Genomic DNA, 288,358 nt, shown 5'->3' on the forward strand with positions numbered 1-288,358 from the left:
CTATGAACATGGGTACAGACAAATGGGGCTTAGTCAAATGCCTAACATAGATACTACTCCTTTTTGAGATTTTCACACGGTAAGTTAGCAAGGAGAACAGTATGGTGGGCCAAGCTATCCCTTTGTTGCATCTGCTACAGTTCTAGCTAAAGAAGGTAACTGAATGGTTCATCCTCGCAGGGGTGAACGAAAACACAGAACTGCATGCCTTGGTTGAGAGCTTGCTCTTTCACTTGGCTTTTAATTAAAGGCTGCAAAATGCATCATCTCCTCCAAACAGTACATCTGTGCCACACTACTTGATCCAAGGTACTAAAAAATTGTGACCACTTTCATTCCTTTCTCTGGAGTGGATGTTTCAAAATGTAAGAGATGGATTGTTGAGCAATCCGGAGACCAGGAAGAAGAACGGCTGGAACGTTGAGTCCTGCCCAGCAGTTCTAGGGCTGCCACCTTCAACTTCTAGAGAGGGCAGACTTGTCTCACAGCAGCCAACAACACCCTTACCCATAACACCTGCAACAACAGCAACAAAAGGATCAGACACAACATCTGCTTTGTATTGGTATCAACAGGCAGGGCTTAAGTCCAGTGCAGAGTAAATGGCAAAAGAGGTTAAGCAGGTTGCAGCACCAATGACCATCCAGAGGATGTTCCAAGAGCATCTGGGCGATCCAAAAGATGTCTATGTGGATCGAAACCCATTGATGTATTGGAATAGGAACATCAGCCAATAGTCAGAGATCACCAGGCTGGAAATAACTTATCTGGCTTTTCCTGTAGCCAAAGTGTCTGCTGAGCATGTGTTCAGTGCAGCTGGTGAAGTTGTCACAGTAAGAAGGACCAGTTTCTTCTCTAAAAACATGGAGAGATTGAACATGATCAAAAAGAACCAATATTTCATACCAAAGAATTACACTGTTCTTGAAATTGTACAGGAGTAGTAGGAGGAGCATTGGTCAGAATCAAGAGTTTTAGCTGTCCAACTTCTGAGTTTGAGGACAATCTCTACATCCTGGACTGAGCATATGAATTCCGCCAAAGAACTTTTTAATTACTTCTCAATCAATCAATCAGTCAATTAAGCTTTAATCAACCATGAAAATTGCAGTCATAAAAGCACGTATCACAATCATTAAATATTTCAAGATAAGAGTGCACAGTTAAAATATCCAAGTTAAAAGAAAAGAATAAATTACAAAGACACCTTACATTAAAAATCTAGTTTACATAATATACAAACATAATTTGAGTCCCAATAATTCACCTAAGGTGCAACCTCCCAAGATTCGAGAGACATGCTTTTCCTCAACCGCAGGTCCTTTTTCAGAAAAGTGGATACCCTCCAGGCCACATGTTCATTATCTAGAAGTTGTAAGCAAACAAGTGCTGGACGGCATTGCCTAAGGCCCTGCTGTCTTAAAAGGGGAAGTAACAAGACTTTCCTTAATTCTTTAAAAAACTTGCAAAAAAGACTAGGTGAATGGTGGACTGCTCTGAGTGGGTGTCAGACAAGCAGTCTGGACCAGTCACTCATTCTGGGTGTGGTCACTAATCTGTGTACCACACCCAGTCTGAATCTTATCAGTAGCATTCTGTCAAGACCACTTGGGACAAAATTTAAATAAGGTTCCATACCCAGAGAGCTAAGCCTTAGTTGGTGTTGGATGACTGTAGGTTTGGAAGCCTCATCTGCTATTCTAACGGAGCCCAACATTTCGAGGCACTCATTCTTCAGGGTTTTCCTCGATACTCGGGCCATAGAGCAGGGATTTGAATAAAACTCTGGGTGTCCAAGATCATTCATAAACCTATAGATAAACTTAAGCCAAGGTTTCTTCGGCGCCCCATCCAACTTAATACAGTCAAGCAGGATGTCTCTATTTAAATGGGTCTGCTCACTGATCCAGATCCTATGCCATAGAAGAATTGGCTCAAGTTTGATAAGGTCTGCTAAATACGGGAGGCCCAACTCCTCATGGCACACAAAAGAAGACGTGCCAGGAGGGATGGAGAGGATATACCGAAGGAAAGCATTTTTCACATTTTGTAAAGGAAGGGAATTCGCAAAGCCCCACTCCCCTGCCCCGTATATCGCTGCTGAAGTACACTGGGCCTTGTAGATTTGCAAAAGTTCACCGGGTGGCTTCCTTCCCAGTCTCTTTGCAAAAGTAGCCAGGGCACTGGTTGATCTACTAAAACCCAGTTTTTTCCGCTCAATTGCTTGAGTCCATGCGTCGTTATGACTGAAAAGGACGCCGAGATACGAGAAAGTAGTAGTAGTTGCTAGCTTCCTACAATCCAGATAGATGTCCCGACCCATAATGCTCCGGGTGCCAGTAGCACAGTTCATTATAAAAGTTTTGGAAAGATTAATCTTTAAGCCCAAATCAAGCATAAAAGTATTACAACTGGCCAGGACCCTTTGTAACCCATTGCCTCTACGCGCCATTAAAACGGCATTGTCAGCGTAAAGAAGAGCCGGTAAAGGTCTCCCATCTACCTGAGGAAAATCATGCCTACTCTTAAGGAGTGCCTCGGCCAGACCATTAATGTTTATATTAAAAAGAAAGGGGGCCAGGACGCAGCCCTGCCTGACCCCTCTTCTAACAGGAAATCCTGCTGTGCACTGACCATCCACCTCGTATCTTACGCTTGCTGAAGCTCCCTCATAAAAACGGTGCAGGAAGGCAATAATATTAGGATCCACACCAAGATTGGCAAGAATCCCCCATAGCCTCGCATGGAGTACAGAGTCAAAGGCTGCAGTCAAATTAACGAAGACTAAGTATAGTCTCCCTTCTTTGGCTCTTGTGTATTTCCCGACAATCATAGCCAGGTTTAGACCCTGTTCCAGGGTTCCCAGGCCCTCCCGAAACCCATACTGGAGATCAGACAGAACGTTATTTTCTATTGCCCAGTCCTGTAATCGGTGCAGGATGACTCGGCCTACCACCTTCACCATGGAGTCAAGAATGGAAATTGGTCTATAACAACCAGGGTCTTGGCGATTTCCCTTCTTGAGATTTGGGACAATGATGGACTCCGTCCAAGTCTTCGGGAAGGAGGTGCAGTCACTGGCATTGACCATCTGAGTTAATAATGGGGCCCAAAGCGGGACACATGACTTAAAGTCAAGTGGCATGCCATCGGGGCCGGGAGCCTTACCCCTCTTGCTACGTGCAAGAGCCAGTACCATTTCATCCAACGTTACGGTGTCCGGGCCATTATATAGTGCAGAAAAGTGGTTTATCCAATCTTTTTCTGGGATTGCAATCTCAATTAAAGGTCTACCACCCCCACACAAAGGTGGAATCCTTAAGATCTTCCAAAAAGCCGCAGAGTCCTTTTTTTGAGCTGCGGCATGTAACGACTCCCAGGCTTCCTCCCTCAGTGACCTCTTTCTGGTAGCAATTATCCTCCTATAAGAAGCTCTAGCCCTCCTTATCCCCTCCTGAGATCTAGGTTGCCTATGAAGCTCTGCCTTCAGGCTGGAATATGCCTTGGTGCATACGCTATCGAACCAGCCAGTGGTTTTCGGCCAAGTACGGCATTGAGCAGTCAGTAACTTCCTAACCTCTTTAGTTATCTCAAGAAAAGGTTGGGTTAGGTCATCTGCAGTAGAAACCTCATTTAAGCAGATGTCAAACGCAGTTTTACATGATACAAAAAGCTGCTTAGTCAGTACCTCAGGGTCGACTTTGGACCAGCGAAGAGCATACCCATTCGTTTTTCCCAGCTCTAAGGAACCCAACACCTGGTTCACACAGTTCTTCCTCCCAATATTTTGAGCTTGTAGTTGTAGCTTAAGACAAAGTGGATAGTGGTCACTCAACACAGTGGTCCCTATCATAAATAACAACAAACTCGGGGCAAGGGTGTGTGAAACCAGCATAAAATCAATAATGGAGATGAAACGTCTACCAATAAAAGTCGGGGACATAATCACAGGGATGGGGACAAGTTCATTTGCAAATCCCAAATCATAACGAGACATTAAGTCATTGACATGAACCCCTGCATTGATGTGAGAAAAATGACAGTTGAGTACCCACTCTTGCGTATCAGTGCCACAAATTTTCGGGTTAGCTGATTTACACAGTGCACAATTAAAATCCCCCAGCAGGATAATCACAGTGTCCATGGAGCTCGAATTACAAATAACATCCATGATTGATGATTCATATTTTGGCAGACAGTGAGGGAGGGTGTTCAACTGTAATTTGGAAACTTGATTAAGATGATTTGCAATGTTTGGGGGCTGAATAATGGGTGATACTTTTTCCTGAAAGATTATTGGTGCTGTTCACACTTAGTGAGATTTATGTGCGGGGTCCACTCCTTTTGCCTGGTTCTTCACCAGACCAGTGACTTTAGTTAACAAACAAAAACCTATACAAAAATACTGCAATTTTGTTTCTCTACTGGGGTCAGGACTGGGACGGAGTTACTTGGAATCAGGAGGAGGATAGAAGAACTCAGGGCAGGAGTACTTCATCATCAGCTAGAGGAAAGAACTTATCAACTTCAAAGGCACACCATGACTCTGAGGTATAGTACTCCGTTATGTGGAACAGAGAGAGGTGCATTGATTTGGGAAATGATGCTGAGTGTGTGTACTGCACTGGTGGCAAATGTGAAACTGAGTTCTCTTGTTTCTTGCTCTACCCTTGAGTCTTATTGGTACACTCCTCACAAAGCTTACCTTCTTTCTGTCAGTTTCTCTTGACTCTACAATACAGTTTCTATTTTAGAATCCACAGGCCTTCTCATCCTCTGCATGATGGAAAAGCAACAGCTGAGCTCAACACTTCTGCTTACCTATCGGACCTGTCTAGACAGGCACCCAAGTGTGATGCACCACCCAAAACAGCATCATTTTCTTTTAACAATCATCCTTTTAGAACTGGGTGGGTTCAATTCTCCATAATTAGTTTTTTTCAAACCTAGAAGATAAAAATGTTAGATATCTGATATCTAGGGTCTCTGGGCAGAAGGACCGTTTGCAATGCACTTAACTGTACTGTGTCGTACTCATTCCTTTGTTTCCTTCCACAACAGATCGATCATGATCATGTGCTAGCTATTGCCCAGGTGAATATTGTCCCTGTGTAGTGTTTGTCTTTGTCACATCTTTCCCCAAATTCCCTTTCCTATCCATTCACCAAACCCCTAATCCTGTTTCCCCGGGCTCTGTAATTTATTGAGGTGTAACTTAATTTGTGCCATAAATGGATCACACACTTGGTGGATGAATGTAGTGAAAGTGACACCAACTCACTGAAGGATCATTTCTTACCTAAGCAATAGCCCACACGGGCCTCATTTACCCACCCTTGCATACAAGTGATCCATATTTTATCTATAGAAGAAATTTCAGTCGTCAGCATCATCATTTAGGATTTGTGTTGTGTAAATGCTTAACCTTGTCCACTCCAGACTTTGATTCCAGTTTTCATGATTCAAGGATTTTGGAACTTAATTTTAAATATATACTAGCTCCCCATTGCTCAGAAGAAGTTACTATATCTATTTTATGTTATGGTATCACTATCATGTATTCTTTGTTGTGTCATATAGTAGTCTGGTCTTAATTCTTTGTAAAGTGATGATATCATTTATAACCCACTAACTGTGTTTTTATTTCCATTTAGTTGCCTGCGATGGATAATCCTTCCAATTAATCCTACAGTTGGAGCTACTGGGTGGGAGTGGGACCTCACTCGTGAAGTTATGATGCCTTACCTGTTATTGCTTCATATATATTCAGGTAAGAGAACTATGGAGAGAAGTGAACTATCTAAAGGGCATATTATCAAGGGCCATTTTGCCGTTTTTTTAGCTTTAAAAGCCAAAAAAGCAGCGAAAATGACATTGCCCTATCTACAAGGGGATTCTAACATGAATTAGCGCATGTTAGCACCCGCTTTCCCGACGCCTCGCTTCTAATGAGGTCAAAGTGGGCATCACTGGGCAGTACTCCTTGTAAATTATCGCTAATGTGCACATCGCAATATTTACAAGGAGGCCCACACATTTTTGCAGATGTTAGTCAGGGTCGTATCAGCAAGGTTATTGCCGTTTTCAATGGAACATCGCTGAAAAACCAGGGATGTTCCATGGAAAACACCGCTATCGCTGGAAAATTATCGCCATTGCGCTATGCATTGTTGATACAGCAATAGCATGTCGATAATTGCCAGTGATAAATAATTTCTCGCTAAGAGCGGCCAGCGATAATTATCGCTGCCGCTTGATAATATGTCCCTAAGTTAGTAAGTAAGCAACTAACTGTTACTGCACGTAAGTAATTGTTTATCTAGGTTGTTGTAGGCAATATAGGTCATGGCAGTATCCCCCCTAATGGTCAAAATATTTGCGGATTAATATAACTAACTATGGGCCAGATGTATCAAGGGTTTTACAGTTCGCATATGGGCCGATTCTATGCCCGGTTGCAAACGGTAAAAAACCTTTTGGGATGTGTCAACCCAAAAGGAATTCGCAAAATAGGTAATCACAAATTTTGCGATTACCTATTTTGCAAATGCAGTTAGGGAATCGCAATATGGGCCTCAAGGCAAATGGGAATGAATGGGAAGGCATTCTCTAATACTGAATCGCAATTTGTGATTCACTAATAGGGAATGTTAAGGATTCAGAAAAAAAATTGCAAATCCTACATACATTGCATTTTGCAAATCTAAAATAGCGAATCAGTGAAATTTGATTTTTAAGAATCGAAAAGCAATTCTTGATACATCTGACTGGTATAGAATTTTATAAGCAGATTAAAATAAAGAGGCTATCCTAAAAAGGCAGCAGTGGAAAGTAAAAGTAAAACACAAATAAACGACTTCAGGCATCAATTGTGATGAAATATAACTGTAATAGCTTACAGTGTGGCAGGTCAGGATTGGAGTACATTGGAAGATCTGAGTGTGCCCCATTAGTTTAACGGCAGAGGGTGTATAAGGTCTGGATCAAAGTACTTTGGAACAGCGGTGCACCTCGTGGTACTGTAACAACGGATGGTGTGCTAGTCCCAATTGAGAGACATTGGCTGAACTGAGTGTGCCCCATTTTGTAAAGCAGAATGTGTGCTGGTCTGCATTGAGACACTTTGGCAGAGCTGTGGTGTTCCAGAGCTGTAGGAGCCAAGGGTGAGGCAGGTCTACATTGATGTTGACCCGCATTTGAATCAGTACAAAAATAGCACAGGGGGCCATCGTTCTGGACTGAGGTACATTGACAGAGTTGTGAGCATCCCTAAACTGAAATAGGAGAGGAAGGGGCTGTGCAACCCTGTACTGAAATAGCAGAGTGTATGACATGTCAGAATTGAGGTACATTTCCAGAGACATGCTCTCCTTAGAAGTGAATTAGCAGACGGTGTGACAGGTCAGAAATGAGGTACACTGACAGAGCTGTGAGCACCCCGTTACTGAAATAGCAGAGGGTGTGGCTTGTCAGGAATCAGAACTGAGACACACTGCCAGAGCTATGTGCACCCCTGTACGATAATAGGGGTGTAGCAGGTCAGGATAGAAGCCCATTGGCAGAACTTTTGGAGTTCTCAGTACCTGATGGCAGCAACTTTTACACGCAGGTTTAAGGGGTATCTCGGGAGTGCTGGTATGAAGCCTCGTATATGCATGCTTTGTCTGCAGACAGAAGCAACAACACCCAGTACTATGAGAATCAGATCCAGACACCCTTAAGCCCCCTTAAAAAAGCACAATAGAAACGTGAGCGCCAAAGGGTGATGCAAGTTTCCCTGCAGTTTCTAAAACAGAAAGACACAGTGCCTTGTTACAGCAGCTTTACAATGCCAGCTGTGATGGATGCTGACTCAGGAGCTTGGGATCTGTGTTCTAGCCTCGGAGCTGGCTCAACATCCTCTGAACCTGAACAAATCATGTAATCTCCCCATGTGCGCACTCTATTCTATTAATTTAAATTAGATACCAAAAAAAGCAGCACATCGATTCTCATTCCCGCGGCAATAATCCATGGGAGTTAATTTATGAGGAAAGGTGGGACATGCACCAACCATCAGCCATTTGCAGGCTACGATTTTTTAGCAAAACCAAGGGGAATAACGGATGGAGTGTTGAACATTGCAAGCACTCACCCCCAGTCAATTGACCTGGGATTAATCCACCATCACTCCGCCACCCCAGTTCAGACATGGCCATATGCAAATCAGTCTGACCATGTGCCTCATGGGAACAGTCCAGCCCAAACTGCCAAGCTATGTCTTCCCTTGACCGGAAACAAGCATCCTGGGACCGGTTTCTGGCTAATCAGTTGTCATCAGCCAGGCTAGCTTGAATCCAGTGGCAAAGTGAGCAAGGGACCCACGTCTGGGCATACCATGCCAACTTAGGGCAAACAAAGCAAAACCAAAGGGGATGATGGACGGAGTGTTGAACATTGCAAGTACTCACCGCAAGTCAACTGATCTGGGATTAATTCATCATCATTCTTTAGCTTACTCCGCCACCCCAGTTCAGACAAGGCCATATGCATATCGGTCTGACCCTGTGCCTCATGGGAACAGTCCAGCCCTAACCGCCAAGCCACGTCTTCCCTGGACCGGAATCAAGCATCCTGGGACATGTTTTGGGTTAATCAGCCGTCATCAGCCAGGCTAGCTTGGATCCAGTGGCAAAGTGAGCAAGGGACCCACGTCTGGGCATACCCTGCCAACTTAGGGCGAACAAAGCAAAACCAAAGGGGATGATGGACGGAGTGTTGAACATTGCAAGCACTCACCCCCAGTCAACTGATCTGGGTTTAATACATCATCATTCTTTAGCTAACTCCGCCACCCCAGTTCAGACATGGCCATATGCAAATCAGTCTGACCCTGTGCCTCATGGGAACAGTCCAGCCTAAACTGCCAAGCCATGTCTTCCCTGGACCGGAAACAAGCATCCTGGGACCGGTTTCTGGCTAATCAGCCGTCATCATCCAGGGTAGCTTGAATCCAGTGGCAAAGTGAGCAAGGGACCCACGTCTGGGCATACCCTGCCAACTTAGGGTGAACAAAGCAAAACCAAAGGGGATGATGGACGGAGTGTTGAACATTGCAAGCACTCACCCCCAGTCATCATTCTTTAGCTCACTCCGCCGCCCCAGTTCAGACATGGCCATATGCAAATCAGTCTGACCCTGTGCCTCATGGGAAAAGTCCAGCCCGACTTTTGAGTGGCACAGACAAAAGCCAATCCAGAGTGGGGGAAGAATCAGACCCCACAAAGTGCAGACAACAGATTGCCTGACAGTGCAAGCAATGTTTAGGCTCGACCTAAAAAGACAAATTGTAAATAATGCTGATTGCAAACAATTGTTTACAATTTGTGGGTAGAAAAGTAGAAGTGCATTGCTGGTCCTCTAGGGTCATTGGAATTCGATGTGATTTTGATTATGAGAGTCACAAGGCCAATTTTATATTGTACCCACATATGAAAAGCACTGACTGTGTGGCAGAAAAATATCAAGACAGAATAACAATGGATTACAAAAAATGAGTAAGGCATTATCACTATGGAGCACAAGTTGTGTTGTACTAAATTAATGGTAGCATGCTAGCTGGCACGTCAGGTATTTTGCTACTGTGTGCAGCTGGGGCAGCTGTAGTTGATAATTATCTATCTTTAATTCCAGTTGCCGTGATCTTTTCCAAATGCCTTTCCCTTTTTACCCTGACTCCAAAGAGACTGATGAATAATAATAAATAAGATGCTATGTCACACACCTCACATATAAAATAAATATATCATCCTGTCTGCTATAAGTAGACACTGGGGAAAATGATTCACTACAGGGAAAGAAATGGGCTATATAGATTGTATTTGGCACGTTCGTCACAGAGTATCCCATACTCCAACCTTAAAATCATATCAGGCATTTAGTCCCACTTTACTCACTGGCCTCACCCGCCCCCACAAACTATTGCCAACAAATTAATTTCTGGGGCAGTAAATAAAGGAATCTTGACTCACTTTACTGCAGGAAAAAGGTAGGTAGAGCTTTTGAAATAGAATAGAGGGGTGTCACTGATCATTCATTTGTCAGGTGACTATTATGCTTTGGCTTATTCAGTCACTGAAGTTGATGAAGGTTGAACTAACATACAATGGCAAACCATGAAATATATTTTGGAATCACTTCACATGGCCATAAAATGTGGCACATGCCAAGAATGGGTTTTTCTATTTTTTGGTAGGCTGAGACTGAAGAACTTCGGAAAGAATAACGGAGCAAGTAGTATGAGGTGACTGAGTGGGCAAAGAGAAAGACACCTTGTGTGTTCAGTTTGCAATGGACTGAAAACTTTGTAAATGCTGCATTATCTGAAGCAGAACACATTGCAGAGCCAACACTGCAGTCACGAATTGAACCATACTGTACTTCAGTCATGGGTGGCAAAATGCCATGGGCAGGGAGGAGGGTGATGAATGACGATGGGTTGGATACATATCTGTGTGGCTTAACAAATGCAGTGAGTCAAGGAAGTAGAACAAAAATTATAAAAATCCCCCTTCAGAAGAGCTCCCTTCCTCATTCATCCAATCAATCTAAGCATTCATTCAGCCTTCCATATTCACCCATAGCCACCATGATTTAGGTATTACTTTCTCTCATCCAGTCTTTCCCCAAAATTACCAATCCATTATCCATCTATTCAGTATCCACCCTTTTTTTCAACCATCATTTCACCCATCCATCTCATTACCCACCGATGCACCCTTTCACCCATCAACACATCGGAGAAAATCACCAAGAATAAGGAATAATTGTCCTACTCTAGGTGTTACTTGCCTGTCTTTATTAAATTCCTATGCGTTGTATTTTAAACATTATCATAAAACGCATGCTTTTGCATGCTGGCATTCAGACTCTCCCTAACATTATAAATCAAAGCAACATGGGCTATAGGGCCTTAACCACAGCAGAGCCATGCATGGGCCCACTGACAGACAAGTGTTCTCACGCTATTTAGGAAACCTAGCAGAAACCTTTGTTCTAAGGCCCATTTTTTAACTAAAACACATAATCAGTAAACCAAGTCAAGATGCATATTGAACTGGTGTCAGCTCACCCAGAATTTTGCAAATTACCATAACCCTTTTTCCATGCCAATATTTATTCTCAATGTGATGAATCTTGGCAACCTTATTTTGACCAAAAGAGCTCCTACATAAACACATGCAAGGGGTCAGATGCAAAAAAATATTTTAGTCAATAATGAAAGTTTGTTAGTAGTTTTAAAGGATTTTATTTTTTAAATACATTTTAAGATTCTCTGATTCTTCATTTGTTAATAAAATTTCAATCAGGATACAGAATTTAAAAAGAAAAATTAAGTTAGTGCAGAGCATAAGATAATGTTCACACAGCGCGTTCCATAAAGGAAAGGATCTCTATTCTAAGAAATGGGTGCAAATTATGTCACTCGGAACACAGGACAAATTCAAAATAAAGCAAAGAGTAAGATTAGCATGAAGCTAAATCAATAATTAATAATTGCTGAAACTCCCATTAGGAGAAATAAAGTGTAGAGCAAATAAGCCTTGGCAAAGCAAGTTAGTCAAAGCATATATTGGGTTTTTAATAAAAGTCAGAATGGAGCACATAGCCTACATCTTATCTGCCCTCATCCCAGCTGAATCTGCCTACCCTGTTCTGCTTCTTCTGAATCGTTTCATCTCTGCATCAGCCCTCTCCTTTGCTGCAGATCTGTTTCTCAGTTTAAGTCTCCTCTGCATTTCTCTAAATCTGAGTCTGAAACTCCTAAACTAGGAATGCATTTGTAAATCTATAAAAATGTTCCAAAGCATGTGGCATGATCTATTGTTCTGTCTCCAATTTGAATCCAGCATTCTCCAGAAGGACACATCCACCCTGTCTGCTGTCTGCACATGTCGTCCATCAGGCAAGCAAAGTCCTTCCCACAGCACATTTTGAATCCTATTCAAAATGACTTAATCTCCTAACCTTCTGTTAAAGAAACATTTAACTTTAACTAAACACATAGCATTAGCTACAAAAGAACTTAGGGCCTGATTACGATGTTGGTCAGAAACTAAACTGCCCAACACCTTGTCGAATTCGGTTCTGACTGAGTCGCAGTCAGCAGTTCCGCCCCACCGATTATGATGCTTCCCAACACCATTCGGAAGGACTCCCATTGACTTCAATGGGATCCTGTGTTCCGACCAACAACACAGGCTCCTATGGGGAAAAAGGGTGTCTGCGGAAAAACTTGCACCCTAATGCCTGCCACATTGTGCATGGTTTTACAGGGGGGTCCCTTGGTTATCCCATCATGCTCAAATCAGAGGACTCATGACGAAAGGGGGCCTGCTAGGGTCCCCCAAAATAAGTTTCAGATAGACTCTGTGAGAAAGGCTGTCGGAATCCAATATCGTAATAGGTCGGTCGGAAACGCTGTCCCTTGAGCTGTACGACTTGGCTCAGACCGACTCAGATTTTACGAATGTAAGTTGGAGCCAATTCAGAATGACTGAACTATTCCCATTCTGAGCACTAGCATTGTAATTGGTCAGTCGGAATTGTTTCAGACCTAGTCTTGACTGATGGGTTCCGACAAGGTCTAAGAGAATTCAACTGTTGGTCGGAGGCTTTCTGACCTGCATCGTAATCATCGTTATCAGGCCTTTATTATTTAAGCAGGAATCATTAAAACATAATATGGTAATACACTTTAAATGTGTGTGATTTTCTATTCCCTCAAAGCACAGAAATAAATGAGGCTTTGTTTTGAAACATTTTGCAAGCAACTAAATACAATAAGGCAGGTTACATACTGTAAATTATACAAGGTGTCTTTCTTTCACACAAGGAGAAATATTCCTCTGCTATATAGAAGACCAAGCTGGAGCTCGCAGAGCAAGCTAAATTATGAGCTGCTTTCTGTATTCCTACTGATAAAATGTTGTTTAATTCAATACACTGCACACGTTTAAACAGGTTTGTAAGTTACAACCACATTCTATAGTAACGACAAAATCTGAACTAGTCACATTAAGTTCAAACTAGAAATTAATGGAGCATTTTTTACATGATTTATTAAGGGGAAAGCATCTGATTAAAGGCCTCATGTTTTCATTTGCCAGCACCAAATGTCTGTGTCATGTTTTGAAAAGTGTTCAGACAAAATATCGAATTGGAAAAATCGACTTGCAGAAATATAAATTCAAATATATCAGGACATGGAAATATCGTCGGAAAAAATATCATTGTTAAGAATATTGATTTTAAGGTAAGTAATATAGATTTTTAAAATATCTAAGTCATTAATAATGATTACAAAAATATAGGGCCCGATTTGGGTGTCGAGAGGAAAGCCATCCGACAGTCTGTCGGAGGCTTTCCACCCGACATCCAGGGTTTCCCTCTGACTGCCGTATTATGATAACAGAGGAGCATAATTGCAATCCCTTGTGTGACTGCAGAGCCAGCCAAGGCTCTGTTATCAGGATTCAGATGTCGGTTCCCAACAGCCTTTCCATGTTAGCTTTTCCTACATGGAAAGGCTGTCAGAAAGTGATTTTGAGGCCACTAACAGGGCCCCCTTGGTGCTCTGCTATAATGTCTGGGGGGCAACATCCCTGCACCGTGTGACAGGCAATACATAGTGCCATCCACTCTGTACAGGGATGTTTACAGACAGGCCTTTTTCTCCTGCAGTAAAGCTTCCATTGAAAAATGGGAGGTCGCATCCAGATCCTGCAGTCGGAACCACGGACCTAGGGTCGGGCAGTTTCAAACCACAATGGTGTCGTAATGAAGCCCATAGTTGTTTATAATATTGTTTTTTTATTATTCCTATGCATTTCGTATATATTTCAAATGTATATGATGGTATTTGTTTGTATAATTATTGTTTATATTATTTAATGTATTTGCAAAATTATTAGTACTTATTAACTTTTATGTAAGTAAGTTTTGTATTTTTAGTACTGTAGCAGGCTGTGGGTGTTTAGGGGCACAGGGTGGGGAGTAATTTAATGATAATAAATTAATAATAATTTGTAATTAATAACATTTTTAATCAATAACTAACTATGCAAATAGTGCAATTAACTGTTTTTAAATGTTATGTGTGGGTTGTGGGGTTAAAAGGGGTACAGGGTGGGAAGTAGTTTAATTTTAATTGAATAATAATTAATTGTTAATTAATATTAAATAATAAATTGTTAATGAATTATGTGTGGGTTGTGGTATTTATAGGGGTACAGGGTGCATTGTAAATTAATTCTAAGTAATTAATATGTTAATTGTGCTCAGTACACAAACACGGTATGGAAATCTGGAACCTACTAGGCTCTCTCTAGCTCGACATCGCCTTCTTCACAGAGACCTGGACCAACGCATCCTCCACCCCCGAAATCAGCACCGCCATGCCAGATGGATACAAGATCCTGAGTAAATACCGCCTAAACCACCCAGGAGGGGGCCTCGCCATCGCCCACAAGAGCACCCTTTGCCTCACCACCTCCAGTAAAACCTTCCACTCTGCAGAACACCTGCACTTCCAGATCCAGACCACCCCCAAAGCAACACTCCGAGGAACCCTCATCTACAGATCCCTGGCCCCCGAACACCCTTCGCCACCACCATCACCGACTTCATCGCACCCCACGCCATTGCCTCAACAAACTACAGACTCATTGGAGACCAGAACTTCCACCTTGACAACCCCAGTAACCCCAACTCCACTATCCTTTGTGACAACCTCGCTAGCATCGGACTTAAACAACTCGTCAACACACCGACCCACAGAGCAGGACACACCCTCGACCCCATCTTCTCGGCAGGAAACAGCGTCCAATTTAGCCACACAATGCAGCCGCCATGGACTGACCACCACTGCGTACACTTTGCCATCAACAAACCCAAGGCACCCAAACCAGCCCCACGCCCACCACGAAGGAACTGGAGCAAGGTTACCGACGAGCAGCTTAACTCCACCCTCACCCAAGACAACCACACCTGGGCAACGGACGCATACAATGCAGCCAGAGAACTCCACACCTGGATCTCCAACTGCGCAGATGAGCTTGTCCCGCTACGCAACCTCGACAGACAACATCCCAGAAAAGCCGCCTGGTTCACCACCGCTCTCCAAGAAGCCAGACGCACCTGCAGACACTTGGAGAAAAACTAGAGAAACACCAAGACAACCGAAAACCACACCACCTACAAGGACGCATGACGGACTATCACAACCAGATCAGAGCCACCAAGAGGAACTTCAGCCACACCAAAATCCTGGCCAACTCCACCAATTCGAAGGAACTTTTCAGTGTAATTCATGAATTCACCATCCCGCGCAGCAAAGCCACAGACCATCCTAAGACCTCTGTGACAAGCTTGGAACCTCTTTTCACCTCAAGATCAAAAACCTCTATGACAACTTCATCGACCATCCACCAGGCACCACAGATGGCCCTCCATAAACACCAGCCAGCACACCATCTCCAACTGGACACCGATTATGGCCAAAGACACCGCCTCGACCATGAAAAACATCAACTCGGGAGCCCCCACTGACATTGCCCCCACCGACCCCTGCCTCCCTCACATCTACTACAGAGCCGCGGCCACCATCGCACCCGAACTACAGCGCACCATCCTCACCACCTTCAAAACAGGCACCTTCCCAGATGACTGGATGCGTGCAGAAGTCAGACCCCTGCTCAAGAAGCCCACAGCTGATCCTACCGACCTCAAGACCTATAGACCCATCTCGCCATTCCCATTCACAGCCAAAGTTGCAAAGAAAACAGTCAACAGGAAACTGACACGATTCATTGAAGAGAACGCTGTCCTCGACCCGTCCCAACACGGATTCCGAGGCAACCACAGCACAGAGACCTCCCTACTCGCTGCCACAGACGACATCCGCACCCTCCTGGACCAAGGCCACTCCGTAGCCCTCATCCCACTCAACCTATCAGCGGCCTTCAACACTGATTCCCGACGCACAGTAGTCGCTAGACTACGTGACGCAGGCATACAAGGAACAGTTCTAGACTGGATCCGATCATTCCTCACCGGAAGAAGCCAAAGGATCGGACTCCCAACCTTCCTCTCTGACCCCATGAAAATCACCTGCGGAGTCTCACAGGGTTCATCCCTGAGCCCCACCCACTTCAACATCTACATGGTCCCCCTCGCAGTCATCGTCCGACAACACGGCCTCAACATCGTATCCTACGCTGACGACACCCAGCTCATCCTCTCCCTCATCAAAGACCCCACCACTGCCGAACTCAACTTCCAGAAAGGAATGTAAGACGTTGCAGTCTGGATGACCAACAGCTGCCTGAAACTCAATGCTGAGAAGACAGAAGTCTTCGTCCTCGGTACCACCCCTTCTGCATGGGACAGCACCTGGTGGCCGACCGCCCTCGAAAGCCCACCCATCCCCTCAGACATGCCAAGAACCTCAGCATCGTACTCGACACATCAATCACCATGAACCGACAGGTCAATGACGTCACCTCCAGCTGCTTCAACACCCTCCGCATCCTCCGCAAGACCTTCAAGTGGATCCCCCCTGAGTCAAGGAAGACAGTCACCCACGCACTCATCACCAGCAGACTGGACTATGGAAACGCACTCTACGCCGGCATCAACAAGTCCACACTCCGCAAACTTCAGACAATACAGAACACCGCAGCCAGACTCGTCCTCAGCATCCCCCGACACAAACACATCAGGCAACACCTACGAAGTCTCCACTGGCTCCCCGTGGAGAAAAAAGTCACTTTCAAAATCCTCACTAACGCCTACAAATGCCTACACAACAACGGACCCAAATACCTCAACAACAGAATCAACTTCCACGTACCCAAAAGAAATCTCTGATCTTCCAACCTCGCACTGGCCGAAACCCTGTGCATCCACAGAGCCAGAGCAGGCGGAAGAGCCTTCTCTCACATTGCAGCCAAGACCTGGAATGAGCTACCGACAGACATCAGATGCACCCCCTACCTGAACACCTTCAGGAAAATCTGCGGACCCCCTCAGTGCCTTGAGACACTCACGGGTGAGTAGAGCGCTTACAATTCCCTGATTGATTGATTGATTGAAATTTGCTTGTAAGTTTTGTAGGGGTATATAGAGGGTGGTAACTAAAATTAAAATTATTTATGTTATTGTTTTGGTAATAAACATTTCTTTATATAAAATGTATTTTTGGATTTACATTTTAATAATGTTTGTAATTAGTTATGAGATAAATTTAACATCATAATATGTATTTATTTAAAATATTTTTTATGAAATATATTTGTGTTTTTATACATTTATATATATATATATGTATATATATATATATATTTTTTAATTTGTTATTGAAATTATTTTATTGTTTTGCCGAGAATTTGCTTGTTTCTAATGTAGTACAGATGTCAGTGGGAATATTATAATTTTTTCCTTCTGCAATCCACCACTCTCCCTACTGTTGCACTCATTGGAGTGGGAATAGCAATCTCTCTGCCATCCAACAACTTCCTGACTTTTGCACTTATTGAAGTGGAAACAGTAAATCTTATCCCACCGCAATCCAACGCTTTCCCTAATGTCACACTCAGTGGAGTGGGAATAGTAAATTCTACTCCTTTGCAAACCAACACTTTCCCTACTGTTGCAGTAATTGTAGTGGTAATAGTAAATTACACCCCTCCGCAATACAACACTTTCCCTACTGTTGCACTGACTGGAGTCGGAACATTAAATGTTACACCTCCACAATCCAACACATTCCCTACTTTTGCACTCATTGGAGTGGGAATAGTACATTTTATTCCTCCGCAATCCAACACTTTCCCTACTGTTACACTAAAGGCCAGAATATGAGATTTTGGTGGAGTGGTGGAGCGGCGGTACACTCTGCCAAAGCTTGCGCTGCACGCCCACCAGATTATGACCTTTTTGTAGTCTGGCAGGTGGGCTCGTGGTGGTCCCATGGCGGAATCTCTTTTAAAGGCAGCAGGACCATTAAAAAAGGTACCGTAATCGGACCACACTACAAGGTTCCCACACTACATGGACTCGTAAGTCTGTGCCGTGCAGGAACCTATGTGCATGCACACAGTGGGGCACATGTTATGCCCCCCTTTGTGCATCCACATTTGTCCGAGGCACAGGGGGCCCTATTGGGCCCCTTTGGTTCCTCTCCACCAGGCTTATGAAAAGCTTAGTGGGAGAGTGACTCTCCTGCCAAGCATATTGCGGTCCCTGACTGCAGCTCCTATGCCAGGGACCGGCGGTTCCCTGGTGGAGCCGAGCATCCTATTGCAGTCCGACTTCCCGAGCTGTAATCAAGGATCTGACCCTTTGTGGAGTGGGAATAGTAAATTTGACCCCTCCAGAATCCAACACTTTCCCTACTGTTGCACTTATTTGAGTGGGAAATGTAATCACACAGGCACTACTCATACACTCATCCAATCACACAAGCACTACCAATGCACTAATAGAATCATCCAGGCAGTACTCATGCATGCATCCATACACTAAGGAACCACCCATGCACTCTTCCAATGGCCCAGGTAATATCAATACACACATCTATTCACCCAAGCATTATTCTTGCATTCATCCATTCACTCGCGTACTACCCATGCACTCATCCATTCACTCAGGAACTAGTCATTTACTCATGCAATCATTCACATACTATGCATGCACACATGCAATCACCAAGGCATTTCCCATGCAGTTCTTCAATTCACCCAGGTCACACACATGCAGTCATCCAATCAACAAACCATTACCCATGCACTTATCTATTCACCCAGGCAGTACCTATGAACTCATCCAATGACCCGGCAGTACTCATGCATCTATGCAATCAACTACGCAGTACTTATATACTCATCCAATCACCCAAGCATTACCCATGCAGTTATGTATTCACTCAGATACTATCCATGCATTTATCCAATCACACAAACACTACTTATGCACTCATCTATTTACTCAGGCACTACTCATGTACTCATGCAATCACCCATTCACTATGCATGGACTCATCAAATCACCAAGGCACTATTCATGCACTCATGCAATCATCCTTTTACTATACGTGCACTCATCAAATCACTCAGGCAGTACCAATGCACTCATCTAATCTCCCAGGCACTACCCTTGCAGTCATCCAATCAATCATGCACAAACTATGTACTCATATAATCACACAGGTGCTACCCATGCACTCATTCAACCGCCATTGAACTATTCCTGTACTCATACAATAATGTAGGTACTACCAATACACTCATCTAATTAGTCGCATACTACCTAAGTACTCATGCGATCACGTACACACTACTCATGCACTCATGCATTCACGCATTCGCTACCCATGCACTCCAATCGCATACACACTACTTATGAACTCATCCAATTATCCAAGCACTATCCATGCACTCACACAATCACGCAGCTACGACCCATGTACTCATTGAATCACCCAAGTTCTATGCTTGACTCAACCATTCACTGACACACTACCCATGGACTTATGCAATCACCCAGTTACTACTCATGCAGTCATTCATTCACTGAGGCACTTTCCATGCAGTCATTCATTCACTTATGCAGTATGCCTTTGTTCACCCAATCACACAGGCACTATATATTCAATCAGTCACATATCTATTCACTCATATATAGAATCACTATTACACAAATGTGTTACCCATACATCCACAAATTCTTTCAATTACATACGCAACATATAGTTTTTCTTTTTTAAACCAAAATAGGTGGTTCCATTAGAACAGTTTATTTTATTGTTCAACTATTTTTTATTTTTGTTTTTTTCTAATTATTTTGAGTTTTTTAATTTTTTCTTCAGATATGAAACAAAAAATAATCAATAAAAAGTGTGCTTTACATTGCAAAAAAAACCAACAATGGTTATTAATTGTCTCCAACATTGAATTGCCAACTTGTTCCCCCACACTTAAAGGTTTGTTGCACTTTGGACAAAATAATCCAGCCTTTGCAAACTCAGGCAATGTGACCGGAATGCTCTGAAGTCTTTGGCCTTCTCAAGGTGTTCCAGGCTGTGCGTCTCCAGAAGCTTACCCCCCTTCTTGATCCTTGAATCTTAAAAATTCTGCTCTTGCAAGCCGGTTAGTATGAATTGTTTTTAGATGTTTGTACATTGATGATGTTCCACATGAGTATTTTTTGTCTGACCCACGTGATAGTACTTTCTTGCAGAGCATGCAAGTAGCATTTTGGGCTTTAACTTTTTTTTGCCCTTCAGGATTAGAAAAAACTTTCATACCACAATTTCCTTTCTTTTCTTTGGTGGCTCCTCTTTCTCCTCAAGCAAATCAATCTGCTCTTCCTGGTCCTCAATATTGAAGTAGAAATTCAATACAAAAAACAAAGGTTATAGGGACATTTTGATTAGGAATTAGAATTTAAAAAACCTTAGAAATTCAATAAAAAAACCAAAGGTTACAGGGACGTTATAATTAGGCTGATATTGCACTCGTTCAAAACCAGAGAAACTCAGCCGCTATAGTTACCTGAGTTATATATACCCCTAAGTCGCTTTCCAACAGACTTTTTACATTGGAAAGCCAGACATAGAAAGCCTGTCGGAAACCGTCATCATAACCCCAACGGTGGGAACGGATTAAGAAAGGTTTCCGACTGACCAGTCGGAAGCTAGTCTGAAAGACGGACGGTTTATACTCCGACGACATAATTGGGTGGTCAGACTGTAAAACTACCATGGCGGTCGTTAAGCCTCCGATGATGGGTAGGAGGCTTACCAACCACATCAAAATCAGTCACTTAATCTCTTCCCTGCCTGACTCCACTGTGCCTACGACTAGAGCTAACAAATTGAATCTCTGGAGCAACAACACCCTTGTTTTATTTATCACTGAGCACCTAAATAAAAGAGATGCCAACAATTACAGTGAGAACACATCTTACCTATATGTAACTAACGCTGGTTCAGGACTAAAACTAGGTGTTGGTGTTCCTTCCAAATAAAGATTCCTCTCTATATGTATTAATAAGTTAGGACCAATATATCTGTCATGAATCATTGAAAAGTTACAGACCCCAAGGTTGGAGGGGTAACCAGTTCACAATAGGGTTAGAGGTACCTTGGTACCCCTTCTCCTTTTTGAATGTTTAAAAAGAAGGATGCAGTCTCAACTCTCAAACAAACAAAATCGTATTTTTAAATGCTGTCTGGTTTCCTTTACATGGTTGTCTTGTGGCCCTATGAGGCCACCATCACTTTGATGGCCTCCAATAGGAGTGAGTCACAATTTGTAACCTACCTCATGAATATTACTGAGGATGGTTGGGTTGCAAATTTTCTGAAGTGACCTATTTGTATGTAGGTTAGTTCAGAGAATTATTCACTGGTTACAAATATATTGGTCGCAAATTGTGCTCAGTATTTTGCGAGCAGTAAATGTACGTACATCTGTCCCTTAATTCTCTGCTGCTAGTTTTTGCTTCCTCCAAAGAAGGAAGGGTTTTGCTCGATTATGTGTGTACTCCCGGGGAAAGTGAAGTTAAAGGAAGTCTATGCTTTTTAAAAAATGGTAAACACCTGTTTCTTGCCTAAATACCGTTAGAAAATGTCCATAAGCACTTATTTCATTCCAGACAGCATTTTCTGGAAGTGGCAGATCCAGGTTCAGATGAATCTTTGCAGTATCTGAAGACAGGAGCTGGAGAGTTGCTACTGGCATCTTCTCCTCTCAGCATTACAATGTGAAGCATCAAGTAAGAGAAGGGTGCAGCTTTATTCTACCAGGTCCCAAGACGGCAGTTGTGATTCTTGACTCTTGCAGTACTACCACTCTTGTGAGGTCACACCATTGACGTCTTGGAAAAGCTATATGTCTGATCTTTGGGTACAGATGCATCCTATGTTTCTGTTTCGGTTTATATGTTTTTAAAGTGCTCAAATGTTGAGGCGTCTTGGTGCTGAAAGTGTAGTGGCAGGGAGAGCAGGTATAACGCCGCCTATGTAGCTGCAAAGAGCTGGGTTTTTAAGCTTTTTCTGAACAGCTGAAGGTTGGATTGAAGCCTCATAGTTTGAGGCAGCTTGTTCCAGAGTCTGGCCGCACAGTATGTAATTGTTCGGCCACCCTAACCTTCTCTTGTAATCTTTGGCACTTTAACAAGACCTGAGTAGCTGATCTTAGGATGCGTGGCGGAACATAAGATACAAAAAATTCTCAAGATCGTCCGTGGCACCTCCATAAATTGCCTTATGCACAAGTGTAAGAGATTTAAATTCTATGCGCTGTCTTATAGGCAGCCAATGGAGAGATCTTATGCCAGCTGAGGTAGGCTGCAGAAACTACAGTCACTACAGAACGCAGCAGCCAGGCTCCTATTGGGCATACGTATGCCCAATAGGAGCCTGGCTGCTGCGTTCTCTAGTGACTGTAGTTTCTGCAGTTGAAATTTGTCAATCCCCAGAAATACAGCATTGGAGTAATCCAGCTTTGAAAGAAAGAGAGCCACCATCACTGTTTTTTGTAACTCCTGAGGTATAAAAGGACAAATTTTCCTCAGTGTTTTTAGGAGAAAAAACATGAGGATGTAAGGCTGTTAACCTGTGCACCAAAGTTAAGCTTATTATCAAAGAGAACGCCAACATTTCTGACCTTCTCTACTGAGGATGGACATTCTCCGGCCTCGATGGCCACCACGATTGGTTCCACAGGGGCAGACCTGACCCAAACTCCATCACCTCTGTTTCATCTGTATTTATTTTTAAGTAATTCCGACGCATCCAAGACATGATGTCCGTGGGACAGGAATGAAATCTAAGAGTTTTTGGTTTAAGGCTGATTGGTAATAGAGATAATAAATTGAGAGTCGTCAGCGTACGAAAGCCTTCTGTGAATACCGAAAGTCTTAAAATTAGGATTTTTCTCAATTTAGTAGTCCTAAATTTAGACTTAGGACTACTAAATTGAGAAAAATCCTAATTTTAAGACTTTCGGTATTCACAGAAGGCATTTAGGAGTCCTAAAGTTAGGACTCCTAACTTCTGTGAATACCGAAATGAGTAAGTGCCTTCTGTGAATACCGAAATGAGTAAGTGCCTTCTGTGAATACCAAAATGGTAGTAAGTTTAGGATTTTGTCTTAAGTTAGTTCTGTGAATCGGGCCCTCAGACTATACAATGTGAGAAATACTGCCCTTCCATGGTATGCTCAATTATACATTTCTACCATCAACATTCAGGGTAAACCTCTTTTAGTCACCCAGTCTATGTGCAATCCCCAAGGAGCTTTTATAATGTTTCACATGTCTTTGGATATCATAGTTAAAATGAAAAACAAAATAATCAACAATAGAAAAGTATTTGAAATTTTGCCCACTAGACTTTCTCTTTGAAACATTTGTAAAAGTGGCAAGCTATATAATTTATTTTATTTTTATTAATGATCAAACTATGATCTTGGAAAAAGGAGGAGAAGCCATCAAACAAGTTATTTAAGCGCTCTTGGGTATTGTATAATAATTAAGGATAATCTGCAAATAGTAAAGTTGTTGTAAGTTCTCCAATTGGCTAGACCATTATAAAAAGTCAGAAAAAATTTGGAGACCATTATGCATTTCTGTCTAACTCACATAATGAAAGGAAAGTCAACTGACATTTCACCCCTAGCTCCCCATCTAACTATCTAAGTTTCTAGTGTGGATTGCCTTGATTCTTCAGAAATATCCCACAATTTAGAGGTAGGAACTATATCAAGGCAGTGTGGATGTCAGTCGTCGCCAAGTAATTATCCCCTTTCTAACAACAGTGATTTTTCAGTCATATGTCTGTATCTCTCATTGGAAATTTTAGCCAATGGCTGTTAGAATGACAAGAAATAGTAAAACTGTGTCTCTACTTGGTAAACCTCTGTGATCTTGCAATAGAGCGAGAAACTCTGGACGGAGTCAGCAAAAGTGGAGAGAGAGGTTGATAGTTGTAAAGTAATTCCTGGTGCAGTTCAATGCAAGTCCTTGAGCGGATGAGGAAGAAAGCACTCAAGCAGCCAACAATGTTCAGTGAGAATGAGTTGTCTACTGGGCTGAGCCAAGATGTGATTGTCAAAGTCTCAAGCTGTGCTGTCAAAATGCAAGCCTACAAAATCAGCACCACAAAAGCTGATTTGCAGTGTTGTCTAGTTTCAACCAATCAGTAGGAACTGCGTGTTTGCAGAAGACATAAACCAGGGAGTGAAAAGTTCTGGCAATCACTGAACATGACAACTCTGTTCCCTCAGGAACCATGGTGACAGACTTCAAACTTTGTCCTCAGTCACTCCTGCCTTTTTTCACTCAGAGAAATATACAACAAATACACGAAGAGGCATTTCCAATATTTATTGAACCATAGTGTTTCTTGCATAGAAAATCTGGGCTGCGATGATGAATAGTTAGAAGCAGACAAAATTTGTAATGAATGTCAGAACAGTAAATAAAACGAATAGTTCCACCATCTTGTTGAGACAACATATATATGCATACTTATAAAGTATTAAAACTATGTAGTATACTCCTACGATGCAGAACCCTAACCTACGTGTCTAGGGTGCAGATTTATGTTTTGCCAAGAAGACCCCTTCTGGATAATCTAACCCCATTACCCCAGATTGTAAGACCCCGTCTTGGTCATGAACTGGACATCCCTGACAGAGATGTTGGACAGCTGCCAGCCAAACACTTTGGCAAGCAGGGACCCTCAACTCCAGCAGAAGTGTCTCCTCAGATCATGTTAGAAAACAAAATGTTATATATAGAAAACGGTATCCTTGCCTTGGGCCGAGATTGTGATTGGGCTACACGTGTTTGCATTCCACAGATAACTGTGTCGTCATATTGACGGAATTATAAAACACATTTCTGAGTCCCTAATGCCAAGGTAGTACGAGAGTGTTCTCACAAAGTGTTCTGTGTCAGCATGGTCAGTGTTTCCTAGAAACTAGTCCAAGAGTAATGAATGCAAATGTGTTTCAAAGGTCGATGCGGCAAAGAGAAGGCAACTTTAGGAAAGGACACAGTACATGAAAAAACAGCACTTATTCCTACCGGGCCTACCTCGGGCACATGACAGCAGGAATGGTAGCGTAAACGTGTGCTATTGAAATGACAAAAAACATCCCCTTTGACACAACCAGCAATACAGCACTGACAATGTAGAAACAAAATAAGCTCAAACTTTAACCAAGTTAAGGGCTTTTGGCTGAGGAATATTTATGTGTATTTTTATGGATGAGAATTTCTGTGTTTGCCCAGGCTTATCAAAGAGGACAACATCTCTCAATGGAAGTTTCACTTCTTCCTCACACAATCCATGAACTCTATTCAGCAGATACATTAAAATAATATTTTATTTGGCACATGTTTGAAGTGTTTAAAAAAATACAAATTAATTTTATTTTATTTATTCAAGAAATTATATGTAGGAGATGTGCGAAGTTTTCTGTCACTATCATTTACAGTTATACATTATGAATATCACAGGCCCATGAATTGCAAACATGCGTATTTAGTTAATAGATCAGCAGCAATGGTTAATGGTTTTAGCCATAACAGTATGACAATAATTAGTCTTTTTTCAGACATTCACAAGCTATTAAGAATCTTTCAACAGCGTGGAAGTGCACAGATCTCATAAGGCTTGGGAGGTGTAGTAAATCCAATTGCAGGAGTCAAATCAATATGAGTTACACCAGGAGGAAGCTGCAAAGTGCACCTCTGCAGAAGACTTGTAAAAAACAAGAACAGCTCCATTCTTGCAAGAGTTTGGCCAATGCAGATTCTTCGACCTATTAAAAAAATGATACGATCTATTAAAATATTAGCATTTTTTTGTATTTAGTATGAACCACATCTCCTGATTTTAGGCACTTAATCTAGGATAGTATTTTTACATTAGAGTGAAGCTCTTCGTCTCTATTATCCTGTGGTTTCAGTTTCTACACAATTTTTTGTAAGACCCCTAAGCATCATAAGTTTCTCAATCAATCAATCAATATTTGCATTATTAGATTCAAGTATTAAATACTAAAAGCACAAGAAATATCATTCAACATTTAAAAATAAGCATTCATAATTTAAAAGTTTATCAAGCCAAAAAAATCCATTACAATTACCATAGGTATGAAATAACAGACAGATTACAAATTGCTAGCCGCATGCTCAGGTAGTAACAAAATCATCATGTAAATCAGTTAGTTTCAACAAGAATTGGACCTTACATCGATGACTTTGTTCTGACCACCCCTTTCAGATATTTTGCATTGTGACTAGTTACATTTACATCAACTAGAGATTGAACCCTTATAAATGCGAGTCGACATTGCCTCAAGCCTAGAATCTTCAGATAAGGCACAATCCATCTTCTCCTGAGTACAGTATAAAATTTACAAAAAAACATAATATGAATTGTCGACTGATTCGATACATTGTCACAAGGACAGGGGCAGAGGGAGCGTGACCAGTCGTTTAATTGGGGAAATGTAACAAGGTTGTGAATGTTGCCTAAGCGTAGGCGCGTCAGTAAGAACCTATCATAATTACTTGAGGTACATAATAAATACAGTTGTATCCCTGTTTGAATCAAGAGCGATTGATTAGCTCTGACTGTCTATTTCATAATGTTAGAAGACCGCCTGATCGTCTCCAGGTGATTTAAACATAATGTTTTTAGGTCCTTCCTCGAGATATGAAGCATGGAGTCAGGATTGTCAAACAACATGTGGTCAAGGGCACCAAAAATGATTTAATATAAGCAAGCCAGGGGATGTAATTTATCTGCTGCAGTTTCAAACAATCTAATATCACTTCCCGATTTAGGCCTGTAGACACACCTGTCCAGACCTTATGCCATAATAAAATCGGCTGTATTTTAATAAGGTCAGACAGGTATGGCAGGCCCAGTTCGGCATGGCAGATGTAAGTAGCTGTGCTATCAGGGACAGCCAAGAGGTATCTCAGAAAACTATTTTCAACTTGTTGGAGTGGCTCCACATTTACATGGCCCCAAATACCAGCCCCATACAAGGCAACAGAGATACATTCGGCTTTATATATTACCAGGAGGTCATCAATAGGGCGCTTGCCCAACCTCCTTGCAAAATTAATCAGAGCACCTGTAGCTTTAGCAAAAAGTAATCTTCTGCAATTGACGGCTTTTGCCTATAAACCCCTATTTTCAAAAACAATCCCCAGATATAAACAAGCATTTGCAATGCAATAGGTCTCGCATTTGCGAGAGTTTAAGCTATTGGCATTGTAAATGGCAATCCGTTGTATTTATATTTTATGATAATTAACACATAAATGAAAGGCACTGTCATGTACAATGCCAATAGCTCAAACTCTTGTAGATGCAAGACCTATTCTAAGGAGCAGCCACCATTGTCCCGGGCTGCTTAGAAAGTGAAAGCAGCATGGAGCGCTGAATGTGGCAGAAAAGCATGTTGCGCCTGCAGAACGAGAAACTATTTGAAGAAAATAGTGCTTACAGACTAAAAAAACTCACAGTGTAACAACTAAAGTAAAAGGGCCAGTCCTCTTGGAAAGTTATGAATGAAGACAAGGTGGTACTAAGAAGTCATTGGATCCTAAAGGCTGGCGGGGCTGGGGAAGAGTACGACGGACGTGTGCCTCCTAAACGGCCAGCGGCGGTTCTGAAAGGGCCTTAGATATTAGAAAAGCTGATATGACTGACTCCGCTCCAGCTCAAAGAATTCGATACTGTGAGATTATGTACTTTATTCACGTTTCAGCGGTTGCATAGATAGAAGCCCGCATACGATATAGCACGACGAGAGCCTTTCTGCAGAACAGCACAGTTCATAGCCATACACAGATTGCAGAAACCCCAGTAATGAGGCATTATGCTGACACTTCTAACAGATTCTAGTTTAGTAGCGGAAGGTGGAGTTCACCGAGCGGCACAGGTGCCTGTGGTAGAGGAAGGACAGGTGCGCGGACGGCATTTGTCTTCTCAGGTACTACTCACAGAGCAGGACAAGCTCCTACCTGCTGCCAGACGGACGCCTTCCACCTGCCGGTCCGAGAGGGGGAGTCCCATGGCTGCCCCGCGGCTGCTGCAACTTCCCTGCCTGAGCCGCAGTAGCACACCTCTGAACTGCCCGAGTCCCGACGGCGGGGCTCCAGCAGGAGCCTGTGTGGAAGCCTCTCATTGGCCAGGAGGCAGGTTTGGGATGGAATCCGGCATCTCCAGACGCTGCTAACGGCTGCGTCCATTGGTCGCGTGCACCCGTTCCGTATGAGGCGCAGTATGTAAACAAGCAGCATGTGCTACCCACCCCTCATGAACACCGGCTCCTTGCACATGCGCGGCTGCCATTTTTAGGTCAGGCAGCAATGCGCAAGACAAACAAAAAGTCCGAACAGTGCGGACTAAAACTAGTTGGTGGCCACTGCTTCTGGACTACACGGAAGTCAGATGGACATCAACAGCCACTTAAAACAAAAGAAAGAAATGTGAGAACAACACTAAGCCAATGGCAAGCAGCAGGAGAATCTACCAGCTGCTTGCCAACATATAGAGCTTACTTAAGGTCTCGCTGAGACAGCGCATGCAGCGCATGCGCTGCCAAGGCGAGACCTAAAAATGATCTACAAAATCAAGTTTCCCGCTATGTATGAAAATATTGCGGTACTTTACTCTGGGCTTACTCCAATTCATGACAAAGGTTTTTGAGATGTTAACTTTAAGGTCCAGGCTTGACATAAGATACAAAACTCGTCACTATTTTTTGCAGACCGTTCGGGGTGCGGGCTAACAGGACCGCATCATCGGCGTATAATAATACGCCAATTGCCCTGTTGCCAATGCTGGGCAGGTCTTGACATTCCCGTGCTAAAAAGTCTCCCAGGCTATTTATATAGAGGGTAAAAAGGAATAGTGAGAGCACACACCCTTGCCTTACCCCCTTTCCAATGGGAAAACTATAACTAAGCTCACCCGGTCTGCCGTAACAAACCCTGGCCGGGGCCTCTAGATAGGATTGTTTTAAGAAATTAACTAATTGACCTTCCACCTCCATTTGCTCTAGAATTTGCCAAAGCTTTGAGTGATTGACACAATCAAACGCTGAGCTCAAGTCAGCAAAACACGTATACAGACTCCCTTTTTTTGCTTGGACATATTTTCCTGTAATGAGGCTCAGGCTCAGGCTTTGTTCGATTGTGCCCAGACCAGTGCGAAATCTGTACTGTAAATCTGAAATGATACCTGTATCCTCAGCCCACGTCTGCAATCTATTTAAAACCACACGCCCGGCGACCTTTACTAGGGAGCCCAGCAATGAAATGGGGCGGTAGCAAGCTGGGTCATTGCGATCACCATTCTTAAAGATGGGAACAAGGGTGGACTTTGTCCAGGTCGAAGTAAAACCTTGAACACAGCATGCCCTTAGGACCAATGTAAGAAGTGGACCCCACAATTTAGGGCATGATTTGAAAAGGTCCACGGGTACACAGTCTGGGCCCGGAGCTTTGTTCCCAGTACTAGCGTTTATAGCCTTAATCACTTCATCCACCTCAAAATCGAGGCGGATGGGGAGATGGCTACAAGAGCCCAAACCAGGGCCATCACCAATGGCTGGAAAAGAGCCACTGCCATATAGTCTAGAAAAATGGGACACCCATTGGTCCTCACCAATTGTATTTTCGGAACTAGGGGAGTATCTGGGGGCCAAGAACGGTGCATTCACAGCCTTCTAAAAGCCTTTCATGTCCTTTAAGACAGAGGCTTGCCTAAGTGCCTGCCACAATACAGTTCGAATGGCCTCTTTACGTACTTTAAGGGATGTTTTATATGCCAGCCTTGCCCGTTTTATATCATCCCAATCTCTAGTCGGCTTATGCAAGACCGATATCAGGGCGGCATGCGACTTACTACACTGAGTGTCAAACCAACGCGACCTGCTATTGGAGGTGCTTTTTGATTTTATCATTAGGTTTGTTTCAATAGCCTTTGAGAGTTTTTTTAAAGGAATTACGGATATCTATATCTGCTGCCCTCTCATCTAGACAGGTCTCTAGATTATAATTGGCTAGAAGTGTCTTGGTTAGTTGGAAGGTATCCACTCCTGCCCATCTGATGGAGTATCCGTTAGTCCCATTTATAGCAATGTCTTTTAGTGGCTTAGTAGGTAAGTGTCCAAGGGATACCACCTTAGTCGGCAAGTCTAACTTAAAACTGATTGGAAAATGATCACTAAAAGCTACTGTGTGGGTTTTAAAGTTAGAAATTCTATCCGCATATCTATTTGATATTAGAAAAAGTCTAAAGTTGAGGACAACCCCGACCTATAAGTGTACTACTAAAGAGGATCGGTGGTGAGCCCAAATCATTAACAAAGCCTAAATCCAAGGAATATTTAACCGTATTTAACATTTCTCCAATAAGTCAATGGGAGAAATGCCAGATGTCTATATCATCATGTGAGTTTCCACAATGACCACCATACGCTTGACTACAAGGATTCACATTAAAGTCACCGCCCCAAATTACACAAAGTTCTTTAGATATATTCGTTTGAATGGCCGACAAGTCCACCAGAAACTGCCTAATAACTTCGTTCATATCTGTAACAGGAATATTGTTATAAAAATTAATAAGAACGATACAATACTGTTTATTAATGTACAATTTTATAATATGATAGAAAATATTGGATGCCACAATAGCCACCTTTCTGAGGTTCAACCTATGTGATATAAAAATACCCAGACCCCCCTTGCTCCTCCCATGACTGGAAGGCACAGCAGAAGTTAGAAAGGTTTTAAACCCATTGACATGTAAAGTTTCAGTTATCCAAGTTTCCTGAATACATAAAATATCAAAGTCATAATTAAAATCCAGCCAATCCAGGTTACTTAGTTTAGTGTTTAAGCCTGCTGCATTCCATGAGAGTATAGTCAAGTGGCTAACCATGGAATTGACCCTAGTAAGACGTTTTGTGTAGCCACAATTTGAGCTATGGTTTGTGGTACAGGAATTGACAACACTCATTAAATGCAGGTTTTTATTGTTTCCATCTAGCATAAGTGGTCCCTGGTCACTATTATCAGGGAAAAAAATAATGTCGGTCATTTCCCTATTTGCTGAAGTGGCATAAATTGGCCTAATACATTGATCGATAGGGCAGATGGCCTGATTTTCAGTATGTTTCTTAAGATTATAAATAAACTTCTTTGGGGCAACAATTGCAACCTTTACAGTATTAAAAGTATCACTTTCACGCCCCCTTTGTGGTACAAAACTAGAGTTTAAGGTAAGTCAATCTATGTCTTCCAGGGATGGCAATATATCAAATCTATTTTGAACGGTATACTAAACTGCTGATAAAAACTGGTAGTAATCGGTCTCTGTGTTATGAGCTGATGGAGATCGTTTCTGAGGGGTTAAAAATATCCTAGGGGCAGAACGTTTATCCTATTTTGTATCACAAAATCACAACCAAGTCTGCAAAGAATCTCACGTACCAAGCTTGGTGATTTAAAAGTGAGAACGATGCAGTCCCCTGGAAGAGTTTTTCCCTTCTCTTTACCCACCCTACCCTTCTGGCCATTTTAAACTCGCTAAACAAGGTTTCAGTCAGCCCGGTTTTTGTCTCGAGCCAACAGAGAGCCTTGTTTCTTAATGCCTCCCAGGATTCATTTGCCTCAGAGACAGAGTTTGGCACATTTGTTAAAATTATCATCAATGGGGTAGCTTCCGGAGGCAGGCTAAGCCTCACCTCCTCCTTCTCCATAGGGACAAGAGGTGGGATGAATACCTTGGTGGTGACACAAGGCTTGTCGTAAACAGAAGCGCGGTTTGAAATTGACCCAGAAGTGTTCTTGGGTCCTACAAGTGCTCTATCTATTACAGTAGGGGCCATAACCTGTTGTGGGGAAACTGGGACACCACCTTCTGCTACTACGGTGTTGTGCAATACACTAGAATCGCAGGTTCCCTGGCCTTTGCGTAGCAGATCTTCAATGGCTGATATCCTAGCAAATAGGTCCACTGAAGGAGCTATAGCTGAAATACAGGATACTACTAGGCCCATACCCTCCCCCATAGAGTTAACATGCTGTGAGGATCCAATTTGACCACTCAGTTTGCTTCCAACAAGGTCCATATGGTCTAGACGAGTCTGAAGTATAGCAAAACGGGTTTCAAGCAATTGTTCCATATGAGCACAAACACAAACACTACCCATGGTGTCCTCACCCCCAGTGTTCAAAGTGGCGGGCCCAGAAGCAGAGCTTGAGGAAGGGGTAGTGTCAAATTGAAAGTCAGTTTGAGTACAGACAGTGAGTGCTAAAGACGCCTCCTGGTTGTTTAATCAAGGCCGCTTTTGTTGATTGACCTTTTGAGTCCCAGCCCCTCTTCTTTTCTTCCCTGTCTGCTCTTTTGCTTTGGTCACGGGATCCTCAATAGAGGATTTGAATGTCTTCTGCCTAGTGGCCATACTTGTTCCAGATTGAATGTCTGTAAGGGATGATACAATTTCGGGGAGGGACCGAGACAGGTCATCAATAGAAGGGGACGAGCAAGTTAAAAAAATGTTACCCTCAACCATGGGTCCTGAAGATAATCGCCATGGCAGAGCACGGACTCTAGCCTGACAAGAAAAGCGTCCAGAGTGCCTGCCTGTCCTTTACGGTTACTCATATTATAGCACAATGAACAACTTAAGGGCTTAACAAAGGGGAATAGCATTTACAAAAATAAATCACAAACAATGGCATAAAGGATTAGCAAGTGAGTAAAAAACTTGCAGGAAAAGTAACCATAAGAGGTGCGATGAACACTAGATGGGCCCACTACCTTGAGGTGATGCGACAGCCTGTAGATCTAATGCAATAAATGTCAGTGCCGTGGCCCAGCCCAGCCTCTTCTGGTCGAGGACGGGCAAGGACGGGCCCGCCCTTGGCCCAGGCGCGTCCCGCGCAGCACATGTCGAGAGCGCTTTTGTAGCGCAAGGCTGTCGGAAAGCTCCTGCCGCCAGGCAGAGCAAAGATTACTGGTCGTTGTGGTCCCCAGCCAGTCCCCCAGCCAGTAGTCGATAGAATGAACAGCAAGGCGTCCTGCGCTGCCAGTGCCGAGAGCGCTTTTGTAGCGCAAGGCTGTCGGAAAGCTCCTTCCACCAGGCAGAGCAAAGATTGCTGGCCGTTGTGTTCCCCAGCCGGTAGTCGATAGAATGAACAGGAGGTTTTGTCAAATTCTCTGCTGACTCATCTGGAAAGTTTCACAGTCCCTCATTACACTCAAAAGTACTTCTCACAAGTTATGTCTGTATATGACTGTTACTAGATTCACAAAAATCCCCAGCTGGATCCATATAAAATGTATAAACTGTTTGATTGTATCCCCCTCCCTCTTTCTTGCCAGAGAGGGATACAAAGTGAACCCTTTAAAACAGCAGGCAAGACTGAAAAATTTGAGCATTTCATTTTTATATTCTTTTTTTATTGATGTAGAAACATATATTTGACATTAAATAATCACCACCTCTACAAAAACAAAAAAATATTGGGACACCTCAGTCAATTCCAACCCTTACTGCCATTTTCCTGGAATTAAAATAAATTGCATTTTTTGTTTAAAAACACATTTGAAACTAATGACTTTGTGGGTGATTGTCTTTTTACCACAGTCCTGCCTCCTGCCCATTCCACGAGAACTCTCGATTCCACCATACATGCTGATTTTCCAAAGTTCTAGTTGTGATCATAGATGTCAGCAGATGATGTCAGCAGAAATAACTTTTTGTGCTCTATTAGTTGTGGCAAGTTTATGTGTATTTTGTGTGTGCATGGATGGGTGACTAGAATGTGAGAATAGACAACAATGAATGGATGAATGGATAAATGATTGAGTGTGTGGATGGATGAATGGTTGAGGAGTGGATACCATCTGCCTTGCCACAAGGTTGCATTTGATATCTGTAGTAAAATAACAATGTACTAATCTAAAGCCTTGCCTGGGTGTCTTTTGGCAGAATCAGTAGTTGGACAGTTTTCTCAACAAGAAAAATGATCGAAGCCTCCTGAAATTATCCAGTACCTTCATATATAAGCAGAAATGCTCCTGTTTTTGTGGACTCTCACCCACATATCATATTTGTGGCATTGTTGATCATTGAGTCCTCACCAGGTACAACTAAAGGCACCGGGTAGGCTCAATCACACTTTTGGACTGAGTAATTTGATTTAGTAGAGAGAAATATCTGCTGGGATCTTGGAAAGGATACAAGTTGCCTTTGGATAATTCCCTGATTAATTAGATGTATTCTAAGGGCCCCCTTAGCAGATTAAAAACTGAAACAGAACATGCATGGAGTACTAATGTCTACCACAGCCACTGGTCAACATGTTTCAGCTATTGTTTCAGCCACTGGTGTAATCCAGCTTTCATCAGGATCATCATGATTCCTAATGATGATAAATCTAAGCATGTTAAGTGTAGTTCTTAGCTGTGATGTACATACATTCTATTCATGCATACTCACACACAAAAACGCTTGGTTTCCTGCAGACACAAATTCTACAGTTTGTTACCCCTCAAAGACCACCCAGACAAAAGTTCAAAGTTGCTTGATTTACAAATGTAGCAGTACACTTTCACTTACTACTCATGTCATAAATGGGGCCACTTTATTTTGGTGTCTGGGCCTACTTTCTGTCTCAGTCAGACCATGAGCCTGTGAAAAACAGCCACACTAATCTCAGGCCATGGACTCCCTCTTAGACATGGGGGACGATCTGCACCCACTTGAGTCCTTTCTGCAGTGAATCTGTCTTGTAGAAAGTCAGCCAGCAGTATCACACTGCATCAATCTGATAGCTCTGTATTCAGTTCCTTCTACTGCAGGAGCCATCATCCACCTAAACAATTTTCTCTCACTCATAAATGCTTCACAAGTTTCAATTTAACAGATTATCCAAAATTTTGAGGCTCCACTTCAGTTGCTGCTTAGTGCCAGATACCACTTCAGTTAAATGAGAAATCTTCAAGGATTCAATGCTTGGTAAAACCATCACAGATGATATTCATTAGTAAATGAAAAATATCACTTCCACTGTAGATTAGCCACGTTTTAAATCATATATCATATATTGTTTATGCCTACTACAAGCATTTACAACCTCCTGAATACAAGGTATAAGGTTCACAAACAAGATTGACCAATAGGAAAAGATATTCATATGCTAAATATTACCTGCTCCAAAGTTCATTAATGCTTCGTTTTTCACAAACTTCCCCTCAGAGTCAAGAAAGTGCTGTGGGTTAAACTCTTCAGGCTTTGCAAACTGAGTCTTATCGTAGAGCACAGATTCAAGTAGTGGAATAATGTGAGTACCCTGGGAATTGAAAAAAGATTTTATGAAAAGCACATAGCCTAATCACATTTCAGGTTTCACAATAAATTTCATGCCCAATAAATATGTTCTTCTGCGCCTTGACGTCCAATGTTCCTAACGTTAACACAGTTATGTATATGGTTGTTGATTTATCATAATGCTAGGGATAGTGGAAGTGACATCACAATGACTTTTGGCCTATGGATGACATCACAGCAAGGTATGTCACAGAATCTTTGACCTGATGACATTACAGAAAGTGACATCCAATGACCTCTAACTTTCTGATAGTGTGTGGTGCAATTGTGTTCTTGCACATAACATACTCACTCAATCTATTTGAGATGTATGGCCCTTAGTTTGCTGAAACCTTACCATAGATTGTAGTCACAAAAGTATCCATTTCTTGCTGCGAATCTCATATAGTCATCACTCAGTCCAATTATTTTCGATAGTAAATTTGAGTTGGGCCAATAATTCAGTATCAAAGGAACTCTCTTTAGTGATTGAGAGACATGTGTTGTGCCAAATATTGAAATGCACAATGCAGTACAAGTTCTTGGCATTCGTTTAGATTTAAAAAACAAATGCAAAATACAATACACAAAGCACATGACATTAAATTGTATACAATATGTTTTGTGCTTGAAAAATATTATGAACAGTTCTTTCAAACTGGGGACCATGGTTAGATTCACAGTTTGAACTACAGCAGCAAATTTTCTATTCATGTGGCATGTTGTCTAATTCACAAAATACATAATGCAACTCCCTAAGCATGACATGGGAGCTATGAAGTGATTTATTTTGTTATTGTGACCGTCTAAAAGTATTGTTCCAATTCATTCCGTAAACAGTTATATATACACCTAAATTTGAATAAGAATTAGGGCGACCTCCTCCTCAGATTCCTTCACTACTACCCGTCAAAAAGTGCCCCTCATCTCTCCATTGCCCCTCTCTCACATACATTCATTTTTTTTGAAGCTCTGGTATAGACTGGCTATACTAATTCACTCAGCTATCCACATCACATAAATTACAAATCTGTTCTTTGCAGCAAGCATATTAACCCTCTGTGCTACTTTATGGCGAGTCAAAACTGCCACTAGACAAAATTCTGATCTCTCTTTCGAGGAGGAAGATTATTTACAAGTGTTATTTTGACATTTTTATTGCTGCCTGAAAGCTAGACGCACAAGGAAGCAGGTGCTCTTAAATCATAAGTCATTGCTAAACACAGAGCCCCCCTTGAGGTCAGTGCCCCACCTTGGGGTCAGTGCCCGCTTTGTACATGTCAAACACTCATACTATCATTTCAACCCTATTTGTAAGAACTAAATGCCTGCCTGATTACGAGTTTTTCGCATGCAGACGGATGGTCTTTTTGCCATTCCCATGGCAGTGCCAGAAAACATGCACTGCAATGCGAATGGCAAAAATGTTCCAGCATAGTATGGACGCTGACGTCCATGCAGGTCTGGAACTGGAGGTGCAAGCAGACAGGAATTAATACATCCCCATGGCGGGGATTATGGGAGCCCTCCTTTGTTCCTCTACCGGCACCTTCTTCATGAAATGGCTGGCAGTGGAGGAACTCGTAATATGCTGAGTGGGACTGCGCCAGTCCCACTCAGCATGTTACATTGGGCTTCCTCCATGCTACCAGCGGGGAATAGTGATACACTGTCTGAAGCGGCGGTCCACCACTGGGAAGATTTTGAAAGCCATAATCTGGCAGATGGTGGACTGCAACTGCTGCACCACTGCGAGTGTGGCTGTCATAAGACCACCAAACTCTTAATCACTCCCTAATTCTTACTCTTGCCATCCTATCCAATGCATTTCAGTCATTAAGCTCAAGGTGTTACCTGATTTTAGAGTAAGAAGACTCTTGTTACATCGACCACAGTGTGAAAGTCCGAAAAAGTCCCCAGTTTAAACATTTACAGAAAGCAGTGTCACAACCACATGCTGTGCGTAAGACACAGTAATGACCTTTCTCTGAATTTCCCAGATTCATGACATATTTCGCAGTTTAGAATGCCAATGCAGAATGCAATGTCCTTTGACACAGTATAGACAGATAACAAATGCACCATGGCTTGGTCCATGAATAATATACTTCTAAGTTATGTGATATTATATTGTTCAATTGAATAATTTGGGCATGATATGGCACTCTCCAGTTTAAAAAAGTGTACGATGCAATGTCCTTCTTTCAATTACATGCCACATACTCTGATATCAACATTTTTCTGAATCCAGGTCCTTGTATCCCATCCAGTCAATCTCTTATCATTGCATTTTGGTACTTGTAGTCCTGTTGGGACAATTTTACTCATGTGTACAAACACCTTAATGAAATAAAAACACACAGACAGAATGAGTACTCATGCACAAAAATGGCAAACCTTGAAGAATAGCTCTTCACTCAATATAAAAATGTTTCTTGTGTTCCTTGGCTCATAAAAAACGACATGGGGCATTTTCATTTAATTCTGATCCATATAAAAATAAATCCTGCCAATCCCTACCCAAACTCTTAAAACCCATGTTTAGCTGCAAAAAGAGGCATCCAAAAGACTGAAGAAGGGTGGCTATAATGAATACAGCAGTTGCAGTAGCCCCTTGATCCAGTGGTGGAAGTGCTTATTGAACTGAGCCCAATTATGAATATCTCTTAACATCTATATAAGGGTCAAGGAAGCCCACTTTCGTTATGCCTTTGGATACTGTTTTGGTTTGGCCTGAAGAAGAAGCAATGCCATGGAGTAACTTACAAGGGGAAAGAGGTGAATGTAGAAGATGGGAAATACTGCTGATTAATGTAGAAGGTGATATACATACGGGTATTGGGGAAAACAAAGGCCGAAGTTTCAGGGGAAGTGTATGAGGTTGTGGCCTGACAGTGACCGTTACACCGCAACATTGGCCATGTAAATCAAATGGAACATCAATTTACATTTGCTGCAGACTGGGTAGAGGTGGGTGAGGTAACATACTAACAGGGAGAGCTGTGCCCAAACCGAGCTATCAGTCTTGCTTGGCTCTAAGAGCCCATGCACGAGTTGAACCTTGAAAATATTTAATATCGAAATCATGCGACAAGCGTCATGTTAAAATTTCAACATTGTTTAAAAGTGTAGTTCTTTTTAACATGCTGAAGCATTTCTCCTTAGTCTGTTAGGTTATATCACTGCATTGTAGCTTATTCATTAAAAGTAACAGTTTTGAAAAATGAATTTAGTATATTCAAGCCCTCCACTGCCATAACGAGAAAGCCACTAGTAAACTCAAAGGCCTTAGGATTGCTGTGCATCCTATGGTGGCCTAGATACTTAATATAGAGGAGCTTCATCATAGTCTGCTAAATCATTCTGTACACTGATTACATTTCATAAACGTCCTGGGATGAAAATCATTGGAATACTGAGCCTAGCTTGAAATACAAGTCTGTTAACATAACCTTTTGGAATGTGAAATATATGTTCTAAACAATGCTTTAAATAGCCGGCATTACAGAAAGATCACTAAAGCCAATAGAGGGCCTGATTCACAAAGGTAAGTCTAGGTTTAGACCTGAAGTCTGACTTTAGACCTAAAGTCTTAGTTAAGACCTAAAGACTATGTTTAGACCTGAAGTCGAACTTTAGACCTGAAGTCTAAACTTGGGGCCTGATGCACAAAGAGCTTCAACACTTGTGGCTGTGGCCCCAACGTCCTGACAGAGTCTGGGGGCAGAATCTTTGCAATGAGAATTCTTATTCTCATTGTAGAATTTAAGAATTCTCATTGTGGAGATTCCGCCTGAGTGTGGAGACTCCCACATAATTGCGGGTTCTCCACCAGAGGTGCAGAGGCCCTCTGTGAATTCAGGCCCTTAGACATCCAACCTAAAGTTGGACTTTGGGTCTAAACTTAGACTTTAGGTCTAGACTTAGACTTCAGGTCTAAAGTTATACTTCAGGACTAAAATTATACGTCAGGTCTACTGTTAGGGTTTAGATTTAAACTTAGACTTCACGTCTAAGTTTATTTTTGTGAATCATGCCCAGTGTTTTAAGTTAGGTTACCACACCCTAAATTTCAAAAGAGTAATATGTCATATGGTGAATTGCTGCAAGTTGTTAGAGCCTGTAGTCTAGAAAAATTCTATAATTACAAATAATTATTGAAAGATTCAGACAAAAAAGAAATAACAAAACAACTGGTAAGAAGTTCACAATTGTGGAAGAGAATGGACTAAATGCCACCTAAGGATACAACTACCCCAACCAAATAAAAAGGGGGAACTGTATGAAACATCATTTTGCTGAAACTCATTGCAAGTTGTGTACCAATGTTTCACCAAGGGGTGTCTGTGATGGAGAGGGAGGCTGATTAGAGGTGTCTGGACAGTGGGTGAAAGGTGAGGCATTTATACTGGTCCTTTGTTGTGCAGGGCCTTGAAGGCGTGGTTCAGCATCTTGAGCTAGCGTCTCTTCTGAATCGGGAGCCAGTGTAGTTTCTTGAGATGAGATGTGATGTTGGTCCTTCTGGGGAGGTTGAGTATGAGTTTTGCCTCTGAGGTCTGTATTATCTGGAATCTCTTCAGGAGGTATGAAGTGATATAAGGATTGTATTTAAATTCCAGGTATACTTTTTACTTTTGCTAAAATTCATGTAGGAGATACCAAACACTCCAAACAGATCTGTTGAACAAGGTAGGAATCACACCAATATGAGATTGAACTGCATGTTTTATTACTTACTTGTATTGATAAAAAAGAGAAAACAGTGTCTATTGTCATGGCCTTACTAAATATATGAGTTTTTAAGTGCAGACAAAGAATCAATATTGGGATTTGTGAAGGTTGAGAATAATCATGGATAATTGTAATGAAACACTGTACCAAATGAAAAATTATGCTGTGATTTATGAATAATATGTTAAGTGTGCAAATCACTTCTAAAAGATGAGACTAAAATGTAGTAATTGCTTTTGATAACTACAACTGAAACTGATTAACCCTGAAATACATATGTTTAAGTTAAATTCTTAATCTAAAGTGTATTTTTTTCTATGTTTAAATATACCTGTGGCTATACAGGGAGAATAGTCAATTTTGACCTCAAGGAACTGATTGATACTATCACCAACATGTGTTGCCCTGAGATGTCATCACATGTAGATATTACATTGGATCACATTGAAAATTATAGGTAATCAAGAACTAATATAAATTAATGGACTACTATTTGATGTTTTTCATGACCTTAGAATTGATCAAAGCAGTCTTTGAACTCATCAAAATATAAGACAATAGTAAAAATGTTTAAATTGAGTATAAGGAATGAAAGTTAGAAGCATGTGGGGGCTAGTGGCAGAACGAACACACAGGGCAGGATTCTGCAATTTTGAGCTTGTTTACAATTTTGAGTAAGTTTACTGTGCACTGTAATTTATACTTTTGTAGTAAGTCCAGCACTACATATGGCCAACTACTGGTTTTGCACCACCATCCTATAGAAAATAATGGAAGCAAGGGTTTCCAATAATACCGAAAAGAGATCATGTTACATTAAATTACTCAAAAAAGTTAAACATATAAATAAATATACATTATTGTTACAAAGCTAAATATATAAAATAGCACATATTTTATGAATTATGTTATTTTTTAAATTCAAAATAGGTTATTCAATATTTTATAATTAAATATTAAAAATGCATCGAAATAAGGGGCCATTGTAATTTCTCTCTGAGTAGCGCGAGAGAAAACTACGTTATAACGGGTATTGCTGGCTTGGGGTGTGGGACTCCTCTCCTGCTGCTCAGACTGGGCCTAGACCTCAAACATATCACAGAGGTGCCAAGATTGCATCCCTTAATATATTGGTCTCTGGTTTGTTTCACTGAGGTTCAAAGACGTTATAGAGAAGCCTCAAGTGACATCCTAGCCTCACAAAATTCCCATGAAATTCCCATGTGCATGTCAAACAGTCCCTAAGTAGTTTGGGGATTGACAGCTTTTGGAACACTCCTTTTGTCATAAACAGTACTGATAAAGGCACCACCAAACTGGGCAATTTTTGTTATACAAAGCAAGACTATGGACATTCTCTTTTCCCACAATTTCATTATGGTGTTCGCCCTTTGGCAACCTAGATGTCATCATGGCACTTGTCAATCAATAAGTCGAAGCTGTTCCCTGTGTGCTGTCTTACAAATGAATCGGAAGAAATTGAGAGGACTCAGGTACTATCTGGCTGCCAGTCTATTATTCTTTGGCTGGGCGATTTTAACATAAGTCCATGCCCTCATGCCATGAGTAATTTGTGTGGGTTAAGAAGGGAGTGTGGAAATAAGGAGGAAGTCGATTTTTTACACTTTCCACACTGTACATATGGTATGGCTTTAAACAAGATGTTAGCCAAGTTTGATTTGGACATGTTAAGCTGTATGAAAAATAGGGAAAACATTAATTGTCCAACTTTTACAGGAAGAGGTGCTAATTCCCACATTGATCACATTCTGCTTTCCAATAACACTGCTTATTCCAATTTATGGGTCAATGAGCAAACATTAAGTGATCACAATAGTATTTCTATACTGTTACACTGTTGGGGCAACAAACAAATGGTCATTAACAACCATATTAACCATGTTGAAGCCGTAAGACCAAATGGAATGAGGATTAGGTGGTCTAGGATTGTTCCACATAAATTATTGCAGAAGGTATTAAGGAAATGCAAACAGGAGATAGACTATTGTCTTGGCGAGGAGGTGAATTCGCAAAATATACTTAATAAGTTACATATAATTAATGAAACAATAGACAGTCTTCTTACTAAGACATATAAGGGGAAAAGAGAAATTAATATGGGATGGTTTGATAAGAGTTGTACTCATGCCTTGCATGATTTAAAACAAGCTCTGAGTACTAAACCACGAAACCCCACTAGTATTAAAAACTGTCGCGCCAACTATAAAACATCCCTCGTCAAGAGGAAAAGAGCATTACAAGAAGAGGCCTGGAACAACCTCAACCTAGCGGCAGATACAAATGATAGCCAACTGTATTGGGAAACTATAAATAGCCCTTTCTTGAAAAATGATAATGTGCCTGAAATAACCTCACATGTAGACTGCAATTCATGGATGCAACACTTTTTAAATATTTTTAATCCTGATAGGTTAGTTTTAGATTTTTTACACGATAACGATCATATATGGCCAAGATTACCCTTAGACATAAGTTTGGATGAGGTCTACGAGGGTCTAAGTAACAGTAAAGGCGGTAAAGCACCCGGACCGGATGGGGTCCCGTTGGATTTATATAAATCTGAACTACATTTGTGGGCCCCCATTTTGACTAGATTTTTTAATGCCACTGCGGAGGGTCAGCTACCTATTTCTTGGGGCCAGTGTTTGATTATTCCCCTTTTCAAAAAAGCCTCCAAGTTTGAGGCAAGCAATTACCGCCCCATTTCCCTACTAGATTCCTCGATAAAAATAATGAGTAGAATAATTTTAAAAAGACTTGAAACTTGGGCCTCGGATAATTTGATTTTGTCAAAGGCACAATATGGCTTCAGAAAAGGTCTGGGGACAATGGAACAGTGTGTCAATCTTGACCTCCTTATCCACAAATACACTGTTGCTAAGGAAGGTAACCTGTTCCTTTGCTTCGCAGACCTGAGTAGTGCCTTTGATCTTGTAGATCACAAAATCCTGTGGGATATCCTTCTGGAACTTGGTGCCCCAAAGGAGTGCATTTATTTTTTGGCACGGCTTTATTCTGGTTTATCTTGCAAAGTTCGTTATGGTCCTTTGGGGGAATGTACACCCTTTTTTAAAGTGGCAAGAGGTATCCGACAGGGTTGTGTACTGGCACCATTTTTATTTTCACTATTTATTAACCAAATTGATTCAATTTTAAGTAAATTATCTTCAGATGCCCCTATGATCGAAGGTAATCCCATCCCTATTTTATTATACGCGGATGACGCGGTACTTTTATCACGCACACAGATTGTTGTACAACGCCTTATAGACAGATTTGTGTCATTTATTAAAGATAGGAAACTAGTAGTCAACAAAACTAAGACATTTGCTATGATTTGCGGTAGGAAAGTAAAATCCAAATCTACCTTCTACATTGATAAAGATAAGATGCAAACGGTTACTAGATTCTGCTATCTGGGGATAACATTCTCTGGAGATGGGAAATGGACACATGAGGATGAGAACGTGAGATTAAAGTTGAATAGAAATACCAGTAGCATTTTTAGATTTGCAGCTAAATTGGGGCAGAGAAGGTTAAAAGAAATGTTGGCCATTTATAATGCCAGGTGCGTATCATCGGCACTGTACGGGGCGGGAGTGTGGGGCCACCATCAGGTGAATTGTTTACAGAATGACGAAAATAAGTTTTTGAAAAAACTATTATGTGCCCCCCCCTCAGCCTCGACCTTATTAACTCACATGGAAGTCGGTATCGACTTCATTACTGACCTTGCCGCATTACGTCCACTATTACTTTGGCGCTCCATCTGGTCTAAAAATGAGACGATATTCACACAATCAATTATTAAAGATTGCTTGAGGCTTGACAACCTATCACGTATACCATGGTTAAGTTATATTTATTACTGGTTCAATGTCCTATATGACTGTAATATTTATCTGAACCCAGAAGTAGCTGCATTGATACCAAAGAAAGATCTAAAACTAAGGTTTCTAGCATACAAGAATGCGGCCAGAGAGAGACAGTCCAGTAATATAACAACCGTAGTATTTTATAATGATCTGAACTTGAGGAAAGGTTTTCAGGCTTACCTTACATTTGTAACAAGAAATTCTCATCAATTTGTCCTAACCCGTTTAAGGCTCGGGATTGTCCATCACTTAGTTTCATTCCCGCATATGAAAATCAAATCTAATACATTGTGCCCCTGTGATAACATTTCAAAGCAAAGCTGCTGTCACTTTTTATTGTTTTGTAAATTTTATTGTCATTTTAGGAAATTTTATCTTAAACCTATCTTTTTAAAATATAATGTTAGAACTACTAAACTAGCAATGAAGCTCTTAATGTTTTTGGAAAGCCCTGACATTTGTTTTCGCATTGCACTATATGTGTTAAAGTGTATAAACATAAGGAAGTCTATAATTTGCACTGCTTAGCTTCCATTGTTTTGCGTATTTTGCACATTAAGTATGTACCGCTTACACTATTTATGCATTTTTAATTCAGTGTTCTCCATGGATGTTTAACGCTTTTTAAAATCGCCCCTCTATTCAGCACTTTTTGCACGGTTTACATGTACTTGTCACTTTATGCAGAATTTGCACTGTGTCATTCTATTCTAATGTAGTACTGTCCGTAACCCTCTTATGCCCCTTTTATCCTGAGTTGTTTAGGGATACACATTGCACTTTAATATTGCCTTTTTTTGCACAAAAAATATTTTGCATATCTATAATATACTAGTTACCCAATGCTGATTTTTCTCATTTACTATAACTATTTTAACGGATTACCAGATTGGTACAGTAATGGTGAATTTGTATACATAAATGTATAGTGCTTATTGTATAAGACACTTTTGCACGCTATGTATTTTAATATTGTATTTATTACATGTCTTGCTTATATGGTTGTATTTTACATACCGAATAAAGCTTTTTGACTTGACTTGAATCGGAGGAACATTTTTTATTCTTCTGTACAGCATATTCCAGGCCATAAAACAGGTGGGTTGCACTTATGTGCCGGTCCTAGGTTATAGATTATATTAATTCAAAGAGAATTTTGAAAAGCGACACAAGGGTGACTGTAGTGTTTGCAGTTATTAAAGTTATCCTGTCTGCATGATTGATGCATCAAAAGGTTATTGCTTCTGCACAGACCTTTAATGCAACACTGTAGTGAATGTAGCTTTAGTTTATTTGTTATTGCCTGTTGATCAATTATATTTATGGTTGACGCATAGAAGGCCACTTAAGACGTTTTTAATATTACACTGTATTGAATGTTCCACTTATTATTATCTGTATGACAAACGTTATTGCCTGTAGATTCTTTTTAAATTTGAACTTGTATTTTATGTAGTATGTTTTTAATGTTTGTATTTTCCAATGAATTTCTACATTCAAACTGCCAATAAACATTGAATGATAATAAATATGTACAATTTTTATATATTTTTAATATTATTTAATATTAATTTATATTCATTTATTTATTTTAGGGGCCCTGATCTGTGGCCTGAGGCTAAGGCTACTGTTCCCACTCCAAGACCCAGGACCCATGGTAAAGAATTTAGGGGTCTAGCTTGATGATATGCTGTCCATGAATCATCAAATCAGCAAAGTTGTTTCCACCTGCTTTCATATTTTGGGATGGCTCAGGAAAATTCTGGGTTGTCTTCCTATCTTTGCCCAAAGAACCATTACCTAGGCCTTGGTTATTTTAATGCTGCAATGCGGAAGCTCTTTACCTAAGTATCACAAAGGGTCTCCTAAAGTGACTCAAATATTGCAAAATGCTACTGCTAGACACCTACTTCACCTCCCCCCAAGTTTTCCTCCAATGCAACTTTGCTCCATGACCTTCACTGGCTGTCAAATGAACGTCCTGTTCAATTTAAAGCTCTATGTTATGTGCTCAAATGTCTTTCCAATTACGGCCCTAAATATCTTAGATCTTTGGTGCTGCCATTTATACCTAGCTGGTCTCTGCGCTCAAGCAATTGTAATCTTGCTGGAATCACCCGAAATCCCGTCAAGGAGGTTGTGCCTTTTTCTTCTTAAGCTCAAAGCTGTGGAATTTACCCCCTGCTTTGAGATAATGTAGCTCCCTCTTGGTCTTCTGCAGGAAATAAAAAACCTGGGGGCTCATTAAATGAGTCCGCCCGCCATCGTTGTGGTGGTTGGGACTGCCTGCCATTACTATGTGGCGGTCCCACCACACATATTACGAAGCACCCGCCAGTATGGTGGGTGCATCTCGGGCCATTAACATTGCAGACGGTGCTGCTGGATGCAGCAACGTTCACAATATCAAAATGGCATGCACTGCATCTTCCTGCACTGCGTAGCATGCACCATGCGGTGCCTGCCACATATTGCGGGGAAATGCAGGAGGGTACCATGGGTACTCCCCCAGAGCATCAGCACCTCCCCCCGGGACAAGGGGGGCCCGCAACAGGCCCCCAAGCCCCATTCCTGCCAACCTTTCCATGGCAGCATCGCCACCATGGAAAGGCCTTGTCCTCTCAACATCCTAATTTGGTGGACGTGTCTGCTAGGCACCGCCACCATTTTAGGCACCCTCACCGTCCGCCAGGCATTCGGTACGATTGTCTTTGTTGGTGTAGTGGCGGATGGAGTTTGCATCCCCCATGGTACCCACCGCCATCCTAATTGGGCGGTGGGTAAAATGCTTAGTGATGGCAGAAGGACCGCCGGGCTGGAGGTGGCAGTCCGTTCGCCATCCTAATGACCCCCTTGGTTGTTTGAACTTTGCTGTTGAAAAGGCCTGCCTTTGGGTGCAGGATAACTTTTTGGGGCAGCCATGCGCTGTGTAAGTCTATATACAATAATTATTTTTATTTTTACCTGTTTTAAATATTTTAATTTAACATTATTTCCTATAGGTTTTATTTTAAGTCCCTAGCTCTATCATTGTTTATTAAAGAGTGTTGCAATACCAGTAGTTGGCCATATATTGGGCTGGAATTACTCTAAAAGAATAGGTTAATGCTAAAGTGTAGCTTGTGAATACTGGAAAGTAGTAAACTTACTCAAAAGTGTACGTTACCTTTGTTATTCAGACCTGGCCTTTTAAATTCATCACTAGATAAAAAGGGACGGTTCAATTAAGTGGAAGAGCAAATATATAATGCTGGGTAGAAGGAATGCTATGGGGTAGTTCATTAGTCAAAGATGATGGAGCATAACTAATACATCTTTGAAAGTAAATGGAGAAAATGTGAACTAAAAGTTTAATATTTGCAGAAAAGAAGACAGCTGGCTATCAACTTGTTTGAGGCCTTGTCTCAAATGTAGGTGTTTTATGTTACAATTCTTTAATTGGAAAGGGGGACAGTGACAAAATAGCAGGAATGCAGCCTCGCCACCCCAAGAGAAGTGAGCTGTAGGCAGGAATAATAAACATCAGCGGTCTATAGAACTGTTGTCCTAGATAATGGGGCTCGAACTACAAGGAGTCCCAGACCCCAGGCCTGTACTGGTACATAAGTCTACTAGAGGGTGCAATCAGCCAATAAGCGTCTGGCTGATAGGACCACTGGGGATTGCAATGAACAGCAAACAAATGTGCAATCACAGTAACAGCATGCCCTGTATACAAAACACCATTGCACAATGTGATGACATGCCAAGATAAGTAGAACTCGGTATACAAAAAGACAAACTGTGCCAAAACCTGTCACAGAAACTGTGGAGTAATGGAGGTGATTGTATCAAAATGGACATATTCTGAGGAGTGATGATGTTGTTGCTACATTTGAATAAGGCTTTCGGAGCTTGAAATATGTTACTTGTTGTGTAAGGAGTTATCTCTTGGTCAAATTCAGAAATATCCTGTAGTATACACATTTGTAATTTTTTAGAATACTCTGAGGTTGGTGAGACTGCTTGGAGATTGCAAGAGTAGCCAAAACTTTGCTTTTTTCTGGATTGACTTACTTATTTTTATAAAAATATGTACTATGGTTACATGGATTTAACCAGAGACATTTTAGTTTAGAAATGGCGGCAGTGATGACAACGGTATGTGCTATTGGATTGGGGATGTGAAATTGGAAAGAGGACAGGTACTGGAAAGTTATCTGACCTGTTGTTAGTAATGTAAGGATAAGAACTGATTATTTGATATGAAGCGTTAACAAGGTTTATTATGAATCTTTATTATGTCCTTTGTATTGTGGCTGATGAACCCTTGTCCATGGCGATTGTGAAGGCTTAGAAGGTTGTTAAGGTTAAGGTAGAATTTATACTTAGGATTCCTTCAGTCTATTTTCATGTCACCTAGTATGATGTTTAAGGATGAAAGTGATTGTCTTAGTATTAGATAAGGAAAAAGGAATAGAATTTGTCGTGCATTTGAAGGTGGCCTAACTTGGGGGGCGGGACCAATGTGCAATTCAGTGAGATTTTAAAGTGATTGCCACACTCCATCTGCTTTTCCATGCTGGTCCTACCTGAAATTAGATCAACATTGGGGATCAGGAAGTTGGATATATTTTGAGAGTGTTGTTTAAGTCAGGATTCAGTGATGCACACCAAACATTTGAGAGTCAATGTGGCAGGTGATGTCTTTATGATGTGCACTAGCAGATCTAACATTGTATGCAATGCTATTTTAAGGATGCTCTATTGTTCCAGGGATTCTATTTGGGAACAGAACTATGCCTGAGATCCCAGAACATCACTATGTAGGGACTGAGTCACCATACCACATCAGTACCTTTAAACCCCAATCCAGACTAGCTCATAGTGCCTTACCTGCCCTCCTAACCTTTCCAGAGTAACAGGTAAGTTGGCACCACATGGCACAACACTCTAGTCCACTCAGGGAATCATGGTAACAGGTCATCACCTTTCGTTCTCTCACTCATGCATGTGCATATTAAACAGAATCGAGACACAAAACAGTTTACTATAAATATTGAAACTAGTGTGCTCCATAATGAAGCAACTGTCCTGCAACTAGAACACTAACACAACTTAGCAGTGTAATCATAGATAACCAGGGCACAATGTTATTTGACCTTGTATTCAAAATTCAGCTTATTTATAAAATTATAGCGTGTTACTTCATAACGTGTGCAAAGCAAAAGCAGCCTACGTGTGCAGTCAGGCTAACATATGGGAAAACTACAGTGTGCCCTATAGGGAATGCCCAACAGTATCATGGTTGGAAGCAAGATAGGTGTTCATTACAGATGTGGATTCCATATGCGGTATATGTATGAGGCTGATAAGAGTAGTTTTTTTGACAGAGTGTTGTATGGAATGGGTAGTTTGAAGTAAGATTGGGATGGGCAGGCTTTGTGATATTAATCACATGGTGATAAGTGTAGATATGTAAATCATGTGAGTGACACATGAATGTGTGTGCAAATCGGGTGTGACCTGAGGGACTGATCAAGAATGAAGCAGATATGGTGGTTGATTAGATTGTAATAACTTTAACTCATTAAAATGCTCTCAGTTTAATGGCCGTAGCCAGAACTATAATCAGATGAGGTAGTGAAGGAGAGAATAGATTGTGCAATAGTTTTTTTCAGAGATCTGATTCAGATGTCCTCATAACATTTCTGGTTGGGTTTCATTTGGGGAAGTTGCAGAGAGACCATTTGAATAATATGGTATCTGAGTTAAAAACCAGACTTAGGGCCCTATTACGAGTTGTGCAGTGTGGGAGCGGGCACCCACACCACCGCTCAACTCCTAAACCGCCAAACAGAGCTGCTGCCCGCCCATCAGATTGCAAGTGAAATCATGGTCTGGAGGATGGGCAGTGTGGAGGTCCAACTGTGGTGCAGTAAAAGTCTCAAATGTGAGCCTTAATGCTGCATAACCATGGGACTGTTATCACACGTTCCAGCATGGCATGCACTGTGAAGCCTATGCCATGCTGAAACTTAGGGTGCTTGCACAGGAGGGTGCACAACATGTGCCCCCCCTGCATGCACCCAGTAGAGCCCCCTTTGTTTCCTGACCACCATCAGTTCCATGGGGTAAGAACCTCAATGAGACCGCTGGTAGTCAGGAAACTCACAATATGCATGGCAGTGCCAGCATATTGTGAGTCCCTGACTGATGTGCTACCACCAGGGAACACGGTTCTCTGGTGGTTGCGGCAGTCCAATGGCGGTCCAACCGCCAAAGTTGTAATATGGCGGTTGGACTGCGAGTGCAGTGGTGGCACCATGAATTTGGCGGTCCACAGACCCCCAAACTCATAATCAGGCCCATAGTGATTCGTAACTGGATAAAGTTAAAGTTTCATTCCCTATCAAAATCTTATAGGAGCTGTCAGACTAGTAGTAAGTCTCGCAAAATTTAGCAGGACTTAATTCACTCACTTTCATCCATGTGTAATGGTCCTGTCAATATGTAGATGTATATAAAGAATACAACATACTTTACTGAAGTTTTCAGGCTTAATGAGTTCACCATACTCCCCAAGATACAAGTACGCTTTCAGTAGTTGTCAGCCCATTCCTTTGCACAGCTTCGCAGAAGGTGACATGCTAAGAGACATGAGCAGGCCTATGGTTGTTAGCATAACTTTTCACTGCCCATCATTAAGGGGTGGAATGCTGGTAAATTTGAGGACAAGAATTATGTGAACTTGGGGATAAGTGCTCAATAATAAATGGGGTGTCAGCAGACTTTAGGAAGCATACAGAGATTAGCAGTGTTTTCACTGCCCAACAACAATGATTAGTGTATCCTCTTGAGATATCTAAGCCACATATCTCCTCAGGCCTGTGAGTCTGTCAATGGAGAGACCCATTTAAGATGACCATCTCTTTTGCAGAGCTCTTTTAATCTGATGTTCACTCACCTAAATGGTTTTTCCAGTCTGAATGTGGATTTGAGCTGACATACCAGTCTTTTGGGGTGACTGTCCGTTGTTGGGATGATGAAGTCTGGACTTTTTGTTGCACTCTGCTGTCATGCAGTCCGGGACCTGTTTCACCTATTTGCCAAACCTGTTTGGTCACATTTTGTATCTGCCATGTTTGGATTATGCATAGAATCAAATCATGCTGTTTAGGTTTTCAGGCTGAAAGACATGGATGGGGATGTCCAAATGCCATTTTTGCTGCTATTATCCTCTTGGTGTGTTTCAATGCAGAAAAAAATGATAATGATGGACATCACTAAAGATAGGACCAGAAGAAGATAATAGACTTGTAGTGATAGCAGCGCAGATCTTGCTGATTAGTCAGGATTTAAATGGTGGTGAAAAGGTGTTTATAAAGAGTGGCTTTCAGAAGATGCAATTAAAATCTTTAAACTTTAGGTCGAATTGAGCCATTGGGAGGTATGTGTTCTCACGGCTTATTCTTATTTTACATTCTTTAGAAAGGGCAGACTAAGTAGGGCAAATTAATTTTTGAATTACGAGTGAAATCCGAATAAGTAAAATGATAGTAATTAGCTAAGAAGTTAAGGTCATGCGGTGTGGAGGACCTTGGTGTATGCATGCAGCTATTTCGGTGAAACTTGAACTAGAACGTCATCTCAAACTTTTTTTGGTTTTTGCTATCATTTGAAACATCTGAGCTGAAAACAACATTTGTTGGGGCGTAACAGAGGTCCCCGCAGCCCCCAGGGTTTATTGTTTAAAATGGGCAACCCCCCCGCCCCCAACCTTTGAGCCATGCCATTGCATGCCTTGCACAATGTGGGCAATGGAGTGGAATTAGAAGCAGTTAAACGCTCTGGAAAGCCACTCTGCTTTACCGAGCAGGTCCTTGCAGTGTATGGGTGGGCCCAACCATTAAGGGGCCCCCATTGAGTCCATTCTGCAGGGGGGGCATCATTTTGCATTACGCCACTGACCCTTTGTAGATGATAGAAAACCTGTCAACATTTATATATGATTCATCCCAGATCATATATCTCTGCTGAAGAGGATACCATAATATCAGCCTGCTAATGTAAATGTTAAATGAAGTCATTTTTAGTGATTTGAGACTGAAACTGCTTTGGAACTAACCAAAGAAGTATCTGGTTCACTCATGTACCAAAGAATTAGACAATCATCACAACACTTAAACTCTTATTCGCTTGAAGATTGCCATTTCATTTCATTTCCATGTATTTTTTATGATTAATAAGAACCAGTACTAAACAGTTAAATATACATAATAAAATGAGTATTAATGAACTATCTACTCACAATTATAAAAATAAGACAGGACCATATCCTTGCAAAAGAAATCTATATAAAAACAGTCATCATTATGAAACCATAATGCTAGTTTCCCTAAGACTATTTAAAGTGCTGGCTGGTTGAATTCTTCTTGTCTATGTTGAATTGTGATGACAGACTGTCTGAGGCATGCAGCCTTCCTTTATCATTTTAGTGTAACTAGTCTGTATGTCATTGCTATATCATTGTCCAATAGATGCATACAACATGCATCGTTACACACACTGAGCAACAATCTAATAAAGCAAGGCCTCAAAACATTTTCTATGGAGCTCCAAAGGAATTCAACATGAAAAGATTATGTGTGCCAAAGACTCAGTCTCAACAGCAGTCCAAACATTTTAAATTGTTCAAACTGCTTGAGTTTCTGCTAATGGTAAAAGCAGAAACATCATTTTATCAATTTGTCTTGAATTTTTGCTCTAAAATGGACTTTCAGATAAGTGTAGGGTGCAGGAGAGGCAAATGATTGTGACCAGGGGTGGGTGAAAATCGCAGAGTTTGCTCCACGGAAGTCCGTGTAATTACGGAAAAACTCTGAGACATTCAGCAGAATCCTGCCAATGGGCAGAAAATATGCAGCTTGTGCTGCTATATAGCGCTGCTAGTTCAAGCAGTGCTGAAAATCAGCATGAATTGCGCCATGCATTGTGTAAGAGCGTGCAGGAATTCAAGTTGATTTTGCTGCCACTCTAGTACAAAATCTACTTGAGTGACAGCAAATTTACTCAAATGGTAGCTTTCTAACTGCAACCTCTCCTGAACACTGGCAACTGCCTGCGTTAGAAATTGAACTAGGGGACACCCAATCTCACGCTCACCATATTTAGGAGCCTTGCAGGAGAAAAATGTGTCCATGCAGCGATTGACATAAGTTGGCCAGAACTCCACATTAAAGAGTAACGCAGAGTAGCCAAAATTCCACTAATTTCAGAGGCGGAACTGATTTTTCACCCACTTCTAATTATGACAAATCTTTTCCCCTTTTAAAATGTACTTACTCCTCAAGATTATCCCCAAAAGGCATAGCTACTCTTGTTTCTTTAGCCTTAATTTTGAATGAGCTATAATTCATGAATTTCCTATTTTTAGGTCTGACTTAATTTATTGAGGTTTCTATTAAGCTTTGCAATGAAATTTAGAGTATGAATGTTATGAGGGGAGAACAAAGCTCCTTCCAAAACAGATGTTTATTGGTTCTTTCATCAGAGTATTTGGGAACTGGGGGTCTACTTCCCTGGAAAGTTTAACCAAACCAAATTCAAGTCCTAATTGACTTATGGAGGTGCTATTTGGAAGACTAAAAATGAGGAAACTTGCGCTGAATAATTCCAATATAGATGTTCCTATTGGGCTATTTGAAAATCAATATTTATTTTGGTATACAGTTGGCAAAGTTGAAATTGCACATAATAAGGCCTATTTATCATGGTTTTAAGTTGACAGCTTTGGTCCATGCTGAGGTTTTGCCCATATACCACATATTGATAGGAGGCTGTTTGGTTAATGTGATTTCCTCCTGTCTTCCAAATGTTGGTATGTTTCCTGTGACCAACTATCAATTGTTTTCCATTTTTAATCTTAGGCCCTGTCCTGAGACCTTCTTGGGCCCCCTTTGGTTCTCCATTTTAGTTTTACATTTTATATGTTTTAGGCTGACATCTTTTTAGCAATGTTATTTTTACATGTTTTGCTTGCTCAATTTTATTCTGAGAAGACAGTGTACATGCTGTTTGTTTTTAGAAAGACTTTCTCGTCATGTAATCTCTACACTCCGTTCAAGGCTAGGAACACTGAACAAGATACCCTAGTGCTTGCATTGACCATTTGGGGACAGCTTCTAACATATATACCAGGGGTCTCATAAAGTTTCTGTAACTAGAGCTACTTCTGATCAGTGAAAATCGCCATATGCTACTGAAGGACAAGTAACTTGTGCATTGTTGCCAGACACCCCCTCTCTTAGCTTCATTGACATTAAACCTAATGCCCATGGAGCCCAATCCTATGGTTTGACCAAAGAACTATGACTATGGGTACTATGAGAGTGCTGCCATGTGCATCAGAGAGAGCATGGTCTGTGGGGATGTATGAAAATGTTTATGAATGAATAGGATATATCTGTATAGGTGAGTGAGAGCCTGTTTCAGATGTGCTTGTGGCACAGGACATACCTTTCGCAATATGTGGCACCACTATATGTACAATGCAAATAAACCACAATTTTTTTAAATGGGAGAAATTTAAAGTGCAGAAAAATGTTTGGCAAAAATGTTCCTAATAAAGAACATTTTTCTGTACTTGATAGAACATTTTTCTGCACTTTAAATTTCTCCCATTAAAAAAAATTGCAGTTTTTTTCAATTATAAATATGACAACGTGTCTACCAGCCACTGGGATCGAGATGCCTGCTGTGTGGTAATGCAAAAATTCCACTGAAGGGTTAACTTTATGTCTATATACATGACATTAAACTCATCATTTTCTCCCTTATCAAACAGTAGGCATATGACTCCCAGTGGCCTGTAGACATGCTGCCATATTTATAACAGAGAAATACAGTAATTGGTTTAAATATGAGGATTTTAAAGTGAAGAAACATGCTTCATAAAACATTAGATCTTAATTGGCTTAATGTAAAGTAAAGAAAAACATTAAGACAATGTTGCGCAGATACATTTTGCTTCACTTTCAATATCTTCAATGACTGTATTTTTCAGTTTTGAATATGACACTGTGTCTACCAGCCACTGGGAGCAAGATACCTACTGTTTGTAAAATTGACACTTTGGAAAAAGAGGGAAAATCAAAATGAAGAGTTAACTTAATCAATAAGTTAGCTTTTTGTTTTAATTGCTCCAATACTGAGTTGAGAAGGAGTTTTATTTAAGAGTTAAATACATCACTGCTTTAGTTCTGAACCTGGGTCATAAATCTGAGTGGAGCACAGCTCATTATCAGGCTCTGCTATCTGCAGCCTGATAATAATGTAAAATAAACATTGCCTTTCCTGAACTTTCTACCTCTAATAAATTTGCGTTTATGATATAAACGGTACACTGGCTTTCAGAGGACAGACAGGAGCACTCTGGTCACAAGCAACTGTCCTGGAATGAATCCTGTGTTCGACATGCAGCTCTGCAGATGCTGATCTTCCATCCTTCAGAGAGGGATTGCCAGTCCTATTACAGGCTAATTCCTTGGTCCAGCTATCCAGGTCCAGGCTAACCTAAGAGATTGGGCAGAGGGCACACCCACCATGGTCTCAGAGTAGGGTAGTGCGAAATCAGACTGCCATGGTTGGACTGTTTATTCTTTTCACCATGTTCATAATGCTGGTTACATTGCTTTGTTTTATCTGCCTAATAATCACAACTCATTCTTTCTATGCAAAACTACCATTGTTTCAAAAATATATTAAAAACTTCATCCGTATCTTTCTAGTGTTACCATGGACATACATAAGCAAGCAATGAAAGAGGTAAAATAAGTTTCCACGATTTCCTTGAGGATCAGAGTGTCATTTTCGTGTTTGCCAAAATCACCTTAGGAAGGTTAGGGTTTTGAGTGAGGCACTATGTGCTAGCAAGGCATTGGGCCGACAGTCTCTGATGTTATAGATGGACTCAGTCGATACATTTTAAAGTTCTGCAATCCTAATACACAGTCCTGCCTTTTTTCGTTATTACTATACTCAAGCAGTGTTGCAAGTGAGCATTACAAAGAAATGGGACTGTAATCAGAGAGCACTATATTGTATTGTAATGCTCATATGTGTATGAGGTTTAGTTTGAGAAGAAAGATCTGGTCATCAAAATGGCATGTATCTGATCTGCTTCAATAAATTAAATGATTGTGGGTCAAGCACTGGGCATTTTTTCCTCTGGAGAGATCAAGTGCACTTGTGATAATTTTTTCTGTGATTTACAATGGAGATCCTATTTGTCTCAGTTCAATCTATTTTTTCCAGATCATCATAGTAAGACGCCGACAGGGATGGCATTTTGTTCTGGTTCCAAATGTTCTAATTCTGGTGCTGGCTCCTAACATTCCCAAAAATTTCTTGGAGTCGTACATAGAGGCCCATTTCTATATATCATACAATGTTCTTGATTCAAAATTAACTTTTTCCTTCCATCGCTTTTGTTTATACTTGGATTTAAGTGTCTTGAAGTCGAATTACAATAAGGTTGTACCATTTTCTTTTTTGCAATTGAATACACAATTCAAGTTTCTTTTCATAAATGACAACTCTTGGGTATACCAGTTTTTTTTATTGTGTTTACGTGTCTGTGATTGCAGATAGATTTCTTCTCAGCTATTGAATACAAATTTAGTATGATAAGAGGATATATTTGCAGTGTCTAAAAGTCTGCGCCAGAATAATCTGTCCCAGAATTATTAATAGTCTCAAATAGTAGGCCTCTATATTGATTTATCCATTCTTCACAAGGAACAGGTGAATGCTGCAACCATTTGGATTTTCTCAATTTGACTTTACTTCGGATTCAGCTGTGGTCTTCAAATATTTAGTGTGCTTGATGCCTAAACTGATTATGGTAATCTGTGGGAAGTCATAACTTTCTCTACTAACCATAATTTCATATGAAATATTTTGCTGAATTAAAGATACTAGAGTATAATCTAGGAGAGTATCTTTTTTTACCACAAAGTGTGATGGTCCAGCAAGTTTATCTGGGGAAATTATGCCTCAAGAATAATCACGCCTAATTAGCATGGACCAAACATTAGGGTAAAAATTAATTTTCATTGTATGGTATCTGCCAAAATAATTGCAAAACTTTTATTGGATCTAGGGTAAGCCACTTACGGTCCAAAAGTAAAATTAGATCTCTTTTGCGTACTAACTCAACTTAAATTATTGTCAATAATTGATTCTGAATGTGTTCAAGTATAGTGATTTGAACTATTCCTTTTCATAGTAAATCTGGAGGAATATAGATATTTTGCAACACACATATTTGATGATTATTGACCCCAATTATTTGTTTTTTCTGAAACCAATCTAAAATATCAATCAATTGGCATGATTTTGTTTGGTGCTTGTAAACTTAGAATAAAACTCCCCAACCCAACATTTTATCAAAATTAAATTTCAGACAAAATAGTCTTATTTAGGAATTTTGAAAACTGTAAATGTCTTCTTACCTTTGGAATAAAATAACCTTTGAAGTTTGTATCCACAGTGGTCTCACGGGCCAAACCTAACGGCAGAATGTTGCCAAATCTCTGAATCTCATGTATCACGGCATCTGTGTATGGCATAAGCTTACGATGCCCAGTGTTTGGCTGCTCTGAGCCTATGACTCTGTCAATCTCTTCCTGAACTTTTCCTGATAAAAAACAATGCAACACATTGCAAAACATATAAAGCAATAATTTCACATTTATTTAATAATCACTGCACATTTGGTAACTTTCCACGCACTTTTTTGATTCTCTAATGAATATTCCTTTCAATTTTGTATACTCTCTGACACTCACATTGATAGGTATTGAAGCCCCAAAGGTAAACCTCATTAACATTTGTTATAAAATTGATTGATTTAAAGTGTATGATTTGTGTCTGATCACAATGTTGATCATGACAGAAAAATCTGCATTACTCAATGCTCCAGATATTGCAGACCTCAATGTGCTCTTCATCACTGACAGTGATTCACAAAAACACCCTGACATATTCTAGACAACTTTGTTTTCACAGGTTATAACATTCATCACAGAAACTTAACATGTAGGAAATTACAGGGATATACAGATGCCAAAAGTCCTTCTACACCTGCAATGTAGACAAACAAGAATTCCTCAACTTCATTGAGCACCTCACATTACCTCACTGTCTCTCCAACACATTCAACCAGCCCATTTCTTGTACAGGTCCATGGACAGAACATAGAAGAAAACTATAACCACCTCACAAACTCAACCATCTAAAACATGCATACACACATAAGCACTTGTACACACTGCAGTGTGCAGAGGCTTCCCTATTCCAGTAAACAAAACATGAAGAAAATATGATGCACTCTCCTCAACCTCATTCAGCTTCTTCTATTCCAGGAATTTACCAGCGGCAGCAGTGAAACTGTATGAGAAAATAGTATATCCTGCTCTAAGTGCCTGGCAAAGCAATTTGTGTATTTGTCCTGTGTGTGTATGTCTCTCTCTCTCTCTCTCTCTCCCTCTCTCTCTCTCTCTCTCTCTCTCTCTCTCTCTCTCTCTCTCTCTCTCTCTCTCTCTCGCTCTATGTTTCTCAGATCACACTGGCATTTCCATGTCTGCAGTCACTCACAGTGGGACTCCCTGGCCTCAGCTCTACACCGCCTTGAAGAGAGGCAGGTCTGGAATTTGAGCTCCAAGGGAATGAGCATGTCAGACTGGGGGGATTCTTTCTATATCTACATGGGGCAATACCACCGAAGATGTAATCGAGCCTAGACTTATACCTAGACTTTACTAAGATGGTTCCTTTCCAGTAATAGTTGCCAGTACAAGATGGAACATTTTTCTTTCTCCCTTGGACAGGACCAATTACCCTTCTGCTCCTTGAAGAATGTCTCTTCTCATGTTATTGCCCCGCCTCCATCTCATGTCAGTACGTTCACCAGCAACCTCAAATCATTCCAGGAAAATCACAAAGGCACCAATGTCCTAATGAATACAGGTACTCCAAAGACCCCACTGCCAACATTTCATTATATGCAAACAGAAAAAGAAGCATGTCCCATTTTATTTATTTGTTTATTTATTCATTTGAAAGGTTTTAAATAGCGCTGGCTAGACCTGTGGGTATCAGAGCGCTTTACAGGCGCAGGAGCAATACAGATAATATAATCAATTTTTCTGGGTAACGCATAAACAGTCAACTACAAAATAACAACTTGATTTAGGTAAAAAGGGAAGGGCACAATCAATATACAAAAGAGGAGAGCATAAGGGTAAAACCAAAACAGTCAGTCACAGCACCACAACACGGTATGGAAATAAAATGGTACGGAACAGGGCAATTACCCTGGGATGAGGGGGGAAGGAGGAGCGGTTTTACAAGTGTAAAAAAAAAAAAAAGCACCCTGAAAGGGCTCAGCCATTGATTGAGGGCCAGGACTCAGGAGGATTAACATGATGTGAGCATCAACGATAAAATAAGTTACTGGATGTTAAATTGTAGGGAAGCAATCAGGGTAGTGAGGGGAGGGGAAAAATGGGGAAATGGGTAGGGGGTCGAATGGGGGACAAGTAACAGGAAAGATGGCTTCTTAATAAAGTGAGGGGGCAAGGAGAGGAAATGGATACATTCATAAAGTATCATTAATGCAGGGAGACATGGAGAGTAGGGTAAGAGGAGCGATTATTGACCAAAGTATTTGTAGAGGAGGTGGAATTTGAGGTCTTTTTCAAAGCTGAGGTAGGAGAGATTGCAGCGCAGGTCTTTAGAGAGTGAGTTCCAGATGTTCAGAGAGTTCCCAGAGAAGGAGCGAGATTGGGTAGAATTCTTAGTAAACAAAGGGGGGATGAGGAGGAGAGAGTTGGTACTTCTAGTTGGTCAGGAGCACTCTGCTTTGTTGAGTTTATTAGTAAGGTAAAGCGGGGTTTGTAGGTGAAGCGCTTTGTGTGTAATGCATGCAGTCTCATAGAGGCATCTGTCTTCAATGGGTAGCCAGTTGAGGGCTTTGAGGGTGGGTGTGATGTGATCAAATCGTTTGCAGTCAGTGGTGAGTCTGGCCGCCTAATGGAGCATGGATCTAAGGGGAGCTAGATGGACCTAGGGGTCCAGGTGAGGATAGCGTTGCCATAGTTGAGTTTGGAGGGCACAAGAGATTGGACAACACATTTGAGGTCCTCAAAAGGAATGAAGGGTTTAATTTTCTTAATGTGTTGGATGATGAGCACGTAGAGATAAAATCCCTCTTCTCAACTTGATCAAGACTCATGATTCAACCAAAGCAAAATACTATACCAACTCCATGAATGAAGCATCCAATAGAATCAGAAAACTCTTTAAGATGAGTAGGCACCCACTCTCAAACCCAAACCCTCCATACTTCCAATACATTGACAAATGCAAAACCATCAACCTTCCTTCAGCAAAATATTTCATAAACTCTAACCTCACATCAACAGCAGCAGACCAATATTTCCCTACAATCCAGTCTTCTAGGCAATGTTCCATAATTGCCATCAACGACCATACTCACTTATATACTCAAATCCCTCAAGTCATCCCTTATGAAGATGATAGCATACTCTCATCCCATTCCATAACCTTCAATAAAGAAGCTCTCACTCTCTCAAATTCAGGCTGCTACTTCACATGTGTGAGAAATTGCATTTTTGTGTGGAAACCCCCCTTTTATGTGGTTTGATATTTTTTGTTTTATGCACTCTTGTTAACTGCTGTCCATACCACATTGTATGTGATCTGACCCTAAAACATGCTACAATTGGTTGTACCCGAATTGACATATTTAACTTTACAGTACAGCCACAGTATATGGTGCAGGAAAATACACCAATGGCATGAAAAAAGTTAAATGTCAACTGTGGGTTACAGCATTTATTGTACCACTAGCTAGAGTGACAAAGAGAACATTTGTCCGGGCCTACCTGTGTAGCCTGACTCCTGAAGCTTTTAAATCTGAAGGCTGATCTGTCAAAATAACCCTTTTTTACAGCAAAGAAAACTACTTTTAAATATTAAATAAGTCCTTCCTATGCAGGCCCTGTACCCGACATGGTGTGGTGCCTAGTACTTGAAAGCGGTACATGCAAGAATTCATATGGCATGTGCATACATTGACTAGCCCTCAAAGGTTATGCTCACTGTTAGTGCTGTAACTAAAGTTCAGATTAAATATTGAGCCTATTAATTTTGTTTTGGAATAAGCTACAGAGGCAACTAAACCACTATTGTTCATATTTATTAAAAATCCAATTCCTTTGTGGTCGGATTTTTAGTAAATATTTAGGAAAAAAGATTTTTTAAAAGCAACACTTGACCTGTTTGAACCTGTGGTGCGCAAATTACCATCAAGCTGCTAATGGATGGCCCAGACAGTGGTAGCCCTTGATAAGGTATGAAAATTGTTCCCATTGCAAAAAAGTAGCTTAGGTCTAGAGTGAGACTGGGACATAAAATAGGCCTGGGCATCAAAACAAAACAAAAGTGGCCGTCATTAGTGAATCATATAGCTAAAGAAGTGTCCCACATTTGCAAATCAGGTCAGTTTCGAATTTGTAAAGACACACTGTATGAGTGTTTCGCTGGGATGGGATACTGCATGCATTTGTGGTTCCTGTAGATAATGCATGTGGTAATACTAGGAAAGCCCACAAAAAGCCAAACAAATGGGCTACACACATACCTGTTAGACCAGCCATTAAGGTGTTGCCAGATTGCTCTTTAGTCCAGTCTGACCATGCTTAGGCCTTTTCACATGAGGATCTGAGTGAGGTATGTGACACATTAGTTCAGGAAGGGCTGTTGGGGAGGGTTTGGAAGGTCATTAACTTTAAAGAGACCAGGGTGAGGCCTTCCATGCATAGTTAAGTGCCAAAAGAGAGTCCGTGTAGAGAAGCATGTTGTTCAGCAGTCCCTCTGTGTACAGTATGGCATCAATGCAGTGGGAGGGGGCACCATTCAAAGAATAATTTGGGGTGTAACCAAGGAGAAGGGAACTTCTGGTTTCCCTAAATACACCCCTGGCAGACACACAAGCTCTATTCAAGGGCAAAAAGATTCTGCTATGCTGGATTTGCCTGAGTATAGTGCAACGCGGAATAGAATGCATGAAGGCAAACAGCATGCGCTGCAAAAGTGGGAAGGGTTACCACTGTGATAATTTTTTTTATGTGGTTAGGGAGAGTCCAAGTGTCACCTCTACACTGGCCAGAGAAAGCCACAAACCTGGCATCTTACCGCAGCTCATCAGAACACTGTCTGGACCGGCCGAAGAACAGAAGAGCAACAGAACAACTGTGTGAGACCTGTTGAGAAAGCAGAAGTTATGGATCTGCTCTCACTTGTGTCCATGACTAAGAAGTGGACTTCAAGAATCATTTGTCTGATCTCCTGTGTGGCTACAGGGACACAACAATATTCAAGAGACCTTTTTTTCCTGAAGTACCCAGCTAACTAGTGACAAGTGGAAGTGAACCAGATCTTGCTGGTGACCTCTGCTCTGCTGGAGTGAGCCACGGGTCCTAAGTGCTGTCCCTGAGGACCTAGAATCCTTAGAAGTGACCCTGAGGAGCTGCTCCAGAAACCTTTATGATTCATCAGTGGGACTTGGCAGCAAAGGCGGTGTATTTTAAGTTGACTTTGTCTGATAGAGCTTTAGGCTTGCCCCATTGGAGAATTGTGAGCCCTATAAAAAAGATATAGGGCGGATTACAATCTTGGCGGATGGAATACTCCGTCACATATGTGGTAGATAGTCTGTCCCCTGTATTTCAAGCCCCATAGGTTATAATCAAATTGTAATTTGGTGGATGGGTTATCCGGCACATTTGTCATAGAGTAGCTCTGTCTGCCAAGATAGATCGTAACCAGGCCCTTTGTGTGAAGGTAGAAATCTTCACTTGATGAGGGCTTGAATTGTTTCTGACTGATGGAAGAAATATTTTGCCTGCACAATTTGAATTTCGCCCACCCAAAGCTTTCATCACCAGACTCAATGGATTTAGTGGGACCTTGTCCAGACCTATCCAGCTTTGACAGGACTTAGGCATGTATAGCCTGCAACCTTGTCCCACTGGGGGATTTTGATTTCCTTTTCATGGACCAAGTAACAAAGTAAAATGTTTGACTCCGAGGAACCATTAGGATATACCCATTATGCGCTCCATCATTGTTGGTTTGAAAACATGCCTTGGTCCCGGTTAACCTGAGGAGTTACTGTGCATAGGAACAGGAGGATGGAAACAAGAGCAAGCAAGAAGTAAACAAAAAGACAATTTTTAACTTACGTTCACATGTTTTGACTGAAATAGAAAGATCACTGTTGGAATTTGGCCTGCTTTTTTGCCCGCAAGCCACTTTTGATTTTACAACAGCTGGGATGAATTTGTTTTAATTCATCAGAAAATTGAAATTGCCTACAAACTTCAGACATGTACATAAAAATACACCACAGAATGTGATGAGTAACTTTGACAATGATTTGTGTATTGGTGATGTGGGAGACTTTATAGCCCCACCACTTTGCAAAACAATAATTTTGAGGCCCTGAGTGAATGAGAAACCTTCGTGAAAATGGTTATAGAAGTAGACACCAACACAAATAGTGGCTTTAAGATGAGATTGAAGTTTTGCCCCAACCCAGCCGCCCAACAACTTAGATACCTTTCAGGGGGTATTGTTACGAAAACTAGACAGCTTGCAGAGACACATACAGACTGGAAGTATATAAAAAAACAGTAACCTTACTTACACACAAGGGGAGGCCATAAATAAATTACAGGCTGGCACAACAATTGCCATCAAACCTTCCAATTAAGAGCGAATGTGATTCTAAGGGCCACATAGGACTACAGAACAAAAGCCCATAGGCAACTACATAAATCAGGGTGTTACGGGGTAATTGAGTGGGAAGTGTACATCGGTACCATTTAAAGATATTGTGAGAAATTAGGTTGTAGGTTGACAGCGGTGTTAGCCCAGGTCAACGACAGTCAAAATCCCAGTCAGGGTGAACCACAAAAGTCACTAAATCAGCCTGTGCTTAACCTTCTGTGAGCTTGGCACACAGGTAGTCAGGTGTAATTTAGGCAATGTGTAAAGTATTTATGCAGCACAGAAACAGTAATAAAGTAAAAATACAACACAAGGAAAATACAATATTAAAAATAAAGCAAATAAAAGTTATTGGACACCAAAACAAAAAACATCCATTCAGTAGAACAGGCATTATGAATTTTCTTTTTTTTTTAAATAGCTCTTAAAAGATCAAAGAGCCAACCGTGGACATCTAGTCACATAAGGCCGGGTCAAAGTAAAAAATCATGGCCAACTGCAATGGAGTGCAAGTTGGATACATAAAGTGGAATGGGCCAGTTAGGTGCGTACCTTTGGACTTAGAAGAAATTTGAAGAAAAAGTTTCTGAGAAGGTAGAGGTTTAACATTGGGGAAGACTGCAGGCAGTGGCTGAGGAGGAAGCATTATCATCAGGAAGCTGCTGGAAAAAGTTGTGGTGAATATTTCTTCATTCAGACTTAGGGGCTGATTATGAGTCTGGTGGTCTGAGGACAGTCAGACTCTTGGGGGCATGGCAGTGGCGGTCCAACCACCTCTGCAACAGTTGTCCGACTGCTGTATCACATCTTTGGTGGTTGGACCACCATTGCACCGCTCCCTGGTGGTGGAGTGGCGGTGTAAGGCCACAATGTGCTTGGCAGGTCCCCTTCAGCCCCGGACAGCATATTGCGAGTTTCCTCCCTGCCAGCTGGCTCATGTGGTTTTCATGCCATGAAACTGCTGGTGGTGAGGAAACTAAGGGGACCATAAAGGGACTACTGGTGCCTCATGCCATTGGGATGCATCGAGGGGGCACATGGTGTGCCCCTCTGTCAGCATGCATGCCCAGTTCTTGTATGGCAATTGTGCACGGACTTGCTTTGACATTCCCATTGTGGTGCCTATTTCAAAGGCATCGCTGTGAGAACACCAGTAGACCGCCCGCCAGACTAGAGGAAAACTCCTAATCCGGCAGGTGGCCTGTGGTCGACTTTGGTGTTGCGGGACGATGACGTGCCGCACCGCCAAAGTCATAATTAGCCCCTTAGTCTCTTTTTAGGAAGTTGAAAATTACCAGCGGGATGAGGCTGGAAGCTGTAGCCAACCAGAGTTCCAATAGGCCGAACACTCATTTGGTCGAAGGACTGCTGAACAGGATTTTCTGCTGTGGAGAAGAACGTAGCAGAAGCTGCCATGAAGTCAGGCTGACATGTGATTTACCTTTGGCTGATAGGCAAGTGGGTTGATCCTAGTCTTCCCTCGATTCTCAGAACAGGTTTTGGCCAAAAATGTTTACTTCCCAAATTATGGCTTTTGGCTATCTTGGCACTTTTAGCACCACCACCTAGGGTCCAGGACTGGAGAAGGGCCATGTGGGGGGGTTAGGACTCAATGAGGTTGGGTCCAGGTGAGGGTTTGAGACAGTAGGAGCTATTTCTGATTCTGAGACTCTATAAAGGAGGCCAGTCAACTAGCCCTTGGAGTCACTCTGGCAGTCCTGGGTTGAAGTGATGATCAGGCCTCTGAGGGATGAAGGCATGCTCGAGGTAGCAAAGCAGTCCTTCCATGTTCGACAAGCAGGCTAAAGGATTACACAGCAGGCCACAGCAGCAGACAGTCCCTCACCAGGTCCAGATCTTGAGCTGAACTGTGGTTCGTAGGGTCTCATTTTTATTCTTGGTGCCTTTTTGAAGCATGAGAGGTTTCAAGAGAATTCCCTTTGAAGTGATTGAAGTTGCCTGCTTCCCCTGCCCTGGCTCCTGTCTGGTCTGAATAGGACACTTTACTCCACACGTATTTACAACATGTGCCATTACCCCACGTTTTTAATCCATGAAAATATATACATCGTAGGACTTTACAACGCAATCCATAACAAAGCAATGTCCATTACAATGCAATTTACTATTCCAACTCCAACAGGGTGTTGTATTGGGGAATGCGTTGTAATGGTTTGCGGTGTAAAATCCTTCATTGTAAAAGTTTTTGTGGGGTAAAAAATGTGGGGTAGTGACATGCGTTGTAACTAGGCCTGGGCGGTGAACTTCGCTCTGTTCGTGGAGTTTGCAGCGTTTTCTGCACTCCGCATTCCACGGAGCTCATGGAGAGCAGAAAACTCTGTTTTGCGATATTCAGCTGAGTTTTTTCCCTGCTCGCGATCACGTACTGTAAGTTCCCGATCGCGAACAGCAAGTTCATGAGCTGCCACTCGGGTGGAATTTCTACCCGAGTGGCAGGAATACCAGCACAAACTGCACTTCACCACTCGAGGAACTTCGCAGAGTTTTTTTGTAACTTTGCGGAGTTCTGTGCAGCACAACTCCTCGAACTATGCTGAGGCCTAGTTGTAACTCATGCGGAGTAAAGGATATATCCTGTCTATTCTACATAATCAATGCAGGGGTGACATGTCCTTTGTCTGAAGGCAGAGCACAGTTTATTCAGTTGCAAGTGGGACTGTGCCCAGCTCTACTACCCTATCCTTTCAGTTGATGGCCCACCCAGACACACCTAAACCCTCTAGTGTGTGTCTGTCTCAGATGAATAAACACATTCCAACTGCCAACTACACCTAGCCATGTGACCCAAGAACGGTCTGCAGGCACCTTATAGGTAGTGCAGGAAAATAACACATTTCTAAAAGTGATACTTTCAAAATTGTAACCTAAAATCTGATTTTACCATTAAAGATGATTTTTAGTTACAATTTCTCAACCAACAAACATGAGAGGTTTCTTGTTTCCAATCAAACTTTGACACTTATTAAACGTAATAAAGCAACCGAATGTTACCCTATGGGAGAGGTAGGCATCACAGTAGTGAAAAATGAATTTAGGCGTAAATGTCCAACTGTTTATTTACAATGCACCCTGCCATATGAGCCACCTAGGGTCTACATTAAGGGTGACTTCTTTGCAAAGGGATCATATTGGCAAGTCAAATTGGCAGCTTAGAACTGAATTCAGGCTGCAATGGCAGGCCTGCGAAATGTTTTAAGGGGCTCCTTAAGTAGGTGTCACCATAAGTGCTTCATGGCCACTATTAGCATTTAACTTACAGGACATGGGTATATGTTATGACACTCTCCAAGGGATCTACATGTAAATTAAATATGGCAATCAAGTGTAAGACAAATTTACCATGTTTAAGCGAGAGAACACACGCACTTTAGCACTGGTTAGTAGTAGTAAAGAGCACATTGTCCCAGAGCAGACAAAAATTAATTTCAGCATAAACCGGAGGGCAAAAGCAAAATGTTTGGGAGAAGCCCACCCTGAGCCAGACAGGTCTAACATGTATCATGATCTTCTCAGTGAGTGAAGAGATAAAGACACTTTACCATGAGGTATATAGGTACCTTAGATATGATCACCCAGTATTACCAGGTTTTTACCTACTGCAAAAAGCACATAAGATCTTTGCGAAACCACTGAGGGGACATAGAGTTACATCCAACAGCAGCCTGGTGGTGAAGACTGCTGAATACCAAGATCATTTTTTGCTACCTGGAGCTTAATTCACCTTGCAGGGACAATACAGACTTTCTGAAAAGATTGAAGATATTTTGGGAACAGAATTTTCTTATGATAACCCTGGATGTATCCTCCCTTTATAACAGCATCATACATCAGCATGGGATCAAAGAGTATAAACATTTCCATATTGGCACACCATTAAGAATGTTTGATCATACTAACATGCTTATACAGATGATAGAGTTTTTCTAAGAAGTACAATTTTTCTATTGGAAGATCACACCTTCAGACTTCCGGGACAGCAATGAGATCCTCCTTTACCCCAGCTATATCCATCTTTTTTATGGTTGGAGGATCAGATCGCCAAGGGCTGAAGACAACAACTTGCAAACTGACCACATAATTTTCTGGATTGGCTGTATTGATCATTTATTCCTGATTTGGAAGGGTGATATCCGCAGTGCAGAGGCATTCATTGACATATACAAAACAATAATCTGAATTTATCATTCATCAAACATATTAGTCCTTCAGATGCAGAATTTCTGAACATACATATAGAGGTTCAGGGGTGAAGCTAATAACCAGTCTGTTCCTCAAATCCACAGCAGGAATCAGCCTATTACATGCTAGAAGTTATCACATACCTAAACTGAAGTGAAGAATCCCCTATGGAGAGTAAATAAGGGCTACGAGAAATTGTTGTACACCTTAGCTATATATGGAAGAAAAGAAAACCATCACAAAGAGATTTCTAGCTAGAGGGTAGCCCATAAAAGTGCTGAAAGTACCCAAAATTAGCACACAGACTTGACAGAAGGATATTTTTTATATTACAACAAACCAATGGGGAAAACCGATAAGACAGAGAGGCTAATTACCACATACAATGAGATGTCTAGGAAGGCATGAAAGATTATGGCCAAACTCTGGAAGTTACTTACCACCAGCAAATTAGAAGGGCAGGATGTCACAGCAACGCTAGCATAACATATATGTAAGGATCTGCTTGTACAAAGTGACCTGCAAAGAGTAGCATGACAACCTAGCTAAGACGGCAACTAGTTTTCACCAAATGTGGTCACTTTAAAGCATGTCACAAAAAACAATAGAGTGAAAGAATATCCCACTTAATTTGGCTCCACAAAGTGCCTTGAACTATTGCATTTACATTCTCAGATGTCCCTGTAATCCTGTTATAGGTAGATTGGTAGGGTTTGGAACATCTCAGGGTGATCAAAAATAATGATCCCACATACCTAAACAACTACACACATTGGAATCATGATGTATCACTGCGTTGGGCACAAAGAAGCTAGGAGGTTTGAATCAGGATGAAAAATTGGCAGTCTATTTCCCTGTCTAAAAGACAGGTACATACCATAAGTAAGGGTGAAAGTCTAAGTATCATCTCTTGCAGCCAGCCCCAACAAACATTTCTCCCAAACCTGGAGACAAACTAAAGAACAATAGCAACTATGTCTACTTATCTTAAGAGGTGATTGTCACTGGGAATGACAGGATAAAGGAAGGGGACCAGGTTATGTATGACAGATATGTAGGGGGTTCATAGGATGCCAGTGATATGGGAGGGCCTAGCCCACTTTGGCATTTATTCCATGAAATATATGAACAGACATGAATATTCAATTGTGTTCATGCTCAGCAAAAGATGTGATTGTGTACTTTACACAGAGATGGTCAAGGCATATGAACCATGAGTAAGAAACAGCATAGTATAGTAATATTATGATGACAAATGGGGGTGCGCAGCTCAAGAAGTCCAATAGGCCAACATTGATAGAAAAGTAACTTGTTTATTCCCAATTTTTTTTTAACGATCATCTGATATATAACATCCAGCCAACACGTTTCATTCCCATATAGGGAACTTCATCAGGGCAGATAAATATATCATTTGTAAAGTACAAATTGCCAAAGTGCCAACAATTTTTATTAATAGCTTCAGAACAGTTGGCTTCTCACAAAAGACAGTATGTTCCTATGTAGGCCTGTTTGTAACAGTTTGTGAAAATTCCAATGATTACCAGGAAGACGGATCCGAATATAATAAAAAAAAACACGGAGACAGGTCGACTGGCAGTTGTGATCTGTTGTAACAGCCCAAAAAACTCCAATGTAATTCTGGTAGATGAATCCGTATGACACAATTAAAAAGCCCCACAGAGAAAAATCAATGGGCAAATGTGATTTATAGCGCCTCTATGTCCACTATGTATCCTAAACAATTTCCAATGCTTCATAAGGTCAAGTGTATTGCACTGTGGCCCATATTCACTCTAAGCAGATACGAAGATTCCGCAGCATTGTCTCTTCCGGAAGAGAGAGAAATTTTCGGCTGTGATGCTGAGGAATCTTTGTATCTGCTTAGAGTGACTATGGGCCACTGTTGTGTTCCGATTTAGATACCCGTATATAGGTTTCCCTGAATCATGTCCTTATATAGGCACAATTCGCATTGCCCTTATTTAAGCTTAGAATCCCAGTCCTTATTTAGGCATTAGCCATGCTAACCAAATACAGGCATGATCACCTACATCCGTCCGATAATTTTTTATCGCCAGCTTGATGATATGCCCCAGAGTTACTACAAATTTATGATGACGAGGCATTGTCATATGCCGATGATATCTATCTGACAGACAATTACCTGGCTAGACACTTGAACAGGGTGAACACCATTATACTAGGAGTCGCCTCTGAGGGCTATAAATTCAACTTTAAAAAATCTAGAATTGCCCATCTCAGTGTCCTCTTCCTAGGATATGAACTTTCAAGTGAAGTCAAAAGCCTGGCACCAAATTTTTTATAAGAGTGTGCGCTGCTCCAACCTCCAAAAATGCAGAAAAATTTACAGTCGATTCTAGGTTTCCTGAATTTTGGAAGAACTTACATTCTAAATAGCGCAGAAAGGGTTAAACCTCTCTACGAACTAATCAAACCTGATATCAAAATCAAAGATTGGACACAGGAACACACAGAAATCCTGCGTTCACTACAAGCTTACTTGTTAGCAACAAATCACTTACAAACACGCGTAAATACATGCAATTTAGTGATCCGAATAATTTCGGGTCAATGCGGATTCACCTACTTAACTTTTAATCAAGGTTAAAAAGTACCAATTGCATACAAATCACATTTGTACACACAAGCGGAAATGTGATTCACTTCGACAGAGAAAATTCTGACAGCAGTTCAAACCGCTGTAGCAAAAGAAAGAGCTCCAGCTCAGGGGAAACGCATTATTGTCATGACTCCAGTACCAGCCTTAGAGACGGTAACAAAAGTGAGCATTCCGAATGCAAAAGCTTTACATCCAAGATAGATACAATGGGTTAATTCTCTTGCTGCAACAGATGTTGAATATGTTTTTGATCCTTATTTAAAAACACAAGCATTCCTGCAATGGCGTTCACGTTGCAGAGAATTCATTGGCTGACAAAGCCGCAAAGGGGGCTGTGTAAACGGCTTCTGTAGCTGCAATCACTCATTCAAAAAGGAAAATAGAGAGTGAGATATTGTTCGCTGTCAATGCTTCATCAAAGGCAGTGGTGCAGCGTTACCTAAATTTTTTTCACTCAAATACTCGTATACAATTGATGCGAACAACGTTCCGTTTGCTCGAATCCCTGGAGTGGGGGATAGGGTAAATCCAAACATGGAACGTAGATTAGGACTAATCCTAGCAGCACATGAAGGGATAGCCTCCGACCATGCAAGTGTTTCTGGCACAGTATCATTATTAAAACAGAGATATTGGTGGCCTGACATTAGGAAACAGACCAAGAACTATGTTTTGGAATGTGAAATATGCCATAAGATGAAAGTTTCTACTGTGACACGTCCTGCGCAGACGCCCCTGATAATTTCAGATAAACCATTAGCGTGTGTTCATCTGGACCACTGCGGTCCCTTGCAAAGGGATGGTAACTATAAATATATCATGGTTGCAGTGGATTCATACTCAAGGTTCCTATGGATGTGGCCTCAGGGCTCGGCTGACGCTAAAACTGTTATAAAAGATTTGTGAGTCTTTATCGGCACATACGCGATTGGCACACTACATTCTGACCAGGGCACTGCATTTAGCTCTCGGTCTTACAAAGAAGCCATGGCCAGTTTGGGCGTTGCATTGCGGTACTCTTCTCCATTCCATCCTGAGGGAAATTCAGTTGTGGAAAGGAAAAATCAGGACATAAAGCGGTCTATATCAGCTGGGGTATTAGGTTTGGGTGATGTGTGGGTTGAACATCTTTATGGGGTCCAACGCTCATTAAACAATTTGCCAAGAAGTTCTGTAGGAGGGGTCACTCCATATGAGGTCCTATTTGGGACAAGAATGTGGGTTCCTGATCTCGAATGTAAAAGCACAGTGGTGGAAAATAAACCATTTGATATCAAAGATTATTTGGCTGTTTTGCAGGACTTAAATGAACTAAGATCGAAACAAAGCAACATTTTCCTGAAGCCAACCACCACTGGGGATAATCCAGCCATCCCAGCAAGGCCTGTCTGGATCCCAAAGCTTTGGGATCTAGTCTGATAAAAGATCGCGGAAAAGAAGGAATTTGGGCCTTTTTACAGACAACCAGTACCTGTCCTAGCAATCCACAGATCAAGAACTGTACTTCTGACGCCCCTTGCTGGAAAAAAGGAGAAAAGATTTGTGTCCATCGACCTCATCAAACCACACTATGTTGCCGATACTAAACAATAGGCCATGTGGACAACCCAACAAGTAGCAGGCGCACTCCTCTAGCTACTATCCAAGAGGTTCAAACTGAAAGACTCATAACTATTGAGAATCCAACAGTAAGAAATGAATGCCTAAGCAACAATGCTATGGAACTCATCCCTCTTCAAACCCAAATAACTGTTCGTCCTGATACACCAGTCTACACCAACGTAGCAAGTGATCCACTGGTTCCAGCGATTTCAACGAATCCTGATTTAATTTCAACAATTGACAGAACTGCTTCTGGCTATTTTATTAACTTTGATACATATTCTGAGGATCCCAGCGAGCCTGAAACGACGCCAGCCAAAAGAACTTTCAAAGAACAAGCACAAGAGTTTTTTTCAACACGTGAAAAAGACTTATCACCATTGATTGAACTATGCATTATTTCTGGAATATTTTTCTTTCTACTTTGGCTAGCTTTAGTAATAACTCTGAGCATGTTGATAGATGGAAGATATATTCATTTGGACACAGGAAGTAAAAATGTGAACTTACTTTTGAAACCACACAAATTACCCCATCGTGAAGCAAGAGACTTGTCAGCAGTGAACATCACAGCCGTTCTTATACAAGATGGTATAGTTTGGGACAAAATGGATTATGATATATTCGGTCCGTTGGAACTTTTGAAGATTCCACACTTATTCACGATATCATTAAGTGACTTTATTACCTTCAGTACCTATTCTGATGATTTGGACTTTGAGACTGTTAATAACATGATGTCTGATCTAGAAAGGTCTTCTGCATTCTCTAATCATGAATACTTAGAGGGTTCAACAGACTATGAACAGCTTTTTTGTTACAACCACTATGGTCATCATTTCTTGCATAAATCTGCAACACCTAGAAATGTATTTATGTATAACCAATGGTAACATTGTCCTACACTACCAAGGAGTAGCGGAAAAACGTTTGAAATGAAGTTTCCATATTTTTCAGGGTACAATATATCCAATCCAGAAACATTTTACTATAAAAATGTGAACAAAACAGGAACGAAAAAATTGTTAACCAATACAAAACAGATTTATTCTGCAGCCTTTATTGGCTAGACAGGGTTTCGACTTATGGAAAGACACAATTGACACAAAATCTGTCTGGGGTACAAAACATTGGCAGGTACAGGGGATAGAAGCTTTGTTTAGAGCATGCTTCATCCAACAGCAGATAATGTTTTTGAACGACACTGTCCAACATACATCTTGCCTTGGGTTAGCCAAGATCAAAGACATGAACATACCGTCCATACCTACACCTGCAAGTAATAGCACTAAATGGGGTGGTCGACGTACATACTATTTTTCAAAACAACAGATCAGATTCCGAATGGAAAAAATGGTTGCTTTGGCCCACAGACACAAACATCTGTCAAGAAAGATTCCTGAACAAGATACAAGTTCTAACAATCAATAGGCCAGACCCACGCTATGTTCAAAGACAGCATCCAGGGGTAGTAAAAACATACAGTGTAGGAAAATTATGCCTTTATTGGCTACAGACATCTACACTAGAGGATGTGAAACAACACTTATCTTTACTTAAAGAAGACTCAAACCTTAGGGAATTCTTGCTAGGTGCAAGAAAGCCGCGTCAAAAATGTTTCATATATGCCGGCATCTATGCTGCTTATAATAAAATATGGAAGGTCACCCAAGCAGACGCCGGAGAAAGAATACGAGAAAATGATCGTATTAATTTAGAGAAATCTCTCGCTGTGGTAGACAATGGGTTAACGACTCTGTCATCCAGGATATATTCATTGGGCAACATTGTATCCTCTGCTATTGACATTGTGGAACAAGATTTGGTCCTGCTGCGTCAAGGCCAGTCTCAATTACGTTCTATTCTGTCATTAGGTTAGATGCTACAAAACCTGCGTGCAGGCTATGTGCCTTGGCATTTCATCAACACGTCTTCTCTGTTTTCTGGTTACAATCTCACTGAAAAACAGATCGAGTTGGCACAAAGGGGAGCGAAGTATACATTGCTAAGCATTGAGAAACTGGAAAAAATGCCATTTACGGTAGCAGAAAAACCAGCTACAGAATGGATCATTCATGGCAAAATAACTTTGCTTGTTACAACTTTCTATTTTCACTATTGCCTTAAACACATGCCAGTAGGCAAATATGAAAGCTTGGGTAAAGAATACATCAGGACATCCTGGGATTTACCCTACACACACAGATGTTGGAGTTGGGGGCGTGAAGTGTTTATTAGCGGTACACACTGTGAAAAAGCACTGAGCGGTTCACTCATATGTCGGGATATTAGCTTACACGGGGCCTGTAGCGGTTCCACTGCAAACTTATCCTGCCACCTGCAAGGTTCACCAGCCGCTGTGATTAATCCAACGTTTGAACAACTTTCAAATGGGAGTTACCTCATGCTGAATGATCAGAGCTGTTGTGGCATGTTGCCAGGTATCCCATATCTAGTAACAGTTACTTCCAGGGTCACTTGCTGTATGCAATTCTTGTTCCCCTAATTAGACACAGTCAGGGAGTCGCCCTTATGGCCTTCACTGAACATCTCTTCTATACGAAATGATACTTTAAGCAGAATAAAAGCCATTCTTTTACAACAAACAGTGCCTTTGACCTTGGCCAAAGAAACCTATGATCTACAAGTTACAAGGACTTCGGCTGAGATACAGGCTCTGTTAAGGACATATTGTCCCACACATTTCACAGAAATATTGGGACATATCTTAAACATGTCTGATACGAGCGGTATTGTGCATGTATTTAAGACCGTATGTTCGGGACTGTTAATACCTTTTCAAGCAGTCCTCAGAATCATTCCAAACTTCATGCACTCGGTGTTTGGTGGCCTGCTGCTAATTCTAGCACTCATTGCAGGAATCCTGTTTTTATTCCTTCTGCTACGCTATGGCATGCCAATCCACCAGCGTCACTCCCAGCACCTTGGGGAAATGCTCTCCTGGAAAGGAAGTGTCGTGAGCACATAGTACAGCTATTGGGTTTACCTTGTCTACAAGAACTAAATACCACATGGTTTCTGTCGTTCAGACCAATCTGGCAAGATTGCATCTTACCTGTTCTACGCTGCCTGCTTTGTGTTGAAGAATGTGTGCTAAACATCTGTCCTATAATCCCATCAGTCATGCAAACGGATATCGATACTCTGCTGGACCCGATAACGGCCCATGCTCTGTGTAGTCCCCAGAGGCTACCAATCCTGATGACGGCATTCATTGAGATCTCACAGACGCAACATGCTTCTGTTGAGGTACAAGATGGATCAACAGGCACACAGGTATCAACGAACACTGCTAATGACGATGCTTCACATCTATGTGCAGTTAGTCTTTTAAACGAGGTAATCAACCTATTACTGACAACATTAGACGACTTTTTGTCTACAGGATTAGATGATTTCATGTTTTCCCCAGCATCTTCAAATAACTTTTGAATTGGCCCACAGTGTACCATCTAATCTATGAATTCAGCCTTCATTGTTTTCATAACAAAAAGACTAAATTTGAAACTTTCCTAAGATCGCACTTTTTGAATATTGACTTTTTCTTTTATGGCTAAAAGCTCTGCTTACAGTAGAACTATTCATAGAGAACAGACTTCTTTGAAACACTTCGAGGGACACATTGTCACCTTTTTCCACATTAATGTAATCATGACATGAAATGGCTCTGAACTTTTTTCCTTTCTGTAAACCCGGACCATTTCATTACATATGTGTATAAATATTTCTGTTCATTCTCTTAGCATTCACTGTAAATATATGCTTAGAATTAAGGGTGGGCGTAAAGTGAAGTTTGCACTACGCGAGCTACGCGTAGCACTTCGCGAACTGCGTAGTAACATGTTCGCACTGTGCAAGATGTTGTTTTCAATGATTGCACAGTGCGGACAAGCAACCGGCACTGTGCAATCATTGAAAATGGCATCTTGCACAGTGCGAGCTGTAGTTTTCTGCTGCTAGAGTAGATTTTTACTCAAGCGGCAGCTTTCTCAACGCGAACTGGTAGTTTCTCATCGCGAGCAGTCGCGAGCATACGCGACCCCTCGCAATGAGAAACCTGACCTCCTCGCATTGGGAATCTCGCCGGGAGGTTTTTTTTCCATGCTCGCGATCGCGAACAAGGAAAAAGTCTCGCCGGGATGTCATTTTGCTGGCTCGCGGTCGCCAACTTGACGTTGAGGACCGCGAGCAAGCAAAAAATGACCGCAGCACTACGCAACACTACGCTACGCGTGTTCGCACTGTGCTACGTGCAGTTCGCGTAGTGCGAAGTAGCGCGAACTTCGCAAACTACGCGAGCGTAGCGTAGTGCTTCGCCCAGGCCTACTTAGAATGCAACATTGCTTGAAGTTTACAGCACCTGCATTTCATGTGTAGCAAACTTTTAACAAAGACTTTTAGTATGCTTTTACAAATGTTTTTAGTGAACATGTGATACTCAATTTTATGTGTTTAGCATGGTTAGCATTTAGTAATATCGATCATTCATCAATGGAGTGGGTGTTGTGTTTCGATTTAGATACCCGTATATAGGTTTACCTGAATCATGTCCTTATATAGGCACAATTCGCATTGCCCTTATATAGGCATAGAATCCCAGTCCTTATTTAGGCATTAGCCATGCTAGCCAAATACAAGCATGGTCACCTACATCCGTCCATCCAACGTCACAACGAGTTCTTAGAAACCAGACCCTTAAGCCGAATGGGACTTTCCATAGCTAGGATTATTGATTTCTCCAAAAACTCATCTATTATGCATGAACTACTATTCCTTAGGGGTTCATCCATGACGTCTTCCTCTGCCCGACTTTACGTCAATGTTAGCATTCCTAAGCACCTTCCAGGTATAAATATGCCTTCCCTTACCATGTAAAACCACGGCACGACTCAGCACGACTTGACTGCACGGTTCGCCACGGCAAGTTCAGAAGAGACTATATCCCGGCCTAACACACTGACCAGACGCTGTCATCCCTGCTCGCAGAGAATCCAGCTTCCAGTGTTGTGACTCCCTTCATGGCGTGTTAGAGTTTGAGACCCGGATAGAGTTTCCCACCTCGCTCATTCTAAAGGTATGGAGCCGACTGGAACCTAGAGGGACTCTTGGCATACTAAACTTAGTATTTTACCATACTATAGAAAACTGCACCTACTTTTACCTCGCACTACACTTAGGTTAGGTACAACGGACGGTGTAGGACTATTTTAGAAGCTTCAGATGAGTATTCACTTTTTAGCCTGTTATTTATGTATGTATATATGAATATATGTCATAGGTAAAAGATGATGCTATTGCAGTATTATTTCTTCTTACTGCTTACACTGTGCGTAGTATATATTGCTTACTGTCTAATGATTGTAACAGCTCATATCTCTTACACTAGAAACCAGACTGTTCAATAAAGCCTTTTATTGAAACACCCGTCTATCTATTTCTGTGTAACTCTAGAGAAATGCATGCACGATTGAATGAGTGAAACTGTTATCTATTGTTTCCACGATTCTGAGACTGTTCCGATTCTAAGGGAAACAAAGTTGTCATGTTTATGCGGTTGTCAGAAACTAATCAGAATCAAATCCCTTCGTGTTCATTCGAGAAGTTTCTAGTGACCTCTGAGTTAGCTGGCACACAAAAGTTATTAAGTTTAATGTACTCGATAGGAGCATACTGACCTTAGTCCTATGCAAAGACTATAGTGTATATTATTCCAATGCGCAAAGCCTGTAAGGGAAATATACTACACCACAGTGCAATACACCTGACCTTATGAATCATTGGAAATTGTTTAGGATACATAGTGGACATAGCGGCCCAATAAATATAATTTGCCCGTTGACTTTTGTCTGTGGGGCTTTTTAATTGTGTCATACGGATTTGTCTACCAGAATTACATTGGAGATTTTTGGGCTGTTACAACAGATCACATCTGCCAGTTGACCAGTCTCCGTGTTTTTTTTAATCATATTCGGATCCGTCTTCCTGGTAATCGTTGAAATTTTCACAAACTGTTACAAACAGGTCTACATAGGAACATACTCAGCCTCATGCATCAACCCAAAATCCAGTCGGTAAAATACCGATTCGGTAATAGCTCCCGGTATTAAGTAAAAAATACCCAATCCCAATGCATCAACCCAAAAGCAGAAATCGCTATTTAAGGAATCCTTAAATAGCGATTCATTAAATAGGGATTCCTTAAATACCGATTCCTTAAATAGCGATTGCATTTAAGGAATCCCAAAGTGAGATTCCTTAAATGCAATGCATCAAAGTTAAAAAATTAGCGATTTCGCTAATAGGGGGAGCAAATTACCATGAAGATGAACTGCATGGTAATTTGCAAAAACTTTGAAAAATGCACTTTTGTGCATTTTTCAAAGTTTCATGTTGCGCACACACATGCCCTTAGAGCATGTGTGTGTGCAACATATGTGCACATATCATTTTCAGGGGTGCAACAGGGTGTCCTTTTGACACCCTGGCACCCTTGAAAGTGCTCCCGCTATTAGCGATTCGGTAATACCGAATCGCTAATACAGACTGGCTTTACATTCATTCCTATGGGCCTCCAAGCCCATAGGAATGAATGGGTAGGTATTCCTTATTACCGATTCGGTATTACCGATTCGGTAATAAGGAATATTAAGGAATCGCTATTTGAATAGCGATTCCTACATGCATAGCCTTTTGCTATTCCTTATTAGCGATTCCTTATTTTTTGCTAATAAGGAATCGCAAATGGCATTGTTGATGCATAGGCCCCACTGTCTTTTGTGAGAAGCCATCTGTTCTGATGCTATTAATAAAAATTGTTGGCACTTTGGCTATTTGTACTTTACAAATTATATATTTTTCTGCCCTGATGAAGTTCCCTATATGGGAATGAAATGATTTGGCTGGATTTTCTATATCAGATGATCGTTAAAAATTTGGGGGGAATAAATAAGTTACTTTTCTATCAATCTTGGCCTATTCGACTTCTTGAGTTGCACACCCCCATTTGTCATAATAGTTTCTGACCTGGAGTACAGTAACACCATTCAACGGCTGGTGCAGGGGTAGTTTGCACAGCAAACTCAGGTATAGGAACTGGCACGAGGAGCAGCATAGAAGGTCCGCCATTGTTGCATTTGGATAATTATAATTATATTATGAGTAAGGTATTTAAAATGTATAGAGGTTTATTAATTTATGTAATCACGTACTTGACATAGATTATCAATTTAAAGCAATGTAAAATATGGAGTCATCGCTCTATGATGATGTCCTTTGTCTGTGATACGTCTGCAACAGAATCATGGAGGAGATTGCTTATAATGAATGTGAGATTCTTTACTTTAAATAAAATGGATAACATAATGTTTTAATGCATAATTACTATAATGATTATTTTAAAATTATATTTGGGTTGATTCATTGCAAAGTTGCAAACATGACATGATTTGGAATTATATGCTAGGTTTTGGAACCAACGGTTAGTCTTTTCTTTATGTTTGGTACTTTTTTCTACAAATGTTTTTGAGTGGAAATGGGCACCTTAGTGTGTCAAAGTTAATTTTTGCACAAAAGAGTCACTGTATGGAGAAATGAAACGGCACTGCGAAAATCTTACTGAAGTGCTGGGGTTCCTTCCGGATTAGAGAGGAATTCGGAAAATGTATACACATTATTTATTTCAAAGTTATACATACAATAAACTGTTAATTTAATATATAAATGGGTTTTAATTAAAAACAAAATTAGACAATAAAGCTTTCAAATGTTCACTGTGCAATTCCTACACATAATAACTCATCTAGAAAAACAGACATTTGAGGAAAGCAGATTTGGAATGGTTATGACGTATACAGGGTGCTCCCTTGTGTCTGGACAAAGCTTTGCCTCTCTACTAAGTATCCAAGCAAAAATGAATTTCTTCCCTTAAATGTTAAGAATCCACACACACCAGTTATATATACCTTCTCCGTGGTATACACAAATGCTAAAGCAACTTCGATAGACCAGTTGTCACCGGATGCTGCTCGTTATTGGAACCAATTAGTAACTATGTTGACTTTTTCATTAAAACTTTCACCCCATTGACTTCATATTAAAGACTCTATGGATTTCATTAATGTGATTCAAGACATTCCATTCTCATTAACTGACTGCCTGTTGACTACAATGGATATTGAATTCCAGTCTTAGTGGTTAACAAATCTCTGTAATTTGATGAATGACAAACCCAAACCAAATCAGGTGCCGATCTCTTTTATTACTGACTTACTGAATCTGGCTTTGACTAAACATGTCTTCAAATTTGACCAGGATTTCTTTTTGAAAATCAAAGGCACTTCCACGGGGGCGGTTTTCACCCCAGATCTTGCCATCTTGTAAGTGGGCAACCTTGGGTCCACTATTATTTTGACACCATCTAACACATTCAGACAACACATGTTAATGTGTCAGAGATACATAGATGATACATTTTTGATTTTGCAAGGGTCTCAAGATACACTCATTTTGTTCCAACAATTGCTCAATCAAAAATGCAACTGCTTGACCTTCACCATGACCAGTGAAAGTAAGAAAATCCCTTTCTTAGATGTCTTGGTTAAAGTGAATAAGAACGGACTATATACTACTTTGCACCACAAACCCAAATAAAAAATACTCCATTAGGACACTCTAGTTTCCATCCCGGAGTATTATGGCATTTACTCCCTTCCAAACCATTTTAAAGAATTTTTAAAATTGCTAAAATAGAAGGGACTTGTTTAGGGATGCTGAAATCTTGTTGGATAAATTGATATCCTAAGGGTACCCAAGACGCTTGGTGCAATGATCCTTGAAACACATCTGGTACAGCCCTTGCTAAATTTTGCTGGCACCATAGAACAGAGATCAGATACTGAAAACATTAGTGTGCGTTGCCAATTTTTTTTACCTGTATCTAATTTTGTTGCAAGTGGCATCAAGAAATATTGGAAATTGTTGGCAGCAGCTGATCTTACCATCGAACCCCATTGTTTTCCCTAAAGAAAGGTAAGACTCTTTAAGATCATTTGGTCAGGGCGGCTATTGTATCAAAGTACCAGCTATACAGACTGAACATTTGGGTAATTGGTCAGTTCAAATGTGGACAATGCAGCAGATGCCCCTTCTACCTCAAATCCAAAATCTTTACACATAGAGATACCAGGATGCCATCGAAAGAGTTCTCTAACTGTAATACTTGTAACGTTGTGTATGGAATAACCTGCCAATACAATAAACTCTATATAAAACAGGCGACACAAAAGAAAGTATTCGTATTTGTCAAGATGCAGTAGGGTCTGCTGCTTGGTCGCTACTGCCCCCCCAGGTCGAACACTACATCGAACAAGGACATTCTAGAAAATGATCTGAGGTGGCAAGTCATCAGCTTCTTCAAGACCCCACCGAGAGGGTGGAGGATCTCAGATGTATATATGAATTTGGACCCAATAATGACAGATTGAACCTGCAAGAGGACTGGACAGTTTTGACATAGACTTTGGGATGTACTAAGACTCTAGAATAAAACAAGGTCACTGATGGTTTTCCTGTTGTGGCTGCCTAAAGTCAGTGAATAACTACAAATCAATGTAAATATGTGTTGTTTCCATCAATGTCCTTCTAATATGGTCTGTACTGGTCCTTTTACTAGATTATTGTAATGCCTCTCCTTGCTTCACACCTTCGTTTCTATCATTCCCACGTGATCCATTCCTTCTTTGACCTTTTACATTTGTAATTCTCACACCTTTGTATACCCTAGGAATTCCACAATAATTACTTTTCAGTTTTCAGCTTCATGAAATTGGGGTTAGCTGCATTTCTCTCCTTATGTTTGGACTTCAACTTTCAACCACTTATATATGGTCACTACATCTAGGGTCTCTGTGCCCTTTTTCAATATCCACTACCCTGTTATGCATACATCCAGGACACCACCCATTGTTGATCCTACTTTGATTTCCACACTGCTGGCTTAAATGTGAAATCAATGCATGGTCTCTTTTGTGTCAAACCACTGTGACTCTTTTCACTTTGCCATCTGGATGCTGCGTCCATCACGCCACACCAGAGTTTTTAATTTTTGACTCCCCATTTGGGACTGATTTTGCTTGGAGATGCTCACACTACACACCCAGCAGTGGAGCATTGTCTCCCTTGGCTTGTGGACATTTTCCTCTGGAAATCTCCACCTGAGTTTTGGACCTTTATCCTCAGGTAAATAGTGTTTTATTGGATTTCCCCATTTAGGTCATGTAATATACTTTCCTAGCATTTTCATTAGATTCCCCTTCTCAATCACAGCTACAATCACAGCAATACAAAAATATCCATAACCATATGTCCAAAATTCAACAAGGGGAGACGCGTCATGATGTCTAACAACTAGCACATACACATAGTGTCAAAACGTTGATGCCAATCCCATTGTTTTATGTTCTCTGTCAACCATCCTAAAGAAGTGCCAATAATGATATAGGATGTTTTTTGAACTTTTGACTTGAGAGAGAATATCCATATTTGTAATAATTGTTTTATGTATATGATGTTAAGATCAATCTTTGTCTACATTGGGTAATGTTCAAACTATTTTTCACTGTATGTAACTTTATCACTAAGTCACATCATTTGATTTATTTCCATGTTTTTTTAGACAGCCTTATATGAAAAAGAAAAATTGTGTATATTATTGAGATATATGACTAGCAATATGATAAATAACTATAACTGATTATGTAGGAGATGTGCATTGGGGGTTTGAATAATTGTCAGCATAGGCCCACACTCTCCCAGCGTTTTAAGGAACAAACATTGATCTTCTCATATAGGTGTGACCTTCCAAAACCTATTTTTTACACAAAGACATTGTGACGCTTGACAGAACGCATCGTAGTTTATAACAATTCTCTATTGGGAGCAGGATGAAAATGGGAGTAGGTATAAGATTACTGATTGATCGATTGGGAGCAGGTGGAAAAGTCATGTTTGGTGCCTGAGGAATTATAATTTAAAACTCTCTTTAATGGTAAAGTAGAATTTTGAGCCACAATTCTAAAAGTACAGCTTTTAGAAAGTTGGCATTATTGTGCCCAAACCATTTGGTGTCTGTGTTCTGTTCCTGGGGCATATGACTAGGTGTGAGTGCCAGTTAGCCTTTCCATATTCCTCTCAAACTGCCACAATAGAGGGATTAGGTGTGCCTGGATGGGCCATCTCAGACAGGTTGTGGGGCGGACCTGCACTTGAATAGGCTGTGCCTTGCTCTCCTACAAATAGCTTCTCATTGGCCTTGTGTGCCTGGGGCAAGGTTTGAGCCAGGACGAGGAGGCAGGATATTCCAGGATATTCTGTGTGGGGTGGGGGGCTTCAGGCAATTCTCCTACTTATAAGTAGGTGCCAGGTATAAAAAAAGGGACCCTTAGGCCCACACTTAATGTTCCCTTTCTGGACCTGTTGGATGACTCTCAGACAACTGCCTGCTGCTGTGGCCAGCTGTGCACTTCAGAAGGCCGCTTTGCTGCATCCAAAAGGACTGCTCTGCTTTGCATCCCCAGCGGTCTGTCCTGTTGCTTGAGTCCTGAACCTCCTCTTGAACCTAGTACTTACAAAGTGTCTCCAAGGGCTAGGTCACAGGACTCCTGATCATAGCCATAGGGACAGAAAAGTCTCAGACTATCTTGAAGCTGCATCTGGACCCTGTGTGAGGTCCCTGTGCCTGTGTGAGTCCTGACCCTCCAGGAGGTGTCACTCAAGCCTCTGGACCCCTAGAAGTATTGCTAAAGGTGCCTACATAGCCCAAATCCAAAACTTGTGATTTAAAAAGATTTCTGTTGAAAAATGCCCTGAGAACTGAGAGGAGCCCATCCCCTTCCAGCTCATCAATCCATACAAGGCACAGCCATTCAGTCTGACTTCATGGCAGCTCCTGTTACATTCTCCAGAGAAGCACATTTTGTTAAGTGGCTCTTCACACGAAAGCTATCTGGCCTTGTAGCTAGTCAGTTCCGCCTGCAGCTTCATCCTGCTAGAGCTTTTCGACTTCCAAAAAAGGGACACATGGGCCAACATTTTTGCAGTCGCAAACGGGATGATTTTAGGAATACATAAAAAACATTTTGACATTTATTAATCCCACATTTTGATTCAGTGGCACGTTACTGAATCACTATTTGGAATTGCGAATAAATACCATGTTGGTTATGGTGTCCCTTCTAAATTCTGAATCTGAATGGGATGTAATGATATTTTGCAACTGAATTCCAGTCACAAAACATTAATATAATGCAACACCTTGAAGGAGGTGGTAACTCATTTGCAAAAGGTAAGGAGTTCCCAAGGCAACCCTTCCACTTAGAGAATGTAAACAAGAATATTTTTCAAGAGCAGGTAATGGTCCTATTGACCGCTGCCTAATCCTAAAAAACAAATGTAAAAGTGTATTTGTCTTTCTGTAAACATTACATTTCCCTCTAATGAAAATGGGCTGCAGTTAAAAAAGATTGCTTTATTAAAAAGCAATCACAGACATGGTGGTCAGCTGATCAGCTGGTCAGCTGATCCAGCAGTCTATCATCCATGTGATTGTATCGGGTTACAAATTGTGACCTACCTCATTAATATTCATGCGGTAGGCTGATTTGCAACCTACTATGAATCCCGATTTGGTGAGAAAGAAAATCATGCATTAGGAACACTAATTTCCTAATTTTAATTTGGAAAACACAATTAGGAAATCGGTATTCCTAATGTTTGTGCGTCTGGCCCTAAGTCCAATTGTAGGAATCGCCTCTGTGACCTTGCCCCAAGCCCCCCGATGATGATGTCCCCACCTTGAACAAGCCAGCCACATCGACACTCTGATCTTTACATTCCCAGACAATTTTTCTTGAATTTTCTTCTAAGTCCAAAGACTTGGGTAGATCGGGACTAATCTACTTTATGTATTCAAACCTTGCTCCACTGTGGTCAGACTTAACTTTTGACTTTGCCTTGGTCCCGTATGAATAGATTGCGCATTGATCTTTACGCACTATTTTAAACTACAACCTGAATTTCCATAACTTTGGTGGATTTTTTTTGTCCCGTTTTCACTTTATAACTGCATGTGTGATGCATGCATACCTTGCACACTGCCTTAAGTTAAGCCTGGCTGCTTTTGTGCCAAGCTTCCACAGGGTTAAAATCAGATTAATTTAATGACTGGTGCGGTTTACACTAAGAGGTATTGTGACTGTTTTGCGAAGGGCTCACACCCTCCTCAACTAACAACACAGTTTCTCATATCCCATCAGTATTTATCCCCCAAAAGTGCCTTTGATGTGGGGGTGACTTCAAAGCAGTTTGCTGATGTACAAAAGTATCTGTTTCAACCCAGTCCTGTCCGCCAGGCTATTAGTGAAGGGTAATCAGTAGTTTGTTCAAGTGAAGTGAAAACTGAATTTAGGTGTTTGTCACAATCAGGACATGAAAATATTAAACACACATGTTCCACCTTTTACTTACGTGGCACCCTGCCCTTAGGGTTCCTTAGGAACTACCTCAGGCTTGGCAAGTAGTTTTAAATGCCAAGTTGAAGTTGCGGTAAACTGAGCACACAGGTGCCCGGTGGCAGGCCTGAGACAGGTTTAAAAGGCTACTTATGTGGGTGGCACAATTAGTGCTGATGGGCAACTAGTAGCATTTGAAGTACAGGCCCTAGGTATATGGTATACCACTTTACAAGGGACTTGCCAGTACATCAATTATGCCAATCAGGTAAGCAACAATGTCATCATGTTTGGGGAGAATCACATGCATTTTAGCACTGATTAGCAGTGGTAAAGTGCTCAGAGACGTATGGCCAATGAAAAGATTCAGCAAAAACAGGATTTAAAAGGCAAAATATCTGGGGGAAGACCACCCTAAGCATGCCCGGCCAAACACAGTGTTTTCATTATTCCAGGACAGAATTGCAGATTTGCAGACAACATGCAGCTGTGTTATGAAGTACAGCTGTAGCCAACTTCGCTGTGCGCAAAAAAATATTTTTAGGAAATTTCACCATCAAAACAAATCACCACAATAACGTGCAATTCAAGTACATTCACTGGTCTACAAATACTAAAATATTAACAAAAATATATACCAAACCTATGTTAATAATAAATTGAATTATATTGAATAATCGTGGGTCATATTTTTCTCCTCAAGCACCAAGATAAAAACAAATAGCTTGAGACACTGAACTCAATCCTACTGCTGGTATTGGATGTAAAAGCTTTCAATGTTCTTAAGTTTCTAGACATGCCCTTTGAAAGGCATATATTGGGGCTGTCCATCACCTATGTATGTGCACATAGCCAGGGCAAAAAAAATAACATGCATAATTCCTTCTCACATTGGCAAACAGAACAGATCTCACTAATGGTTTAAGAATCGTTGGCTGTATATTTACACTTGAAGGTTTACAATGGGAGCTGTAATGGGGCAGAGAGGGATATGGGTGTCTAGCAAGTCCACTAACTGTATGTGCACCTGAACTCAAAGAACGTCGTTATAATAGTACCATATTTATGACTGGTGTACTAGTTCACTGTCACGTGTTCCCACCATGATATGTTAAGCAGTGTACTTGAAGATCCCGATAATGAGATACAATTACCATTTGCCATGAAGTCCTAGTTTAGCGAGACATAGTTTGACATTTGCGATCCATGAGTTGGTCCCCAGGGATTCCAGGTACAATATTTCCAAGAAACATATTCTGCCTCGCTACAACTCAGCAGTGGCCCAAAGTCTGCACCAGTACATGAGGAGTCTAAGTAATGCTGAGCGTGCAACTCCTTTCACACCCATTTCCAAGTGCAAAGGAACCATTGGTTTACTTTCAAGCATTTGTCAGGAATTTGTTTTCAGCGTGCCTACAGACAGATTATTTAAACTCCTAAATTAAGCACCATAAAGGGCCGCTCCTAAGGCTTTACTGCGATACACCACCAAAGCTGAAGAATTTGACCTGGAGTTGGTGGAGCACAGCTGATGCATTGTGTTGTAGGGACAATTTCGTAATTTACTGGAACCCGGAACACAGAATCAGCTATCCTAACCCCTGCATACTCAAATCACCTAACACTTTCAATACCGCAATTCTCCAGACTCATAACACATATCAGGGACTGGTGCGAATTGACATAAGAATGTTTTGACTTTCTCAGATTAATTTCTAGTACGCTGTCAAGGCAGAAGGCAGTAAACTGATGCAGAAAAGCCTGTAGACCCATCGGGTATGGTAGCTCAACAAGCAGTTATCATATAATAAAGCTATAATCTTTTCCCCAGATAGTTTGGTGAATCTTTGGTACACGCATTTAGATAGTCAAGAACACTATTGATGAACAATGAAAACAGAATCAGAGCCAAAAAGCATCTCTTTCGAACGCTTTCACTGATCTTGCTGGTTACCTCCTCAAACCTACCACATCTGACTTGTGTATAATTCTCAGAGTGTAATCTGATAAGGATGAATAGTAAAGGACATGGGACACCAAAATGCTTCTGTATAATCCAGATTTTCTTGGAATCACCCAAAAGCTGCCCAAAGATCTATAAAACAATACATAAAGATCTATAAACAATACATAAAGATGGTCCTTTTGAAAACCTATCATTTTCCAGAATATTAGAGAACAACAAAAAAAACTTGATCAACAGTGCTAACTTTACATCTGAATCCAACCTGGAGGTGGGATAGGGATTCACTTTCTTGCAGCCAGTCCTAGGCTACCAAACAATTTCTGCAATTTGTCCATAAAGATGATAGGCCTATTGTTTGAAGGTTCTTGCTTACTGCCTGTCTTCAGGATTGGAACGCTAGACACCATGCACCATCGGAATCTCTGAACTCACAGCAACAGTATTTGACAGTGTTAATATATGGGGCCCAAATTTGTGGCTCTGAGATAAACAGCCCCCCAGGATTCTGTCAGGCCTGGGTACTATGTCCAATTTCATTTTATTAATAGCAAACAGGGTATCATCAAAAGTAAACCCAACCTGTCAGCACAACTGGCTAGGTCCTGATCTTCTCTGAGGTGTGATTAAGCGTGGGGACTCGAATATAGAAATCCAACGTGTTATTACCCACACATGAGGTTGGATATATGTATCTATACTTTCACTGAAGTTAGAGCGCCCATGGGCCACTATGTGCCAGAAAGAGCAAACATCATTTCATTTCAGTGACCTTCCAGATCAGACCAGATTGTATCTTCCCGTTTCTTCTTTCTCAGGGCCAAGGACTGCTTGTAATTTAATGTTGTATCCTCAATAATGACTCAATCTTTGCTTTTGATTGCAGACATTAATTTAGATTTAGCTTTCCTACAATCATTGTTGAACCATGGCATGTTCTTGCTCCGTGGCCCTTTCAGTTTGATTTCTCTACAGAAATTAACTTTAATTTGCTCAAACATCTTAACATGAACTAACAATGAGACACAGTGGTTAGTAGCTGAAGTCCTGATTATGTCTTCTAAACATTCCACACCATCAGCTATAGTCTTGAAGATGAGGGTCAATGGCATAGGGTTTTGTTTAGAATGGGCCCATTTCATGTTTTTTTTGCTATAAGCCACCCCCAAATGCGTGTTAGACATGTGTCAAAACTTGAGTAGGAGCTAACTGTGGCAGGCATGGTTAAGTGGAGAGCATTGTGGTCACTATCAGATGCCACTAATATTATCATGTCCCCCCATAATAGGCCACAGCCTTATGTCAAGAAGTATGTCATCTATCCTACTGTTTTGATGAAGTATTTTGTAAGTGTGGATACCCAGTTTATCAGACTTTGACCTGCCATTATAAGATCTTTTCTTTTTTTTAATAATACTTTTTATTGCATTTTACCCCACAAGTCGGAGCAATCGAAGCATTATTACATCATTTTTGCCAGATAATTATACAAACATTATCACTTGCTATTCCCAATTAAGAAGACACATAGAGGGATTAAAAAGAAAAAGAAAAAAATCAAGAAAGGGAGAAGAAGATTCATAAAGAAACGAAAAAGTGCACTAATTATATGCGAGAAATGCTTAAATCGGTTTGGTTCATATAACAGCAAGGAGGTATAGTACAGGATACCACATCCAATGAAATTGCAGCCAAATCCTCTCCAACTTTTTTACTGCTCTGTGTCCTCGGGCCTTGGCAACTGCAATTTTGCATTCATGGATCTGTCGGAGCATGGACCAGAATTCCAGTGCTCCTTGTGCTGAGTCTACCCAAGCCTTGGCAATACATAAGAGTGCGTTTATTACGATGATTGAAATTACAGACCTGAGTTTGGAGTCCCCTTCGTGCTTTAGGCTAATTAGTATTTCTTTACAATTTAAGCGGGATTCCAGCCCAGACTTTGTAGATATGAATTGGAATAGACTATCCCAGAACTCTTTTAGCACCGGCACTCGACAAACATATGCACTAAATCATCCGTATAGAGATGACACTTGGGACGATATGACCGTGACGAATTTCTGAATGATGACCACTTAGAAAAGCAGTGAAGTCCCTATCGTTTTCTAACACAAAGGAGGAAAGATACTCTCCAGAAAACAACTCTCCCTTACGTTAAGGCACCACAATATAGTCCTAATTAATAAGAACCGCATAAGCAAGAAACTACATACATATGAAAAGTATCAAAATACAATTTATTAAAAGGTCAACAAATTCACTCTCAGCCACTGTGTATTTAGGTAAAAGCCTTTCTCTCCCTCCTATAATAGGTTACAATCTGAGTATCATTGACTTTTAATCATTCTCATAAAAATGAAAAAAGAGCTATGCTATATATAATATAGTCAATGCAATTATTAAAACCATAACATCAATGCAATATTACATCAATGTACATGTTAAAAACAATACAAATATGAAGATATTTTTAATCTTGTCACTAGAGTTGTTAAAAAAACGGTCGACGCAGCGTTTCGGTGACTTCTTTTATTTAGCACCTTTTTCAGGACAAACAACTTTATACTTAAATCTTTCTATCTTTAAAGGTTCTTTCTTATTTGAATCAGAATATGTGTGCTGTTTCTGATATTTCCAGTCACCATATATATCTTGGTCTTTTGCACTAGTAATGCGTACTTTATTTCGTTAGAGCCACCGTTGCAGTTTCTTCTAAACCGGTGGATTGGAGTTTATTGAATTGTTCTCTTCGTAACTTCATGAACTCAGATTTGATGGCCCAAACTTGGTTCTTCTCTTAAATTTCCCCCTTGGACTTGTGTATATTTGCGCTCTATCAATTAGCGCTCTGGTACTTGGGTTGACGAAGGTCGCCTTCGGATACAGTCAGATAGAACTCCTACGGCCTCCCTGCTCCAACGAATTGCCCTTGGGTCATGTGTGTGCGCAACATGGGTGCACATCACAATTTTAGGGGTACAACAGGCTGTCCTTTTGACACATTTGCATCAATGAAATTGCATGCGCAATTTGCGAGTACATATTGGTACTCGCAAATTGCGCTTGCAATTTCCCATTCATTCCTATAGGCTTGTAGGCCCATAGGTATGAATGGGAAGCCCTTGCTTAATTGCGACTCGCAATTTGCGAGTCGCAATTAAGGAATGTTTAGAAATTGTTATTTCAATAGCAATTTCTACATGCATAGGCTTTTGAGAGTCCCTAATTGCGATTCCTTCATAATTGCAATTAAGGTCTCGCAAAAGCCTTTCTTGATGCATGTACCTCATAGTCCCTAACCTGAAGATATTTAAAAAAGAACCGCTGCAGAAGCTCAAATATTTCCTGAAGTGAAGTAGAAAACAGAAGCACCTGCATGTCATATACCTGGCCCACATTATCTAGGCCCATTATTTCCCCAGGCTTGCCCTACTCGATAGTGGAATATGTTAGGGACTAATGGATTTTCCCACAGCGGAGTAAGAGAAGAAACAGTTGGTAAAGAAAAATTAATGCAGATTTCCCGCCAAACCTGAACCACATCCCTTATCACCTTAAATCTAACCCTCTTGAAATAGTTAGGGTCAACTAACGAATGCATTGCATACCTAATATCTAAACCCAGCACCCTAAATATTGGAATCGAAGTAGAGAACTTTCACTCGTCAGAATTTTAGCCAGCAAATTCTTATTCAATGGTGCACTAATGCTATATATCTGTCACAATTCCAAATGCCCCCATGGTCGTACAGAGTGACTCCCAGGTGACCCAGTCAAATGCCTTCTCCACATCTAGAATTATCATGCCCATCCTGTCCTTAGTTTTGTTAGCGACATCAAATGCTTTAATTGCTTTGCTAGTATGAGCTGTGCTGTCCCTACCGGGCACTTACCCATGTTGTTGTATAGAGACCAAATCATGCATAAGGGGGGCAAGGCGTGTAGCTAAAAGTTTAGAGTAAATCTTTGCATTCCAATTTATGAAAGATATCGGGCTATAAGACCCCCTATTTTCAGCTGGTTTTGCCCTTCTTAAGAAAGATTACAATATTAGTCACCTTCCATGAGATTGTGGCTTCTCCACCACTGTAGATATAATTTAGCAATTCTATAACTTCTGGGGTGAGAATGTCCATAAACACTTTATGGAATTCTAGAGGAATGATGTCCTCTCCTGCAGCTTTTCCCGAAGACAGAGCACAGACAGCTGCCTCAACCTCCCCTAGCCCAACACGCGCTTCTAGCATAGAGTTCTGCTGAGAATCTAGTCAAGGAATCCTACTGTCCCCAAGATAATTTACCAAAGTCTGCTGGTCGATACTATAAAGCTTATTATAGACCTTTTGATAGTAAGTGGAAAATTCTTCAGCTATTGACTGTGGGCAAGTATAGCCACAGCCATCAACCCCCAAAATGCCCTTAATAGTGCTGCATGCCTTTTTATCAGCAATTTGATGCGCAAAGAGGCGTCCCACTTTTCATCATATTTACATTTGACAAGTCTTATGCTTCTGATAGGGTGCCGCAACCTTCTCCATTAACCCTCCCCTGTTTAGCATTTGCCGCCTCTCATTTAGTTTAAGATGTACAGCCTGTTCGAGCGGGTTACAAGTAAGGATTGCTTGGGCATGTTGCAACTTTAAATCTGAGCATTCCTGCTGACACTGAGCTAATTCCAGTTGATTACACTTAATCTGATTTAAAATACAATGGTGTCAACCCCCGATATACGCTTTCATGCAATCCCATACAATAGCAACAGAAGCAGTGCCCACATTGATATGCATGAATTCAACCAATCCACTCTTTAAATGCTGACGATATTCTAGATTGGCGAGTAAATATCTGGGAAATGAAAATGACTGTTGAACTCTTAACCCTACTTGCGGGATCTGCAGCAACAATATTATGGCATTGTGATCTGATATAATCTTGGGACATATCTTGATATTCGCCCCTTTTAACATCTGCCCTTTTACCAGTATCATGTCAATTCGTGAATATTGCCTATGGGGAGAGGAATAGAAGGTGTAACCTGGTAATCAGGGACATAGAATTCTCCATTTATCCTCAAGCTCAGGTAGCCTTTTCAATTCCACAATCAAGGCCTGGGTTTTAGTTATCGGAATATTAGCTTGGGCAATTAGTAGAGTCAATATTTTACTCCATAACACAATTAAAATCGCCCATAATAATACATTCCCCAGACCAATCCAGCAATTCTATACTTAAAAAATCAAACATACCTGGTTTATCCAAATAGGGGCCATATACAGCGCAAATAGTATATTTCTGGGTATTGATCAACAACTGAGGTATAGCCCACCTCCCCCTGCTGTCTGAGGAGGTTTTAATAATTATAGCTACTAAACCCCCTAGACTTCATTATAGCCACACCACATATGGACTCTGCCTGGGATGAGCAAATGATGCAATCATACCTCAATTGTTTTAATACCTGTCGATCTTTATACACCAAGCGGGTTTCTGTCATGCCCAAATTATAGAGTTTATAAACTGCAAGTTCCTCTCGAGCTAACTGCCTATTGTGGGGTTGGTTTTAACCCAGCGACATTCCAACACACACATTTCAAACTAGACATTGTGTACTTCTAAGATCCACAAAGCCTTCCCTGCCTTTGATATCAGTATGTCCCCCTATCATTGCATTTCATTCTATGTGAAATTTCTGATTGATCTTACTTTTAAACTTCCACCATAGTAATACCTTCCAACGATCCCCCATTCCCCCCTCAGAGATGTCCCCACCCACCCGTGCCTGGAAAAGGAATCACCGATCGCCTTTGCTGCCAGCTCATTTGGCAGTCACCTGGGAGCACCCCCTCCTCGGAACCCCCAACTCCCATATACGCCACTATAGAAGTTACTTCACAAGCCCTCAGAAATCTATCACTGTTGACTCTAAGAGCTACTGTACATGACACTTCCTATTGAGAACTTAACTTAAAGTCCTATCAACAAGACCATAGCCCTAACACCATTGACTCAGAGCTTTAGATGCTTCCAGCTCTGAATGGAATATTTGCTGGTGTCCTTCTTTGAAAACTTTGAGGATTGCAGGCTCTTGCAGAAATACCTGTGCCCCGACTTCCGTGAATGAATCGATTAGCTGGCACATCTTTCAGCGCTGATCCATTGCAGCCTTACATAAGTCAGACCAGACAAAGATAGACATTGAGCCTACTTTCAGAGGTGCAGCAGGGTGTGCTTTAAGGTAAATGGCCTATCTCAACAGGAAATTTCCAACAAAAATAATAATGGGGTGGGGGAGTGGTAGTTGTGTCTGTACAGCTTGCTTTATAACTAACAGTACTCTATGAACCCGCTGAATCTGAGAGTCCATATCCCAATCTAATAACTCTGGGAGTGCCTTCTGTCATAAGTTGACCACACATGTTCTGGGATCATTGCCTTCTCTCTCCTCGGGCACACCAAAAAGCCTTAAATTATAACGTTGTTGTCTGTTTTCTAGATCCTCTATTTTACTCTGGAGAAGTGCCATATGACTCTCCTGCTTCCACACTGTTTTAACAGTCACAGACCCAACTTCTTCCACACCTGCCACTCGTTCAAATTCTGTCATCTCAGACAGGAGTGTGTCAACCTAGATGGTGACTTCTGAGAGAGCCTGGTGCTCTGCTGCATTGTCCGCTTTCACCTGTCCATAATGGTTTAGAGACTCTATCTGCTGTATCCGGTGAAACTGAAGGATTGTTGACAGAGTAGGTTCTTTAGTGTCTAATGTATCAGCATAGTTAGTTTGGCCCAAAACAGTAGCGTCAGATCCAGCCAAACAAAGAGAGGGGCCACCAGGGTAGTCTGTATCAGTGCCTATCTGGGAAAGATAGTTGAACCAGAGCCAGGGCTATTTCAATTTGACATATGATCATCCTTCCTGAGCAATGTTGATTGAGATTGTATAACAGGGCCAATATTGGTCGTCTGCGAAATCAGAGCTTTAACCTCGCATTTGGAGGTAACCCGTTTACCCAGAATGCTTTCCTTAGAGCCGATTTTTGAGCGTGTTTAGAGTGTACCCTTTCTTTTTGGTCCTTTTATGACTTTAGCTCTGGCTTATTTCTTACCTGGGATATTACTATCCAAGTGCTCAGGAGCCGGAGAGGGTTTATTGCTTACCCCCCTTCCAGTCTTATGTTGTGTTTATTTTTAAATAATTTAACAGCACGAACATTCAAAGCCCCTAAATCACCATATCTCTGATGAGGGGTCCGACAAGTATGCAAAGTAGCAGTAGCAGTTTCCAAACTGTTACCGCCCACTTCTGCTTGCTCAGCTATTTCTAATCTTCCTAGAGATAGTAGTCTGCCATTATCATTGTTTCTCATAGGGCCATGCCCATCGTTATCAGCAATGGGCTCAGGAATATGTAAGGTGCAAATTTCAGCAAGAGATAATGACCCCTCCTGGGAAGGTGCTAAATACTGACATCTGATATCTTTTTTAAGCATCAATGCTATTGCAAGAAATATCTTGCCCCACCTCAAAGATAGTACCATTTGCCAAATCCATGGAAAGCTCTACAGCAGTCATTCCCTTAGGGATTTGAACCGCATTCAAAAGTACTTTTACAATTGTAAAGTCTGTTACATCCACTTTACCCTTACTGCAAGCCTGCAGCAGACCTGTTACATTACCCGACTGCAGAAATCTCAGCATTGGTCACCCAACCTGGGACTCTGATGTTGTGGCTGGTGTCGCCGCCTGGGCCAGTTCTTTATCCATAGTTGCAGCCATAGCTGGGGCAATGAGGCCCGTGTCTTCCCTGTTGCGCTTGGTGGTACCATCACAGGTTTTTCCTCTCACCTGGAGTGGGAGCAGCTCCGCCAGGGAGCCGTCTGTGCTTGCAACAGGCAGCACCTTAGAATAGCACAGAGCTGCCACCGCATTGAAAGCGACCACAAGTCCTCGAGACAACGCTGCAACCTCCATTCAAAGAGTGTCAGTTCCTGGCTGAGTTTCACTTGGTTCTGCCAGCGGGGCTGAAACCGACCCCAAATCAGGTAAGGGAGGTGGTATGGTGTGAGCGGTGTGAGGGCATGCTCACCGAAGCGGGATCAGCCTGCCATCTTCCTTTCCTCTTGATGTCGATATGCCATTATAATATCCGATATCACATGTTACATTTAAGGCAGCCACCTGGATTGCTGAGGATGTCCTGTTCTTTATTGGTGGAAGGTTGAGTAGGGATATGCCAATCAGAATGCCTGCTGGCTCAATAATAATTTTTACCTCTTCCAGGGTCTCAAATGTAAGGTAAAATCCTCTGCTATTTTTGGAAAGCACTCCATTGAGTTAGCTCTCAACCAAGCCTCCAGAATGTGGGTGACTTCAGGTACAGTTGTATATGTTGTACATGTCCATTATGAGACCCCTCAGGGTGCTTAGTGTTAGCCCACGGAGGCTCCTTGAAGCAATAGATATTTGTTTGATTTTAGAGTTTACAGCTGTTCTAATTCAGATGAGAAGCCCCGCCCCTCCCCCTCGAAGGTCTACCTTGATCTTGATGGGTCGCTTCTTCATTAAAGCACATATAATCTAACCAATAAGGGAGCAATATCAACCAGGATTCTTGAAATATACAGAGGTCAAATTTCTCAATGAAAGACCCACACTAGGGTCAACTAGCTTAAGTATCATTCCCACTGTGTTCCAGGAAATAATACTTAAATCCATGGGAGCATCATCTTTGCAAAATTCTAATTATTACATTTCCTAGATTGGGGAACAGTGCTAGCAAGATGGAAGTCGAGGTGACCAGTAGGTAGGTCCCTAGGATATCTGTATGTTTCAATTCTATTAGGTACAACAGTATGAGGATTTAAGATATTGATTGGGAAACACCACTCAGTACCCTTGGCCAGCAGTCCAGTTTATCAAATTTCGAACCAGTGGTAGCAGATGGACTTAATAGATGTGTGCAGGAGGCTCACACATTCTCCAGGTCACTGGGTGAGATTGTTGGATTATATTGAAGTTGAATAAATATTATTTATATGAATACCTCTCGCAGGGCATGTCTGAAGGTCCAGTTCCACAAGACTTTCGACCAGCTCTTATTTCTTTAGCACAAGTTGAATATAACCATTACAACCTCCATTAGTCAAGTGCCATTTTGCAGCTAGTATGTCAGATCGAATCAGTGAATAACAGTGGCAGGTATCCCTTAGCCAGTGTATTGTTTTATTATTCAGTGAGTTTTTATTCTTCTTCTTTTCCAACAACACTTTTGGAACACTGATCATAAAAACAACTCTTTTTCTAGGGTCGTCTGGCTGCCAGTTTAATTAGTTCCATAGCTTACTTTGAGAGCTGCCTATAACCCCTTTGATGAAGAAGATTTAACTTACTCGCTGGGTTACCTTGTTGATGTTGATTTAATTGAATTGCATTAGGCTGCCCTTTTTGGGAGTGTATGTAACTAGTTTCTAGGGGGTGCTCTTGTGGGAACTGAACCACAATAATCTCCTAAATGTCAATATCAAATGAACCCCAGATTTTAACATAGACAGTTCAGCCCCACAATTCTTCTAATTCATCTAGGGGTAAAAGTCTATCCACCCTATCAATACACCAAACTTAGCAGAGTAAATTCATGATTATAAACTGGAACCACTCAAGAACCGAGCTCAAGATCGGAATGAATATTAAAAGATTTAATACAGGGTCTTTAATAAAACGTTACAAAGGAATACGTAATTTAGTCATAGAGACTCCGAAATACAGAATCATAAATCATAGCAAAACTGAGGTCAAATAATGAAAAGACTATCTAAATTCCAAGTGTTAAACTCTTGAAGAGCACTGACAACATTTAGTGAGAAAATATGAGAACAATCACACAGCAGTTTTGGAGGAAAATGAGAACTTGCACCAGATCCTTCAAAAGCAGGGGTTTTTAAACACATTTTACTTCAACTTTATTGCTTATGGTGATTCAGCATGTGAATAAATTCCTCCACAGAGGCTTACCCTAGATAACAGCCCAACCAACAAGTGGTCTGGCAGCCCATGCTATAAAGATGACTTCAACTTTATCTCACTAAATGAAGGATGAGTGATTTGAGCAAAGATTCTTTCCATTTTTTACAGAATGGATCTTCACAAAGCTCGTTCTTTTCAAGAGAGTAGTCTGTTTGTAATTCATGGACCTGTCAGCCCTAAGGCGACAGTGTTGGGCCTTCCTCCACCCATTTTACTTACTTATACTTACCTCCATTCCAATTCCATGGCCTGTGAATTAAATGCTACCAGTGGGCCTGCAGCACTTTTTGTGCCATCTCCATAAGGTGCACCTTAAAACATGTCAGAGGGCTGCCTTTTCAGCCTGAATGCAGATTGAAACTGCTAATATGACTTGACCATGTAATCAGCTTGCCAAACCTTAAATTCCCCTTTTATTGGACATGTAAGTAAGTAAGAGTTTTATATAGCTTGCCAAGGTGTCTTGGCACTAGGGAGAACACAGGAGTGAGGTGGAGCCCAGAACGGTCAGATCATTGCTAAGTTGAAAAGATCCAGATTTTTAATAGGCCCCGGAATTTTGACCAAACAGGTTGGGATGTGATGTACAGAGGCAGCTTGTTCCAGAGTTTGGAAACTAGATAAGTGAGGCATCTACCTCCCCATTTAGCAATCTTGATTATCGTGACGTTGACCAGTGCCTGATTAGCTGATCATAGTAAGCGTTCAGGGGTGTACCATTGGAATAATTTGCAATATTCAGTTGGAACACCTCCATACAAGGTTTTATGGACCAGACACAGTGCCTTGAATTCAATCCGGTCCGTGACTGGGAGCCAGTGGAGGTTCCTGATGGCCCCCGATATGTGATTGAATTTAGCGATGTTCAGTATGGTTTGGGCTGCGGTGTTTTGCAGAGATTGTAGTTTGGTTAAGTGCCGTTTATCAACCCCTAGGTAAAGGGCGTTGCAGTAGTCAATCCGGGATAACACAAGTGCTACCACAACAGTTTTTTCCTCTGTTCCATTGGAAGAAACAGTAGAATCTTCTGCAGTTTCTTTAACGTGAGGTAGCAGGCCGAAGTAACCTGGTTGATATGTCCTGAGAAGCTGAACTGTGTGTCCCGACAGCGCCCAGGTTTCTCATTTTGGCCAATGGTGTTGGACAGACTCCTGCAACTGCCGGCTACAAAGCAAAGTTCCAAATGGGAGAACCATTGCCAAACTCCATGACTTCTGTCTTCTGAGTATTTAGTTTAAAAAAGTTAATGTGCATCCATTGTCTGATGTGGTCGAGACAGCTGTGGAACCTAGTCGACGGAGCGTCTTCCATTGAAGATATTGAGATTCACAAGGAGCTATTGCCAAATTAATGGCAAATTATCGCAGCCAAAGTCGTGATAAATTTACCTCACCATTCACAAGCTGGTGTAAACAGCCCACAGCACCAGTTAACCTGCGATAGCAGCCGCAAAAAACATCGCCACAGAGGACCCGCGCAACTATCGCTAATGAGGTACAGAGTGGGCGTTCCCGTGCAAAAAGCCGCAAAAACATCACACCACAACATTCTCAATGACCAGCCACATCGGTGATAAAAACACAACACAGGCGATAAGGCGCGTTAGCACTAGGAAATCAACACCTGCTCTGACCTGGTGTAAAGTCTGATGGCAGCTTGCACCACAAAAGGGAGACCAGCCCAGGGCAACAGATGCCATGGAGCCACTCATCATGCGGCCCGGACTACCAAGAGGGCCACAACACCCACCGACACCACCCTAGGACCCCAACCCACACTGGAACAACCCCCCCGGACCACCACAGACGCAGCGCAGACAAAGGCAGCGGACCCCCAGGAAGCGTACCAGCTGCACAGACCCAACATATGACAGTGTCACCGTTCACCACAGGCTGAAAGGGACAACCATCCTACGCATCCGGACCATCATCGCCTAACAGGGCTACGGCACCAACACAGCGGACAACCAACATCCCACCCCACACCAAGCTGCTGGCTTGGCTGCACCTGTTGGGCCCTGGCATCTCCCAACCAACACCCACCAGAGTTGGAGGAGTCTCACAGCCAGCCACATCTAAGTCCCCTACACCTGTCCTGGACATCACCCTGGTTCCCCAGTCCCCATACGTCCTACACAATGCGCAGGTCACGATGAAGACCAAGCAAGGACCATACGCCCTAGCAGGATGCACGCACGTGTTGGGGCAAACCACAGCACACATGTCCTACCTGTGCCTTCTGGTGACACAGCACACAATCTCCGCAACAGAAAGCACACTTCCCACCCCAATGTGCAGGCAACAACAGACCACCGTGGAACCTCCAACAATACCCCCCTCAAATATACAGCCAATGTGCATGATTCCTTCACCCTCCGACCGTCTATCATCAACCAGCGTACCCTGGATAGCAACAAGGGAAATGCACAGCCCCTTGGAAAGTTAAAAATGAACACCCCACTCACCCCAACTCCACAACCATGCAAATCACAACTCTGGCAATGCACACGTCACAAAATCACAACCAACATGCACAACAACATGCCCACCCACCAGACACGACAGAACAACTCACAATGGTTACCTGGCTAAGCCGTGAACATGAGCCATCAACGGCATGGCACCTCACCCACACAACAGCTGAATGTGGGGAGAGGTGGCAACCAGGCATGTGTGAAGGATGCAGTAGTACCATTATTGGGAAAGTACACAATGCCAAGAGTGGCGGAGATGTGCTGGACAGACCGCAGTATGCAGCACACATCCATATCCATGGCGACATACACCTCTGGTGTATGCAGTGTAGTGGACAGTGGATGCAACCATGTCACCACAGCCATTGGGGGACCTTACGGAAAACTTGCCCTTTACGCCCTCCCAAACATGACCGGAGTGGGATGGCCCGGCGTACACCACACGAGCGTAGGGGTGTGAACAGAAAGCACGTAGCCCTGGGCGTGGTCCTCTTCCGGAAAGCCCAACGTCTCTGCCAGGGCGGTGCCTCTCACCTCGCCATGAGGCTGACGCCGTCCTCCTGAGTGGAGTTGCCTGCGACGCTGTGCGCCTGCTGGACCCTGGCACGCTGGACCACGAACCCGTCAGGGCTGCCCCTGCGCAGCCAGGCCTCCCTGATCACCTGCTGACACCGGCGTGCGTCAATGAGGGCCCACCATGTGCCAGTGCAAGCTCCAGACCTGAGTCTCGCGACCTTGGCAGCCTCCTCAGACCATCACGGCCTCCACAACACAGGCCCGCTTTCCTCCTTTTTCTTTGACGTACTCTACTGCCGCCTCAGGCCTACTCTTTGGCCCAGTAGGTCCCATATGCGAAACTGTGCACTGAGTCATTAATGCCTGTGACCCCAGATCTGGGCCAGCGGCAACAGCACCAGGCCCCACCCGATCAGAGAGGCATAGTTCCATATGGGCTACTTGTGACACATGGTGCCACTAACCCTGTTCAACGCCAGCCTGTGACACGTGGTGCCACTAACCCTGTTCAACGCCAGCTGGCGATACGTGGATGAGAGACCAGGACTACCCTGCAGACCAGTAGGTCCCACATCTAGCACCTAGGTGCAAATCACAAATGGCAATGTCCACACCAGTGGTCGTACGGAGAGGAGTAAGAGGATGACCCGTTGCAGTTCGGAGGGAACAAGATTATCGTTACAGAGGTGATCGAACACTTCCGCCAACTGCCCTTGTATCACTAACTCTGTGCCTTGCCAGCCAACGACACGTGGCTGTGGGCTACTGCTGACCACTGCCTCCGGCCTACACTGAGGTCCAGTAGGTTACAGACTCTTCATTTTGCAATGGCTGTGTTCATATCAGTGTACTGGCATCATCCCAGACAGCATCCCCTCTCAGCCCCGGTGCCACTAAGTCTGTTCCCCAACAATCATGGGCACTCTCTGGTTGAACTTTGGTGGCTTCTGTGTCTATGGACTAGGGGGCAGATTTCATCCTCATGTAGCTGATACCGAATTGGTGGTGGCAACGAGGCTGTCACATTCCACTCCTCCATTTGCTGCTTTTGGATAAAATCGAACCTTTCGGCGTAATGCCCTGGAGGACACCTTCCACTGTCCCCCAAAACCCTCCGCAACAGACACCTCGGACATTGATGGTGACCCGCTCAGGTCGCATGGCCAATCTGACAGCTCCGCAAGTCACCGTCCAGCGGCAGGGTGCCTGTGCTGGCCGCTGTGCATCCTGGGCCACTAACTCTGTACTTGTTAGGTCCGGGACCCCTTCTTCAGAGATATTGGATGGCCCCTGAACCATTGGCCTTGGGGTCATCAACGTCATTTCTCTGTGGCCCTGCGCTGTACGCAGCCTCCGGGCCACACAGCATCCCACCAGGGCTCACACACCAATTTGAGTCCTGACCGGCCCGGACGTGGCATCACTGCAGGAGGCACATACCACCACCGCAAGGACCACCTCCAACAGCCATCTGCCACAGTCGACACGGTGGTCCTGACAGACTTATGGAGTTGCTCGGACTGGTCGTGGATGCCATCATCGGCCTGATACCCTGATCAGCACTCCAGGTGCCAGTGACTCAGTGCACCACAACATTGTCCATTACTGATTGAGTTTTGAGCTGCGGAGAGGTTGTGTAGCTATGTCACCTCAAACAGTGTGGGTGCCCTGAGACATTGATAGGGAAGATGATGCAAGTATGACACACTCCACTGCATCTGCATCAGGTATGTATCGAAGCGACACAATTCAAGACTTTTTCCTCACATGGGCGCGCTCATCTCTAGTGTCCCATCCCCAGTGCACTGCAACTCACAGACACTTCTGTTTGCATGTTGGCTGTCCTCTGGACTTTCTCGGCTCCCTCCATGTTGCTCAGCAGTTGACTCTTTGTATGTATGTGTTTTCTGTTTCCGTTGCACTGGTGTCAAATCAAGTGGTTGCCATCACCAGACATACCGTGCGGAATGGCTTACACTCACCCCACACACATCCAGCACAGGCATCACTGTACATGTGGCCCTGCCAATAAAGGAGCCAGGCACATGTGCCCATAGCCAGTTCAACATGATATCTGGGTGTGTCCCTGTGGTCTTGTTGTATGCATGAGGGCCCTGGGCCCTCCGCCATTACATTGTGCTGTGTACATCGGATGCAGATGTGTCACCACAGGCAGCGGGTTGGAGCTTGGACATGTAGCTTTGTTGTCACCCACACAATTCGTAAGGGGAGTGGCCAGGGCCGTCGTACGCAGCGCCAACATGGGTGTGTGGCTGCTATTTGAGCGCCCCTGCCCTTGGTTCTGTACTGTGAATGTACATCTGCATGTATCTCTATGGCAGTGTGGGTCTCCTTAGTGGGTGTTGGTGGCCCATGAAGGGTGATAGACACCTACGTATGTGTCTTGGTTCACATTCCATGGGTTTGGCCCCCACCCACACCTGTTGGGCCACCTCCTTTTGGCGTGCAGGAACATGGCATTGGGGTGCGATGTGTGGGTGGGTGAAGTGTCGTGAGCCAGCTGTGCTTGCGGGTGCTTCCTGCTGTGTGGTCTGTTGTAGGCTCAGTGTTCTCTGAGTAGCTTGACTGTCTGGGTCCTGGTGGGGGGTGGTTGCGTGGGATATCCATGTGCTGTTGTAGGGCATCGGTGTCAACGGTGTGGTGGTCCTCTCCGGCATCACTGATGTGTTGTATTCTGTGCTCTGCTGAAGGTGTTGTGTGCCCCTCTGCGATATGAAGGGGAGGTGCGTATTCACTTTGTGTTGACATATATGTTGGTGCATAGTGCAGGTTTTCATGCAGACTGTATGGCAATGTACATTGTGACTGTTTGGGGGCGCTGGATTCTTCTGCAGGACAGTGTACATTTGGTCTACATGACGGATGTGAGGTCGTTCGCGTACATTTCCATTTCACATTTTTCGGCTCCGTCAGATGTAGTAGGCATGTTTCTGTGCATGTGCGGAGCCAGTTGTGTCCTCGGTTCTGCAGTGTCAGCTATGCGCGTTGTTCCTCGTTTTCGTCAATGTGGGTGTGCTGTTTGTGCTATGTGTGTGTGCTGCAGTGTGCCAAGGGGATCGGGCCATGGACCTGGGTGAATGTGGGTGTTCAATGTGCTACACCTCGTTGTGCCTACTCCCCCTGCCCCCCAGTCCCTGTTCTTTGCTCTCCCTGTTGATGTTGTGTCAGGTCCTCTCGAGCTGTGTCTGTACTCCCTACTCCTTGCACCGTCTCAACACTGATGACTGTGGCCTGGGTTTCCTTCAGCTCCTCCAGTGGTGCTGGACTGCCAACTCCTGTCGCCGTTGCTGCCTTCCTGTTGCCAGCGGGTTTGTGCCTGGTTTAGGTAGTCACGTCATGCAGGCGCATATTGGACTCCTGGATTGACCTCCTCGGCACTCCAACTACAATCCAGGTGGTCTGCTAGTGAGTCAGTTGCTGGTAGTGTTCTGTCACCTCCGTGATGCTGGTCTTATTTTCCTGTGGTCTGCACCCTGTCTTCCTATCCTTCTTCTCATTGGCCTTCCCTGATCCCGTTGTTCCTTGATGGTAGTCTGTGGGGGTTGAGGGGTTCGAGTTGGCTCCTGCGCTGTGTCAGGGTGCATCCATGTTGTAACGCACTTTGGATTGTTTTTGGTGTATTTTTTCTGTGGTTTTTATTGTGCATTGTTCTGCCAGACGTGTGGGATTTGCAGGCCTGTGGCTGTTTTTCGCTACTTTTTGTACCACGGTTGACCTTTTCGCATGTTTTTTTGCGTTCGCGTATCGCATTTATGCGGCGTGGCATTGATTTTCAGGCGGACATTTGGCGTGTTATCTGGTGACTATCGCATGCTACCGCTTTGTTGAGAATTCCACGTTGACACGGGGTTATTTTCCCGTGATGGGCTGCAATATTGAAAGTTGCATTACGCTTATGCTACGCTTGCAGTAGTTATCACACATTCTTTAGAATATACCCCTTGGTCTTTAGCTAGTTTGGCCATTGGAGTCACGTATATGTTGAATAGTGTGGGTGAAAGTGCCAACCCCTGTGGGACTCCACAAGGGAGGTGAAATATGTCCTAGGTTATTACAGCACACCTTGTGTTCTCTGCCTGTCAGGAATGAGGTGAGGAGGGCCAGTGCGCTGTCTCGAATCCCACTTGCCTTCAGCCGTTGCATAAGAACTGAGTGATTAACCGTATTGAATGCAACAGATAGGTCAAGTAGGATCGAGACAGCCCTGCCACCCCTATCAATTTGCCAGCGGAGTCCCACCATGGCCATGACTAATGCAGACTCAGTGGAATGGTCAGAGCTGTCAAGCGCATTATTGGAGTTCAGAAAAAGATGCAATTTGTAATTTATAGCTTTCTCCAGAACATTAGCCACTAAAGGCAGGCAGGCGATAGGTCGATAGCTAGTTACGTCCCATGGGACCAAGGAGGGCTTCTTTAGAATGGGTCTAACTACGCTTTCTTCCATGCTAATGGGCAAATCCCCACGCCTCATGGTAGTGTTTAGAAGGGGGTGAGTAGTTGGCTGATTTGGGTCGAGACCCTGTGAATGATGTTCGGTGGGCACGGATCATCTGGTGAGTCAGACTAGACGGTCAGTAGGAGATCATTCACAGAGTCCGGTGTCAATAGAGAAAAGCTGGTCAGGTGATTAGTGGTTACCAACCCCACCTCCATATCCTGCATGTATGAGTTTTGAGGAACAGAGTCTGACCCTTCTAGTTCCCTGTAAATAGTGTGGACTTTCAATTGGTAGAACAAGGCCATTTGATCACATAAGTTTTGATCAGGGGAGAACAAATTTCCTTGTTGAAGCTTGGACAGCGTGGAAACAGTCTTAAAAAGCTCTCTAGTAGAGTTCTTTGCCTCCTCTATCTTACTAGTGTAGATTTCTTGTTTAGCTCTAAAGATGGCTGCTTTGTACTCAGTTAGTGTCTTTTTGTAGTTATTTTTACCCGCAATGCTATAGTCCACCCTCTGTTCACGTTCTGAGCACCTACACTTGGATTTTAAAGTTTTTAGCTCTGCGGAGTACCAAGGAGCAGTGAGTTTGAGCCTACGTTGGAGAACCAACCTTAAAGGAGCCAGTTGATCTAAGGCTGATCTGACCCAGTTATCATATCTGTCCGCATCAGTGCCAGAGTTGGATGCTGGCATCGGTACATTTTTGGCTAACAGGTTGGTAAGGGCGCCAGGGCTGATATTCCACCATGACAGTGCAAAGGTTGGGGGCGGACGTGTTGCTGAAGGGGTTGGGATAAGCTCAACAGGGACATTGAAAATTGTTGCCCTATGGTCTGTCCAAGTTAGTAGCAGTAATCTGTCAATCTAAATTGCAGTGTAATTAGTAAAAGTTCCAGCCAGTGTGTGAAGCGTGTTATGTGTAGGGCCTACCACTATCTGTGATAGACCAAGGTCCTCCAGATTGTTCAGTACTGTCATGGTCGAAGATTCGGTGAGGAGCTCTTAATGAAAGTTAAAGTCACCTAGTATAGTGAAAGAGGAAGTATCCATGCCAGACTCATGAAAGTGAGTAAGCCCTGGATGAATGGTGATTTAGGGCCTGGGTGTCTGTAAAGGAGCAGACCTGGAAAGGATACCTTCTTAGTGATTTTGATATTAAACCTCATGGCTTCGGCTCTCGAGAGTGGTACTGGCTCAAATTTTAGCTTATTTTCTGCTCTATGGATGATTGCTATTCCTCCGCCTATATGTCCCATTCTAGGCATAGAGGTCAGCGAGTAGCCTGGAGGCAAAGCCTCCACCCAAACCAGTTCAGAGGTGGGAGTAGCCCAAGTTTCAGTGAGGAAAATTAGGTCAGGACTAGTTAGTTGCAGCAGGCATTCTATCTCCAGCTTGTGTTTAATAATCGATCTTGCATTGAACAAGATGGCCTTTAGTGTATCAGTTTTTGTTGATAGAAGGTTATTGTCGGGTGTGATGGTGGAAGATGGTGAACCTTCTACTACAGAGTTATTGTTCCTCAAGCCAGAGATAATCGAAGGGGGGAGGACCTCATCAGTAGAACTTGTGGCCCGGGTTGGGGTAACTGATTGTTACTGGTCAAGTAGTAGTTGCACTGAGGACAGGTAAAGGGGGAAGTGTGCAAACTATTAATGTCCAGGGTGTGATTCTCACATATACCATTGTTTAAAGCCACTAGTTGGCTCCTTGAGTAGGTGGTACTAGGAAAACGGGCAGGGGTCCTGGCGCACAGCGCACTGCAGGTGCTGACAGGGGCAGATGGGCTATTACACCTCTAAGGTAGGCCCTAGCTACTCCATAGGGTAGGGTGCATTGTTATTAAAAGGTCAGACATGTTCTTTTAAGTTTTACATGTCCTGGTAGTGAAAAACTCCTAAATTCGTTTTTCACTACTTAGAGACCTACCTGTCCCATTGGTTAACATTCGTTTGTCTTTTTACATTTAATAAGTGCTAACCTATGGTTAGCACCTTGCATCCAGATCCTGTTTACTATCTATGAAATTGTAATTTTAGATTTTTAATTACAATTTTGAAATGCCACTTTTACAAAGTTGCCATTTTCCTGCCCTTAGCCCTTTGTCAGAGAGCCGTTGCCTTTTATTTGCGCAGGTAACAGAAAGATGAAGATTCCCAATGCCCCTTCTGGGAAACACTCTTGATGCCCCTTTTTTAAATAGCGTCTGAAAATATCTCCGAAAGGGGAAAGGGGAGTTGGATAAAATAATAAACAACAAGAAGAGACTGCCTCTGGTCATCTGTTTTCTGTACCCTCTGTATTCTCCTCAGCGTTATGTTCTGCCTTGGAATGTAGAGTTCTAGAAAATTAAGAAAACAAATATTAATTCTCTTACTACTCTTACCTTCTAATATGTACAACTCTTACGCTTACTTTACTGCGCACTTGCTGTTGCTGGCGCTGCTGCTGGCGCCTCGCTTTTTAAAAATCCCGTTTTTTGTCTAATTGTTTTAATTTACCTTGCTGCACTTCTCCCCTGTTTTTAGCTGGGTCTTGCCCCCTCCTCATTCCGCACATAATTGGCTCCCTCACTGCCGTTTTGGCGGGCCTGGATCTCGGGGGTGGTTCACTGTGGGCGCCATTTTGGGTAGGGCTGCAATTGTAACTTCGGGCGCCATCTTGGAGCATCCTCGCGCTCGCGCTAGGATTGGTGAGCCTACTTAAGGCGGACTCAGTTTTGAGGCGGCCTTGACAGACGCTTACTTTACTGCGCACTTGCTGTTGCTGGCGCTGCTGCTGGCGCTTCGCTTTTTAAAAATCCCGTTTTTTGTCTATTTGTTTTAATTTACCTTGCTGCACTTCTCCCCTGTTTTTAGCTGGGTCTTGCCCCCTCCTCATTCCGCACATAATTGGCTCCCTCACTGCCGTTTTGGCGGGCCTGGATCTCGGGGGTGGTTCACTGTGGGCGCCATTTTGGGTAGGGCTGTAATTGTAACTTCGGGCGCCATCTTGGAGCGTCCTCGCGCTCGCGCTAGGATTGGTGAGCCTACTTAAAGCTCCCCTCTCCCGCGCAGCGGGACGCGCAGGTTGGGACGCCGTCGCTTGCCGGAGTCGTGCCAGAGTCCTGCCCGTCTGCGCTCGTCCGCGTCGAGGCAGCGCGAGGCGGCGCAGGCTCTGTTTCTCGTCGCGGTGTTGACTCGCCGATATTGGCAGGTATGGTGTTTTACACACGGTCCGAGCTGCTGTCCATAAGGCGAATGTCCAGAGGAAGTGCCTGTAAGCCTGTGGACCCTTTAGTCGGCCCTTATAGCTGTGCCTGCAAAGGCTGGTCACTTAACAGCCCTACTAAAATCCGTTCCCTGGAAGATGCTATTCCTGTCACGCGAACGTGTGTTGTATCTCGAGATCTTCGTATTTGGTGTTTAAACATTAGATCGCTGGTAAAACATCACCTGTCCATTTATGATTTGCTAGAGAAAGAGGACCCCGATGTCTTTTTAATGACAGAAACCTGGCTTCAGGATTCGGATTCTGCCATATTGAATCTTGCATTCCCTCAGAACTATACCGTCTTCACTTCCAATAGGACCTCAAGAGGAGGTGGTATTGCTATGGCAGTCAAATCCTGTTTTCCAGCTGATTGGAAACCGTCGGGACTACCTGCATGTGAAAGTGCTATTTTCAAAGTTGCTTTTTCCCATCAATTCACTTTCAGTGGTATGCTCATTTACCGTCCTCCGGGCAATGATTCTGTCTTCAGGTCCGCACTGGCCGATATGATCGATCCTATAGCACTCGGTTGTGCCAATTTCAACATCGTGGGGGACCTTAACATCCATTTTGATAATGGGTCATCCACTACGGTGAGCACTCTGCTGGCGAACCTCGAAGCTCTCCAACTCACTCAGCTCGTCACCCTTCCAACCCACTCAGGGGGCCATATTTTGGACCCCTTTTTTTCCACACTTGAGGGGGTAAGGTTGTCAGATCCGAGGCTGATGGGGTGGACTGATCATCTGCTTATAGAAGCCTTTTGTCCGGTCCACGATAAGCCTTTTATAGCTGTTGACAGACCTATTCTAAAAAGGCTTTGGCACAAGCTTAGGCTTGAAGAGTTTTATAGCATACTGGAACAGAAACCTCTGAGCATCTTTATTAACGTGGAACAAGGTTACCAACAGTTCTGCGCCTGGATCACCGATGCCTTGGACTCTCTCATACCTTTACGGTGGTCGAAAGGCCGGACAAAAACACCTAGTCCTTGGTATAATGAGTCACTCGCAGAACTAAAAAAAGCTTGCCGAAAAACAGAGAGGGAATGGAGAAGATCCTACAGCCCTGCTCTGAAAACTCGGTATTTTACTGAGCTGAAGCTCTACCATAGAGCTATTTGCAGAACACGAGCTGCATTTTACGCTCAAGAATTTGCTACCAGCCCTAATCCATCAAAACTGATTTTTAAGATACTGAAGGATCTTATGAAAAACAGATCCACCTCGGAGGTGATTTGCACAGATTCCCACTGTGATAAGTTGGCTTCCTTTTTTGTGGAGAAAGTGGAAACAATCTACCAAAGTTTTGACACACTCCACCAGAACCGAGAGGTTACTGTCCCCGATACGTTGGAATATGAGACCCTGGCAATGCTACCTGAACTGACTATTGAGACCTTTGATAGGCTTAGCCTCAGGGTCAAGTCAGGTTCTCCCTCGGACCCGTTAAAGCCAGCCTTTATCAACACACTTTCCCCACTCTGTCGTGACCCCATATTGAATCTTATCAATATGTCATTGTCCAACGGAACGGTACCCACGGCATGGAAACAGGCAGTGGTTACTCCTATACTAAAAAAAGCCAACTCTGACCCTCGGCTGCCAGAGAATTATCGACCCATATCCCTGCTGCCTTGGATTGCCAAAGTAACAGAAGCCCACGTCAACTCTGTTCTGTCTGAGCATCTGGCTCGCAACCAGATATTGGATTCCAGTCAGAACGGCTTCCGGTCGGGACACAGTACCGAGACGGCATTACTTTACATCACGGAACATCTTCGCCAGGTTCTGGACTCAGGTCGCACTGCAGCGCTTTTACTATTAGATCTAAGCGCTGCCTTCGATACTGTGTCCCACCATATACTGATCCAACGCTTACAGGAGGCGGGAGTGACTGATCTCGCTCTCCAGTGGTTTCGGTCTTTTCTATCAGATCGTTCTTTTAAAGTGGCCATACCACCTGGCCAATCCGCCACTTATCCCCTGGAGTTGGGGGTACCACAGGGATCCTCGCTGAGCCCTACAATGTTCAACCTCTATGTGAAACCGTTGGCTGGTGTCGTTAAACAGTGGGGTCTTACGATGGCCTCATATGCGGACGACACACAGCTAGCGGTGACACTTAGTGGAGACCCTGAGGTGGAGGCCCCCAAATTTCGAGCGGGTTTGTTGGCAGTAGCAAGCTGGCTTCGCACCAACTGCCTTCAGTTAAATGCCACCAAAACAGAGGTGTTGGTATTAGGGAAGCATGCTGAGCTATGGGGTAACCAGTGGTGGCCATCAGAGTTGGGTGTCACTCCCATTCCAGCTTCTGGAGTGAGAAATTTAGGCATCTGGTTGGACTCTGCGCTCACCTTCAAGGACCACACTAAGAAGGTGGCTGCCATGTGCTATGGCATTCTGCGGGGTATAAGGCCGGTTTTAAAGTACTTTGATCCCCCTACCAGACAGCTTGTGGTCCAGGCCTCTATACTATCTCGGCTGGACTACGGCAGTTCACTGCTGTTAGGGGTGAATCAAGAGGAGGCCTCTAGGCTCCAAAGGGTGCAAAATGCCGCGGCTCGGGCCATTGTGGGCCTCCCTAGACATTGCTTAGTGTCTGGTACCATCGCGGCCTTACATTGGCTCCCGGTCAGACAGCGAATTCAGTTCAAAGCGCTGTGCCTGACCTTTAAAATTTTGAAATCTTCTTCGCCGCCGGCACTTGCTAACCTACTCACGCCCTACGTTCCTTTGAGATCCTTGAGATCGGAGGGGCGTCACCTGGCGGTCTGTCCGCGCTTTAAATTGAGCAGAATGGGTGGCCGTTCCTTTAGGGTGCTCGCGGCAGGTTTGTGGAACTCGCTCCCGGTACACATCCGAGCTCTTGAAGACCTGCTCGCCTTTAGGCAGGCGATTAAAACTTTACTGTTTCCCGTGTCTGGTTAATTTCCTTTTCTTTTATTGTGTGTTATGTTGTAGCGTCTGTCATAGCGCCAGGACGCCCCTTTGCTGGGGCAGCTGTGCGCTATAAAAATATAAATAACATAACATAACATAACATAAGTACCTATCTCTAGTAGTTCTAATACACACCTAAATAACCTTAGGTGTTTGTTCCTCTTCTAATAAGTGAATGACTTTAGTCTTTTTCCTTACAGAAATATTAAGTCCTATCTTTTCTTGTTTCTCTTCACTGGGAAAAAATCCAGGAGGTCACCCCTTCATCAGGTAACTCTTGTTTTCCGTTCTCGATTATATATTTTTTTTTTATATATATATATATATATATATATATATTACAATTTAGAGAAGTAACTTAAGTTCAAGTAAGCAATGTACACTTTTATATGATAACTAACCAAGTCTTAAAATGATAAATAAAGATACTTAACTCTTCTGGTTAATTTTATTCTCTAGCGATGTTTTAATAAGCTCTCTTGATGTTAGGGAAGAATTTGATAATGAGCTGTTTCAATTGATGTTAATTCTCAGTGAAAATACCCACTGCCCATGTACTCTAGAGGCGACACGCTCTCTTTGCTGTTGAGACGAATTTGGATGCGGAAGAGATTTCCTGCACAGACTCCTAGAAATGACAGTTCTGGGACGGATGAAGTTGACTGGTCAACGGTATCCCCACGAACAGAAACTAACCTGACGAAAACCTGAAAGCTCTACCGTGACTAAGTTCAACGACGGACAAGACCTTGACAAGAAGCATCTCACTGGAAAATTTCAGGTGAAGTGCACGGACGTTCTAAGCTGCACGCTCTAAGTAGAATCTTGGCACTGGGAAAAAGACTAGAGCCACACATCATTGGGAATGTTGGCCATCTTGGAGTTTCTTGATTTCCATGACACTCCAAGAAATTGATTTTTCTCCCTGAGTGGTTATTCGTGTCCTTCCTTAGACTTTAGCACACATTGTAGAGTTCTTGTTTCCAGGAATCCTGACAGTACCCCCTTGCAAGGGAGATTCTTCCGGTCGAGGTTTCTTTGGGAACTCCTGGTGAAAAGCCCTCACTAGGTGTGGAGTGTGTACATCAGAGTGTAGCTCCCAGGATCTCTCCTCAGGACCATAACCCGTCCAGTCTATGAAATAATGGATCTTTCCTTTTTATTTTCTGGAGTCTAAAATTTTCTTAACTTCAAATTTGTCTCCTGACTCCAATTTCTACTGGTCTAGGGGTGGGCGGAATTTGTGTAGTCTCGCAACGCAAAGCTCCGCGAAACGGTAAAAAAAATCTCCGCGAGCACGCAGAGTTCCACAAACACGCGGAATTGCTTGTTCCGCCCATTCATGGTGATTTTTTTCCTGTTCTAAAAAGCCTGTGTGCGTGCTCGGGGGAAAATATCTTGCAAACACGCATTTTGAAAGCGCGAGCAAGCAAACAATTCCGCGAAGCCGCGGATCGCCGAATTTTTGGCAATTCAGCTTTCTCCGCAGAACGCAAAATTACCCACATTCTGCAACTATCCAGGCCTACACTGGTCTTGGAGGAAGTGTAATCTTCAAATCTGGTGATGCTTTTTTCAACAAGGAAACATGGAAGACTGGATGCACCTTCATTCTATTTGGTCATTTTAAACAGTAGGTTATGGGGTTAACAATTTGTTTGATCAGGTATGGGCCTACAAATCTAGGTTGGAACTTACGGTCCCCGTTCAACCTAAGATTTTTTGCATTTAGCCAAACCTTGTCACCAATTTGTAATACTGAACCTTCTTTTCATTTTTTATCACCATGTTTTTTATAGTTCTCCTTTGCGCTTACCAAGTTTTCTGTACCTGCCTGATGAATTTGTGTTAGGTTCTGCACTACATCTTGAACTGCTGGCACCGAGATATCCCTGCCAATTACAGAAGAATGTGGATGTCTGCCATAGTTTAGATAGAAAGGGGAAAACCCCGTAGAGACATTTTTAGCATTATTATGTGCAAATTCTGCATTCCATAAGAACTCTGGCCGATCCCTTTCTGATCAAATAGAAATAGTCTTAAATACTGTTCTAGGTCTTGATTTGCCCTTTCTGTCTGCCCATCAGTTACTGGGTGATACCTAGTGGAGTATCTTGCGTCTATTCCCAGCTCTTCCATTAACACCTTCCAAAAATGGGACAAAAATTGAGATTCCCGATCTGAGATTATTTTAGGATTACAATTTTAGTACTATTTTTGTACTATGTGGGTACTAAAATGGGTGGCTAGTTGTTCGGCTGTTGGAACTCCTTTTAAGGCAATGAAATGAGCCATCTTGGTGAATGCATCTACAAATACTAGAATAGTGTTGTACCCCTGGCAGGAAGGTAGATTAGGTCTAGAGTAATGGTATGCCAGGGATGTGGAGGGGTGGGCATTGGTTGTAGACTGTCTCTCCGATTTTCCCTGAGCACAGACCTCACATGTCCTCACATAGGAGTGAATATCTTTAGTCATTTGTGGCCAACAATAATTTCTTTTGAACAAATCTTCTGTCTTTAAGATTCATTTATGGCCAGTTAATCGACTATCATAACTTTCTTTGAGGATTTATCATTGCACCTCTTAATTGGGTAGGTAAAGTTTTCCTGCATTAAATGGTAAGTTGTGTCGGATCTCCCTCTGAGAATCTTGTCTTGCCCATTCTGACATTTCCCCTAGTGTCATTGTTCTAGCTACTCGATACTCAATAGTTTCTTGACTTACTGATCTCACATTTCTGTGTTCTGGAATAATCGTCTGTTGCTCTTGGCAATCTTCTGCTCTTTCTGTATTAATTTGAGACAGTGCGTCGGCCTTTCCATTGGTTGATGCCGGTCTATAGGTAATCACAAAAACAAAGTCCGCAAAGTATAATGACCACCCAAGCTGTCGTTGGGTAAGGGTCTTTGCGGACTTCAAAATTGTCAGATTCCGATGATCTGTGCACACCGTAACCGTATGTCTTCCTCCCATCAAGTAATGCCTCCATTCCTTGAACGCATCCTTGATGGTCAGTAACTCTTTTTCGGTGATGGTGTAGTTGACTTAGCTGGTGTCAATTTCCTTGATCTATAAGCTATTGGAAGGAGTTGTCCTGTCTTCTTATGTCTCTGAGAGAGAATGTTCCCAATCACCAAATCAGAGGCATCAGTCTCTAGATAAAAAGGTTTTGAAGGATATGCATGCAGTAAAACTGTGCCATAGTAAACTCCTTCTTTAGAGATCTGAAGGCCTCCTCTGCATCTTTGGTCCACTCCAAAGGAACTCCATTCTTTAGAAGACGAGTGAGCAGAATTAATTTGTGTGAGAATTCGTTTTTATATCTTAGATATAAGTTGGCAAAGCCGATGAGGCTTTGCAACTCCTTCAACTAACTTGTGGATTTCCACTCGTGGACTGCCACTACCTTTTGCATATCCATAGTAATTCCACATGGAGAAAGTACAAATCTTAAAAATTCTACCTCTTTTACGTTGAAAGCACATTTTTCCAGTTTTACATACAATTTGATTTCTCTCAATCTTTGAAGGATTCTTCTCACTTTATTGTGCTGCTCATCATCAGAGTTTGAGTAAATGAAAATATCTTCAATGTATACTATAACACATGGTGTTCTTGTTTCCAGGAATCCTGACACACTTTTAGGAGTGGGTGTAGGGTAAACAATTGGGTGTGGTGTAACAGCCGGAACTGCCAACTTTGAAGAAGGAGGAACAAGGTTTGAGTCTTGGCGTCAGCTCAACATCCTGTGATCCCGGGAAAATTCCTTAGGACCTGATTACGAGTTTGGCGGTGTGGGAGTAGATTTGTGTCTATTGCCTGTCTTGGGTCACATGACTGAGTGAGCTGACAGTAAACCTTTGTCAATTTCTCACAGACATTCTGTCAATAGGGGAATTAGATGTGTCTGAATGGGACATCTGCTGGTAGAATGGGGGTGTGGAGCTGAGCACAGCCCACTTGGAACTGAATAGGTTGTGCCTGGCCTTCACAGGAATGACCTAGCACCTCCACATTGTTACTGCAGCCAGCTTGGAGCCACGGCAGAGAAGGCAGGACATATCATGCACTTCATAGAACTTTTTAAGAAGCTTCTCCCACCTTTTGGAGGAAGGGCGCCAGGGTATAACCTTGGACCTGCGAAAGGACTCTCAGAGGACTGCCTGTACTGAGACCTGCTTTACACTCTGCCAGACTGCTTTGCTGTACCTGGAAGGACTGCTTTGTTGGCTGGAGCCCACCTTGAACCCTCAGATGTCAGCCATTCTGGTGAGCCCTGCATCATCACCCGAACCCAGGACTAGCAGAGTGACTACAAAGGCTAATTTGCTGGCCTTCTAATCAGAGCCACACAAACACCATCTTGAACTTGCACTTGAACCCAGCCTGAGTCGATTTGAAGCTACTAGAATAATATTGGGCCCTAGGGAATTTTAAATGTCACTCTATGCCAATGATGTCCTCCCCATACTAGGCACCCCAAATGTTTTGCTGTCTGTAGTTGTTGGGATTCTGCAGGCTTTCGAGAGGGCCTCCAGCCACAAATTAACCTTGCCAAATCGGAACTCCTTAATCTGATGCTAGAAAAGGAAGAGCAGGCAGAGCTGGTGAGTCATCTTTAGATGGTCTAAATCTTTCCTGATTACTTAGGAGTTCATCTAACTTGACCTACTGGAGACCAGTTTACCATTTATCACCCCGTGCTAGAAGCCATTGAGAAGGACCAACATGCCTGGAGAAGGCCAATGCTCTCCTGGTTGGGTTCGGCTAAGCTGAACATCCATTCTATTTTTTTCATGCTCTCCCGAAATGGCTCAACTCTTTCTACTTCAAGAGAACCCAGCATGAACACTCCCAGGGATGCACCCTATTGCATAGATATGGCGCATTCCTGTCTTTTTGTTTTAACATAGGGCAGCGCAGCAAATCATGATAAATGAGGCCCTTAGGCCTTAAAATTGTCTTGGGAGAGACAAATAATGCTGAAGAGCCTGCATGTTCCTACCAATTTAAACTGCTCAGAAAAAGTCCCAGAGTAATCCTGTTTCAATTTTGGGATATGGTAGTTGCATTATCCACACTTTCCAGGATTGACTATCCTATTTGGGCTTACCCGAAATTTATTTGTGCAGGCTACAATTCATCTAGAATACAGCGGTAAGGCTAGCTGTTGGAATGCGTACATTTGAGCAAATCACTGAAATAAGACATAATATGCACTGGCTTCTAGTTAAGCGAAGGGTATTTTCTGTTTAAATCTTTTTATTGAGTTGCAAAAACAGGAATTGCATGGGATGTGAAGTACAGGTACTTTACAGCATTCACAGTCAAATAACAGAGAAGAAAGAAGAGAAGATGAGAAGATAAAACACCAAATCAAATCAACTACAAAATGGGCAACCTCCCTGTCCCCTCACCCCCATGAATGCCAGAGAGGCTCCATCACACATAACGTCAGAAAACATCCAATAATTACCAATGATTACAATGAATGGGGAAAGCATACAAGCGATGCAACTGGGAATAGGTAAGGCAGAACCTAGAAACCAAAATGAATTAAAAAAAAGGCTGTACAAAAGAAATGGAAGCGAGTGGACAAAAGGATGAGAGGGAACACTCAGGGGGAAAGAAAGACACACCCCTGATTGGATCATCCATAGAAGGAAGATAGCAGCGCAGGGGAAGCGAAAGCAGAGAGGAAGCGGAAAATGGTACAGACAGCGAGGTGTCAAATGACAGCACGGTCGTAGTGGGGCAGCCAGAAAGGGGAGAATTGGGTCAGAGGGAGGAGGCAGGGCAAACACAAACCAGCAGACATACAAGCTTTCGAAGCCCAACAAGCAATCAGCAGTACAAAAAGAAAAATTAACCTCTAAGGAATGTCCAATCGACTGGGGCTGGAAGGACCGGCGACCCGTCACTTCGCCTCACGAAGAAGGGGGCCCCAAATGTCTGTAAATAGGTGCTTCTTGTTAAAGCGTATTTTTGAGAGCTTCATGTTTAGCCCATAATCAATAAATGGTTCAGGTGACCCTGCTCTAATTGCCTACATTACCAAATATACTCTTGTGCAATTATTTCCCTGTTACAAAAAGCCAGACTACGAGGAAAGTCTTTTTAAGATCAAACCTTCAAGGCATGGAACCAACTACCAACCAAGTGCCCTGCCACCCACTGTAGATTACAGAGTGTTGGAAAGAGCCCCTTTTAGAAATGCTCACCCACACGTTTTACCTGATACCGGTTGTGATTTAGACTGAAAATGAACGGGGTCCCTGCTAAACAGGTCTCCAGTGCCAGAGATCTTTCCCAAAAATGTACCATTGTTCCACAATTGACACAACTTCAGTCCCCTTGTATGTCCCTAATAAATTGTACCCCTGGTACCTAGGGTATTGGAACTGAAGAGGGTCCACTAGGGCTGCAGCACAAATTGCGCCACCCTAGGGACACCTCACCAAGAGCATACAAACTGCCAATGCAGCCTGGGTGTCTTGGTGCAGACAAGACCGAAGAGTCAACACGGCTCACTGCCCTGTGTGCCATGCCAACAAACGCTTCATGAGATATAGGCAAGACATCCCTATATTATTTCTTACAGCCAGAAGGCAGGGCTCATTATGTCCTATGTGTGGACATATCTGCCAGAGCAAATGTGACCCTACAGTATCGAAGTCCATTCTCAGATATTATAAGTGACCAGGGAAGCCATACCGAGTACATGGGCTGGACACTCATCATCACGAAGCCCCCAGCTCAATGATAACTTAACTGCACCCCAAGATGTTTGGTGCTGAAGCTCTTCTCTTAATAAACCTGCACTGATGCCAGTGTCGGATTTACCAATAAACACACACAGAGGGCACCTTAGAAGTGCCCCTGACTACCATGTGACTACTAGTGTGGTTGTCGACTGGTCACAGCCAACCTACCTTCAATAGACATGTTTCTGGCCTCCTGGGGTGAAAGCCTTTTCTCTCAGAGGCTGGAAACAAAGCTTGCTCTGGGCGGAGGTGTTCAGACCTCGTCCAAGCAGTACCTGCCTTCCAGGGCAGAAAGCTTTAAAGGTCATTCCACCTTTGAAATGCAACACAGGCCTCTCCATTTAATGAAAGATTCTAAACCTCCTGTCCTGACCCTACGTCTGGAACATTTGTTAAATTAGGAGGTGGGCCAACATCTAGCCAGCACCATCTCTAAGGTGAGCAGCTGATGTGGACCGCTTCTTTTCCAAGTACTCCATCTTGTTTTGGAGAGATTTAGCCTTGAGGGTTAGGATTAGGGTAATGCCCACTTCCTACAGGAACTAAAATGTGAATTATGCCTCTCAATACTGAACAGAGACATACACAACCATAAAAAGGTATACTAAACCAGTGGTTGGAGTGGATCGCCGCTCAAAGTCCCACCGGTGTGTGTGTTACCTGCTATGTCAGGTAGCCACAGGCCCCTGCACCTCGGGACCATTCTCGAGGAGGTGTCTAGGTCTCCTACCACAGTGAGTGGCGGGCATCGGACTGGTTTAGTATACCTTTTTATGGTTGTGCATGTTTATGTTAAGTATTGAGTGGCATACTTCGCATTTTTGGTCCTGAAGACAGTCGCTGAAACCTGTCAACCATCACCACACTATGACAGGTTTAATCCACTCCTGCTATAGGTTTTTTTTTCTTAATTCTAACACTGGGATGCCCCAATAAAGTTATTGGGATCCTTCAGAATTAGTTTTAACTCACATTCACCTTCACAAATATTTGCACTCCCTCTACCACACCCTGCAGATCTATTGGTTTTAGAATACCTCTCATCTCATACTTAAAACATCCCTGTGCTCCCCCTTCTCAGTGAGGGGGTTGGAGCCCCGTTGTGACGAGGTTCGCATTGCAAGGAAGTTACCCTATGAGGAAGCATGCCACCCTTGGTTGGGTGAGGGAAACCGTCCTATAAAAGGGACACTCCTGCACTCCTCTGTTATCTTTTAGCAGACCCAGGGGCCTTTTCATGTTTTACAATAAATGCTTAACACTTACCTCTGATTAGCCTAACTGCTCGCCCACGCTACCACAAATAGAGCGTTAGTATTATCTACTTTTGCCTCTTTCAGCCAATTGAGGATCCACAGCACTCCCTGCACAGTGTACTTCTTTCTAGTTCAGTATATGGAGAGCCAGCTTCCCACATAGAGCCTTTCACAGGAGAAAATAAAAACCTATATTTTTGTCTAAATGTAAAGACAATCATGATCTACTGTTAACATCAGTCACTAATAAACTATAAAACAATTCTATTATTTCGCTTCTTCTTTTATTCTCTCAGTCTTCTAGCATCAAGATGTTCCCCTGGTGTATGTTTGTACTCAATAAGTATTTTATTTATTCATTTTTTTATTCTTTCATTCATACAATGGAACCACAACATTTTATGTTCCGGAAATAGCTCAAATAAATATTTTTAGCAAATTATGAGTCATGCACATACTCACTCTGAATGTCTGGGTATTTCATCATTAGCAAGCATCCCCAGCGGAGGGTGGAAGATGTGGTGTCTGTTCCGGCAGTGAACAAGGAAGTAACAACACAAAGCAAGTTGTCTTCATGGAAATATGAATTTGGGTTGGTTTTCTCCTTTTGAAGAAAGTAACGTCACACATGAGATTTCCACAACAAAACATAATGCTAAAATGGAGCTAAAATTCAAATTTTGTAAAACATTTTACATCTTGTTCTTAGTTAATAACCTGATAGAAAGCATACCTATATACGCTTGCAATCAATTCTGCTAATGGATCCATCAATTAAAGCAACTTTGTTTTGCTCTAACATGTTGCAGGCTCTGTTATCAGCGGACAATATTAAACCCTCTAGCCATAGCTGTTTTGGGGCCCAGATGTACAACGCACAAAATACCGCATCGCAAATTGCGAGTTTTTTGCGACTCGCAATTTGTGAGGCGCATTTTGAATGTACAACAGTGTGTATCACACTGTTTGCGATTCCCAATGGGGTCGCAAATTGAGAGGCTCAGGAATATTAATGAGCGTCTCGTAATTTGCCACGCCATTGGGAATGGCAGGCCCTCCCAGGTATGGTGGACTGCTAGGCTCAGCAGACCACCATATATGGGACTGCTTGTAAAAAAAGCAGTCTTTTTTTTAATGCAGCCCATTTTATTTGTTTTATTTCTTAAGAGCAGGCAGCGGTCCCTGGGAATACTGTCTGCCCTTAAAAATAGTTTTCCCTGCATTTGCAAAGGGGAAGGTGTCCCCCTGGGACCCCTTCCCTTTTGCGAGTGCATAACCACCCTCTTGAAGAGGGTGCTAATTTGCAAGTGTTTTGCAACTGCAATTGCGGTCGAAAAGCATTCATACATGGGCTTGCGCTCGCTATTAGGAAGGGAAGACCCCTTCCTAATTGCGAGTCGCAAAACCTATTTACAGAGTCGCAAATAAATTGCGACTTTCTAAATAGGCTTAGTACATGGCCCATGCTGTTTTTGCATTTGCAAACGGTTTGCAAACCCATTTACACATGCAAAAACGGTCGTACATCTGGCCCCTGATTTTTTAACCTCGTTCAACAGGTAGCCTCATACAGCTGAAGTGAAGGCCATTTAAAAACAGTAAAGACAATAACATGTGTCACATTTACATAGATGTCCATACTGTTGGTATCTCTATGGTACAGTGCAATACTTGCTCTTGGTGCTCAGTAAACTAATGCATCCATTCCACTACACATGATATATATATTGTGCCTTAAAAAGAAAATGAATGTGACTGAGTGTAATGTAACTGCTGCTCATGAGTAGTGCTCCAATACCTTCAGGTTGAATTTGTACAATACAAGACTGTGAAAGGCACTGAAGGTTTCATTTGTTCTTGTTAATGGTGAGATCTGCACGCTGGGAGTTTTTCTCCCCACTTCCAGCACTACTTTGGACATCTGTGTTAGGGTTGTCAACACAAAGAAGCAGAAGCAGGAACTCAGAAAACTACATAATTCATACCCACACACACTGTCCACTGCACAAAGCTGCCATTACATCAACCGCTGTTGTGTTGTCACACGTTTGGTTTCTACTGACCCCTCAGGACAGCAGGGCTTAGCTAACAAGCAAACATAGCGTTTCAATACTTGCTCTCTTTAAAACGCTATCGGTACAATTAGTCTTGGCATCAGCTTAGCATCCTGTAATCCTTCCGTGCCTTAAAATGAAAATGCATGTGACCGTGTGTAATGTAACTGGTGCCCATGTACAGAGCTCCAATACATTCAGGTCAAATTTGCTCTACACAAGACTGCGAAAGGCACCAAAGCTTTAGTTTGTTCTTGTTAAATTGTATGATCTGCATGCAGGACTTTATCTCCCCATTGCCATCTCTACTCTGGACAACTGTGATAGGGTGGTCAACACAAAGGTGCCGAAGCAGGGCACTCATAAGACTACATAGTTCTCACTCACACACTATACGTTGCACAAAGCTGCAATTACATCAAATACTGTTGTGATGTTGCACATTTGGTTTCTACTGATAAGATCTCTCAGGACAACAGGGCTTAGCTTATAAAGAAACACAACTTTTAAATGCTTGCTCTCTTTAAAAATGCCACTCTATAGAGACAAAGACCAGATCATACAGCTTAAATATGGCCCTGCACTTGCTGACTTTACTACTCAAGTAGAACGCTGAATGACATTGACACTCTCCTTGCTGGGACGAGTGGCAATTATCAAAATGGTGGCACTCCCCCTCTTTCTGTACCTCTTCTTAAATATCCCCATACCCCACACACAGAACTTTTTCACACTCTACGTAGCCTCCTTATATGCCTTATCTGGGCTTAGTACCGCCACTGCATTTGCTGGGACAATCTTACTCTTCCCTACGACTGTGCAGCTTTGGGGTCCTAGATCTCTATTTTTATGATCTTGCTGCGCAATGCCAATAAGCACATCAGTGGTACCACCTAGACGTCCATATTCCATATCTGAAGCCCAAGCAGTAGCAGTTGGGAGATCTCTCCCACTCCTCAATCCTACCTAAGGGAGTCCTGCTAGATGCTTGTGACATTCAACCTGTGTCCATACATGTTGGGCATGGCGGACGCTTAGGCAGGTGCTGGGCGGTGGAACTCTCTACTCCCCTGTTCTCTTTCCATGACATAACTCCTGGCTTCCACTCACGAGAGAGAAAAAAGTGCAACACACACTTAGCCACCATAACCTGCTCACTCTAGGGGAACATCTTTCCTAATGGACATGTCTTGCAACATTCTGACGATCCCCGCTTTCCTACAGCTTCATATATGGACCACTTTGTACTCCAAATAATAAAAAATATCTTACAATCTCTTCTGCCTTCCTACCCCTGGCACAAGAAGACTTTTCACCTTTATTGCATGTAGTATCTGACACTGATGGACATCAGCTGATCTCCTGGCTATACCGACTGTATCGCCATGAAGCATGATTCCACTATACCCAAGCGGGAGGCCTCGGCAGCGGATCTAGGATCCCCCATCACAAATAAAATATGGTCATTGTTGTTCACAATCCCAATGCATTTCAGTAAATCATAGGCACATTTCTTCATCATGCCCAGCCTATCTTTCTCCTTCTGGCAGTGCCAGATTTGATCCCCACATGATCCGACTACTGTCTTAAATGCCAGGCTCCAGGGGCAGACTTTGCACACTTGAAATGGAACTGAGTGACGATATCCGCATTCTGGTCATCCGTTTTTACCCATGTTTCAGCCATGACCAGTGCAATGGTCACACCAGGTCCTCTATAGCTCTCCTAGGACACACAGTGGATATATCCAAGTCCACGCACAGAGTGGCTTTAATGGCATTCCTGTTAGCCAAGCACGAGCTTGCAGGCCAATGGGCAGGAACAGGTCACCAACCCCCTACCCCCCAGTTAGGTTAAAAGTATGACATATAGTGATAGCATTATCGAGGACAAAGCTCTCCTACAACCCCTCGCAATTCGCCCCAAAGACTTTTGGGAAACCCTACGAGATTCCTCACGCACCCTTGAACATGATTCCATAAAATGAATTTGGTGTCTCTTTTCCCCCTACTAATGGGCTAATCTACTCTACATCATAATGTTTACCCACACTCTACACCATGGCTCTATTTACTTCTTGTTATGTTTTAAGTTTGCGCATTGACGATGCTGATTTGAGATATGTCTGACTCATTCATGTTGGTGATCCCCACCACTTAACATAACCTCAGCGAATATCTTTATGATTTGCCCTCTTGTTACTCTGTTGTTGTTTTCTTGTAAGTTTTATATGAAAACCAATAAAAACATTCTCCTAAAAAAACCATTAAATTCCCCTCCTAGAATTATTTTAAATCCTTTGTGTAAAAAGCTAAATGAGCATCAAGGCCAAGACAGCACATTAAGATTAGCAGTATGATTTATATATTAATTCACATTATAAAAATTAATTAAGGCAATACTCAATCCATTGGGCCAGGTAGATAAAACACTTAGAATAGACGGCTATCGGGGAGGACTGGGGTGACATTACAATCAGGGTAACTTTGAACCAGGTTGTTAGGCCCTGCCTGACGGTGCCCAAAGAGAAAGGAAAAGATGGGACGTGTGAGAGTAATAATCATCTATACTAATGTCCTCAGTGCCCCAAGTCTCCTGGAAAAAAAAAATATCATGCTTGCTTATGGAGTGCCCCCATTCTTCACAAACTATTTTGATGGCAAGGCCAGCAATAGTCTAGGAAGGAATATTCACTTCATAGGCCAGGTTCACTAAGGTAGTTGGGTTAATTTTATTAGGTGACCTGAATATCTCTTTACACTTGGAGTTAGTTATAATCGAGCTGGGCGCCATGGTGTAAGATGTACTACGATGGGCAACTGCATAGACAAGACAAAAGCTCATCTCCTGAGTAGAGGTATGATTTATCATGTTACAAAATCTAAGTGAAACATTTTCAGAAAGGTCGCCCAGAGGGGAGAAGCAGTTATGAGCAGGAATAATGAGAGGCGATAGCTGAGGTGGAGTAAGGTGTGGGGATTGAGCCAGATCTCTATAAAAACACAAGGGACAGGATCTTAATCTTATCGCTTTTGAGGAGGCCTTGCTGAGAGGTCCAGATTAGGTTCCTAGCCATAATGGGGTTCCTGATGGTAACAATAATGCAGTCTCCCAGGAATTCTTTGCACATTTTCCTAATCCATCCCACCCTTCTGGCCATAAGGACCTCTGGAAATAGGCAACCCAGGAGCCTGGAGTTCTCCTTGATCACGTGCACAGTTTTGTAATAAGTTGAAGAGTGGACTCTCTCACTTAGGTGTGCAACACTGGGACATTTGTCATGATGATAACATAAGGGCACGCAGTAGGAGGAAGGTCGCATCCAGGGACAAAACCAGGATTTAGCCATGTGGGTATAGCAAGATGGATCGCATTTCCTGCTAAACAGTGGCCATCTGCTAGTATGTCAGGCGGTCCCTCTCTTCATACAGGGGATGTTGCAACTGGGCAGGGGTAGGGGGCCTCTTCCCCGAGATGTTATTCCAGCCACACCATGGTCCAGTCTAGTGTCCATATTATTTAATTTTGCTTCAATGACCTCAGGTGATCATTCTACCCATACAACGTAGACTCAATAAAAATGACAATCTCCGTGCCGAATTGCTGAAACAAACACCCCATAATCTCTTTTCAATTGTAATGACAATTTAGTATAGGAGACATCAAGGATGCAGGCCTGCTTAAATTGGCAGACTTTTTGAGTGTAGGTCCTCTTTTCCATTTTGTTGTAGTGACAGGCTTTGATTAACAATCTGGACAAGAGGGGTAGAAATACATGTATTGGAGTGGACTTACGGACTCATCTTGGCACTTATTCCTTTTCTAAGTGTCTACTGCTCTTTCTCAGAGAAAGTAATACGTGAGAGAGGGAACAGGCAGGAGACAGGAGATGCAGCAGATTTTGTCCGACATGAAAGCTGATACTCTGCCCTTTCACAGGTATTGATTATGGCCTCTGCCATTTGTCATTGTGCAATTTGATGTCCCAAGCTAGCACTTCTTTCCCTCTTCCTGTTATTAATTATGAGATTAAACCAGAATGGATATCAGCATGTTCTAAATGCTTTGGTCCTGTAGAATTACATTAATTTGTTTTATTTGTAATTAAACTTACAAAAGCCTAAAAATAATTAGGTTGATACGGGCTAGGCCTTCAATGCCAGGCCCTTTTGAGATACTGCCTGACTCTACAAAAAATGTAACATAATAAATGTATAATCTATCTCAGTTACCAACACTTTGCTTCAAGTGTGAAATAGAATAGGAATTAGTTTGTGTTGGTCATATCACTAAAATGTCATAATTGGCACCAATTGCAAAGTGAATAACCTCACCATTGCACATATGATCAACCTGTACTCTTGACTTGTTGCTACCTCTTGCAAACACCTGAATGGGTTTTATTCTTGGCCAGGTGCATTGTGGGAGACGTAGTCCCAACATCCCAAGGAGCATCTCAGAGCTTCCAGAACCTTGGATTGGTGTTGTTAACACTTTGAAACCCCAAAACGACCTTCTGGGAGAAGTTCTAGAAGTTTGGAGACCTTTAGAGAATTTTTAGTGAAAAGCTTCAAAAGTGGACCGACCTGTCGCTGAGATTCAATGCTGTGATGTAAAACCGCGACTAGCCCAGAAATTTGGGTTTGCCTCACTGAAGCTTAAGAGCTTTTTGTTGTCAACGAGACTTCTAGGAATTGACCGAGGCATCCCACTGATGTAAGCCACAGTCGTTGAACCCAAGGCTGGCCTGACGAGGAGCCTCCCTTGATGTCAAGAGAAAAAGCTCCAAAAAAGTGACTAAGTCAGAAGGTAAAAATGTAACCGGGCCTTACCGCTTACTATTTCTGACCTGTGCTCCATTGCGGTTGGCTTGACACTTTGACTTTGCCCTGGTCAAGCGCAACCAGATGTCCCCAAGTGGCACTTTAGCTTTTAGGCACTAGAAAGTGATTATTCTTTAAAAAATCATGTCTCCGGTTTCCTGCATTAGATTATTACCATTTTGGTGCCTTTTTAATCATAAAAATATTCCCTATTTTTTTAAATTGGGGTTTAATTTTTATTGTGTGTTGTGTCTTACTTATTTAATGTATTAGTGTCTTAAAATGTTTTACACACCTGTCTCCTAAGTTAAGCCTGCCCGCTTGTAGCCAGCTACCAAGGGTTATGTAAGGGAATAATTTATTGAGACCTTGACTGGGCCTTATATTATGACTGTGGCATTATTTCTAGAGGCTGGTACCGACCTATGCCTACTAACACACCACCTTCCAACATCCTCCAATCTTCTACATATTTCCCCCTGCAATATCCTGTTAGTGAACCTATCTATAGCTGTGTTCTCTAACTTGCTCTCTGAGGGAGGATACTGTTGGAGTATCAGCAGAGCCTGTCTCGAGTTAGACCCCTTGCCTATGTCTTAGCAGCTTGCAAGACTGCCCTGCAAGACAAGGACTCAGATGTTACCATTTTAGTTTGGATCACACTGTACAAATAGTACACATATACCTACATACAAACAACTTTTATTTTTCAGGCGTTAATCCGCTACAAACTATGTTTGAGGTACTTTAAAAGATTGCCCCATAAGAAGGGTTTATTTTCTTCTGAAGAAAATTTACGAATTGGGAAGTGGCAGAAAAACTTCTCTTAAATGACCACAAACAATGGCACCCTGGCAGTTTCTAATACCGCTACGTCTTGTGGTTCAAATACAACAGCTATAAAATTCAGATCAGGAGTTGGAATTGGAGGATTTGCCATTGCAGAGCAATTTCCTAGCTGAACCCCCTAAATTAAAAGCATTCTTGATGCAGTGTTTATTGCATTTATTAATCAACTGTAAATAGTTGAATCAGAGTCATAAATGGCTATTATGATATCATTTTGCCAATGTGACATTGGTTTGGGCTACTCCCTAGATTAACAACAACTTGCCTTTGTTAATGAATTATACAGATTTCATGAACAAGTTTGTGAATGTTTTGATGAATATCAGACCACTCAGACCAAGATATAGGCCTGCTATCATTACAACAAGGTTTTCAAGAAATTATTTTGTACATAGGTTATTTCCAACAATTATGGGCATACACAAATTGGATGAATAAATCCACCACTGCTGCCTTTTACAATGGGTAAGGAGAACTTAAAGATGCTCTGGCCTTGGTCATCAACTGATCTTCATCAACAGATATCTTAATTAATTTGACATCACAAATAGAATCACAACAAAAGGCATGCAAAGAAGAAGAGAGACGTAACCAATAAAACGACCTGCCAAAGGTGCAAACAAAGAGGAAGAACCGATGAAGATTGACTCTGTCCCAATAACATTCATTTTGGTAGAGAAGGAGAAGAGGAGGTGAGAAAGGTTGAGCCTATACTATGGAATGAATGGACATTTTGTATGTTATTGTCCGCAGTAGTAGAAAAACTAGAAAGCTCAGATATGACCTGCAAACCTAAGATGAGCTCATCTTCATTACACCCAGTTGCATCAAAATAAACCAGTGCCGGATGTTTTATTTATCAGATGTTCTACCAGAATAGCCAGATAATGTTACAAACTGAGATTGTAGCATGGATTTCCATAGGATTTCCATTGGAGTTATGAACACCATGGCTTCGCTTAAGTAATCTGAAAATAAACTGGAAAAAAGAAAGTATGTCTTCAGAGCAGCATACCTGGCCAAGAAGAGGGTTACAACATATCCAATCATTCATTAGTCTGGCTCTCAAAGATGTGCACAAAGTGAATTTACTCTTTCAAGCCTACGGTGAATTTTGAAATGTTTTTAGTAGAAGAGGAGCACTTATATCTGTTTTAATGGACCAGATTAAAATAGCAAAGATTTTCTTAAAGCTAGACAGTTGAGAGAGATATAGGGCCTGATTATGAGCATGACCTTCTTCTGACTGCCAGACTTGAGATGGCGCAGTACTGGCACTTCACTATATTATGACTTCTAAAGTCGTTGCGGGGGTAGACGTCAGATGTGGCAGGGAACAGTCATTCCCTGGCAGTGGAGCAGGAGCGCCACATCTCAATATGCTGAGCGGGGACTGGCGCACTCCTGCTCAGCATATTACAAGTTCCTGGACCGCCAGCCTTTTCATGGCGGAGCCCCACCAGGAAAAGGCTGGTGGTGCAGGAACAAAGGGGCCTCTACAAAGCACCCGTGCCCCCCCCCCACCATGGGAATACATTCAGGGGGAATTAACATGTGCCCCCCTGTCTGGACCCCCACAACATTCCAGCACGGCATGGACGTCCACGACCATGCTGTGCTGGAACCTTTTTGCTGTTCCCATTGCTTTGGCTGTTTTCCAGGCACTGCCATGAGAATAGAAAAGGACCGCCTGCGATATTTTTAACTCGTGATACGGACAGCGGTGCTTGTGTGGCTTTGGGGCAGCGGAGGCGGCATAATCAGGCCCTTAATTTGGTCTCAATCTGAGAAGGAGGTTTCCCGACATTCATAATGATTTTCATTTGCTATCTTTGAAGGAATCCATTTTTTCATACTACATGAATTCGTGAGTCTTATTAAAAACAAAAATGTTGTTCTTCATAGTATTATTAACTTTTAAACAGATTAGTTGCTATTTACAGTGATATCTGTAGAAGGAGTGAGAAAATGCCCATCTCGGACCACTAACAGAGATGAATGCACGCATATGTTAGTAGGGAACGAGACAAATAACAATGGATGTAATGTTCACCATTACCCTTTTAGTTCTAAAGCAGTGATAAAATAAAAAATTGAGCTTAGGTTTTGCCTGATTTTATCAAAAACTATCTTGGCCATTAAATAAATAAAGGTCTAACATGATGTTATGCTGTAGAATCATCAATGCCACATAAAGTAACATTATTAAATGTCTATTTATCCTTTTATATATTAAATATACTCATCTCTTTAATCAAGCAAAGCTCTTCAATGTTGAAAGATTATTGCCTGAAGCATAACTGTAAAAGATACACGTTAAAAATATATAATTAAATCATTTTGATGAAATGTGTTTGTTATAGGAGATGGAAATACTAGAAAATACCATACAATAACTGTAGTAAAATATAAATTTAAATGCTATGAACCATGAGCAAATAAACATGGAACTTGAATGCAAATAAATTGTTATTCATTACCTCCGTTTCCTTGATAAGAAATGCTTCAATTAAATTCCTCTTTTCATCACTATTTAGTTCTTTGCGACTCATTAAAAATGTTTTCCGCAGAAAAGAATGTAAATCTTTTATATTTTGATGTACAGTCTTGTGATTTCCTGGTAATAATATCAAAGCTGGGTACAAATTGTAGAGCTGCAGGACAGAAGAAGAACAAACATTGGCAATGCCAATAAGCCTGGACTGTGAATGAAAATGTATTTTGCCTGATTGATGTATTCAAGCACTCAATATGTCATCATGCATCAATCATCTTTGCCCTCATGCATCCATTCATTTATCCACTGACTCATTAAATTCAAGTATGTATTACTTATGTTTTAGAACTCAACTGTGGTCCACATAAAAAAAGCAATGCAGCCTTAAAACAATCATCAAAACACATTATAAGAACATTCCTGGAAAAGCACATTCACAAAACACACAACACATGCGTATGCATGTCCATTGAACAGGGTAAATCAGGTCTAGTACAATAAACTCCATCACAAAAATAATGAACCTTACAATATGCCAATACATATTGTCAATAGAAAATACAGTACAGTTGGTGGTAAAGTGCAAAGGCCTAAGGAGTGCAAATGCGCAAAACAGTCCAATTAAGACAAATAATGTGCAAAGCGCAAAGACAATACGGAATAGAGTACACTCTATACTAAAGTGCAAAAAGGCCTAAAATGTGAAAATGCGCAGAACGATATAGAAAAGACATGTAAAGTACTATTGGAACAAATACCTGCAAGACTCATTCTTGCATTCACCCTCTGGCCGAACTGCACTGCGACACACAAACTCAACAACATATGCAAGATAAATTAAAAAAATACAATTAGAAAAAAGAAATTCTGCTGGCGTTTTTAAACAACATCTTTGTGTTTCTAGTAACGAAACTAAATATAGCAGCGGTTCTCCATCCTACAGAGGTTTTGTAAATATTCTATTGCTGTTTTAAAGTTCAAGCATAACTGCCCCATTTAAAGCCAACGTGTTGGCTATCTTGGAATGCTAAAACAACGATACACCAATTGACAACAGCATTTCATAGGGGTCTGTTGGTTCAGAAGATGGGGCCACGTGGTATGTGGCGGACTGCAGATGACATGAGCAGCAAGCAAGGAACCAGTTATAACTGGCTGGAGAGTCGGAGTATCATCTTATGAAACATTAAAAAAAAAGCAAAGAAATTGAAGGTGGCCTATAAAAGGGGAACATTCTAAACTAAAACACAACCAACCAGCCCTGACTCTGAAGCAAACTCATTTTTCGGTGGATTTACTCATGTATTTTGTTTTATTACATGAGCCTGGCAGACAGCTAAGAAGAAACGCTAGCAATAATTATTACAGTACAAATCTTCTTCCCCAAGGGGATGTATCAGTATTGTAAGAATTTCTCTGGACAGGTGGGTATGTAATATTGCAAATCAGGTTTCACTGCATGGGCCACTATTCTAGGTTTCACTGTCTTAGTCAGTATTCATAAAATTCTGGACCTGTGCAAGACATCAGTAGTTGATGTCAATTTGGGGACAAGCAGTGCACTCATATGCTATGGGAAGAGGGATGTTACTATTTAAGATATCTCTGAGCATGTCCCTACTTCAGGAGCTGTGTCACTATTCCAAGGATTCAATGGGCAGGTATGTGTCAGTATTCAAGTTCTTTCTGACAACATGGGGCTCTCATCATTTCATATCTGCCAGTGGAGAGGCATTGTATCAGTACTGTAGGTTTTTCTGAGCAAGGTCTTTGTCAGTAGTCCTCTCTGTGGCAGCAATGTCTTCAATCTCCTTTCTCCAAATCTCTTGGGCCAGGAACCATGTCATTTCATGAGTATCAAGAAAATAAAAAAGTGTCTCTGTAATCCAGGTCATTCTCTTGGCAGGCATTGTGTTTATTTGATGTCATTCACCTTGTAGGCTGGGTATCAGTATTTAAAGACTCTCACTGTGTATTGCAATTTAGTAATATTTGTGGTTTTTTGTAAGTGTAAGACTATCAAGTAGTAAAAGGGGATTATTATGCAGTCTGTACAAATTATTGCCAGTCTAACTGCTCAGTGCTATGGTATTAGTTTTAGTGTGGGTTACATATTGTATTGTAATTGCAGGTATATAGCACCTACTACCACTGACAAGGTGTTGCATTGCTTTACACTAGCCAGCACACTGCTCTTGAAGTCAGGGTAAGTGTTTATTTTCTTTTTGCTTATTGGGATTAGTCTGGCACTCTTATGGAAACCATGCCATGGATTTACTCCAGCTTCTATGTGATAGAATAAATTATTAGGAGTTAGGTGTTATCTTTAGTGGGAGAGGTGGAAATGTGAATTCATAAACTGCTTGGTGGTATTCATATATATGCTACATGAGATTAGATATTGTTAGATTACAGAGATAGGACTTTTAAAGGAGAGGGTGTGATCTTTGAACTGATGAGTGAGCATGTTTTAGCGCTACAATAATAGGACCTAAGGGAAGCATACATGTGAGTTAGAGTAGGCAGTGTAGAGAGAGATAAGGGATGTAGAGGATGGCAAGGATAGAGAGAGTCATTTGAAAGAACATGGAGAGCCAACAATCTGAAGTTTTAAATCAAGGTCAGTTTTCATGCTGGGTTTTTAGGAATATCGGGGAGTCTTTCTGATGCAAAATGCAAAACTGTACAAGAAAACAATATTATTTTCATCTATTACAATGATACTGAACACCATATGAACCAAAGGGCTCAAACACACCAGCATCAGTCATGGGATAAATACAATTAAATAAATATGGTTTTATTTTCTCATAAAATCAGATGGAAGGAAAGACAAAAATAGGAATGTTGTATTTTAAATGGTAGTGATAGTGATGCTTCCCCCCTTTCCCTCTGATAATCAGGGAGGGATGAAGGAGAACATAGTCTGTTTTAGTACGTTTTGCAAAGTAATGCTCTCAGGGCAGGAAACACTTGGTCTGTTTCCAATCAGGAGCACCCACAATGTAAGCACAATGAAGTGTAAGATCTTGCATCCGTCTGTCAATCAGCCTTCCTGGAACGGGAATCAGACACACAAAAGGAAATGCCCTGCCTAGAAACTTTCTCACTTGTGCAGTAGAAACTGAATTTCCACCCCTCACATCTAACATGCACCAAACCACCAGTGCTCAGGAAAACAAATAATCAGCAACTCCTTCCTAACTAAACTCTTGATTTTCTAAGGGAAGTCCCCTCTGTTTGGTCTTCACCCTGAAGCCACAAGAAGGCAGGCAATACAGTTCTAGTGGTTGGGGAGGCCACCCACACACTCTTGGGACTCTATGGATCACCAATGTTTGTTGCCTTCTGTCCGGTTTGGACAGAAACATCTGGAAGTTCACAAGTAGGTACATCTCAAAATTCTAAATTGGGAGGGGTGGTTTGTTTCCTGGTCCGCAGTACAGAATGAAGGTAAGGTAACCCAGTGGTATAAAGGTAAATGTCTGGGAACGTTTTTCGACTGTACTAATGGAATCAAAACAGTGTCCATGAACAGAGCAGGATTTCTTTATACATTACCTTGCAACATGATGACGGTCTCAACTTTGCCTTAAGTGTATGGCATATTTCACCTCAGAGACCTTTAAGACCTCAATTTCTTTTTAATTTCATCAACTCAACAAAGTCTTGATAAAATCACATTGGCGAAATACGGTTCGGCTAGTTTCAGATCTGGTGTTCATGCTAATGGCTCTCAATGAGAGCCCTACACAAGGCTATTTTCATTTTCTCTTTGAAAAGCTTTCTCTAGACCTGTGAGAACTTGAAACACTTGTCCGTTTATAAACGTATGGGTTCTTCATGGTATGTTTCATGCCGCTCTAGTAAGTGAGGACCATGAAGAAAAAAGGGATTCCAAAAGGGTCATTTTAATTCCTGTGTGATTATTTGCACCTTGATGTAGAAAAACAGATGGGTAGACTTACACCAAATATTGCATGATGGTATAACTTTACTCAAAGATTGTGCTTTGTCTTATTTAGGGAATATCTATTAAGTAGTTTTCAAGATATTATCATGTAAAAAGGGGTTTTCCTTCAGCATAAAGGATTTAAAACTCAGAAAATGCAGGTTCTCCAAAAGGATCTGATCGGCTGCCACAACTCTGGAAAAAATTGTGTCAGCTGTAGCAGAATTCAGGAAATCCATCTCCAAGTCCTGAAAAAAAGATCCTGGCATAGCTTTCACTTGTGGAATTGAGGCTCGTCTGTGGGCTTGAGGATTAACGGAGGATCCTCAAACCTGTCATGGCAAGAGACCCTTGCAGAGGCAGGTGGTTCCACACCAGGGACACTTGCCCTGGGTCCACTAATTCAATTTCGATTCTGTAGATCCAAAAAAAGAATTTAAAAAAAGAAAGAAGAGCCTGGTCATAGAGGAGACCCTGTGGCACATTGCACACCAATGAAATGCTTATGGCCTCATAATATTTATGTCATTAAATAACAACAAAACTGTAATTCACTGAAAAAACAAAGGTTAAATTGAAGTCATAGTTAACCTTACTAATAAGATAATAATATCTTACGTATAGCAGAAAATCCCCCAAAAATCACTATAAAAATTCAAAGGGTAAATTGGCATTAGAAGTAGGTGTTAAAATGATGGAACTTATGTTTGAAAACTGAAAACTACTTACATTATCCACTTATTATTTAGTGAAAAAACTATAAATTGTGCCCCACATCATGCACTGCTAATGATCTCACCTACATCACCCAGCATATGTTAAATTACATAATTGGTAACATCGCTGATGACATCCTTCAATGATTGTGTCAGTGTGCTTTGTGGGCTGGCTGTACTTCTACATGTTAAAAATTAGATTGGTCCTTTAAACTTAATTATTAGATAATGGACATTACTTTTGCAATAGTGAAATAGCTATTGCTCACATGGTATTCCACCCACATTTAATGGATGTCACTATCTTTCTAATTCTATTCACTTGCCTAAGATACAAATAGCCTCTGTATATTTTAATGGGTTCACATACTTTTTAAAGTTTGACCATCACCTAAAAATGTATTCATTCAGCTTGACTTGAACACAGACCAAAACAAATTACAAAATGCACAGTTTACTATAAAAAGGTTGACTATTCTGAAATAATGAATGATGAACCACCTTCCGCAAGGTGCAATGGACAACCCTTGTTCTCTAAAATACACTATACACTGTTGGAAATGGCCCTTTCTGCAGTATCAACCCTAAAGGTTTTGCCTTCTTTCTCTTCTTTTTCTGACCTTGTTTTTGTTGACTTTCGGACTCTGTGCACTTTACGACTGCTAATCATTGCTAAAGTGCATGTGCTCCTTACCTAACACATGGTAACATTGGGTATTCCACAATTCGCCAATTTTTGCTTTACTTATAAGTCCCTAATAAAGTGCACTGCATGTGCCCAGGGACTGTAAACCAAATGCTACTAGCGAGCTTGCATCACTGATTGTGCCACCCACATAAATAGTAGGGGTGGGCGGAATTTGCGGAATTAACCTTCGCAAATTATCGCGAGAATGTTTAAAATTATCGCAAACAAGCAGAAATATCGCGAAGATGCGGAAGTTTTTTTCCGGCATGTTCGCGCGATTTTCTGCATGGTTGCGGGTCGCCAACTTACCCATGTGGCTGCTTGCGGGCGCGGCCATCTTGTTTTGAGTTGTTCTCGCGGTGCATGATCGCGAGAAGAAAGACGTGATCGCGCGACGCATGACGTCACTGCGGGCGCGAACTGTCGCGAGACAGCGCAAATGGCTAAAAACAATACAACATCTCATGGAGAACGCGACCGGATCAAGAAAACTTGTCGGCGAACGCAGGGATTCAGGTAAGGCGATCGCGCGCGCGCGAGAATGTATCATTTTACAGCGCGAGCAAGAAACAAATTATCGCCAAGCTGCGGAAACCGGAATTTTTGACATTTTCGCGCTCTCCGCGGAACGCAAAAATGTCAAAATATCGCAATTTCCGCGAACGGAACGAAATTTTTGCCCAGGCCTAATAAATAGCCCTTTAAACATGTCTCAGGCCTGCCACTACAGGACCTGTATACGCTCTTTTAAACCGCTATTTTGACCTGGCAAGTTAACCTACCTTCCAGGCAAAAACCTTCCTTTTCATTACATGTATGTCACCCTATTGTAGGCCTAGGAAATCCCCTGGGCAGGGTGGAGTGTACTTAAAAAGTAGGGTATGTACTTTTAATTTTTATATGTCCTAGTAGTGAAATACTCTTTGTATAATTGGGATAGCCTTATTAAATATTATAAATGCAATTTCCAATGGGGGAAAGATGGGACCCCCAAATTTGGTGTCTCTGAAATCACAATTTAAAAACAGTACTTATGCTGAAGTTGGCTTTTCAATTGCAATACCGAAAATGACACTTTTAGAAAGTTTATATTTTTTTACTTAACCATTTGATGACAGCTAGTTTCCTGCATTCCCTATAGACAGCCACACACAAAGGAATGGTAGATTTGACTGAGTGGCCATCTGCATGCTGATGGGTCATCCTTAGCAGGATCGGAGGGAGGAGCTGACACAACTGAAAGGACTGTGTCCTGTCCCCACACAATGAGTTGCACACTCCCCTGTAGTGAATCTGGAGCCAAGGCAGGGTCTTGTGCACGTCAAAGGCATCTCTTTGAAGTCTCCCTACTTCAAAGCCTCAACAGGGTATAGGTGCTGGCAGGAAGGACTGCCACTCTGCTGAACTGCTTTGCTGTGTGGGCTTCCTGCCAGCTGCTTGTTGCTTGGCAGTGAGAAGGACTGGAACTGCAACTCTACATCCCAGAACCAAAGTATCTCCAAGGGCGTGTTGGCTTGCCTCCTGTTTCTGAAGTCTCAGGCATATCAAAGACTGCACCCTGATCGGCCAAGTAGTGCCAATCCAGTCCAGGGCCTTTGAAAGTGAGTTTTCAGTGCTGCAATCTAGAAAATCCACGCATCGACTATGCTGCACCAATGGGAACCGGTGTATTTCCTTCTATTCCAATGCATTGCCACTGCTGCATGGACTGCAGAGTCTGCTTTGCCGACTGCACGACGTATTGTTTCCAGTTCCTGACGCATCTCCGACTTTGCACAGTTTGGCACCGACACATCCCTTTGTGCTGATTGCATCAACTTCAGTCCAGCTGTTCAATGACGACGCATCACCCCAGTGTTCTTCGCATCTTGACTCTCAACACATCCTCAAAGGTATGCAACTCGTAACCGAAGTATGGCCTACATCTGCGAGATCGACAACAACGTATCTCATCCCAAGTTTTCCACATCGCCCTTGACGTCAATGCATTCAAGGTATTGTTCAGCAGGCCAAGGCTGGTCTCTGTATCTGACCCGCACTCCATCGAGATCTGCCTGAACTTTTAGATTTGACCCGGTCAAGCAAAACCAGATAGGCCCGGTTTGTGCTATTTGTTTCTAAGCACTACACAACAATTTGGTATTTAAAAAATCATATCTTGATTTCTAATTATTGGATGGTTGTCATTTTGGTTTTGTTTTACTCATAGAAATATTGGTTATTGTTCTAAACTATTGTGGAGTATTTTGTGGTGTTTTCACTGTGTTACAATGTGTTGTGCATGTAGGTTGTATGGTGGAAGTCATCAGTAATATCATTGATGATATCATCAAAAACCTTAATGATATAATTTAACATGCCATAAGTTCACTAACTGGCAAATGTCAGTCGTCTTTCAGTTTTCAAATGTAAGTTATCTCATTTCAAGACTGTTACCAACTATGATGCCATTTATATCTTTCAATTCGTCACTGCAATTATAAAGTTTTTGATAATACCCTTTTTTCGATTTTTGGCACTGCTGCTCTATGTAAATCATGTATGTTGCTCAACACACTTTCTACACTTAAGCAATGGTACCTAAGAACTAAGTTCAAACGCGAGAGTGCTCTGGAAGTGCCAAGGAACTTTTACCTATGTCACAATTGTACACTGCACCCACAACCAGGCAAGTGGCCAACCTCTAGTCAGGGTTTGTCTAGAGGGCCTGGAATTTGGCCCTTAGGTACTGAGTCCTTGAGTCCTATATTGGTAGCCACAATATTTTATCCTGATGTTGTGGCCAACTAATCACATCATTCTGGTACCACAGATCCTTCTCTGGATCCATGGCACTGTGATGGCCAATGTGTTAAAAAGCTCCTGCTGCCAAGCAGAATTGAGTAAACTTGAATTTTGTTTCTGCTGTAAGAACTTCAGCACAAGATATCTCTAACTTGTAATCCCTCTTTTTAAATGCTAAGTTCTGGAAAACTATTGGGCGGATTCAACCCCATAAAAAAGCACACTTTCCAGTAGAATTCGAACTTTGTGTAACATTTGGTATAATTCTGTTTAGCATTTTTTTCTTTATCAGAGAGCAAACTTTGCTATGGTATTTAACATAGGATATCACCCATCCACCTCCCCCATTTTTCTTTGCCCTCAGCTTGATGCATTACCACAAAAACTTTCAAAGAAGGAGACAAATCTTCCGAGGTTGCCTTGTCCCCCTGACCCGTGATGGTTCCTTGCGTATTTGGAATATCCGAGTGTAGACTTGGCTCACCCGTGGACCCCCCCTGACCTCTTAGTCCTCCTTCCCCTTGACCGCCATCTGGTGGTCGGATGTGAAGTCCCCCTGCTGTAGTCTGACGCCCACTTCATGTCACTACGCCTCGCCTTTTGTTTTTTAGTTGTTATTTATGTTAAATGTATGTATCCTGATTCCCTTATGTGTAACCGGAGCTTCTGTAATGGACTGGGCCCCATGGGCCGGTTAATGACTTTAACACTGTGTGATCCTTTTTTGATTCTAGCGGCCGGCCCTGGTGGTTGTAGGCCCATGCTTGTATCCTTTTTACTGTTCAATAAAAACTTTTTAAAAAAAAAAAAAAAAAAAAAAAAAAAGAAGGAGACAAAGTGGATTAGATTTTTTCTTAGAAAACTTTGTACAGGTTTGTCTTTCAGCACAAAAGTTATCAAGGAACAAAAAATGACTTTCCTAGTGAAACTCTGGCCTAACTATAACCATAGTGATGCTATCACCACCAGTATAATATACATGCATATCTTATAGTGTATCTAAATACCGGGATCCAAATGTATGGTATGTCAAAACTGTGGATCTGAATTTGTGGAGGTACACCTGAAAAAGAGGTCAAGAACACAATGAACTAATATACAGGAGCAAACTTCTCCTCTAACACTGAAATCATGTTGCTTGTTTAGAACCTTGGGACAAATTCTTCAGGCATTGCGCGCATTCCAATTTAAATAAAATGAATATGCCTTTGGGCCGTTTGTTACATTTAGTAGGGTAAAGAGGGAGAGCCAGTGATAATAAAAAGGGTCGAGGGGCTGGCAAGAGGCAAAGAGGTACGAAGTTAAATAGCATTTTCTGTTTTTTAACATTTGCACAGCCTTTTGATTTCTTCAACAAGCTAAAGGGGCAATAAAGCCATGTGGAGAGCACAAGCTTGAGGAGGTTATCATCCTATGTTCATCTGTTTGTTTGTAGCACTTACATCCACTTAGGCAACATCAAAACACTGCAAGGAAATAGAAGAGAGTAGGACGAGACTCTGAGGGAAGGGGAGAGTTTAATGGCAATTTAATGGGAAGATGATTCCCAAGTCTTCTGTATCGCTTATCATGGTTTTATGGTGCTTCACAGCACTGCGGCAGACGTTATGTCATATTCTGACTTGTATAGCAAGGTCACTTCAAAGCATGGAAAGGGAATAGTTGAAGGAGCAAGTCAACATATGAGGGAAGAAGTGGACCTAAGATGGTCAGAAGAAGAAGAGACAGAGTGGTGTAGATAGTTTAGAGACGCTGAAGTCCAAAGGCATAAGTGACCTAATCCAACCCCAAATACTGATATCTCTTACACAGGGCAATCAGAAGAGAGGTCTGAAGGAGCACAACCCCTCCAAGGCATGTGAATTCAGCCCTTCCTCCCTGGCCACTGCATGCATCATCACCCCTTCGAAACATTAAGGGGACAACAGTTTATGGTGCATAATGCCGCGGTTTATTTTCAAAACATGGATCATACATTTTGCAACTTAGCGGCTGGTCATTCGAGTCCCATGCTTGTTTGTTACATATCACATTTATCAGTCGAAAAATTGCCCCAATAGTTTATATCCGTTTCTGGATAACAGTACTGACAATGCGCGATGGCCCCCTTTGCAGGGGTCTCGGGATTGTGTGGGTTCTAGGCCTTGCTACTGACCTTGTTGGCTGCCCTCAGACCGGGCACGGGCTGCAAGTGTTGTTCCGCTTCCCTGGGCCCTTGCTGACCACTCGCCTGCTCTGCATGTCCCTGACATGTAGCATCCCAAGGACAATGTCTGAGCAGCTCATCTACTCTAGCTGTCATTGTATTTTGTCACCTGGTCCCCGTGTCCCTGCCATGAGGCATCTCAAGGACACTGTTTGAGCAGCTCTTTTACCCAGTTTACTCTTTCTGTGCTACCTCCGCCTTGCCCTTCACCACTGTTCTTACGGCTGCGACAACCGCATTCTTTTGTTGTGGGTGGGTGGGTTCCGAGGTGATGAGGTGATGGTCAGCTGTGGTCAAGAGGAGCCCATGCCCTCTTTTGCCCTCTTTGGCCTCCCCACCCTCTTTCCTCTATTGGACAGTTCTTGATTTTCAAAAGATGCACTCAATCGTTGTGCATCCTTTCTTGTGGGTTTTACCTGCCGTGCTTCTGGTGTTCCTGTTGCCGGTAGGGGTTTCCTGTGGGCCCCTATCTGGTCTGGCTTGGCATCCCCTGCCTGCATCGCTATTCCCCAGACATGTGCTGCAAAATCTATTTTTACATTTCGAAGAAAGTCTGTCCTATTTATTTAGATGGCTAAAACCACTAAATAGTGTCAGATTCTGGATCTGCTGTGTTTTCTTTCTTCTGGGGATATTTTAATAAAAAAACTGATGCCTGAAACATGTAGGGGGAGAAATGATTTTTTTGACCCGTGCTCCGCAAAAACAGCATGTCTGCTTTGAATACTCTCTTTTGTGTTCCAGCCGTCATATATCGGGTGGTGACCTGTGAGAGCACGTATTCAGTATGTGATGAATAAATGGTAGAAATTGCTCCCAGTCGTCCTCATATATTATTCAAAATTGTAAAGACGTTTTGGCGGGAAGAACAAAAACATCAGCACCAATGCTTAAACTTTCAGTATCTACCATATGTGCCCTCAGATGACAGATGGCATTTATTGGTTGACATTTTTTGGCTGGTCTACCTTATACGTGCGAAGGATGATGCCTCCACTTAATGTAACTCTTAAAATCGATTCCTAATAGCTTTTGTGGTGGTCCTGCACAGCGCTGCTAGTGTACACTTGAAACAAAGATAAAAGTGCAGTTCCTCAGGAAAGGGAAGGTGAACAGGTGTCTTCTGGAATGCCCTCACACACCCCGAAGAATGTCATGCTTCATCATTGGGCTGTGCTCCACGTCGGGCCGGCGCTGCAATGCCCGATGGGCTCCCATGAAGGGGCTCTTTGCCGGAGATCTTTTAAGAGACAGCCGTTAGGTACATGAGGGTAAGTGAAATAGGTAGTGTGTGAGTGTGAATGGTTGAGTAAAATAGTTTTAGTACTGCCCTGGAGGGAATTCATTGTATTTGTGGGGTGTACTAACCTAATTAAAAGACGTGTGAGCGCTGGCTGGATTATCAATGATCCCACAGGGTCTGATATGTGTATGCGGTCGACATGTTTCTTGCATTCTGCCCCTAGCGGGTCAATCTGCAATTCTTCAGGACCAGAGTCTACTGGAGTAAGTGCTCCTAAACTCTTACACTACCGCGGGGCTGGTGGCGAGTACTATGTTTGTCACCAGCATACTAAGTGGGGATCCCAGGTGAGGACCTGGAATTATGAGACCTGTAAAAAATAAAATTGTTAAAATTCCAGAACTCGTCTGGACAGAGATAGTATCCACACAGGTGTGATGACTCACCTGCGTGGGCTGGTGTAGCCAGGGCGGATCGTGTTGGTGGATACATAGATAGTGAATACAGATTCAGTAAAAAGTGACTCGGTGTATAATCACATAGAGGTAAACCTCCCCACATTGTAGTAGTAAGGACACAGCCATAACAACGAGTGTGTGCACTTGGTGCTATCTGCACAAGTTGGTATAGTGGGCTTGTGGTAGGGACAAAACAAGTGCCATTTAATAAAAACAGACAGTATGAGTAAGTGCTCGAACGGCCACCCCGTTTAGCTTTGACCTCGTTACTGGGGTGAGTTACTGTGCTACACACATGCACTATGTGCACTTTTAAAAAAAAATAACTCGCCGTTTGGCAAATCACCAGTCATGCACTAGTTTTGAGTTGCATGCGCAGGGCAGTTACCTCATGTACCGATAGCCCCCTTACATTGCGGCACTCTAGGGGATAATTACAAACCGATAGCAATCATTTCATGACATATTATGCGCGCTCAGAGGGTAGCTCGTCTATAATACTGTCTCTGTTTTTATTAAATGGTACTTGCTTTGTCCCTCCTGGTGAGGAGGTAACCTTGACAGAGTAAGTACGGCACAGCCGATTTTCAACAGTGAAACACTACTTGATTAGGAAGGTGCATCTCAAAACCTACAGTTCCTTTCTCTTTTTCTTTTACCAGTGCGTGACTATGGGTACCCCTCCCCTCCTGTTTTGAAGGCTCATGTGACATTATCTGGGTAATATATAAGTACGTGAACAGCCTAAACTCTGGAGGCTTCTTTATCATCTGTCACTATATTTTGAAAGAGAGATATATTTCTTGGCTATACTTGTCACATGGACACGCACACCACGCGGTCCTTTGATATAGAGTGTGTGTTTTTTGTTTTGTGTATGTATGCCTTTGTATTGTCCTAACTCACCAGCATAGCACATCACTGATTACCAATATAACGGATAAAGATACGAAAAATATATCACAGAAATATATCACTTTTCTTTATAGGTCAACATCACATATGGTGCCGGTTGATGTGTTAAGCTATTTTAAGTCTGTTTTTATTCTTCCAGAAGCCATTCTGCATTATACCTACTGGGGTATAGAATACTGTGCATGTATATTGTATGTGCACCACTTAGTTAGCATTATATGTAAATACACCTATTTGTGATTTGAGTATAGAAGGGATCTCTTCTAGGTCCTGATGAGAAGCCAGGGGAGGGCTTAGAAACATGTCGACACATGAGACACGGCTCATTAAAGCATAGTATCTCATTCCCCATTTTTAACGATACCAGCTCAAAGGAACACTTGAATGTACTTTTCCACCGAACCAGGTATTTTTTAGTTTTCACCATTCACTCACTTTTGACCCTTCCACTCACACTCTTACACCACACATAGTATTGTTTTTCACAATCAGTACTCCCACGTAGTCGTAGGTCGCAGCACGCCCCATCCCGCAGCGGGGCGGGAAGACCCCGATGATGAAGCATGCCACCAAGAGTCCTTTTGGTGGGTGGGGGGTATTTAAACAAAGATGGGTGCTTTCCACCATTGTAGGAGACACGCGTAGTCTGGAGGAACACTTTTGTACTTTCCCATAAGGGTGGATCCCTTTTTTTTAAGATCACACATTTCACCTCTGACCAAATGCATTACAGGCTTTTGATGGAATTTGGCAGGCTTACAATAGCATACAATTCTACTTCAAAACAATTTGTTGAAAGTTGACGCCTGGATACTTTCAAGTGCATAATGTTCCAAAGTCTGTAGAGTACATTTTCATTTCTGCAACATAAACAAAATTGCACTTACGTTAACCATAGGAGTTCCTATCAACCTTAAGTTTTCAGTTACTAGCTCCGTGAGCATCAGCAGTGTAGGATGATCGTAGTCAAAGCGGTGTCCAAGCACTATCGATATGATGATATTAGCGACAGCAAAGTTCATTATTTCCGTAAGGTCAAAGGGCTTCCCTGGGGAATATTACAATTGCAATTCATTTAACATTCCATATTTAAAGGAAACCGTGCTATGCATTTAATAGTCCATACTGAATATATTGCACAAAAACATTGCTGTCACACATATTCTGTCCAGTGAACATCTTATTAATTCATTATTTATCTTTGAAGTATAATGGGCCTATTTATCAAGGGTTTGTATTGCGTTTGCACCACGCAACGTAGAGCATGTGTGACGCAGACCCTAAAATGCGATTTATTAAGCCACACAAGGCCACTTGCCATGGCCCTGTGTGGCTTGGTTAATTAGGAGTAACACAAAGCATTGCCAATCACCATGTTGATTTACTCTGGCCTGGGAAGGTGTTCCTTGGGCATTGAGTGGGTGTTCCCATAAAACTCCCATGGATTTTGACGCATTCACAGATTTACCATCCCTGGTAGACCTGGGAATGCGTCAAAATAATACGCCTTCCAGGGAGAGGTTCAACCAGGAGAAATATCTTTATATCTCCTTGCTACTTCCTTTTTCTATGTGGTCTGAATTCTGAAGCACACCTGGATAAGGAATATGCCTCTGATGATTGTTTCTGTGCAGGAAGGCTTCCCTTCCTGCACAAAAGCAATCCTGCTAGACTACCTGCACAGATCTTGCATGCAATGCAGGCATACTTGTACTATGGTGCAAAGGCGCCTGCGTTAATGCTAGGTAGTCCATTGTGCACCAGAGCTGCGGAAAGGACAGGATTGTGCCATATTGTACTAAATATGGCACGTTCCTGCCCTTTCCTTGTAATGCTGCACAGCAAGGTGACTTGCTGCACTGCGTTACTTTTTAATAAATAGGCCCCTGTATCCCTAAAGAAAGATATACCAATGGTGTACCGTTATCTCTGCTTTTAATATTAATATACACTGCAGCTCAGACACCCGTTACCAAGTAGTAGCTCATAGGTTGTAATAATAATACTGCATTTTATAAAGCGCGAACAGCTACCTCGCAATGGAGGTGTCCCGGCGCTAGAGGAGTACAGTTGACCTAGAGGCAGAAGGAAAGAGGCTAGCGGGGATGAATGAAGAGCCACGTTTTCAGTAATTTCTTGAAGCAAGGCTCAGAAGGTGCCTGTTGAATTTCTTGAGGTAGGGTGTTCCAAAGAGAGGTGACGTTTGCCGAGAAGGTCCGGCCGCCTAGTCGAGCCTTTCTCGATCGTGGAACAACCAGCTGAACACGGCAGTTGGACCGAAGTGCACGTGTTTGGGCATACCTTGGAAGGCGTTTTTTCAGATATTCTGGGCAGGATCCATGCAGAGATCTAAATGCTAGCGTGAGTGCTTTGAATTTTATTCTGCTGGTCACTGGCAGCCAGTGCAGAGAGCGAAGATGCGGAGAGACTGACTGTCTGAGAGGAATTCGCAGTAACAGTCTTGCAGCCGCATTTTGGACTACCTGGAGTTTTTGCGTCAGGTATTTAGGTTGGCCAAGGTAAAGTCCATTGGCGTAGTCCAGCCGAGATGTGACAGTGGCGTGGATAACCGTTTTCCGGCAACTCTCCGGGAGGAATCTCAAGATTTTCCGGAGATTTCTAAGTTTGCTGAAGCAGCACCCGGCAACTTGTTGGATGTGGGCGGTGAAGGCCATACTATCGTCCCATCTAACTCCAAGGTTTTTTGCCGAGTGGCTGGGCGAGGGGGCTGGGCCCATCTCCGTTGGCCACCAAAAATCTGAGGCGGGGGTGGGGCCTCTGCCGAAGAAGATCACTTCGGTCTTATTGGCATTCAGTTTTAATTTATTCGTGTTCATCCAGTGGGAGATATCTTGGAGGCATCCTTTGAAGTTCGAAAAGGACTCCTGCATCATCTCTGAGTATGGAAATACCAACTGGGTGTCATCGGCATAAGAAATTGCCTTGACACCCCAGTTGGCAATCAACGTAAAGAGAGGCGCAAGGTATATATTAAATAAAAGGGGGCTGAGGGCCGACCCTTGTGGGACTCCACAGCTAAGGGCCTTAGGGGCTGAGGAAATCGTCCCTAGTGCCACCTTTTGTGTCCTCTCGGACAGATAGGAGTGAATCCATCCCAGCGCCTTGTCCTGGATGCCTATCTCGGCCAGCCGGCTGAGTAGTCTGGCATGGTCCACCGTGTCGAAGGCGGCCGACAGATCCAGGAGTACCAGCATTGCTGAGTTGCCTGCATCCATCGACCACCTTATTGATTCAGCTACCTCGATAAGCGCAGTCTCCGTACTAAAGCCTGGACGGAAGCCTGACTGTGTCTCATGTAGTACATTATTTGTTTCTACAAATTTGCTAAGTTGGCGCTGTAGGATTTTCTCCAGCATTTTCCCGGGGGCGGCTAAGAGTGATATAGGGCGGAGATTAGTAAGGTCTTCTGGATCACCATTGGGTTTTTTTTTTAATGGGAGGAGAGTGGCATGTTTCCATACATCTGGAAATGTACCCGAGGAGATGGATGAATTCCAGATGTGTTGTAGTGTAGGTGCTACAAACTCAGCAATGGAGCTCCATAATTTTGCTGGGCAGGGGTCGTCAGGGGAGCCGGATTTGCATCGAGTGAGTTCTTCTCTCGCCTCGCTCAGAGGGATAGTCATAAACTGGGTGAGGGTCACGTTAGGTGCGTCTTTAAACACGAGGTCCTGTTTTAGCGTGTTTATTTCAGGTCCAAAGGATTCATACACCTTTTTGATCTTTTGATCAAAGAACTCGGAAATTTGCTCGCAGAGAGTAGCTGTCGGTGCGACCTCCCTCTCAATGCACTTAGGCTTAAAAAACGATTGTACTACTTTAAAAATCTGTTTGCCTGACTGCTCTGCCTGAGAAATAGAGTCCGCATAGTATTGTTTTTTACCTTTCCTAATGGCTTTCCGCAGTTTTTTGGAGGCCTCCTTATATATCGTTCTTTCTTCCTGACTGTAGTTTGCTCTCCATAACCTTTCCAGCTTTTTGCAAGCTGCTTTCTCTTTCCTTAGGTCCTGCGAAAACCAGGGCGCTGAGGGGGATTCTCTCTTTGATAATGCTCGTGTAGCCGGAGCAATGGCAGAGAACATCTTTCCGATCCACTCATTAAGAAGCTGGGCATCTGTATTAGCATTATTGGTCAAAGAAGGGGTGGTTTGTGCTAGGACAGGGCCCATAGTGTCAGGGGTCAACCTTTTCCATTGTCTCTTCAAGAAGTAACATTTGCTTGAAGCAGAAGTGTCATAGACCATGTTTAGTGTAAAAGGGACCAGAGAGTGGTCTGACCATGTCAGAGGGAGTGGTGCTTCAGGCAACACGTTCTTCATATTAGAGAAAATGAGGTCAATCGTGTGGCCCCCTGAGTGTGTAGGGCCCTCATTTATCAGTCTAAGACTGGCAGTATTTAGTGTTGCTCTGAGCATCTCTGCCATGGCACAGTCGGACTTATCCATATGGATGTTGAAGTCTCCTACCACAAGGAAATGGGGGTGGAGGAGGGAGCTCTGAACAATCGTATCCAGTAAATTGTAAAGGTTGGCATCTGTGCTGCCAGGGGGGCGATATATCACCAGTCCTGCGAGTGACAGCTGAGGGCTAACCTGGAAGCAAAAGTGGAGGCCTTCAATTCCCTGGATAGTAGTCGGGGCCGAGGATGTTAGCCTTAGTTGTTCTCTGAAAATAATAGCTACGCCACTGCCTCTTTTTGTCCCAGGTCGGTTGGCGAGACATATTTTGAATCCCAGAGGTACAGCTAGTGCAATCGAGGTCATATTGTCCTCCTTCATCCAGGTTTCAGTTAAAAATAGGATATCCCATTCCTGCTCTTCTAGTAATAGCCAAACATCATCTGCATGTTTGGCTAAGGATCTACAATTCAATAGGCCAGCTCTAAGGCTTGTGCGGGTTGGTAGTTTACGGTAAGGGGGCCCTACAAAGTCATTTCTACCTAGAACTATTTCACAGTTGCCACAGGTCTGCGGAGGGTTGAAGGTCAGAGGGTCTAAAGTGTGAGAGCACCGATTGGATGGGGGGGCAAATGCTCTTAGTTCCTCACCTGACCACACTATCCTCTCACCTTGAGTTCTGTGACCGGCAGCATAACTGGCCTTGGCCGCGGTCTGGTCGCGGACGGGCGCAGACGGGCTTGCCTTAGGCGCGCCTTTGGCGCGCAAACGGCGCTCCCGCTGCGCTCGTCCGCTGCGCTTCCGGGGGAAGCACATGATAAATAGGGAATGGGTAGAGGGCGTGGCCTGGCGGTTAGTGGGCGTGTCCTGGGAGTCCCGGGGGGAGCGTCAATACCAGGAAGTATCCCGCCGCAGCGATGCCAGCAGCTGCGCGGTGGTGCCCAGAGGGGAGGGGTGGGTTTATGTAGTAAAATCTCACAAAAACACACTCAAATCTTAAAACAGTTTAAAATCACTGCCAGATACAAATTTTTAAAAAGCGAGGATCGCCTCTCCCGGCTTCCGCCTCAGGAGGTCGACGTAGTCCAACTCGCGCTGTTCGTGGCGCGCTATTTAACAGTATGTTAGGGGGCGTGGCCTGGCGGTTAGTGGGCGTGTCCTGGGAGTCCCGGGGGGAGCGTCAATACCAGGAAGTATCCCGCCGCAGCGATGCCAGCAGCTGCGCGGTGGTGCCCAGAGGGGAGGGGTGGGTTTATGTAGTAAAATCACACAAAAACACACTCAAATCTTAAAACAGTTTAAAATCACTGCCAGATACAAATTTTTAAAAAGCGAGGTTCGCCTCTCCCGGCTTCCGCCTCAGGAGGTCGACGTAGTCCAACTCGCGCTGTTCGTGGCGCGCTATTTAACAGTATGTTAGGGGGCGTGGCCTGGCGGTTAGTGGGCGTGTCCTGGGAGTCCCGGGGGGAGCGTCAATACCAGGAAGTATCCCGCCGCAGCGATGCCAGCAGCTGCGCGGTGGTGCCCAGAGGGGAGGGGTGGGTTTATGTAGTAAAATCACACAAAAACACACTCAAATCTTAAAACAGTTTAAAATCACTGCCAGATACAAATTTTTAAAAAGCGAGGATCGCCTCTCCCGGCTTCCGCCTCAGGAGGTCGACGTAGTCCAACTCGCGCTGTTCGTGGCGCGCTATTTAACAGTATGTTAGGGGGCGTGGCCTGGCGGTTAGTGGGCGTGTCCTGGGAGTCCCGGGGGGACCGTCAATACCAGGAAGTATCCCGCCGCAGCGATGCCAGCAGCTGCGCGGTGGTGCCCAGAGGGGAGGGGTGGGTTTATGTAGTAAAATCACACAAAAACACACTCAAATCTTAAAACAGTTTAAAATCACTGCCAAATACAAATTTTTAAAAAGCGAGGATCGCCTCTCCCGGCTTCCGCCTCAGGAGGTCGACGTAGTCCAACTCGCGCTGTTCGTGGCGCGCTATTTAACAGTATGTTAGGGGGCGTGGCCTGGCGGTTAGTGGGCGTGTCCTGGGAGTCCCGGGGGGAGCGTCAATACCAGGAAGTATCCCGCCGCAGCGATGCCAGCAGCTGCGCGGTGGTGCCCAGAGGGGAGGGGTGGGTTTATGTAGTAAAATCACACAAAAACACACTCAAATCTTAAAACAGTTTAAAATCACTGCCAGATACAAATTTTTAAAAAGCGAGGATCGCCTCTCCCGGCTTCCGCCTCAGGAGGTCGACGTAGTGTATGCACAGGAATGCAACTAAAATAGAGCTAAATTACATACTCGCCCAGCAGCTAGCTCACAAGTAAAGGCGAGGAAATAGGAAAATAGGTTATCATGGGATGTTTGCTTTTGGGAAGCTTGTGATGCCCCAATCTGCAAACTGCAGGGCAAAGGGGGCAGCAACTGTGTGCCTGTGCTGGTAGGAACTATTCAAGAGTGGATTGAGAGTCACACATTGAGGCAGATGGCCTCTTTTGTCGGTAAATCTGCATTGACTTTAATGCTCATTCCATACAGCTATCCCTTCAAACCCATAACACGTGGAGTACACCAAGGTTTACTGAGGAATCCCACACTTTTTCTATTTGTGTAGACTCCCTACCTGCATTAGGATGGAATTAATTCCTTTCTGTATGCTGACCATAGTCAACTCCATCTCTGACTGGACAAAGACTAATTTAATTCTCAGCAATAATTTAAGTTGTATGAGTGTTACTAAATTCTTATTGTCGAAAATTACAACTAATGTCGACCTGGCTGGTGGTCAGATGATTTTGGCCCTGCACTGCATCCTGCTATTTCAGTGTATAGCCTGTTTTTTATTTTTGATATGGCTCTCTTTTGCAACACCCAGATGTCTAAACTGAGAACCACTTGTTTCATGCTACTGAAAATGCTGCTAAAGATCGGAAGTTATTTACCCTCGCTTTATTAGAAGACAGCAGTCCAATCTGCCATTCTTACTAGACTGGACAGTGGTCACTCACTGGGGCATATTTACAGCCCCCTAGTGATACAGGAATGTCACGTTTTGAGACACTCTAGTGGCGCTCCATGCTAGCCCATATATACAAGGCCACTTTAAGCCACTTTGTGTGGCCTAACACAGCCTTGTAAATACGGTTCTCTGAAATGCAGTTTTCTGTGACAAATGGGCATGCAATGGGTGTTGCGGTGGGTGTTCCCAGCAACACCCATTGCTTTTTGACACTGCTCTGGATTTGCAAGGATCTGTAGATCTGAGGCAGTGCCAAAAAACCAACGCCTTTCAAAAGGAGGCATTAATGTCGTGCAACAAGGAGAAATACTTTTATTTCTCCTTGTTTGTTTGCTCTTGCTATGTGTGTTGCATTCTACAGCACACATAGAAGGAGCAAAATGCCAGTAATGATTGTTTTTGTGCAGGAATGTGTCCCTTACTGCACAAGTACAATGGTCCCTGCAATGCAGGCACCCTTGCACCATGGTTCACTGGTGCCTGAGTAGGCGCATGGCAGCTTTTTAAGCGCCGTCACAGGTTGAGCACAGGGATGCGCCATAGTCTTGCTAATATGGAGCATCCCTGCATTTTAAAAATAATGCAGCTCAGTGCAGAAAATTGCTTGCGGCACCACACAGCGGCTTTTTCAAGTAAATAAGCTTCACTCTTCCTAGACCACTCTCACCAGCTTATAAATTATCTTCAAATGATTAAACTGGCAGAAGCACATCTGATCCACGGATCAGCAAGTCTTTTAATATAACCACCCATTTATGCATCGGCTTCCCATCAAGAAGCACTAACACGTCAACCCCTGTGTCTGTGCTACAAAGCACTGCAGCAGCTTGCCCTCTGTATCTTTGGAGTTTGTTATGCAGACAGCTTCCCATCAGGGAGCTTTACGTTGACTCAGCTATCCTATTCATTGTCCCTATATAAAATGAACCCTCATGGCCAGTCAAGACTTTTCCTATTCTACAGCAAAAGATTGGAGTCACCTGGAGTGGCTAGTGTAGCTTACTGTGGTGTACTAGCTTTACAACAAAAAGAAACAATTTCTCATCTCTACAGAGGCTTGCACTATGGTGCTGATGTGCTGTGCTGTTACAGAAGTACCTGCACCTATTCTCCGTGGCAACAAACAGGGAAGATGGTCATAGCAAGCTCTGTCAGGGCCACGATCATGTGTATTCAATGATGCCAACAATGAACTGATGGTAAGGTGGGCCACGATAGTGGATTAGAAAAATGGAAAAATACTGGGATCTCAATATACCAGGGGCAGCCCCTCCGTTAAGGCTGAGGAGCGTCACCCCACTAAAAAATGGCCTCCAGTGATGGAAAAATAAAATGGTAAAAAAGTTCATTTATTACCATTTTATCTTTCAAAACCCAACCCCAAACTGAGCATCAAGCCAGGGGGGAGGCTTTCTGCTGTCAGCAGAAAGTTTCAAGTGTGCATGTCCATTTGGTCGGTCGTTTTAAGACAGCCAGCCAGACATGCACATTTTAAACCTCTCTAACCCAGCTGTTTAAGAAAGCTGAGTTAGAGAAAGCATAGGGCTCCAGTGTCTTCGGGATCGGCCAGGGAGGTTGCACCCTCTGATCCTGGCGTTGCTCTCATGCAGCATGAGAGCAGCGCCAGGATAGGATACTGCAATTTTCTGAAGCCTGCCTACCTGCCTGCCTGCCTGGAAAGAAGACCCAAGCAAGGAGGACTTGATGCCAGGAAGGTAAATGGAAAGATTTTTTTTAAACTTATTTTTTACTTTTGTCTCCCCCCACCTCACCACCCTCTTACATGGCAGCTGCCATTGCAATATACCAGAGTGGCAAAAAGGCTGAAGCAAGAACGAGAATGGAAGACAGTGATCACAAGAGGCAAAGGGAGATTAACGACAAAGTCGATAATCATGAGCAATGGGCTGACCCAAATCCCACTCTGTAATTATGTATTGCATTGAAAACAATAGGTTAGGCAAAAAGACAGCTAAATCTTTCTATAGCCATGGTCTAAAATGGTATTACTGACATTCCTCAGAAGTTGAAGGCACTCATAGTAAGTTCCTCATTATTCCTATTTGGAAGCAAACAAGGTTGTGCCTGTTAATTGCACAGTAAAGATGTTTTACCTGTATAATTTGCAGCAAGAAAAACTGGCAGCAATTTGAAAGGGTAAATGCCACATACTACAATTTGGCACATGTCTGACACCTGGAACGATCCACAAATTGCACACCCTGCAAATACTACTGACTACAGCATGGGTATTAATGGACAGATAATTAACACAGTGGAGAGCGCATAAGCAAGATTTATTCAATGAGATGGTCATTTAGGACATGTTGGACAGTTCTCCATAGGAAATGAAATTTATAACAATATGATCAGCAGTTTTACGCAGAAGATCTGACAGCACATGTGCGTCAACTGTGAGGGTCCGATGCATCGATCTTTGCCAAGCATTCAGGTCACTGCGTTGTTGTTGATGCTTGCTGAGGTGAAGGCAATACATCAACGTTGAACAGTTCAGAGCCTTATGGTCAGGCCATGCAGGCTGTAGAACTCCTGACATCCAACAGCCTCCTTATCAGCGTCGAAGGGTGATGCGCCAGTTCCCACTGGTGCAGTGGTAAAAAAGCATCTGTTTTATATGAAATCAGCTACAGAACCCACTTCTGAGGCCCAGAACTTGAAGAGGGCACCCCAGGCAAGGGTAGTACTCATAGAAGGCAGGGTCCATGCATCACTAGCAGGATTGCAGGGTTTCTCTTGTGTTCCTAGGACATCAGAATACAGGAAGCAAGCCAGAAAGCCCTTGGATCACTTGGAGGGAAGGCAGAGTCCATCTCTCCTTCCAGCATAGTCCGGGAGCAGCAGGGAGCAGGCAACAAGCAGAAAAGCAGTCATACCTGGAAATCAGTCCAGTTGAATCCTTTAAGCAGCACAGCAGTCTCTCTGGCAGAGTCTCAGTTCAAAATCTAGAAATGTAAGATTTTACGGGTCAGAATCCTGTCTGCCAGGCTATTCGTGGGGGGTAAATCAGTGCTTTGTGTGTGGACAGGACACTACCTATTGAAGTGTGCCAGCACCTCCCATTCTTCTCTGCCCAGGAAGATCCATTGGAATGCAAACAAATTCAGATGAGTGTTCAGAGTGCAGATAAGCCTCACTTTCCTGTGTTTGTGGCTGTCTAGAGGGAATGCATGAATTGAATCCCAGACGTGTATTGGAGACAGGCTGTAAGACACCAAGAGCAGAAAGCAAATAGAAATGTCCACTTTCTAAAAGTGGCATTTCTAAAACAGTAATGTTAAATCCAACTTTGCCAGTAGGGAGGATTTATCATTACCATTCCAAAGATGGAAAACATGAAAAAGCTACTCCTCTCTGATCAGGAATTGCAGCTTGAAAGTGTATTAAGGAATTCCCAATGCTGGCCTATGAGAGGGGTAGACCTCACAGCAGTGACACATGAAATAGACTGTTTGTCACTACCAGGACATGCCAAGCATAAAAGTACAGGTACTACCTTCTACTTACATGGCACCCTGCCCTTAGAATTACTTTGGGCCTACTTTAGGGTTGACTTATATGTAATAAAAGGATAGGTAATTTTTGGGATGTGACCTGGCAGGCAATGGCGGCTGACATCCTCGGCTGAGCTCCTCCTGTCTAGTAGGCACTGGAGTTGATCATCCTGTTGCCCGCTATTACCTTTGTAGCATACCACTGCCTGGTCCAATATGGGGAAGCCAAAGACGACAAAAATGAAGTCGTCAGATATGCCCGTGGAAGGTGATGGAGGAGAGGGCATGTCTACGGATGCAGAAGTAGGCTACCTTGCGGCACACACCGCAGTCCTCCTTAAGGCTATCAGGGACACCAAGCAGGCCCTGGAGGCGCAAACTGTCTTGGTAATGAACAAAGTCAAAAAACTGCAGGTAGGCCACAAGAAAGAAACAGAGAGGGTCTGCAATGCAGAACTGAAACTAGATGAAACACACCTGGTAATTCAGGACCTCACAAAGTGCTGTGTGACACTGGAGAAAGCCATGGCTGCTCTCTGTGTCACTTTGAAGATGCAGAAGGCAGATCCAGGAGACAGATTATGAGGCTTGTGGGGATCCCTGGGAAAGAGGAGGGCCATACCATTGAACTCTTCATAGAGGATTGACTGGAAAAGGAAGTGCTGCAAGGTAAGCCTTTGTTTTCTTATTCTGTGGTGAGAGCATACCTCATAACGGCAAGAGTTCTGGCCCCAGGAAGGCCTCCTCAAACAATAATTGCTTGACTACTGAACTAAAGGGATAGGGACAATATCCTGAAACCCTTTTCGCGCCCTGGCCTGTGAATGCTGGAGGGACAGGAGGTCAACATTTATCCAGATTACTCGTCCCTAGTCAAGAGTCAGAGGGGGGGCATACATGCCTTTCAAGGAGATGCCCTCATCTTTCCAGCAAAAGTGCAGGTGGTGTACCAAGATAAGGTGCATTTTTTGCTCTTTTTGAGTTAGGCATGGCAATGGCTGGAGGCCAAACACATTGGACCCGATCAAGAGGTCTCTTCAAGGGGGATCCAAAATGGCAGCAACTGAGGTCCAGGAAACAACGAGATGCAGGCAGCAGCTCCTCCTCTACAAAGGAGCAGATGAAGGCAGAACAGGTGCAGGCAATGAACGCCATCCAGCAGGTCGAGGGAGAGAGGGACGGATTCTATGGTTTCTGGGGCGGAGACTAAAAGTGAGCACCTGCTGGTGAATACCCCAATGTTGTTGGACCATATTGTCTGACAGGTGTCCAACTGTGTATGTGAACTGTAAGTACATGCTATACCACACGTCCCAAGGGGTGCATGAGGAGGCTGGTGACCCCCAACGAGGACCTGGGGATATGCTGTTACACTGAAGGGCTGCTCCAGGCGGGGGGCTAAAGTGCTTTTACTCCTTGGCACCAAGCATAATAGAAAAAAGGCAGGCCATCTGCCTTGCCAGGCCTCAATTTGCAGACTGAAGTTTATTTGTTATTTTTTCTTAGTTATCTCCTTGGCTCCTTGGCTGCTAGGTCCAAGAACTTCACTGCTTTACATACTAACTGGACAGTAGACCCTCCTAATAGCTTTATTATGGCTGGTCGGCGTGATCTTATTTGCAACTGTCTTAGTGTTGGCCATAATAGTCTCTCCCTGAGTGATGAAAGCACCAGGCAAATGCATTATAGGTGGAGTAATGATTCTCTACTATATCCGCAGAGACGGCTCTCCATGGTTGGCCTGGTCTGTTTCCATGGCGGCGTTAATTCTTTTGATGGAAAAACTCCCAACCTAATTAGTGTCAAGTTGTACTTTTTTAACTCTGAGAAGTGTTCCGACAGATATGGTTGGGGTTTCACAACTTTGTATGTTGACAGGACCACTCATGCCTGCCTTTCACTTACCAAAGCTGCTTTATCAGTTGCAAATGATTTCTGTTTGGTTACTTTGTTGATTGCCCGTTTGAACTCAAAGTATTCTTTCATAGTGCCAGCTTCCCTACCTTTTGGGCTACAATTGACTGCTGTAGTGAGGTGTAGACTGAGTTCATGGCACTGGCTTGTTTATCTATTTCAGCCAACATTGGTAGGCCAGAGAGTTTGTATCTGCTGCCCTCATTCTCCAATAGTATTTTATTGAGGCACCTTGTCTAACTTGGATTTGGTTGTGTAGCTCAAACTCCCACCTAATGTGGGCTTGTGATATGTGTTGTGGAATTATAACCAATTTTTTGAAGAGTCTGGATTGTAAGGTTTCAGACTTGCTGCATCATTGCTTTTGAGTATTTTTTATCCATACGATATGGAAGGAATCAATTTTGCTCCTACGACTTGCAAAAGATGGTTTGTTAAGCAATCTCTCAGCTTTGTTAGAAAATTTTAAATGCGAATAACAATATGTTGGCTTTTGTTGGCCTGGATGGTACTCACTGTTTCCAGTTCACATGGTGATCTAGGTGCACCCCAAGGTATTTGTAGGTTGAGACCTGTTACAAGGTGTTACTGTCTGCCCTCCAGGTAATTCTGGGTTGTTTTTTATGTGCACTCAAGAAGCACAAAACCTTAGTTTTGTTTGTAGTTAAGGTCCACATATGCATTTGTTGTATAATCTAGCAATTGGGAGATCAGCCATTATAGGCCTAGCAGAGTTTTGCTAAGAAAGACTATGTTGTCAGCGTATTGCAAACTTCTTATTGGTTCATTGCCCAACTTAGGAGTGTCTCCTTGTACTTGGCATTGATGGTCCTCTAGGTCGGCTGTATGGAGTTTGAACAAGCAGGGTGCCAAGACACACATCATGTGTTTGAGTAGAGATTTATGATTGCCTCAAGCAATTTTGCAGGGACTCCCCAATGTGCCATCTTTTTCCATAGCAAGGTCCTTTTACCTTATCAAAGGCTGCTTTGAGGTCCATGAAGCTTGAATAAAGTTTGCTTGATTTTGTGATGGCTTGTACTGCCAAGAGAGTGACAGCTGGTAGGTTGGTTAAGGTGCCCATTCCAGCGCGAAAGCCTGTTTGCAATCTAGGGACTATGTTTATGTTTGTCGCCAGTCCTTTCATTTGAACAGCAGATTCGAGGCGTACATCTTGGTTTCCACATCTGTCAGTGCAATTAATCTGTAGTTGTTGGGATTTGAATGCTCCCCTGATTTGTGTATTGGTTGAAATATACTACCTTGCCAGGACTCTGGAATGATGCCAGTTTCCAGTGCATGGGTAAACAGGGGAGTTAAATATGTTGACCAAAAACTGGGGGCTTTTTTTAATAAAGCATTGGGTAGGCCTGTTTTGTTATGGTGTGCATAACCTGCTTTTGAGCAAACTGAGGGCTGTCTTCCTTAAAACTTATCAGCATCTTTGAGACCGTGCTGGAATTTATATCTCTTACTTTCGGGCTAACCTTATCCACTGGGTCATTACCGCCGGTTGGTGGAAGGGGATCGACGTTTGATTTTATTGGAGTGGTGGGTACCCAGCTGTTCTTTACATAGCTTGATGTAGAGCTGGCCTCAGTCCCATGGACGTTATCAGTAGTGATGTTGTTAGCCCAGGCTGCTTCCATGACATTAGAGTTGTTATGCTCTGCCTGCCTTTGTTGTATGTGTGAGTGATCTGACTTGCATGTTTTTGGAGCTGGTTGGGCCTTCGAGGCTCAGCGTGTCTTGTTGGTGCACTGTACCACATTATTACATACCGTGGTTATGTGGTTTGTCCAGGTTGCTTCCGTGATGTCTAAGTTATGATGCCGATTTTGTCTATTTGCTAGACAGTATATTTTGGCCCAGGTGTGTTTAGAGTTTCTCTGCTGGCTTGCGTATATCAGTTTCATCCAAATTGCCTCCTTATGTTTATGTTTTACCACCCTGTTCGCTTTTTGTATGTTTGCTTCAGTTTGGTGATTTTGGCTATTGATTCTTGGCTTGGTTGATGTCTGCATAGATGCGTATTTCTAGGTTCCTTGTTGAGTTGTGTTTTTTCATAGTCCTTAAATGTAGGGTGAACCATACTGCCCTAGTGTTTCCTTTTGATTTGTTGGTGGAGGGTCTGATCAAAAATCTTGAGGTTAATGTTTTGACAAATTCCTCCCAAACATGTTTGAAAGTCAGTGTGTAATCAGGGCATGACATGTAAATGGTACTGCACTCCATGATAACATCTATCGTCTCTTCATTCCATTTGTGACACCTTAGATTGTACGGCTGTGCAACTGAGACAAGACCTTGTGCTTTTTGGGCCCTGGAGGGAAAGGTTTGCGCAAAATGTTCTCTGTCCAATCTTTCTTTTATATTAAAGTTTGAAATGCACTTGTACAGGTCAGGGTCTACCAGAGTAAAGTTTATAGTTGAGCAGGCCCTATCGATTACTTTTGTAAAGGCTGTTGGATGATCCAAAGGACTGTGTCCGTTGAGTGTGAACAAGCCCAGATCCTCAAGCGCAGAGATGCATTTTTTACCAGGCAGATCGCATCTTGTTTGGTTGCCCTATTTTTCCAGTGTTTGTCCTGGTAATTTGCTTTCAGAGCCCTGTAATAAATGAATGTTGAAGTCCCCTGACAATCAATCAATCAATCAATCAATCAATCAATCAATCAATCAATACATTTATAAAGCGCGCTACTCACCCGTGAGGGTCTCAAGGCGCTGAGGGGGGGGGGGGTGCTGCTACTGCTCAAAATGCCAGGTCTTGAGGTGTTTCCTGAAGGTGAGATGGTCCTGGGTCATTCGTAGGTGTGCGGGGAGGGAATTCCATGTTTTGGCTGCCAGGTAGGAGAACGATCTTCCTCCGGTGGTGGTTCTGCGAATCCGTGGGACGGTGGCGAGGGCGAGGCTGGCGGAGCGGAGCTGGTGGGTGGGAGTGTAGAACGAGAGGCGGTTGTTGAGGTAATCGGAGCCCGTGTCGTGGAGCACTTTGTGTGCGTGGGTGAGGAGCCTGAATGTGATCCTCTTGTTGACGGGGAGTCAGTGCAGGCTTCTCAGGTGGGTGGATATGTGGCTGTGGCGAGGGATGTCGAGGACGAGTTGTGCGGAGGCGTTCTACATACGTTGTAGTCGTTTCTGAAGTTTGGCGGTGGTTCCTGCGTAAAGGGCATTTCTGTAGTCCAGTCGGCTGGTGGCGAGGGCCTGGTTTCGGTGGGGATCCAACTGAAGCTTTTCCGGAGCATGCGCAGGGTGTTGACGCAAGAAGATGAGACGGCATTGACTTGCTTGGTCATCGTGAGGGAGGAGTCCAGGATGAAACCCAGGTTGCGTGTGTGGTCCGAGGGTGTCGGCGCGGAGCCAAGTGCTGTGGGCCACCAGGAGTCGTCCCAGGCAGATGTGGATTGTCCGAGGATGAGGACCTCCGTCTTGTCTGAGTTCAGCTTCAGGCGACTGAGTTTCATCCATTCTGCGACGTCTTTCATTCCTTCCTGGAGGTTGGTTTTGGCGGTGGCTGGGTCTTTGGTGAGGGAGAGTATCAGCTGGGTGTCGTCGGCGTAGGAGATGATGTTGATTTTGTGTTCGCGTGCGATGGCGGCGAGGGGGCTCATGTAGATATTGAAGAGGGTTGGGCTCAGCGAGGCCTTGGGGTACGCCACAGATGATCTCGGTGGCCTCTGAGCGGAAGGGAGGGAGGCGGACTCTCTGGGTTCTGTTGGAGAGGAACGAGGAGATCCAGTCCACGGCCTTTCCTTGGATCCCAGTGTTGAAGAGGCGGGTTATTAGGGTGCGATGGCCTACGGTATCGAAGGCTGCCGAGAGGTCCAGGAGGATGAGGGCGGCTGTTTCTCCATTGTCCATCAGGGTCCTGATGTCATCGGAGGCTGCGATGAGGGCAGTCTCGGTGCTGTGGTTGGCTCGAAATCCGGACTGGGAAGGGTCGAGCGAGTTGTTTGCCTCGAGGAAGGCTGTCATCTGTTTATTGACGGTCTTCTCGATGACTTTGGCCGGGAAGGGAAGAAGAGAGATGGGGCGGAAGTTCTTGAGGTCTTTGGGGTCTGCTGTGGGTTTCTTCAGAAGGGTGTTGATTTCTGCGTGTTTCCAGCTCTCGGGGAAGGCGGCTGACGCGAACAAGATGTTTATGACGTTCCGGAGATGGGGTGCGATGATGGTGTCGGCTTTGTTGAAGATATGATGGGGGCAAGGGTCGGAGGGGGAGCCGGAGTGGATGGAGTTCATGATGTTGGCCATGTCTTCAGTGCTGATGGGGGTCCAGGCGCTGAGGGTGGTGGTGGGAGTCGCTTGTTCGGTGACTTGAGGTGGAGTCTGGGGTCCGAAGATGTCGTGTATATCTGCGATCTTTCGGTGGAAGAACGGGGCAAGGGAGTTGCAGAGTTCTTGTGACGGTGTGATGTCATTGTTGCTGGCGCTGGGGTTGGAGAGCTCTTTGACGATGTTGAAGAGTTCCTTGCTGATGTGGGTGTTGTTGTCTAGACGCTCTTTGAATGATATCCTTTTGGTGGTCTGGATCAGCTGGTGGTGTTTGCGGATGGCGTTCTTGAAGGCTGTCATGTTAACTGTAGTTTGTTTGTGGCGCCAGGTTTTTTTGAGGGCTCGGCAGGATTTCTTGGATTCTTTGAGGGCGTCTGTGAACCATGAAGTTTTCTTGTTGCCGGTCATGCCTGGGGGATTCTTCAGTGGTGCGAGATAATCGGCGCAGTTGGTGATCCACTGTGCGAGGTAGTGGGCTGCGTCGTTGGTGTCAGCGGTGTAGGCTGGTGGGTTCTGGCTCAGCGATGAGAGGAGCTGGTCTGTGGTGATTTTGCTCCAGCATCTGCGGGGTATTTGTTGCGTGCGGTGGTGAGATGTGTTCTTTTTGAAGGTGAAGTGGATGCATCTGTGGTCGGTCCAGTGTAGTTCAGTGGAGTGGCTGAAAGAGACGTGGTTGCTGGCGGAGAAGATGGGGTCGAGCGTGTGGCCAGCGAGGTGGATGGGGGTGTTCACCAGTTGCTTGAGTCCGAGGTTGGCGAGGTTGTCGAGCAGGGTGGTGGTGTTGTTGTCGCTGTTTTTCTCCAGGTGGAAGTTCAGGTCCCCTAGGATGATGTATTCTGGAGATGCTAGGGCGTGCGGGCTGATGTAGTCGGCGATGGTCTCGCTGAATTGTGTGCGTGGGCCTGGGGGTCTGTAGATGAGCGTTCCTCTAAGGGTGGTCTTGGGGTCGGTGTGAATCTGGAAGTGTAGGTGTTCGGCGGCAGAGAGAGTGTCTTCGGTGACGGTCGTGATGTTGATGGTGCTCCTGTAGACGATGGCGATTCCTCCTCCGGTTTGGTTGACGCGGTCCTTCCGGGTGATCTTGTAGCCGTCTGGGATGGCTATGGCGATGTCGGGGGCCGAGGAGGCGTTCATCCAGGTTTCCGTGAGGAAGGCGACGTCCGGTGCTGTTGTGTCGAGGAGGTCCCATAGTTCGACGGCGTGCTTGTGGACGGGGCGTGTGTTGAGGAGGATGCACTTGAGGTGGTTGTTGTTGTTGCGAGGTTCGGCGGGGGGGCGACCTGCCTGAGGACAGGGTCAAAGGTCGCTCCCTTCACTGCTGCGTGGCCTCCATATGAAGGGCTGTGGGTGGGAGGGAGGAGCAGCTGGGAGGCGGGAGCGGGGCGGCGAATGGGAAGAGCGGGGGGCGGGGCTGCAGGAAAGCAGCGGCGGGAGTGAGAAAGGCACATAGGTAAACAGGGGAACAGAACAGAGAGGCGAAATCGGGGCAAAAGGGCACAAAAGCAAAACAGGGGAGAGGGGGCACAGAGGCACAGCAGTGGGGGAGATCAAGTACAACGGGCAACAGGTGGATACAGAAGTAAAAACGGGAGACAGGACACAGAGGTGAAATCGGGGCAGAGGGACACAACAAGCAAAACGGGGGGGCACAGAGGCACAGCAGTGGGGGAGAACAAGTACGACGGGCAGCAGGTGACACAGGAGATACAGAACCAGAGGGGCAGGACTTACGTAGTGGCACAGTAAGAAACACAGGCAGCGGGCAGCAGCAGTATCAGTGGGGCAGCATCACCGGAGGACCGCGTGGCGGCTGAGGGGGGCGACCTGCCTGACAGAATTATACTTGCTTGTGGATATGTGGTTTTCAGCTCTTTGAGCATCCCTATAAGGGACTTGAATGGCTGTGTGCTCTTGCGTAACACATGGTTCTATTTGCGCTGATTGTCTATGCTGCTCACACTACCAGCGCTAAATTGCAGTGCGAACTGCATATTTTGTGGCTGTTGGCAAACATCTGCTGAATTTTACAGAGTTTTTCTGTAACTCTGTCGAATTCCGTGGAGTGACACTCTGCGAGTCCTGCCCACCTCTACCACAACCAGGGGTCCATGACTGCAGGGGCACCACTTGGGGCTTCAGGTGGGGGTTCAAGATGGTGGGAGCCTTTTCTGTCACTGTGGCTCTGATCAGGATGCCAGCAAACTGGCTCTTAGATTCACTCGGATAGTGTTGGGTTCAAGCGATGAGATAGGGCTCGAGCAGAAGGGAGGCCTCTGAGGGTTCAAGGCAGACTCCAGACAGCAAAGCAGTCCTTCCCAGTGCAGCAAAGCAGTCCTTTGGAGTACACAGCAGTAGGTAGTCCTCTGTGAGTCCTCCGCAAGTCCAGAAAGTGCACTAAAAAGTGCGTCTGAGGGTCCCTTTTTAGGTCTTGGCTCTAGATAGCAGGCATGCGCTGTCTCGAAGCGAGACTGCTGTATCTACTTCTGGGCTCACAGCCACATCCATAGGCTCCCCATTACTTACCATTAGCTGACAGCATTGTCGTTCCATTTTTTGGTCTCCCTATTTGTCGAGGACATGTATACGTCATGCCTCTTCCAGTACTTAGCCCTCCCCAAGCGCACCGCCTAACTATTTTTTGAGCATACGCAGAGTCTTTTTACATTCATTTCGGGACTACTTTTTAAATGTTCGACAGTGCTGTCGCTTGTCCTGGATGCTTTACCTGTAGAGATCGCTAAAAATCTCATTTTGGTAATTGTTGTAGTGGTATATTTCTTCCCCCAACGCACTTTAGAGTATCACACATCGGGAGGGCAGTGAGGTGGGTGCTGCAAGATATGTTTGAGAGTACTTCACACAATGCGTTTGTGTTTGGTTTCCTTGATCAGCGCAGTGTCTGCTTTGCTATTTAGTGATTTTTCTAATTTTTTTGACAGAAAGCGTTTCAGTCTTTGCTGCAGCCTTCGTTGAAGCCCTTTTCCCATCATTCAAGGGTGTCGGCATTACTGCTTTGCTCTTTGCCTTAGCCAGCCTCCACACTCTCATAATACTGATGTGGGGCTGGGCGGAACAGGCAGTGTCATGGAAGCTGCACAACCGAGGTCGCTGTCAACATCGTTCAGGTTTCCCTTCATTGTTTGTTGTTCATTAACCCCAGAACTAGACTCGGAAGGTACGGAAGGGCCCCCAGCCCCTCCCCCCCGAACTCCATGCACTAGTCTTTTATTGCAGTTCCCTGGACTGACCGAGTGTATGGCGGAATGGGTGTAAGACACACAAATGAAATAGCCACTGGGTATCTGGTATGCAGTCTGAGCTAAGAACAGATGGGACAGCTTCACTGGGGCCTGAGCTATCTGGTTGCTCATTGTTCCTAGGAAAAGGAACTACCAACACCACAGAAGCAAAATTCTCCTGATGTACAGTCTGCCACACAGCGCCCTGTGAGCCCTCCTCGACCTAAAAGTGGCAGTTTTAAGGTAAGAGAGACTCAAGCAGTTAAAAGAAGGTCCGCAGTTAAAAGTATTGTACTTTTTGTTTACATAGTGTACCAGTATCGTTTCCATTTCTTTCTGTAATCGTATAGTTGTGCTTTCCCTTAATGTTTTTATACTTTTTGACACTTATTCCCTTATGAAACAACGCTTTAACTAATTTCAAAAGTTTTTTGTGCTTTTACACTAACTTCATATCTGTGGAAACATGCCCTGGTACATGCACACACCCCTCAGTCTGTATCTTCCTTCCATGTCTCCTTATCTCTCAGCCTGAAACCTGCATTACATCACTAGGGGGTGGGGCAGCAACACCCAAATGTTTCCGTTGTGGCCTTTGTGGTAGTCATGTTACGCTTGTCCACCTAGAAGTAAGTTATTTAGAGGGGTTTCATCTTTCTCTGCCTGTGTGCATGAATGTGAGGACTGATAGGGGTTAGGTATGTTAGGAGATAAGGAAAACATGGGCATATCAACAAGGCGGCGATAAAAAAATATCGCCGCTTTTGCGTCCGTTTTCGAACGAAAAGCGGTGATAATTTTATCGCTTTATCAGCAAGGTCACGCTATCGTGTGAATCCTTGCCTTAGCGCCCTTTCCCGTAACGCCCATCTTTGCCTCTCTAATGAGATGCAAAGTGGGCGTTCCGTCCCAAAATAACTGGAGAAATGTCGCTAACCATCATTTCTCCATTTATCAATGGGCACGCTAACAAGCATAGCGATAAGAAAAGTAGCGCTAACCTTGGTTATCGCTACTTTCCTTACGCTTTCCTTTTACCAAACAATGTTAGTCAATGGGTAGTGGATTATAGGGCTGAGACCACCCAGCCCTATCAACAAGGTGTAGTGAAGAGTCACTCAGGGTTATACTTTGAACATAAGGTTTAATCTGGAAATACATCCATCCAAGAAGAGGCTCTGGAGCAACTGACACTAAGAAGAATCTTCATACAGGAATATAGAACACTTCCTCCATGAGCTCATTACATTCTAAGCCAGAGGCTTAGTAAATACACATTACCACACATCCCCCTTTTATAAAGGAAGATAACAGGAAAATTTAAGAAACAATAAAGCAGAAATATAATACCTAAACATTCCTAAAAACATATATTTCTAAAATAACAGTACATGTAAAAACCATTAAAGCTTCCTCTTTGAAATACAAATAGATTACATAAGAAAAAGGAAATGGACTCAAATTAGAACATTTCAAATAAGAATACACCAACCATCATTCCCTCCTCTTTTAAAGTTTTAACGAGAAACAAAATCATTAAATCTTGTGGGTCTCCGGTGAGTACGATCACTCCTACGTGGAGTAGAATTGCTTCTTGAAAAATTTGCAACTCTCTTTGGAGCAGAAAAGTTACAAGGAATTAAAGCTACACGAGAGATACCCCACCAATTCCCATCAGAAAGTTTCACAGCATTCTTCCTTACTTCACAAACTTGAACAGGATCCTTAAACTTTGATAAAACCTTTCCCAACCATGATGGGATTCCTGACATGGACCCAATCCCCTATTTTTAGTCTGCAAGGTTTCACCGAAGAATACTTTTTATTTTCAAATGTTTTAAAATTGTAAATATTAGAGCTAGATTCAGCAGATTTACACCAACTACCAACATCACCTGGTTTGGGTAATACCTTTAGAATCCAAGATGGACATAATTCAGTAGCAGCTTCTCTACCCCTCATGAGTTCAAAAGGAGATCTGCCAGTGACAGAGTGTGGAGTAGTGCGGTGAGACCATACCAGCTCATGAATTGATCGAGCCACATCCATATTGCTCCTAATCGAAGCTTGAATGCACTCAACTAATACCTTGTTGAAATGTTCAACTTTCCCATTACTCTGGGGATGATAAAGAGGTGTCCTTAAATGTTTAATCTTACAATTTTCTAGAAAGGAAGACATTTCGGAGGAAACAAATTGAACCCCATTATCAGTGAGTAGTTCTACTGGAAAACCCTCTCTAGAAAACACCTTCAAAAAACATTCAAGCACTTTTCTTGTGGTGGGTACCGACACGGGCTCAAACTCAACCCATCTGGAGAGATGATCTACCATCACAATAAAATATCTTAAATTGTGAGGTAAAACTTGATATGGGCCTAAAAAATCAACACTGACACGTTGCCACGCTCTCTTAGGACAAAGACTTACTGACTCAACTTGACGTTCAGTTATCAACACTTTGTCACTTGATTTACATTTGATACAATTTGACACAAAATCTTCAATCTGTGAATCCATACGAGGCCACCAAAATCTTTCCCTAATTGTCTTTTTAGTCAGAGTAGAACCCAAATGACCACCGTGAGCCAATTTTATCACCTGCTGACGAAGAGAAAAGGGTACTACCAATTTCTCTCCACGAACTAGCAAATTACCTTCTAAAGATAATTCATCTGCAATTTTCCAAAAAGGTTGTATCTAATTTTTTAATTGTGATTCTTTTGGCCAACCAGATTGCAATAATGTGATAACTTCACTTAAAGTGCAATCAGATTCGACAGCCGAAATCCATTCATTTTCTGAAAAGCTTGCATCTCCTATGTATGCAAAAAAGCATTCCTCAATCTCGGCTTCCTAATCATGATTAGTGCTCCCGGTTTTATGGTATTTATATTTTACTCATTTCCGTCTGTATTTATCCATATTTATTTTTTGCTACTTTTACCTGCATTTATACATATTTATTTTAGGGTTTGTTAACCAGTTAATGTGCACTCGTTGCCTGAACACCTGACAGATTTCATTGATATATACACACACTCAGATGGTAAAATATGCACTATGAAGAAAATATGTAAATGTTAGTATCAATGTTGTGCAAATCTACTGCTGTTTAAGGCTCTCTACTAAAATCCATATTTTTTTTTAATTCCATTGCGTGTCAATCTGCACAGCTACTGGCCTGGCAGTTATTTAGAATCACTGAAAAACAACCCAATTTCCGTTTTTATCCATATTTAAAAATAAATACAGACAGGAAAATAAATGGTGTTCTGTCTGTATTTATCTGCAAAAATCAGTAAAAACGGAAAAAAGGGAGCCTTAATCATGATTGTCGTGTTCGTAAATAGGAAGTCGATACAGACAATCAGCTCGGGAGTTTTTTCCCCCAGGAATGTACTCAACTGTAAATGAAAATTCTAACAATTTGGCAACAAGTCTGGAAAATCTAGCTGTAGCGCGTTTGATTTTTTTTCCCGGAGAGAATATTAACTAAAGGACAATGGTCAGTTTTCAGCGTGAAATGTCTGCCCCAAACATATGCTTTGAATTTCTCTACACTCCACACACAGGCTAGTAACTCTTTTTCAATCACGGAGTATTTACGTTCGGCATCTCTTAATGTACGAGAAGCGAAGCCAATAGTGAACTCATGGCCATTCTCCATCTGAGTGAGAACCGCCCCTAAACCATATTCACACGCATCCACAGTAATGACAGTAGCCCTTTTTTCTGAAAAAGATTGAAGAGCTGGAGCATTAACAATTCTTTCTCTGATGACCTTAAAAGTTTGATCACAAGAATCAGACCAGTTGTATTCTGCATTTTTCTTTAGTAAAGGCCTAAATGACTCAGTTAGGTTTGTACATTTTTTTTAAAACTTAGCATAGAACTCACAAAGGCCCAAAAAGGAAAGTAGTTGATCTTTGTTCTTCGGAGCTGGAGCATCTAAAATGCTTGTTACAAGGCCAGGTTTTGGCTTAATACCTTCAGCTGAAAAAACGTGACCCAGATATTCTATTTCTTTAGTTTTGAATATGCATTTGTCTTTCCTTAAAGTGGCACATCTAGATTCTAATATACTCAAAACATTTTCCACAACAATATTATGTTCAGCTTCACTTTCTGTAAACACTAAAATATCATCTTGGAAAACCACTACTTGAGATAAGTGATCAAACATGCCAGACATTAATCTCTGAAAAACTGCTGCCACAGAAGCAATGCCAAAGGGCATCCTGCAAAACTGAAAGGTTCCCTCAGGAGTGACAAAAGCAGTTAAATGGCGAGAGGATTTATCTAAGACAACTTGGTGATAAGCTGACCTAAGGTCTAGCTTCATAAATCAACACGAATGGCCAATTTTGGTGATAAGATCCTCAATCCTTGGCAAAGGAAAATTATCCACCCAAATTGCTTCGTTGACACTCCTCAAGTCAACACACATCCTGAGTTCGCCATTTTTTTTCTTTGCGAGAACTATGGGAGACAACCAAAGGGTTCCCTCCACTTTCTCAATGATGCCTTGTTCACATAAATGTGAAAGCATAACAGAAAGTTCTTTCCTTACACTTAGAGGTATGTTGCGTAATTTATGTTTGACTGGGGTAACCTGGTGTTTAACTTTTATTGCAAAAACAAAATCTGAAATTTTGCCTAATTTGTCCTGAAAAACCTTCTTGAATTTTTTTTCCCAATCTAAATCTGAACCCAATTGTACCTTGTTGTCACGAGACAGATCCACAGAACAACAACAACCGGGGACTTCTATTCTTTCAATAGTGACAGGATTACATGAACCAGGTCTTATAACTAATTTCAATTCAGCTTGATGAACCAGTCCTAGAACATTAATGCCCTTGCGAGCAACATAAACTTTACCGTTGATGTGGGAATCAAGAAATTTGATATTAGCAAAAAAATACCCAAGCAAATCTACTTTGCTGCCTTCAAATGCCACCGTAGATACATCGGGAGGAAGCAAAGAAAGTTTACTCCAACAAAATGTGTACTTTTTATAATCTATTATTGTAATACGAGCACCTGTATCTACAAGGAGTTTGATGGGCACTCCATCAATCCAAACTTCAACTTCAGGATCAACGACTGAAGAAGAATTAAGCTCTTTTACACATCTAACTCCCAACATTAATTCGACATTGGTGGTAGGGTTTTCTTTTTCAACATCGCTGTCCTCAGTTACTAAAGAGTGAATAGGGTTATTAAATCTGCCACCCCTACACACTTTTGAAAAATGGCCCATTCTATTGCACTTCTTACAATGTTGACCAAGTGCTGGACAATACCTAAAGGAAGAGACATGATTAGGTGAACCACACCTGAAACAGAATATTTTCCTTTGTACAACATTTTGGACAATGGGTTTGGCTGAAGTTGTGAATTTTTTTTGATCAACGGAGGTCGTGGACTTATTAACAACAGCCCCTGATATGCTATTTTTGTTGAGAGATTCCTCAAGAGACTTAACGCCTTGACAGGATCCCTCAATACTTTTTGCTATGTCGATAGCTTTATCAAGAGATGGATTCTTGCAGGTAAGCAATCGCTCTTGTATCTTTTTAGAACTGCATCTAGCCACAAGTTGATCTCTAATCAATTGAGAAGGGAACTCTTCAAACTCACACTTGGAAGCTAGCACTTTCAGAGCAGTAACATACGAATCAATACTCTCTGAAGGTTTTTGTACTCTGGTAAAAAACTTGAATCTGTGAACAACCAGATTTTTTGATTTTGCACAATGCTTGTCAAGTTGAGCGATAGCTGCATCAAATTCATCAATCTCTTCATCTGAACCATCATAATCAGGAAGATGGTCAAATACGTTTTGCCCCTCAACACCAAGATGGTAATACATTAAACCTTTCTTCCTGTCAGGTTTGAACTTATTAGCATCAATAGCTACTAAATATGCTTTAAACGAGCGAATCCAAAGTTTCCACTCTAGTGGAGGATCACCAGGATCTTGCAGGAAAGAGGCTGGTGCTGTAATATTTTGCATGTTGGTTCAAAGTCGAAAAGAAAGAAGAAGAAAAAGAGAAAGAAAAAAAAAATAATTAAAAATATTAAGTCAGTGTAACCAATAATACCTATGAATAGTTGGGTAAAAGTGACTTGCACAAAGTAATAAGCGTGCAAATCGCTGAGGTAAAAATCACTGGTGCAAAATAAAACAAAAATTGCTAATTAACAAAGAGAAAAAAAAAATGTGTGCACATCACAGAGAAAATGGATATGCACAATGTTGAGAAGACGAATTCCCTTTTCACAGGATACACGTATGCACATCACAGAAGAATGACGAAGAAACAAGCCTGCAATTGTAAAATACACCACTGGGAGTGCTGCAATTGTGAAGTATGCCACTGGACGTGCTGTTTAAACTCTATGATCTCTTCAGTCATAGAGAAAGTACAATGGACGAAAAACAGAGGTGAGAGCCTTCCTATTCTATCTTCCTTTTGATGGCTTGAATTGCTAAAGAGATTAGTGTGAGTTATGAGTCAGCCAATTAGCGCTGGATTGAACGCTGCGAGTGTAGACATTCAGTGAAGGCGCGAGCATGTAAGAGCTCGAAACACCGGCGCGAGCAACAGAGCTTCACTGCCGAAAATTATACCAATAATGCGCTGATAAAAGTTTTTCCAGCAGACTAAGGTGTCAGAGGCCAATGGAAGAGACAAAGCAGAGCCTCAGCAACTGAACGGCTCTCCGCCTTAAGACACTGCTGCCTGAAACGGTTTCAATTGACCGGCTTTGCCGCGCACCATGGCAACGCAGCAATAACTGAACGGAGAGTCCCGCACACTGTAAAACAACGTCGAGCTGCTCCTTCTCAAAACGGGGACAGCACAATTAACAACGAAGGAATTTCTCACCACGCTCATCGAGTAGGACAATAAAATGTTCAAAATACCGGATCCAATACTTCACTGCTTCAAATCCTTCGAAGCACTTCACTGCTTCATCCTCTGGCCCCTTCTTGATACACGCAGTGTTTGGGAGATAGAAACAATCCCGGTCGTCGCCAATCTTGTAGTGAAGAGTCACGCAGGGTTATACTTTGAACATAAGGTTTAATCTGGAAATACATCCATCCAAGAAGAGGCTCTGGAGCAGCTGACACTAAGAAGAATCTTCATACAGGAATATGGAACACTTGCTCCATGAGCTCATTACATTCTCAGCGAGAGGCTTAGTAAATACACATTACCACACAAGGATATCGCCGTTTTCCATGGAACATCGCTGGAAAAACAGCGATGTTCCATGGAAAATATCGCTATCACAGGAATAATTATCGCCATTGCGCTATGTGTTGGTAATACAGCGCTAGCATGGCGATAATTATCTGCGATAGCCGGCGATAAAATTCCTCACGCTAAGGGCGGCCAGCGATAATTATCGCTGCTGCTTGTTGATATGCCCCATAGTTTTTATGTTTTTTGTACAATGACAAAAACATCAAAATTAACTCTGTTCACGCACTGGCACCCCTGTAAAGTGCGCACTGCTCACTCGTCTTTAGTTTCACCTCATGTGGAATCGGGTCTGAAAGTATTTGTAAGCTTTATAACTACATTTCACAACTTTGTAAAGAAAACCGTGCCTGCAGTTTCTTGGTTTTGTGTGTCTATGCCACCTCCTTCGCCCACATGAGCCATCTTACCTGCCTGCCCTCTGTGGTAGATTAATTTTGGGATTCCTGTGAGTAGTGGCTAGTCAACTTGTCCTGGGCCTTAGTGCAAGAATGGAACTGGGCCAGAAATTCTGACTTTCAATAAATTACCTTTGGTAGGTCAGGTTAAGGAATTTCTTATTTGGGAGAAGAATTTGCACGACTGATAGCAATGTTGAATACATGATATAACAGAAGTCATTAATTTGCCCTAAATATGCTTCCTTTCCCAAATCTTAAACTATTCTTTGGAGCTGCCCTCCACCTGCTGCTAAATCATATATTTTACATTGTTTTCCATTTTTTTAAACGTTTAATCTGTAGTATTTCGTGGCACACGCACAAACAAAATGCAGATCATGCCTTTTATAATAAAAGGAACATTTATTCAACATCTCTTCAAGGCATTGAAGCCTTTTGAAAACTTTTTTCTTTAACTGATATTTCTGGGTTGTTTCATTTCTGCCACCCGTCTGCAAATCTCCAGACGCAGTTAATAAATTAACTTCACAGTGAAAGTGAAGTGGTTTCTTTCCGTCAGTGTTTAGCGTGTTATTCAACCTTGTCATCTAGCTAATTTTGAGAATTTGGGGGCAATGAAAGGCCACCTTTCTTTGTGATTGTTTCATCATTTCTAAACTTGTTAACACAATCCACACAAATACACTCCACCTCTTGCCACACAATTTCAGTCAGCATAATTTCACTCAACCTCACACACTTCCATGCCACACATTTCAACAATTCTATTCCACACGACATAATTCAACAACAAACCACATAATTCAACAACACAATTACACAACACACACAGGTCCAATCCACACCACAGAATTTCACATCATGCCACAAAATTCAACAGCATACTGCATAGTTAAACGTCACTACATACCACTCCACAAAAGACCATTCCACATAATTACATCTCATGACACACAAAATCCCACTCCACATGATTCCAATACATTAAATACCACATAACTACTATCCATAAAATTCCACTGCACACCATGCTACATAATTCCACTACACAAACCCACTCCATACCACACAATTCCAACATACACAATTCCACAACTAACAATTGCAATCCAACCCACATAATTCACCTCTACACCACATACATCCACTCAAAACCCAAACACATGGGTAAAAGATATTGTCATTTACAACCCCAATAGGTCTAACTCTTACAAATCCGAGACCTATTGCATTGCAAATGCTTCTTTATACCTGGTACTTTTTTTGAAGTAGGGGAGGTTTCTAGTAAGGCTTGGCAAGGGTGTTATATTGCCAAATCGAATGGAAATTTAAAACTGCATACAGGCTGGAATGGCAGGCCTAAGATGATTTGAGGGGCCACTTGAGTGGGTGGCACAATAAGTGCTGCAGGCCCACTAGTAGCATTTAACATACAGGACCTGGGTAAATGGTATACCACTGCACGATGGTCTTATAAGTAAATTAACTTGTATGCCAATTTGAATATGTTTGAGGGTGGGAGCACACACACTTTAGAACTGGTTAGCAGTGGTAAAGTGCACAGAGTCTTGAAGCCTACACAAATAAATGTAGCAAAAATAGGAGGAGTGAAGGCTTAATAAACTAACTTAATTAATTAATTAATTAGCTTAATGTTTTGGGGTAGTCTTGCAGAAAGGGGCAAGTCCAACACCCATTCTAGACAATCAATATCTCTGCCAGGAATCTGTTACTAAGATCGAAATTAGGCTCCATGGAAAAACCATTTATTAGCGTGACAGGGTACCTAACAGTTGGCTTTGAAGCTCAGTGTTTTCCCTTTTAATATGCATCTTGTCAGTAAAAAACTTTATTGACCCATCCTTTATTGTGTTTAGTAATATTTGTAGGATCACTATACACTTTCAGCCGACCAATTTCAGCACTATGGGTCAGATGTATGAAGTGCTTTTCCAATCGTAAAAATTATGATTTGTAAATGGCTATTCGCGACTGAAAAAATACTTTTTGTCTTTTATATAGCCCTTATTGGGATTCAGTAACACGCCACTGAATCACAATTTGGATGTGTGACCAAGTACCAATTAATTATTCGGAAGGGTTGTGTTTAGAACATCCCTTCCAAATACCTAACGGAATAGTATGTATTTATGTTTAGTGAACAGAATCTGGTCACAAAACATTAACACTTTACAGACTACAAACATGTAGTTGTAGCTAATTTGCAAAAGGGACCACTTGCTGCTCTTAAAAATGTTAATTACCATTTTCTTTTTCAAACACATCTATTTTTTCTTTAAGGAAAACGGGTTGCAGTTTAAATACATTGCTTTATTTACAAAAGCTGCAATTAAAGACCTTACTCATTAATAGGCATACGGTAGGCCACATTGAGACACACTGTGCATTGGGGTTTTTGTAAATGAACCTATTAGTAGATAGATCAGTTCACAAAAACTGAATGGATTCTGTAAACGTAACTGCGCAATATGCAACCACTTTTACCAAATCCGTTCAAAGTACATATAGTCCCTAATTTTTTAACGGAACTCAGCCACAGTATCTTCAAACAGCTATCCGTTTTAGAACATTCATTAATTATGACTCAATTACATTTGGACAAGATGGCTAATCATAAAAGCATAGGTGATGACTTAGCAATGTCCTCCAAGGGATCTAACCCTAACTCTTCATGTTAAGAAAAGTGAGGACTGCTCAGCAGAAGTCCTAATAATCGCTGGCAGTAATGGCATAACAAGGTAGAGGAAGACCTTTCCCTTTGCACATTTCTATCATAAACTTAAGAGGTTTGTAACATATTTTCTGGGCAAAACTAAACACTGCATTTATTGGCTGTGATAAGGATTTTCTCTTGAGAGGAGCCCAGTTACCAGAAGAATAAAACATAGACCATGGAAAAAAATGTGGCAGTCTTCTTGATATTTCTATCCTTCATGGTTCTTAACCTTGTGGTTCAATGTTGACAAATCATGACAAGGTGTTTGCCTTGATTACTGTTATAGTGAATATTGTCCACAAAAGAAACAAATACATCTAGCAGCTTTTTCAACTTCTAGCAGTACACAGTAATAAAACTGTGTCATCCTCCTAAAGCAGTCCTGGAATGGATCTTTGTCCAGTATGTGGCATATCGCCCGTTAAGCACATAGTGAGTGCTTAAACCATAGATACACAGGATAAAAAGAATTGGAGCACCTTTGTTTAACCGTACTGTCTATATCAATGTTTTCTGTCATTCACCCTTGCGTACACATCTGACTTTAGCAGATTGTACAGAACTCAATCTTTGTAAAAAAATGTATAGCTGCATCAATACCCATCGTTCTTAAAATGGACCAGATCCTAAACTGCTTGGCATGGTCAAATGCACAGGTCCATGAAAACCAAATGAGGGCAAATTTGGGAGACTTCAGTATTCTTGCCAAAATTCAAATAAAGATTCAGACACTGCTCAATTAACCCTAGTCCAACCCGAGAACCATGTTGTGCTTCAGAAAATACATTGTTATGAGAAGTCCAAATCAGAAATCTATCCAGAAGAGCCCTCCTAGCAGCTTTATCTACAGAAATAGGCTTATAGCAACAGGGATCTGTCTTAATTGCCTTTTTAAAAACTGGAACAATAATCAAATGTGACCACCGGGGAGGAAGAGTGTTTTTTTTGTTTGTTAGCAATTTTTAATATGTCTGTAAGCAATGGAACCTATAATTCTACATTGATTAGAAAGATCCATTGGGACCCCATCAGTTACCAGGACCCTTAATGATGGCATCAAACATTTTCTCACAAGAAAAGGTAAAACAATTATCCATGGGTAAATGAGTAATAATCAAATCTTATTACTCTGGCCCTCATTACGATGGCAGTTGGACAACGCCGCTAGCAGGTGCCCATTCGACAATGAGACTTTTTGTGCCTTTTTGTACTGCGGCTTGCAGTACAAGCCGCAGTAAAAACAGGCACTTTTCTCACATCCATGCACCGTGTGCCAGGCACCATGCTATGCCTGGCACACGGTGAATAGATGTTTGAGGGGGCACCACATGTGTCCCCCTGGCCACTTAGCAGGGGTCCATGGAGGACAGGAGCCCTGTTTGGGGCCCCCAAAGTCCCTTTACGACTGCCTTTTCATGGAGGTGGGATCGCAATGACAAGGCTGTGAGAAATAAGCATACTTATCCCTATGCAGTGCCTACGCAGGCACCACTTCCATTGTAGGGATTATTTTCGGATCTCCACCATGATGGGCTCCTTGAGCCTGTCAGAGGAGGGAGTGTGTAGTATCCTCAGGTCATGTTAATGTGTTCCCTTTCATTCTGTACCTAGCTGCTCAGCCAGTGTGAGTGTTCCGCGTAGAATGTTAGTGTGAGTGGAATGCTTGGGTGCCTGGGTGTGTGTGAGACAGTTGGGAGGATGGGCTGAGCAGCTAGAAGGCTGCTCCTGGTGGGGCCTATTCTGGGGCCTGTTCTGGGCTTGTTCTAGCTTGCTGTTACTTCTACTTATGGATTTAATAATCATCTCGGCTACGCCTACTTCATCACCTGAACACGTGGAGCCAGCCCACTACACAGTCTGTCCCCCAGACCACTGCGGTCTGAACTTCCACATCGTAAAGCAGCGACCGACGGCCTGGATGGTGGTAGGAGTGCCACCAATTGCCTGTCGGTAGCACTCCTACTGACATCATAGTAAGCACCTCCATTTGGAAGAGAGTGTTATTGTAAACAAATCTGTAAGTCACATGAACATTCATGTGAGAACAATAGGTATTACAGAAATAAAAGCTATTAATAACCTCCCAAAAATATGCATATATCTTATTTCCAACTGGCCTGATGTAGCTGTTCTCACGTTTAATTCTATCCTCCTTTTAATGAGCGCAGCTTTGAAATTAGCTCTGCAGCGAATAATTTCACTCTTATCTCTGGAAATATGTTTCAAAGCTCCCTGTAAAAAACTATTGGTAGATAAGCATGCAGAATCAAACAACTTAAGACTTTTCGGGTGCTTAAAAAGCTGAATTGATATAAGCAAATTATTAACAAGATTACAGATGAAATGAAAAGCACAAAAATATGAATCAGGTCTTGGGTACCTAGGTAAACATTTATCAAATTCTATATGACATATTGTCAGCAGATTGTTAAGAAGTATTGAGGGGTTGTTCATTCTCCACTTTAGTCTTAATGCCTCATCTTTGATGGGTTCATCCCTAGAAATATTAGTCTTTATATTAGGGGTTTGAGGTAGGCCTGGGCTAAAATTCTTTTCCGCTCGCGGAAATTGCGATCATTTGACATTTTCGCGTTCCGCGGAGAGCGCGAAAATGTCAAAATTTCCGCAATCCGCATTTTACCGGAAATGTTTTGCTTGCTCGCGCTGTAAAATAATACATTGTGGCGTGCGCGCGATCGCCTTACCTGAATGCCCGCATTCGCCGACAAGTTTTCCTGATCCGGTTGCGTTGTCCACGAGTTGTTGGATTGTTGGTAGCCATTTGCGCTGTCTCGCGACAGTTCGCGCCCGCAGTAACGTCATTCGTTGCGCGATCACGTCTTTCTTCTCGCGATCATGCACCGCGAGACAAGTCAAAACAAGATGGCTGCGCCCACGAGCAACCGCATGGGTAAGTTGGCGAGCCGCGACCACGCAGAAAATACCGTGAACGGGCGGGAAAAAAACTTCCGCATCTTCGTGATATTTCCGCGTGTTTGTGGAGATTTTTAACATTTTCGCGATAATTTGCGAAAGTGAATATCGCAAATTCCGCCCACCCCTAGTTTGAGGCATAGCAACGTTATAAATAATAGTTTATGATCACTAAAACAAAAATCCAAATTATAATGTTCCTATATACTTTTTTTCAGTTCATGCAATGCAAAGTTACAATCTATTACTGTAGAGCAGCTCCTTCATGTGAATGTAGGAATAGATAAAGATTCATGTGAATCTGCCTCATGGACATTGATTAAGTTCCTATTGATCACCCAATTAAAAGTACTTTGCCATCATATTTTTACTTAGAGTATGAAATACTAACGAAAATCAATTTTTCTGAGTTTAGACCAAGCTCTATGTTAAAATCACCACAAATAATCATTGAAATGTGGCCTACCACATACAACCTCTTTGAGGTTAAATTATCAATAATCTTATTAAATAAGAGAGTGAATATTGTTGTGATGTCTAACAGAAAAGTGATAATTATTGAAATTAGCAACCAATAGCTAAGGGCGACCTTTCTATGTAATAAATATAAAATGAATATTAGGATTATCAGAAGGGACCAAAAGTACTTTACAGCCTAGTGAAATCCCTACCATATACAAGCCACTCTTTGCTCTTCCCTAGGAGGAAGGGACAGCATAACTAGAAAAACTATCACAAAATCATTCAGAAATAGGTTTGCAGCTTAATGATTATTGAGTGAATCCTTGCTGTCCAAAGTCTCTAACACTAGTAATCATTTTAGAAGCTGGATGGAATTATTGATAGCAGAAACAGGAACAACTGCAGGATGATTAAATGGGAGATTAACAGAAATGTAATAAGGTTATGGTGGTCTGTTGGAAACACTTAGCATAAGAATCATTTTTGCACTAAGCTTGTGCCTAGATGGATTTAGTCTGGACAAAATGGTTCTTAAAACAACTGGGTTCATAAAGTTAAATACACCACAGTCCCATTATTAGGCTTTAGGGAGTGACTGATTCAGGACACCTGTCTTGCGGGTGGGATCTCACTAAATAATAAGATGCTACGTTCTTTTGCATAATCAATGTAAATCTTTATTCTTTAATTGTGTGCACAACTCTATGCTACCAGGTGGTAATTGAGGAACAGTAGCTAGAATGATTATGTATGGATATCCCTCAAGATGGTGGAACAGTTTTATAGGTTAAGGTTGTAACTTTTTGCTCCAAAACATGATGCACAATTGAGCATGAGTTCCGTGTGCTGCTGATTACAATGATGCATTTGGAAAAGGAATGATGGTATCTCTTGGGACCAATGAGCTGTTAGGCAGGTTGACTGGCTCTAAAGTGAGTTCCGACAAAACTGACAGTTTGTCATATAAATGTTAAAATTTGTTTAAATCAATAATTTAATTTTACTATCCAAACGATCAATACAAAATTCCAGCTCAAGATTCCATAGGGTGTACTTCAGACTGCATAAAGTCGCTGTGTCGTAACATGCAAAGTTACCTTTTTAGCGGTGGGCAGGAGCTGGAAAATTAGGTGAATTTCTTATTATGTTATGCACTTCAGCCTCATTACCTTTATCACTAATAATGGAGACATTGCAGGTAAATCAGTAAAAACTGTTAAAGGGGAAGTCGTTTTCTGTCCCTTTCTGTCAGTCATTCTTCTGCTTCTTCGATTTCTTTGTCTTTTGTTCCCACGGTATATTGCGAGTTTAAGAATGAGGGGCAATTCTTACCTCCAGACGAATGGCCCAGGTTTATAGGATTATGTAACCTAGATGGTTGACCACCCCAGTCTCCTCCTGTCTCTAATAGACCTCAGACAGTATTACTGAAAAAAAAATATATTTATAATAATTGTTTTGACTTAAATAAACTTTTTTTATTTTAGCATAGATTGTACCATAGGGAGACTCCGAGACCTCTGTATTTTAAATTATTGGGAAAAATATACGAAGTTTACATAAAAAAATGGTAATAATACTTTTATGTGCCATATTAATCCAAATTAATTGTATATATTTGTTTTAAATGTAGAAAAAAAGAAAAACTGTGAAAACACTATTAACTTAATTTTGGATAAAATATTGAATTAATTGAAATATATTAAATTAAATGTAAATTATTTTTCGGAAGTATAAAGTAAACAATAAATTCCTGCATAAAGATATGAAATATTTTCATATTAATTTAATCATTATTAAAAGTGCCGTTTAGAATGAATTAAAAGTAATGTAATTATATATTGATATCAACATTATGTTATATTATATTTGAATTCAATAAATGTTGGTGACATATTGCATAATTAAATGATAAACATGCATCATGTTTACATTTTTGTCAACAATAAATTATATTTATATCTATATTTTCAACTATTTACAATAATTTCTTTTAATTTAACATTATTTCCCACACGTTTTTATTTAACTTCCCTACCTACATTGATTTTTATAGTATGGTGTAATAGTGGTTGTCCATGTGTGGTGCTGGACGTGCTGCGATTTTGGAAGTTAGTAACTTACAATCCTAAATTTGACTCCACTCCATTTTCAGGGAGCGGAGAAATGTTAGTTACACTTTTTGAGTAATTTACTCTCTAATCTTGTGAAAAGCAACAAGTACTAAAATTCCTAAAAAATTTAAATTACTCAAACGTGTAACTTACCTTTCTAACTAGTCCCACACATTTTCTAGAACATTTGTTGTACTAATATAGTACTATAAAGCACTACAAATCAAACTATTAAATGCAATGCATTTTGTGAATAGCCCATGTTTTTTTCTTCTTCAGTAGTATCTCCAAGGGATATTGCTTCATTTCCTCTACAGCTTCCTCTGCAGATGCACCACCAAAAGTAACAGCTCTCTCCTCGAGCCTCGTAAAACGATATTGTGACATCTCTCTTCTTCAAAATGACCCTATCTTCCTCTCACTAATAGCAGCCGCAGCTTAGTCCTATTTCAACTCAATAGTAAAATGCTAATGCTACTAAACTGTCAGGCAGATTAAATGAGAGTTTGTGTTTTTTATTTCTGTGAAGCATTAGCAGAGAGCAAGTAAGCAAGTAAGCTCATCCAATGCTTAACAAATTAGATGGTTGGTTTCAATATTTAGTTTTTGGTCTTTGCAGACCCAAATCCAAAGTTGCAAAAAATGGAAACTCCACCTCTCGTATTAATGTTATTGAGGTTGGACTTCCTGTAGGAAGCCTGAAGATTTACTGTTTTCTGCCCACAGATTTCTTACTCATGAAAATGGTTGATTTAACTAGAAATGCACCCTTTCAGCATCTTTGTGACATTAGGCATGACCTGACAATCACAATTAATGAGGAATGCATGGGGCTACTGTTGTAAATGAGATAGTCCAGTCCAGGTAGTAGATTTAAGTACTTATTCCAAGTAAGATCTTAAGTAGAAGAGAGCCCCACCAGGAGCAGCCTCTATAACATGAGTAAGCCTGCAGACTTCGAACAGGCAGTCAAAGGACTAGAACAGAAAGTGCTTCCATAAAATGGTATCAGTGGAGTCAGAACTTCATGTTTTGGTCTCGTAAACTTTCAATAAAACTTAAACCATACAACAACATACTTAAGGTATGCAGACACATGCACTGTTGATTATTTTCCCTGCTTGTGTGATTGTCAATGAAAGTGTGCATTGCAGTGATATCAGGCTTTTTGGTGCTACCAAGTCCAAGGACGTGTTTTTAAGGTCACCATGCTTCAAACAGAAAGTCCTGTTAGCTGCTGTAATGTGACTTCCTGTATTGGGCTTGTAGACGTAAAATTTGGGTCATAAAAAAACCAAAGATCTCATTGATTAAGGCTCTTCTACATATTAAACTATTTCTGTAGAACATTAGAAGGCTTGCATTCCTAACAGTATCACCACAATAATTTATTTTTTCCAATATTATAAGGAAGCCATTATTCAATATTTTAACTGCATCAAAAATGGAATGTTTAAAATCATATAAAAATGAATATTTAAAATAACATTCAATATATTACTGTATACATGAGCCCCAGGCTGTCATATCTTAAAACAGACATGAAGCTAATATACACATACTCCTTCAAGATTATGGGCCAGATGCATCAAGGCAAAAACAGGTCGCATACAGGCAGATTCTCAGAACCTGCCCCTTTGCGACCGGTATTTTTGCATTTGGGATGCATCATCCCAAATGCAAAAATCGCAAATTGCAATTGCATTTAAGGAATCGCAAGTTGCGATTCCTTAACTGTAATGCAAGATGCCATATAAAATAGCGAGTTTGCAATTAGGGTCCGCTATTTACCGAAAAATAATGCCAGGTGGTAAATAACGAAAACTAAAGTGCATTTTTCAAAGTTTCAGATTACACACACACATGCCCTTGGGACATGTGTGTGCACAAAATTTGTGCACATTTCAGGGGTGCAACAGGGTGTCCTCTTGACACCCTTGCACCCTTGAACTTGCATGTGCAATTTCTCATTCATTCCTATGGGCCTGTAGGCCCATAGGAATGAATGGGAAGCCATTCCTTAATTGCGAGTTGCAATTTGCTAGTCGCAATTAAGGAATGCTTAGGAATAGCTATTTTGATAGCGATTCCTACATGCATAGGCTTTTGCGAGTCCTTAATTGCGATTCCTTAATAATCGCATTTAAGGACTCGCAAAAGCCTACCTTGATGCATCTGACCCAAAATTACCTAACCTCGAAGAAGTATGTGTATATTTCTATGCACATGTATATAAGTCCAAACCAAATATTTCAAGGAAATACAGATTGCAAAGTTTTCTTTATGTGCCTCTAAGGCCTATGAGACGCCTGTGGCAGGTTGGTGTTGCAGGGGGAAAATTGAATAGTTCTTTAAAAAGCTATTGCTTGAGTGCGCCTATGGCCAATGACAAGCAGTGGATGCAGGCCAGGCCAGACCAGGAGAAAGTGGAATCATTCTTTAAAAAAGTATTGCTGGTGTGTGCCTATGGCAGGCGGCGGGTGCAGTTAAGGGGCAAATTTGAATAATCCTTAAAGAAGTTATAACCGGTGTATGTCTATGGCCTATGGCAGGTGTTGGGTTCAAGGAAGGCCAGGGAAAAGTGAATAATCTTTCAAATTAGTGCTAGTTTGCACCTATGAGACCTATGGCAGTCAGGGAGTGCACAGGAAAAATGGAATGATCCTTAAAAAACATTATTGTTGGTGTGTACCTATGACCTATGTGAGGCAGGGGGTGCAGGGTAAAATGGAATAATCCTTAAAACAATTATTGTTGGTGTGCGCCTATGAGACCTCTATGGCAGGCAACAGATGCGGGGTAAATTGAACAAATCCTTTCATTTCAGGTTGGTAACCACTTCACAATTTCTGTACTCTCTCAGAATGTCACATCCTAAGATTAGGTTTCACTTATCATCAAATATTGCTTGCCGTCGTTCCACACACTCCTTCAATGTCAATATCACGAGGTCATCACGAGGTTTCTTGGGGGATACGTTTGACCTTTTTGCAATACCTTTTGACATACTTACTTTCTTCTTTGGTGCTTCTCTCCTTATCCAGGAACTTCCCTGGTACACCTCCGATTGTAATCTCTTTAGAAAGTGTGATTTTACATATTGTACGGTCGTTTTCATCTACAACTTACTTATATGTGACATCGCTTTAGTCTCCATATTGTTTCCAGCCCTGAAGAAGTAAAGGGTCTTAATAAACCCACTGACAAAACACGTGTTGGCTGGCTCTAAAACACAACATTCAATATGAAAAACCAAGAATTAGAAGACTAATGTCATCATTTGATTAACAGAAGTTGTACTATACTGTTATTGTCAGTCAGTCACAAAGTCTTTATTACGATTTTTCATTTTAAAAGACATATATACAATAAAACAATGAAAGATACAGTGGCCCTAATGAGAATCACAAAATACATAATTTATACACAACAACAATTCATTTAAAATTTGAATAACCATAAAACCATAAAACTCCATCTAAAAGAATAAAATCACACGTTTACTGTATCCCACCATTTCTTTCACGGATAGCCCAAGACCAGCTAAAGAATTTAGCCACCCCTATTATAATGGTTTCATTGTCTCCAATTTTCAGGAGACGTTTAGCGATCATAGCAGAGGTTGTACAAAAGGATCTGCACAGGGGTTTGAACCACATGCCCCTAGCTAAATGATAGGCTGGACAGACATAGAAAAGATGGTTTATGTCTTCAATACAGTCAGGGCAGAATGGACACCTATCTCCCGTACCAGTTTTCCATTTACTGGTGAATTTCCTAAGTGGGAGCGTTTCTACCCTGAACTGATGGTACAGCCTACGATCCCGAGGTTTGGTGATCAAATCCCAATATACTTCAAGGTTTGGTTCATCCTTAAAATTCCAAAAGGCTCTAGTCAGCGGGTAGCCCACCAAAGTAGAGAATCTCCTACTTTTTACTAGACTCCAATATGCTACTCTTAAGTCGGTCTTAGATGGAGGGGTGACGATGTCCGTGGATACCCAGAACTCCCTCAATCCCATATCTATAAGGAGGTTTTTAACATTTTTTAGCCATGGAATCTTATTAGAATGGTCCAACCCCCTTACTTCAAGTAATGCCTTTGCGAAGTGATGTAGTTCTGGGGTAGACCACAACCTTCTCCAAAAGAGGACCATTCTAAGCTGTACAATGTCCTCTAAGGGATTACACCCTAAATCAAACAATAAAGGGATTCGAGGGGTCGATTGTGGGAGGCCTACGATTGATCTTAAAAATTTATTTTGGGCTAGAACTAGATCAGACAGGTTGCAACACCCCCAAATCTCAGCGCCGTATAAGATAGCAGGAACAATTTTTAAAGAATACAGCTTAATGACTGGGGCCACTGGCTTGGTTAAGGAGAGCCTATGCTCCCTTAAGAGGGCTCCTGCAAGCTGAGAGTGTTTCAGAGCTAAGAGCTTCATCTGTGGGGTCCAGCTCAACTTTTCACCCAGGGTAATGCCTAGGTAAGTAAAGACTTTGGTCTGCTCTAAAGACTTCCCACCCATTGAGACTTTGGCCGTAACATCTCCTGCCCCGTGGAGAACCATAAATTTTGTTTTTTCTACGTTTACCTCAAGCTCATGTTCGCTACAAAAGGCCTCAAAGCGGGATAAAGCCTGCTGCAGACCCTGTCGTGTTTTGGATAAGATCAGGGTATCATCAGCGAACATGAGCAAGGGCACCCTTTGGCCATCCAGCTTAGGAGCATCAGTGGGATATTGTTCAAAGAACTGGACAACCCCATTTATAAACAATGAGAACAATGTTGGGGCAAGAACGCACCCCTGGCGCACTCCTTTCTCTACCATGAATTGTTCTGTGACCTCTCCCGGGTTCCCCTAGCGAACCTGGGCATAATTGGAGCTATGAAGCTTGATCACGAAATCAACTAGTTCCTTAGGCATCCCTAACCTTAACAGCACATCCCAAAGTTTTGATCTTGGGACAAGATCAAATGCGGATTTTAAGTCCACGAATGCTGCAAAGATGAGCCCCTTGCCCAAAAAAACCTCCTTCCAGTAGAGTAAAACAAACTTGAAGACCTGGTCCAGTGTTCCCATGTGGGCCCGAAACCCTACTTGGAGATTTGATAGTATATCTCCTTCGGCCATCCAGCTATGGATTCTCCCAAGAATGACACGAGCAATAATTTTTTGCAACGCATCGATGAGACTGATTGGTCTGTAATTGCCCGGTGCAGAACGATCTCCCTTTTTAAAAATTGGGATTATTTCTGCACCGGACCAGGAATTGGGGAATGGAGTTCCCCCTGCCAATGAGTTCATCAGATTAGTTATGTATGGGGTCCAAAGATCGTGATCCCGCCTAAACAGGTCAGCTGGAATGCAGTCGGGGCCGGGAGCTTTGCCACTGGGGATGTTCTTCAGGACCGCCTCCACTTCCTAATGCTAAACCTTAAAGGAGCGTCTATGGCTATAACAGGAGCGAGTGTCACCCGCTCAGAGCCCTGCTGGTATTGGGCTTCAAAGTGGGCAACCCAGTGATGTGGGTCCACATTGTTGTTAGGGACTAACGACCTCTGTCCATTCCCCCGCTTTATTAAATCCCAAAAATGGGACATATTCCTGCCTTTGCAGGCTTCAAGCAGATCTTTCCAACGGTTCTCGTCCCACTCTCTTTTAGCCTGCTTTAGTGTAGATTTATACAAGAGCCGAGCCTGTTTAATTGTAGGATAAATTCTAGATTTAATAGCGGACAAGAGGGCTTTATGGGCGGACCTACATAACTCATTGTACCAAGATGTTAGTTCAAATTTTTGATTGGCCCTCATGGGCTTGGTATTAATAAAGTAGGCCTTCAGCTTGCTGGTGAGCTCCTTGTGGATCAGTGGCACTTTGATATTAAGGGTGTCCTGTGAGCTACATTCGTTCATTTCTCCAAGAGCTCTTACAACCAGTGCCCTAATCTCTGACACTTTTATCTCATCAAGAGCCACCTTAGCCCATTTGACTCGCCTAAAATCATTACCCAATGTTAGTGGGACTCCGCAGCTGGCTGTATTCCCGGCAGCCGGGGGGTTAAAACCTTGAATATCTAGAGTGAGGACCAGTGGATTGTGGTCACTTTCAATGCGAGTTTGAACAACCATATCTAGCACAATACGCCAGATTACCAAATTGACCAATATGTAGTCAATCCTACTTTTAGTACGACCGTTGTCAAACATCGGAGCACCCAGGGCATCAGATTTGGTCCTACCATTAACTGCTCTGTAGCCCCATTCCAGACACAACCCTTTTACTTGGAGCGCTGCCTCCGTCCATTTCTTAGCGGGTGGTAAATTCAGCTGCGGGACGCCCCAAAAGGCGTCCTCCTCCTCACTCAGCATGCCATCCTCACTGCCCAGGGGTTCAAAACAAGTATTGAAATCTCCCATAATGATGGTGTTATCACTTGTTGGGACTTCCGCTAGAAAGATCTCAAGTGGGGAGATAACCTGGGAGCTCCTACCACCCACTTGGCCCCTAGCATATATATTGAAAAGAAATAAACTTGGGCCAGACTGGAATTTGACTTTAATTCCCAGAATGTCCGGGTTATCAAGGGGAATCATTTCAATACTCACCCCCTAATTTGCCTAACCCAAAATATTAGACCCCCCGCCGGTCTCCCTCTATATCCCCTGATTGCAGGTTTCGAGAAATTTAAATAGCCTGCATGGAAGATGTTCTCCACTGCCCATGTTTCTTGGAATGCCCAGATGTCAACTTCGTCAATTGATAATAACCAATCAGCTAGGCCAGTCTTAGATTCCAACCCAGCAATATTCCAAGAAGCAATGGTCATGGGTTCCTTAGGCCCTGGGTTGATTGAACACCCAACAGACGTTAGTGACTCTACATATGAGCTGCCTGACTGCGTTGTGGAAGAAGTGGGGATCCCCATTGGAACGACACACTCTACCGAGTCGACTTGATGGGATACAACAGGGTCAGCAGCAGTTCCAGTACAGCCTTCCACAGGATACCCCAAACCACCCAACCTCTGTCAATCAATGTCTTCTAGGGAGGATAGGACCTCAAACCGATTGCTAAGCTCAAATCGGGAATCTGGTCTATGTAGAGCTCCCTTGTGTAATTGGACACCTCTATATCGCATAGCCACCTCCTGTTTGTAGAAATAGCCTAGCGGTAGAATATTAATGGGCAGCCAATCAAAGGGGGCATTAGCAGCAATCTCTAGTATATATTTGACCAGTCCTGGCGACCTAAAGCTTAAGACCACACAGTCCCCGGCTACGTTTTTGTCCGAGTAACCAACCCAGTCGATCGTCTAGCCATTTTGAAATCCGTACACAGCCTATCCCCAATGCCGGTCTTCTTATTTAAATAGTGTAGAGCCTTATTCCTAAGAGAAGACCAGTGCTCTTGGGAATCCGTTGGTAAGGAGGGAACGTTTGCCAAGACAACGGTATAGGGGTAGCTTGGGGGGCAAATGTAAGCAGGGATGCCTCGTGTGATCACCTAAGTTTTTACTAGATGCTTGACCACAACTACTCCTAGGGGCCAGAGATGTTTTATTGGGAGGTACCTCTACATTAGATCTATTTGTTGGTACAGAAGTTCTTATATCTCCCACATTCCTTGCCACGTCCACCAAGTTATTAGAACGTGCCGTGACTCCCATCTGAATACTAGAATTGTCGTCTACCAATGATGGAATAACCCCTGCTAAAGTTTGCAGAGGAGGCTGCAGTGTGGATGCTGGGGACATACGAACCAGGGCCTGAGGTTCTGTAGCGATCCGAACCCGTGAATTCGGTATCGTAGTACTGACACGATTTCGGTACCAATGAACCGCAAATGATCCATTGTATACATGACAGTGTTTTCGCTGTGCAACTAGCATGAATTCACTGGAAAATAGGGCATTCTGTCGTAAAAGTCATGGCATCAATTTTAGTTACGGCATCCATCTTGTTTCTTGCCCTCACATAGTCAATGAACGGACGATGACCCCGGCAGAGTCACCTTGTTAAGGACACGGAAGCTCGAGCCCGAGAAAGGCTGACGCTGCATGACTAGGCAGAATCAAGCTGCCTCCCTTGCCTGAGGCCAGTCCTGCTATACTGGTTCTCGTGTCCGTTGTCCTGACTGAAAGGCCGAAGACGGTAGCCATGCCCGTTTATGATCCATAAACACCTCTTATCCTACATTTCAATCCTTTGCACCTGGCTCTGCTCCTTTCCTTCTGGGCTTTTACAATGGGGAGGTTACGATTTTTATGATGGGGAGGATCAGGCGAAGAATGGAAAACTGTCGAGAGGATCTGATCGAATACTGAAAACCTACGACTAATTATTGTTTGATGTCTATTTACTGTTTGTTTGGGATACCGGGTTGGGCATGAGAAATATTTGTGTAATGTTGCCTAAAGACAATTTGCGTGTATTTAAGGAGTGACCCACTTAATGCAATTTGAACAGTCTCGTAGATTCTGCCTCTGTGTGGTTCCTATGATTTCTGTGTCCCTGCAGTAAATAAACCTTGGTCTTTGACGCCACCATCGAGAAGCCCGTGTCTCTGTTTATTTGTGCACCGAGACAGGAGGAACTCAGGGGTCTTCGGGTGTTGTTTCCCTGACACCTCTGGACTCTTAAAAGTCCAGAACCTCAAATTGGCGCCCAACGTTGGGCGACGTCATCCGGTACCGGTCCAAAGCCTGAAAAGTTCGAGAAGTTTCGTGTGAAGATTCCGGAGGGAGGTACCCCGCTTCATCGATCCCTGCATTTCGTAAAAGTGGCCCGATGATCTCTTCCACGAGGGTTCCCGTTCCCAGACGGCTACAGAGGACCGCTGCCTTGACTGTCGCCCTGTCTTGGACCCGAGGTGCAGACCTTAGTACGGCGAGACGTAGACGGGTTCTCCTTGGTGACGTCTTCCACATTTCAGTTAAGTATTTAGTTACGCTCGATTTGGTTGTTCCTTGTTGCTCTGGTTTGATTCGTAGATTATCATTGGTTGCTCTTGTTTAGATAATCTTTGTTTTGGTATTGGTTCATTTTGGTAGGCCTAAGTTCTCTGCGCATATTTGTTGGAATTTGTTTTTGTTGTCATGACTACCAGTAGTAATTGTTTCCTGTCCTGGTTACGTTGCAACGGGGATTCCCGGTTGGAGGATTCATGTTCGGTTCCTCCGATTGGAACTCCTACGTATGAGCTCTATTGTAAACATGGTGTGGGTCCTATTACGTATAATGAAGTATGGGTCCGTTATACCAAAAAAGATGGTGTCCTTAGTTGGCCACCGCATGGTAGCTTCGAAACGGAAATACTAGATAATTTAGAAATGAAGTTATTCAAGAGAAAAGCCCGGCCGGCAATGTTTGATTCTTTTCGTGTATGGCGCAAAGAAGCCAAACAGAGAGAAATTAGGAAAACGAAGAAAGAACAGAAAGAGAAAGGGTTGACTTTAATGGAGTCTGCTAGGCAGTTGCATGTCAACGAGACTGAGACAGCAATGGAGATGGCGAATAGAAAATATAATTTGGCAATTGATAAGTGTTACCCTGTATTGCCATCATGTCCTGCTAAGCCGATGGAGGAACATGAAAAGGATCCTCTGTTGTCTTACCTGTTGAACTCACCTCCACCGTATGCACAGGGTATTACAGTACCACAGTTACTACCTGTTGTACAGCCAGCTGCTGGTCAGCCTGGAATAGCTGCTCCACTTCCCTTGATTGCAGCTCCTATCCTTCCCGTGGTTAATGTTCCTTCGGCACCCCCTCTTCCTGGGTTGCCTGCTCCGCCTTTGCCTGTCGTTTCGCAAACTGCTTTACCTGCTACTCCCACCCTTACTATTTCATCCGCTCCAACTACCTTGTCCCCAAACCCTGTGAACATTCTGACTCCGCTTTCCGTTCGTCGGAAAATAACCGACTCTGTAACTAAAATCTTAACTCCTCTCTATGGGTCTTTAATTGGGACCCCCGTTTCTGACTCTATACAGAGACGTAGCCAGCTTCCTGGTTCCCAAGAACGAGACAATTTAGATTTGACAGCTCTTAGGTGGATGTCGAAAGCTGCGAAGTATGATGCACGAAGAGTGTTAGATACCTTTATGCAATGGAATGAACCTACTCAACGTTATGTTTTTGACGTGATGTGTTCTCTTGTGCGTGAGGAATGGGAAGATGATGATTTAGACTCCGTCCCCACTGACCTGATAAATATTCAGCAGAAATTTGCCGCAGGAATGGTGATAGGTCCAGAAGTAAGGGGAGCGATAGAACTGATTTTAGCTTATAGGGATGAGTCTCCTCTTCGAGCGACAAGAGACCCTGATGGTTCACCGAGTACTACTAGGAAACGACGAGGACAATATCCAATGAGGGAAGTTCCACCGATATGGCGTGATGCAGTTCAAGCTGATGGGAACTTGGGTATTGCAGCTGCTCCGGCACATTTCCAGAGAGTGTGGATACACATCCCTTGGAAACGGGCTGAAGTATTAGCAGTAAAACAAGCATTACCAGACCCACGTAAAAATCCTGCTGGTTATTACAAAGAGTTAACGCAGACAGTTCAAGCGTGTATCATGAAATGGCAGACATCGAAATGTTATTTGGTAATGTGGTGCCACAGCCTATATGGGCCAAAATTCGGCAAGATAACCACCCAGTCGCCTTAGGAGGTGATTGGCCAGCTATTATAGCGGCAGATACGCAACAAATTGGCGGTGCTAAACCTGAACCTCTGATTGCTGACTTACCTGGCAGAATAATTACTCTAATGAAAACGCTGATGCCAGCGTTACGAGTCAATTGGGATAAATTATCAGCATGCAAGCAAAAGAAGGACGAAAGCGTCTCTGACTTTTTCACTAGATTTGAAGAAACCTTCGTAGATCACAGTGGGCAAGATATGAGTACTGAGGGAGGCCAGAGATTGCTTGTCGACAAGTTCGTGTTTAATTTATTACCTGAGCTTAGTAACAAGTTAAAGGATTCTGAAAGTGCATGGGCAGTGTCGACGACAGCACAGATACTTGCAACCGCTCAGTATTACGAAAATAGAGAGAAAGAAGAGAAGGAAAAATCAGAAAAGAAAACGAAAGATTTAAAAACCAAAGTTCTTTTGCAACAGGCGTATCCGCCTCGTTCAAATCAGTCAGATTCACAGCAGCGACCTCAGTTTCAGCAGCAGCCACAATTCCAGCAAGGGATGGCCCAAAGGTTTAATTATAGTTTTCCCCGACAGCAGTTAGCATGGAATCAGTGTGCTTATTGTAAAAAGGAGGGTCATTATAAGAATGAGTGTCCAGTTCTGCACCCACAAACTAGTGGTGTCCCAGCTCAGAGAGGTAATGTTGGGTTTATGCAAGCTCCTAGAGGTAGAGCGCGTGGTATGATGACACCACAGACTGATCGCCAATCGAATTATTTCGATCAGCGAAATATACAACCTACGCAACCAGGTAGATCTCCACAGTATCATGTTGAGGATTACTATGATCATAATGAAGAGATCCAAAGAAGCGAGCAATAGGACAGCCGCAGGCAGAGAGAGGGAGTAGTATCAGTTCCAGTTGATCAGAGTGGACCTTATGTCGCAGTAGTTACCTCAGGCGTGGTCGAACCGTTTCTGTTGGATACTGGTGCGGCAAAAAGTTCAATTATGCATGCGAAACTCCCTGGCGCACCTTTGTCTGGCTTAACGAATACTTCAGTAGGTTTCTTAGGCGCCCCTGTTCACAATCCTGTTTCTAGTCCTTTGTCAATTTCTGTTGGGCCATGCGAACTAGAAGCACCCCTTATCCTAACAACCGGTTGTAATGAGAATCTGCTTGGTTTAGATCTGTTGAAACGCCTGCATGCGACACTGTACTGTTCTCCTTTGGGAGTACAGCTCACATTAGGCAAACGAGTCATCTCTCCAATGTATATGTCGATGGATAAGCTCCCACCGGAGCTGCGTTCTCTCCCTGATACTCTTTGGGCAACTGGTCCTAACGATGTAGGCCTCTTGGAAATTCCCCCTTATGTGGTAAGTCTGAAAGCTAATGTTAAATTTCCACGAATCCCACAGTATCGGATTTCGAATGAGGGTGAACGAGCACTCTTGCTGATTGTGAAAGACTTAATACAGAAAGATGTGATTGAGGAAACTAGAGGAAATGTCTGCAATAGTCCTGTTCTGCCGATTTTGAAACGTACTGACCCTTCCAAACCTCCAATTTACAGATTTGTGATTGACCTCAGAGAGGTTAACAAAATAGTGATTCCGCAGTTTCCTGTGGTACCAGATATCACTGCATTACTGACGTTGATTCCTGCCTCAGCTTCATGGTTTACAGTGATCGACTTGAAAAATGCCTTTTTCAGCATTCCCATAGCCGAAGAAAGTAGAGACATTTTCGGTTTCTCCTTAGGAGGTCGCAGTTTCAGATTCAAACGCGCTCCACAAGGTTATTGTGAGAGCCCTTCAATTTACAGCCAAGCATTAAAGAGTCAATTAGATACCCTTGTACTTCCTCATGGTGTTGCTCTGATCCAATACGTAGACGATCTTTTACTAGCCGCTGATGACAAGGAAACTTGCAAAGCAGCTACAATTTCTTTGTTACGTCATTTGTCAGACTTACATCACAAGGTATCACCTTCTAAACTGCAATATTGTTGCCAAGAAGTGACCTACTTAGGTCATCTTTTGTCAAAGGAGGGAAGAAGGTTGACCCCAGAGAGAATCAAAGCAATTTCGCAGATGACTGTACCAAGCACACAAAGAGAAGTGCGTGCATTTTTGGGTATTACGTCATACTGCAGGCAATGGATCCCAAATTTTTCTCTCATGGCAAAACCATTGGTAGCCCTGACTGGAAAAGGTGTTCCGAGCCCTTTGCCATGGTCTGATGAATGTCAACAGAGCTTCTCCGACTTACGTGATGCGCTGTGTTCAGCTCCTGTGTTGGGTACTCCTGACTACAGTAAGCCGTTTACTCTACATGTCCATGAAAGAGAAGGTTGTGCATTGAGTGTATTGACGCAACAATTTGGTGACAAACAGCGACCTTGTGCATATTTCTCATCCACATTAGATCCGGTAGCTAGAGCGTTGCCAAGTTGTTTGAGAGCTACAGCAGCAGCTGCAGTGTCTATTCGACAGTCTGCTGGACTAGTCATGAACAACATGTTAGTAGTCATGGTTCCACATGCTGTGGATACACTCATGAATCAAACGAAAACTCAGCACCTCACCAGTGCTAGACTATCAGGCTATGAGCTGACGCTTTTGGCAAGTCACATTCAGATCAAGCGATGCAACATATTGAATCCAGCAACACTGTTGCCGACTACTCAGGAGTCGAGTGATTCAGAGCCCCATGATTGTTGTTTCAGAACTGAGGAAGAGACAAAAGGTAGGATTGATTTAAAAGACACTCCGTTACTAGACCCAGACGGCACTTTATATGTCGATGGGTCTTGTTTTAAGTTACAGAATGGCGATGTGACGGCCGCGTATGCAGTTACGACTTTGAGTACGATTGTTGAGACTGCAAGAGTAAGTCAGAATTCTGCCCAAGCTGCAGAATAAATTGCACTAACAAGAGCGTGTGTTTTAGCTGAGGGAAAGAGAGTGAATGTGTTTACTGATAGCCAGTACGCCTTCGGCGTTGCGCACAATTTTGGGCGTCTCTGGAGAGAAAGAGGTTTTCTCACGTCACATGGGACTAAGATCCAACATGGACAGTTAGTCAGCGATCTATTGGAATCCCTGACCCTACCGAATGAAGTTGCAATTGTGAAGTGCAGTGCACATCGGAAGATTACGGATGATGTTGGCCGTGGGAATGCGATTGCTGATGAGGTCGCTAAAGAAACTGCCAAGAACATGACGAGCCGAATGTACGTTGCAACGTCTGCAAGATGGATTGCTGAATCAGGAATGTGTGAGAATACGATTGAAAGTGTGAAAGCAATCCAGAATGAAGCAACTGAAAACGAGAAGAATGAATGGAAGAAGAAAACGGGTAAAATGGATTCAAGTGGATGTTGGGTTGATTTGTCTGAACAGCAGCGTTGGATGTTACCTGACGTGTATGTGCTCGCAGTAGTCACGATGGCGCATGGAGCGGCGCACATAAGTTCGAAAGGGATCTGTAAAATGTTAGCTCCAGTATGGAAGAACGATGGAATTACTAAGTGTGCAGAAAGAGTGGTGAAAAATTGCATGATATGCCTGATGCATAATCCTGGTAAGGGAACCCCAACCCCATCTGGCCATTTTGCTCTCCCTTCTTGTCCCTTTGAAGTGATTCAGTTGGATTTTATCCACATGGACAGGTGTAACAATCTCAAATACGTTCTAGTGGTAGTCTGTGCCTTCTCAAGATGGATTGAGGCATATCCGTTAAAGGATAACACTGCTATGTCCACTGCCAAAATCCTCCTCAAAGAATCCTTCCCAAGGTATGGTATGCCACGGATTGTTTGGTCGGACAATGGAAGTGAGTTTGTAGGGAAAGTTATGAAGAGTGTGTGTGCGGGCCTGGGCATTTCTCAGAAATTCCACAGTGCGAATCACCCACAGTCAGCGGGTTTGGTTGAAGGGTACAATGGCACCCTGAAGCTGAAACTTGCGAAAATTCAAGCTTCCACTGGTCTCTCTTGGCCAGACGCACTGCCTTTAGCTTTACTGTCCACCAGAGCGACTGTACACTCTCGAGTAGGGCTTAGCCCATATGAGATTGTGTTCGGCCGCCCTGCTAATGTTTGGGGAGTCCCTAGGCCAAAGGAATTTAAACAGATTGAATACCCAATGTTGATTGATTACCTTCATGATCTGACTGCTAAATTGAGCCTTATTCATCAACAGGTATTCGAATCCTTGCCTAAACTGCCGGAGAGTCCAGGCCACACGTTGAAACCCGGCGACCAGGTGGTAGTTCGGAACTTTGAACGTACTCGGAACCTTCAGCCAAGATTCGTGGGCCCGTTTCAGATCCTCCGCGTAACCAGAACTGCAGTACGCCTAGCTGGCAGGAAAAATTGGGTGCACGCCAGCCATACGAAGCGTGTCCCTCTTCCACTCCCCTATGACAACTGGGTTAGACAGGGAATTGGTGTATCCAAGACAGAACCTGTTCCTAGGCACATCCCTTTCAGTGATGCAGAGTACCTAACGGACCACCCACGAACGGAAACACAGAACTTTGACACTTCAACAGGAACCGCTCCTTTGAACCCTGAACCGAGTATTGTACAAAGTGAACACTTGTCACCTGTGGAGTTGAACATTTCCGCACCTGTAGACCAACTATTTCAAGACCAGACGAGACCCGGAAAGTACAGATATAATCTACGTTCTCATGTTATGAACTAATGACATTGCATTATTACCTTTCTGTTTGAAGACTGTAAAACTGTTTTGATCGTATTGCATCCCATTCAGTCAGGAAGTTTGCTAGAATTATTACCTTTTTATTTTTTCTGTTTCTCTCACCTTGCCATCTGGGTTACCGTAGGGTCGTAACGTGTGCCTTGTTTTAATTTGCAGGGGATCAGACACTAGGTCGGTTTCTTCTGTTTGTCTTGGGAACTCCCAGGATAAACAGAGGCAAGTTTTTAACGGGTACAAACCATCCGTTGCGAACGGTTGTAGAAGATGGAGCTTCCTGAATTACGACGGGTTAATGTCATAAATGTGCACAAGACAAAATTACATGACATATTGTACAGTAAATGTTTCCTAATGCAATGTACTCTGACACTTCTGATTGTCTTAATAACCTTGGTAGGCGGAATTATTTTTGGTATTCAATTGATCTTTACACCTGTTGCATCTACAGTATCTCCCCATGCTCCTGTTTCCCCGACTGTTGTTTCTCTTCATTCTTTCCATCCTTTTCCTGCCCACGAGCAAGCTCGACGCTCTGAATTTATAAATAACACTTTCATTCAGCTCTTGCACCAACATCAACTAGTGGTCAACACAACAAACTGCTGGGTATGTGGCTTGATACCACATACCATGGACAAGGGCATCCCTTATTTGGTTCTGCCTTTTAGTTATAATGGATCATTCTGGGCATTTCAGACCATGTTCGCTTATGCCCTAGAGACCTATCCCCCACGACCTCCGCGTTCCACCCGGTATAGCTCTGCTAATAGAGCCTTGGTGAAAGGAATCACTGACATGGTGAGAGATGTCAATAATACTCCGTACATTCCCAAGGATGAATTGTGAGTCTACATGGGTTGGAATGTTACGGAATACGGCATTACTCTGGGTGAGAACAAACGTAAGAGCTCAACTCCGATCTGGGTCGTACCCCACCAAGGTCAAGTCTGTTTGCAAGGAAATGGGAGGAATCCGAAAGCTCGACTAGGGAAGAGTGACTGTATCGAAACATATGTTTTCCCGTCACAGTCTTCCCCTGCATTCTTAGCTGCTAAGGGTACCTATTTTGTTTGCCAAGACAGAGCGTATACATGGCTGCCTGCTGACTTCTCAGGCTCATGTTATATCGCTCAACTGTTACCTCCGACATATACTGCTGCACCGGATTATCACAAAACCAGAGTTGTGAGAGGTGTTTTCAGTAAAGAAGATACTGCTGGCCAAGAGGCAGGAGACTTTTTCAAGGGTTTCCTCCCATTCTGGGGGCCTATGGCCAACAGTAGAAACTTACGTCAACTAACACGGGTAGTTGAATCCACCATCACTGAAACTGCGGGTGCCCTTAGTAACTTGACAGCTGAGCTTCAAGCGGATCGCCTCATGACATTACAGAACCGTATGGTTCTTGATGTGTTACTTGCAGATCGAGGTGGAGTATGTAAGATGATCCAATCAAGTTGCTGCGTTTTTATTCCAGATAATGCGCCAACAGTATACAAGGCCATCTCTAAGTTACATAAGATTTCTGACTCTATTCATGTAGAGGAAGGTGACTGGTCATTAATGGGATGGTTCTGGAGCCTGTTGTCCGCGTGGGGATGGAAGGTTCTGATAGTCACTGGTGTTGCGTTAGTATTTTTATTTTCGTGCTGTCTCATTGTTCAGTGTGGTCCTGCCTTATGTAATCTCTGCGTTTCAACATGCGTAAGAAGACATCCTGTTTTTAGAGATACGCCACGAGATAGAGTAATGCTGCAACAACACATCAGTGACCTGATGAACATAGAAATGGACTCCGACATAGAGTGAGTTATTGCCTATGTAAGGGCAAAAGGACGGTCTGAGGTTCTGTAGCGATCCGAACCCGTGAATTCGGTATCATAGTACTGACACGATTTCGGTACCAATGAACCGCAAATGATCCATTGTATACATGACAGTGTTTTCGCTGTGCAACTAGCATGAATTCACTGGAAAATAGGGCATTCTGTCGTAAAAGTCATGGCATCCATTTTAGTTACGGCATCCATCTTGTTTCTTGCCCTCACATAGTCAATGAACGGACGATGACCCCGGCAGAGTCACCTTGTTAAGGACACGTAAGCTCGAGCCCGAGAAAGGCTGACGCTGCATGACTAGGCAGAATCAAGCTGCCTCCCTTGCCTGAGGCCAGTCCTGCTATACTGGTTCTCGTGTCCGTTGTCCTGACTGAAAGGCCGAAGACGGTAGCCATGCCCGTTTATGATCCATAAACACCTCTTATCCTACATTTCAATCCTTTGCACCTGGCTCTGCTCCTTTCCTTCTGGGCTTTTACAATGGGGAGGTTACGATTTTTATGATGGGGAGGATTAGGCGAAGAATGGAAAACTGTCGAGAGGATCTGATCGAATACTGAAAACCTACGACTAATTATTGTTTGATGTCTATTTACTGTTTGTTTGGGATACCGGGTTGGGCATGAGAAATATTCGTGTAATGTTGCCTAAAGACAATTTGCGTGTATTTAAGGAGTGACCCACTTAATGCAATTTGAACAGTCTCATAGATTCTGCCTCTGTGTGGTTCCTATGATTTCTGTGTCCCTGCAGTAAATAAACCTTGGTCTTTGACGCCACCATCGAGAAGCCCGTGTCTCTGTTTATTTGTGCACCGAGACAGGAGGGACTCAGGGGTCTTCGGGTGTTGTTTCCCTGACACCTCTGGACTCTTAAAAGTCCAGAACCTCAGGCCTCCTCCATCTTAGCCAACCTACGATCAACCGAGTCCAGGCGTTTGTAGAGTGGCTCCAGAATGGCAGAAAGATTTTCATTTAATAGGATGGTAAATTCCTTTTTAGACAAGGAGGAGTTGATAACGTAGGGGTCGCTAGAGTGGATATCTATAAGAGGGGGATTAGGACCATCATGGACAGGAGCCTCAGTCGGGGCTTTAGCAGGTGTAGATTTGGCTTTAGTTGTACTACGTCCCTTCTTTGTTTTATTCTGGGGATTCTGGGGATCCTTGGCAGGTCTTCCCACAGTTTTCATCCCTCTAGTCTTTACCCTGACTGGGCTAGCCCGGTTGGTATGAGTAGTGGGAATAGGGGAGTGCTCGATAGGCATGGGAGCCAGACTATGGGTGGGAGTCGTGCTCTTGTCAGTGGTGTCAATGGCTGTAGGTGGTGATCTAGAGACATATAGTGGAGCGGAAGGATTAGCCCCCCCCCTAGCAGCCTAGGATCTAAAGACAGTCTCCGCTCGGTGGCTTCAATTTCATGCACCAGCACGGATTCAGCTCTTACCAAAAATGCGTCCAGTGTACCCACCAACTTATCCCCAGGTTTCCACTTAGACATTTTTAAACAGCTGTGCACTGGTGGCGTGCTTCACAATAGATCAAAACTAAAGGTCCACTCACCAACCCAGAGACTGAAACCCAAATTGAACAGCGTATGGCCCAGCCCAGCCTCACTCGGCCTCGGACGGCCACAGACGGTCCCGCCCTTGTCCCGGGCTTAGCCCGGCGACGCCGGCGCGCGTTCCGCGACGCGGAGGTAGCCTGACGCTTAAGAGTGCCTCCGGGCGCGGAAGCGTGCTTGTTTGGGGCGGGCCCGCTGCAGGGGCTTCTGGGGGGTGTAGTCCTCCACCTCTCTGCCACGAGAGATCGCAGCAGCCACCTCGCAAGAAGCGCAACGAAGAACTTCTGGCACCCAACAACCGAGTGTCCTCCTCCAGAGTCCAGGTAACCTTATGCGGACACAGTCACAGCAAAAAATTAGACTCCCGCTCTACCGAGGGAGTCTGACGCTTAAGAGCGCCTCCGGGCGTGGAAGCGTGCTTGTTTGGGGCGGGGCCGCTGCAGGGGCTTCTGGGGGGTGTAGTCTTCCACCTCTCTGCCGCGAGAGATCGCAGCAGCCACCTCGCAAGAAGCGCAACGAAGAACTTCTGGCACCCAACAACCGAGTGTCCTCCTCCAGAGTCCAGGTAACCTTATGCGGATACAGTCTCAGCAAAAAATTAGACTCCCGCTCCACCGAGGGAGCCTGACGCTTAAGAGCGCCTCCGGGCACGGAAGCGTGCTTGTTTGGGGCGGGCCGCTGCAGGGGCTTCTGGGGGGTGTAGTCTTCCACCTCTCTGCCACGACAGATCGCAGCAGCCACCTCGCAAGAAGCGCAACGAAGAACTTCTGGCACCCAACAACCGAGTGTCCTCCTCCAGAGTCCAGGTAACCTTATGCGGACACAGTCACAGCAAAAAATTAGACTCCCGCTCCACCGAGGGAGCCTGAAGCTTAAGAGCGCCTCCGGGCGCGGAAGCATGCTTGTTTGGGGCGGGGCCGCTGCAGGGGCTTCTGGGGGGTGTAGTCTTCCACCTCTCTGCCGCGAGAGATCGCAGCAGCCACCTCGCAAGAAGCGCAACGAAGAACTTCTGGCACCCAACAACCGAGTGTCCTCCTCCAGAGTCCAGGTAACCTTATGCGGACACAGTCACAGCAAAAAATTAGAATACTGTTATTGACTTACATGCGTATGCATAGGACTTGCTGTACCTGTGTAGTCGGCCCCTTTGGGTCCCTATTTTGGGGGTTGAGGGGTTTTCACCCACCTGTGGCACCGCATCAAATAGTTTTTCATGCATATATTTGCACTGTATTGGTTAAGTGCCAAGTTTCAACCTGTGATAATTATACCCCCCTTTCCACTTGTGTATGTGTATATTTAGTCCTTCCTTTTAGGAAATCTGTGATTATTATCCAAATGATGTATTCTCAATTAATAACAAATGATTGATACAGTTTTTGTTTTTAATCGATTTATCTGTATTAATGTCTTGTATTGTAAATATATGTTTTATTCGAGCCTTGAAGTAGTCATGGGGGAATGTCTCATATGAAGAAACACTGTTGGCTGGTCGAGCGCTGTATGCAGAGTAGCATATTATTGGATTGACCTTATTTGTATTGAAGCATATTGAATATGATTTTAAAGATTCAGTGATTGATGCTGGTAAATAAATGATTAAATGCTTTCTTTTAATATTGGAGGAAATAAAGATGTGTTGTAATACCGTGAGAAGTGCAAGTCTGCTAATTTGCTATGTGATTGTCACCACATGATTATGAATTCTAAGGTAACAGGTTCAGTGAAACTTTAGCACCCAACTGGATACGAGCTTTGTGAGCATGAATACTGAATGGAATGTAGAAGGTGTGCACTTTAATACCCTATTTACCCATTTGTTTAAGGAAATTTGCATAAAATATTTCCAGTTTGATGGAAAAAATACCCTGCTATCTTGAATTCATAAAATTGCACTGAGAATAAAGGAGTCTGTTATGCTTCATTGGGAGCCATTATGATGTTGGCTGAGAGTAGGAAGGTTCGACAGAACAGGAGACTGCAGGCAAAACCAAAACCTCGGTATCACAACCCCAGGCAACAGCAGATATTATTAAACTTGAGGACTATTCAGACCCAAAAATATGCCCATCGAATCATAGGCATGTGACTATTGAAGTAATCTTAAACATGCAAATAAGCTGAGTGCCTGCAATGTGACTTGACATTTACATAAAAAATTCTTGAGAATGGAGAACACTATTCTTTTAGAATTACAACAAAGACAAGAACCTCAAGAAGTCAGCCAAGGATGTTTAATGAAAAAAATAGAAGAATAAAAGAAAGATCACCACCAGGCAAAAACTAAAAGAAATCTTCCACAAGAAAATCAGTCACAGCTGCGACCCGTGGTGACCCCAAAACGACATCCGTGACTTTCATTATACTAATAGTGAACATTTTATGTCATTTTTGATACAGGGGGTCACTCAAAGAACATGGGCTCATCCATAACAGAGTCCTGGGCCAGGCAAAAGGGAGGTAAGTTTTGCCATATGGGGGTGCCCATAGCACATCTTGGAAAAAATGTTCCTTTATGTTTTTTGGACTGCCTAAAATGGTAGTAGTAGGATATCGGAAATATAGGGGCCGATTACAACTCAGAGTTTGGCAGTCTTTGACCGCCAGACTAGCGGTGGCGCCATATTCCGAGGTGACCATTTGGACAGCGGTCCTCTATGCCGGCTACGCCAGGGAACTGCCATTCTCTGGCAGTGGTGCAGTGGATGGGGGTATCCAATATGCAGGCCGGGACTGCTGCGGTCCGCAAAGAATATTTTGAAATTGCCCACCACCAAGCAGTGAGCCTACCATGAAAAGGCTGGCAGTGGGGAAACATAGAGGGCCTACAGTCCATGCACATTCTGGAACTTCTTGTGTCTTCTCATTGCAATGTCCAGTTTCAGGGCATCACCATAGGAGCAGCGAATGAAAGGCCCCCTAGACACGAGCGGACCATGCACGACTTTGGCCGTGCTGTGCCGTCGCAAATCCGGCGCAGCACCGCCAAACTTGGAATCAGCCCCACAGTTCTTACTAAACCTTAACACATATTGAAAAGATCAAAAACATGATGGAGGTAATCGGTCATATCTGAATAAGGACTCACAGTCACCTGTGTGTTACTTAGTGTTACCAATGTAATTACTCTGAATCACTCTGCTATCAGTCTGTTATACAGTTCAGCTGCAACATTATAATGCCTGCTGCCATTCCTTCTATCCACTTTTCTTCATAGAACAGTGATCAGCAGCAAGGATCATTGTATGCCAACATGTTTGTTTTGCAAGCCACGGATCACTTCAAGAAAGACAGAATCCATTGTGAATATTCCACCCAAAATTAAGCCCTTTGTGAAACAGGCACTTTGCTTTTATTTTTCATCTCTGTCACCATTGTATCTTTCTCATATGAAAGAACATACCATTAGAGCTCTTCAGGGAGGTTTAGCTTTGTCAAGACACAAGGGAGCACACAGTATACCCTTTAAGGCTTAGATTGCTGCATAAATTATGCAAAAAGGAAGCAGAGAACTCTGCGGTAATCCTCTTTAGTAAATAATATTTTTTACTAAAGGACTAGTCTGTTTTTCAGTATGTCTAAAATACCTACACAAAATATTATAAAAACAGCGAGAAGGCACATTATAATAAAAATGAAAATAACATTTCTAACATTGTTAAAATGCCATTAAAAATGCCATATAGAGCTTAAAACCCCAACATCAACTTTTGTGCGCTATACTAGTAGAGTATGGGAGGCGGAGCAGCTCAGATAGAAGAGATGCATTTATAGCTTGTTGACAGCAAAGGCTGTCTTTATCAGCGGAGGTGTGAAGACGGTGTTCCCCACAAAGGGTAAACACATGCTGCTGTAGCAGTTGGTTAGCCTTTCTCTGGACCTCAGCTTTACCAGCTTCAGACTTCAGGCGAGATGTATCAAAGTGTGACGTGTGCTGGCAGTAGGTGAGACCATCTCTGGCAGAATCATGGGAAAAAATCTAGGTGAAGGACATCTCCTACCAAGTGGTCATGTAGTAGTCCTTGTATACCAAATTTCATCAGAAACTGGAATTTCTGACAAAGGTTTAGGAATGTCTGACATAAATTATGTGCATCAAGGTGTGCATCCCAGACCTTCCCTTATGAATATATAAGGGTAAAAAGGATGTCAATTCAGACAACATTATATTGGTTATAGTCAGTATGTGTTCTTATTTAGCCTTGACATGGTGAAAAGTGGACATTTGACCCAGGCAAATGTTGCATTAATTGTGGTATTTGTGTCATCAATTGAATTGCTTGATGCTTTCACAGTTCTTAGAAAGGTAGGGTCAGATGACATCTGAATGTAATAGCAGACATGATAATGATTCTGCATGAATTGGGGAAAATGGTGGCTTCTATGGTTTGAGAATTGGAAGAACGGGACCTCCTTTCAGCCAAGAACGAGTCAGGGCCTATAAGAGATAGAAGGACCTTAGGGAATTTACATCACTACAGGAGTTATTTGTAAATACCTGTAAGAAGGTAACTGTCTTTCAAATGTGTGACTAAGCAAACCTAGCAGCATTCAACCGTCTAACTAGTGCCCTGTTGTAGTTTTATGGTTATAATGGCTGAAATATTTAACATAAGTATTTTGGCAAAATCAATATACAATAATCTTTAAATTATCTCACCCTTGTGAGCCACAATTAGTCATTTGGAGAATCCAAAAATATAAAGGTGATGTTTGAGTAGTATCTATAAAGTTTATCACTTACCAGCCTGTGACTGAACATATTTTGTTAGAAATTCACTTTCTTCTCTAATTTTATCCTCAATGGTCCTCTTGCCCATTCCAAAATCTCTCAAATTTAGCAGGGTGAATCTTCTCATTATCTTCCAGTTTTCTCCATGTGCAAATGGAATACCTATAAAAAAAAGCAATTTCAATGGCAAAATATAATGATATGTCCATTTGAAAAAGTGCTATTCCACAAAATTAAATGAAACGACACAATTATCGGTGAAACACATAATGATTTCAAATGATGTTACGTATGATGTAATGTTTAATGTATGAGAGTGGATGAACTGTGTGTTTCCTTTTTGGTTCGTCATACTAACTTCAATGTCAAATTACCCACAAATGTTTTGGATGGTGAAACCTTGCAGAGAAAAGAGTGTGCTTCATTTCTTCACTGATACTGACCTCTCCTTCTTCGCATGGGGCAGTGAGGAAAATCAAAGTGACCTGTACAAATAACCCTTGTACATATGATTTGAGGGTGAATAGCTAGTTTAGTTAATCATTGAGTTGTCACAGTTATATAGCAGAAGAATTAAAACGTAATTTATTAAGTTTAGTGAAGGATGAAAACATTATTTCCCAATTTCATATAGTTAGCTTTGAGGAACTGGTTTTAGTTGTCAATGTCAATTTATAAATAAATCAAGATTAATTTATATTGCTTCAGTTATCAAAGTGGGTAACTATGTGGTCAGTAAAATCTTCTAACATGATTCTGATTGATGAGGCTATTTTGCCATTTATGATATAGCATATTCCTTTAGTGGATAGGGTTGGGAATTTTGAGGGAGATTCCTATGATTACACGGTCAATATTTTCTCTTTAAATGAAAACTGATGAGGGTTTTAGCCATCAGTTCGGAAAAAATAAATAGCATGCTTGGGAGGAAATGAGTCTTTTGTTAGCAAGGGCTTACAATTGATGGGAGTATGCAATATTGTATGCCATTTATAAAGCATTCAAACACCACGTGGTGCTCATCAACTATAATATTAATAAATAGACTTAGTTATTCTGCTTGGTAATTAGATGGTGTGGGTTAATTGTGAAAGGAACTGACCATTGTGGTTTCTCTCGTCTGCCCTACATCTTCAAAGGCAAGTTTGAAAACAAATGTCCAGCCTGCTTCTATGTAGGACTAATGAATCTTCAAATGATGCTTCTCACTGTATAGAAATAGGAATGACAGAATATTCCAGGTTTTGACTTAAGAAAGGATCTAATCTAAAAATATTTCCAAACAAGGAGGTTACAAAGAAATATGACTTCAGAAAATGGAATATAGATTGTCAGGGTTGTAGGCTACTGGTATTGCAGTGCAACTAAAGACACACTGGCTCACGTGGGTTGGTCTTGTAATAGCATAGTGAATTAACATATTAGAAGTCAGTGTTAGAAACTTTACAATTGATAAGCATCCTCTCACCTTTGGGTCTTCTTTTTTGGCTATCAAAAACTTTTATAATAAAATTAAGTGAGTGGAAAGATGTGCTGTTAAAGCATTGATTGATTGCACAAAGAGAACTGATACATGTAACGTCAATGTTGAAAGCTAAAGTAGAATAATAGCTATATGGGGCATCACCTTCTCACTCTCGCCCCCATATTTGGTGGATAGTTACATTTTAGGGAGTGAATGCTCTTTGGATATCTTAGCCAGTCATAAAGACACAGTGCTAATCATCCTTGCATATTCATTTGGTTAACTTTCCTCTCATGAAAAGATGTTGTTGAATTTACAGATTTTTTTGTTCAGAAAATAAAAACATGTGTGCACATAGGCATCTTAAAGATGAATGAAAATGCAATCAGATTGTGAAAAGTATCTGTAAGGTAGTATTTGAATGTGTATGCATTCACATTTTACCTCTTAGAACACAAACCTCATTTTTTGACTCATTTTTATAACATTCTTCTTTAAGAGTATGGATTAACAATACTCTATGATTTTATGAGCCTCCAGCAGGAGAAAGCAAGGCCATGGTTGTTAAAATAGGCCCAGCGGGAACCAGCTGGGACTTGGCACAATTTTCTCCCTTGGGTACATGCTCTCCACTTGTGGAATACTCACCAAGGAGTTCTAAGCCCCCAGGGAGAAGATTGATGTTATTACTGTGCTGCAGTGAAGTAGGAGCACCACTGGCAATTTTAGCTTTGTTCTGAAGGTTATCAGCAGTGTAGCAGCACCCAAAGGAACCCTTTTTGCAAAACTTAAAATTTGCAGTAACTTTTCCATGGTATTGTATTGATGACCCCAGGCAATTTATACAATAGTTTTAAGCACTCCTAGAGCTGGGTATTCTAGCTGTGTGGGTCTAAGGTGCAGGTATCCTTATTGTTAGGCCCTAGGACTGCTTTGAAGTATGTGTTGTTACAGTTTAAATTTGACCCCCCCTTTACACACCACAAATACATTTTCTAAACGTGCACTTAGCACATCTTTCGCGATTAGCCTAATGACGCTCATACGAAATGTTGGACTTGACATCATGTTTGCATTCAGTATAGAACTAGAGAAGTTAATACATAACTGTTTGTTCCTAAATCATTAAATGAGAAGTATTCTTTAGGTGATTGAATAGGAACCATCCTCACATATGTAGAATGTGATTACGCTACAAAATGATAAAGAATTTATATATTGTGTGCACAAATGTTTCACATATATTTGATATAAAATCATACTTACACATGATGATTATAACATTTTTACAGTATGCCACGTGCAATATGAATCTAATATACTAACAAAAGTAATGCTCATTTGTATTCCAACGTGCACTCGCATATTACATTTGCATCATTGATATAATAGTTGAACTTGCCTTTACTAGGCCTCTGTCTTCACTCTGCATAGAACACTGTTTTCCATTTCTGATGACATGACTTTCCCTTGCAGGTATTCCCATGAATTGTTAGTTAGAGAACAGATACAATTCTGTATTAGCGACAGAGAGATGCCTGACAAAAAGACCTTGACGAAAGAACTTGGAGAGCCAGAGCGTAACTGAGGAGTCCAATGTTGCCACATGGGTTGGTGGGACCAGGACGATGTTTCCGTGTTCAGTGTGGGATAATATTCCAATGTTTCAGTTTACAACTTGAGAATGGAAAAGGACAATGGAATCTCTAATGATGCTTGCAGATGGGTGTAGCTCAGGAGACTCTTGTGCTAAAATCTATTGTTCACATTGTTTGAGTTCAGAAACTTTCCAGACCTTTTGTAGTAATTTCCTTTGACTAGGAGAGGTTTATACCTCTACGCTAATTCACTTATTGACCGAGCATCTGCAATGCTGACACCTTCCCTTATTTAATTTACTTCCTATACTTTATTTTTTATCACTTTCTGTACTTCCCTAAATTTTCCTATTTTTCTGCAGTTCCATGAATTAGGAGATTCCTTAGACCAATGACCCATCGTCTTTGTTTGGACTTTAACTTAGATGATTCTAGATTTACTCATGTATAGAAGAGAGGACAGAAAACTCTTCTCTGAACATCAAATAATGATGTTAATACATTGTATTGCTGTGACTGAACTCCTTTTTTGTTTGATACTGGTTCACCTAAACGTCTTTGTAGCATGGTGCCAAGATTTGTGTACCTTAACGTGATTGCTAATTTGTAAAAAAAAACCTTCTTAACCTTAGTCACTGAGTCCAGGGTTTTATTGTGTAGCCAAATTGGTTACACTGTTAAATGAAATTGGTTGATGTAATGTTAACTCTCCCCAACTTCCACTCAGCTAAAAAAGTACACTGGATGACTTATGGTAAGGGAGTTGGCCAAAATGCTGCATCATATAAAAGTAGAAAAAAACTTATGGGCACAGTTAATTGTTTATTAAAATGCTTTATTGCCAATGGCAACATGAGCAGTGAATCATTACATGTATCAATGAATGTCATAGTATGATTGTATCGGCAATGCCAAAGTTAACAGTAAATAATCACATTTATTGAAAAATTGTCATTGTATGATGGTACCATCATTAGAGATTTTAATAGTGTTCATCATGAAACATTTCTGCTTTTATTATTGTGATGACCACCTGACAAATCAAGTAAGCATAATTATTTTTTATAACTACAACTCACTATATTGTGTCTTGTACATGTGAGGCATGTTAGGATTTTGACTTCAGGGCTTGCTAGGGGTGTAACTGTTAAGACGTTATCACCCTCGGTATTCCCACCTCCCAACTTGTATTTATTTGTAAATTAATAAGTAGTTTGAGTAGTGTGTGAGTAATAAGCACTTTTTCTTTTGATAAGTTAAAGTGCTAACTGAACAATACTTTTTTGTTGTTTGTTTTGTGCCTGTGGACCGGAGTGGTCGCCTACACCACCTCCATTGAGAAGGCTCTGCCTTGCTACTCTGAGAGAGTCAAGTGCTACAACGGGGTGCTTGGTTCCCAGTGGACGAAAGCTCTCACATCATTTCCAAAGAATAATTCATTTTCATGCAATTTTACAAACAATTTCTTTTCTGCCCAGTAAAATTGGATCCGGTATTCCACCCTCAGAAAAATGGTGCAAAACTGTTGGACATTTGTGATTTGGTGGAGCATTCCCAGACAAGTGAAAACTATAGACCTCTTATTCTGACTGCAGCTATCCATTCAATTCTGTCCTATGGTCAATAAAGACAAACAATGCATCCTTTTGCATTTAGACTTCACCCTCTGGATCCCTTCCTTTTTGTGAAAAGGTTGCCATTGCCTTTGAGGTGTCTGTTAGATTTTAATGTTTTGCGACTGCTTTTTAGTTAAAAAATTAATAATACAACAAGGAATCGCTGTTTTGAAGGGACATCCCAAACATAACGATCTCAAATTAGCTAGTCCTTATAATTTTGCTAAACCCATTCGGTGATACAGTAAGATGTTACTAAATTGCTTAATGGGTTTATTACGTTTAAAAAACACATTTTCTTGTAGCAAACTCTATGATTTACCCAAACACAGGACTTGCGACAAGAAGTATGTTAGTACTTCTGGGCAACAGTCCTGCTTCAGCAGTCCAATCATATGACGAATGATTAGAGAATACATACCAAAACCATTATTTATATCTTCAAATATGGGAACTTGCGCCCTTTCCCCAAACTCGTCAGGATGATGCACAAGAGCATCTTTCACAGTCTCATACCCTGCGAGCACCACCATTTTCTTCATTCCCAACTGGATACTGAAAACTGAGCCATATTTCTTGGATAACTGAAAAAAAGAAAAAGGCGTGCAAGTTCACAATCTAGGAAATATAGTTCAACCTATTTCTTTTACTATACATATCCGTTATGTCGTGCTAATAAGTTTCATGAAGCAGAAATACACCGTTTAGTTTCATGCTGCTGGGGCAAATACTGTGAAGGGCCAAAGAGAAATAAGGAAACAGAATAATCATGTATAGTGTCTGGGCTCTGATGTAGAAAAGCCACACTTGGACAGATTAGAATTTAGGTTTAAATTCGAGCAATAACCAGTCTGGAAACAGTACTGTGTGCAGCTTCAGGCCGCATCCAAATGCAGTCCCAGGAATATGGACACCTGTTCCAGACCTAGAACATGACAAAGAGCATCTTAGTACCAAGTACAACATATAATAACTAATAACCACTATCAAAATAACCAAATAAACTTAAGACAGAAAAGAATCTCACAATTTTCTTGTGTTACTGCACCATACGTTTCACAGAATAATTTTTCAGATCTATATATATACTCTGTACCATCACAGCTAGTGTCTTCAGCATCCTCAAACACATCATCACAAACTAGCAGCTCTTTGGACAACCAGGTATTTCCATGATTGCCAACATATCGGCCTTCTGACAGTTTTTGACCTTTACAAAACAAGGGGCATATTGACAAGGGCTTTATCTCTTCTTTTGGCTCAAAAAGCCGAAAAAGCGGAGATAAAACTATCGCCCTATTTACAAGAGGGTGCTAACATGCATAATCGCATGTTAGCACCTTTTTCCCGATGCCTCCCTTTGCATCTCTAATGAGATGCAAAGTGGGCGTCACTGGGCGTACCCCGGATGGACTACCTTGTAAAATATTGCCGATGTTCACATCGCAATATTCACAAGGCAGCCCACAGGATTTTAGCACACGTTAGATTTTGGCGAAAATGGCGGTTTTCGACCGAAACTAACGTCTGCTAAAATCCTTACTAATGCTTAACACAGGGGGTGGCTTATGCTGATACGACCACGGGGTTATATCAGCAAGGCTATCGCTGTTTTGCAGGGAACATCGCTGGAAAACCAGCGATGTTCCTTGCAAAACGGCAATTTCCTCGCTATTTCTGGATTTCTTATCGCCGTTGTGAAAAGCATTGTTGACACAGCGCTATCACGGCGATGAAATCCAGCGATAGGATAAACATCGCTAAACGCGCTTAGCGATGTTTACCTCCAATCGTTGGTGATATGCTCCCAAGTTGTTTTTCAGATCTCCTTAACCAAACTTCACTAAAACTGCTCACACTAATCTTTACAGCCATTCATAAATTATCTTAACACGTTTCCTCCTCTAAACACTTGTGGTTGATCCTCAGTAACTTTAGGTATTTAACGATTTGAACACCATCTACCATCAGCCACCTGTGCTAATCATTTTGTAACAATTTAAACACACAAAGGTCCTTCATAACCAAAGGCCAATTTACCATCTTTACCATCCTTGGGGCATATTATCAAGCACGGCGTTAAAATTATCACCGCTTTAGCAGCAGAAAACTGCTGCTAAAGCGGCGATAATGGGCTTGATAATATGCCGCAGAGAATTCCAATAGAAGCCCATGTTGACACCAGAACAATGTTTATGAGTTGCTCTGTTCCTACCTTCCTCAATAGGAGTGCAATTCTTTGACACACTAGTCACTCCAATAACCAGTTGATTAATAAAATTGATTCAATGCAACTTCATATCATTATTGAGCCGACGAGGGAAAATTAATTATTTATGTAATTTTTCCTCGTTGTCGTCTGTCTAAATCCCCCCCACCCGGCCTCACCGCTCTTACCTACATGGATGGCGGCTGTTATTATACCACAAAAACTCATCCATCTTATGAGAAATTAGCTGCACACCATTAACTGTAGCTCCTAGGATTTCAAGCATACCTTTTAAAACCTGAATATCAGTGGTGGCTGATCCAACAAAAAAAAAATATATCCATTGTGAAAAATTGTCTAAAATGGCAATTAGGAAATGCTATCTTGTGGTAAAGCCATTAACTGTTCAGTAAAATCAAAAGCAAATTTCTCCCAAGCAAATCCCGTAAAAAGGCACACTATTTAATGATGTGTTATGTGTTTTCCAAAGGTTGTAGTTAACACACACTACAAAGATGCACAGAATTCCCAACCATTTCGTCCATCATTGGCCACCAAAAATGTTTTCTCAAATTATCATGTAGTAATATGCCATTATGCTCCTCATGAGGTGAAGCTATTCATTATTTTCATAAACTCTCTGAGGATACACATTTATATTTCCTAACCAAGACTCTATATTGAGTTCTGATGAAATGTGTACAATGTTTCATAAATAGCCATACAATCGTTTCACATTTGGCCAGTCTCTAACAAAAAACTCACAAACTGTTTGTAATATAATGTCATTCTGCAGTCCTTCAAACCATTCCTTCTCACTAAAAACAAAACCACCAATAGATAAAGAATCCAATGTAGCAAAGGCACACTCATACAGTTCTCAGTCAAGACGTAATCTGGACAAACAATCAGCATGAGTATTTGTTGCCCCAGGAATATACTCCACTTCAAAGTTGTGACCTTGTAGTTTAGGGTAACGCATGATGCATTATTCACCACTGTAATATGGACTCAAAATTGCACCGAGTCTCATAGCACATACGTTTTCCTTTACTACATATTTATAACCTCATACAAAAGGTTTTTTTACAAGAGCATCATCAATTAATTTTCTCAATTCGTCAAACGACACCTGTGACACACCATGTCATATAATGTAATGTTTTTGTTTTAAGATTTTCATCATCTTTATCAACATTTTTATGGAGCAAACATTATAATCACACAGTCAAAAGAGCAACCTTTTTCTTTGGATGCGGTACTTGTACAATTGCATTGACAAGGAAATTTTTAGGTTGGATTCATTATAGACTGATATAGTGATCCAAATATTCAAGTGATGGTGTTATCCCTTGTTCTTTCACAATACCTAGACTGAGATTCACAAAAATGCATGCAATGCTGCATTGTGTCAAAAAAGGTTGTGCTGCTTCCATAACTTTTATTGTCCCATGAATACCCTAGTTTTTCCAAATGCTGCACTATGATGCAAAGCTATGTGTTGTGCCAGAGCACTGAATAATGCAACTTGCAACTGTGTTCCGCAAATCAGACTTGCCTGCCACAAGGCAGCATTGCATCACACAGATTCATTTGCTTTCTTTTTACATTAAAAAACAAAGCAGATCTCATTAGACATTTCCCATGGCAAGGCAGGAGGATGCTACCATCCAGGAGGGCGTTTTCCAAGACGGATGCACGTCCAGGAGGGTAGCAGAAAGAGGAAGGTGAATTACACCAAATATGAACATTAGATTTTGAGTTCAGAGGTGACAAATCATGAGAGGAATCTCCTTGTTACCTCCATATTGCCATTATCCAAAAAATAAGCTTTACGAGATCAGTAGCTGAGGAAATCAATGCAGTAGCCCTATCACACAGGATTGTTATAGAACGCAAGAAAAGGTGTCATGATTGCATGCACAGCACTAAGGAAAAACTGGTAAAATATGAAAGCTGCAATGAGACTGGAGGAGGGCTAGACATCCATGAAGACTTGACCCCGATGGAGAAGCAGGTTTCATCACTCATTGGACAAGGGTTAGTGTAAAATATACTTCTACCTAGTTCCCGTCCGCACAATGAACATTGTTTGTGAAAGTATGTGCTCAAGTATATGAAATATGTATTGATTGTGATTGGTCGTCTTGTATATTTTATTTGTCTGTTACATATTTGGTTGCCAGTCAAAATACATCGACATTGTTGTTTGTGATGGTCCTCTTCTTTAAAAACAATGTTTTCTAAAGTGATTATGGTTATAACAAAATTATGGTTCCTTACTTTCAATTTAAGCCATACCATCAAAATCTTAAACAACATAATGTACCATTTAGAATTTACCCATGGCTGCTAATATGTGAAATGTCCAGTTCTGCCTACACCACTGTTGCTTGTGTCCTACCTTTTACAAATGTTTGATTCATGGTGGGCAATAAGCTCACCAAATGATGGTCAGATGACCTCAACCTTACTTTTCCAATCTCCAATTATTGTTTGAAGTATTGTAGACCCCACGAGTCCTGACACATTTCTCTAAAGGATACCAAAGTAGTAGTGCACACTGAATAAATATTTTTCACCTTCATTTTTGGTTCCTAACATTTTGTTAATTGATTTTGCCCTGATACATGTGATCTTAATGGATAACAGGTACCTCCATGTTTTTGGTTCTATGATATATTGAAATATAAGCTCATGACATTCAACTGAGCCCGAAAGTGCCTCAGACAGTCCCTACACCTGATGACTCCGCCTGTGGCATCATAATGTGGCGGGCGGACCATAGGGGCAGATGTTGGTGTGTCAGACTCCGACGAGGCATCAGTGTCAGACCCACTGACATCGTCATGATCCCCTTAGTTTTGAGATGAGAAAATTAACATTTAGATGCCTTGCACAAATAAGACAAGCTGGCACTCCATGAATCTGTAAGTAAACTTTTCGATAAGACATGTGGGTTGAATCTCAAATATTTTTAGTATTCTCAAATAAATAAAAGGTGAATCAGGTTAAGAATTGAAGTGTTTCCAATTGATGGGATTATAGAAGCCTGATAAATTCAAGTGGTCCAGAACACAGCGGACCGTCTAGTCCAGAATATGCCAGCCAGAACTGCCTCTCTCACCCTCCTGGTACTCACACCAATGGCTTCCTATACATAGGGGAATCACATTCAAGATCTGTTGTATAGTACGCAACTAACTGAATGGCAGAGGGCCTAGTTATCTGACAGAAAAACTAATTCCGTACCTGCCAAGCAGATATTTGTGATGTGGGAAGAAATCTCTTCTCATTATACCTTGTTTTAGGAAAACACGCTCCGGGGGTAAAGCCTTCTCTTACTTGGCTCCCTGGTACTGGAATCATCTACCCTCTAACCTTCGGAAGTTCACGGATCACCTTTGCTTTAGAAAGCTTCTCAGAACTGAGCTTTTCAGAGACTAACACTGCCTACCTGCAGATCACAGTACCATGGAGATATGCCTTCCGGGGTGAATTGCGCGCTTTACAAATTATATCAACATGAAATAACATAACAATTGCTAACTAGCATAATTCATGTCAGATAAAAAAGTTGTGAAAGACGAGCGACTTCATTAAATCCAGAAAGAAACCTTTATTGTCAACATTGAATTAAATTAGCATAGGAATTTTTGTGACTATTTCAACAGTACCAGAAAGCTTCTTATGGAACCCATTCATCATGACCGAGAACTCATTCAGAAATGTATAGCCTGATTTGCAAAAACATAAAATAAGTGCACCCTATTTCTTACTTTGATGTCACCGACTTTCACGACTGGAGAGGCCCACTTCTGTCGCTGGCACCACCTAATCCCACCACTGGCATTACCGACTGGCTGTAAAGACAGTGCCCAAGCCTTCTGTGCTCTCACTGCCCCTCTGGCTAGTTCTACGTTTGGTTAAGCCTCTTCTGAAATCAGTATCTTTATAAAATCAAGGGAAGCAGATTATATCAACATAAAAATAGTACAAAACCTACCAAAAACTAAACTTTAGAATGTCTTCTAGAAAGGCTTCTTTCTACTAAACACCGAATGAGTGGGTTAATCACTTTGTAGCAATGAAGTGTCTCAAACAATTGAAGACAAAGCATTAAACATTGGATGTTAAAATAGGCAAATGGGATACCATCTAGTGGCTGAATTCCACATATACCATCAGGAAGCCTGGGATGAATGCCAGCTTCCCAGCTTGACAAAATTGTGTGATCTAAGGCAAATACCTGATTTCACTGTGCCTCCATTTTCTTTTTAATCACACCTCAGAGCACATTGAAAAGAAACAGTTTAATATGCACTCTATAAAAAACCCTTCTTATACAGGCTTTATTAGTTGTTTAATTTCATTCATTATAACAATCTAGACTGCATACAGGGTCATGAGGCTCTTCTAATAAATATAACTCAAGAAATTAATACAATCTAATGAACTAAAGTAAAAAGCTTCTGGCTGTTAGAGAAATACAGTGGTCTACTTACAGGAGGCCTGCTCTGGTGGAACATCACTTTTCTTGATGCCACAGTGGTGCACGCCTCTCATTTATAGCTATAAAGCGACGCAAAGCCATCCCTGTGTGGCTTTGTGTGGCCTAATAGATATGGAGTAAGGCCATGCGTTTTGACGCTGCCTCAAATTTACAAAATCATGTAAACCTGGGCAGGGCCAAAACCTTGACCCTCCCCAGAGCAGGCGTAATGAGGAGACATTTTTTCATTTCTCCTTGTTTTTTCCTCTTTCTATGTGTGCTGCATTCTGCAACACACATGGAAAGAGGAAAACGCCTCCATGAATTCTTTCAGAAATGGTCCTGCCAACAACAAAGACACTCTTGCACCATGGTGCAAGGATGCTTGCTTTAGCGTTGGGCACCAAATTGTGTGCCGGCACTGGCTGAAAAGACAGGAATGCACTGTATCTCGTAAATATGGTGCATTCCTGCCCTTTCAAATTTGCTTAGGGCAGCGCAGCAAAGAGACTTGCCCTATGCAGAGTATTTACTATATTTCTAGCTCAACATTTAGGGTATCATTTACCATGATTTGGCATAGGGCAGCACTGCAAGTATTTTTGCTGCACTGCCCTGTACCAAATTGTAAAGGCATGAATGCACCGTATTTACAAGATGTGGTGCATTCCTCTCCTTTCTCCCAGGGCACAATATGGTGCATAGCGCCAACGCTGGCACCCTTGCAAGATGTCTGCAATGTTGGTATGATTATGTTTGTGCAGGAAGAGACACCTCAATAAAATCTTGCCTTTCATCCAACAGCCAGCATGTATACAGGTAGCTCTTGCCTTGATAATGTCCAGACTCGACAATTGCAACTCACTATACCTTGAAGCCAATAAGAACATGCAGTATAAACTCCAGGTGTTGCAGAATGCACAAGAGTTGTTCTGGACATTCCCAAAAGACAATCTGCCAGGAAGGGATTAGAATCCCTGCACTGGCTCACCATCAGCAAACTCATTCGTTTTAAGTCACTCTGCATGGTACACAAGTCTCTCTATCTACCTTACCCATCAGGATTAAATACTATTTTCAGTTGGCACTTCCCCAGCAGCCCCCTTCGATCGTCATTCCAACTGCGACTGGTTGTACCGAGAACGAAAAAGAAGAAATGTAGTGACAGAGCATTCTCTGTGCTTGCAAGTAAACTCTGAAATTCTGTTCCCCTTGCCTTAATGGCCATCCCCCTTCTTCCAACATTCAGAAAGGCTCTTAAGACAATGCTTGTTTCTATCTTGGGTGGTTTTCTTTCTATTTCCTTCCAGATGGCTGGTCTTCAGCGCCTTGATGCCTTAGGGTGATTGCTACACTTTACAAATTTTAAATCAATCAATCAAATCAATTCCAGCACAAAAACAATCCATGGAAGCATTTTCCTTTTTCTATGTGTGCTGCATTCTGCAGCACACATAGAATGAGGACAAAACGAGGAGACATGCATATAATTTGCCTCATTATATACACTTTTGATGCATTCCCAGGTTTACAGATCCTTGTTATATCTGGCAAAGCATCAAAACCCATCGGTGTTGTGGAGGAGCACCCACTGCAACATCTCCTTAACACAGTGTAAGGCAACACACCAACTTTCTCTGTGTTGCCTTACACCATATCTACAAGGCCATGAAATGCAATGCAAAGTGTCTTTGCGTGGCCTCGTAGATTTTAGTTTGCACAATCAACATGCAAGCCAAATATTTCCATGGATTATTTTGTGTTATGGCTTTCTATAAAAACAATCCATTGCCATATTTTACTCCCTTGTTCATGAGCCCGAGCTGCTGTGGCTTCACTGGTGCGAGGAACAGGATCAATCATAGAGTCAACCACTAACCCAGGAGAGCCAAGCTAGAGCCGAGACAAAGGTCTGGCTGAGATCGTAGAGCCTGTGCATAAGCCGAGCCCTGAAAGTATGCTGTATGTAAACCATACAACAATCCATGTAAAATATGGTAATTTCTCTTCAAAGTAAAAAAAAAATGTATTTCTTCAACATGTTTTATAGTACAGTTTTATATTATTATTAGGGCACATGCACTCAGAAGTACTTTCTAAAAGTGATAATTTTGTACCCACTCACATATTCGAAAGTGTTTTCTTATACGGTAATTGTTAGAGCTGGCATCTTTTAGCATGGTTTCCCCTGCCTTTTTGTTTCTGACCTCTTAACTGTGTGTTTAACTTCATTTTTGCTGTTTTTAGGACTCTGGGCACTTTACCACTGCTCATCAGTGCTAAAGTGCCTGTGCTCTGTGTCTAGAATGTAATGGCAGTTGGTTTCTCCATGATTGGATTATTTGATTTAATAATAAATCCCTAGTACAGTGCATTACATGTACCCAGGGCCTGTAAATCAAATTCTACTAGCACTGATTGGGCTACCCATATAAGTAGCCCTTCAAACATGTCTCAGGCCTGCAACTGCAGAGCCTTTGGGTCAGTTTTCATCTGCTATGCCGACCTGGCAAGTGCACCCACTTGCCAGGCCCAAACCTTCCCTTTTAGTACATGTAAGGCATCCCTTAAGTAGGCACTAGGTAGCCCAATGGGCAGAGTGTAGTGTACTTAAAAGGTAGGGCATGCGCTTTTGCGTTTTGCAAATCCTGGCAAAAACTGTGAAATTTGTTTTTCAGTACAGCAAGCCCTATCTCTCCCAAAGGTTAGCATTGGAGCTGACTTGTAACATTTTTACAAGTGTATCTTCCAAATGGGAGCAGATGGAAAATTGGAGTTTAGTGTCTCTAGATTCACCATTTAAAAACACACCTTTAAGTGAAGCTGTTTTTTAAACTGCAGATCTAAAAATGCCACTTTTACTTTTAGCAGGATGCCATTTTCTTATTTACCGATCTGAGCCTCTGCCAGTCCTTAGAATACTTGTCTGGATTGGATGACAGTGGGCTTTGTGAATTCACTCTAGACAGTCACACAAAGAGAGCTGAGGTGTGCCCTGCGTATCCTAATGGCCCATCGCCAGGCTGATGGGTCTTTCTAAGCTAGAGTGGTGGGAGGAGCTGACACCTGAATAGGGATGTTCCTGTCCCCACATACACAGCACACAGCCACCCTGTAGTGTGTCTGGAGGCAGGACCACGATGGGCTGGGTCTTATACTCTACAAAGACCTTTCTTTGAAGTCTCCCTACTTCAAATACTAAAATGGGTGTAAGTACTTGACCTGTAACACCATATACCCGGAACACTTCTAGACTGAGGACATTATGCCAGGAGGAAGATCTGTTGTGCTGATAGGAGGGACTGCCACTTTGTTGATGCTTTGCTGGGTTGGCCTGCTGCCTGCTGATTCTGGCCTGAGAGTGGGGGACTGGACTTTGCTTTCTGAATCCTGCTTTCTAAAGTTTATGCAAGAGCTTGAGTTCAGTTTGCCTCCTGTGTCAGGGCCAACAAAGACTTCACCTGTAGCACCCGGGCTCCTCTGCTGAGAGACCTACTCTCCTAAGTGATGCCATATCCAGTTCCTGTGCACTCGGAAGTGACTTTGCTGTGCTAAACAGAGAAGAAACCATCACATTGACTTGGAGCGTCACTTCGGAACCAGTGCTGCTCTTCAACACCACATCGCTGTCTGCACCAGAGAAATGGTCTCCACTCTATGCAATGACTGCGACTTACAATGCAGACCCCGATACCACCATAGTGTCTCTGAAGAACAACCACAACGGGAGTCTCAAGTATTGTGTCACTGACATCCATGACGCCCTACTCTGCTGCAGTAGTTGTGGCCCTGTGGTGTGACATCAACACAGCAAAGTTGAAGCCTTGTGGATTGTCCCTCAGAGCTCCATTGACACCCCACCGCCATCGGAACTGATGAATCACTGCAAACCCTGCATCACCTCCCCTGCATCCTGCAATGTTCCCAGGCACCCGCGGCTCAATTACTCTGCAGCACCTCCTGAAACCAATGCCTCACTTGCTTCAGTGATGCCTCACCTCCATTGTGCAACGTACGATCCCTGAGCGCTAACATGCATAGCAGTAAGGAACCAATGCCACACCTGCATTTGTGATGCCTCTCCTCCTCCGTGCCGTGCACCCTCTTTGGTTCTCATCGCTTCTAAAGTACTGTACTAGGGTTAGTGCAACTCGGTATTCACCCACTCTCCAACATGGTCGGCCCAACCGTGTGGATTCGACTTTGTCAAGCACATCAAGAATAGCCCCAGCCAGAGCTATTGTGTTCTAAGTGCTGACTGCTCTGTTCCAAGCCAACAAGGGGGTGAGCACAGGTTATCTTTGGTGGGTAACATACTGACCTTGACTAGGATTGTGAGTCCCTACTTGGACAGGGTACATACCTCTTCAAACTAGAGACGCCATTCCTAACAATATTGAAGAAAAGCAACTTTGGGTGAAAACAAATATGTGCTTAAGATCACACAATTTACGCAGATACTTTCCTTTTGTTACTGTTTAGCTTTTTCATCTTTGTGCATTCTACTGCAGTCTTTAAAATATAGAGCAAACTCGACCCAAAGGTATTGGAGCACTTTCCATGAGCACCAGTTACATTATACAAGGTAATATGCATTGTTTATAGGCATGGGGAGATTAAGTGATTTGCTCAGAATCACACGATATTGACTCCTGGTTCCCGGGTTCCATAGTCAGCAGCTCTGGCTTGATGGAGGGAGTGAGGCAGAAGCCGCAAGTAATCTCGCTCATTGTGGGCTCAAGGTTCCAATGGGACCTCAAGATGGGCTAGATACAGGCTTCAGGCTCGAGTCTGGCATGCGCTTCCAGTGGCTTCTTCACCTTCAATCAATCATGCAACCAAAATGTTCTTCCAAGGTTGTGTTTTTGGCTGGTGATTTTATTTTACTTTGAACATTTTACAGATGTTTGCTATGGTTAAGAAGTCTCCCTATTCACTCTGCTCTAATGAGTTACACATTGGCACTCATTAGAGCCCTTTAATCTGTATGCTGCTATGATAAAACTGAGTTGTGGGTTGATTGGAGTGTGAACCCTGGTCAAGTAATAGCCACAATCCATACATGGTGAACCACTAAATTAACCTGTGCTTAACCCTGGGTCGCTTGGTATATAAAGGAGTCAGGCTTAACTTAGAGGCAATATGTAAAGTATGTATGCAGCCGTAAAAAAGTGAACACACAACAGAAAAGAAATAGCACACCAATTTAGAAAAAAAGAGCAAATTTAATGAATTATTTGACACCAACCAGCCAAAAATCAAATCAGTAGAAACAGAGTTAGGAATTCTTCAAAATCTCAGTGAAAATAGCCCCCAAAAGACCAAAGCACCAACTGTGGATATGTGGTCGTGCTGGCAGAGACAAAGTCACAAGTTCACGCCAACCGTGATTTAGTGCAGGCCAGCAACAGGTACGCACATAGGCCTGATGCCTCCAACCTCTGCTCATTGATGGTGAACCACTGTCTATTATACTTAGAAGTTTTGGAGGGCATGTAGGATTTGGGCACCATCTCCTTGGCACCCAGGGACTCAAGGGTAACATCAGTAGTCTCCCCCACATTAACTGGGGCCATCTCCTACCCAAGCATGACACTGGCCAACGTCTGTGGCTAGCCCTCACTGGGGCATGGTGCCTTCCTGGAGCCCATGGAATCTCCCTTAACATGCCCTTAGTGGTAGCACTCATAGCATTTAGGAAAAAAACCTTCCAGTACTCTTGTATATGAAGCCTTTCTTCTGGTGGCCAGATTGAGAATTGGGACCTTTCCCCTGTGAACTGTTTTGGGTGCCTTGAGACAACTCTTTGGCCCTCTCAGCCTCAACCTTCTCATTCCCTGATTAAAGTCTGAACCCTGGTCAAGAAACAGCCACAATCCCTAGAAGGGTGAACTACAAAAGTCACTAAATTAACCTGTGGTTAACCTTGGGTAGCTTAGTATGAAAAGCATTCAGACTTAACTTAGAGGTAATGTGTAAGTATGTATACAGCACACAAAGAGCAATAAAGTGCAAACACAACACAAGAAAAATCCCACAACAATTTAGAAAAATATAGTACATTTAAAAAAATTAATTGACGCCAAAACAGCAACAGTCCAATCAGTAGAACCAGAGTTATGAATGTTTAAAAATTGCCAAAAAGCCCAAAACGCCAACTGTGGCAATCTGCTTACACCGTCCTGGGACAAATTCAAAAGTTCAGGCCAACCGCGATGGAGCGCAGGCCGGCGACAGGGTCCCAGTTAGGCCTGATGAACTAAGTGCCTGAGGTCATGGTTGTGGAGTGTTGCAAGACTCTGAGTCAAGGATGTGTTGCACAGCCAAGGTGATGCTTTGGTTCTGAGGTGCTATGGAGCTGCAATGCGAGATCCTGCATTGTCATTGAGGATCCTGTTGAAGAGGGCTTGTAATGCAAAGTCTGGTGTTGAGGATGCGTTGCGCATTCAAGGCAATTGTTCAGTTCTGAGCAGCTGTCAGGCCAGTGTGAGAACCTATGGCATCACCATGGCTGATGTTGATGACAGCCGTGGGGGTCTGTATGAACAAAGCTTTGCACAGGCTGCAGTTCTGATACAGCTGCCGGGTCGGTACAGAGTTCTTTGCATCTGGCAAACCCTTGCAGCAGATGTAATGTATTGGTTTTGTTTGCGTTTTTGCTACATAGCAGAAGAGATGGGTCTGTTCTGCTGAGTCCAAAGTTGCAGAGCATCCTCAGGCCCACTTCCAAGGGTCCAAGACTGGGGAGGCACCACTTGGCAGTGTGCACTCACAGATGGCAGAGCCCAGGTGCTGGGTTTAAGGTTGTTGGAGCCTTCTGTCCCTGAGGCTCTAGTCAAGAGGCCAGCCAACTAGCCCTTGGAGTCACCTAGGACTCCTGGGTTCAAAAGAGGCAGGTCCAGTCCTTCTCACACAAGATGGCAGCAGGTCAGCACAGCAAGGCAGCAGTACTTTAGAGCAGCAGTCCAGCAGAGTGACTGTCCTTTCAGCAGCATGATAGTCCTTCGTTCTGGGAGAGTATCCATAGGTCCAGAAGTGTACTGAAGAGTCGGTGTCTGATGTCCTACTTTTATAATCTTGTGCCCTCCTTCTGGAAGGTGTAAGAAGCTTCTAGACAGTGGCTTTGAAGCGCATAGAATTTCATGACTGCCCTGCCTTCGGGCTGGATGCAGTGAAAATGTGGCAGTGATAGGTCCTTTGTGTGAAAGCAGAGCAGTCTCGATTTAGTTTCAAGTGGGGATGTATTCAGCTCTGCCCCCATCCTGTCAGCAGATGGCCCATTCAGGTACACCTAATTTCTCTATTGTGTGACCGTCTGGTAGGAATTCACAAAGTCTAACTGTCTGTTACTCCCAGTCATGTAATCCAGGACCGGTTGCAGGCACAACAAGGCTGAGTGTAGAAAAATACTAAGGGGCTCTTTATGATGGCGGGCGGACATTAGTCCGCCCGCCACCATAACGGTGATGGGACCGACCGCCAGACGTGAGGCAGTCCCAAATCCCTAGTTAGGATACTGGCGGGCAATCCTGCCCTTTTACCACTACAAACGGTGCTGCTGGCTGCAGAACAGTCTGCAATGGTAAAAGGGCATGCACAGCATTTCCCTGCACCATGTGGCATGCACCGCGTGGTGCCTGCCACTTGATGCAGGGAACTGCAGGGGGGTACCCCCCAAATGCACCCTTGCCAGGGGGGCCACAATGGGCCCCCAAAGCCAATCCCCGCCAGCCTTTCCATGGCGGCATCACCGCCATGGAAAGGCCAGTTTCCACTCACATCCTAATATGGATGGCTGTGCCTGGTAGGCACCGCCACCATATTACTGGCCAAGTCTGCCAGCCTGCAATCGTAACGATTGCCGACCGGCAGAAAAGCGGCAGACGCACTTTGTGTCCGCTGCGATACCCCCCCATTATAATATGGCGGGGGTAAATCAGGTTTGGATGGCAGGCAGACACCCTTACTTTCTAAAAGTTGCAAAATTGTTATGAAAAACATGACATTGCCATTCAATTGGGTTTTTCAAATACAACATAGCTACCTGATCCGATTTGGAAATTATAGCTAATTAAATGTGATAAGACATCTCTTATGTTAACCTATTCGAGGAGTAGGCCTCACAGAAGTAAAAAAAACTTAATTTAGGAGTTTTATCACTACCGGGACATATAAAACTAAAAGGTACATGTCCAACCTTTCAATTACAAAGCGCCCTTCTCTATGGTTATCCTCTGGCCTAACTTAGGGGGTGACATATGTAATAAAAGGGGCATTTAGGGCTTGGCTAGGGGGTTTTATTGCCAAGTCAACCTGGCAGTTTAAAACTGCATCCAGGCTGCAGTGACAGGTCTGGGATATGTTTTAGGTAACTATTTCTTAAGTGGGTGGCAAAATAAGTGCTGCATGCCTACTGGTATAATTTATTTTAAAGCCCCTGAATATATGGTATCCCACTTTACAAGGGACTTATGAGTACATTAATTAATTCAGTTGGGTATATGTCAATTTAACCATGTTTCAGAGGCATGAGCACAAGCACTTAGCACTGATTAGCAGTGGTAAAATGCACACAGTCCTAAGGTCAACAAAAATAAGTTCAGCAAAAAAATGGAGGACGAAAGGATAAAACGTTTAAGGGAAGACCAACCTATGGCTGACAGATCTGACCACAGTCAACCATGATTGTTTTGCTGGCCTGACATTTATTGTCAAAGTAAAATGCATCAGAAAAGAGTGACAGTTCTTGATTTTCCCAATATGAAGGTCTCCTAGGGTAGAAGAAGGAAGAAACATCAAGTGCTGTTTGGAGACAAATGGTGCATCTACCCACTAGCACTCCTGTTCCTTTCATAGTCTGACCCCAACACATGCCTACAGTCAGCAGTATGCAGCCCCCCTGCACCTGCACTCACCTTCATGGTGTTTAACCAACTCTGGTAACAAGCAGGCGATTGCCATAGCCATGTACATTCCAGCATCCAAGCATTAGTGTTTTAGGCCGTACTGCTGTGCACACATGCGCTTAAGACACAGTCCAGCCACTCCTCACTGTCTCCTTCAGTGCAAACAAACTTAAATGGCTCGATCCGGCCCCACTGAGAAACGTGTCTAACCAGTGCCTTCGCCCAGTTTACTTTCATTTTCAGCAGCCAATCATGTTCATGGGAGATTCAGTGGTAACTCGAAGTCACGTTGCGAGGAAGTCTTAAGACTTCATTTTTTATAGCAATATGTTTTTTCCTTCATTGACTGAACTTCAGTGCTGTTGAAATTTCAATGGTACGACATAACTCAGGAACTTTGTGATGACCTGTGTGCCTGGCCTGTGGGCATGCATCAGCTCTCTTTAATACTTAATGTTTTCTTGGCACCAGATGGAGGAACAAAGGAGTGCCCACCAGCAACCACTGGCTTAAAGTAAGCTCTCACTCTACCTCTAGCTAATATGGAACTGGATATGAAACAGCTAGTTAAAGCCCTACTCAGCTAGGGCTGAATGCCTCCTCTTTGTTAACAGCATCTAACAGGCACAAATTCACGCTTAGCTATCCAACATTCACGAAGATGGCTTTATCCACTTGCTGACAACCTTAATTCTCTCAGAATCACACTCTACACAGACGTCTCCTTTAAAGACCATGTCACAAATAAATACAAGAAATCCAGGTATCAGCTCTCCCTTTTGTGGAAAGTAAAATCCTCCTACCTCTTCACTGACCTCCGAATACCTCTTATAAGCAAATTTGAGGCACTGCTCTGCTCAAAAGACTCCCAATCACCACATAAGCTATTGAAAGGAATGTTCCATCAAGAATTTTTACAACACATTCATAATTAAGAAGCTACCTTGCCCCCCCTTCTAGGCTTGTATTCTCTTCAAGACTAGATGCTTTATCTACAAAGCCACCCAGAACAACACCGCTGAATACTTGATCAAGAAATTAAACACCTCTGGAACACTAGGATTGTGGACACTGTGGACTAGAGATGAAGAAATTCAAGGTTGAACAGATCAAAAGGCAGATTACATTGGAATGCTGAGAGCTCCATTGAAGACAACGGAGCAGCAGTGGTGTAGATGAACTGGTATGGGCCCACTGCTCTCAACATTTCAGTGTCCTAATTCATAGCCTATACCTTTCTCTTTCCCCTGCCTCTTGATAATATATAAGTTAGACAGAGGAAAATGAAATGCAGAGGCCATGCATTCACCTTTCCCTCCTCCTATAACTTAGTAGGACCAGGGCTTGAGATGGAGGGAGGGGTGAATGCTGATCAGCTCCCGGGTCTCCCTGGCTTTGCTGAATTACAGAAAGCAGTTCAGTCAAGCCTGGGAGAACCAGGGGATGACATCAGACTTTTTTCACAGCTCTTGCTGTGAATGTCCTGCGGCTAACAGCTGTGGCCCTGTGCGCGACTGTAAAACATTCACAGCAACAGCTGTGAACAAGGGCTTTGGAGCTGAGGGATTTTTAACCCCTCGGGCTCTGTGAGGCCTTTGTTTTACTAATTAGGTAATTTTGCCCTGGTGGGGCGGAAGGTTCTAATAGCTATATATCCTGCCCTAGCTGGGCCTAACTGGCCATTAAAGGCCTGCTCCCCTGTTAAAGGCACTTGCCTTCGGCGAGGGCCTTTAACACTGGAGCTAGCTTTTAATTGCCGGTATAGCCTGCTTCGGCAGGCTATAAATCTATATTCTGAAATGCAAGAAAGAACTCATTAAAAGACAAGGTTTATTCATCAACAAACCTAGGATATAAAGCAGTATCCTCACTGATATCAGAATTACTCCACCCGCCTACTGAAAGAAACTGCAGACACATTTCTTCAAAGGCCACTATCATCCTATTCATCAGAATCATACATAATATCTATCTGTTGTTCATGATTTAAGTTGTATATTGAGCTCTAGTCCCCTGTTCAGCACTACAATGCACAAACACATACAAGATGTACAAGCTAAATATTAAAAGGCAATAACTCATGAAGACTGGTGCTCCTGTAGTGTTCAGTTAAATTTAAATAATTAAAAGGTGCAGAGTACAAAAAATAAACTATTACAGAATTTTAAAAAAAGTCTGAATGATGCCTGCATTTCAATGTTCCCGGGCCAGAAGAACAAATATGTTTTTTTCCAAACTTTGGAAGTAAATCACAATCATGTTAATACAGAACAAATAGCGCACAATTTCCAATAAAACACATTTTTAAAAAGTTGCTACATTTTTAGTAAATATTTTAACAATACACATATATGTATATATTACATGTAATTGATATATATAAAATACATAACCAACCCCACTTTGCTATATTTAAATAGAAAATATTTCGAAAATATATTACTTCAAGGTGAGATTTTAGCTTTTTAAATGTACTCAAACATCTGGATGGCTACTGACCACATACATTGTGTTACCCCTGAAAATTACATTAATGTTAACATTACAACTAATTTATGAGCCCTCTGCTGCCTTAGGGCCTGCCCTCAACACAGGACACAGAAAACTCAAGACCTGGCTCTTCGACAAAGATGTCTTATCCACAGCTCCAGGATACCCCTTGGGATGACAGTGATGCGCTGTACAAATGCTGATTGATTGATTGATTGATTGATTAAAAGTTGCATGATAAAGGTGGTGTGCAAACTCTACCATTGTAAACACAACTACCATGCAAACACCCATCCCTTGTACAGTGTAATGATGTGTTAATCTGACACGGACTGGGCGCCTATTTTTTCAGATCAAATTGCTCACAGAATTCTCGATTTCATAGGCATTATTGCTCCCACTAACAACTTGCTTTGAGCAAGTTGTAAATGGGAGAGGGACTAAGTGGGGATGGGCGAATAGAGGGATTTAGGGAGAGTGTTAGCCGACAGGGCAGGCTGGTGCCAGACAGGGAGCAGACATCTATAATTTCTCCATGTCAGAGGAGGATATAAGACAGGAACTTAGCTTTAAAGGGGGTATTTGGGGTGCAACACCCCCCAAATAAATACTGAACGGTAGTTGGGTAAGTGTCGGGTCTGCTCTCTCTCTGTTAACTTTTATTGTCATCCTGATTTAACTGTGAGATTTTAAGTCATTTTTGGGGTTCGGGGTTATAAATATATTTAGGATTAGATTTGCAATGATTTTGAATCGGGTCACTTTTTTGACAAAGCCCGACACAAAATCCTTTTTGGTATTTACAAAGCCATGCAAACGTCGATTTGAATTTGCTTTGTAGGGAAAAGAAAAACAAGGAAGGACAATGTGCTGCTTTGGGTTCCTAAGCATCAGGTAGGCTTTCCATGGGTGGTGCATTGGGATTTCCTTACACCCCACCCATGGATAGTGACGCAAACCTACATTTAGAAAGAGCTGTAGACATTGGGTTGTGCCAAAATGGCTTAACGAGTAGAAATATCTGTATTTCTCATTGTTATTTCCTCTGTGTTGGTGTACTGCATTCTGCAACATACATACAAAGAGGAGGAAGTCTCCACAGATAGTGTTAGTGCTATCCTGACAATAAGCAAGACACTCTTGCACTATATCAAGGTTCCTCCATTGGTGCTCGGCAGCCTAATGTTGTTATTTCCTCTGTGTAGGTGTACTGCATTCTGCAACATACATACAAAGATGAGGAAGTCTCCACAGATAGTTTTAGTGCTATCCTGACAATAAGCAAGACACTCTTGCACTATATCAAGGTTCCTCCATTGGTGCTCGGCAGCCTAATGTGTGGCACTGCATTAGGAGAGCAGAAATGTGTCATTCCTTTGAAGACATGGCACATTTCTGCTCTCTTCAGGTGAGGCAGCACAGTGCAGTATATTTGCTTGCTGCTCTGTGTTGTGCCACTTCTTTCTAAATATGCCCCTTAGTAACTGGATTACCAAAAAAGTATCAAATCTCCACCCATAGAAGTACTCCTTAAATTGATATGAATTTATCACTCTTTAGATTTCACAAATATTGATAGTAATAATACCTTGAAAACATATACCAGTGTCAGGTTTCCAGGCATACCACTGGCAATCAAACACCAAAAAGGTGATGGGACGAATGCTTGCAAATAGTCTAACCACTGGCAGTCCCTTGTGGTATCATTCCAAACCATTGTTTTTTGGCCACTGTGCCACTCATGACAGAGGGCCTAATTTAGGATTTGGCAGACGGAGTGAAAGCAGACATGGTGACGGAAGACTTTACTGCCTTTACTCAGCCTGCCAAATTTAGAGATGCCTGCAAGCCCAGCATACATTGGCTGGAAATTCTGTCAAGGCAGGTCCTATCAGTGTATGAAAAGTTTAACCAAAGGCAGCATAAAATATAATATCTAGCCACCAAATTTTTCCAAAGATTTTTATTTTTCAAAAAAAAAAAAAAAATCCCAAAGTGAGTTTCTAATGACCCCCACATCAGTTATTCTTCCATGGCATGGGGGTCTTTTTTTTATTTTTATTTCCACGACCACAAGGATATACCTAGCAGTGATAGACAGTAAAACAAAAGAAGCCATCAGACCATACACCCTAAATAGGGTTGGGCGGATGGCTTACTTTTACACTGACAAAGTAAATTTCACTTCGTATGCGTAAAACATGCAGTCCACGCGGAACAAAATGGGGCAGACGGCAGAGGCCCACCTAATGCAAATCAGTACTAGGAACAGTCCATCCCGAACCTTAGTCACCACACACATTCAACCTGTGGCCCACTGCTTTATTAGTTGAGAAATGTAAGTGTCCCCCCCCGAATGTCCATAACTAAGTTACCCCACTGGGGTAACTTAGTGGCCGAGCTGTGCCTCTCCACAAAGCCTCCCCCCAATCTGAATTAGATTATGCTGATTGCACATTTGTGCAACCTGCTGGTCACAGGCGCATATCCAATCAAAACCAAATCAACCTTTCATCCCTCTCTTTGACTTGGATAAACTGAAAATTGTTAAGGCTGGTAAAAATGTACATATTTTAGTAAAGCATCAGGTGATCATTTATTTCATGGGTTTACAATCTATAAATATCAGTATTATCACAAAGAGGAATACCATTGCCAGCATTTCCAGTACTGCAATGAGCAAAGGAACTTTTCAATAAAGGTTTGATAAAAATGTGAATGATTAAAAATGGTTATAACAAATGAAAAAGGAAATTGATGATAAAGAAGCATAGGATAGACCAATTGTATGTTGTTCATATTTAGGATAAAGATTTTCATTGCAGTGCACGTTTTTATAGCCATGGTGGGCCTTCTGAAAATGAATGTAAACATACGCTATGAAAACGTATGTATTGCAGATGGCTTAAGTGTCTCGAGGGCAATACAATTTATTTCAACTTTATCTTGTACATATATTACTGAATTACTGCTTCCAAGCAACATGGGGGTAATATATGCCCCTCGACTTCCAGTCTGCCTGCATTTCCGAATTTGAGCTGATGCTTGCAGACGGTGGGCACCCAGAGATTCAGACTTATTTTTCATCTTCAGAGCTAACACAGAAACAAGACAGAAAAGGGAGGAAGAAGGAGTAGGCAAATATACAAAAAGTGTGACAATGGGAGAAAGCAGAGAAGAAAATGAATGGGCAGGATTGAGATCAAGAGACATAAAGAGAAAGGTGGTGGATGAAAGAGGCATAAGGCAGGGTCAACATTAGGCAGCCTATGTATTTATCAAACCCTCGGGCAGGGGAGTAGCAAAGATGTCATAGGGCCAAGTACCAGCAAGGAAAAGAGCCCCTTTGATCGCTGTCGGGGTAGTAAAATACAGCAACTATTAGGGTTCACTGCACCCCTCAGGGCTTTGGGCCTCGGTGCACTGCACCTGTTGCACCAATGGTAGCGAGGTCCCTACCCTCAAGAGGACAGGGGGCAGGCTGGCAATTTGTTTAGACACTAAGCACTGCTACATGGTAAGAATTTACAAAGTCAAATATATTTTTGACTCCATTACCTCGTCTTGCCGTGAAAGTTGCACACTTACAAAATTTTGAATTTTACTTTAAAAATGGGTCAGAGGAAGGTGAACTATTTACCTCTATGAAGGTTTTCTGTGGTCTCCTGAGGTCAATCAGATGCAGGTTTCCAATCAGTGGGAGAGGTCTTGGCCCAGGTGGAAAGTTGTTGGCGATGCTCCTCTTCCAGGCATCGGTAGTGCTTTTTACACTAATAAAGATTAACAAAATAATCAAAAGAACTATAATAAATCCCGTCAGATACATTTCCGCTGGGGCGTACAGGCGCTGTTGTAAATATATAAAAAAATCAGCTGTGTCGGTTTATCTTTTTATATTCTTTCACCTGGAAATAATTAATTTATTTCACTTGGGGAGCTTCCAGCCTTCCTCCTCCTTTAAGATCTTGTGAAGACTCCAGTGACTATATTAACAAAAACGAAGGGCACGCGCTGGCTGCAAAATGTTGTTTTGTATGTGCAAAGGTGCATGTGCTTACTGTACAAAAGGCAGATGTTGCAGGTCACTGTTTGGAGCACACCGACCACCTACCATTTACCTCCACAGCTAATGCTGTGCTTGTCAATTTGTCATTGGTCTTCACAAAACTCTGTTTATGCCCTTCAAAGTCATGTTCACCATACTGGTAAACTACTTGTCATCACAGTAAACGTTTTCAAACGAAGAGGTGCTTTTAGTGACATTGAACAGGGTCCACGACTCACAATGTGGGTAGATATGGGGCACATCCTCCAAAATACCATGACGTAGGTTTTCATATTGGAAGGGCTAGATTGGATTAGCCTTAATTTCCAGATAGGGCCACGACTAAGTGCATCACAGTTGCAACACACAAAACACACACTAAAGGAGATACAGTGGGCCTCATTTATGGTGCCCTAGAGGCACTTTTGCGCCGCCCGAACATCACTTTCGTGATATTCTGGTGGCGCAATGTGCAACAGCACATTCATAAGGCCACGTAAAGCCACTTTACATGCATTTTCATGGCCTTATAAATATGTGCCTCTTTCACGCAGAAAACTACGTGAAAGGGGCGATCCATGAATGTTGCTGTGAGTGTTCCCACGCAACAGCGGCTGAACCCGACACATTCCCCGATTCACAAGGAATCGTAAACCTGGGGCATCCGGGAATGCGTCAGAATCTAATACCACCCAGGGCGTTAGGAATATTTTAATTTCTCCTTGTGCATTCCTTTTTCTATATGTGCTGTATTCTGCAGCACATATTGAAAACAGACTTCACCTAAATTAATTGGTTTTGTGCAGGAAGTTGTCCCTTCCTGCACAGAATCAATCATCCCCGCAACTCAGGCACACTTGCACCAGGGTGCAAGGGTGCCTGCATTGGCGCGCGGCAGCCCATTGTGTGCCAGCGCTGGGCAAAAGGACAGGAATGTGCCGTATCACATAGATACGGCACATTCCTGCCCTTTTGTTTTGAACTAGGACAGCGCAGCAAGAGTCCTTGCGATGCTGCCCTGCGGCATAACCTCATAAATGAGGCCAAACAATTTAGTTGGGGACCGCTCACCAAGGTCTTCCACGTTTTTTTTAAGCAAGCTAAAATATGTCCTCAAAAGAAGTGAGTTTAATAATGTACAAAACCTGGTCACCCATACCAGTCACAGACATGCACTGTTGCACTCAACAAAGCTGGCTGATGAGTAAGAAAATCTTCCATAAATGGCATCATGGATTTGAACGACAGCACTGGTCAACCGACACAGAGCAGCCTGTTCAATCCTCTTGCCACCCAGGACTGACACATAGCGTTTTAACCATTCTAGGTGGCCCCATTTTAGCCATTTTATTGTTTTTTCTGAGACCTCTCAGGAAGGTCAATTAAGTAAACGTTTTGGGGTAGGATCCAAAGCTGGTTCTCTTGTCTAATTCTAGGAGTCAAGATGGAGAGACGGAGCATTAACCCATTTCTATCTACTCCAAGGCACTCAGTATCCTTGGGAAAACGTCAGAAAGATCGAGTTGATGGTCTTGAGTCCAGATGTCTGGCTTGAACATCTGTAAGTGTGATTTTTTTATTTACAGATTTCTGTGCCCGATCACTGAAGTGCTCCAATAATAAAAATCTTGATTTTGACTATTGAAGGTTGAGGTAACTCCTCTATTGGAAAGTGATTTTTTACAATCATTCTTTGAAATCTTAGGACTCAGAGCCCTGAGGAAGTGGGATGGTGAACCAGTAAACACGAATTGGCTGACTATTACTTTAACCTTTGAGACTGACGTATGGAAGAATTGGCTGACTGTAAATGTAACTTTTGAGACTGGCATATGGAAGAACAGGAGTCCAGAATTGTTTGGATAGAAGTCTTTCTAACAAGTTTGTGAGGAGTTTAAATTTCCAGAAGGAGGAAAAGGCACTGAGAATATAAATAAAACTTGATAATTGTTTCAAGAAGAACATACATTTAAAAAAGACTTTGCTCTTAAGGGTGAGATCAATCATTGAGATTTTTGACTAATTGTAATATGTCCTTTCCTTGAAATTAATGTCATTTGATAAATGGACGATCCTCCAAATTGAAAATGTGGGTGTTAATTGACTCTATTAATGATTTATTCTTCAAGTAGCATAAAAAAAAACTGTACACAACTGTAAACTTCAGCAGCATTGGGATTTGCTCATCCCAAATCCTTGAACTTGCATTTTGTATCTGTATGAATCAGTGTGCATGTGATCTCTAGTTTATTTTCTGTGAACGTTCTCCAACAAATCAAGCAGAGAAGACAGTAACCAACCAAATGTTGCTTTTAATACTGTTGTTATCTAACAGTAACCGTCAATTGTTGATCAGTTCAAGTCAATCAAATTCCAGGACAGTATACCTTTTATAAAAACACACGTTGCATATACTCCATTCTGCTATGTCCTTGGCAGTTTGGTAGCATAAGGATTGTGTTCTTTTATGAAAATTACCGACTGCTATCAATTTGTATGACAAATGCTTTTTGACTTTGTTCAAAAGTACAACTCAGCATATTCCTTTTATAAGAAATGCAGCTTCACTGCGCTCGGAATCCCTGTCCGCCCTCATATGGTACTATAATAAAAGAAAATGAAATATCCCATGCAGGTTACTACACTTCCCTCTTTGGCTTTACCAACAAAACAGCATATTACACTACCCTACAGTTGACCATATTTTCAATGAAAGATTTTACCAATGCGAAAATAGGGAAGTCTGCCACAGATGACCAAGTCACATATTGAGACAAACACATGAACAAGTTCCTTGGTATTTCAAAGTTGCTGATATGGACCTCCTATACCTAACAGCATGATAAAGTTGCACACAATAAATGGAAATACCAACATTATTAACGCAACAGTGTTCAAACCATTTACAATGTAATTTATAATATAAAGAATTATAGATGGATAACAATAAATAACAGGACTTTTTTTCCCAGAGTCGTGCTGAGTGACATCAGATAGAGAGTGAGAGAGAAGCTAATTTTTTTCAATGACGTCACTGAGAACCCTAGGTGAAAGCAATCCCGTTTTATTTAGTTTTTGCCCATTTATACCTTTATGTTATATATGCCCCCCAAAACCAAATGCCCCTGCTTTTGACTGCTACTCAGGGGTAGAGGGGGGATGGAAGGAGCAATACACAATATGACCTCTCCTCCCTGTTTCAAAAGAAAAAGAGCAAATCCCTGGCATCTTGCCACCCACTCACACCACCCTCTGAAGCCTCCTTACTTCTGACTTACTTGCGTTGTGCTCTCTGCTCTCCACTGGAGCAGAAAGTCACGGTTGAACTGACCTGCACTCAGAAAGCCCTGTCCGGCCAGTATGAAATTTCTTTAAGACTCAGCAGCAGTTGCTTCATCATATCTGTGAATAGTGTGATTTCTATCTGTATTCATGCGAGTGACGCCCACTGAGAGCCATAAATTACAAATAAAAGAAGAGGCCAGTGTTAATTGGAGTTTTTCTGTATACTGAGATAATGTAGCTAGAGTGAAATTCAGATTCTCAGTGTGTTGTATTCTGTAATCTAGGTTGGTAAACTAGTCATGGAGTGAAGAGTGTTATCTACCCTTGTTTTGAAGATATGGAAGAAGGGGCAAGTACGGAGAGAGGTGGAATGAGTATTATACATTTTTTCAGGTGTATCTAGAGAAATTTTTTTTTCAGCAAGGATGGTTAAAATGAAGAATCTTACAGTTTAGAAGGTAATGCTTTATAGGTGAGGCATGCTATTGTGTAAGTGAAGAGGCATGAAAGTGATGGCTGGTATAAAGTTCAAAGGACAAGGGAGATCAGTCAAATTTCCTGTTGTTGGTGACATGTCTTGCTGTAGAGTTTAGAACTGTTAGAGGAGGATCTTCACAGATCTAAAGAATGCAATTGACTTAGCACGCTCAATTTGTAATATGACCTGGGATTGGACAGCTAAAACATGACAGTCAGCCTGACTCTAAACTGAGCTGGTTTACCACCAGTTTGAAGTATAAACTACTCCAACAATTGTAGCAGTGTATCCTGTCGGACCAACTCTTAATGAGTCCCGATGTCCTTTATAGGAGGCTTTCATAAACTTATCTTTTAGCATGTAAATTTGAGATACTGGTTTTGCGTAGTGATTTTTTTAAAGTTACAAATAGCCATCATCCTGGTATTTATGGCTTTCATAAATGAGGATATTTCTTCCTCACTGTTCCGAACTTGTTCCTAATCACAGCATATTCATTTAGCAAGTATAATACTTCCCTGATTTACTGGATCACTAGATTCACATTTTGGAAGCTAGTGGAGTGGAATGAAATTATACCAGAATAAAAAAGTGTTTTATTAAGGCTCCTGAAGTGTCCAGTAGTGAATAACATCATAATTGTGTTGCCCGAAGAAGGAGAGTTAGGCAGAATAATACTAAAGAGGAAAAACAAGTGGTCAAACCAGTCAACAGGCTACTTGCCTCAAGAAGGCCTTTCATGGAAAGCACTAGGTCACGTATTGGTCCTTTATTGATTGTGCCTGCATCACAATATTATATTAGAAAATTTCCATTGTGGAATTTTTTTAATCAATATTTTAGGACTGCAAACAGCCCATCACACTGCAGCAGAGAATCCCCCCACCCGGAGACGGCGAAAGCACGTCAGCGGAGAGCGAAACCCGACTCCCGGTCCCCTCCACCCGGTCCTGACCGCTATGGATCCAGCTCTTCAAGCCTTTCCGCTGCTGTACCTGATCCACTACCAGCAAATAATACACTGTCGCCGACAACACCGCAGGTATGCAAATACACAACTCCGCACACAACCACAACACACAACTCCTGTGCTGACATACAGTTCCTGTCCACATCAAACACTCTGGTGGGGACAGGAACATATCCCCTAGTGTACCCACACATGTCCTACCAGTCAAAATCTCACCCCTCTGCATCCGGGTCACCCATCAACCGCGAAATCACTGCAATGTCCCGGCAAAAGTCACCGCAGCGGTGAAGACGTGGGAAAACCTGCACACAATGTAGTAGACAGGGCCTGCTCCAGGCATGGGCAGTCTGGCCAGATTCACAGGGCTCCACCTTCTCCCTTCTCACATTACGCATCACACACCCATTTGGGCACATGCTGTGTGCTCCTCCTGTGCCCCCCCTGCACAATTAATCAGGCAGGTGTAGTTAGACCTCGCACCTCACACATCAAAGGACAAGGGAGATTGACTGGGAAGGTGAGGGTGAAGAGGAACACCTGCACAGAAGTTCAGGGGCTGGACAAACCTCCTCCTTACACCTACCTTCCCCTTATGTGAAGCAAACTGAGTATAATTACAAAATGAAGTCTCACACTGCATATGAGCATCCACTGAACTGTCCACACTGCCTGTCAAGTCACTCGGAAACACCCCACACTGACACACAGCCACATACTCATACCATAGGTCAGCAGCAATGGAGTACAATAAATGGGCCAGCCAAAAGTGAAGTGGCAAGTGCTGGAAAACCATTGAGCAAGCCACATTACATGTGTACATCACATGCAAGAGAGGGAACATATCACACCACCCTTAGGCCATCAAATCAGACATGGGTGGCACAGTGAGTGAAATTAAACCAAAGTGACCTCTGTGCAACAACTCAGGGATACATCATGGCACGCCATGCATAGGCACAGGAATGGTAGGAAGTGTCTAAAGTCATACAGTGACCAGCCACACATCTATGTCAACTTACTTGACATGTGCATGTCATCAGCACAACACACATGGCTCATTGTCACACTCCCTGTCCATCAAACACAAGAAGAACCTTCACACATATCCCTCCTCTACCCACCTCATACCTGCAATACTCAACACCCGTGAGAAACACCAATAATGGTTACATTGATATCCTGTGAGTTCACTGACAACCAATCACACTCCCTGGGGTGCATCCACAAATATCAGACTCACACTCAGGGATGTCTGAACCAATGAGGATACAATAACAATAGCCAAACACAAAGCTCACAAACAACATCCACAAAAGTCCAACAAGCCCAGACATGTGCAGCCAAACAGTGGAAAGGCAATGTGACCCTAGACAGAACAGGAGTACACAACATTGTCACTCAGGACCAATGCACAGACACCATACCCCAACACAAACAAGAATTTCATCATCAAAAAACAATCATGAACACTAACTGGGATCAATGGGACGAATCAGCTAACACAGAGACACCACACCAGTCATCAAGTGAACATGGTGTCACAGTATACCACAAGCATGCACATGCACAATCCTGACAAGTGATAGGTAAAATATAGGAGGGCAAACCACCAGTGTGCACTCAAAACAAGCTCATGAACAAGAATCCACCTTGCTGCATGTGACAGACACACAAGTAATACCCACTACACTTGCAACCCACATCTGAATATATCACAATGCACAAACTACTCACACACAATGTCATGCAAATTGATCATCACACAAACACATGGCATTTGTCAGTAGAAAGAGCCAACAAAGGCCAAACACTGCATACATCGACAACAAAAACACAACAGATGCACATACCAATCCATCACATTGCAAAATCAGCTGGACATCAGGGGGATGTACACCAGGCAAGTACAAGGCAACATACACTGACAGCACTGCATGCACACCAACCAAACCAGTCGCACACATATCTGAGTGCCACACCATAGACTCCAACAACACAAATCATCACAACACACAAAGAACATCACGCTCAGGAAGGGTAGCAGTACCTCAGCAAGCACACATACAGCTTACCCATCACCCACGGATGCACAACTCAGGGAAACCCAAATGCAAACAACATGACTAGAGGACTGTGCTGCTCAAACATATGCACTGCACATGAGCAACCCTGACTGCAAAATAGGAAAAGAAAATAACACATAACTAACTGTGAAACTGTTGGTACATTGGTCCTGTACACAGATCAGCCTCACACATCATAGTGTCACACTGTGAAGTGGTGGGGAGGCTCACACAATGGCAAGCCGTGGGTTGGAAGACATGAGATTGAAGTGGTGTGTACTTCAGTAGCCGACAGGTGAGGAGTGTACAGTCTTCAAACACATAGAGGAGTAACTCACAATGTGTAGGCATCAGAAGCACATATAGGGGATGGCATGACACCACATACCACGTACCATACTGGAGCCAAAAATGGGTCAAGTGACAGCAATGCATGAGAAAACTCACAAATAATGTCAGTGTGGCTGAGCAGGTCTGCACAGTGAGCACAAACAGTAACAAGACACATGGCTGATCAACAAAACACAACACAGACTTGGCAGTCACACACTCTGTATACTCACAACTGGCAGCAACAACAAGTAGGTGTCCCCCAGGAGTGCAAGGACACACCCACACACTGCACAGTGCCCTACCTACAATCCCAGCATGTGCCCCCAATCTGAAGCACATGGCAGACAATTGAAACAAACAGGCACTCATTACCTGGATCATACATGTGTGCATTTGGCATTGCAGGGGCACACACACATCAACACTAGGCCTGGGCAAAAATTTCGTTCCGTTCGCGGAAATTGCGATAATTTGACATTTTTGCGTTCCGCGGAGAGCGCGAAAATGTCAAAAATTCCGGTTTCCGCAGCTTGGCGATAATTTGTTTCTTGCTCGCGCTGTAAAATGATACATTCTCGCGCGCGCGCGATCGCCTTACCTGAATCCCTGCGTTCGCCGACAAGTTTTCTTGATCCGGTCGCGTTCTCCATGAGATGTTGTATTGTTTTTAGCCATTTGCGCTGTCTCGCGACAGTTCGCGCCCGCAGTGACGTCATGCGTCGCGCGATCACGTCTTTCTTCTCGCGATCATGCACCGCGAGAACAACTCAAAACAAGATGGCCGCGCCCGCAAGCAGCCACATGGGTAAGTTGGCGACCCGCAACCATGCAGAAAATCGCGCGAACATGCCGGAAAAAAACTTCCGCATCTTCGCGATATTTCTGCTTGTTTGCGATAATTTTAAACATTCTCGCGATAATTTGCGAAGGTTAATTCCGCAAATTCCGCCCACCCCTAATCAACACTACTGACAATGACAGCCCATTCACATTGTATGACCACTCAAGTTCACATATTCAAATGTACCCTTGTGACTAGGAAGTCAGGCCTACACAAAATGACCATACATCAACACTGCTGTTCACACATCAAGAAAGATCACACAGATATGATGGACCCTGGCCAGCCCGCAAGTAATCCTGTGGATAGAATTCACCTCTGTTCTGGTATTGCATCCTAACATGACGTGTACAATTTAGGAAACCTGGCCATTGAATGATTAGGATAAGAGTAGATCATCACAAACAAATCATTGCACCCTCCAGCCTCAGAGTCAAGAAGAACTAAAATGCCTGTCACCTCTGGCAAACTCTGAAAAAGTAAAACAAGCAATAGGCAATGTTAAAGTGGCGTGCAGCGCATGTGTCACATGAAACCATACCCATACATAAAACATTTTATTTAGCAAGGACATTGACAAAGCAGTCAACAGGAGTAACTGTCTTTATTACATAATACACAGATCGGCATCAAAAGTAGAAAACAGCAAGGCCATTGGCCAGTCCATAGTTCAAAGTATGCACATGTGTGCATGAGAAACTGCACAGGGAATGGATAGGACATCCAAAATGACAAACAGCAAGGCCATTGGCCAGACCATAGTTCAAAGTATGTACATGTGTGCATGAGAAACTGCACAGGGAATGGATGTCCAAAGTGACAAACAGCAAGGCCATTGGCCAATACAAATTCAAAGTATGTACATGTGTGCATGAGAAACTGCACAGGGAATAGGCACCCAAAGTGACAAACAGCAAGGCCATTGGCCAGTCCATAGTTCAAAGTATGTACATGTGTGCATGAGAAACTGCACAGGGAATAGGCACCCAAAGTGACAAACAACAAGGCCATTGGCCAGTACAAATTCAAAGTATAAACATGTGTGCATGAGAAACTGCACAGTGAATGGGTAACACCGTACACTGCCATGGGACTCACCACAGCTCCGGGGATACAAATGGGCAGTCCAGGCACCACTGTGGGAGAGATGGGTTTGGGAGGGGGGACTTTGCCTCAGACTTGGCTGTCAGTTGAACTGGGAGGTGGCTGATTGGCGGGGCCAGTTGGAAGACTGGTTCTGGGAGAGAGAGGACCAACTAAGGCTGAGGCATCAGTGGCTGTGGGTGCTGGAGGGCTGCTTGGACTGGGTGGCAGGGTGGCAAGGGGAGGCGGAGACATGCTGCCGTGAGACACAATGTGTGAGGGTGAATGTGGAGGGCTAAGTCTCCACTTCTTGGGGATTCAATAGGCAAGAATTGTCTTGGTAGGCGTGGGAAGTGGGGCGGCACAACAGCCTCACTCTCCACCAAAGGTGTATCAGGTGCAGGTGGCTCTCCCTCTAGGGATTTTCTGGATCTAGTGGTATGCTTGGGGAGGCCATGCCTTTTCCCCTCCATCCCTTGCTGTCCAGGTGAACCCCCACATTGCTCTCCTGTCCCAGCTTCACAGGAGTGTGGGTGGGAGTTGAGGTTGTGGGTGAATCTGCCTTAGAGAGCCGTTTGTGCTGACTCTTTGCAGGCACCAGCTTCACAGCAGGCAACTGTTTGTTTGTCTTTGGGAGACGGGATGGGAGAGTCCTTGGATGGGTGTGATTTGGATGAATGTGAGCTTGAGGCCAGCTTCTTGGCCTGATTCTCCATGAGTGTCACATGAAGGGCTTTTGCCTTTGTGCACTTTGTGCCTGTTTTTTGTTTTGGGGATGGTGTCTGTGCTCTGGGCCTCTTGGAGTGCTGCTGTTGTGTGCTGCATGTGGATCACTTGATGCCTGAGGGCTGTGGTGTGTGGTCCCTCTCATCAGGTGGTGCTACTGGCAGGGTGTATGGTGAAGGGACTGGAGATGGACTTTGAGCCTGTGACAGCTGAAGGGCTGCCGTCACTGTGGAGGACAAAGACTGGATAGTTCATTGTAGCCCACTCACGTCAGAATGAATGCCCTCCATGAAGGCGACAACATGTGACAGCTTCTTGTCATGATCCTGGAAGGAATTCAGGAGAGTATTCTGACCCACACACAGCTGGCGCAAAAGGTTCACCGCCTCCACACTGAGGGCAGCAGGGGAGACAGGGGCAGCTGTGCCTGGGGGGAAGGACACTCTACCCTTCCTAGTGCTGCGGGCACAGACAGCACTAGTGGTAGTAGCCGGGAGGGTGGGCACTGGATGATGCGTGCTGGAAGAAGAGGCAGATTTCGCACTCCCTGTGCCCGCCAACATCGAGGAGTCACCACTGGAGTCAGATGATGTTGAAGTTGGTGTTTCTGGGTGTGATTCTTCCAGGGCACTCCTGTACCCCTCCGAGGCGCTGGTCACATCAGTGTCAGTGAGCTCATGTGTAGCAGTCGTGCCAGAAGCTTCATCACTGGTGTCCGTCCCCTGTCCTTCCATGCCCTTGGTAGATGCTGCAATAGACAGAGACGTAGGTTCAGTATAGTGCCATACTTACAAATATCATATGCAAGCAAAGCACAAAACTAAAATATGATAGCCCCATGTTGCACACCACCCCATGCAGTCTGCATGTGCAACCTTAATGCAAAACTCTGAAGATGCATGGAAACATGCATAGTTGACATTAATGACACATGTGACGTTCACACAGCCAAATAGCTGGCCCGTGCCTCGTTGTAACCTAACATACTGAAGTCTGTAAGCATACCTATGTGCCTGTAGGTGAGATAGATATACATCTCAACACGTTGTCTCAGTCACATATGGAGTCACTTTAAGGGGACAGCACAGATACTGACTCCAAAATGTCCTTTCACAATGGCCATGAGCTACTGATGTCCATCATGTTGTGCTTTGAAGCACAACAACTGTTGCACATTGGTGTCAGATGTGTAGTTCTCACAATTTCCAAGTCAGGCACTGCACACATAGACAAATGCACACTAAGATGAAGCACACTGCTGTTCACTGCCTGGTGATGTCTATGCCACCCATAATGCAGCAGATGTCATAAGGCCACATCTCATCTTTCAATGTCAAGGCCATTGTATTAAACACATGAGAAAGTACATCTAGCGAAAATGCATGACAGCTGCACTCAACAAAGAGGCCACTTAGAAGCCATTGCATCACACTAGAAACATCACAGAGCTCCGCACTGGCTCAGGGTTGGGATACATGCAGTCACTCACACCCAAAATCACCCTTCGCAGAATACTCACCCCCAACTTGCTGCTGATTAGCCCTCTAGTTTCCATCCAGCTCTGGCTGTGTCACTGCCAAGATGAGGACCATTAGTGGTGTCATGCTCCTGCGCGCCAACCTTCCTGTCCGAGGGAGGAGCCCCAGCGTCATCTCTGCCACGTGTTTGCTCAACCGGCAGATGTCATCCAACCTCTTCTGATAGTGTGTGTGCCGTCGGTTAGAGACACCCAGAGCCCACACCTTGCATGCAATGGCCCTCCATAAGGCCTTACGCTGGCGTACTTTAAGCTGCAGGCATGGGAGACAAAAAGAGAAGGTTTCAGTGGCACTATGTTATGTATCACTGTGGCTCAGTACAGGAGCATGCAAAAACATATCACACCAATGCAGAAATGTTGAACAGAGGCCATACAGCATGACACGTAGTACATTGCATCAGATAATTGCATAGAAATGTATGCAGGTATGAGGATGGATACAGTACATGGCCATCTCTTACACATGCAGAATGCCAGAACAGAAAGCAATGTGAAGAAGGCCCTCATCTGTGATGCAGTATGTGAGTGAGCAAGACATACAATACATTGGAAATTATGTGTCGGGGCAGACTCACTGTGTCCAACACCACACACCCCTCAATGACCTTGACCTGTGAATGGCTCACTGTGACATGGAGGTCACATTTAGGGACATGATCTTACATTCTCACACCCTTCTCACAAGGTCTGTCTTGTGCAATCCTCAGGCCCAAGATAGCTCATTGAGAAATCGGGTGGCAGACAACACAGATGTTTCACTCTGTCCATTTACTGATGGGTCCTTGTCAAATTGGGCAGTATCTGTGCAGGACAGGGGGACTCACACTGAGGTTAAACAAGGGCCATTAGAACATTCACATGCATGAACAATACGAGAGGGCAAACAGTGCCTACACATGCGAGTCAGTACACATAATGAAAACAATGGAAGGATGATCTTACCGAAGTACATTAATCTGATGTGTCATAGGTGAATTTCCACCAAGAGTGTCACCCTCAGGCATTTCAATCTTGTGCATAATGCATATATATCCATGGTGGCAATATGAAAATTGTACACACATCCTTCAGACAGTACCCTCTGGACGAAACACATTTGTAATGTCACAAATGAGCATGTGAACATCTCATGGACTCTGACATCCATTAGCACAGGTAATGTTTGTTCTGACTTCCAATGTCCAAACCAGCAGTGTTACTGTATGGCTTCAAAAACACTGCATGTCCCTCCCATCCTTAAATGCAGCCAAGGATCTGTGGAAATAAGGCTACACACCCCATTGACATGAAGTCAGCATGATAGGCAGTGTATCACACAATCTTGCACTCACAGGCACATACTACAGCAGAGCAACATCATGTGAGCACTCTTTGCACTCTCCAACTTTCACTCTGAAGCACTTACCATTACATCAGGAGCACCATATAACTTTCCATACTGTGAAAGCACCTCGTCCACTAGGACCTCCAGCTCCTCTGTGATGAAGGGACGGGCCCTGATGTTCCCAGTTCTCACCCTCACTGGGTCCAGGAGACAGGAACAGCAGCAGCTGTTGGTGAAGAATAGCAGGCAGCAGCGTCTGGATGCAGTGGACATTTGTGGCTCTCTCCCAGACATATATAGCCCCCTGGGGATGTTTCAGTGGTACTCAGATGCTGCAATTGGTGTTCAAGAGCAACTTTTTTCATATGTAACCAATGACCGGCCCACGGTGGTGTTGCACTTTTACCGCTTTTTTCAAAAGTGTATTTCACTACCGCGATTGCGGTTCCCATTGGCTGAAATGGCATGGGCATTGGCGTTGTCACACCTTGGAACCCAGGTGGTCGCTACCGCAATCATGCATCATTGGCATCTTTCAATTTTATCCAATGACCGGCCCGCAGTTGCGGAGCACGCCTACCTCAATTTTCAAAAGTGTATTTCACTTCTACGATTGCGGTTCTCATTGGCTGAAAGGGCATGGGCATTGGCGGTGTCACACAGCGGGGCCCAGGCGGTCGGTACTTTGAATTAGCATTTTTAAATTGGTGCCAATGACCGTGATTGCGGTGGCGTAGCATGCCTACCACAGGATTCAAATGTGTGTTTCACTACTGCGGTCGCAGTTCCCATTGGCTGAAGGGGCATGGGCATTGGCGGTGTCACACCGCGGGGCCCAGGCGGTCGCTACCACAATCTTGTGTTTTTCAATTGGTGCCAATGACCGTGATTGCGGTGGCGGAGCATGTTTACAGCACCTATGGACACATCATGCTGTAGCAATGGCAATGGCCAGTTCTCATCACTGAACAGTAGACTCTTACTATGAATCATGCCACCAGATAGTTAAATTCAATGCTAGTGTGACATTTAACTCACTGATGACTAAACATGCCATGTCAGTGCACAGGATTACATGGCATGTACTTCCTCACATGTCACTTATAATGTTGTTGTGCATGCACACAGATCTGGTGTGTGATGGACTCTCAAATATGTAAACATGTCAATATGTGAGATGGCTAAGCAACCCACAGTAATAATGGACTGACTATATAATGTGCCTATTTCACTGTGTAGATTGCTGAACTCCTGTTGATACTTGATATTTATGCACACACTGTGCTCATTGTGTTGTTAATGTGTGATTATATCATTTTACATTCACATAGTCTGAATCTGTTCTAGGGGTACTGACTATGTACATACTGAACACGTGTACAACTACTTTAGATCAATGTGTCTCTGCTGTAAGCTGTTGTTTCAGGCCAGCCATTGTTGGCGCTGTGTCAGTCAAAACGTAAGATGTCACATATTTATTTACAAATGTGATTTATTTCAGGCTTGTACGTTACTGTAAGATTCTGCATGGCAGGAGACATGCTTCAGTCTGTTTCACATTAAACCACTATGTTCATTGACTAACTGAGAAAATATTAACAGATGGAGGATTTTTTTTCCTCAGTTAATGAAACTGGAGGGCACTTCAGGTGAAGATACACTTGTCTTCCACTTGTTGCATTCAACCCTTTGGTCAAGTAGGAAAACCTAGCAGAGCTAGATGTAATAATGCATCTGTTTTTTTTAAATTACTACCTACCTTTGCCCAAACCAATTATCATTTCCCCTTGAAAATGAGTTGAATCTACTAGAGCTAATGAATGCTGTCTTAAAATTCATCCTGAGCTTCCTTTATGTTTCTTTGGATGCATTGTCTTCGGATTTAGGCAGACTTATGTTTGAAGACTTATGGGCACTGCGGTGTAAAGAATGTTTATTTTGCTACAGACAGGCAATGAATGTGTCTGTTAGATGGTCACGATGAATGGCAAGGGTAATGAAAGGTTCCCTTAACCAGATTCACAAGGATTTCGATGTGACATAATCTTTGAGCTCTCCTGGCGTACTCCTGAATTCCAGGAGCATGCAAAAAATATACCTGGCTTACTTCTGGAATTCAGATGTTAGCAAGGAGTAATACAACACTAATAACACTTCACTAATTGGTATTTTGTGTGTGGCCATCAGTGCCATTTTGGGTTATCTAGTAAAAAACTATTTTGCATTTAATATTCATTGTACTGATTTTTAAAAGGGGCATTCCCAATTTGTTCTTTTGTTCAATTGTTAATATTCAGTGCTAAATTTGAGCCTGTGGTTTCTGATGTTCAGCGCCATTACCTGGGGCCTGATTATGACAGTTGGTTTGAGCCTTTCTGACCACATCGTAATATGCCGGTTAGATTCCTTTCTGACCACCTCATTATGATGGAGGCGGTCGGAAAGGAATCCAAACGGTCATTCTGAGTGGCTTCTGACTGGGTTCTCATGGACTGAGAGAGCCCGTCGGCCAGTCAGAATGCTGCCAGTAATCCCAAAGGCACCTCTTTCCGCCCCTAAGATTATGATGTTGGGTTTCAGCAGCCTTTCTGTGCTGACCTTCTGACACAGAAAGGCTGTTGGAACTCGACTTTGGGGGTCCCTTGAGTGCACAGCCTCCAGCTGGAGGCCGGGCGGGCCTCTGTTGATCATAGCACACCCTGGCAGGCACCTCAAGTTGCTGGCCAGGGGGTGCAGGGATGAACTGCAACTTCTGTTTTACAATGGGAGCATGCATACCGGACGGGATACATTCTCCCATTGTAAAATATAGGAATGAGACCAAATAGTGTTTGGTTGCATCCTAATTAGTCGGACGGTACTGCCGACCGGGTGGCGGTCGGTCCCATGACCAAGACCATGTCGGGCGGAGTAAACACCGCCCAACATTGTAATCAGCACCTTAATTGTGAACACTGGCCCTTATGATAGTCTGCCACATGGTGGCACTCTCTGTCTAATTTAGAACTGGGCACAACAATAGTTGTTTATTCATTCAATGTATTTTAGAATAGACTAATCAATGCCACCCAAGCCATTCTCATAGTTTTTTGGGTGCCTGTAATAGTCTCAATTGTCAAATTTGTAGAAGTGTGATGATTAGTTGCTGTGTTGTTACTGTCATTGGCAGCATTGGCGGGGCAATTGGAGGTTCAAGTTGCAGTGTCCTTCTGGCGAGGGCCCTTGCACTTGTTTTTGTACAAATTAAGCACTATTAATATTTAATTATTTCTCAGCATTTAATTAACATCCTGTCATTGAATCCTCTTTGGATGGAATCAATGGTGTCCCCCCAGAGCAACTGGTCTGTATTTTACACTATTCTGCTATCAAAATCTTCAAGATATAGCCACATTTTAACTGGTATTTATGTGTTCTAAACATAAAATTAAAATATTCTGCAGGGTATTTCCTTGAAATATTTTATATTTATATGGTTTAAATAAGTGGGTTACATGAACTATGTAATAAATGGGTTTTTAGTGATGGTCCACTCTTTCTGTTAATATTGAAGTGAATGGCATCTACACTAGATTTTGTGAAGCCCATGTTGGCCTTTTGATCTTGTTACCATTGTTTGATTGATTATAAAAACAACTATAGTTTGGATAGTGACCCTCACCTGTGTTTTTTTTTATAGTATTCTCAATTCTTTTATACCAGTTGGGCAAATCTAAAAAGAGGGAGTGTATGCTGGTCTAAAGCTTGAGATGTCCCAATGTAGATAAGAAAATGTTATTTAAATGTGAGGATTCAAAGAAATCACATTAACTGGAAAATGAGAAGTGATTTTTCGTAATAACATTATATTACCAACACTACTTCTGTGTCAATAATTCTGTCGACACGTAGACACATCGATCAAAGACGTCGGTTCAAAAAGAAATATGTTTCAATGTTACTCGACACAGAGATCTTTCCTCAACTCATGGGCCAAAATACGCTTGGAACAATAGAGCCGAATAGATTCAGAGAACAACAATCAACAAAGGGTCTGTGTTCTTCCTATGAATTGCAATGTCCTGAAGATTGTCTGTGTTCAATTGTCAGATTTGTAGAAGTGTGATGGTTAGTAGTTGTTTTGCTACTGTCATTACATTGGTTTGATTACATTGGTGATGAGGATAAATTAGTTTACAAGCTTCTGTCTAAATCACCCTTGTATTTATGAGATATGTATGTACCCTTTGATTTGTATTATAAGAATATAAATTTGTACAAAAAAAGAAATACACCCTACTTTGTTTCTTTTGTTCTGAAAGAATAATTAATTATTAAGTTACTGTTTTTAAGTTGGAAATGTATTTGCCAGGATGCTAATATGAAGGCATTTATAAATATTGTCTATAGAAATGTAATTGATGGTTAAACAATATCCCTTGTAGGCACATTTACTTGACAATAATTCTGTCAGGACTAAGGGTGGGCGTAGTGGGCGTAGTGGGGCTACGTGAAGCAGCGCGTAGTGTGCCCAAATCTATGCACACTACGTGCTCCGCGTAGCCCCATTATGCGCCACCCGCCTCCCGCCCGCCCTCCTTTTAAAACATACCCTAATTGTAAATTAAATAAAAGTAAAGACACTTACCTGAAGCGCGGTGTCTCCGGGGCTCCCTCTTCCTGGTTTCCAACTTCTTCTGACAAATGCGCATGCGCGGACGCCCGCACATGCGCATTTCTTGCGAGAAATTTGGCTCCAACCTTATGTTGATCTTTTTCATAATGAGAATTTGATTGGGCAGCAGTTGTGTTAGCCCACTGACGATGTAGTTTCATTGCCCATAATTGATAGAGGCTGAGTTTCCTCAGCCCCAGTGACTAATGCTGTAAGCAGCAGTTCATGTGGTCTAACTCATGATATGTACACTGGGAAGGGATTTTACACTGTGAAATCACACATATATATACTAGAAAGGGTTTTTGTAATTTGAACTCTCTGGCAAATCCAATAGGAAGGGGAATCACATTGTGAACTCTTTGACAAATACAAAAGTATAGAGTTTTACGCAGGGGTTTCAGATTGTTAATTAAGTGACAAACATCATTTGAACGGGCCTTACACTAAGTGACATGTAAAATATAGCCTAAATACTGAAATAATTATAAATATCAACAGCTTAAGCCCAATTTGTTTTTGTTTTTTTACTATTGGTGTTCTAGTTACATGCTGACCTAAAAACGTGATGATTGATCTAAGTTACTTAACTACCAATAAGGTCATTATGGTCTGGCTTAACAGCAGCGCAGTCACCTGATGATTATGTAAGAAGCACCAGGAGAGGGGCTTTGGCTCCGCTCACAGGTTGGTAGCCGAGAGTATTTGTTTTGATTGGGCAAAAGTCGTGTGCTTCCAGAAAAAAAGTGCTTGCCCTCCATGCATCTGTGATAATATTGTTTATTTATCCTTCTGCCTGAGCTTGAATTTTCAGGAGCATAGACATGCTATTGTAATGCTGGAAAAATGGTTTATATAACTAGATAATTGATGGGGGTTGTCTTTCCCTGGCAGAAGCATAGATAAGGGCAGTCATGAGGAATGGGCAGCCATGAGGACTGTATTGTGATCCTAGTTCCCTGCTTTTCTATTGTTATTTTTAGACCTCAGGGTGCAAATTTGTGTTTGAAAGCAGTATGGGAAATTAAATAAAATGAAATAAACTGAAAACAATTGCCCAAAGGTGTTAGTCTTTGTTAGGAAGAGAGGCAGAAACAAATATAAGGCCCAAGCACTTCTGTTAAAGAGAAAAAAGCCAAGTTTCTAGGGCCTTATGAAATGGAACGTGAGCTTGGAGAAGGGAGATGGAATAAGGAAGAGTGTTCCAAAGCTTGGATGTGAACCACCGAAAAGGCTTTGCCTTCCCATCTCGATTTTTGATATTTAGGAACAGTTAAAAGATTCCTGCCAGAGGATCGCAGCTGACTGGGGGAGTATGTCGCTGAAACATGTTTTCATGCCCTCCAGGCCCAAAGTTATGGAGATCCTTGTGAATGATACAGTGAGCCTTAAAAATTATTTGTTTGTTCACAGTCAGCCAGTGAATCTTCTGAGTCCTCGTCACGACTGATTGGAATTTGGGACCATCAAGCATAAGTCTAGCTGCTGCATTCTGGACAAGATGCAGTTTGGTCAGAACAGTCTTGTTAATATCCAGGTACAAAGCATTGCAGTAGTCTAACATGGAAATAATGAGTGCCAAAGCCACTTGTTTACGTGTCGGAAAGGGAATATAAGGAAACATTTTCCTAAGGGTCTTTATATTCCAAGACCTGGTTGACTTGCAGGGTAGATGATCAATTTTTATCGACCAGTACTCCGAGGTTCTTAGTGGAGTCAGTTGGAGTGGGTAAAGCCCCCAGCCTATCTGGGATATCGAGGGCTATACTAATCTACATGGATTTTTAGGTCTGGCTTAACAGTGCAAACTGTCACCTAAACCTGTATGATAGACAAAAAATAACTTTCAGAGTACTATTGAGAGAGGAGCTTAGGTTCCATCCACATGTTGGTTACTGTGAGTACAGGATTTGATTTGGTTGAATTTGTGTGCTTGCTGTGAGTATGTGCATTGCACTTTTGGTCTTGTGGTTAAGCTGATACTCTATACGGGACTGAGTTTGTTATGATGGCAAGCCAATTATCAACGCAACATGCCTGATTTGTTTATGAAATGTTATGATAAAGGCATTAGGGCTCACATATTTTTTGTGGCCTGACATATTTATTCTGAAAAGCATATGTTAAAGTCAATAGGCATTTAAGCATGATTTATTAGTTCAATATATTAAAACCTTGTAATGGGTACTCCAAAGATTACCTTAGTAGGCAAGGTTGTGGGTGTGGTGACCCACTCAAACAAACCATGGGAAGATCATAAACCTTATTAAGCACTATTAGTAGGGATTTCATAGCATTTTGACAACTGCATTTTGTACATATTTGTAATTTTATTATGGTATTCCTGATGGTTGCCTTGTGGTAAGCCTTATAGCCAGTAGAGGGCTGATTAGTTTACTAGGAAAATATCTGAGCTGTTTATTATAAAAAGTTATGATAAACACAGTAGGCCTGACATTTCTATTGTATAACAAATATGTTGAAGTCAATAGTCATTTAGGGAGATTGTTAGGTTTTTATGTTAAAACAGATATTTTATTAACAGAAATGTCACAGATTACCTTTTTAGGGAAGGGGTTTGCCTCTGACAAACCCTAGGGGAGAGACAATTTGCTCTGTAATAATTATTTGTAATAATCGCTTCTTAGCTGTCTGCAAGGTTTTTCTAACAAAAAAAATCATTAAATAATGTGAACATCGAAATATATAAGTATATATTTATTTACATACATAGAGGGCCTTTAGTTGGCAGTTTTTTTTATTGGTTACCCCTTTCATTTTGTTGCTTCTCGTCTTCTTATTTTACTATTTCTTAAGACAATACTACAGCTCTCTGGGCAATGCTAACTGGTCACTTTCTTTTTTTTTTTTTTTTTTTTGTCCTCATGTGCCGCTTTCCACCCAATCTATCTGTGTAACGCCCAAGGGTGTAAGTTATCTTATATTCAAGGAGGTCTGCTTAACAAAGAGCTGGAGAAACGACGATACAAGATCCTCGCACCAACTTCGTATCGCAGAATTCTCCAAAAGATAAAAAGCAACTTAATCATAGGACTGGAAATCTCCACCAACACAATATTTCAATATTAAAGACAAACTTCCCCCAACCCATCACCCATAATGATCAAAAAAAAGCAGCCAGAATCTGTGCTTCTTTTTTAGAGGAACTACCATGTCCAATTTACCAATGTCTCTCATAGCTCTGATCCACATGAGATCTGTGGGGGAGTCAGGAGAAACCCAAAGTTTACAGATTTCCCTTCGGGCCAACAATATGGAATAAAACACCAATTTTGTTCTATCGTCCAAGCCCTTACCTTGTAGATCCAGTCTACCTGTGATAATGTTCTCAGGGCTTACCTCAATCTTTTGCTTGAGCATAACTGTCAAACATTTACTTACAGCGTCCCAAAAGATCTTGATCGGCGGACATGTTACAAACATGTGAATATCATCTTCATTTGGGCTATTACACTTGGGGCATCTTACATTACCACCTTCTTTGAATTTTGCCAGCCGCTTTGGCGTCCAATATGCCCTGTGGAGAGTGAACAAGTGGTTTCTTCTTAAATTCGCAGGTTTAACCAATTTATATAATATCGACATAGTTACTTGCCATTGGTCTTCTGTCGCGATCCTTGGCAAGCTCTCTCCCCATAGTTCCTCCGGCAGAAGAAAAGGACCATCTTCCAGATCAATTATAGCCCAGTACCATGTTGCCACTTCTTTTTTAAAAGGGGCTACCAACGCCAATTTTGCCTCAAAGTCATTGTATCGACCTATAAGATGATTTTTCCCAGTTGCCCAGCTTTGAATTTGAAAGTATTTGAATTTAGAAAAGTTGGGACCCCAACTTAAGTCGCATTCAAACCATGGCAACAAACAGCCCTCGACAAATAACTCCCCCCATTTCTGAGGGCCCTCTAATTTTAGAGTCGTTGCCAGAGCATCATTGGTCCAACTTGGAGCTCCCGGAGTTTCCCAAATTGGTGCGTTCGCACTAAAATATGGAATTTTTGTAGCCCTTCTAACGCGATACCAAACCGTCGCAAGGTCTCTCAGGACTTTTAATCTTACTTTCTTGAAAAATTTTGGGTCTGAAAACTTATACATAAAACCCGATGGCTTGACTCCCTCAATACCTAACAAGGTTAATAGTAGTTCCCCAATCGCTGAATTTCCTGGCATTCTCAAAAGCATTCTATAGTTTTTGAGCAAAAAGGCCCAGGAATATATTTGAATGTCCGGAGCTGCCAATCCCCCTTTAACATGTTTCCTCCTTATCTTTTTCCAAGATAGCCTAGACCCCCTGGAAGACCAAATAAATGATCCGATCTCACTTTGCAGCTTCATTAAGCCCTTTTTTTCAAACATCAAAGGGATGGAGTCGAATAAAAATGTTATCTTAGGAAGCACTATCATCTTAATCAGATTTACTCTCCCAAAAATAGTGAGAGGGAGATGCCTCCAACCCTTCATTAAACTCAAAATATCCTTCAGGTTTTTGGCCAGGTTAGTTGTCGCAATTTGTGAGATATCCTGTGTAATCTGTACCCCCAGATATCTAATCTGTTTTTTTGGTATTATACAGTCTGTCTCAATGTTCCACGACATAACTTCCGTCTTGTCAGCATTCAAACGATACCCCGAGACTAAACCAAACTGATTTGTAATTATTTCTAACTTAGGTAGAGTTTGATTTAGGTCTGAAGTTAAAATGACAATATCATCGGCATAGAGTCCAATCTTTTTAACCCAACTTTGAAAACTAAAAGGGGGGATGTCCTCAGTCTCCCTAATTCTACATGCCAGCGGTTCAATGTATAAATCAAACAAGAGTGGGGACAGAGGGCACCCTTGCCTTGTCCCTCTCATTACCTTAATACTTTTAGTTAGAGCTCCGTTAACTAGTACCCTTGAAGTAGGGAATTGATAAAGGGACAGTAAAGAAGAACTAAACTTTTTCCCCAATTTAAGGTGTATAATTACTGCTTTAAGAAATAACCAGTTAACGCGGTCAAACGCCTTCGCGGCGTCCAAGGCGACAACCGCTAGAGGAAGTTTTCGGTCAATAGCAATATCAATACTTGTTATGAGGGAGAAGGTTAGATCTTTAAGAAACCTGCCCTTAATGAACCCCTTTTGATCCTCATGTACTATTCCTGGGATCACCTTCGCCAACCTATCTGCTAAAATCTTAGCATATAATTTATAATCTGAATTCAATAATGAGATTGGTCTATATGAATCCAAATACCTTGGTGACTTCCCAGGTTTAGGAATTACAATGATGTTGGCCTGATTCCAGGAGGCTGGGAGCTCTACATTACCCAAAAGGACCTCATTAAATACCTTTAATAATAACTGTATCAAACTACCAGCCAACATCTTGTACACCTCGACCGGAAGGCCATCTGGGCCCGGTGCTTTGCCCTTCTTAGCTGATCTAATAACCAAATCTAATTCCCCTTGTGTAATCTCTTGATCTAACATATTTTGTAAGTCATCAGTCACAGGTCGCAGACAAATTAACCATTCCTCTATCTTCTTCCTATCTGGAACCATATCCTCCCTATAGACCTCCATATAATAATTAAAGAAGGCATCCACTATGTCCTTAGTTTCTGTAACCATAACACCTGATGGTTCCAATTTCACTTCCTTAATTATGTTCCTTGTCCTATCTGTCCTAGCTTTCCAGGCAAGTAATTTGCCCGACCCCTCCCCATACTGAAAGTTTGCTAATCTAGAAGCAAGCCATTTCTCTTTTACCCGATTGTTGACAACTAAATTTAACTTTTCTTTCAAAATCGCCAATTTCTGAGTATTCTCCTCTTGTTGTGAACTATCCCTGTAACTATTAATTATCTCTGCCTCTATTTGCCTGATTTCTTGTTCTAAACTTTCAACCTCAAAAAAGTATTTCCTTCTTTTACTAGCGCCTATAGCGCCTAGTCTCCCTCGCAAAAAAGCCTTAGTTGTTTCCCAAACAATGTCTAGTCTAGCTGTACCTAAATTTTGCTCGATAAAAATTTCAAGCTCATGTTGAAGAGACTGCATTGCCTCATCATCGTATAAAACTGTACGGTCCAATCTCCATACTGATTCTGATTCACAAACTCCAGTGGCAAGCTCTAGAATAACCGCCGAATGATCGGAAAGGTGTATACCAACATGCATACTTTCTTTTACTTTACCCTGTAATCTCGCATCAATTAGAAAATAATCAATTCTCGACCTGTGGCGGTATTTTTTATTTAGAAAAGTAAATCCCAACTTCTGACCTGCCCTAAGTCGCCAAATGTCACACAAACCAAATTGTTCCATCAATCCTTTTAAGTTGGAGGCCATTTTGCTATTTACATGAGCTCTGCTGCTTGCCGAGCGATCTAATCTGGGGTTTAATACCGTATTAAAGTCTCCGGCAAAAACTATATAGCCCGTAAGAGACAGCATCTCCTTAGCTAACTCTTCTAATGGAGTCACATCATCTTGGTTTGGGCCATAATACCCAATTACGTTGTATAGTAGACCGGCAATCTTGATATTCACTATCAACCACCTACCCTTAGTGTCTGCTTTTTTCCCTTCAATCTGGCAAACTAATCCCTTCCTAACCAACACTAAAATGCCCCTTGTTACAAAAGTCTGTGGTGTATAAAACATACACTCTAGCCATCGAAGAGCACCAATAAACTTTATACTTTCTGCCTCTGTTAAATGAGATTCTTGAAGAATAATAATATTTGCCGGAGAATCTTGTAGATATCTCAAAATCCTGTCTCTTCTAGGTTTAACCCTTAAGCCATTTACATTCCATGACATCCATAGTTAACCTCACCTCTGATTGCTACCACCAACACCCATATGATAAAACTAAAGCAACTTAAGCAACTCATGAGAACTATTTTAATGCTTAATACCCTCCCACACCCTGCTCCCCCCCCCAACCCTCCCAACCCCATTCCCTCTACACCCTGAACCCTCACCTGGGAAAACCCACCCTCTAACATTGGGCCCAACCTAGGCCTAACGAGTGCCAGGACGGTGGGCGTGCTGGATTTGTTATCTAATTAAACACGGTCAAAAATCTGTATCTGCATTCTTTTATAAACCTCCTGAGTGGTCACTGGCTTGACAAATTTCCCAAAAATTATCAGCATCTTCCACATCTCTAAATATGTGCATCTTATTATTCCACATAACTTTCAGAAACGCCGGAAATTTTAACTGAACTGTAGCTCCTAATTTCCTGAAAGATTCAATCCTCTTCCCCAACTCCCATTGTCTGTTTGCTGTTGCTGCTGACAAATCTGATCTTATCTCAATTCTTGCCCCGTCAATATTCAGATGACCCTTCTTCAAAGCAATCGCTAAGATTTTTTCTTTTAGCCCATAGGTCAGGAAATTAATTAATATTTTCCTGGGTTTCGAGCGATTGGGGTTTAATCTAAAAGGATCACGATGCACCCTCTGTATATCCTGCAATATCTCTTCCTCAGTCTCACTCAACTGTAGCTCCGTTTTCAATAAATGAACAATAAACCCCTTTAAATCAGCCCCCTCCTTCCCCTCAGGAAGCCTCAAGATTTTTAAATTATTCCTTCGCTGCAAATTTTCCAATCTTTCCAGCCGCTCAATCATAGACTTTCTCTCTAACTTTAACCTGCATAATCTCCTTACTGTTGTCCTCCTACTGGTCACTTTCTTGCTGCTCTATTCATCTACAGTGCACCACATCCCATTTGACTAAGTTATCTATGCCAGGAGGCCATAATGGAATGTTGTTGCCCATAGTGTAGCATTGTTCTCCCATTCCAAGAAGGCCAACACATTGGTTCTAAATGTGGCAGCCATGCTGGAACTTTAAAGAAATCATAGATTATTTACAATACCTCTGCAAGACGGACACCGGCTGCAACATTTAGTTTTGTTAGTGCAAGTTTATGCCTGCAGTATTTAGACACCCTTTAATTTATCATTCATCTGTTGTTGAATTTGAGTATGTTTTATTGTGATTCTGTCAGAAGTTGATTGCAAGAATGATTCAGTGGGTGGATAGATGAATAGATGCATGAGGGTAAAGATGAGTACAGAGTACATGTTTTGTGTGCCAGCATCACTAAGACCGGCAGACCAGCCACGAGCAATGCATGCTTTCTCCACACACACATGATCAGACCCTAGGGGCACTAGCAGTGTACAGTTTCTTCACAAGCACAAAACTTTTCGTTTGCCTTAAGAAACCTGAAACAGGTTTGTAAGCGGCATGCATATAGGTTGTATCCAAGTTATAGATAGTTCTATTTTCGGCGTTAGGAGGGGACTGAGGCGAGACAATTTTAAACTATTTGATCAGGATAACAACATTTAAAAGCTGAATATGGGCCCTCTTTATTCTCAACATGCAAGTTAGCCTTTTCTGCACACCTCTGGCAATGATTCAGACAGAGTAGAGATCACTGTCTGACCCACCATAGTCCCTCACAGCCTTTCTAGTTCCACAATCGTTGCCTTCTCATTACACTTGAGTTTATCATTTGTTCAGTTACCTGTGTGAACTAGGTGCTACTGCTGCTGTTTTTCTCAACTGTTTTTGTTTGTATTCCTTTGTTCCTTTCTTTTTATGTTCCTCCTCCACCACTTTGGCCCACATGTGAGTCTAAGGAAAAGCAAGAAAACTGGAGACAGACACGCCTGTTGAGCATCTTGGTCCGTCATATCTACAATGAACTGTTCCTGAAAGACAACTAGGTATGTGAAAGAGTCACTTAAAACAAGGCTACGCTTTCCAAAGGCCAATTGGGGGTTGGAAGTTCAGAATATCTCTCACATTTCAAGTGCATTTGAAAGGCCAGTATGGCTGTGGAATCGTCAATCTCCTGTGTGGCAGGATTTTCTGACAGGCCAGTAGGGCACCCTAGAGTCAGCCACAGGTAAGTCTGGTGCCACAAAGAGGCCAGAAGATCTGGGAGATAATCCATCACATGACAGGCTGGTGTCTCTGTAAGGCAAGGGGGCTAGGATAGAGACAGTCAGTCACAAGTGAATATTGTTCACTCAAGCTGGCTGTGTTGCACCTTCGAATCAGCTAATTAAAGGGTCAGTTCATAGGATCAGGAGTATCTGAGTCTTTATAACTCTCAGTCCAAGCCTATCAAAGAAACCCTACACAAAACAAAACTTATTGTTAAAACCTTATGGGTTCATTCAAATACCAGATCATTACAGAATAATTATAAGTCAGCATGAGGACTGTCTGAGGCAGCTCATTAAGCAAATAAGCAAAGGTCTAAGTATAAATCAAATAGGGAGAGTGGCACAGAGTCCGCTCAGTTCTAAAGCTAAAGAAAGTCTGGCACGTTCCCAAAATAGAGTCCATTTTATCGGGTTTTAGATAGAGAGGCCACACACAAATTGTGGTATGATGTGACAACAGAGTGGCTGATGCATTTTATTGATCAGAGTGCATAACAAATTGAGGAAATGTTTTGACATTTTATGTAACAAAGCAATAAACTAGCTTGCTTAGCTAATGAATGACATACACAAGATTGCCAGGCAAACATGGAAAACTTCCAAAAGAAAGAACATCCTGAACATGGCTTCTTATTGAGAACACAAATATTGCAATTTAAACTCGTACAGAGGCCACAGTCCAGGCCTCAAATTTAATGGTTTTCTTAAAATGGAAATTCACACCGCAACATATGCTTGGGTAAGTCTAGACATGGTAATTTCTCTATCAGAACCTGAACCAAGAAGGCTCTTTCACATAAAAAAACATGCGCATTTTTGTTTGCAAATGTGAATGGCTGTCAATGACAGCAGACTTCAGCATATCTAAGTTAGGCATTATTTCTTATTGATAAATATCTTAGTGTCAGAATAGGAGACATTAAAACCAGTCTTGTTTTTCACTAATTTTATGAAATCATGAATTGCTACTCTCTGTAAATGTTTTACTGTTGCCTAGAATATCAAAGTCACACGCACACACACACATACACATAACCACACACACACACTAGCCATCATGCTAATTCAAATATAGATTCCTCTCCCTTCTGTCCTTTCTGATCATAAAACTAATTCAACATTTGACTAGCTATTTCTGAGGTCTGTACACCCCAGGTATTCTCCAAAAAATCTAATTGTTGATGAGGATGTCACATCATGTGCTGACCTCTCCTGGTTCTTTATAAAAACAAATCTGCCTCTTATTGGACTTTACATTGCAGGCTATCCGTGTTCTTCATTATTTCCTGTACCCACATACGTAGGAAAATTATGACCTCATTCATAGATCTCATTAAACTTAAATCAATCATTTGGACTTGATCATCCTTCTCAGTCTCTCAATGATCTATATATTGTGTCACTCAAACAAATCCTGTCAGAAGACAACATCAACTGAGCATCACCCTAATTCACAGCCATTCCACTATAAACTCCATTAGCCTGGAACACAGTGCACTTCCTTTGAAATGAATGAAATAGTAGGCCTCAAACCAAAATGTGAATATATTTGTGCAACCATGCTATTTGTAGGTAATTTATACTGATTAGACAACATATGCTACAAACCAATCAAGATACACTGATCTCTGATTCATGCCCTTCCACCTGATCCAGCAGAACAAGACTCTCACTCTTATATGCTGGGGTTTATTACAATATCCCAAAGTCACCTCACTGTGGATAACTTCCGATCACCTCTGTCCTCTAGTTCTCACTTAACAGGACACAACATTTTTAAAGACATTGTCATGTATCCCAAAACCAAGGTGCTGATTAGGGTGGCGGTCAGAAAACCATGCAAGCGGAAATTAACCGTTCGCATGCACCGCGGGAGAACTGGCAGTCAGATTAGGACGAACCGCCAGAGTACTCCGACCGCAGCGGGCAGATTCCACGAAAGTCTGCCTGGAGCGTGCGGAGCAGGTGAAAATCCGGATTTGCTGCGGAAAGATTCAAAACCGCGGCACCAGCCGATTGACCGCACATGAAATTAGGATACAATTGCAGTGACAGCGGAACGATCATCTGTTTCCGACTGCCGCGATCCCAACTATTGATGAATGGGAGAGTCGGCAGAAGGGTTGTTGCATTCCGACCACTGCGGTCGCTCCGGAAGAGTAATGGCGGTCGAAAGCAAACACACAACAAGGCTATTATCCATTAATCTGGCTCAGCCTCAAAAAATATCTAACACACCCCAATGACACATCCCCATGGCAACTAAAAAATACAAATCCCAGGTCAACCCACACAACACACCTGACAGGAATACTCCATTTTGACCCACCCACATAGCTGAGTATAAAATCAGCCCCTTCCCTGACCAGAATCCTTTGCACTACTCCACAACTGAAGGGCCCAACACCACAGCACAAAGGAGAGGCAAATCTACACACATCACACCATCACAACCACACACATACCACACTCACCACCACCACCTTCACACCTGCATCTTTAACCCATTTGCACATCACACACCATGGCACAAAAGAAAATGCCGAAGTTCACTGACAATGAGTTGTCAGTAATGGTAGATGAGGTAATCAGAGTAGAACTACATTTGTTTGGAAACCTGGTCCAACAGACACCATTAGCCACCAAAAATCAAATGTGGGCAAGGATAGTCAACAAGGTCAATGCAGTAGGGACCATCCCACGCTCCCAGAAGGAGATCTGGAAGAGGTGGAATGATCTCAAGACCAATTTGAAAGAGCGGAACAACAACAGCCGTAAGCTGCTCAGATGACTGGCGGTAGCCCTCCCATTCCACTACGAACATTCACCGAATGGGAGTAAAAGGTGCTTCCCTTCCTGCATCCAGAGAGTCTCACAGGAATAGCCAGGGTAGTGGAGGCTGGTAAGTACCAACAGATGTTTCCCATTACACTGCTATGTACTATCTTGCACAACTACAAAGCGACACCTCTTAGGCCCAAATGCACTCATGTGCACAACACTCTCCCCAACACGTCTCACAGATCCAATATTTACTCCCTCTGATTCACCCCAAAGGTAGATAGCAATATTTCCATGGGGGCATGTGTACAGGTAGCCAGCACACCAACTCCCACCAGACACCCTTGTCCCAAAGCTGAGCAGGATGTAACACTCCACCCCATGCCCACAGCCATGTGTCAGCCATTGTATTCCACTCCACAAACTTACAGGTAGGTAGCCATCTTAACAGGGAAGGGTGTTTGTGGGTGGGAAGCCTGCATTACAACTCCCACCAGGCCCCCTTGTCCAACAGCTCAGCAGGATATAACACTCCCCCCAAGCCAGAAGCATGTGGCAGCCATTGCATTGCTCACCTTCACCTAACAGTTAGGTAGCCATCTTAACAGGGAGGGATGTTTGTGGGTGGGAAGCCATCACTGACATTCCCACCGGGCCACCTTGTCCCACAGCTGAGCAGTATGGAGCACTCCCCCACCCACAACCGTGTGGCAGCCATTCTATTGCTCACATCAAACTTACAGGTAGGTAGCCATCTTAACAGGAAGGAGTGTTTGCTCACATCAAACTCACAGGTAGGTAGCCATCCTAACAGGGAGGGTTGTTTGTGAGTGGGAGGCCTGCCCTACAACTCCCACCAGGCCAGTCTGTCCCAAAGCTCAGCAGGATAGAACCCTCCACCCCACACCCACAACCATGTGTCAGCCAATGCATTGGTCACTTTAAACTCAAAAGCAGGTAGCCATCTTAACAGGGAGGGTTGTTTGTGGGTGGGAAGCCTGCTCTTTAACTCCCACCAGGCCCCCTTGTCCCACAGCTCAGCAGGATGGAACACTCCCTCCAGCCAGAAGCATGTGGCGGCCATTGCATTGCTCACCTTCACCTAACAGGTAGGTAGCCATCTTAACAGGGAGGGGTGTTTGTGAGTGGGAAGCCATCACTCCAACTCACACCAAGCCCCCTTGTCCTACAGCTGAGCAAGATGGAGCACTCCCCCCACCCACAACCATGTGGCAGCCATACTATTGCTCACATCAAACTTATAGGTAGGTAGCCATCTTAACAGGGAGGGGTGTTTGTGGGTGGGAATACTGCACTACCACTCCTACCAGGCCAGTTTGTCCTAAATCTCAGCAGGATGGAACATTCCACCCCACCCCCACAACCATGTGTCAGCCATTGCATTGCTCACTTCAAACGTACAGGTAGATAGCCATCTTAACAGGGAGCGGTGTTTGTGGGTGGGAAGCCTGCAATACAACTCCCACCAGGCCCACTTGTCCCAAAGCTCAGCAGGATGGAACATTCCTCCCCAGCCAGAAGCATGTGGCAACCATTGCATTGCTCACCTATACCTAACAGGTAGGTAGCCATCTTAACAGGGAGGGGTGTTTGTGGGTGTGAAGCCTGTACTACAATTCCCACCAGGCACCCATGTCCCAAAGCTCAGAAGGATGGAAGACTCCACCCCACACCCACAACCATGTGTCAGCCATTGCATTGCTCACGTCAAACTCCCAGGTAGGTAGCCATCTTCTTAACAGGAAGGGGTGTTTGTGGGTGTGAAGCCATCACTACAACTCGCACCAGGCCCCCTTGTCCCACAGCTGAGCAGGATGGAGCACTCCCCCCACAACCATATGTAAGCCATTGCATTGCTCACTTCAAACTCACAGGTAGGTAGCTATCTTAACAGGGAGGGGTGTTTGTGGGTGGGAAGACTGCACCACAACTCCCACCAGGCCAGCTTGTCCCAAAGCTCAGAAGGAAGGAACATTCTACCCCACACCCAGAATCATGGGGCAGCAATTCCCCTCAACTGTCACAGAACAGGTAGGTAGACAGTACATGCACCCTGCCATTCCTCTCAAAAAGCATTGAGCCATATGATCACACCAGCCCCCACATTTCATCCAACTTGACATGGATCCAGTAGCCACGTCCAGTGTGCAGACAGATAAGCGTATGTAACTATAAGGACGGGAGTTGGCCTAACAGCTAGGGCGCTCGACCTCGGACCTGGGGAACTGGGTTCGAGTCTCGGTAATGATGCTGAACATCCTGTGATTCTGGTAAATCACTTAATCTTCCCGTGCCTAACAAAATAAACAAAAAAAAATGAACGTGTGTCCTCATGTAACATAACTGGTGCTATGTAAAGCGCTCTGATACCTGAATGGATTCAGGTCAAGTTTGCGCTATATAAAACTCTGGGGAAAAAAAAAACCTGTCACAGACATTAAAGTTTGACTCACCAATTCACACGTTGAAGAAATTCAGGGCACAATCATGCACAGCACTGAATGCTATGTGTAAGTGCCATGGTGGCAGAGCATCAAGGCCCATATGGACACAAAACATGCATGGTCAGATGGTACAAGAAAGTAAAGTATGTGATATGACAAAGGTATGCATAAGATTACAATGGCTAGTCCTTGCTCAGATGTAACGTCTTCCATGCAGCGCAAACAAAAAAGATGCATCTCATAAAGTTGTTGTGCTGCTAGTCGTTAGATGACAGCATGTCCTTGTAATCACACAATCTGTAGGTGGAACATGGTATCTATTGACATGTCACACCATGGATAAGTAATATATGTACCTCCACATCATGTCATGATGCTCAGTACCTTGCAGCCGTACAAAGTGATATCAATGTAAACTGTGTGGTGTATCACATGTAACATCCAAACGTCTAACACCAAGCTTGTGGGGTGTACTTCAATGACCATTTCACCTCTGTTCAACAACTGCCAGAGCGCACCACGTCCCAGGCCCCCACTGTCCCCACCACTACCACCTCAGCAACAACAACCGTGCTGACCCCTGCTGCAACGACCTGTGCAGCTTCAACCACCGCCACCACCAGTGCTGCCTGTAACACTGTCCCTGCCTAAGAGGATACCCACACCACCCCACAATCTGAGGAGGGCAGGCAGAGTACGCTGGTGTGTCGAGTTGTGAAGCCACAGGTCCGGGACAGCAGGACAGGTGGGAAGGCAACGGGGCGACAAATCAACAGGACAGTGGGACGGTAGCCCTGGCCAACATCGCCAGAGTCCTTGAGGCATATGAACAAGCCCAGGGACACACGGGCCAGGCTCTGGAAGAATCACGTTAGCTCCGCCTGCTGCTGAGGTCCATAGACACGCGTATAGGCCAAATCTTAGACCTCTTGGGCCAGCTTGTGGGTGTTCCGAGGGACAGACCTGCGGCCCGAAGGACAGCTCAACCTCCCTCCAGTGGCCAGCAGGATGACAGTCCCAACACCTCACTTGTGGCCACAAAGAGCGCTGAGCTGGAACAGGATGAGTATTCAGACACCTCTGAGCCCGCAGCAGAGGCCCCCCTGACAAACGCTCAAGGGGTCGTCCAAGGAAGAACAAGGGATGATCAGGTGGCAAAGCACCAGCCAAATGCCAGTCAAAGAGCCAGCCATAATGGTACCTCTCTTCACCTTGCCATTGACTTTGTTGACTATCCTTACCCACACTGCCATGTTGATGGCAGGCACCTGTTTGACTGTGTCACCACATCTATGTGGTGACTACTCTCTTGTCTCGTCTACCATCACTGACAACTCATTGATCCACTGTGCACCTTTTTGTAAATAATCACCTCCCTGTCACATATACATATTGTAAATAAACACTCTTTACACACCTATGTTTTGGTGCCAGCTCCATTTTTATCACAGGATGTACAATGTTGACTCTGATTACAATGTACCAGGAGCACTGATTACTTTTAGGCATTGAGAGGCTGAAGGGACCTAGAAAAACACAAGAGAACAACATTCACTTGTCAGGTGATGGCATCACACCCATTACACAACACTTGTTATCAGTACACTCAAACCTGCACACATTACAATGAGTAACAATATCGACATGGACATCATGTAGCTGTGCATAACTACCCTGTCCCAGAAACATTAGCCCTCAGCACAGAGCCAACAACAGGCAGCAGTCACAAAGCTCCCCTAGGCCTTTTCAACAACAACAAAAACAGCAGACAATGGCACTGTTGTACAAAGTCACTCCCCTTCAAGGGAACTAGCGGTTGATGAGCTGCTGATGCAGGTTGACACCTTCCTCCTCTCCATTATCATCATCACTGGACATGTGTGGGTCTGCAGGTGGGGGCCTCAGCTGCTCATCATCGTCCAGGAGCAGGGGGATCTCTTTGCGCAAGGCCAGGTTGTGGAGCATGCATCATGCAACTACGTTCTGACACACCTTTTGGGGAGAGTACATCAGTGCACCTCCGGTCCTGTCCAGGTACCGGAATCGAGACTTCAGGAGACCAAAAGTACGCTCCACCACATGACGTGTCCTCCCATGGGCATCATTGTAGCGGTCTTCACTTGGGGTCCTGGGACTCCTCAGTGGGCTCAGCAACCAAGACCTGTTGGGATATGCAGAGTCCCCTAGGTGTGAGATACACAGAGCAATTGTATACCATAACTGTGGCAGAGGACAGCATTTCACACAGACAGCATGTTACTTGACTCTGCGTACTCACCTACAATCCATGCACGCTCTGGATGCAGATTTGCCATCAGCTGTGGTATGATGCTGTTAACCAGGATGTAGGAGTCATGGGCTGATCCTGGATCTTTGGCACAGACATGTGAGATTATCATATCTGCCTGGTATACCACTTGCACATTAATAGAATGGAAATGCTTCCTATTCCTGTAGATGTGCTCACATGCCTGTGATGGAACCAGGCCAACATGGGTGTAGTCAATAGCACCAACGACATTAGGGATATGGCCATGGTCATTGAAATCACCCTTCACAGCCGCCAATTCATGACTCCTGGGGAAATGGATGTATCTGTCCTTGTAGGTCATGATAGCGGACAGGACATCACGTAGCACAATGCTTAACATTGGCTGAGACATCCCACCTACGCTGCACACCGTGAACTGGAACAAAACCGTTGCAAAGAAATGCAGGGCTGCCATCACCTTACACGTTGGTGTCAAAGCAGTCGGATCGGTTCTGAGAGGCCTCAGATGTGGCTCCAACAGAGCACATAGGTCTTGAAGGGTGGGTCGATACAAACGGAATTTACGTATGATGTCCTCATCCTCCATGTCAGCAAGCACTGTGAATGGACGATGCACATTTGGTCGCCTCCTAGGTGAGATGAAAGGGGACGCATGTCGAATCAATTCTCCTATGAGATGGGTACAACATCTTATCTTTTGACTGACACAGCACCTACAATGACTGGCATGACACAACAGCTTTCAGCACCAGTAACATGTAGGGACACCTTGATCTAAACTAGTCGAACACTTGTCCAGCATTCACACAGTGAGTAGCCCCAAATCAGATTCAGACTATGTGAATGCCAAAAGGAACATTTCAACATCTTGTGTCACCAGCCCTGAGAGTGGTTGACACAGCACATGCGTGAAACAGCAACACTACTGGCTTCTATGTAGCTGCTGTACCTGCCACACCTTCTTGAGTAAGTCATACAGGGCACACATTAACGACTCAATGAGCACAGTGTGTGCACAAAGATCAAGTATGTGCAGGAGCTCAGTAATGTACACAGTGAAATCGGCATATTATGTAGTCAGACCTTCATTACTGTGTGTTGCTTAGCCATCTCACACAATGACATGAGTACATATCTGAGAGTCCATCACACCACAGATCTGTGTACATGCACAACAACATCATAAATGACATAAGAGGGGGTACATGCCAATGCATGTAATCCTGTGCACTGGCATGGCATCTGTAGTCATCAGTGAGTTAAATGTAACACTAGCATTGGTTTGCACTATCTGGTGGCATGATTCATAATAAGTGTCTACTGTTCAATGTTGAGAACTGGCCATTGCCATTGCTACAGCATGATGTGTCCATATGTGCCATAAGCATGCACCGGCACTGCAATCACAGCCATAGGCACCAATGTCAATCGGCCAAATGGCGGCAGCGGACGCCTGGCCCCTGCGGTGTGTCACCGCCAAAGCTCATGCCCATTCAACCAATAGGAACCGCATTCGCGGTAGTGTTAAACACATTTGAAAATCATAATAGGAGTGCTCCGCTAATGCGGGCCATTTCATGGATGAAATTGAAAGATGCACGATTGCGGTAACGCACGCCTGGGCCCCGCGGTGAGTCACCACCAATGCCCATGCCCTTACAGCCAATGGGAACTGCAATCGCGGTATACAAATGCACTTTTGAAAATCGCAGTAGGCGTGCTCCGCTACCGTGAGGCCGGTCATTGGATGCAATCAAAAGATGCACGATTGCGGTAGCGACCGCGTGGCCCCTGCGGTGTGTCACCGCCAATGCCCATGCCCTTACAGCCAATGGGAACCGCAATCGTGGTAGACAAATGGACTTTGAAAATCACAGTAGACGTGCTCCGCTACCGCGGAGCCAGTCATTGGATGCATTTGAAAAAAGCTGACTTGGAACACCAATTGCAGCAGTTGAGTACCACTGTAACAACCCCAGGGGGCTATATATGTGTGGGAGAGAGCCACACATGTCTACTGCTTCGAGACACTGCTGACTGACACTCTTCAACACCAACTGCTGCTGTTCCTGTCTCCTGGACCCATTGCTGGCGAGAACTGAGAACCTCAGGGCCCGTACCTTCACCACAGAAGAGCTGGAGGTCCATATGGATGAGGTGCTCTCACTGTATGGGAGGCTATATGGTGCTCCAGATGTCATGATAAGTGTTTCAGAGTGGAAGTGAGAGTGCAGGGAGTGCACACATGAAGTTGATCTGCTGCAGTATGTGCCTGAGAGTGTGGGTTTGTGTGGTACACTCCCCATCATGCTGACTTCAGCTAAATTTGGTTTTTGCCTAATTTACACATTTCCCGGGCTGCATTTCATGATGGGAGTGACATGCAGTGTTTTTGGAGCCATACAGTGACACTACAAGTTTGTAAAGTGGAAGTCAGAACAGACATTGCCTATGCTAAGGGATGTTTGAGTCCATGAGGTTTTCACACGCTCATTTGTGACATTACAAAGACTTTCCGTCCAGAGGGTACTGATGGAAGTGTGTTTGACTTTGTATTGCCACCATGGATCTGTGAGCAGTATGCACAAGAGTGAAATGCTTTAGGGTGCCATTCTTGGTGGAAATTCCCATATGACACAGCAGATTGTTGTACTTTAGAAACATCCCCTTTCCTTTATTTCCATTATGTGTACTGACTCGCAGGTGTAGGCACTGTTTGCCCTCTCATATTGTACATGCATGTGACTGTTCTGATGGCCCACGTTAAACCTCAGTGTGAGCACCCCTGGCCTGCACAGTTCCTGCCCAATTTGACGGGGAGCCATCACTGAATGAACAGAGTGAGACATATGTCTTGTCTGCCACCCTATTCCTCAATGAGCTATCTTAGGCCTGTGGATTGCACAAGACAGACCTTGTGAGAAGGGTGTGAGAATGTTATATCATGTCCCTAAATATGACCTCCATGACACAGTGAGCCTATCACAGCCCAAGGACATTGAGGGGTGTGCATTGTTGGACACAGTGATTCAGCCCCGAAATATCATTTACAACGTGATGTATGTCTTGCTCCCTCCCAAACTGCATTGCAGATGTGGGCCTTCTTCACATTGCTTTCTGTGCTGGCATTCTGCATGTGCATGAGATGGCCAGGTACTGTGTCCATCCTTATACCTGCATACATTTGGGTATGATTGTCTTATGCTAATGTACTACTTGTCATGCTGTATGTCCCCTGCTAAACATGTATGAATAGCTGTGCTATGTTTGTGCATGCTACTGTACTGAGACACAGTGGTACATAACCCAATATTTTCTCCTCTTGTCTCCCATGCCTGCAGCTTAAAGTCCACCAGCGTAAGGCCTAATGGAGGGCCATTGCATGCAAGATGCGGGCTCTGGGTGTGACATCTGCCGACTGAGCAAAAACGTAGCAGAGATGACGCTGGGGCTGCTCCCTTGGACTGGCAGGTTGGCGCGCAGGAGCATGACACCACTAATGGCCCGCATCTTGGCAGTGACACAGCCAGAGCTGTATAGAGGTTTGAGGGCCCATCAGCAGCAAGTTAGGGGTGAGTATTCTGCGAGGTGTGAATTTGGGTGTGAGTGACTGCATGTATCCCAAACCTGAGCCAGTGTGTAGCTCTGTGATGTTTCTAGTGTGAGGCTACGGCTTGTAAGTGGCCTCTGTGTTGAGTGCAGCTGTCATGCATTTAAGCCACATATACTTTCTCATGTGTTTGATGTATTGGCCCTTGACATTTTTGCTGAGATATAGCCTTATGACATCGGCTGCATTAGTGGAGCCATGGACATCCCCGGGCAGTGAACGGCAGTGTGCCTCATCTTAGTGTGCTTTCATCGAAGTGTGCAGGGCCTGACCTCGAAATTGTGAGGACTACACAACAGACATCAATGTGCAACTGTAGTTGTGTTTCAAAGCACAACAAGGTGGATAGCAGGAGCTTATGGCCGCTACAAAAGGACATTTGGGAGTCTGTATCTGTGTTGTCCCCTTAAAGCAACTCCATATGTGACTGTGACAACATGTTAAGATGTACATCTTTTTCAGCTACAGGCACGTAGGTATGCCTACAGGAATCTGTATGTCATGTTACATGGAGGCACAGGCAAGCTATTTGACAGTGTGAACAGCCCATTGGTCATTAATGCCAAGTATGCATGTTACCATGCATCTTTTGATTTTTGTATTAAGGTTGCACATGCAGACTGCACAGGGGTGTGTGCAACATGGGAGTATCATCGTCTTGTTTTGTGCTTTGTTTGCATATGATGTTTGTGAGTATGGCACTAAACTGAACATATGTCTCTGTCTCTTGCAGCTTCTACCGAGGGTACAGAAGCACAGGGGACGGACACCAGTGGTGAAGCTTCGGGCACGACTGCTACACATGATCTCACTGACACTGATGAGACCAGCGCCTCGGAGGGGGACAGGAGTGCCCTTGAAGAATCACGCCCAGAAACACCAACCTCAACATCATCTGACGCCAGCGGTGACTCCTCGATGTTGGCGGGCACAGGAGTGGAAAATCTGCCTCTTCTTCCAGCACACATTGTCCAGTGCCCACCCTCCCGGCTACTTCCACTAGTGCTACCCGTGCCCACAGCAGTAAGAAGAGTAGAGTGTCCTTCCCCCCATGCACCGCTGCCCCTGCCCCTGTCTACCCTGCTGCCCTCAGTGTTGAGGTGGTGGACCTTTTGTGCCAGCTGTGTGTGGGTCAGACTACTCTCCTGAATGCCTTCCAGGATCATGACAAAAAGTTGGCACAGGTAGTTGCCTTCATGGAGGCCATTCATTCTGACGTGAGTGGGCTATACAGAACTGTTCAGTCTTTGTACTCCACAGTGATGGCAGCCATTCAGCTGTCACAGGCTCAGAGTCCAGCTCCAGTCCTTTCAGCAACCACCCTGCCAGTGGCACATCTGACGAAAGTGACCACACACCACAGCCCTTAGGCTCCAAGTACTCCACACGAATCACAAAACAGCAGCATTCCAAACGGGCCAGAGTGCAGACGCCATCCCCAAAACCAGAAAAAAATACATAGGAGCGCAAAGGCAAAAGCCCTTTAGGTGACACTCAGGGGCATCAAGCCAAGAAGCAGGCCTCAGGCTCACATGCATCCAAATCAGCCTCATCCAAGGACAGTTTCGTCCCAAAACCTGCTCCCAAAAGATAGGCAAACAGTTTCTGTGCCTGCTATGAAACTGATGCCTGCACAGAGTCCACAAAAACAGCTCGCTAAAGCAGATTCACCCTCAACCTCAACTCCCACCCACACCCCTGTGAAGCTGGGACAGGAGGGCACTGTGGGGGTTCACCTGCTCAACAGGGGATGGAGGGGAAAGGCAAGGCCAGGCCAAGCGTACCACGAGGTCCAGCAGATCACCAGAGGGAGGGCCACCACCTGCACCTGATGCACCTTTAGTGGAGAGTGAGGCTGTTGTGCCTGATCCACTTTCCACTCCTACCAAGACAATTATTACCTATTAAATCCCCAAGAAGTGAAAAGGCAGCCCTCCACATTCTCACTCACACACTGTGTCTCATGGCAGCATGTCTCCGCCTCCCCGTGCCACCCGGTCCAAGCAGCCCTCCAGCTCACAAAGCCACTGATGCCTCTACCTCAGCTGGTCTTCCCTCTCCCAGGTTCAGTCCTCCAATGGTCCCCGACAATCAGCCACCTCCCAGTTCAACTGATAGCCAAGCCTGAGACAAAGTCCCCCTTCCAAAGCCATTTCTCCCACAGTGGGGCCTTTACTGCCCATCTGTATCCCCAGAGCTGTGTTGCTTCCCATGGCAGTGCACGGTGTCACCCATTCCCTGTGCAGGTTCTTATGCCCACATGTCCCTCCTTTGCACTATGGAATGGCCACTGGCCTTGCTGTTTGCAACTTTGGATGCCCATTCCCTGTGCAGGTTCTCATGCACACATGTTCCACCTTTGCACTATGGACTGGCCACTGGCCTTGCTGTTTGTAACTTTGGATGTCCATTCCCTGAGCAGGTTCTCATGCACACATGTCCCTCCTTTGCACTATGGACTGGCCACCGACCTTGCTGTTTGTAACTTTGGATGCCCATTCCCTGTGCAGGTTCTCATGCACACATGTCCCTCCTTTGCACTATGGTCTGGCCATTGGCCTTGCTGTTTGTAACTTTGGATGCCCATTCCCTGTGCAGGTTCACATGCTCACATGTCCCTCCTTTGAATTACGGACTGGCCACTGACCTTGCTGTTTGTAACTTTGGATGCCCATTCCCAGTGCAGGCTCTCATGTTCACATGTCCCTCCTTTGAACTATGGACTGGCCACTGGCCTTGCTGTTTGTAACTTTGGATGCCCATTCCCTGTGCAGGTTCTCATGCACACATGTCCCTGCTTTGAACTATGGACTGGCCACTGGCCTTGCTGTTTGTAACTTTGGATGCCCATTCCCTGTGCAGGTTCTCATGCACACATGTCCCTGCTTTGAACTATGGACTGGCCACTGGCCTTGCTGTTTGTAACTTTGGATGCCCATTCCCTGTGCAGGTTCCCATGTTCACATGTCCCTCCTTCGAACTATGGACTGACCACTGGCCTTGCTGTTTGTAACTTTGGATGCCCATTCCCTGTCCAGGTTCTCATGTTCACATGTCCCTCCTTTGAACTATGGACTAGCCACTGGCCTTGCTGTTTGTAACTTTGGAGGCCCATTTCCTGTGCAGTTTCTCATGCACACATGTCCCTCTTCTGAACTATGGACTGGCCAATGGCCTTTCTGTTGTCTACTTTTCATGCCTATCTTGGTGATATTTAATAAAGACAGCTACTCCTGTTGTCTGCTTTGTCAGTGTCCTTGCTAAATAAAAGTGTTTTCTGTGTGGATATGGTTGCATGTGACAAATTCTCTGTATGCCACTTTAACATTACCAATTGCTTCTTTTACTTTTTCAGGGTTTGCCAGTGGTGAGGGGCACTTTAGTTCATACTCATCATATGGTCATGTTTGCTAAATTGTACACGTCATGGAATGATGCAATACCAGAACAACTGTGAATTATATCCACAGGATTACTAGCAGCCTGGCCAGGGTCCATCATATCTGTGTGATCTTTCTTGATGGGTGAACAGCAGTGTTGATGTATGGTCATCTTGTGATGGCCTGTCGTCCTAGTCACATGGGTACATTTGGATGTGTGCACTTGTGTGGTCCTAAAGTGTGAAGGGGTGACTTTGTCAGTAGAGATGATGTGTGTGTGCCCCTGCAATGCCAACTGCACACATGTAGAACCCAGAAGCTGAGTGCCTGTTTGTTTCAATTGTCTGCCATATACTTCATATTGTGGGCACATGTAGGAGTTGTAGTTGGGGTACTGTGCAGTGTGTGTCAATACAGCGAGACGCCTGGCAGATGCTCTCCTGGTGAGAATACAAATTGCGGAAGGGGCACTTAAAACCACTTTCCAGATCTCTTCATACAAGAACAAACTTGCTGAGATCAATGCTGAAATATCTGAGAACAAGGATTACCTTATGAAACAGAAAATAGCTAGATTGCAAAAGGATATCCAAAAGTTTGCCAAAGAAAAAGTGTACCCATACCTTAGGCCGGACTACGCGTCAGCTAAGAACAGTTATTCTTCTGATGACAACTCGGATAGGAGAAGTTCTTCTGATAGTAATTCCAGTACGGGTAGTTGGGGCACTAATATTGGCCGTCGTAATCAACGCGCCAACTACCACTACAATGTTCCTACCTTTCAGGGGCCTCCGGTGTTTCCAGGTCCTCTTCCACCACCCCCCTATTGGCAATACCAGCCCTTTCAACAAGGACCTCCCCAATTTTTCAACAACGGCCCCCCTTTTTTAGACAGAGGCTGGGGCAGAGGAAGAGGTCGCAACAGAAGAGGTCCCCAGAAACAGGTTCACTGGCAGGACCCCCCAATGGGAGGTATGGACACAAGGAGCAAAACTCAGAACAAAAAGAACTAGTAATTAATTTATCGCAACGTGATCTGACAGACATGGAGACATCTCTACTACAGAAGGGGCTAGGCTTTGTTCCCACCCCCAAAACTGATAAGTTTAGAGATGTGTGCGAGGTTCAGAAATTGTTCCGCAAAATCAGACTACGATCTTACTTCTTGGATAAGCCAACCAATCAGGTGGTAGACTCAGGATTGAGCAACCCGTCCACCTTCACACCACATAATGCCATGATCCCCATCGAGATCTTAACTTTCGAGAAGGCGGTGCTAAAGGATCTAGCCCTAAGTCCTTCCCCTACTCCATTCCATAATTTATCTAAGAATGAGATACTAACGGCCAAAACCCTCGCTAATGACGAATCCATCATCATCAAACAGGCGGATAAGGGTGGGGCAACAGTGATCCAGTCTAGAGATGACTACGATGTAGAATGCAAGCGACAACTAAACAATGACAGGTACTATGCCCCCATCTCCGTTGATCCCACATCACGCCTCGCCAACACCATTTCAATATTGGTACACGAGGCTCTTACCAATGGATGGATTAACAAGAAAGAAGCAGCATTCTTGATTGCCCCAGAACCTAAGACCCCGTATTTTTATACCTTGCCAAAAATACACAAAGGTACCAGCCCGGTCCCAGGGAGACCCATAGTTTCAGGGATTGGCTCTATCCTTGAGCCCTTATCCCAATTTGTCGACCATTTCCTCCAACCACTGGTGAGGAACATCCCGTCTTTCATCAGAGACACGACAGACATTCTCAAAACAATTGATTCAATAGAAGACACCACCTGCATCGATCTACTCATAACCCTTGACGTAGAGGCCCTCTACACAAACATCCCTCAGGGTGATACCCTGTCAGTAGTAGAGATGGCCTTAAACTCATTGGAATGGTCTTCCCCCACTCCAGTCACGTTTATATTGGACCTAGCCTCCATAGCACTGACTGAAAATGTTTTTGAATATCAGGGCAACTATACCATCAGTGCCAAGGAACTTTGATGGGGAGCACATTTGCTCCCAGTCTGGCCTGCCTCTATATGGCATCCTTTGAGGAACAGATCATTAATACTGACCACAATCCGTTTCATCAACATCTAGTTCTTTGGAAACGGTTTATTGATGATATTCTCATCTTTTGGTGGGGGCCTATTGACACTTGCAACACCTTTGTACAGTGGATTAATCAGCAGAACCCTTTCCTCAAATTCTCCCACACGATTTCAGACACAATAGTTGCATTCCTGGATCTAAACATTAAGCTATCGGGGGGACAACTTTCGACTAGCTGATTTAAAAAGCCAACAGATCGCAACAGCCTTCTGCTATACCAAAGCTACCACCCTAGAGCCCTTCGAGATAACCTTCCAGTGGGTCAATTCTTACGTATAAGACGTAACTGTACCTCAACCAAAGATTACAAAGTAGAAGCCAACTCTCTAGCTACCAACCTTATGACTAGGGGATGCCCACACAAGGTGATTAAAGACTCCATGAAAAGGGCTCTCAATAACCCTAGAGAGTCTCTTCTAGAGGTACACCATAAACCACCTGAAGATACCTTGACATGTGTGACCTCCTTTACACCCAACTCAACCCTGACCAAAAAAATCATCCTGAAACATTGGGGTATCCTTAATACAGGAGAATTACAGATACCAAGACCTAGATTTGCCTACAAAAGGACTTGTAACCTGCGGGATATGTTGGTTCACACTAGACCTAAGAGAAAAGTCACCACTTCACAGACTACACTTTGGGGCCTTCCACCAGTTAGAGGTCATTTTCCCTGCGGTACCTGTACTGTCTGTGACTTCACTACCATTACTAAAGAAGTCACACTACATGCCAATTTTAAATGGAATATCAAGAAACACACTAATTGCAACACCAAACAATGTGTTTATTTGATCACGTGCCCATGTGGGTTACAATACATTGGCATGACTGTGCGGCCAGTTAAAACCCGCATAATAGAGCACAGAAGCAACATACGTTGCCAACGCACCACGACCAAACTCTACAGACACTTTTTAGAGGCACATCACTCCCCTGAGTCATTACATTGGGTGATACTAGAATCCCACACGCAGATTTCCAAAACCTCTTTGTTCAGGATTGAACAGAGGTGGGTGCATAGACTTTCATGCGACACCAGAGGCCTTAATGATGACATCCCTTGGAGTTCCATGCCATGATTGAATGTCTACTCTCAGGGTGGTTGAGTTATCCCTACTGATTTCAACACTATGACACAAAGGCCTTTGACTCTAACCATCACCGATAATGAATCGATAGCCTCAACCCACTGTCGTACCTCCATGACACAATGGAACTGATACATCCCACTTAACCATTAGCCCACATATGTGTAATGGGAACTGTTACTTACACCACGACTATGCACTAGTTCTATACCTTCCAACTTTTGTGCAATGGTTTACGTCCACGGAAGTTTGGATACAATCATGGAGTGCCTGCGGTTAGCCCGATAGACATATTTTTGATGTACATGTGTCTACATGGGTTACACTTAATTGAGTGTGACATTTGTATATCACGTGCAATTTGACGCGTACTATTGCGCGTTACCTCCTGATATTAGTTGTGTCCTGTGAGATTGTCCCCCCTCTTGACCTCGTTGCAGCGCGACACACGCGTTCACGTTGCGTAGCAACACGCTGCGGCTCGATTGACGGTTTCCAAACACTCCGTCGTATCGCGACGTTTCCATCGCCTTAGCGTCCCAGGCCATCACCTGGCAACTGTGGACGTCACCGCGCTGCGTAACGGCGCTCGACTAACACGTCACGATTACTCTCAGTAACGCTATATTTACCCTTGGCGGCAGCCGTACTTCACCACCCCGGTCCCTGGCGGTTTTGGGTAGGTCTTCGGGATTAACGTTTACTGACGTTGGTGAGTACAATCCTTAACTCGTCTGTTAGCCACTTTGTACCGTTCTCCCCCGTCATTGACTACGCTGTGTACCACGAGCCAATACAGACCTCCCGTCCTGTGCTCTGGTCCTACTGGGTCTGAACCATGTCAGAACATATCTGTTTTCTTGATGGACACTATGTGCTACTACTATGCTAAACGCCTTAATGTGTCCAATCGGCATCATGACAGATCACGTGATTTAATTAAATTTAATTTGACAAACTGATTTTTCTTATGTACCTTTTTCTTATGTACCTTTTTATTGTAGGACCCAATTGGTGTCCTCTTTAACCGCCAGCACCGTTGCTAGCTTATCTAGTCAATTTACTAGGTGAGTGAATCCCTGCTTGTCCTTGAGAGTATCACTAGCTTAGTAGTTGCTATAGATCTACACTACCACCCCCTTCACTGTTCCTTTGTAATAGTGCACCTATTATCATGTTGCTTTATGCACGTTTTGCACGGTGATTTGTATAACGCCACCACTGACCAATAATGTACTAGATAAAGAGATGATGTTTTTAATTTTCTTCATGTTGTCACTTTATCTTTACAGGGCAGCAACCTAGGACGTGGTATGTAGAGTTCACATTACCACTTTTATGTAGACAGCTTTTTGATCCTGATGAATTGCCTTGATCCTCCAGACATTTTTGGCAAGAAACATGTCGATCTTTTAGAGTAGAGCTTCACGTCTAGACACCTTAATTCTATGACTTAGCCACTCTACACCAATTTTAATGGGGTAGTCTACCTTCAGAATAAAACATGATTAGGACTGACTAACCTTTTTTAACATTTCCATTTCCTGCTACATCCATTTCACTAGGCCCCTCACCCCCAAGCACATATCGGCAGGAACAAAAGATCCCCGTTAAAGAGCCCCGGTTTCGGGAGCCCGTCAAGGATTGCAGCGCCGACTTGACGAGGGGCTGTGCTCATATGATGAAGCATGACACCTAGCTTGCTGGGTGTGTGAGAGCTCTAGTTCCGCAAAGGGCACTCCCCTGGCACTCCCCTTAACTTTTCCTTACAACCAATTGGTGACCATTTGGTCCCTTCTTGGTCCCCATCTCTTTTTCCTGTATTTGAGGAACTCCGTACCCCGTTTTGAAAATAGACTTCTGGGGCATGTACGTTGGACCTCCTTAAATAAAGCCCCCTGTCCCTCCCTTTGGATTACTGATTTTGCGCGGGTGACCCCCGTGGGACATTAAAAAGGTTACCAGTGGTCTAGCAACTCTAGCCACCCTGGACCATTAACTTGTTTTTTCCCCCCCTTGTCTCCTCCTCCCCCCTCTATGGACAACCAAGGCCTCAGTTTCGGAGAGGAAGCAGTCTCCGACATACTTGACAGAACTCCTTCCCTCCTTGGAGCAGATGGGAGTGCTGCATCTGGGTCCCAGTCGGATGACTGGAACTCTTTGACAACGCTAAAAAGAGAGTGGCTGAAAATAGCTTTACATGGCGCACTCATGACTGAGTATTTGCGTGCCAATATCGCACCGACAGGGTTGATTGTTAATAACTTCCCTAGACTCTTTCTTGATGACGCCACCTTCAAAAGGGAATGGTCCCTGATTGCATGGAAGTGCACCAGGGACCTCCTAGTTCTCATTATCAATACAGCGAGACGCCTGGCAGATGCTCTCCTGGTGAGAATACAAATTGCGGAAGGGGCACTTAAAACCACTATCCAGATCTCTTCATACAAGAACAAACTTGCTGAGATCAATGCTGAAATATCTGTGAACAAGGATTACCTTATGAAACAGAAAATAGCTAAATTGCAAAAGGATATCCAAAAGTTTGACAAAGAAAAAGTGTACCCATACCTTAGGCCGGACTACACGTCAGCTAAGAACAGTTATTCTTCTGATGACAACTCGGATAGGAGAAGTTCTTCTGATAGTAATTCCAGTACGGGTAGTTGGGGCACTAATATTGGCCGTCGTAATCAGCGCGCCAACTACCACTACAGTGTTCCTACCTTTCAGGGGCCTCCGGTGTTTCCAGGTCCTCTTCCACCACCCCCCTATTGGCAATACCAGCCCTTTCAACAAGGACCTCCCCAATTTTTCAACAACGGCCCCCCTTTTTTAGACAGAGGCTGGGGCAGAGGAAGAGGTCGCAACAGAAGAGGTCCCCAGAAACAGGTTCACTGGCAGGACCCCCCAATGGGAGGTATGGACACAAGGAGCAAAACTCAAAACAAAAAGAACTAGTAATTAATTTATCGCAACGTGATCTGACAGACATGGAGACATCTCCACTACAGAAGGGGCTAGGCTTTGTTCCCACCCCCAAAACTGATAAGTTTAGAGATGTGTGCGAGGTTCAGAAATTGTTCCGCAAAATCAGACTACGATCTTACTTCTTGGATAAGCCAACCAATCAGGTGGTAGACTCAGGATTGAGCAACCCGTCCACCTTCACACCACATAATGCCATGATCCCCATCGAGATCTTAACTTTCGAGAAGGCGGTGCTAAAGGATCTAGCCCTAAGTCCTTCCCCTACTCCATTCCATAATTTATCTAAGAATGAGATACTAACGGCCAAAACCCTCGCTAATGACGAATCCATCATCATCAAACAGGCGGATAAGGGTGGGGCAACAGTGATCCAGTCTAGAGATGACTACGATGTAGAATGCAAGCGACAACTAAACAATGACAGGTACTATGCCCCCATCTCCGTTGATCCCACATCACGCCTCGCCAACACCATTTCAATATTGGTACACAAGGCTCTTACCAATGGATGGATTAACAAGAAAGAAGCAGCATTCTTGATTGCCCCAGAACCTAAGACCCCGTATTTTTATACCTTGCCAAAAATACACAAAGGTACCAGCCCGGTCCCAGGGAGACCCATAGTTTCAGGGATTGGCTCTATCCTTGAGCCCTTATCCCAATTTGTCGACCATTTCCTCCAACCACTGGTGAGGAACATCCCGTCTTTCATCAGAGACACGACAGACATTCTCAAAACAATTGATTCAATAGAAGACACCACCTGCATCGATCTACTCATAACCCTTGACGTAGAGGCCCTCTACACAAACATCCCTCAGGGTGATACCCTGTCAGTAGTAGAGATGGCCTTAAACTCATTGGAATGGTCTTCCCCCACTCCAGTCACGTTTATATTGGACCTAGCCTCCATAGCACTGACTGAAAATGTTTTTGAATATCAGGGCAACTATACCATCAGTGCCAAGGAACTTTGATGGGGAGCACATTTGCTCCCAGTCTGGCCTGCCTCTATATGGCATCCTTTGAGGAACAGATCATTAATACTGACCACAATCCGTTTCATCAACATCTAGTTCTTTGGAAACGGTTTATTGATGATATTCTTATCTTTTGGCGGGGGCCTATTGACACTTGCAACACCTTTGTACAGTGGATTAATCAGCAGAACCCTTTCCTCAAATTCTCCCACACAATTTCAGACACAATAGTTGCATTCCTGGATCTAAACATTAAGCTATCGGGGGGACAACTTTCGACTAGCTTATTTAAAAAGCCAACAGATCGCAACAGCCTTCTGCTATACCAAAGCTACCACCCTAGAGCCCTTCGAGATAACCTTCCAGTGGGTCAATTCTTACGTATAAGACGTAACTGTACCTCAACCAAAGATTACAAAGTAGAAGCCAACTCTCTAGCTACCAACCCTATGACTAGGGGATACCCAAACAAGGTGATTAAAGACTCCATGAAAAGGGCTCTCAATAACCCTAGAGAGTCTCTTCTAGAGGTACACCATAAACCACCTGAAGATACCTTGACATGTGTGACCTCCTTTACACCCAACTCAACCCTGACCAAAAATATCATCCTGAAACATTGGGGTATCCTTAATACAGGAGAATTACAGATACCAAGACCTAGATTTGCCTACAAAAGGACTTGTAACCTGCGGGATATGTTGGTTCACACTAGACCTAAGAGAAAAGTCACCCCTTCACAGACTACACTTTGGGGCCTTCCACCAGTTAGAGGTCATTTTCCCTGCGGTACCTGTACTGTCTGTGACTTCACTACCATTACTAAAGAAGTCACACTACATGCCAATTTTAAATGGAATATCAAGAAACACACTAATTGCAACACCAAACAATGTGTTTATTTGATCACGTGCCCATGTGGGTTACAATACATTGGCATGACTAAGCGGCCAGTTAAAACCCGCATAATAGAGCACAGAAGCAACATACGTTGCCAACGCACCACGACCAAACTCTACAGACACTTTTTAGAGGCACATCACTCCCCTGAGTCATTAAATTGGGTGATACTAGAATCCCACACGCAGATTTCCAAAACCTCTTTGTTCAGGATTGAACAGAGGTGGGTGCATAGACTTTCATGCGACACCAGAGGCCTTAATGATGACATCCCTTGGAGTTCCATGCCATGATTGAATGTCTACTCTCAGGGTGGTTGAGTTATCCCTACTGATTTCAACACTATGACACAAAGGCCTTTGACTCTAACCATCACTGATAATGAATCGATAGCCTCAACCCACTGTCGTACCTCCATGACACAATGGAACTGATACATCCCACTTAACCATTAGCCCACATATGTGTAATGGGAACTGTTACTTACACCACGACTATGCACTAGTTCTATACCTTCCAACTTTTGTGCAATGGTTTACGTCCACGGAAGTTTGGATACAATCATGGAGTGCCTGCGGTTAGCCCCGATAGACATATTTTTGATGTACATGTGTCTACATGGGTTACACTTAATTAAGTGTGACATTTGTATATCACGTGCAATTTGACGCGTACTATTGCGCGTTACCTCCTGATATTAGTTGTGTCCTGTGAGATTGCCCCCCCCTCTTGACCTCGTTGCAGCGCGACACTCGCGTTCACGTTGCGTAGCAACACGCTGCGGCTCGATTGACGGTTTCCAAACACTCCGTCGTATCGCGATGTTTCCATCGCCTTAGCGTCCCAGGCCATCACCTGGCAACTGTGGACGTCACCGCGCTGCGTAACGGCGCTCGACTAACACGTCACGATTACTCTCAGTAACGCTATATTTACCCTTGGCGGCAGCCGTACTTCACCACCCCGGTCCCTGGCGGTTTTGGGTAGGTCTTCGGGATTAACGTTTACTGACGTTGGTGAGTACAATCCTTAACTCATCTGTTAGCCAGTTTGTACCGTTCTCCCCCGTCATTGACTACGCTGTGTACCACGAGCCAATACAGACCTCCCGTCCTGTGCTCTGGTCCTGTCTGGGTCTGAACCATGTCAGAACATATCTGTTTTCTTGATGGACACTATGTGCTACTACTATGCTAAACGCCTTAATGTGTCCAATTGGCATCATGACAGATCACGTGATTTAATTTAATTTAATTTGACAAACTGATTTTTCTTATGTACCTTTTTCTTATGTACCTTTTTATTGTAGGACCCAATTGGTGTCCTCTTTAACCGCCAGCACCGTTGCTAGCTTATCTAGTCAATTTACTAGGTGAGTGAATCCCTGCTTGTCCTTGAGAGTATCACTAGCTTAGTAGTTGCTATAGATCTACACTACCACCCCCTTTACTGTTCCTTTGTAATAGTGCACCTATTATCATGTTGCTTTATACACGTTTTGCACGGTGATTTGTATAACGCCACCACTGACCAATAATGTACTAGATAAAGAGATGATGTTTTTAATTTTCTTCATGTTGTCACTTTATCTTTACAGGGCAGCAACCTAGGACGTGGTATGTAGAGTTCACATTACCACTTTTATGTAGACAGCTTTTTGATCCTGATGAATTGCCTTGATCCTCCAGACATTTTTGGCAAGAAACATGTCGATCTTTTAGAGTAGAGCTTCACGTCTAGACACCTTAATTCTATGACTTAGCCACTCTACACCAATTTTAATGGGGTAGTCTACCTTCAGAATAAAACATGATTAGGACTGACTAACCTTTTTTAACATTTCCATTTCCTGCTACATCCATTTCACTAGGCCCCTCACCCCCAAGCACATATCGGCAGGAACAAAAGATCCCCGTTAAAGAGCCTCGGTTTCGGGAGCCCGTCAAGGATTGCAGCGCCGACTTGACGAGGGGCAGTGCTCATATGATGAAGCATGACACCTAGCTTGCTGGGTGTGTGAGAGCTCTAGTTCCGCAAAGGGCACTCGCCTGGCCCTCCCCTTAACTTTTCCTTACAACCAATTGGTGACCATTTGGTCCTTTCTTGGTCCCCATCTCTTTTTCCTGTATTTGAGGAACTCCATACCCCGATTTGAAAACAGTGTGTGGGTGTTTCATTGCATTTCTGGGGGACACCTACTTGTTGTTGCTGCCAGTTGTGAGTATGCAGAGTGTGTGACAGCCAAGTCTGTGTTGTGTTTTGTTGATCAGCCATGTGTCTTGTTACTGTTTATACAACTGTGCAGAGCTGCTCAGCCACACTGACATCAGTTTTGAGTTTTCTCAGGTATTGCTGTCAATTGACCCATTTTGGGCTCCAGTATGTTATGTAGTATGTGGAGACATGCCATCCCCTATATGTGCTTCTGATTCCTACACATTGTGAGTAACTCCTCTATGTGTTTGTTTACTGTACACTGCTCACCGATCCCCTACTGAAGTACACACCACTTAAATCTCATGTCTTCCGCCCCATAGCTTCCCAGTGTGTGAGCCTCCCCGCCACTTCATAGTGTGACACTATGCTGTGTGAGGCTGATCTGTGTACAGGACCAATGTGCTACTCATGACTGTTTCCCAATTAGGTATGTGTTATTTTCTTGTACTGGTTTGGTGTCATGGTTGCTCATGTGCAGTGCAGATGTTTGGGCAGCACAGTCCTCTGGTCATGTTGTTTGCATCTGGATGTCCCTGAGTTGTACATCTGTGGGTGATGGGTAAGCTGTATGTGTGTTTGCTGAGGTACTGCTACCCTTCCTGAGTGTGATGTTGTTTGTGCTGTGATGATTTGTGTTGTAGGAGTACATGATGTGGCACTCAGATGTGTGTGCTACTGATTTGATTGGTGTGCACACACTGCTTGGTGTGCATGCAGTGTTGTCAGTGTATGTTGCCTTGTACTTGCTTGTTGTGTATCTCCCTGATGTCCAGCTGAGTTTGCAATGTGATGGATGGGTATGCGCATCTGTTGCGTTTTTTGTTGTGGATGTATGCAGGGTTTGGCCTGTGTTGGCTCTTTCTACTGACAGCTGCTATATGTGTGTGATGTTCTATTTGCATGATGTTCTGTGTGAGTAGTTGTTGCTGTGTGATACATTCAGATGTGTGTTGCAGGTTTGGTGTGCATTACTTGTGTATCTGTCACATGCAGCAAGGTGGATTCTTGTTGCTGAGCTTGTTTTGGGTGCACATTGGTGGTTTGTCCTCCTATGTTGGACCAGTCACTTTTCAGGATTGCGCATGTGCATGCTTGTGGTACAATATGGCACCTTGTCCCCTTGATGGGTGGTGTGGTGTCTCTGTCTGTGTAAATGATTGTCCCATTGATCCCAGTTAGTGTTCTTAATTGATTTTTGATTTTGAAAGTCTTGTTTGTGTTGGGGTATGGTGTCTGTGCATTGGCCCTGAGTGACAATGTTGTGTACTCCTGTCTGTCTAGGGTCACATTGCCTTTCCACTGTTTGGCTGCCCATGTGTGGGCTTGTTGTACTTCTGTGTATGTTGTTTGTGAGCTTTGTGTTTGGCTATTGTTTTTGTGTCAGCATTGGTTCAGGCATCCCTGAGTGTGAGTGTGATGTTTGTGGATGCACCCCAGGGAGTGGGATTTGTTGTCATTGAACTCACAGGGCACCATTTTGAGCACTATGTGTGTTTCTCACAGGTGTTGAGTGTTGCAGGTGTGAGGTGGGTAGAGGATGGGTATGTGTGGAGGTCCTACTTGTGTTTGACAGTCAAGGTGTGTGTCAATGGGCCATGTGTGTTGTACTGATGACATACACTTGTCAGGTAAGTTGAGACAGATGTGTGGCTGGTCAATGTATGACTTCAGACACTTCCTGTCATTCCTGTGCCTATGCATGGCTTGCCTTGATGTCTTCCTGAGTTGTTGCACAGATGTCATTTTGGTTTAATTTCACTCACTGTGCCACCCATGTCCGATTTGATGGCCGAAGGGTGGTGTGATATGTTCCTTCTCTTGCATGTGATGTACAGATGCTATGTGGCTTGCTTCATGGTTTTCCAGCACTGTCCACTTCACTTTTGGCTGGCCCATTCATTGTCCTCCAGTGCTGCTGCCCTATGGTATGAGTATGTGTCTGCGTGTCAGTTTTGGGTGTTTGTGTGTGACTTGACAGGCAGTGTGATCAATTCAGTGGATGTTCATAGGCAGTGTGAGTCTTCATTTTGTGATTATACTCAGTTTGCTTCAAATGAGTGGGAGGTAGGTGTGAGGAGGAGGGTTGTCCAGTCCCTGAACTTCTGTGCAGGGTGTTCCTCTTCACACCCACCTTCCAAGACAGGCTCCCTTGTCCTTTGGTGTGTAAGGTGCAGGTTCTGGCTACACCTGGCAGATGAATTGTGCAGGGGGGCACAGGAGGAGCACACAGCATGTTCCCAAATGGGTGTGGCAAGCGTAGTGTGTGCAGGGTGGAGGTGAGACCCGGATGCGGAGGTGTGGGCTTCTGACAGGCAGGACATGCGTGGGTACACTGGGGGATATGTTCCTGTTCCCACCAGAGTGTCTGATATGGACAGGAACTGTATATCAGCACAGGAGTTGTGTGTTGTGGTTGTGTGCGGAGTTGTGTAATTGCGTACCTGTGGCGTTGTCCACGACGGTCCATTGACTCCAGCCGCTGCGGTGTTGGGTGCAAATTTCTGGCGGTTCACGTCGCTCTGTGGCGGGCTGAAACTGGGCTATGTTTTCCAATTGTAATGTGGCGGGCGCGAGGACCGCTGCTGGAGTGCGGAAAAGGTCATTTTCCACCAGCACCGCGGTTGTACCTCCGCCCGCCATCCTAATGAGCCCCTTAGTCCCTAATCTTTCTTGACATCTCATATCCCACTACACACTCATCAGGAGACTGCACCACATTGGGATTCAGGAAGATGCCCTCAGATGGAGAGCATCATTTCTCTTGCATAAACGTATTGAATCTGCCTCCCTCCCTTTGCCTCAGAACCCAAGAGCACCATCTACGGCGTCCCTCAAGGTTCAGTACTCACCCCCACCCTCTTCAACACCTACCTGATACCTTTAGCCAACATTGTAAGAACCCTTGACCTTGACATCATATTCTACGCTGATGACACCAAGCTCATCCTCTCACTGTCAGCAGACCACACCACCACAAAGACCAACTTCCACTACTGCATGAAGAACGTTGCCAACTGGATGAACTCCAACAGTCTGATGCTCAATACTGACAATACTGAAGTGTGTATATTTGGCAACAGCGTCTCTCCTTGGAACGACACCTGCTTCCACACCATCCGCCTGGTCTGAAGAATCTTCAAATTGCTCCCTATAAGCATGAGGAAAACTGTCACTAAAGCCCTAGTCACCATCCGTCAATGCACTGTACGCAGGAACCACCACTGAACTCATGAAGAGACTACTGGCGACACAGACCCATCCTCAACCTGCTCAAATGGACCCACATCACCCCACACCATAGGAACCTCCAATGGCTCGCCATCCAGAAAAGATGCCAATTCAAGATATTGACACACACCTACAAAGCCCTCCATGACCTAGAGCCAGCATATATCAACCACCGTCTGAGCTTTTACCAACCATCCAGAGACTTTCGCTCTGCCACCCCTGCCCTTGTACAGACACCTCGCATCTGTCAAAGCCACAGCGGAGGCCGCTCCTTCTCCTACCTTTCCGCCAAGTTCTGTAACAGGGTTCTCCTTCATATCCGGACATCATCACCCTTGCTAGAAGAATTCAGGAAGAGACTCAAGATCTTGCTTTTCGACTGAGCCCTGCTATCTAGCGCCTTGATGCTCTCTCGGGTAATTTGCAGCACTATACAAATACTGACTAATTGATAAACATATCAGCAATATACATTTCTTTAAAAACGTATAATGTGAATGAAGCTTCCACCTTGTAATCAAAGTATAATTTCCAAGGACTTCCACTGGCAGTGTTGTTGTAGCCATGCTAATTCTATGAGCCATTGCTTAAGAAATGTTTCATGTTGGGTTATATACATTTTTGGAGTGCAGTTGATGAGGAAGCAAGCATAAAATGTATTTTACTTTCAGAAATTTGTAAGCATTAAAGACTTAGAAAATTATGTTGTTGTTTCAGTTTTGCCAATGTGACCCTAACCATGATCATACCATGGTGAATGTGAAGAATCTATCACTGGCATGTGTGGTGTGTTTATGAAACCTTTGAGATTCTATTACTATTTTCCTCATAGGCAACTTGCCATGCTCCTCTTTTGCTGTCAGTGCTCTTTATGAGTTTGATGCTTAGCATCTTTGCTTAGGTTCTGCTTATCTAGGAATTTTATAGTTTATGATTTTTGCATGTATTCATACTTCTGCAATTGGGCCGTCATTGCAATTCATGCATTTTTTTCAGTACTTTTACTGTTCATACTATATACACCATTTCCTCTATTTAGGATCTAGAACATAGTTCCTCATGTTTTCAACATTCTATTATGTTTAACTTTGCTAAATTGTGTTTCCCTGATGAGGAGTGTAGTCTCTAATCACTAGATCAACTGGAGACACTGGAGATCAATTATTTGGGTGAACATTGGGGTGACTAAGTATTGTTGTTCATGTCATTATTGGAGTTCCACGCCCATACAATTCAAGTGGAGGATGAGAGAGATACAAGTACGTTTCTGGAAACCGTCTATTCTTTCATTAGTTAAATGACATTCCATTAAACAGCACTGAAACCTGTCCCTACTTCATAAAATAAATAATTGGAACGGGCATGGTCGTAGAAACATTTAAATCCGACAACCCATATTCGGTGGGTTAACAGGTGAATTGTTATCTAGTTCTAGTTTCTGGGTGCTGTTGTTAACTGCAAGATGAAGACTTGGAAGCATTCCAAAAAGCCTCTTCCCTGTGCACCTTCTCTATCCAGGAGCACTCCTTCAACGTTTTCTGTGGGAGAATAAACTTTAATATGACCGTACTGCAGCAGATCTTTGATGAAGCTGTTGCTGCAGCCCTACCGAATAGCAATTGCCATCAGACTGTAAACCTGCTTAGGGCAGCAGTTATGTTCCCATAGCATAGATCAGTGGGCAGAGGACAATATAAACTCTCTCAGAGCAGCCAGTCTTCCTGGGAGGGAGAATGGTTTCCAGGCCAAGGAGCCAGCTTTCATCAGTGACTCTCATAAGTACTTTGAGAGCGCCCTTGCCCCAAAGTCACAAGAAGGTCGATTTCTAACCCAATGGTGCCAATAATTAATCTATACACCAATGTAATCTAGGAATCTAGTTGGACTGAAACCCATACACAACCCACTGAGCAATGCTGTGTAGTAAGTGTTTACTGGTAACTCTAAGTCCCACAAGATAAATTGTGGGACACTTTGGAACTCCAAGCACTCTTTTGTTAATGAACAGACTCAAAGTAGCGCTGACAAACAGGACATATATTTCAAACCATTTACTTTAAAACTGTAAGGAAGTTCATAGAATATGCAAATTAATCCATCAAAGAATGGTGTGGTCAGCAAAAACAATAAAATACATTTTAACATTGTCAGCTCTATAGTCCTCACATCCTCACGATGGACCCGATTCACAGAACTAACTTAAGACAAAATCCTAAACTTACTACCATTTTGATATTCACAGAAGGCACTTACTAATTTCGGTATTCACAGAAGTTAGGAGTCCTAACTTTAGGACTCCTAAATGCCTTCTGTGAATACCAAAAGTCTTAAAGTTAGGATTTTTCTCAGTTTAGGAGTAGTAAAGTTAGGATGATAGGCTGTGGGGACGGATCTCTGACATATTATCGACAGACACATTATCGAACTACACAAATATCGCATCAAATATATCGACATCAAAAATATCGACATTGTATACTTATTTAAAAAACTACACTAATATCGACACTACAATATCGTAATACAATTATATCGATCACACAAATATCGCACACATTAATATCGCAATACTAAATATCGACATGAGTAAATAAATATTACACATGTCACAAATATCGATAACCAAAATATAGACATTAAGAATATCGTTTTTATAAAAAATATCGACTATTCTAACACTAATAAAACCAATATTTTAAACAACATAAAGACAATATTTTCCCAAAACATACATTTTTCAAATGAGATTCTACTTAAACATAAACATAACATTTATAGCGATCTCAATATTTAACAACATAATAAAAAAACACTGAAATAATTATCACATTGGCATTTCGAACACATTTAAAAAACATTCACTACACATTATAAACAATCTTTTTATATATAATGATTTAAAACTCTCCTCCTTTAAAACTAAATATACTCTTACTTAGCATTTTCTATAAAAGGAAACCAATTAACAAAAAAAAAAAAAAACATCCAATAGAAAGGCAACATACAGAAAACAACCAATAACATGGACATTACAAACGTTAAAGGCAGGGAAGGTCCCCTGGGACTATTTTAATACAACATCTTTATTGCTTCCCTTTAACCTTACTGAAAAACAGCAATTAATGTCCATGAAAGATGCTACATATTCATTGTTACATATTGAAAAATTTGAACCTTTACCTTTCTCTGTAGCGGAATTGGATACAGGCGTGTGATTATTACATGGGTTGATCACTCTCCCATTCGCGCTTTTCAAGTTTACGTCCTGTATAAAAAACTATGCTCTGGGTAGATATGAACAGCTGGGCACCGCTTTCATACATGATGTTTGGTCCCTCCCTTTTATGTATAGATGTACAAGGGACGGTACTGAGGTTTCTCTGACAGGTGAAGAATGTACAACGACACCTGATCATTCTGTAGTATATAGACACATTCAATTACACAGTGCATACAATGTACAAACTCCAAATTTGGCCTGCGTCATGAAAGGTATCCCAGTGCCAGTGATTACGCCATCTTTCACGCTGCTTGCAAACGGTAGTTATTTAATTCTGAACAATGAAGCTTGCTGCGGGATGTTAGTGGGAATCCCTTACATAGTGACTGTATCGCAGAGACTTGTCTGCTGAAATAATGTTCTATTTCCACCCCTGCATGGGCTGCTGGATGTTTCCATCTGGCCTTAGATTCCAACCTTGAAAGCAGAGTTCAACAAAATGAGCAGAATAAAGGCGCTATTGTCCAAAAAGGAGGTGCCATTGACTTCCTCCGGTGAAACATTTGTCCTTCACGTTGCAAATACGCGTACTGAGGTACAGGCGCTTTTGAATACTGACCTCCCACTACATTTTGGTGCTTTGATCCAAACAATTTTCAATTCCTCGTCCACGACTGGCCTAGCTCATTTTTTTAAGCTTGTGGGCTCGGGCCTCGTGACCTCTTTCCAAACTATTTGTGGTGTGATTGCGGCATTTTTTCACTCTATTTTCTCGAGCATCTTTGGAGGTGTCCCGCTGATTCTGGCGCTTGTGGCAGGAGTGCTGCTTTTACTTTTCATACTGCGAAATGGCTGCTCTTTCTGTGCCACACGACAACCTGTCCCGTCTGCATCTTCTCCGTGACAGGATGCTTGAATATTATGGTACGCTACCATTGGCGACTTTGAGCCTGGCGTATGGATTATCCTTCCGGTATTCCTACTTCACCTGCGTACAGCCAGTCTTTCACTGCCTAGATTGTCCCTTTGAATGGCCTTTGGATTTGTGCTTAACCAACATGATGTCTCCGGTGCCAGATTATGATCGACTGATGAGGCCCTTAGTGTCTCACGAGTTTGCCTGTTCTGGTGTTCGGATTATGGCCTGTGGTGCGGCGCATGGTATCCTGGGTAATTGGGACATCGCAAGAGCAGCCTATAATTTCTTGAATATGAGCTATCTGGAGGAACAATTGGGTTGCCCTCTGATTGTGCTAGAGGCTCCGCTCATTGAAGAACATGTATGTTCCTTTTCTTTGATTAATTGGATGGCTGAAACTTTTCATGGCTCTGCAAACGATTTCTTGTTGGAAGCAGTGGCCACGTATGCTGCATATACGTTCATGGATTGAGTAAACTGTGGTCCGCTATGTTTTTT

The 288,358-nt window shown here is 43.0% G+C and overlaps 1 protein-coding gene across 1 annotated transcript; it reads right to left on the reverse strand.

Annotated features, from left to right (window-relative positions):
- Nucleotides 1–24,414: 24,414 nt before the first annotated feature.
- LOC146816625 (cytochrome P450 2K4-like) lies at nt 24,415–229,193 on the reverse strand. The gene is made up of 9 exons (XM_085610509.1): nt 228,992–229,193; nt 207,676–207,838; nt 202,588–202,737; nt 143,646–143,806; nt 129,780–129,953; nt 120,036–120,177; nt 57,583–57,767; nt 35,304–35,445; nt 24,415–25,874 (listed from the first exon to the last, which is right to left on the reverse strand). The coding sequence occupies exons 1-9, from the start codon at nt 229,175–229,177 to the stop codon at nt 25,693–25,695; spliced, it is 1,485 nt and encodes a 494-aa protein (XP_085466635.1). The 5' UTR covers nt 229,178–229,193; the 3' UTR covers nt 24,415–25,692.
- Between the last annotated feature and the right edge of the window lie 59,165 nt (nt 229,194–288,358).

This window comes from Triturus cristatus, chromosome 6 (genome assembly GCF_964204655.1).
Source record: "Triturus cristatus chromosome 6, aTriCri1.1, whole genome shotgun sequence".
NCBI lineage: Eukaryota > Metazoa > Chordata > Amphibia > Caudata > Salamandridae > Triturus > Triturus cristatus.

Coding starts and splice junctions, on each gene's coding strand:
- LOC146816625 (XM_085610509.1), bottom strand. CDS start 229,177: ATGTATCTGACGGGATTTATTATAGTTCTTTTGATTATTTTGTTAATC. Junction 202,738..207,675: donor AGATATAAATAATGGTTTTG/GTATGTATTCTC, acceptor TTTTTTTTATAG/GTATTCCATTTGCACATGGA. Junction 25,875..35,303: donor ATTAATGAACTTTGGAGCAG/GTAATATTTAGC, acceptor TTTTTTTAATAG/GTCGAAGAATCTGCATTGGC.